This window comes from Eublepharis macularius, chromosome 17, assembly GCF_028583425.1.
Source record: "Eublepharis macularius isolate TG4126 chromosome 17, MPM_Emac_v1.0, whole genome shotgun sequence".
NCBI lineage: Eukaryota > Metazoa > Chordata > Lepidosauria > Squamata > Eublepharidae > Eublepharis > Eublepharis macularius.
In genome coordinates, this window is record NC_072806.1 from 36,513,749 (window position 1) to 36,746,139 (window position 232,391).

Below are 232,391 nucleotides of genomic sequence, written 5' to 3' on the forward strand. Positions count from 1 at the left end.
GGGCAGGTAAATGGGAAGAGCAGTGGCAGCGCTGCAGGTGGACGGGCTGGTCAGCAAGTGGCTGGCCTAGTAAGCAAGCACAGGGAGGATTGGATTCCTTATCCCATTTCATGCCACCCCACCACACCCCTCCCCGCTCCCCCGCTTCTAAGGTCATAAAAACAACATCAATATAAAAATAAGCCACACAGATAAACCAGGAGCATGAAAACAGAATTAAACATTCTAATCCAGTATGATATCGTGGTTAGAGTGTTGGACTAGGATGTGGGTGACCCAGGTTCTAATCCCCACTATGTTATGGAAGCTCGCGAGGTGATCTGCGGTAAGGTTGCCAGGTCCAAGTTGGGAAATTCCTGGAGATTTGGGGGGTGGAGCCTGAAGAGGACGGAGTTTGGGCAGGGGAGGGACCACAGCAGGGTATAATACCATAGCGTTCACCCTCCGAAACAGCCATTTTCTCCAGGGGAACTGATCTCTGTGGCCTGGAGATCAGTTGTAATTCCAGGTCTCCAGCCACCACCTGGAGGCTGGCAACCCTAAGTATGGGGCCAGGCCAGTCACACACTCTCAGCCTAACCTACCTCAGAGGATTGTTGTGAGGTGAGAATGATGTTAGCCTCTTTGAATCTCCATCAGGGGGGGGGAAGAGTATAAAATAAAATGTGATTCATAAAATAACCCTCAGGTTAGAAGTAACACAAAGAGATTGATCAAGACGGGTAACCGACTGTAGCAGCAAAAAAGAGCAAGAGTTCAGCAGCACCTAGAAAACTAACAAAATTTGTGGTAGGGGGTGAGTTTTTGTGAGCCACAGCTCACTTCTTCAGATACTGAGAGATCTCTGTCTTTTGGTGCTACACCTCTGAAGATGCCAGCCACAGCTGCTGGCGAAACGTCAGGAACTACAATGCCAAGACCACGGCAATACAGCCCGGAAAACCCACAACAGCCATACTACTGGACTCTTGCTCTTTTCTACTGGAAAAAAAAATTGAACACAGTTCAAAAGTCAGACTCAAAACAAATGTTTCTAAAAGGCAAGGTAAACCACCCAGCCAGCCTCAAAGAAGACATTGCAAGGTCATGGTGCCGCTGCTGAAAAGGCCCTGCCTCTGGCTGCTGCCCCCTTACTTCTGTGTAGGTGAAGGAGGGGCGCAGCTAATTTGGTGGGCAAATTGCAGGGAAGGGTTCTTTTTCTACAATTCCACTCCTATGCACGACTATTTTATTCCATTTTTTGGATGTTGCCTCCATGATCCTTATTTCCCTCTGGACTCAGATCCAGAGGAGTTACCCATCTTAGTTTGTAGTTGCATATTGTGGCATACACTTTCGGGAACCAGAGTTCTCTTTGTCAGATGCATCTTCTGAAGATGCATCTGACGAAGAGAGCTGTGGGTCTCGAAAGCTTAAAAGTTGGCTAGTCTTAAAGGTGCTACTGGACTCTACTATTTTCCCTCTGGTCTGTTTTTAAAAAGTGTCTCTCTGCGATGGTTTGGGTAACGGATGTTTACTTTGTATATTTTAATCTCCCCTCAGAAAAAGAAAACGCCAGAGAACATGGCAGGGTCAGGTGTAAAGTTATATTTTTAATCGCCACAAAAAAAAATTGATAAACTTTTTAAAGAACCCCTCTCTCGACGGCTGCCTACGACTCTTGATATAAACACACACACACACTGTAAAAACATAGGTGGACGGGGGCGCGCTCAAAAAAAAGCTAGACGACGGCGCACGCGACCTTATCCCGTCGCGCCCGAGCACGCTTTAGAACGGGCGCGCGCACGTACGACGCCGAGACGGGGGAGGGGCGCTGCTGCTGCTCGTGGCCTGCGCGAAGAAGAGGCGAAATTGAAGGCCGAGAAAACCCGGCTGGCCCGTGGGGAGGGGGGTTAGGACGGAGCAGGTAAGGGGAAGGCCGGGCCGGGCGCTCGGGGGCGGCCGGCTAATTTGGTGGGTCCGGTGAGGGGAGCGACCCCGCGGCGCGCACCCTGGAGACGCGCGATCTGGTGGGGGGTGCTTCGCGCGTGCGCCTTGCTGGTTCTCTGAGCGCCGGGAGGAGGGGGAGGAGCGTTGTGCCGATGACGTAGCGGCTGTGAAGACGCGCTTTTGGGCGGGAAAAAGGCGCGCGAAGCTGCTTCTCTCCCTCGAAACCCCTTGAAGTCGGTGGGCCTGGGAGGGGTGCCTCGGCCGCGGAGTGAGTTTGTGGCGGCAGCGGGAGGCGAACCAAGGCCCTCCCTAGTCGTCTCCTGCTCCATAGTAAACTTCACTGGCTTTTTCAAGCACTGAACTTACTATCTGTGAAGACAAAACTGTCCCTGCTCCAAGAAGGCAGAATAGTAGAGTCTGGTAGCATCTTTAAGAGTAACCAACTTTATTGTAGCATAAGCTTTCGAGAACTTCCGCTCTCTTGGTCAGATCTGACAAAGAGAGTGGTGGTTTTCGAAAGCTTATGCTTCAATAAAGTTGCCTCTGACCAAGAGAGCTGTGGTTCTCAAAAGCTTATGCTACAATAAAGTTGTGTCAGACCAAGAGAGCTGTGGTTCTCTAAAGCTTATGCTACAATAAAGTCGGTTAGCTTTAAAGGTGATACTGGACTCTTTACTATTTTGCAGCTAACTCCTCTGGATGTTGAGGTAGATCACTGTGAGTCTCCAAGTCACCAATAACTAGTCAAGATGAAGATGGAATTGGGTTAGACAATTACAGCACGCTTGCTAAGCAGAACTCCAGCTAATGGTTAAACACTATGTTGAAAAGTTAAGCAAGGAAGACATAGGTGCCAGAATTCTTTAGATTAGTAATACCTCTTCTGTCTTACCAACCATTCGTTGAATCAAACCTGTTTAAAAAAATTATCCTGAAAGCGCTAGTTTTTTGAATATCAAGAATCCACCATTGGGTTTCCTTCCAAAATGAGGATTGAAGCAACAGTATTTTCCTACCGCAAACAGCAGTTTGTTTATTTAGAAAATGTATATTCCTTCTGTCCAGAGACTTGCTCAATGTAGCTCACAAGTAAAAAAACGACAATAAAATCATAACAACATACATTATCAATAATAAAAACAAATTATCAATAATAAAAACAAACTATCAGTAATAAATCAGTAATAAAATGAAATAAATACACCTTTCTGTTTCAGTAATTGTGACAGTCTGAGGCCTCTTTTTCTAATAACTTGAGAGAGAACTTTTTTGCAGGGGGCTGTGTGATTCTGAAAAGTTGCATTTGAAGGAAAGGCGCTTTCCTTGGAGGGCTACTCAGAAGTCTGAGGAAAGAACATGGAGCGCTTGGCATCTTTCAGCAGTAAGTATTTTCACTGAATGGTTGCAGATAGGTCTTTAAATGCTCCAGATTCAAGAACTATGCTCTCTTAATCAGTATTAAACACTGGGTGAAAGATTCAAGGTGGGGTGAAAGATGTGTTAACATGGCTATACAGCCCAGTCTGGATCCCAATCACATTCTGGTATAGGAATGCCAGACCGCCACCAGGGGCAGGGCATCCCCCGCCCTGCCCCCGCTTACCTGGCCAGTGGGGAGGAGCACACCTTCTGTGCGCACTCCCCTGAGGTGCTGTGCACTCCCGTGCACTGCAGCCGCCTGGATTGGGCCTGTTTTGGCCCAGATCAGGACTGCTGGGGAGCGCGGAAGCTCTCCTGCCCTCCACAGCAGCCCAAAACGTGCCCATTTTGGCCTAGATCGGGCTTGTTTAGAGCCCATTTTGGCATGGATTGGTCTGCGGAGCACAGGAGCTCAAAATGGGCCCAAAATGAACCCGATCTGGGCCGAAATGACACGTTTTGGGCTGCTGTGGAGGGCAGGAGTGCTTCCACGCTCCGCAGTGGCCCCAATCCATGCCCCTGCGGAGCGTAAGCGCGCTCCCAGGGGCTGCGTGATGACGTCACTTCCCAGAAAGTGACATCATCGCGCTTGTGGAAGCGCACTTTGCACGCACGCACCCCCCACCCCCTGCAGGTAAGTGACAGGTTCCAGTCCCCCGCCTGGAGGTTGAGGGGGCCTAGCAACCCTATTCTGGTGTGATTATGAAACAATCAAGGATGGGAGTTTACAAAAAAGAAGCTTTTCCAGCTGTTAACGGCCAGGGCCACTAGGGGCAGGGTTAGCCTTCACTCCAGTAAAGTTCTTGAATACCCCTTTTGTTCTTCCATAGCAGTGAACACTGCTCTACCCCAGTCCAGAAGAGGAGATCCGTGCAAATTCTCTTAGGAGTTATGTACCGTCTTAGCTGGAGTTTTAAAAAACTTTCTTACATGTATACTTATCACATCTTTTATCACAAGTTTCCCCCCCATCCCAATCCAATTCTAGGAAAAAGTTTTAACTTTTTTCTTTAATTATTATTTGCAGCAAGCCAGGATCTAGACTCTTAACACAGACAGCTCGAGCATTTTCGTTGTATGGTTTCGATAGCAAATGAAGGCACCTGGCCTTGCGAAAGGCTGCCCAAGCTAAAATTTTATGGTCTTGTTGGCTTCACAGATGATCCTTTCGACAAGCCCCCCTGCCGAGGGTGTTCCTCCTACCTTACGGAACCGTACATCAAGTGTGCAGAATGTGGGCCTCCACCTTTCCTGTTGTGTTTGCAGGTAAACTATTTTTATGACTAGAGAGAGGATTTCCTAAGGATGAACTTATTCCAAGGATGAGAGCCAAGGGCTTGTCAGTCAGGAAGTAGTTGAGCATTGTCAGTAGAGCACCAACTGATGCTGTGATTGCTTGTTTTGTGATTCACTAGAGCCAATCATCACAGACTGAACTGGGCTGTTGATGACAGAGTCTTTCTTGCAGTGTGCTATAAAGAAAATGTGGAGTCTGGCTAGTTCCCATGAGGGGGTTTATTGTGCGACACCACAAATTGTGGTGCAAAAATGTCATGCAGTAACAATAGTGAAAAGTATTTATTCAGTGATAAAAGATATCTTGGGCTGGGGTAAGAGTATGGTTGCCAGTTAGCTTCTGAGGTGGGAGATCTCCTGCCCTCAGTTCTCATTGCCTGCTGCCATTCCAGCTGCTGGTGAGAGAAAAATAAAGTTTAAAGAATTGTCATTGGCATGATGGTGTTACATCGCACCACTCTAGCAATTGCCAGAAACTCCATGATAAAACCATAGTTTTCAGCGATTCCTAGAGTGGCATGTTGTCACCTCTGGGGTTTCCGCAGAATTGACATAACACCAGTACACCAACGGCACCCCCAGTGTTCTCCATCTTCATACTTCTGCATGTTGTTAGCCACTAGCTGTTCAACCCTCTGTTATTATTGAATATTTTGGGGTTTACAACATCCCTGATTCCTACCCACGTACTGTATTATATGTATTATATTCCTTCGAAGAGTTCCAGGTGGCGTATAAGGTTCTTTATCCCCATTTTAGCCACACCAGAACCTTGCAGATTATGTTAGGAGGAACACAAGGGACTAGTCCAAGGTCACCCACTTTCATGTTAAGGTGGAGATTTGAATCCAGGCCCCCAAATCCTAATCAAACATTTTAACTGCTGCTGGTTCTCCACACTACCTTAGTTCTTTAGCTCTTGAGTGGATGTTGTAGCTCTGTGATGCTGCTGCTAATTTTATTGGATTTAGTGGGTTTAAAATCTGATTGTTTCACTTTTCTGAAAGCAGCTTTGAGCTTGGAAAAGGCAGAGGATAAATGTTATAAATGAACAAAAGACAAACTTTTCACGGAAAGGAAGAAAGGTAACTGTTCCCTTAATTTTTTAAAATATTTTGCTTTGCAGTGTTTTACAAGAGGATTTGAATATAAGAAACATCACAACAATCACACCTATGAAATTATGGTGAATATGCTATTCTGATTATCTTTTCCTAGTTTTTTGAGGTTGTGACTCTGAGAAATGCAGTTCGTTAGAAATTTTACTATTTATTACTTCATAGAATAATAATGCTTTTATTCACTTACAATCTTAACCAGAAAAACACTTTTGTTAATCCACTGTCATACCCAGTAGTTATATATTCAACCTCACTGAAATTCTTGAAGCAGGTTTTCATTTTTGGTTTTTTTAAAATCATTCATGCCTTGTTACTTCTGGAGTTACAGCCCCCAGATATGCTGATAATGAAGTCTTTGTTATATTCTATAATGACACTTTTATACACTAACAGCAGTTATGGCTTGTGAGATATTTACATTATTATGACTTAATTAAATTCCTGTGAGGTGCCACTGAAGCTTTTAAATTGTCAGTGTGAAAATGTGACATCGTGTTCTCAGTTGCTGGATTTGCCTTTGTGCATTTAGAATAGTGTTATATATGGCAGTAAAGGACATTTTAAGTTCCTAATACAAAATCAGACTTGTTTCTGGAGAGAGTCATTGAGTTACACAAATAGGAACACCATTTCAGACGTTAGGAGCAGGGAGGCATGTCACTAAAAGGCCTGTTCTTGAATATGTTCTAGGTTAAATTGTTTTTAAAAAGCGGTGTAATTTATTTCTTACGGTTATTATGGTGATGATTTTTTTTGCCGTATAACTAGAGCAGTGTTATCACCATAGGTCATGGACTTGTTTTTTAAGTAAAGGGATTTGTGTGTGAGGCATGAGTTCCTGCCACATAGGCCTCTTTCATTGCTTACGAAAATATAGTCACCTGTGTGTAGAATCCTAAAGAACAAATCCAAGAACACGGAAACGCCTGCTCTTTCGAAACTGCACATCTGCACTCAAAACTGAGCAGGGAATATCATACAAAAAAGGTAAGCATTTCAGGAAAGCAACCATGGATGATCCAAGCCATATAGACAAGCAGTGAGTAAATTCACAAACAAGTTTCTCATCCCATTTTTCCAAACTAATAGAAGACATTTTTATATAGCAGAGTTAAAAGGCTGATCATCAAAGTTTAAATCCATAGAAAGATGAAGGCTTAGCGTGTCACTTTCTGTTTGTTTGTTTTTTACTTACTTTTGCTTACCCTGATCATTAAGGATGAGATTGATAAAATTAAATTCCACTGAATTCAGTCGAATTTAAGCAGCCTAACTGTGCACAGGATTGCAGCAAAAAATTTAAACCTGTTTCCTTCTTTCTCCAGACCTCCAATTTCCCAGTCCTTGATCCTACCTGGACAGCTTTGGAAGAAATGGCTCTTCTAGAAGCTGTGATGGACTGTGGCTTTGGGAACTGGTAAGAATTTAATGCCAAGTTCATTGTTAAAATCCATGTGGTATTTCAGTAGGTATACAAATAACAGAGCAATCTGCATTGTTACCAAATCATGGTATAACTGGTTCCCTCTGCCTCCCCCTCTTCTAGGCAGGATGTAGCTAACCAGATGAGCACAAAGACTAAAGAGGAGTGTGAGAAACATTACATGAAACACTTCATCAACAACCCCCTGTTTGCTTCCACGTTGTTAAGTCTGAAGCAGGCAGAAGAGAACCAGCTAACTGACACAGCCATTCCTTTTTGCTGTAAGTGCATGGGTGTAGATTTTCTCATTCTTTTGATCTATATCCCCTGGATAACCTTGAAAGAAATGATTGTGGATGATGCAGACAGATTTAACTTCAAATACAGAAATTCATGGTGTTTGGCTAACGAAATATTTTTTTTAAATCAGATTTTCCATATGCTGTTCAAACCTTCTGTAGTAAATTCAGAAAAATTAAAATACATGACACCCTTAAATGACCCCAGTCTAGTCTGATTATAAGTAGGTGGATAAAGTGCTATGTAGTCAAGTAGTTTGGTGGCTTTAACAAATATATTTGCTTTATAAGAAGTATTTCTCATCAGAAATCACTGTAACTTTTAATTATCCGGAGGGAGGGGTGTGACAGGACAGAAGCATGCTTGCCATCATGTTTTCAAGGCAGCACAATTTTGTTGTTGTTGCAGTTACAGATATTGGCAAGCTAAATACAGCTAAAAATAAGAAATATATTTTTTCCACCAAGGATTATTTCCGCTAGGAAACATATCAAATGAAAAATAGCTTTTAAGTACTGTAGTACTGAATTGTTGTCTTATCCTGTACACCACCATTGAGTTAGTTTACTGCAAACAGTTGCCCTTACAGTTTAGCTTCCATCATAAATTTTTGGTCCTGAAGTCAAAGCGAACAGCAGAAAAATATGAATTCAGAACACCCAATTTAGTCTCCTCCTCCATTCTGTATAGATTTAGACATTTGGATTTCCAATTTATTTGAACATTGACTTCAGATATTGGTAAAGGGATGTGTCAACAGTGAATTTTCGGTGACATACTATAATTTTTGTATTTAGGCAGTTTTGATTAAAATTATAAATTGTAAAATTTTATTCCTAGTTAGGATTTAAAAGATCTAAGTTGGCTTTCTAGCTTATGAATGGTTAACTTTTGGGCTATAATACTGCAATCACTCAACAATATACTACAGCACTGTAATAGATAATTTTTCTATGACAGTTTTATTAATAAATTATAACAACATTGTTTAGTTACCAAAATGTCAAGTTGTGTTATGTAGTCCTTAAGAGAATTTTACTGTGGTTCATACCTAAGATTGAAATACCATGAATGCTTACATAAGAGTTAAGGCCCACTGGACAATTCTGAATAAATACGCATAAGAATGGGCTGCATGATTATATTCTTAATTATCCTCACCACTGAACTGTGGGATTTATTTCTGAGAGTATGGTCAGGATTGGGTTGCAATCCTAGGTACCAACCTGTGAGGAATATCAAATGAATGCATCATTTCTTTTCTTTTGCAAATGCAAAGGAACAGCCAACAAAATATTCTTGCATTTCCTCTTTCTAGAATACCCATTTTTAGAACTACACTCAGCCTCCTTTGTACTTTGCATTGCTTTGTTTAGGGTGCATTTAAATGGCAGATATTTAAAACTACCTAAAATATAGAGGTGGATTGCTGTTTTTCCCCTCAGCAACTGAAGAGCCTCCACGACCTACCTTCGATTCTCTGCTCTCCAGAGATATGGCCGGATACATGCCAGCAAGAGCAGACTTCATTGAGGTAGGAATCTCTAAGGGACTGTATTTGCTTTTCCTACTGGAAATAAATATGAAAGACTCATGGTTTCTTTGTACAATAGCCTCACTGCGCTGACTGCAGCTGGAAAGGATTATTTATATCATTATCCTAGCACTTGCAGATACCTTTTTTTGAAGATTTAGGGTTTACACTGTAAATGTTTGAACACATGTAAACCATTTAGAACAACCTGGGAGAGCAGAAGGAAGGGCTTAAGACACAGTAGGTGTAGCAGAGAAAGTAATTGGCCTGCTGGGGAAATAATTGAACAACTTGGCAGAGGCACTGGGGAAAAAATGGCAAGTCCTGAGGCAATAACAGTTTCTTGCTAAATTTATCTCCAAGTCTGAAACTGGGGTCGTTGTCACAGGCAAAATTTTGGAGTATCCCTTTTCCACTTAGATAATCGCTCTGGTAGTTGCTCCATCCAAATATGTCCAGGGCTTTTTTTCAGCAGGAACGCTGTGGAACGGAGTTTCCTGGAACCTCTTGAAAATGGTCACATGGCTGGTGGCCCGGCCCCCTGATCTCCAGACAGAGGGGAGTTTAGATTGCCCTCCGTGCCACTCTGTCTGGAGATCAGGGGGGCGGGGCCACCAGCCATGTGACCATTTTCTCCGAGGGCAACCCACTGAATTCCACCACCTCTTTTCCCAGAAAAAAAGCCCTGAATATGTCTAATTGCTCACTTATGTCAAAGGAAACCATCTTTGTCTCAAAGAATCAAAAAGTCTTCTCTGTATTTTATACCAAAAGAAAAAGTGAATGAGTTCATTTTGGATGAACCGTCCAAATTGTCACATGTAACTGATACCTGAGTGGATGAAGAGACATCACCTGAGTTTCTGGCTCAGCAGCAGGCTAGACTCAATAACATGGATGCCATGTTATATCATGATTCCATCTCTCTAAATGGTCACCTCATTTAGAGTGCAGACACGATACTTCATGCTTTTGAGAAAGGTTAAGGATTCTGTTTGTATACTGGTCTAGAAATTTCCTGCCTAAGATGACGAAGAGGCCTCGAGAGTGGCATTGTGAGCAGCAAGGACTGTTGTCTTAGTACACTAAATCCCTCTGAGTGCAGCTCAGAATTTCACTGCGCCCAAAGCAGTGGTCCCAAGTTTACAGCAGAGCGTGGCCTTGACTCGGTGTTTTGCTTGTCCCTGTACATTCTCAGTGAGTTAATTCAAAATGGTACTAGAGACTCTGCTTATCCTATTGTATTGGATGCCTTTCCTGTTTTGCAACCCAAGTATATGGACAAGATTCTTGGCGATTGAGATCCATCACTAGTATCTTGAATCCTTGCTTATCCTGCCATTGATAGACATGGGCTTGGCACCTAGGTGAGAGCACAATGCACTGTCCCATCAGGTCTGTATCTCAAATCAAGTAACCACATTCCAAGGACAGCCACAAGTATTGATCTTATGCATTTACCCTCAGCTCTAGAAACCAGGAAAAGGCTTGTCATTGCATCAGAAGCCTTAACACAATAGGCTTGGCAATCCCAGCATCAGGTTCAGTTGTGTAGCCTGGTTACTACGGTTAGGGACAACACGGCACAGGGTTTCTGATCTGATAGGCTTACCATGACCTCTTCTACCCTGTGACGGTTCACCATTACAGTAAGAAGTGCAAGCTGGCCTGTAAGACATTTTAACTAAATGGTTCTTGTAACTTTTGCCATTGTTCTTGATACTTAGGCCAGTTACTAGCCAAAGACTTGGAAGAAAGGGATTGTTGCAAAAACTGCATTTTCCCTTATCTCCCTCATCTGTCTTTACTTCATATGAGGGTTCTTCGAGTAAACGGTGGACCGTTTTTTAAAAAATTATTTTTCCCTTCCAGGAGTTTGACAACTATGCTGAATGGGACTTAAGGGATATAGATTTTGTGGAGGATGACTCAGATCTTTTACATGGTGAGTTCTGTGCCAAACGAGAGAGAGGTTAGAAAATTATTTCCCATGGTTGAAAATATTTACTTAGATTTTTTTCTGTTATGTTACTTTCCTTAACCACCTCCACCCCCCCGTCCAAGAATAAAATCTCAGGTTATTTTTGATTTTTCAGATTTGTGAAACCACTTTGGTAGTCGCCTTATTTCTATTCACTAGCCAGTCTTTACTAATGTACTTTTAGTCTGGGATGGGTTGGATAACTCTTTTCTAACAAAGGATATTCTTAGATCCCCTTTGCATGTACATCCTAAGGCCCAAAAGCTGCTTCAGCATGGTGTGGTCTCATGCCTGGGGTTTTAACAACAACTACAACAACAACAGTCGATTTATATACCACCCTTCAGGACAACTTACTGCCCACTCAGAGCAGTTTACAAGATATGTTATTATTATCTCCACAACAATAATCACCCTGTGAGGCTGAGACAGCTCCTAGAAGCTGTGACTGACCCAAGGTCCCCTAGCTGGCTTCAAGCGGAGGGGTGGGGAATCAAACCTGATTCTCCAGATTAGAGTCCTGCATGCTTAACCACTACTCCAAACTAGCATGATAATAGCATAAGCAAATGGGAGAGACCACAGGGCGCAGACCACACCCACAGTCCTGCAGCATAGGACTGTACAATCATGAAGCACGTCCCACACTGCTTGGCACACAGGGGGGGAGGGGCATATTTTACTTCCATTGTAGTGACTAGGAACTGTTTACTCAATCCTGTCTTCAAACAAGATTCATCCTACCTCTTTCTTGCTGAAGAGCATGATCTTTTACATGCTATGATAAAAGCAGGCAGTGTTGGTGGATTTTGTGAGGACTGGGGAGATAAACTTGGTGCTAATCTCTCATATGGTAGATTTATTCTTTACACTCACTCCTCTCTCTCTCTCTCTCTCTCTCTCTCAAAACTTCCACAGCTTTGAAGATCGCGGTAGTAGATATCTATCACTCTAGGTTAAAAGAAAGGCAACGGAGGAAAAAGTGAGTCCATGATTACCTTTTCAGTCCTTCAAAATAGGGTGTGCTTTTGTCATAAAACAGTAAGTGTTTGTATAATAGTGAGGCATAAGAGCCAAAGAAGACATCACAGGGGCAGCCATATTTGTTCATGTGTCTATCTCATTTATGTTAACAGTGGTGGGTGGGTCTTAATTTTAAATCAGAAAAGGGTATATGAAACCCTCTCCCAGCCTTATCCTTTGCCCAGTCTGTTCTCATTTGCTCCTCAGCCTGGCTCAGATACCAGACGTTAGCTAAGTTGGGTGGGAGGTGAGGCAAGAGACATGGGAGAGCTTAGCTCCGCCCCCCCGTTTGTCCATTTTCATGTTAAAATTAGACCCCTTGCTTTTTATGTGGGGAGTGGGATAGGTAAACAAACACGGCCATCAACATCACATCAAGCTTGGCCACAACTGATAAACCAATGAATTGGCAGCACCCTTTGCACCAGAGCCACAAATGTCATACAGACCTGCGGCGTGTCTTTGGGGCATATCTGAAGGTGCTTGTTTGGGCTGAAAGCCTAGCCTCCCAAGCCTCTGGCTGCAATTCTAAACATACTTACTAAGGAGTGTGCCCAAGGGATTTTCTTCCGAATAACTACTCTTAGGATTGCCCTGTCTGTCCCGTCCCTTTATAACTTAATACTTTCCATAGGAGAAATCAGTAATTGCACTTTGTTGCGGCTCTTAAGAGGTCAGTTAATCTGGGAGAGGGGTGCACAGAGATTCCTTACTCCTGATTTAAAATGAACACATGTTAATTCAGCCTTCTTGCCCTCAACCTTATTAGCTCCCAGCTCCACATCCCTGTCAATCTATGCTTCTGAGGCCGGCCAGCCAAGCAGCTGGCTTACTCCTGAGGTGCCTGGCCCTACAGAGTGCTGGTCAACTATCACTATTGATCCTCTCTGTAACATACAATTAAAGGGAACGTTGGTTGCGTTCTAGAGTCCACTCATATGGAGCAGTGAAATTCCCAGTGGGCCTGGCCAGCGTTCTCTGTGAGCTGGCTGTTCCCTCCAGATCATGACCCAGAATCCTTTGCAACAGACAGGGTGCTATAGCGAATACGTTGAATAGAAAAGCGGTCAAAATCGCTGGCCTACGTCTGCAGCAGGGGATCCCAACTTTGGGGGGAGGGATCAAGCTTGTCTTCAGAGTCCTCTCTTTGAGCCCACCTGCCCACAAAAAATAACTTTCAGAAACTTATCCGCATCTCTTATGATACGTTCTACGGTACCCATAGTCAGGAAGCCGAAGCTCCACCTTAGAGCGTACTTCTGGCAGCCTATTCTCAGCCTAGCAGGACAAACACGCAGCCTGAGAGTGATGCTAGAGCTCTGGATCCAACTGTTACCCATGCCTGGATAAGTCATCTCATGCAATTTGCCACAGTGAACAGCTTCTGACTCTGCTTGATCTCGCAGCATCCTGAAGATGAGTGGGCTAATTAACGTTCTGTGTCATTTGCTTAACCAATTACATGACGCCCAAGAATGATTCGGCAACTCTTAATTTGAATAGTCCAATGTTTTTCAAATGTGTTGTTCAACTTGGGGTGTGCCAACAACTTATTTCAGCTTCTACTGATTTTTCCTGCACCTCCCAAATAACTTTCCCCATTTTATAAACACGTTCTTCTGCTGCTTTCTTCATCTTGTTACCACTTCCTCCCAGCTAACTGCCCATTGCAGTAGAATAATTGGAGACCATGATGTTTTGGATGAATGAAAATTCAATTCTTGTCAACCCCCTGGTCCCAAATATTAAAATGTTTGTAAGTTGGGTAACAGACAAGAATAACAGCTGAAGGTCCTACTGATGTATTGGTATTATTGCAAGGGTAGGCTGGGAGGCAAAAGGGTCTGGGAAGAGGCCCCTTCCCCCCTCCCCACAGGGGGAGGAAGGAAGACACGAGCTGTCCATCTTGTGCGGGATGACAGCTCTTGACTCATGCCTGCCTCTCACAAGATGGGGGCTGCCTGCTGACTAACCAATTTTATTGTAGCGTGAGCTTTCGAGAACCACAGCTCTCTCCGTCAAATGCACGGAGGGTGTCCAATAAAGTTGGTTAGTCTTAAAGGTGCTACGTTACATAGACGTGCATTATCAGCTCTCTCCATGTGGATTTTAGTCTTAGAAAGAAGCCTGCTTGGTGGAGGAGCCTGATCAGGGCCATGAAGCTAAAAGGGGGAGTTAATACTTCCTCCCCTGTATAACGTTTCCCCAACTGAAAGGCCACTTCCCTTCCCTCCACCTTGGCTGATGTTAGCGCCAGTGAGAGGGAAAAGCGGGACGCCCTTTTTTCTGTTCCCTGTCAAAGCTAGTAGCAACCTAATGGGCCAATTTCTAGCACAGAAATGGTGTAGAGGGAAAGAGGTAACTGACCATCAAAGCTACATCCAGCCTCCAGACAGCTCTTACCTACCAGTCAGCGTTCAGCAGTGAACCAGCCAATGAGGAGGGTTGGAGGGTGGGAATGGATGGCGGAAGCAGACGGACTGTCTGGGTAAAAAGAATTATTAAGATGGAGTTACGAAATAAGGGTCTTAAATTCCTCATGCTGCGGAAGGAATTAGAAGGGCCTTTCTTTGAAGAAGGAAAATCATATGATTAAGCTCTTTCTACTAAGGAATAATGTTGGTGTCTTTCTGAGCCATGACATTGCCCCTCTTTACAGAAAGTTGTATAAATACCTCCATTACTTCCTTAGGGTTCCAAAACAAGAATATTTCCTTGGGCTGTCTTTCTGTCTCCATTAAATAGATTGCTTAACAAGATATTGGCAGTTAAAGCTATTTCTTTATAGTTTAATTTAGTTTATTTTTGTTTACATTAATTATAGTCCACCTTTCTCATGGAGACTTGAGGTAGAGTACACAGTGTGAGGCAATGCGGTCAGAGGCGTTAACATACAGTCAGAGGCGTGGGCATCAGGGTATGGATTGTCGAAATTTAAATATTCCCAGACATCTGATACAGAGCTGAAACAATGCTTAAGCAAAACATAAGCATTTAGCAACGTATGAGTATGAGTAGTTAGACAGGAATATAGTCCATAGCCCTTGACTCTTAACCAAAACGTCTCTTTGAACCATTTCCTCATAGTACAACCCTCCTCTGGGTATAAAAAAGCTCTCGTGAATAATTCAGTTTTGCATAGTTTGCGGCAGGGCTTTTTTTCAGCGGGAACACAGTGGAACGGAGTTCCGGAACCTCTTGAAAATGGTCACATGGCTGGTGGCCCCGCCCCCTGATCTCCAGACCGGGGGGGGGAGTTTAGATGGTCGGCACGGAGGGCAATCTAAACAGACTGAGGGGAGTTTGTGAGGTGGGGGCCACAACAGAGAATGCAGATGTTTTGCCCATTTGCAAAGTGGCACCTGCAGAAAGCCTTGTTCAGATGAGTGAAGCGGCCATGCTGGACCCTAGGGAGAGGGGCGGTCCTGCAGATAGGAGGGACCAGGGCCATAAAGAGCTTTGTATGCGATAGCCAATAACTTAAGAAACATGCTTAATAGAATATACAAAAGTAGAAGATAGCAGGCAGGAAATTTTGTAAATGAAAAAAGAAATCGGGGTTTTTTCACTCACTCTCTCTTCTGCTCATCTGAGCACCCGATCTTTCAGCTTTTCTACAGTAATTTTTTAGGAGAGAGACAGATGTGTAGAAAAGGTAGAACATAGGTGTCATAATGCAGCTGAGTAAAATAAAGAGCAGTCCTATGGGGGTTCTGTTTTTGCTGAAACGGGGACTTAACTGGGGACAATTTTACTCCCCACAGGTGATCCAGCAGATGACTAACCTAGACTAAGTAACCTATCCTTGGTTATGACCATCAAGCCTCATTTTAATGGATTTTATGAAGCTATATGCCTTTAACAGTACCTGTTTTATGAACTTGGGAGGTAATAGAGTCATTTAGAGGAAGATTCTTCTGTAAGGCAAGCTATATATAACACACACTTGCCCAGCCTTTTCTGGAAAAGATATAAGGAGTATATTCTGCTACGTCCCTAGATGGTTTTTCTATCATGCGTAACTGTTCACAGCTAGAAATTTACCTAATTCAGGATGCATCTTTTAATTACAGAATTATAAGAGACCACGGACTCATCAATCTCAGAAAGTTTCAGAGTGAGTACCACAGTAGTCCGACTTAATTGCTGTGCTGTCCAGCTAAAATTGCTCTTTGTGGAATTATCTTTGGGGCTAACTGAAGAGACATTTAAATTGGAACCTTGCGAAGCACAGTGGTGTTCTATTGCAGCGAACCTAAGCACGAATATTCACCTGTCGTTGCTGCCCATGTCCCTTGATGCCTTGTTAGGATTGTCATAGCAGCAGAAATGGGACACACTGCCGTCTTCCTTTTCAAGCCTGGAATTCTGTGGCTAGAAAAGTTCTTAGAGGGTAATTCAGGAGTAGACCTTGTGATTCTAGGGCCCTGGGCAAATATCCAGGATTGGGGCCCAGAGTCCCTGTACTCTACCAGGAGCCCCACCCTCTCCTGGGTCCCACCCAAGGCCCAAGCAAGGGGCAGCCTCCAAGCCAGCTGTCTGAGAGTACACACTGCCACCATGACACTAGGTGCCCAAGCCATGGAGGGATGAGCTCATGTGGCAGCAGGAGCTTGCTCTCCATGTTCTTTCCCCTTCCAACTGGGGGGCAGTGCAATGGGTTGTCAGGCCCTGCCATGCTGGGGAAGCAGCCTTGGATGGCCCGTGGTTAAGACTGCCCCTGCTGATACAGATACCCATAACAAGATCACCACAGTTTGTGTTACACTGACATTGCACAGGCTGTAGTGCTGCAAATGTTTCAGCTGCGTTTGGACAGGGAAATGACAAATAAACGTACAAAAAGCTGACAGCATGGAATAACTTTCTGTGACGGTTGAAGACAGTGAACTTGTTTATACATTATGGTTTGATATTAGTTGCCGCTTGTGCTAAACCACATGCAAAACCTTTTATCTGCCACTCCCACAGTAGTTATTTTTATGGTAACAGAGAAGCAGCTTGAAAGAACCTCTTTGAAATGAATGGCCAACACTTAGGAGGGAACTTTGAGCTTGGCAGCATAGACATCACTTCCATCTGGTTACACGGTACAGATTCTCCCCTGGTGGGAAGCAGCGTCTGAAGTCAGCACAGGAGTGTCTTCAGGTTCTTACCACCATACGTGTCTCCCTTGCTAAAAAAGTAGTTTTTCTGTGTCCTGAAGTTCTAGAAAGAAGATATCCAAAGGAGGTTCAGGATCTTTATGAAGCCATGAGGCATTTTGCAAGAATACTAGGACCAATGGAGCATGACAAATTCATCGAAAGCAATGCATGTAAGCATCTGGACTTTTCATGTCCTTTTCTCTATCTGAAATATGGTGGGCTGTGCAAAGATTGCACTTGAATTCTTACGGCATGTAAGCTGTAACAAAGTCCACCACATCAGCCAGTCTCTCTCCCCTCCCCCTCCCCCCCTCTCTCTCACACACACACCCTAGTATCCACCATAATTGTTACCTTTGGGCTTTACTATTGTATCATCTATAAAGTCAGCATTTGTAAGCTTTGGAGTTACCCCAAGCTCTTAAAAAGGGGCAGGGAGAAAGGTGTGCATGCTCATGGACATGCAGTGAATATCTTATGATTTTTCATTTCAGAAAGTGTAAATTACATCTTTGCAGTTGTAAGCAGCTGCCTCTGATTAAAGCAACAAGTTTCCAGACAATTGTGGCCCTCACTCTCCATCCACTGCTGAAAGTAGCAACGTTTTGAACAAAATGTTGTGGAGTTAATCCCAACGCACAGAAACTTGACAGCATGGAAGCATCATACGTAGCATGTCTCGACTTTGAATAGGGGACATAAGCACTAGAAAACCACGTGCTCTTGTCATAAGGGATCTAGGATTAGGATCTTCTGCATTGGTTGTTTGTTGTTGTTCCAGTCCTTTTTTTTCTTTTTTTTAACACTGGTTCTCCATTGCATTCATTTTGAAGATTGAGGAAACAGCACAAAGGATGGGTTCTTTAACCATTTCCTCCCATGCCTTTTCCTCAATCTAAATTCCACCCCCTTCCCCAAACTACTGTCAGTTCCATGGGGGGGGGAAGCTTTGTGATGAGAGACTGGGGGAAAGATATGGGAGGAAAGGGTGACTTCCACCTAGGACCACTTCCCAGATCTTCAAAGCAATCACATGAGTCTACGTAGTTTTAAAAATTGCTAGGAGATCATGGATTTGAGCCTAAACCAGATCTCTGTGCCTTTTAAATGGTGCAGCAGTGCTTAACAGTGCTGGCATCCAAAATAACATGAAATAATTTGGAGACTCGTTCTCTTAAAAACTGCACGGTCACTTCAGCAGATAAATTTCCCCAATCACACAATGCCACATTTTGATGAGGAAAGTTCTACATACTGTCAATCCTTGCCAATTAATTAGTTCCCCAAAGAGCCATTTTAAAGTTAGAGGGCTTGTCTTAAAATTTGTTTGGGGGACTTTGCAGATTTAATTTTGTGGGGTTATAATTAAGTGGCATGTCAGGCATTGGCAGACTCCACAGTGTGACTTTGAGTAAGCAGCTTTGCTTCTTCAGAGTGCCTGACTTTTCCATCATCAAATCATGTTTATATTTTGCATAATTAAACTATCTTTAAATTGACCTGCCCACATTCCAACATACATAGCCGGAAGTATTATTCCCCCGAAGTGGGGCGGAACAACCCACATCAAAGTTATTCCTGTGATCCAATCCAAGCATATTCACAATAATGTGAGCACCAGTTTCTGCATAGCTCAGGTCTCATTTGGATCTAATGTCCATTAACAGTTTCTAATTAGTTATAGAGGTGAGGATTTTATTTGACCCAAGTATCCTTTAATGTGGTTAAGAGTGCATTTTAACAATGCACTGGGAACATACAGCAACTACAGGCTGGTCTGTATTCTTCCCCCTTTTTTCCCACCCTTCCGCCAAGGAGCTTTGGGCCGCGTACGTGGTTCTCCCCTGCTTCGTGTTGTCTTTATAGCAGCCCCGTGAGGTAGGTTAGGCTGAGACAGAACGACTAGTCCAGAGTCACCCTGGAAGTCTCATGGCAAGTGGATGTTTGAACCCAGTTTTCCTCGGCCCTAGTACAATACTCTCGTCACAAAATCCCATTGACCCTCTGTGGCCTCTTCACAGTAAGGAGCGACTCAGGTTGGGGGCTCCCCAGTCTATAGTTCTTGAACTATATTCACAGCAGATTTAACTATGATAAAGTTAAAATGTATTCTAGGGGTATGCACTTCCAAAATTGTCATTTTAATTTCAGGTCTTTTTTTATATATAGGGCATGATTTTCAGTATGCCAAAATTTTCAGGAATTTGATACTGTTTTTGTAATTTTTTTTCCAGCACAATTTTGTGTTTTGGAAGTGTGGCACCGAAAATCATATCCTTAAAAAAAAAAAACCTCTGAAATGTATAAGAATTTTTTTGATACTACCCCCGCCCCCCATCTCACTGTGGCAGCAGGAGCAAGGAGGGATAGAGGGGACAGCATGCCTCTCTCGCATAGTCAGGTGGGTCTCTCCTTATGAGAAAATAATGGTCTTTAACATTTAAAGAGCCAGTGTGCTGCCAAACAGCTGCTTGCTAAAGCTGCTGCTCTCTCTCCCTCCCCCTTCCTGTACCACCAGAAACAGTCCTGGATTTCCAGGAGATTCATTGTTACTCCTGGAATTTCAGGAATGTCTTGGGTCTTCTCAGGTACTCCCAAACTAACCCCAAACAGCTACTTTTGGGTTTAATTTCAGCTCAGGTATATCCAAATAAACATCTCTAGTGTGCACCGATCTGGGTTGTTGCCAGATTTAATTATGTGCCTTGCTGCTGGTTAAACCTCTTACATATAAATGTAGGCACACCTTTAACTGCCATTAGTTTCTCTTCCCCCATCCTGGAGTTTTAAAGCAGAGTTTAATCCAGTCTTAGAATCTCAATTAACAGGGAGGAAAACTAACTCCAGTTATGTCTGCCAGCTGAATTCAACTGAATGCACTGAAACACATTTACATACAGGATTACTTTTACAAGTAATTTTCAGGATTGTTTTCACTGGCCATGTATGCCTGCTGGGGGTGTGCAATCCAGAATTCAGGGGGAAAGCCCGATTTTTGCCGATGCAGCTAAATTTGGCTTTCCTGAATCAAATCAGAGAATCCCAGGCCCAAGCGGAAAGAGTTGCTTTAGCAGCAGGCTTGCTCCTTCCTGGGCTTCTCTTACATTTTTTTCCAAGAAAGGAGGGGCAGGAGGGAGGGAGGAGTGAGTGGCCAATCTGTGCAGGAGCTCTCCTGTCTGCCTGGAATCTGGGAGTGATGCTGGTTCAGTTGAGCTGTGTTGTGAGTGTCCCTTGCTTCCATATAGTTTGGCTGAAGTGTGCTGTTTGTACATGATTCTTTAGTTTGATGTTGGTCCCCTTGTTTCACTGCTTGGGTGGATTCCATTTCCTTGCTTCAGTTTGGTTCTGTTAGACTTCCTCTGGGTTGAGCCTGCATTTGGGAGTATGCCTTGGCCATGGCAGCCTTGCCCCAGTGTGTTTTGGCCTGGGAGCCAGCTTTGACTTTCATTCCTGCCATAGGAAACAATGGAAAATGGCTGTGGGCAGCTTGCTTAGGGAACACTTGGGTGTCGGAGAGGGGACTTCAGTTTGGTTCTTTTGGGCTTTCTGTGTGATGAGATTACATTTGGCAATGTGCCTTGACTATGGCAGCCTTGCCCCAGTGTGTTTCTACAACGGAGTCAGCTTTGAGTTTTTTTTCTCATAGAAAACAATGAAGAGTAGCTGGGGGCACCTTGTTCAGGGGCCACGGTCTCCAATCTTCCTGAAACTTGGGGGCCGGGGGGGGGGCAAGAGGACAATCAGGAGTAGCTTCCCTGCACATTTGGTGCTTGAAAAATGGGGGGGGGGGGGAACCCAAGCTCCCGGATGACGACGATGCTGCTGCTTATATACCATGCCCCACCCAGAGCAGCAGGGCACAGTGCTGCTTATATTAGTGCCCCACCCACAGCAGTGAACAAGTTAGTGTTATTATCCCCACAATGCAGCTGGGGGGGGCTGGGGCTGAGAGGAGTGGCTTACCCAAGGCCACCTGCTGAGCTCATGGCAGTAATAGGATTTGAACCAGTAGAGTGCTGATTTGCAGCCGAACCACTTTTTTTGAATAATAATTTTTATTTTATTAATAAGATTAAAAGCCCAATAAAGGGGCAGAAAAAAGAAAAATTAAAGAAAAAGGAAGAGAAAGAGAAACGAAAATTAAAGGAAAAACAAAAGAAAAATAATACATATTTATTTTCCATTTTCCTCTACAACACCTATTATATCTTTACACACATTATACTTATTGTTTTAATACATCTAAAATTTACCTTTTCAATACTGCCCCTCTTCTATTTATTTTTCCCAGTTTATCTTCTTAGAAATCAAATCCATAAATCATCAATTCATTTTTTTTGTCTCACGCAGAAAGCCAACCATAGAGGTAGACAGTGTTTTATCTCTGATCAGAGCTGTAAGTTTAGCCATCTCTGCTAACTCCATCATTTTCACAATCCAGTTATCCATTGAAGGCAATGCTGCACTTCTCCATTTTTGCACATATAAAAGCCTAGCCACCATTGTCATACATAGAAATAGAATACCATGTTTATTTTCCTACTGTTTGTCCATTAGTCCCAACAAAAAGGCTTCTGGTTTAAGCTGTATATTGATCTTCAAAATTTTCTGTATCAACATATGACTTTGTGACAAAAAATTTTTTGCCTTAAGACAGGTCCACCAAAGATGATAAAATGTTCCTTCATGTTGCTCACATTTCCAACATTCGTTTGACATACCTTTACTGATGTATACCACTGATACATCATTTTGTAAAAAATTTCTTTTAGTGTGGAACTCAAAGTGAATTTAAGCCCCTTTACCCGCATATTTTCCCACTGGTCCATTTGTATATTATACCCAAAATTTTTGGCCCAATTTATCATGCAGTCTTTCACATATTCTTCTTCTGTTTCGAATTTCAACAAAAGATTGTCCATTTTGAAAATAACATGCTGATCATTTGTACAAAGCTTTTTTTCAAACTCTGTTTTATCATAGTCAAAGCCCCATAATTTTTAATGCATGTAACTGCAGCTGAACCACTTAACCGCTGTGCTACAGCAGCTCAGGTTCCCCACAAAAATAATGGCTGAATAAATTTGGGATTCTCTAATCTCGCCAAATCAGATTAGAGAATTTTACCTGGATTTCAAGGAACCTGCCCCCCCCCGAAACCCACATCTGGATTTCCCTCTCTTTTTTGGTGCACACCCCTAATGCCCACACACCCCTTTATTTATAATTACAGATCACTCTATCTTACAAGCAAAATAGTAAAGAGTCCAGTAGCACCTTTAAGAATAACCAACACCAGAACAATCTATCTTTTTGTCGTTTTGTGTTAAAGGATAATGATAAAGTGATTTCTAAAGTGGTTGCAGAGTTTTTAGTGGGTGTGCTTAAGATTCATACAAGTTTTGTATAAATATATTGACTTCTGATATTTTATGTAATTTTATAGTGACCTGTTTGCTGTCTTAGATCTGCTGTCTTTAGTTTGCTAGTTTGCTGTCTTAAAGCCAAAACAACTAGGCTTTTGGTGCACTTTTAAAGTGAAAATTGGTGGACTCTCTGTAATACTGTATTCAAAGGGCTAATCTGATGTAGTGGACAAAGTGTTGGGCTTGGATGAAGGAGACCTGGAATCATATCCCCACTCGGCTGGATTTCACTGGGTGGCCTACTGCAGTTCCATCTCATAAGAACCATAACACAATCCAAAGTATAACCTGTACTTTTTTTCTCCACTTCACTCTTACTCTAAATGGGGAAAACAGTGGAATTCGAGCTTCGAAGGGAAATCAAACGGCTACAGGAATACAGGATAGCCGGTATCACTAATTTTTGCAGTAAGTGTGTACTTGATAAATTAGCCAAGTTTATTCTCAGGTATATACACACAGGATATATTATGGAGAAGGCATTTCCTTCAGCAACATGTTTGTTTGGCAGCATTGTGCAATAGGGAAAACATCACTGCAACTGGTTTTAACCCTGGGTAATGTCCCACTGGTAATTGCTAAACTTTATAACAGTGACCAGTTCTGAAGGTATTGGGGAACTAACTGGCTGACTCATAAGCCCATGAGTGCCTTTCACATGAGGGATACAATAATTTCATCTCTCATCATAATTAAAGTCTAACTTCCAGCTGAAAAAACCTTACTGCTTGTAGACCCACTTCAGATCATTGGGGCTCTTTGGCTGTGTTCATAAGAGCAGCAGGGCCCAACTAGATAAATATTCAGGCCCTCAAGTAAGGCCCAGTTTATACATGATGGGTTATCTCCTGAAACTTTACGATCTCTGGTTTGTTTATATTTTCAAGAACTGTATCAGAAGTTGGAGCTGGAAAAAAAACAGTAATCCACTGGCAAGATGAGACTTATTAACACACCTGTCTCACTCCAGGGAACTAATAATGTAAACTATAGCAGATACGCTCTTTTCCAGGGAGCATGAGTCATAATTGCATAGAGAAACAAAGAGATTGCCACTAGTTGTGTGAAGCTGCCCTCATTATCACATCACACAGCAACAAACCTAGGTTTGCGACTCAGCAAACGTTGAGAGAGCAGCAGGCAGTTGAGTGGGCAGTGCTCATGGTTTCAAACCGATGTAATTCCAAGTAATTGGCTACGAGGTAATTCCAGGTAATTGGCTACGAGCTTTGCTGGCCCCTTCTCTTTCGGCTCGTTTCGAGGATTATCTTCTTCCGGTCAATACTTAATTGTTCACAATAAACCGTATCCAAACTTCCGTCTCCAGTTTTGTCAATATCACTTCACCGGGGCCAGCGAAGCTCGTAGCCAATTACCTGGAATTACCACCTGGGTTCTTCCCACCTGTAGGGGAACAAGCAGCTTTCATTAACCTATAAGTGTTTTGACTGTACGTGCTCCATGGAGGGCAACCTTGGAAAATAAGAAAACGAGACGTGACTATATACAAGGAAATTCTGAATGTATTTTGTGACTGGGACTTTGTATATTATTGATAGTAGACTTGATATGTTGGGTACCTCACCTATAAAACTAACTATTTGTAGACGGAAGGTGTGTAATTTCTACTCCTCTTTGTACCTCCTTGAGCTTGGGCTCTCTACTTGCTGGTGATTTTTAGGAGGTTTCCTTCTCTTTTGTTTGGGAAATGTCAACGTTTGCCAAGTTTAACACTTCCAATGTAATATCCATGAAGCCTCAGCTGCTTGTTTTCTTGATTTGGGGAGTCACACTGGGACAACATTTGAGGTGGGGGGAGTGGAATGTGCTCAGAAGATCATCTCCGAAGCGAGGCAGCCTTAACGTGTGCTTTATTGGCTGCAGGTGCGAAAACATACGACCGCCTCAAGAAAACCCGTGAAGAAGAGCGCCTGAAGCGCACCATGCTTTCCGAGGTCCTTCAGTACATTCAGGACAGCAGCGCCTGCCAGCAGTGGCTCAGCCGGCAAGCGGATATGTACGTCTACAATTAAAAGTAGACCTTTTTTTTTTTTAAGGGAAAACAGAGGTAAATCTGACTTGAAGCAGTAGAATTTGTTTGAGATATAAGGGTACCAAAAAGAATACCAACTGAATCTGGATTTCTGTTTAGCTCTATCCATTTTGCTGAGAAATAGGACCAATATTCTGCCCGTTAAGTCAATGACAGTGCAGTCCTGAGCAATGTTAAACCTTTCTACATCCATTGACACATATGGGCTCAGAAGCATTCGAGTCTGTTTAGGATGGTACTGTAAAAGAAAGGAGGAGGCTAGCTTTGAAGGACATAAGCATTCTTCCTTCCCTGCTCTGTTGAGCAACAGATCTGTTGGAGAGTACAGTCAGGGCAGCATTGACACGAGGGCTGTGTGTCGTCTCTTATTTAAAAAAAAAAAATTCTGCGCCCAGACAATCTGTATTCTGCACCAAGATAATCTGAATTATGTATGAATTATGCAAACTGAAGAAGTTTACAATTTTCCTCTTTTTGGTATTATTTATTCTAGCTTTACCTGTCTCCAAAAGGGCAGTGATTCTAAAGCTGCCCTACAGCTATTGATAATCTTATTCAGCCACCTCTGTATCTTCCTTCTCAGATTTGCTCACATAATTCCGATAGCATTTTCTCAGCCTTAAGAGCTTTAAATCGTGGCCTGCCTACAGCCTTGCTGACCCCCACGTGCTATCCAACTACCGCTTTCTCAAAGTTTATGAAATACGTAATGTAAAAAACAAGCTGTATAAAAAAACTTGGAATGAGGGGAAGTGTTCGGGCAACCCTCCCTCCCCTTGTGCTTCCTAAGACTAATCTATAATTTTTTAAATTTCATTTTCAGTGACTCAGGCCTGAATCCCACAATGCCAGTTATGTCAAATTCAGGTAAATATTTTGTTCAGCAGACTCCTGCAGTTATGAGCTTTGTGTCTACTACGTTCATCAAGTTCATTGTTCTAAGAAATGAGAAAATAGAGCCTCGTTTCTTAACAGTAAATGTACTAGCCCAGGAAGAATGAAGCACTGAAACAGTTTTGATCTGTGGCCGAATCTTCTGATCAACGCGCCACAGGCCTATCTTTGCAGAGGCACTGGAAAGCTAAGGATCAAGCCACACACACACACACACACACACCACACACACACACACACACACCACTAAAACCCTTTAGTCTTGTGCAGGCGAATCCTTTGCAGCATGCTACAAGCAGAGGAATAAAAAACAGTTAAGTTGCAAGAGAATTCCAGCAGAACAAAGAGCTGCAAAGCCAGCAACCAAAACACAGCCCTCTCGGAATTTCTGATTTGGGGTGAAATTGCTCTCCCTTCTGAGATGGTGCTGAGCAAAGGGGACTTTGTACAGGAGCCAAGAACTGAGCAATTAATTAAAGACGTTCGTGTATTCAGTGTTATTTTTGTGGGTCTTCAAGGTAGAGGAGGAAAGGGAAGCTGCTGAAAAAATGGGTGATTAAAAAAAAATAATAGCATTTCTTTCTCAACAGTTTGTTGTCTAATTGAGTTCTTACCTATTACTCAGTGGCATATGTCCACTGATGACGTCTCACAGCCTGAGTGTGAGTAATTCAGTAACACTTCAGTTCTGTGATACGCAACTTGCTCATCAGCACAAACCTCAGTGAGAATGTGATGCACACCAACAGGCGGAGCTTAATTACTGCCTCAATTAGTCTTTCATGAGAACAAGCGTGATTCCGATGCTTGCACAGCTGCATGCGCTCCGAGTTCAAGTTCCGTGCTTCTTTTGGTCTTGCATTGCAGCCCAAAGTGTCTTTACCAAGTGTAAACTGATCCAGTCCGAAGTTGCTGAGAGAGCAGTGGATCAAGATTAGGTTGCCTTGGAATTCACAAAAAACAATGGAAGAAGGGAGAATTCTTTCCCCACGCATGCCTCCCCCTCCCTCTAAAACTGCTCCATAATCTCTGATAGGAAGGAGGACCCTGGCCAAAAGATGGGAGGAGTTGAGATTTTGAATGCTCCAAGTTGGGAGTCCTGTTTCATCATAATCTACTTCAGTCTCAGAACTATTAGATGTTTTCTGGGGGTTCGTTGTTATACTGCTGTTCTTTCCCCACAGGAAGGAGGAATGCCCCTCCACTGAACCTTACCGGCCTCCCAGGCACAGAGAAACTTAATGAGAAGGAGAAAGAGGTAAGCAGAGAATGGCACGAGGCAGGCTTTAAATGACTTTTGATCCTCCAAGGATAGAACAGGGCTGATTCCAAAATGATCCTAAACATAAATAATTATTGTTGTGCTTACAACATTAGTGCAAAAATGAGGCCAAAACCTCTCAGGTGTTCCTCTTTAAGACAGAGGATTTGTCCTCATTCTTGTTTTTAATGGTTTCCGTCATTATCCCTGCAAAGACTGACACATACCATGATTCTCTTGACTGCTTGGGGATTTGCTTTGAGCCATAGCCAGGGGCACACTGGTATCCAGAGAAACCGTGTCATCAGCTGCACCTACATGAATCTTATATTTATGTGTTACTAGAGCAGCCTCCACTAATGCAGGCTTCCAGACACACTCAAAGAATTTGCACAGGCTAAGCCCATGTATAGGGGGTGGGGTGGGGGGAATGTTCCCATATATTAATATGGACCTGTGTGTGAAGAATTGCAGTGTGAGAAAGGGACTGTTGGGGAAGGAACTCCCCAACATTTTTCATTGTTCTAAAAAAAAGGAACAGGCAAAGAAAGCAGAACATTCTCTGTTTGTTAAAAATAGTCATCTGTTGGGACCACTTGATACACTGGTTGTATTTGGGCTCCACCTCCCCCACCAGTCTCTTCTGTCATAATAGCAGACTAGCTTATTTCATCAGCCCTTTAGACAGATTGCCAGCTGACCACTAAACTGCACTTCTGGCACCTTCCAGTGTTGCAGGTGAATGTTCTCATCTGCTGTGCTGTTTTCCTTAATTGTTTAGCCTCTGTTGGGGATTCTGTCAGACCATTTTCTTCATTAAAAAAAATAGGCAGCTGATGTCTCCAATGGGGTCATTACAGCAGTGGGAACTTGAGTGGAGATCTAAATTTTTGGGAGCAGCTGGTGCAGTTGCTGGCTCACTAAACTGAACCTTTTCAGAAGCACTTTTTCAGTCTCCAGTGAGGGGTGGAGATTGCCTGCTAAGAAAACTTCCCACTACAAAAGAACTCAGTGTCTGCATAGCCTAACCGAGCATCCCAATGCACTTCCTGTACAGAGCCAAGTGTAAATTTTGTGAAAAAATATAAAAGGAACAGCCTTGGTCTGGCTGTAAGGGATAAAGAGACAGCTGGTCTCATTGGCTTCTCTCCATGATGCTGAATCAGCCAATGACAGACTCCCCTTCACTCCTCCACTCTGAGGCAGTTTTTCCCACCAAAATTGAAGTTTGCCTGCTTTGGCTAAGCAGCCCCAAGTAGTGTGTCTATATTTGTGGTTTTAAAGTTCGTTTTGTTTCCCACCCTGATAGTTACAATTTTGGCTTTTTAGCCCAGCCCAGAAACTTCATTGGGGAGGAAAGTAGGAGCCCTCTTCCACTGTGTTGGAAATGGCATGAGAGGCTGTATAAAGTTTTTTTTTTAAAAAACAACTTTATTGAACAGGCAGGGTTGGCATAAGGGCAGTCAGGGAATGAAAGAGATGAGGTAAAACTTGTTGGTAGAACGAAATACTCTTTAAGTCACAGGCAAAATTTGGTTTGTTTACAACAACAGTGTTTCTTCACAGAGTTCCCTTTTTCAGGTTTCCTGACATTCGTTCAAAACTGTTTTCCGTTTTGAACAGACCCGGGGTCCTCCTCAGAGCCAAACTCCCTTTAGATGCTGGGCAGGAATTAATCTTTTACACCTAAGAAGATACAACCCTTCTTCACTTGGCTTGAATAGGAGTCACCACTTACTATCCGATCATTCTTTGCCAAAAAACATCCCCCCCTCTCCCAGTTCTATCATGGCTGTGTAAACGGGTTTCAGCTTGTGCTGGCTTTTATACTTGGAATTCTTAACTAAAATTCTCCCTCAAGACAATGACGTTGGAGCAAAAGATTTCTTTTCCCTCACTCCAGAGGGGAACCTGTCTGACCTTCCCTGTCAGGCTCTTACACACACCCTCCGTTAACTCCTTCCCTTCCAGCTCTCTCATTGCTGCACTTAGGGAACTTTCTTTAAAGTGCATTCCATTACACAGCCATTGCCTGGTTATATGTCTGTCAAGAAACAAGCTTTCTCCTGCCCTCCAGAGACAGAAATGTAAAAGACTGGGTTTTGTTCCCCTGCGCTCTTAGGAAATGCAGCCCTGGGGGTGGAAGGGGACTATATGGTAGGGTGCTCCATATATGAATGACCATTGACTTTCTTCCCCAGCTCTGTCAGGTGGTACGATTGGTCCCTGGAGCCTACTTAGAATATAAAGCTGCCTTAGTCAATGAGTGTCACAAACAAGGAGGCCTGAGGCTGGCTCAGGCACGAGCCCTCATCAAGATCGATGTAAACAAAACCAGAAAGATCTACGATTTCCTTATCCGAGAAGAATACATCACCAAAGCCTAGCAGTGAAGCTGTTCGCGTTGGGCCATTCTCTGTGTTATCAGAAACTGTTTCTTTAAATGTTGTCTTGGAACTGCGAAGAGCTCTGCAGGAAAGACGGATTTCTCATAACATTTTCTCTCTTCACTCCACCATGTAAACGTTTGTCAGCATCATGCCACTGTGAACTATCAGAAAGAGTTGTGGGGATGTATAAGCTGTTATTAAACATGAGTGGGCATTAGTTTCTCGCACCTCTTGTAACCATAAATGAGGGACTGTGGAGGATTTTTGCTCAGTGCTGCAAATGGCATAAATACAGAACTGCAACCCTTGAACACATTTCATGCTCACCCTTTGTGTGGGAGAAGCAGAAGAGTGACTCTTTCTCCTTGCAGCTTTCGTGCTCCTGAAGTAAAACCTTGTTTGGTTCAAGAGGCTCAGCGCATACTTGAGAAGTTGAAAACTACATATGTTCAAATTACACCGATCTAAAATTACACCATTCAAAAGGGGTGAGAGAGAATGTCAATTTAGAAAGATATTTTGGGATGTAATACGGCTATTCGTCATCTATTTTCAAAGTATCTAAACTCGGTGCTAAGAAAATTTAAATTTCACATGCCAAGATTTTGCACAGAATATTTCTGCAAATGTGATTGTTCTGCAAGAAATGTCTTTGTTCGCAGGCGATATTTGGCCCATAAAACAAATGTCGGATTCAGAATTTGGATTATTTAGTGCCATTGCAAGGAGAGAGAAAACTGTGAGCAACATAGATTAGAAGATTGAAAGCTGAGCCATGAATAACCAAGCAAGCTGCAGAAGTTCTGCCATGCAAACAATAAGCATCTCACACATCCAGGTACATTTGCATGCCTTCTGGCAGAATAGCTCCGAGTGCCAGATGTTGGAGGACAAGCAACAGCCTGTCCGTTGCCTTACTATCGGCTTCCAGTGGCATCTGTCTAGCCAGTAGGAGAAACAATGACAGATGAGGCAATGTTCTTAACCCTGAGACCTAGAAACTTGCTTTTAAAAAGTTAATATTCAGGAATACAGATCACATAATCTTGGTACTACTTTATACACAATTATAAGCAACACAATTTATCTAGCCCATTTTACAGGAGGCATGGTTCCTTTGTTCCTCTCCAGCCCAGTTGATGAGACCTGTGAAAAGCCATCTTGCTCTTTTCCCATATAGTTTTCTTAAGCACTGCAAATGACCTGTAATATCTTGAAACTAAAACTTACACAAAAAGGGTATCACACCTCACCAATACCACAGCTGGTCTGAGTACCAAGGGTTCTAAATTTTAGATACATGCTATTCTAGGAATAGTCTTCGGAACCTATATCAAGCGGATCACAGTGCAACTAACAAGGCGAAGACCACACAGGCCAAGAGATGCTGAGAAAGATGGAATGCCTTGCTTGGGGGGGCGGGGGCGGGGAATTGCACAGAACCCTCTGGCATAGTAGGGGATATGCATGGCTATATGAATTGGACAATTTTTAGATAATCTATCAGAATGGCTTGCTGCAAGTTAGCAATAAAACTTCATTTTCAGGTTACGCACTAGGACTGTCGACTTTCCAAACGGATTCCTTACACCATTAATAACCAAGTGATGGAAGAAAAACTTAACAGGCTTGCATTTGTGTCTTTAAAGGGATGAGAAAAGCTGTGCCTATTGATTTTCTGCCATTAGGCATCCTATGCCCACACTAGAAAATGAAGTGGCACCCTAATTACCATTGCTGATAATGAACATATGAACAGGAGAACCTAAAAATAACTGGGGGTGAAGAATTATTATTATTTAATCGCATTTCTAGACCACCCTCCCTGTCAGACGGGCTCAGGGCGGTTTAACAACAGTTTAAAACAGTAAAAACATTATAAAAACATCAAAACATATCAAAACAAAATTGGCGGGTATAAAATATTAAAATACAGCATTTTCCTGCATGGGTGGTGGAAGGTCTTCAGTGATATGGCCAGCGAGAGGACAGCCTAGCCCCCACCAAGTGCCTGGTGGAACATCTCTGTCTTGCAGGCCCAGCGGAAAGATAATAAATAATAGGGCTTAAATTTCATCCAAAGTCTTGAGCCATGATGGTTGAGAGTAATGGGTTGCTACCTAATGCTTCAAAGCCACTCCCTTGCTTTGTTTTAGGAATCAAAAGGGGGAAAAAAACAGCTTTGGGGGCTTGAATCTCCAAAGCCCCACCTAATCTATGCACCACTCAGGAACTGCAGACCCTCCACCAGACAAGGTATCCCCCCGCCCCAGACGTTGTGTTTCTTAATGATAATGCACACCACAACAGTGCCTTAAACTCTTTTTCCTAAACCCTGCTAAACACTCTGCATAGAGCCATGAAGGAATGTGAATGCAACATGAGAGAGAACAGAGTCAGCAACAACCTCGGCACGCTGTTGGGGAGAATAAGGCCTCATGAGTCATCAAGAGGGCCTCGGCAGACTGTCACCTGTTCAGTATAGGGTCTCTGGCACGAACCAACAGAGCAATGCTTTGGAGCAGAATTCCTTCCTGGCCAACATTCTATGAACAGGCAAGGAGGCACTGGGCTCTTTGGTACCCGTTTGTCGTAGCCAGATTCCTCCCTGATAGCAAAAGAGAAGCCAGTTCCATTTCTTAACCCCCACAGTAAGAAATCCCAAAGGGTAGAGAAAAGCATGAGGTTTCAGTCTCCAAAGGCTTTCTGATTTATGTAGAGACTTTAATAAGCCATGGAGGAAGACAATTTGACAGCAAGTGCTGAAATGAGACTTCTGCTTTGGCTGGAAGACAAACACAGGGGCTGCAAGGTTAAACAATGAGTCTGTTTCTGTGTGAGTGTCCCCCAGTGCAAAGGAATGTGTTTGTTCCTTGATGGAGCATGTCAGCATGGCCAGCTTGATGCGTGCTTTTTTATCTAGTCCCTTTAAATAAAACCTTGTGGTATGAGATGGTTATTTTTATATCTCTGGGTAGTAGCCCAGTCATTACCATTCTGTTAGCAAGGCAAAACAAGGTTTTAAAATAATAACTGAGACAGAAGGAGAGTTTCCCCCTCTCCAAGGTGATGATTCACTAGAATGTGTTAACCAACCGGCTTCTAGCTGATGCTTGTTTTCAAAGGGCAAGTCTGCAGCTAGATGTAATTATGAAAAACAAGCAGACGTTCTAACAGTCCTGCCAACATGTCTCCAACAGGGACCAGCCCAGAAACATTTTTGCAAGGCCACCTGCCAACACACAGTTGCAGTCATGGTTTGTGGTATGTCTGGGACTTGAAAGGGGAAGAATGGACATGTGCCTCTTTTGCATCACACATGGTTTCTCGGGCAGATCAGCTGGAAGCAATTCTGGCTCACCATAGGCCAGTAGCCAGTCATGGGAAATCAAACATTTTAAAACAGATTATATATATAATTAGGGCTTTTTTTCTGGTGGTATGCACTGGTATGCGGTACTGGCACCTCTTCCCACAGTACCAGCACCTTCTTGGGTCAGCCAAGGAGGCAAACATCAAGTATCAGCACCTCTTTTTTTAAAAAAAAGAAAAAGCACCATCCTCCGGCCCTAAGATATATCCCAATGTTCATGTTTTTAAAATGTTTTATCCACATTTTAAAAAACCGAGAATATTGACTAAATTGTAAAAAATTAGGTAAGGTTTATGTATCTTCATTGCAATAGAGGAAAAATGGTGTGGCCAAATATATCAATAATTCAAGCTTTGAAATCTTACAAGAATTAAAAGACGATGATGGGAGATATGTGGCCTTAAAAATAAGATTTTCTCATGGACAAATATGGACTCTGGTCTCTTTATATGCATCAAATGATGGCCAGAAGAAATTTTATGAGAGATTCTTCAAGAAATTTTTAGATTTTCAAGGAGAGACTCTAATTTGTGGAGACATGAATGGTGTCTTGAACCGTAAAATTGATAGATTGACAAGGACAGGACAAAATCTGCCTAAATGTGTATTCAATTACATGTCAGTTTTGGAAGTAGAGGATGCCTGGAGATCGCTACATAAAAAGGATAGAGATTATACATTCTTCTCAGGCATCAAACATACTCCAGAACAGAGATGTGTTGGATCAAGAAGAATCAAGAAGAATCAATAAATGAAGAAGAAATGGAGAAATATTTATTGGAGACACCAATCAAAGAATTTACTAATGAGCATAGAATTATCTTAAATCAAGCAATAATGATACAAGAGATAAATTCTGCAATTAAAACTTTGAAGACTGCAAAAGCTCCAGGTCCGGATGGATTCGCGGCTGCTTATTACAAATCTTTTGAGGATATATTGGCTATACCTTTGCAAAAGGTGAATGATCCATTCACACTGCAATCATACAGGCCTATATCTTTGTTGAACATGGATTATAAGATATTTACAATAATAACGGCTGAAAGATTGAAAAGATGCATCTCAGAAGTGATACATGAAGACCAAACAGGCTTTGTCCCAAAGAGGTGTATGAAAGATAATATCAGATACCTCCTCAGTGCAATTGAACATTCAAGACAAAAAGGTGAAAAAACTGCATTTATGTTTGTTGATGCTGACAAAGCCTTTGACAACATCTCCTGGAAGTTTCTTATGAAAACGTTGCATAGAATGAATTGCCGGATTGAGTTTTTGAATTGGATTCAAAGTATTTACACGAAACAGCAAGCTGCAATTTTAGTTAACGGTTCGTTTACGAAGAAGATTGAAATAACAAAAGGAACACGGCAAGGATATCCAATTTCACCACTATTATTTATCATTGTTCTTGAAGTTTTGGCGGTGAGAATCAGACAAGATAGCAGAATTGCTGGAATAAAGGATGGGAAAGAGATGTATAAGATAAAAAGCTATGCAGATGATCATCTGGTTATATCAGTGACCAATCCACATACCTCCTTGATTTATGTAATGGAACAAATACCTAGATTTGGGCAGCATTCTGGATATAAACTGAATAAGAAAAAACCAAAGATAATGTTACTCTCGACGACAAAAGAGGAATCTGAAAAGATCGGAAGTATAACCGACTGTACCATTACTACAAAGCAGGGGTCATTTCCTAGAAAAAGAACTGCAGGAACTCATTAGCATATCTCATTAGCATGTGCCACACCACCTGACATCACTGGAAGTGTGTCAGAAGGCACCATCCACCCCGCAGGCCCCTTTCCCCAAAAATCTCCAGGTATTTCCTTAAAGCAGAATGAACTCAAAGCAGCTTACCCTCCTCTGGAGAGCCAGCCCTGCTAGCTTGCACACACTCACTCACTCACTTTCACAAGTCACAGATGAAAATAAAGCAGCAGAGCAGAATGAATTCAAAGCAGCTTACCCTCCTTTGAAGTCCAGCCCCACCCGGCTTGCACTCACTCACTCATTTTCTCTCTCTTCTCTCTCACGAGTCACAAATGAAAATAAAGCAGCAACGCAGAATGAATTCAAAGCAGCTTATGCTCCTTTGGAGCTCAGCCCCACCCAGCTTGCACTCGCTCACTCACTCATTTTCTCTCTCTTCTCTCTCACGAGTCACAAATGAAAATAAAGCAGCAGAGCAGAATGAATTCAAAGCAGCTTATGCTCTTTTGGAGCCCAGCCCCACTCAGCTTGCACTCACTCACTCACTCACTCACTCATTCTCTCTCTCCCCCCCACTCTCTCTCACGAGTCACAAATGAAAATAAAGCAGCAGAGCAGAATGAATTCAAAGCAGCTTATGCTCCTTTGGAGCCCAGCCCCACTTGGCTTGCACTCACTCATTCTCTCTCTCTCTCTCTCTCTCCCTCTCATGAGTCACAAATGAAAATAAAGCAGCAGAGCCTGCTACTAAAGACCAGGACAGCCAGGAGGAAAAGGAATCACGTGGGCAGGCCCAAAACCCATGTGACCTCTTTTCAGATCTACCGGAACACCGTTCTAGCACATTCCACCTCCAAATGAGCCCTGCTATAAAGCCAATAAGATATTTAGGGATAAATGTATCATCACAAAATGAGAACCTCTACAAAGATAATTATCAAAAACTTTGGACAGGAATTACTGAAGATTTGCAGAGATGGCAAAATTTAAATACTACATGATTAGGAAGAACTACGGCGATCAAAATGAGTATTTTACCTAAATTAAATTTCCTTTTTCAAATGATTCCAACTTACATTGAACGAAAGATTCTCAATAGATGGCAGAAAGATATAAATAACTTTATATGGAAAGAGAAGAAACCAAGGATAAGATTTAAAGCATTACAAGATGATAGAAATAGGGAAGGACTGGCTGTACCAAATACCAAATTGTATTATCAAGCAGCTGCATTGGTTTGGATAACAGATTGGATTATGAATCCAAGCAACAGACATATTAAACTGGAAACAGCGGATGCTGAGGAAGGTATCTATAATTATTTATGGATAAAGAAATCATGGAAACCTACTCTTAAACAAGATGGGACTCACATTGTAAGGGACAGTCTGCTTAAAATAATGGTTTCAGTGCAGAAATAGACTGAGCCCACCAATTTCCCCATTGATGTCGCCAATTAACGCCTACTATGACGTAGCAGTTAGGAACAAACTTAGCTACGAATCACTGATAAAGAAGGAAACATAAAAACCTGGCAAAAAATCCAGGCCCATGGCAAAAACATTCCTTGGCTGACATCACCAAATAGTATCAAGATTAAAGGATCAAATTCTCAAAGAAGGCGACAGGCTGAGAGAAAAAACACAATATGAGTTATTAATATCTGGAGACTTGTCGCATCTATTGGGGAAGATTTACAAAATATTACTGCAACACCATACAGAAACAGAACAAACTTGTATAATAAAATGGATGCAAAATTTTGGGGAAACTATTCCGATGGACTTAAAGACAAAAAATTTACAGGCTGCCAGTTACTGAGAGAAAATTGGTATAAAATGTTTTTTTAGATGGTACATTACTCCCAAAGATTAGTAAGGGTTACAGCGGACATTGCTGAAAGTGTCAGAATAGGGATGCAACATTTTACCATATGTGGTGGACTTGTAAGGAATCACAAAAATACTGGATAAAAATACATGAAGAGATGCAAAAGATCCTCAAACTCAGATTTGAATTACATCCGAAAAGTATGCTCTTAAATATCTTACCAACTAATCTGAGAAAAGAACAAGGAGATCTCTTCTGTTATATGGTGACAGCAGCAAGAGTATTGTTTGCAGGAAAATGGAAACGCGATGCTTGTCCTGGTCTCCCAGAGCGGAGAGAGAAGGTTCACGAATATGCTTCAATGGCCAAATAGACCGATAACCAACTTCTGGAAAAAATGGAAGGATTTCTTTGGTTATTTAGGCTAAACTAATTGATACAGTAGCTTAGAGGGAGGGAGGGAAGAAAAAAGAAGGAGAAATGTTATGCATCTAGGTTCAGAGAAGCCAAATAGGTAATAATTAAGTTTATTAACCTAAACTTAAATGTACTGCTTGTTTTATTCCCAAGACTTTTGTATCTGTACTGTTTATATACTTATTGGTTGTATAAGATTGTATAACTTTCAATTTATTGTCTAATTTAGAATCTGCATAACTTTTATATTATGCACTTACTTTATTTTATTTTCTTCAAATAAATTTTTAATTATTAAAAACATGTTTTTATCCACCTTTCCCATATTCAGAGCAGTTTAACAAAATAAAATCCTCAATAAACAATAAAATCATCCATAAACAGAGCAAATGCTAAGCTATTACCAGTTTCACAGCACCCCCAACCCATAATGCAGCCAAAAAATGTCTCAGCTAAAGACTGGAAAAGATCTAAAAAGTCCAGTTGAAACAAAAATGCCTTATACATTCTTACGATGGAAGTGCAGTGATTAAGACAAAGAAAAGAGCAAGAGTCCAGTAGCTCCTGTAAGACTAAAAAAATTGTGGTAGGGTATGAGTTTTCATGAGCCACAGCTCACTTCTTCAGATACAGCTAGAATGTGAGTCCATCTGTCCTTATATCTTGGAGAGTGGAGTGATTACAGAAGCCAAATGATAACAGCTGGTGAATGACAATGGCAGGCGTGATTGAATAGGTTGGGGTATGCAGTGGGTGTGGAGAAATTAGCACTGGTAATGAGACAGGATTCAGTCCAGGTGGATGCATTGTCTTGAACTTTGCGGGTTTTTTGCCTTTAGTTTTTGCTTTTTTTTTTGTCCCTCCCCTTCCCCTCCTTTTTTCCTGCCCTTGAGAACACTTACCCCAGTCTTTTTCTGGAAGCCAATTTTGAATCGATTTTTTCCAAATGCATAACATTTATTTCCATTTTGTTTGTCCTCTCCATTCCCAGCCACCCCCAACCCACTTTTTGATGATTGGATATTCATCACCATTGAACCACTCATCTACCCGCCTTTCTCCCCCTCCCTTTTTTTGTTTTGATCTCTTTTTTAAAAATCATCAATTTCGTATTTCTATTATTGACCTACCATTGTAATAACAGGTGCACCAGGTTCTCTGGATTCCCAGCTTTCATTTTTTTTTTACAAAAGTAAGTCTCTAGCCCCTTCCTGTGTGGAGATCTGCTTTTTTCCTGTCTCTAGGTAGACAGGTTTCTTTTCGGTGGTGGCTCCTTACCTTTGGAATGTCATCCCAATAAAGCTCACCTGGCATCTACCTTGCTCTCCTTCAGATGCCAGGCCAAAACATTTTTTACCTAGGCTTTAAATAATGGCTTCCATCTTTTTAGCTGTTTTTACAGTCTGTCTGAGAACTGTGTATGAACATAATTTTAGGCTATTTTTTGCGAGTTTTATACTATGGCTAGTTTTTACCGCTCCTTACTGATTATTTACTGATTATTTTGATGCTTCTGTTTTAATGGGTTTATTGTACTGTTTTACTTGTGAGCCATCTTGAGTAGATCTCTGGTGTGCAGGCAGCTCGTTATTGATCCTTACCCTAAACCTGCAGCCCAGAGCTGAGGAGGGGGCATGGCTAAGCTGAATAGCTTTGGATGCTAAACACCCCAGGCTCAATCTCCAGCATCTCCAGTTCAAAGGATCTGGTAACAAGTAAAGCAAAAGACCGTGCCCTGAGACCCTGCCAGTCAGAGTAGACAAGACCGACCTTGACTCAGTAGAAAACAGTTTCATATGTTCATGAGCACCTATGCATATATGGACCCCCACTCCAGATGTAGCTGCATATAGTAAGACATGTACAACTTCTGACTGAGAACACACTTCTGGATAAACACTGTATTTCCCCTTTGTTCTGTTCTGTATGCCGCATAAGGGAAAACTCAGCACATCCATGGAGCAATTTTTAAAACCTCAAAAGAAAACAGATTCATGGCCATCTGTATGTGGCACTCCTATAACTTCTAGTAATACTAAGTCAGCCTTGGTTCCTCAGGGCTGGGCGTCTCCCATGAGCCTGTTAATTTGTTAATGGGCACAGCCATTGTTCAATGTCTGAGCAATCTTGGTCTTTCATTGTTAAAAATGTAGCTTCCCTGTGCAGTATGGTGTGTGGATCAGTTTGCAAACACCTACCCGCCCAGCAAGCTATGACTTTGACTTCTCATGAAAGAGTGTCTGGGCTTTCTAGAAGGACAATAGCCGGCACAATTAAAGGGATACCCGAAGCGACACCTCGGCTGACCGTATGCCGCCCCACCGGTTTGGCAACATTCTACAAGGCTCCACCGCTGGCGTCATCAGCCGAGCGGGCAGTTTGCACAAGCGCATGATTGCATGTGGCAACAAGCCACCCCGTTCCTCCTCAGTTTCCACATCTTACAAGTGACCTCGGTTTGATCCAAGGAAGGTGATGCCGACACTGTAACCGTCACAAGTGAACAATTATGACCGATGTGGTTGTCGGGGATTGTCATAGCTATTCTGCTTGAGATCCAGCTTTGAACCAAGAAGCCCCTGGTTCAAATCTCTCCTCTGCCATGAAATCTCACGGGAGCCTTAAGCAGCCTTCTAATCTTTTGGCTTTTTCGTTTTAGAGATAATGTCACTGGCCAACCTTACAGTGTTGTTGTAAGCACTTTTAATCCTCTGAGACACAATGATACATGCTAAATATGATTAAGAGAGCCAGCATATGGGTAGCATGTCAGACTAGGAACTGGAAGATCTGGGTTCAGATCCTCACACCACTGGGTGACCTTGGGCCAAACACACACCCTGCCAGCCTATCCTGCCTCACGGGGTTGCTGTGAAAATAAAACAAGGAAAGGAGAACCACATACACTACTCTAAACTCCTAAGAGGAATAGCAAGATAAAAATGTACTACAGAGTCGTTTATTAATAGCCATATATAAGACAGACCTGCAGAGAGCTAGAAGATGTATTGATCATCCCCTCACTTATTCACACGTCATATTTGAGTCAGGTAAGTGTTTTAGCCCTGTTATGCTTAGAGTTCCTATATACTTTTGCTGTTATACTAGCTGCCAAGACAGTTTTCAACTGTCCTCAGTCCTTTTCAAAGTCTATACTTGGAGAAAAGGTTGACAGGTGTGTGTGGCCACAAGCGCCTGCTGCTTGTTTCGGCACTCTCAACTTTTTGCAAGGCAGATCAGACACAAAAGTACATTTATAATTTTTTTTCAATCATAGTATCTCAAATTAACGCATCAGCAGGAGAACAGAGCGAATGAAGGAAAGCAACCAAAATAATTACATTGCCAACCTCCTCAATTGCCGTGGAGAATTAGAAGCATCTTGAGAGCAATCTCCCCAAAGGCCAAGAATGGCCAGCCTACCGAACTTTCTTTGGGAGGGAGATCCACAGGGCCGGTGCTTTTTGTAGCTACCAACCTGGGCAGTTCAAATTGCGCTGCGCTCCCTCCACCCCACTTCCTGCCAAGAACCTTTGGCGTGCTGAGGGCTGTGTGAAATAAAGTCAGTTCTGCATGTTCCTGGTGCTGGATTTCTGAACGGAATAACGGCCAAACAGCAAGGTTGATTTACAGCCACATTTCAACCTTCCATTGCTTTACAACTTCAGTTTTTTGTTTGTTTGTGTAAGTCTAGGAAGATTGCGCTGTCACCTATAGCTGCTGGTATGAAGTCTTGTATAAGTCTGAGTGCTACTTAACATTACAGATTGGACCTCCTGTATTTTCATGCCTTTTGAACCCTACGGTTTACTATTTTTTCTCTTTATGTCCATTATCGGTATCAGATAAGAAATGGTCTCAGATCTCCAGAAAAGCTTATTCCACAATAGATGATAGTTTTTAACTGGCCAGGAAAGTCTTTATGTTTTGGGAGATTTAGGATACCTTGAAATGGCATGGTACTTACACCAGATTTGGAAGCCTCATACCTCACCAGCTAAGGCTTGGGCCTAGCTAGTTCACATCACATAGAGATGACTTGGATTAGGCAGACAACTCAACCAATTGAGCAGACGCAGGGCTTTTTTTCAGCTGGAACGCGGTGGAACGGCGTTCCGGAACCTCTTGAAAATGGTCACATGGCCGGTGGCCCCACCCCCTGATCTCCAGACAGAGGGGAGTTTAGACTGCCCTCCGCGCCATCTAAACTCCCCTCTGTCTGGAGATCAGGGGACGGGGCCACCGGCCATGTGATCATTTTCGACAAGGGCATTTAAACTTTTAAAAACTCCCCCCTTGTTCCAGCTGACCCAAAGTGACATCATTGGCCCTGGGAGCATGCGTGCACTTTGCATGCACACATGTGGTACCAGGGGCACCACCTCCCGCCAAGAGTTGCCCCCTGTGCTGGCAACCCACTGAGTTCCACCACCTCTTTTCCCAGAAAAAAAGCCCTGGGAAGAAGGAAAAGTAAATGGTTTCAGTAACCAGGGAGACTTGGGGGGGGGGGAGTGGAGAGAAGGGAAGATAACGCTCCAGAGAAGACAGATTCCTGCACATGTGGAGACATATGTCTGGGCTGCCAGCCTGAGTAAGTGAATGAGTCAGCTTCCAATTATAGCACCTTGGGAGGAAGCTGCCCCACTGATAGACTTAATGGCTGGCTGGATCACGAGCCAAAATTCCAAAGCGCACCAAGGAATTTTCTGCAGCAACAGACTTCATGCCATTGTCATATGCCGGGATAATGTCTCGGCCACTCACGGACTGCCCTTAAGACGTTTGCCACATCATAGATCACAGCTCTGCACTAATGTGGCAGCTGAGAGACTCTAGACCCGGAAGTGTCTCGTTTGAATCTCCCCTCCGAGAGTATTTCTAGGTTCTTCAGCTGAGCCATAATTCCTCCAACCCTGCAATTTTCCTCATGAAAGGCAGTTAATCATATCTTATATAGTTGCAGGAATCGTTTCAGCAGTCCTTTCCTTGTATACAACATGCTTTAAAGCACCATAATATCTGAAGTGTCATTACTAAGCATGGTGCCTGATACCCAGGGCTTTTTTTCAGGGGGAACGGAGTTCCGGAACCTCTTGAAAATGGTCACATGGCCGGTGGCCCCGCCCCCTGCTCTCCAGACAGAGGGGAGTTGAGATTGCCCTCCATGCCGCTAGGCGGCATGGAGGGCAATCTCAACTCCCCTCTGTCTGGAGAGCAGGGGGCGGGGCCACCGGCCATGTGACCATTTTCGCCGAGGGCAACCCACTGAGTTCCGCCACCTCTTTTCCCAGAAAAAAAGCCCTGCTGATACCTACAACAACTGCTGCTCACAGAGAAGGGGCTTCAGCCTCCCCCCTGCTGCTGCCCTGAAACAGTCCTGGCAGGCACTATTTGGCCTGTAAATGTGGGTTGCTCAATGCCTCCTTGAGACAGGTCCTGGTCTATATAATCAGCCGCCAACCTCCAGGTGAGGCATTGAGATCTCCTGGAATTACAACTGATCTCCAGACTTTAGAAATCAGTTCCCCTGAAGGACGTGGCTGCTTTGGAGGGTGGACTCACTGTTGAGAACTCTTCCCCACAGTCTCTAGGAATTGCTCATCCCCAAATTGGCATCTCTAGGAAAAAAAAGTACAGGAGGAATCTTGGTACGCCTTAGCTGCAATTCAAATCCAGCACCACATTGGTAGAAGTTAGGAGAACTCGTAACTCACATGTGACTGTTACATGCAGGTCACAGGGTAAAGATCACAAGACCCAACTTGCGTACTACATAATAGGTCCGCCCTCTTTGAGTTTCACTCCATTAGAGAAAACACAAATCAAAAATTTTAAGAGCAGTATTTTGTTTCCCCAGCTGTGTCTCTAATGCCAGCCTGTGTCTAGAATCTGGCTTGATAAGATTAGAGGCCAAAGTTTGTCTCATCTCCATGAATATATGGCTTAAGTTAAACTAGGGCTTTTTTCCAGCTGGAACGCGGTAGAACAGAGTTCTGGCACCTCTTGAAAATGGTCACATGGCTGGTGGCCCCGCCCCCTGATCTCCAGACAGAGGGGAGTTGAGATTGCCCTCTGCACCGCTATGCGGAGGGCAATCTAAACTCCCCTCTGTCTGGAGATCAGGGGGCGGGGCCACCAGCCACGTGACCATTTTCACCTAGGGCGTTTTTAAACTTTTAAAAACTCCCCCCTTGTTCCAGCTGACCCAAATTGATGTCACTGGCCTTGGGAGCATGCATGCACTTTGCATGCGCACATGTGGTACCAGGGGCACCACCTCCCGCCAGGAGTTGCCCCCTGTGCTGGCAACCCACTGAGTTCCACCACCTCTTTTCCCAGAAAAAAAGCCCTGAGTTAAACCATCCCCTTTTTGATATTACATGGTTAATTCTTAGGGATGGGTTCCATTCGGGTTTAAGGCAGTCTATTACAAGCTGAATTTGTTAGGCTTTCATCCCAGGTTTCTCCTAACAATTCCTTAGATCAAGTAAAGGCCCTAATCGAACAAAGGATATCGGATATTGAACGGCAGGGAGAGTTCCATACTTTTTGGCCCCTGTGAAAACAAGGTATGTTGTAACCCCAGCAGCCTATTTGTCGTGGGTGATTCCATTTCATTGCAGGGCTTTCTCCTTGGCCAGATGGAGTATCTTCCCCACTGCGGTTGTTGAGGGTCATTGCAAAAAGAGCCCAATGGCAGAGAGGGTCCACCCTTGCAGAGCAGGCAAGGTTGGCAATTGAGCATATTCCGCTTTATTGCAGCTTTTATCAGGAAGCTCGGGTGAAGAACTTACCACCTTTGCTTAAGAGGTTTCCCATAGTCCCTGCATTAGACATTACTAATAAGTTTTCATCTGGTGTAATTTCTCAGCCTTCATTTGCCTGCACCAATTTCCTTGTCACAGCCTATAGAATGTGCAAGGAATGATTATAGAAGGTATTCGATATATGAATTAAGTGGTCCTCTTGGTATATGCTTTATTTGTTATTATTGAGCCTTGTTTTTCAATTTCAAAGTTTTAATGCTCATTTTTGTAAATTCTACTATTGTTTATTTTTCAAAATTTTTCCGATTTTGCTATAATCTTTGTAAATTGACATGTGCTGGTCATGAAACACAAGAATAAATTGATGGATCCTACTCTCTGCTCTGACTAGCGTAGGCCCTCAAGAGTCTCTCATGCAAGTCTTTTCTGACACACAAATAGAAGATGCCTCCTGCTGAGTCAGGTCATTTGTTTCCCTAGCTCAGGTATTGTCCACTCCGACAGGCAGCAGCTCTCCAAGTCTCAGGCAGAGGTTTTTCACATCACCTTTTTCCTGATCATTTTAACCCGAGATGTGAACTTGGGATTTTTGCATGCAAAGCAGTAGCTTCTCTGCTGAACCACAGAATATAATTCAGTTGTTAATTCTCAAAAATAGATACACTCCAAGATTCAAGTCTGTCTTTTAGACAGAAAGACAGACAGACAGAGCTTGCACAGCTTCAAACAGTGCAGAAAGCTTTGGGAAATGGACCTGTCCAAGTTGCCAACCTGCAAACACGAGAGAGGAACGTCTCAAGATGGGAAAGCCAAACCAGACACTGTAGTGTAGCTGCTAACTTTGGCTGTTTAAGTTTCTTCTACATTTGTGTTAGAGTCCTCTGATCATGCACAGAGTGCATGCCACTTGAAGGAAATGAAGTCCTGCTCCTGAAAAAGAGGGCCCACAGATCTGTCTGTTCTAGTATCCTATTGCCCAGGAGGTAAACCAGATGCTCCCAGACTTGACAAGCAGGACACAAAGGCCGAGTCTCCCACAGTAGCTGTGGCAATGAGTTCCACCACATGTGCAGAACTATTCTCTTCTTACGTGCAGGGGTTCAGTTATTCCAGGGGACTGGAAGACATAACGGGCTCAAGGCTCAGAGAGCATCAGTTGCTGTTGATGCTGAGAACGGGAGAGGGGCATGGGGGGGGGGGCGCATCCTTTCCCAATATCTTGGCTCACATAGAAGCCAATCAATGAGAAGAGCTGTTATTTGGATTTTTCAACATTCAAAACATGGCCTCGTTAAACCATGAGTTGCCGACCAGGACCCCTGAATGCTCCAGGGAACGTGTGCACAACACACACGCTCGCTACAATTCCAGATGCATTTGTGCCACTGCTCCTTCCTTTTCCATCCCTGCAGACAGATTTTAAGGAAACCTGAATGTTAAAATAAATAATAATTACTACTCGTAACGGCACCCCGCACTCCTGAAGCAGTTGCATCCCACTAAAGCAGCAGCTGGAAGCTGTTTCATTCAAAGGTCAAGACGCCTGTCAAGAAGAGCCGCATTTAGGGATCGCTTTCATTGTTCCCAGTGCTTGACCTACATTGCTTTGTTGTAAGCTTTACAGCAGCTCAATAAGACAGGCAAATTCAATTGTCCCCATATTGCAGATGAGAAAGCTGAGAGACAGCACGGCTTGCGTAAGAGCACTCAGTCAGATTGTGGCAGAGACTAGATTTAGACCAAGGACTTTTATTATTTCTATTTTCTTCCTTCATATCCCATTTTCCTCTCCAATGGGGACTCAAAGCAGCTTAGATATAATTCTCCCCTCCTACAATTGAATTCTCACAACTCTGTGATGGAGATTAGTCTGAGAGCCAAACTAGACGAGACACCTGACACGAGGAGGACACGGGTCAGTTCCCGCAAGTTTCCACGGGAAGTGTAGTGAGAAAGACCCTCTTTGGGCCAGTCACACACACTGAGAGCTGAACTAGACGAGACACCTGGCACGAGGAGGACACACGTCGGTTCCCGCAAGTTTCCACGGAAAGTGTAGTGAGAAAGAACCTCTGCCAGGGAGAAGAGGGAGATTCTCTCCCTCTTCTCCTTGGGAGAGATTCTTTCTCTAGGCATCTCATCTAGTCTGCTCTACTCTCTCTGGCCCGCTGGCGCCCTCGGCTCCCTCTGGCTGCCACCATTGGTGCGCTCGGTTCCTTCTCATTGCTGTTGGTGCACTCGGCTCGCTCTGGCTCCAGAGTGCATTTAGGGGAACAAGGGGAGCTGGCAGCGGCAAGAGGGAGCTGAGTGCACTGGCGGTGTCAAGAGGAAGTGCACTCCCCTTGCTCCCCTAAATGCACTCAGTAGACAGAGGTTCTTTCTCACTACACTTTCTGTGGAAACTTGCAGGAATCGACACGTGTCCTTCTCATGTCAGGTGTCTCGTCTAGTTCAGCTCTCAGTGTGTGTGACTGGCCCAAAGTCATCCAGCAAGCTTCCATGGCAGAGTGTGGATCTAAACCTGCATCTCCCGGATCCTAGCCTGACACTCTGATCCCTACACTGTGCTGGCCGTGATTGGCCAGATCCTGGATCACTCCCTTAGCCATAATGATCTTTTCTACAAAGGGAGAAGCTTTGGGGGGAAATTTTCTTCCATACAAAATTCCTGTGGAACATGGATTCCTGGTGTGCGTGAACACTGAGCATATCCCACTGTATATGCATGCATCAACACATGTGCATTTGTTCTGGCAACTGGTACGAAATTCTATCTGGGCTGCAGAATCCTGGTCAGCTAGCCCGATGTGACACCGAGTTTATTTTTAAATGCTTAGGAATGAGGTGGGAGGGTAAGCAGCCAGACTCTTTTAACATTATGGTCACACATAATGTTTTGGAAACCGCCCTTTGGCTTAGTTGCAGTTGCCTTCCCCTGGAGATCCACCAAAGCTTAGGCCTGAGCAATTTCTGGCAGATGATTACAGGGGAAAGGAGCATAGGCAATGTCACTGCAGGGCTCTGTTATCAATAACTATGCATAATTCATATGTATTTATATAACACTTAACAATCGTTCGGGGTTGCACCATTTTCTGGGACTGCAACGCTGAGAAAATGATACATTTTGTCTAAGTGTAACTGATTGCTATGCAGATGTGTTTGGAATAGAAATCTGTCATGTGCCTTCTTTTATAGATGCAGTTTCAGTGTGCATTGGGGGGGGTCCTCTCTACTGATTGTACAGGCTTATGGCCAATAGGATATTTTTTGACTGATTGAACCGCACAAGTCTGGCTGCTTACCCTCCCAACTTATTCCTAAGCATTTAAAAATAAACTTTCAGTGTCACATCGGGCTAGCTGACCAGGATTTTGTAGCCCAGATAGAATTTCGTACCAGTTGCCAGAACAAATGCACATGTGTTGATGCATGCATATACAGTGGGATATGCTCAGTGTTCACACACACCAGGAATCCATGTTCCACAGACTAGAGAAGTAACAAGCAATACAGATTTTAAACAGAGCAATCATGTATTTGCATTCCTCTGGGTTATGATATAACTGAGGTTGCCACTTTTTGTGTGTGCTAGGCTCCTGTGCAATTGACAGATGGATTCAGAACGACCCCGTTCTCCATCACCACAGCCCCATATCCGGAAAAGCTGCTTTGCTTTACCTTCTTCACATAACACAGCTATTAAAGGCACAAAAACAGGGGGACGGAGTCACTGCTTTCAATATAATGCTTTAAAACAAACTCTCTGGCCCCAACATTGGGGGGAGGGTCGGGGGGGGCTGCTGGATCAAACTGGTGGTTCATCAAGTCCAGCATCCCATTTCACACAATGGCTAGCCCATGGCCAATTCCCTTCATTTATACCTCGCCTTTCTCCTCAATAAACACCAAAAGCACCTGACATCTGTCTCTCCTCCACTACGCACCCTGGCCAGGCTCAATCCTGTCTCTACTTAAAAGGATCACAGAGGGCGAGGTCACCCATCAAGCAAGTGTGGTGTAGTGGTTAGAATATCAGCCTAGAATCTGGAAGGCCCAGGTTCAAACCTCTACTGTGCCATGGAGGCTCGCTTGGTGACCTTGGGCCAGTCCCACACACTCAGCATAACCTACCTCATAGGATTGTTGTGAAGATAAAACAGAAGAGAGGAGAATGATGTAAGTTGCTTTGGGTCCCTGTTGGGGAGAAAGGTAGGGTACAAGGGAAGTAAGTGCCTGACCTAGATGGGCCAGGCAAGCTGGATCTCGTCAGATCTCGAAGTGAAGCAGGGTCAGCCGTGGTTAGTCATTGCATGGGAGACCTACAATGAAAGCCAGGTTGCAGAGGCAGGCAATGGCCACCCACCTCTATCTCTTTATTAATGTTATCATCATCATTATTAATGTCATTTATAGTCCACCTTTCTCACTGAGACTCCAGGCAGATTACACAGTGTGAAATTAGCACAGTCAATATCAAGGACTTTTGCATGACCAATGCCATTGGGTAAATAAACACAACTTTACAAAGACTTAGCATTAGCAAGAATCCAATACAGAGGTGAAGAAACGCTGAAACAGAACATAAGCAATTCTGGGGCTGACATTAGACAACATGAAGCACAGGTAGCTCAAAGGGGCACATATTTAAAGCAATACAGTACATAAGGCAACACAGTGGTTATGGTCCCTAATTTATTAGTGATGCATGTGAGACCCCCTCCCTACAATGCCATGCCATGAAACCCCTACCAGGGGGTGCCATAAGTCAGCTATGGCTTGAGGGCCCTCTCCACCCAGTGAAGCAGGTCAATCAATACAGCCCGTGGCTGCTGTCCCCGAGGGCCAACCAAGAGGGCAGAGAGGCCACGGCCTTCTCCTGACGCGGCCTCCAGGCACTGGGGTCCCGAGACCCTTCAACCCACCTGCCCCGAAGCCCCCATCGCCTGCTCCTCCTCCCCCCTGGAAGGTCCTCTGCACACCCTCAGAGGCATCCCCCGCCTCTTCTAGAACTAGGGTTGCCAGCTCCAAGTTGGGAACTTCCCGGAAATCTGGGGGTGAAACCTGGAGAAAGTGGGGTTTGGGGAGGGAAAGGGCCCTGGCATGGCATAATTCCATAGGGTCCACCCCACCAAAGCAGCCATTTTCTCCAGGCGAACTGCTCTCTGTGGCCTGGAGACCAGTTGCAGTTCCGGGAGATCTCCAGCCACTACCTGGAGGCTGGCAACCTGAACTCGAGCCGGGCGAGGCTGCGCCCTTGCAGCGCCTCGGGCCGAGCCCCCAGGAGCGCCGCCTTCCAAGCGCGGCTCGTGCCCGGCGGCCGCGCGCCCGCCTCGGCCGTCTCCTGGTAACCCCGGCCGACGCACAGGCGGGCGCGCGCGGCCCGGGCCGGCTCGAGCGGGGAGAGGCGGAGCCGCGGGTGGGTCAGCTGCCCGCCGCCGGCCCCGGGCGCATTCCCGGCGCGGGCGCAGTGGCGAGGCCACGGGCAGCCCCGTTCATAAGCCCGCAGCGCTGCGGGGAGCCGCCAGACGGGCGTGCGCCGCTCACAGCTTCTGGCTGCGCTTCCCCCGGACCAGGTAAGCGGAGGACCGGCGCGCCGAGCCGAGCCGCCGACGCCAGCGCCCTGCTGCTGCTCCGCAAGAGGGGCGGGCAGGCGGGCGGGGTGTTTCAGGCGGCTCTCCGCCGGGGAAGGGTTCGGCAGGGGATCGGAGCGAGAGGCGAGGCGCTTGGGGGGTTTATATGTAGATTCGCCGTGTTGTCCGGAATGTTTCGTGCGCCTGGGCAAGTCTTGCGCAGGGGCTGCTGCTCCACGGCTTCTGTTCAAAGGCAGCGTGTGTCGGATCTTGAGCGTGATCTGCGAAATAGAAAGGATTTCCCCAAAAGATGCTCTTAGTGTAAACCCAGGGCTTGTTTCGGAACGAGAAGCAAGGGGCTACCCCCGCCCGCCGCCGCCCCGAATTTTTCCTCCAGCTGCCCCTGCTCGGCATATTTACAAAGAGTTTTTGCCTGCTGTCCAATAAGCCTACTTAACCCTCTGGCGTTACGTGCCCATCTCTGGGGGAGGCCCCCCCCCAACAGATACGAAATAAAGATCAAGTGGAAATAGTTCCATTGAGAAATTAATTTCTTTGTCAGGACTTTTGGGAAGGACCAGAAAGAGAAGGGGAAACAGTCAAGATTTAGCTAGATAACATTTCTGAAGCATCTCCTTTGGTGGAAAAGAGGAAATATTTTGTTAACAGAAAGAAACGGAAAAATCTCTTGGGCTCGTTTGCGCTCTCCTTCCTCGACCCTATTCTATATTTTAACAAGGGACTGGCGGTCAAAATGCTCTGTTGTTAATTATTGATTTGAATGGTTACAGATGGAACCGGAGTCTTTGTGACAGTCATTAAAAGCCAACTTTCAAAGGTGATTGGAAAAGGGAAGGAAGTAATTTTTTAAACAAAAGCTTTTAAATACCAGGTGGACTACAGGCGCATACAATTTTTTTTAAACTATGCAATAGATACTTTTGCAAAGTGCTGTTTAGAAAAGGCTTTTTATAATGTTGCACCCCCTCAAAACCACCAGTTGGCCAATATATTCCTACTTCGAATGACGCAGGCAGGGCTTTGGCAAAGGTTGCTCCATTGTTTTTAGGCCGAGGGCTTTGAGTCCATGTTTCCCAGACCCACGAAGTAGGAACGCAACCATTGCTTTCCTGGGCCCTACCAAAGATCCATACAGGCCCACAGTCCTGTGTCCAGCAGTGCGCAGCCAGGTGCCTGGGGGCTGCTGCCACAAGAAAAGCAGGATGGCAGATAGCCCCCCTCCCCCGTTCTCTGATAGCCCCCCTCCCCCATTCTCTTGAGCATCAAATCGCCAAAGATATACCACCTCCGGATATGTTTGAGCTATCCTTCCACGAATATGGCATTTTAAAAATAGTATAATAGTGAGAATTGGAACTGGCAACCCATTTTCATAAAATGATGCCACAAATTCAAATCGCCCGGGCTCATCAGATCGCAGAAGCTAAGCAGGGTTGGCCATAGTTATACTTGGATGGGAGACCAGCAAGGGTGGCAGTGCAGAAGCAGACAATGGCAAACCAGCTCTGAACATCTTTTGCCTTGAAAACACTTATGGGGTCACCAAACGGCAGCTACAACTTGATGGTCAAACAAACAAACAAAAACTCACCTGAACTGTAACTTCACCAAGTGACCACCTAATAGAAGCTGCTGTTCTCCACTCCCTGTGTAGTAATAATGTTGGTCTACCTTCTGGGGTTATATTGTAAAGATGGTTGGAGCAATTCCATGGTTGTCAGTTCCAGATTGGGAAATTCCTGGAGATTTGAGGGTGGATCCTGGGGAGGGGAGGGCTTGGAGACGGGAAGGACCTCAGCCGAATATAATGCCATAGAGTCCATCCTCCAATGCAGCCATTTTATCCGGGGGGGGGGCTGATCTCTGTAGTCTGGAGGTCAGTTGTAATTCTGATAGATCCCCAGGGGGTTGCACTCCTAAATAAACTGACTTCCAAAGGCTGAGAAGCAGGGGTCGTGTGTGGGCAGGGACTGGAACTGAGCAGATTTGGAAAGAAGGTATTCACCTTACCACTGCTACCTTCAGGGAGAGTAACATATACAAAGGGCTCAATGGAGATTAAATTTTCCACTAACGGGAGATGTAATTGCCACCAATATTCTCTTCCTGCTGCAGACCCCCCAATTTGCCTCCTGTGTCATTCTTGGGGGGACCCTAGGAGCAGCGTTCTGGAGAGATCAATGGACTGTGGTGGGAGACAGGAAAGTTCTGCTGATAAGAGAGCTTTCCATTAATGGAAAATTTTGTCTGGATCCATCTCAACATTTGAAACCTGCTGGATTGTTCACAGGCTGTGGATGCTCAATTCAGGTCAGCATCTGACTTGTTCCTTTCGTGTGTCATCAGGACAGAGAGGTGGAAATGAGTTCTCCTCCTAAGGCATAGCTTAGGATAGTGTAGCTGAAGCAGGAAGGCAGTTGCGGGCCTGCTGGTAAATTTCCCTAAGAATTTGAAAGCCTCCCAGTGTAAATGGGGATGAGGGAAGAATGGCAGCAATGTGCCAGTTTGGATTATATGGAGCCTTGCGCGCACACATGCACATGAGCGCACGCAGGTGAAAGTGTGTGTGTGTTATATGGCGGTGTAACATCATCTCAGCAAGACTTAACTATTTATAACCAAGTAACTTAGGCTAAGCCACTAGTGTAAAACTTAAAAGAGCTTTTAAAATTGGGTTAACGCTCATGGTGCCCCACAGCCCTCATCACAGACAAGGAACTCTGGATATTATCTCAGGTTACCAGCAGGCCTGGAGGGGGGGGATATCCTGTCCCTTTAATAGAGGCTTAATGAGATGTTATTCACCAGGTGATGTTGTTAAAGCTTTTCATGGCACAGAGGTTTAATTGCCCGTTTCCACACATTAAGCCTCTGTTAAAGAGACAGGGCATTTCCCTTCAGGCCTCTTTGCAGCTCTCGTATCATCATTCCTGAAGAACCATGTCAGGCAGCCGGAGTCTTCATGTGGGATTAATGTTGGCATGTCGAGGGGAAAGGTTTGTACTACTTTCCACTTTTGTGCAAGGGGGAAGAATTCTGACACGGATGACGCATTCAGCCATGCAGTTCCCCCCCCCAGCTGCCATTTACCCACCCCCACTGCCTATGGTCTGAAGTAGCAGAGTCCTGTGAGGGCTATACCAGTTTGCTTTTCTTGCTGTTACTGCTCGGCACATTTCACTGAACTCGGAGGAAGTGTGGGTTTTAAATCTGTGTCACAAAACCATTTTTAGGATTTCAAAAGAGGATATGGGACAGAAGCCCTGTGGTACCCTAAGCAAACTTACATTCTTCTAAGCTGCTGTAGCACAGTGGTTAAGTGATTCAGCTGCGAATCAGCAGTCTACTGGTTCGAATCCCACTCCTGCCATGAACTTGGGTGGCCGTGGGTAAGGCCCAGCTCCCCAGCTGTATCGTGGAGATAATAATAACACGAACCTGTTCACCACTCTGGGTGACACACTACTCTGTCTAGAAGAACAGTATATAAGCGCAGTTGTTGTTGTTGTTGTTGTTGTTGTCTGGAAGTGTAGCAAGTCTTTCCTTCTCCAGACATGAGAAATAGAGGAACAAAGGGGTCCCTTAGTATTTCATTAACAACTCCATTTTTTTCTGAAATGCCTCAGTAGTCTTTACCTGCCTTTCTTTATATCAGGGCTGGGAAAACATAACGCTCAGCAGCCAAGCAGTACCTTGGAAATTTTTCCAGCATGGCTGACAGTGTTGCAACCATCATATTAAATTATGGAACCATCTTAAGGACGAGGGACTGGTCTGTTTCTGGGCTGGGTGCTTATTATTGTTTGTGACTCATAAGACTGTGCTGGAATCGAGGAGCTGGGGACATGTGACAAGTTGGAGTCAGTGTTGCATAATGGTTAGAGCGCCAGACTGGGCTCTGGGAAACCCCAGTTTGAATCCCTGCGGGGCCAGGGAAGCTCGCTGGGTCATCTGAGAGCCAGTCGTTCTGTAATTCAGTTCACACAGTGGTTGTTGTAAGGATAAAATGGAGAAGAGGAGAAAAGCAAGGAATGAATATCTAAATAAATAGATGAGTTTTTTTTAAATCAGGTTCTGAGAAATGATGCTTGGACTTTGGGGCGAGTATAAATGGAAGAAAAAGTCATCCAAGGAAATTTGCAGAAGAGAGAAGGCTAGAGGAGGGGAAAGAATTGGGAGAGGGAATGTCCAGGAGCAGCAGAGAGGAGAGAGGCTGAAGTCCACATAATGGATTTTGAAATAACCAGCCAAATCTTGGGCCGCAGCCCCTTCCACGTATTTGTGATGTAAATTAGCCAAATAGCTGTCACCCCTGGACCTCTGGCTCCATTACTCTAGGACAGCATTTTTTAAAATTGTCTGCCTTTCGGGCAACCCTGTCCACCTAGACTTACTTGCTGAGGAACCTCTGCGTCTCCCCCCAGCCCCCCGCATTACACACTGTGGAAGGCCCCTGGAGGGGAGGCCTTGTTCCAGGCTGCTTGCTCAGTTCCTGGGGGTTACCATCGAAGCCTGTTTGGGTTCTACAGAATCCTATACAAATTGAAAGCAGACTGTAGAAGATACTCGACACATTATGCAAGGGAAGAGCCAGAGACAAGGCATCCTTTGCGGGGGCTTGTCCTGCCTGACTGATCTTCCCCCTGAGAGAACTCCTAAGGGCCCCATTTCCCACCCAGAACTTGATGCAAAAGCCACCATAAAAAGCCATAGAGGATCTTTGGGGTCCGTTGGTGTAATCATGCAACATTTGGGTTGCTTGGACAGTTAAGCTACTTATGTTATTGTTATTTGCTCCATGTGCATGTGGACAAGTTCTCCGGTTCTGAGTCAGGAAAATGGTGCAGGGGGAGAGCTTGAACCCGCTGTCCCTGCATGCTGCTGCTCCAATCTGAACAGGACCAGACAATCTGCACTTCAGCAGAGGATGCCTCGAACATGCCTGCCTGGCAGGAGCAGACACAAGGGAGGCCTGTAAATGCTGTGAAATGTAGTTAGGTTCTCTCAGGATTCTGTGTAACTGTTCAGTTACTTATTACTTAAAGGGATGGTGGGCTCTCGTCTCACCGCTGGTCTTCAAGCAGAGACCGGGCAGCCATGGACTAGTCATGGACACTAGCTTTGGATTTCCGGCATTGATCAGGGGGTTGGATTAGGCTTCATGGGTGCTTCCAGCCCTAGGCACGATGGAGAGAGCTGTCAAGTTATAGTTGACTTATGGTGACCCCTGGTGGGGTTTTCATGGCAAGAGGCTAATGTAGGTGGTTTCCCATTACCTGCCTCTGCAACCCTGGACTTTGTTGGAGGTCTCCCATCCAATTACTAACCAAGGCCGACCCTGCTTAGCTTCTGAGATCTGACAAGATCAGGCTCACCTGGGCTATCCAGGTCAGTGTATTTTAAAGACTATGTGCCCAGTTTAAAAACCACACATTTTCCCTTTAGTGGGCTCAAGAGAGCATCTACAGTTTCCTTGCAGCCAGAGATTATGCCTCATGAGTAATAGCATTATATCAAAAGCCTTCTCTCTTTTTAGTTAAAGCTCCATAATACAAGTGAGATCCGTTTTAAAATGTACAAGTAATAGCTGCCATTATTCTGCCACTATCAATATATATTCTTCAGTATCAATCAATGTATTCTTCACTAACAAGAGCTAAATCCTGTGGCTGAGAGGCAAGCTTTGAGTTTGCACAAAAGTTCTGCTCCCCAAACAGCTGCGTCTCCCGTTATTGTAAAACCATTGTTAACTTTCAGAAAGCAAAATATTTTTTTTGGAAGGAGAAAGCCTGTATCTAGTTTATTGCAGGTCCTTGAAAAGAAAAAGAAAAAAGGCAGGAGAAGGCCTGATGCCCAGAATTTTTGTTTGAAGGTAGGGGTGGAGAGTTCAGCTTCAGATCTCCTGATCTGAACTGCATACTCATGTCTATACAACAAGGATTTATAACTTTCCACTTGTGCTATTTTAGGACCAAACTCAATGGGAGCTGGAAGATCCACGATCCAGAGTATCTTTTATTGTTAAAAACCAGGGCTTTTTTTCAGCTGGAACATGGTGGAATGGAGTTCCGGCATCTGTTGAAAATGGTCACAAGGCTGGTGGCCCCGCCCCCTGATCTCCAGACAGAGGGGAGGTTAGATAGTGGCGAGGAGGGCAATCTAAAGTCCCCTCTGTCTGGAGATCAGGGGGCGGGGCCACTGGCCATGTGACTATTTTCACCTAGGACAATTTAAACTTTAAAAAAACTCCCCCCTTGTTCCAGCTGACCCAAAGTGACGTCATTGTGCGGGCCTGGGAGCGTGCACACGTGCATGTGGTACTGGGGGCACCACCTCCTGCCAGGAGGTGCCCCCTGTGCTGGCAACCCACTGAGTTCCACCACCTCTTTTCCCAGAAAAAAAGCCCTGTTAAAAACCATTCACAGGATGGGAGCAGTTTGGAGCGGGATTACAGCATTGAATTTTATTTTTTAACTCGCCACCTCCATCTCTCTAGACATAAGAGTACTTTCTTGGAGTTATTTGCTCAGTTCAGGAATACAAAGGGGATATTTGAGGTTAGGGAAAAAAGGGGAGGGAGAATTCGCCTCCTCCCTGGTCTGTGGCCCCAATCCAAGACAGCGCCACCCAGCCTACTGTTTAGCTGGAGAGGAGATCACAGGTCTTTCTGCATCTCGTTTTATTTGGCCATTAAAAAGTGGCGTCACATTTTTTAAAATGCCTGAGAATACATGTATTTATTTACTTCATTTATACCCCACCTTTCTCCCTGATGGGGACCCAAAGTGCCTTCTGTCATTCTGCTCACCTTCAGTTTATCCTCACAACAACCCTGTGAGGTACGTTAGACTGAGAGAGAGCGTGACTGGCCCAAGGTCACCCAGCCACCTTCCATGGCAAAGTAGAGATTTGAACCTGGGCCTCCCAGAAGCTAGTCTGCCACTCTAGCTATTCCACCACCCAGGTTCTCATATTATGAGATATGCAGATGTATTCTGATGCGTATCCCACTTCCCCAGCTGGAGAGGAGTTCCAGGGGTAGCACATACTGAGGTTGGTTCCCTTTGGGGAGAGCACTAGAGACTGGTGGCATTTCTGTAGCATTTGCTTTATTTACGAAATATCCGGAGTGCAGGTGGAGGCACAGAGGCACTCTTTGAGGCAGAAGCTCCACTGCCTCAGGTGCCCCAGAGACAGCGGTGTGGGGAGGGGGGGTGCTTCAGGTGCTCGTCTTTTCTTACAGTAATGGCTCTCTCTCCATTCTTTCCAGCACCAAAACTGCCCATTCTTTTCACACAGGCACAACATATCTGCCCCAACCATTCAATAAGCAGAGAGGCTCACCTCTCCCACACCCTGATGGGTGCTCGGTCACAGCCATTTCCAGACATTTAAGACCCATTGAAGAGAGATTTACAATCCTTAGCACTCAGTACCATTCCTTTTGTTGCTCAGGTTGGACTGATCCAACATCTAAGCCCACAAGACAAATACACATTACATTGCAGCAGTAGTGTGTATTAAGGTTTTCCTAGGAGTAACATCATGCCATCATGAGAGCCAGTTTGGTGTAGTGGTTAAGAGCAGCAGGACTGTAATCTGGAGAACTTGGTTTGATTCTGCACTCCTCTGCTTGAAGCCAGCTGGGTGACCTTGGGTCAGTCACAGCTTCCTGGAGCGCTCTCAGCCTCACCCACCTCACAGGGTGATTGTTGTCAGGATAATAATAACACACTTTGTAAACTGCTCTGAGTGGGTGTTAAATTATCCTGAAGAGTGGTATATATATTGAAGGTTGTTGTTGTTATTACCAACAGCTGTGTCCCATATTTGTCCCCTTCCCGGGTCTTCCACTGTGTCCTGGCCCTGCCTGGCACCCCTAGCGTGCATAGTGATTTACAGAAAAGACAAATTCCAGATTCTAGGTACTTTAAAATCAATTGTTGATTCCAAGTGTCTCAATGAATGCCCTGAAACTCTGGATGGCAAACTGCATTTGGCCAGCAGGGCCAAAACTTCTTTCATACTGATTTGTCAGGGATCTTCATATCTGTTTTCTAGGCAGTTAATTTCAGGCATTGGAAAGCCTCCCTTAAGTTATCTCTTCAATCTTGTCTTGATAATTCGGAGCCATGGTTTTTAAAATTTGGCCTTTGGGGAACCTGCTTCCTACCTACAAACCACTGCATGCCTGTTATGGCACTTCAGTGCCTTGCAGAAGATTCTGGGAGTGTATTCTAAAACCCATACCCACATACCCCGCCCCCAAGGACTCCGAAGTTTAGTATCCAAATCAAAGCACATTAAAAACGCACACTCAGTAATAGCAATTAAATTGACAATAATTATGGTTGCCAACCTCTAGGAGAACATGGCTGCTTTGGAGGGTGCACTGTATGGAATTCTAGCCGGATGAGGTCCCTGCCCTTCATTCTCCCCCAGGGCTCCACCCCTAAGATAATGCCCAACTACCTCTGCTTCTCAACTATCCTGAAAGCCCCTTGCTGGGGTTGCCATAAGTCAGTTCAACTTGATGGCACTCACATACACATGCTTGATGTTAAAGAAGGGGAATACATTTCTTTGTTTAAGTCCCTGTCCAAAATACTATGATACCAAAATGAATAGGGCTGACAAGTAATCCAAAAACGAGTCCTGTGGCATCCTAAATATCAGCACATAATTGGTGGTAAGTGCATGGGGCAGAGTCCAGTTTCCAGATAAGGGGGGGGGGGGGCGGGATACACTTGCCAGGTTGATCACTGCAGTGAGTAATCTTCTGCCCTCCAGCTCCTGCTCTCACTCTGTGGCGCAGCGGGAAAGAAAATTGGGGTATTGGTGGTGGTGCAAATTCTGTGGCGTCACTTCTGATTGAGGGGCCAGAAGTGACATCATAGCATCCATGATGCTCTAGAGTATTTGCCATAGAGATTTAGGGAATCCCTAGAGAGTCACAGATGCAGTGACTTTACTCCTAGCTACTTGACCAGAAATGATGCCGTAGCATTAATGATTCTCTCCCTCCCCAGACTCAGCCCCCCAAAAGGACTGAGAGTGCCAGTAGAGGGCTGACAACCCAAAGGGGGATGCAGTTAAGGGGGTAGAGCATGTGCTTTGTACACAGAAGGCGCCTAAAAAGGATTGTTTCTTACCATGATGCTGTGCTGTTTCTCTCTGTTTCTTTCTGATTGAAGAGATACCTGGGGGCAAAGAATTGCAGAAACTAAGAGCCAAGCTACAAGTGATGAATGACACTTGCCTGGCAAGTGAACAGACTCACGTGTATTCCTCCCTGTTCACTTGCCATTCACTTGCCATTCACTTGTTCTTCACTTGATCAAGTGGAGCGCAAGTGAGTCTGTTCACTTGCCAGGCAAGTGTCATTCATCACTTGTAGCTGGGCTCTGAGCTGCAATAGACTAGAAGTTGCTTTTGGAGGCACAGAAAAGCCTCTGCTGAAAATGAAAGTAAAAATAGCCAGCAGTCCTAGTGCTGCATCCTCTTGAAGGCACAGGATAGCAAATTTCTTTAACCTAAAAGAAACTGAATAGTTAGAAATTAACTTATTACCTCCATGTTTTGTGTGGGGGGGGGGCGGGGGAGGGACCGCCAGAAGGAGGAACGGATCAGTCATGCTGGTGGAAAATTGGCCGGTAGGCAACCCCAGTTAGAATGGGTTTGGAAGAAGGGGGGCTTCGCTTTTGTGCTGTGGGTCCTCCTTTCCCAGACACATCGTATCAGGTAGCAAATGTGACAATTAAGAGCCAGTTCAGTCTGCCGTCTCCATGATCCAGGTTATGACTCAGGCAAGTTATCCTTGCCTAGTCTATTTAAGGGAATACGGCAACGTGTGTGTTTTCCAGACACCTCCAGTCCAGCCCTCTGTTTTCCTTCATTGCAAAAATGGTGGTGCTGGGGAGAAAGGGTGCCTTGCCCCAGGGTTTATCTACCACCCCGCCCTTCAACAGAAAAACAACCCTCTTCTGTTAATGGCATTTGGAGACTAGTCTGGCAGCTCTTCCCGAGCTCCTTCATTTTGTGCGAAATATTTCCCCTCCTTGAGGCTAAGCTGTCCTCACACATGCTCCGTGGCTCTTACCGCATCAAACAGAGCACCCAGGCACACGAGCCAAATCTAAAGCATACACTGAAGGAGAGGAAACAAGAATGAAGGAAGGCAATTCAAAGGCACCAAATATTTGGAAATTGCAAAATCAACCTCCCCACCCTCTGTGTACGACAAACACATACACAAACTTACCCGAGTGATTCCTCTGTACCTTGGCAGTGCAGCACATCCCTCAACATTTCAGAGATGCCAGAGGGAGCATGCTTGTCATTCCCGTTTTCGTAATAAGAATCACTGCCGGAATTAGGTTGCCAGGTCCAGGCTGGGAAATTCCTGGAGATTTTGGGGGTGGAGCCTGAAGAAGGCAGGGTTTGGGGAGGGGAGGGGCCTCTGTTGGGTATAAAGCCATAGAGTTCACCCTTCAGAGCAGCCATTTTCTCCAGGGGAATTGGTCTCTGGTGCCTGGAGATCAGTTGTAATTCTGGGAGATCTCCAGCTACCACCTGGAGGCTGGCAACCTTAGCTGGAATCCCATTGCCCCATTACATGTTCCGAAAGGACCTACTTTCCTCATGGTACAAGTTTATGCTGGAATCGCCTGACCTGCACAGTTTTAAAACCCAAGACATTGTTTATTATTTTGCTTAAAAATACAGTAGAAAATCAGAGTTGTCCTTAAATAGGATATAAATAGTCCCGTTAGCTGCAGGTTGTGAAATGGCAGTGACTAGTGCTTAAAGACCCATTCACACAATACAGAGTTAATCTAGCCATTACAAGGACTTTGGATCACACATGCACTAGGTATTCTGAGCTTTCCAGGTGTGTGGGGGGCTCAGTTTGGATTGAGACTGCAGCAGAGGTGGAGAAGGGGCTTTCAGCCTGCTCTCTGTTGTGCCGTATCTGAAACGCCTCCAGGAGCCATTTCCATCAGGAAACTTATGTCTGTCCTTCATTACATGTAGGTTTCCTAATGGATCAAATTGTGGCTGCCCAGGGCTGTTTCAGGTTGGGATAATGCATTGGGCTGGGGTGGGGAGGGGTTAAAACCACTTCACTATGTGAGCTCTGGTCCAAGTTCAAATTCTGCTCTTGCACTTAGCAAACATGGAACCCAGTGCATGTGTGATCTAAAGAAAGGTAGACCACTGCAGGTTTATGATTTTGGACATCTAGTAATGCAAAGTTCTTGTGGCAACATTGAGGATGTTGCATTGTATGAGTTGGCCCCTACCGTTCATAGATATAAATTTACAGGAATGTGCTCTAGAAGGAAGACTCACCTGTTCCTCGGGGATTTAACTTCTAGAAATTCTGAGGTGGGAGCTGAAGCAGTAACAGAATTTTGACAAGATATTCCTCAAAGACAAAAGTAGGGACTCAACAGAGATAATAAACTGAATTATTCAAATGGCTTTTTACTCAGATAGGAGGGCCGCATTGTAGGGAGGGGGTCTCAGATGATCCGTGAATGAGTTAGGAACCATAGACCTCACCACTATGTTGTATTGGATTCCTACTAATGCTCTGTCTTTGTGAACTTGTAGCTATTTACCCTATGGCATTGTTTATGGAAATGTCCTTGATACTGATTGTACTAATCTCACACTACGTAATCCGCCTTGAGTCTCCATGAGAAAGGCAGACTATAAATGACATAAATAAAATAATAAATAATAGAAAAAGGGCCAAAACTCAGCAATGCCCTTGGCAAACAGACACAGTTGGAGGATATCATACAGGGTTCATGGGCGTGTGTGTGTTTTGCCATCTTAAAGATGTTGGCAAGGTATCTCTGTCGGACTGGCTTGCTAAAAGTTGTAATCCAGACTACCTCTTGCAATGAGACATGAGTCCATTGGTTTCAAAAGATTTACTGAAGATAAACAACCATTATAGTCCACAATCCAAGATGCTAGGATCTTGGCTGATACACGAGTATTGTTACGAATGACAGGCAAAGGCTAAGGTACAGAATAGCAAACCCCTGTAGGCCCCATCCTCCCCCCACAGTTCTCAAAACAAACGGCCCGAGGCTGAGAAAACGAAAGCTTCCCAAGACTGGAAAGGTTGTAGTCATAACATTCCTCTTCTCTAAGATATCTTCTACTGAACTGCTTGTCACCTGCAAAGAAGCACTTAAAACACTGACAGGATTAAAATGGAGTCTCTTTGGTTTGAACATACATGAAGCACAGTCAGAACGTGACAATCTCAACCTGTTCGCTTTCGCTGCTGTGGTTTATCCCCTAAATGGCTTCGGTGTGTTCTGTTCCTTCATTGCTTCAGCAGTCAGGGGAATATGCTGGAAAAAGGAAAGGTTGGTTTGCCAGGCACAAATTCTGCCTTTCGGCATAAGCACATCATGTTCTCAGAGAAGGGACATTTCATGGCTTAAACTCACTGTTGAAATAAGATTCCCAGCATCCAGTTTGGGCTTGGAGATCTCGTGGAATTACAACTGGTCTCCAGATCACAGAGATCAGATCCCCTTGAGAAAATGGCTGCTTTGGAGGTAGGGTTGCCTGCTCCAGGTTGGGAAATTCCTGGAGATTTTAGAGGTGGAGCCTGGAGAGGGCAGAGTTTGGGAAAGGGACAGACTTCAGCAGGGTATAAAGCCATAGAGTCCACCCTGCAAAGCAGCCATTTTCTCCAGAGGAACGGATCTCTTTGGCCGGATGTAATTCCAGGAGACCAGTTGTAATTCTGGGAGATTTCCAACCACCACCTGGAGGCTGGCAACTCTATTTGGAGTGTGGGTTCTATGTAGGGTTGCCAGCTCCAAGTTGGGAAATTCCTAGAGATCTGGGGGGTGAAACCGGGAGAAACCTGGAGAAAGTGGGGTTTGGGGAGGGAAAGGACCTTGGCATGGCATAATTCCATAGAGTCCACCCCAAGAAGTAGCCATTTTCTCCTGGTGAAGTGATCTCTGTGGCCTGGAGACCTGTTGTAATTCCGGGAGATCTCCAGCCACCACCTGGAGGCTGGCAACCCTAGCTCTACGGCATTACACCCTGCTGAGTTCCTCCTTTCCTCTAAGCCTGCCCACCCCAAGCTCCATCCAAATCTCCAGAAATCTGGAAGTTTCCTGAGTAGGGTTGCCAGCCTCCAGGTGGTGGCTGGAGATCTCCCAGAACTACAACTTATCTCCAGGCAACAGAGACCAGTTCCCCTGGAGAAAATGGCTGCTCTCTGGCATTATATCCCACTGAGGCCCCTCTCCTTCCCCAATCCTGCCTTCTCCAGGCTCCACCCCCCAAATCTCCAGGAATTTCCCAACCTGGTCCTGGCAACCCTGTTCCCGAGAACAGCATGAGGTAATTGCCCCCCCTTCTCCCACTAATGTGTCATTAAAGACGAGGTTGTAACGTGTGAAATGTTTTAATGAACTGAGCGTTTAAATTGGGACCAGCGTTTGTTTTGATTTGAATACTGGGTGGAACTAGGCCTCAAGTTTGCCAGGCAACCATGTTCTCAAGGCCTCCTCTCAGTTACAGGCACATGAGGGTAAACAAGGTTTAGAAGGTTTTATTAATTTTAAAGGTTTTTTTAGTAGGGCGTTTCACGTGGTTTTGAAGTGTTTGATACCTGATTATTTTGATAATGGATTATACTGACATTCGAGAGTGTTTTGATATTGTGAAGGCCAACGGCCATATACAATAAAATGAATCTGATCTGATCTGGGTAAACAAGATGGATACAAGAAACGGCTTCATATTTTGTGCAGAGAACACCCCCCCCCTTCCCCTACCTGGATCAAACCTGCTCAGAAGTTAAGATTACTTTAGAATACCTTTATTTGATAGGCTTTCCGGCTCCAGGTTGGGAAATGCCTGGAGATTTGGGGGTGGAGCCTGAGGAGGGCAGGGAGATCATCAGGGTATAAACGCTATAAAGTCAACTTTCCAAAGCAGCCATTTTCTTCTTGGGAATAGATCTTTGTTCAGTCTGGAGATCAGTTGTAATTCTAGGAGCTCCCCAGGCCCCACCTGGTGGATGGCAACCCTAACATGAGGATTCAGCGTCCCTAACCAAGTCCGTTCCTCGTCAGGATCATGGAGGCAGAACTAATATGGGAGGCATTTGGGGTTTTTTGTAAACACTGAAAAAGGTCACTATAGAATAAGTACTGAGGGTCTAAATTTCACAATATTCTGACCTTGGCCGATTCCAGACGGCCCTCCCCATCCCGAAACGTCCCCATCCCGAAACATCATTTTGCGATGTCGTGCAAAACTCGCGTGAGAAAATGCGATATTTTGCGTTTTCCGCGCGACGATGCACAACGTTTCGGGATGGGGAGGGCCGTCTGGAATCGGCCCTTGTGTCCTTTCCCATGTCATGTCCTCCTGACCACCTCCACAGATCCTGCTGTCTACCAGACCCATTCCCTGCAAATTCCCAGTCACATGGTGAGGGAAATTTAGTTCAGCTTAGTTTAAACTTCCCCTGCTTAAACATACCTGGGAATTCAGTTCTGAGCGCAGGACTTGGCCAGAGCACCTCTGTTAGTCAGGACCTGTGGCAGCCGTGGGTGGGTGGCTGAGCGAGCGTGTGTGTGTGTGTGTTATGAGGCCAATGTGTTGTGTAGTTTGGCCCTTAGCCATAATGATCTTCAGCTGGGTTGAGGTCTGTGGCTTCGGGTAATTCCACAGTGGACCTGCCTGTCTGCATGTCCAAATGCCTCTTTGGTGCTGGATGAGGGGGAATGTTTGCTTAATGCAATGGTGGCCACATTTTTTTATGAAAACAAAACCAGGGCTGTTTTTCTGGGAAAAGAGGTGGTGGAACTCAGTGGTGGAACTCAGGACCGCACAATGACGTCACTTTGGGTCAGCTGGAACAAGGGGGGAGTTTTTTTCAAGTTTAAATCACCCTTGGTGAAAATGGTCACATGGCCAGTGGCCCCACCTCCTGATCTCCAGACAGAGGGGAGTTTAGATTGCCCTCCGTGCCTCTCTGTCTGGAGATCATGGGGCGGAGCCACTGGCCATGTGATCATTTTTAAGAGGTGCCTGAACTCTGTTCCACCGCGTTCCAGCTGAAAAAAAGCCCTGAACAAAACAACTGATACTACCTCATAATCATAAGAATCAAGCATGGCAGGTATTCAAAGGGGGGCCATGTGTGGTATTAGTCACCATGCACCTCTCTCCCAAGACCTATGGTCATTTGTTGCTTCCCTTCATTTTTTAACCTTCTGAGGATTTTGGCTTTGTTTGGATAGGAGCCTTTTAAAAAAATGCAATAGTTTTTAAAGCCAAGAGCTTCTATTCAGAGGGGAATTTGGAAGCCATTTGTTGTTAGTTCTGTTGTGTGACTGTGCGGATGAGTTTATGAAGCCTGCGGAGAATTATCTACAAAATGGTAAGAGAGCTGGCCAACCACGAAAGGGGGAGAAAGAATCTTGGCTGCAGTTTCCTCGCTGTTCGGTGATTTGCAGCCATGTGTAAAACACTCTATAAAAATAATTGGTTAGTGATGGCCTGTCTGCTGTCTTGGTAGCAGAAAGGGCACTGCTTCTGACACCAGCAAGCCCTGAGTCATGGCTTATAACAATCTGGGTTCAAGCAGCTGGATCAGTATCCTGTGATTCATGGGCTAGGCAAGACTAGCTTGCTGTGGGAAAACTGATAAAGTAGCATACACAATAAATGAAATAAACGCTTGTGTCAGCTCCAGCCCGCCCCCCCCTCCCCGCTGAGGAGGTTCACTGCATCTCTGCATGGTACTCTGTTCTAAGCTTAGCTCCTTCTCTTACCACTATCAGAAATAGTTGCCTGCTGCATCTGTGGATGAGTCACTAGAAGATGCCAAACCCAAGAATCTTCCAGGGATCTTCCCAGATCTACCTGGGAAATCCAGAAATCCAGGCAATGGGCTCATCGGAGGGATGGACATGCTTACCCACATGAAATCAAACTTGAAGGAGCAGGACAAGGAAAAAAGTCTCCAAATTAAAATTTAAATTACAGAGGAAAAAACATGCTTCAGATGTTGGAGAAACACTACCTCAGACATTGAGGGATTTACTATGCAGCCAGAGTGGTAAGCTGCAGTACTGCAGCCTAAGCTCTGCTCACGACCTGAGTTTGATCCTGGCAGAAGCTGAGTTCAGGTAGCCAGCTCAAGGTTGACTCAGCCTTCCATCCTTCTGAGGTTGGTAAAATGAGTCCCCAGTTTCCTGGGGGTAAAGTGTAGATGACTGGGGAAGGCAATGGCAAATCACCCTGTAAAAAGTCTGCCAAGAAAATATCATAATGTGATGTCCCCCCATGGGTCAGTAATGACTTGGTGCTTGCACAGGAGACTACCTTTACCTTTACCTTACAGAGGGGGTAGCTGTTCTCTCAGCCAATGCTCAGCTGATCAGAGGGTGAAGTGAAGAGATGAATCCCAAACTCATCTTAGTTTTAAAAAAGCATTTTGTATATTCACCAAAACCCATCTTTATAACACATATGCAGCATTAGCCAAAGACTGGTAGCTTGCCTGTAGCTTGTTGTTATCCCTAAGGTGCCCCTTGGACATGGCAAATTGCTGTTTGGTTTTTTTTAACCTCATTTCTACCCCACTTTTCTCTGATATGGGGACTCAAAGCTGCTTATGTCATTCTCTCATTTTATCCTCACAACAACCCTGTGAGGTAGAGTGGGCTGAGAGTGCATGACTGGCCCAAGATAACCCATGAGCCTCCATGGCAGAGTGACTTCTTCCATATTCTGATCTGATTCCCTTACCACTACACCGTGTTGGCTGTCATGGCAAATGCAGGTTATTGTAAATAAGCTATACCACAGTGACCGTCATAAAGCAATGGATCCTACTGAAATCAAAGCCGCCAAATTCCACCTCCCCCCCGCCCCAGTTGGGCTTGTAGACGATCCATGATCAGCCAGCCTGATTAGAGTATTGGATTAGTATCTGGGAGGCCCAGTTCAACTCCCCGCTATGGTCTGAATCTTATTGCTTTGAGGCTTATATTCAAATAAATTAGGGCCAAAGGAAATCATAGTATTTTTTTTAAGGGAGAGGGATTGGTCGGGAGGTAAGTGAAGACTCCACACACCTTCTGGAAAACACCTACAGGCAAGCTGGCTCCAGATGCTCTGAAGGAATTCTGAATTCACCCAGTGAGGTAAACAGCTGGGCAAACCTAAATCTTCTGTATCTGCTCAAAGAGGACATTTTGTCCTTGTTTTCTCCCCGAGTAACATCAAAACCATAAATGTACAGTGAGGGACAGTTGCCAGCTTCCTGTGGTAAGGAAAGCTGGAACGGTCCTGGCTTCTCTCTAGCTCTGAAAGGCACGTGTTTCTCCTGTCAGAATCCAGTGGCTTTCAAGCTGTCTCTCATTGCTCCTTTTGGTATCCGCCTTCGTTCATGCTTGTCAAGAGACAACTGTCTGGCCTACTTGGAGTCTCAGATGCTGGGATGAAGGACGGAAAGCAGCCATTGCCCTTAATACCCTGCAGCTGACTGCACGGTGCTGTATGTCACACAGTAAGTAGGTGACGTTGGACCAGAAAGAAAGGGAGTCAGCTTAGATCATGTCTGCTTGACATCCTTCCTCTTCCAGTCTTATAAGCAGGAGACACTGGCTACGTTTTAAAAACTGTGTTCTGGGGAACCCTTAGAATCTGGTTCGGCAATTGAGAGAGAAGCTGGGACTATGGCTCGGGGCAGTTATTTTGGCATGCACAAAATGCCAAGTTCGATCTCATCTCCGGTTAAAAGGAACACCAGTAGTAAGACTTTGAAAAACCTATTTTTCCTGACACTTTGAATAACTGTTATTGTAAGTTTAAATGCAGGCTTCTGAGGAAAGGAGGAGAGGTGCTGGATGGGTGAATGGAGCGTGACATGATTGGGCAGTAGCTGTGCCTGAGGGAGTGGAGTGAGCTGCAATTTTTAGCCAGAGAGCTGAGGGAAGAGGTGGTCAATCAGTCTTTGGGAGTCTCCAAGAAAGGATTCTGGCTAAATCAGGCAAACCGTGTGGAAGCCTGAGACCCTAATTCTGTTTAAGTCAGGCAAACTATGTGTGAGCCTGGGTTGAGCTGTGTGTATCTGAGAGATTATTCTAACTAGGTCAGGCAAGCTTAGGGTTGCCAGGTCCCGCGAGTCCCCCAGTGGGAGACTGAGACCCCAGCACTTACCCTGCGAAGTGCCGAGTCTCTATCTTTGTGCGCACGCTCCCAGCGTGCGTGATGACATCACTTCCAGGAAGTGACATCACACAGGTCAAAGGGCGGCCTGGAGGCTGAATCACCCCCCTGTGGGCCCTCCTGAAATAGGCACGACGCGCCACCCGGGGGGGCGCCACGCCGCCGGGGGTACGCCACGGGGGGCGCACCCCCCGCTGGCTAGGTAAGTGGGGGCGGAGGGAGGAGGTGGGAGCAGGGGATCCCCCACCCCGGATGGGGGAATGGCAAGCCTAGGTAAACTGTGTAGGAGAGCCTGAGGGATGCTGTGTCTGTGGAGATGAGATGAGATGAGAGTTTAGTCTTGTCGTGTCGAAGGCTTTCACGGCCGGAGAACGATGGTTGTTGTGGGTTTTCCGGGCTGTATTGCCGTGGTCTTGGCATTGTAGTTCCTGACGTTTCGCCAGCAGCTGTGGCTGGCATCTTCAGAGGTGTAGCACCAAAAGACAGAGATCTCTCAGTGTCACAGTGAGATCTCTGTCTTTTAGTGCTACACCTCTGAAGATGCAGCCACAGCTGCTGGCGAAACGTCAGGAACTACAATGCCAAGACCACGGCAATACAGCCCAGAAAACCCACAACAACCAGAGTTTAGTCTGTTTAGTAAAGATCTGTGTGGAAAACTAGTCTGTGTGACCGAGTCTGTGGATATATCTTCAAGGAGAGATAATTATTTTTGAAACCACCAAGTTTAAGAGTTATTTTGAAACCAGTACAGTTATCAAAACTCTGCAACCATCACACTTACGTACTTATAAATTCTACTTTTAAGGGAAAAAATGCCACTTTTTAACCTCACCACCGCCCTCACTTGCTGACTGTTCTGTCAACAAGCCTTTTATAACAAGCCTTCCTATATTACAAGGCCTTTGGTGCAGCGAAAACCCTTGGAGAGAGTCAGGAAAGCAGTAAGATATTGGTCACACAAGCAAAAATGGGAAAGGTTTCTTGAGGTAAAATCCTGAGTAAAACAAAGAGTGTTGGTTGTGTGACCGGGGCCTTCTTGAGGTATAAGTAAGGTGGAGCTGCATTAAAGGTCCGAAGGCAACACTAAATCATTACAACCACTTTCAGCAATAAATTAATGGCAATGCAAACGAAAAAATGAGATCATTGGCACATAAGAAATGAAAATGCACTCTGTTTCCAAAATCCAATGATTTCAGAATAAGCTTGGGGCGGGTGGGGGGGGGGAACAGCTGGGGCTTCCAACACATGCACCCACGCTGGTTGACAAGGCAGGTTAATTGCGCTAGAATTAGTTCTTCCGTTATGTGTAGGAAGGAACCTCTCTCATTCTCTCAGATGCCAGGAAATTCACTCCAAAGCAGTTTCAGAACTTCTTTACCCACACTTAAAACAGGGAGTGGAAGATCTCCAAAACATTTCTTTACTCCATTTCTTTCCCAAAGTTTATTAATCTCATATCTGAGGGTATCAACTTCAAGAAAGATTTGAGCTAAAATTAATTTCATTGGAAGAAAAAGTGATACTCATTTTTAAAACATTCCCCCTTCCCCATTTTTTAAAATTTTGTGAGTATTCTAGGGTTCTCATCCCCCCCCCCCGCTCGGTACGGGGGATCTCCCGATCCCACCCTCCCTCCCCCGCGCCCACTTACCTGGCCAGCGGGTGTGTGTGCTTCCTGGGGTGCCCCCTCCCCAGGCGGCACGGCACACCTCTGGGTGTGGGGCGCTCTCCCACGCCACGAGAGCAGGCAGCGGCAGAGAGAAAGCAGGCGGCGTTTGCAAGAGCACGCCACTCTCACTGCCACTGCTGCGGCTGCCGCGGCTCGCTCTCTCGCTGTGGCCGCCGCCACCCCTCTGCAGCTGGCGCCGGCAGGGACAAGGGGAGCAGCGAGAGAGCGATCTGTGGTGGCCACAGCCTGCTCTCTCGCCGCCTTCGCCACCATGCCCCTTGTCCCTGCCGACGCGGGCAGCACAGGGGCAGCTGCAGCCATGGCGAGAGAGAGACTGCCGCTGCCCCTGTGCTGCCCGTGCCGGCAGGGAAAAGGGGCGCGGCAGTGGCGAGAGAGAGAGAGAGCTGCCCGCTCTCTCTGCCCAATGTCAGAGTATCAGTATTCTTGTCAGTTTTCTAGCCAGAGTCACATCGTATTAACATGCCATATTAACATATTAACCTGGCACACGCGATGCATCATCCCTGTGTGATGATGTCACTCTGGAAGTGCCGTCATCATGCATCCTGGGAGCGCGCGGGGGGGGCACAACAGGAAAAGCGCCAAGGAGGTAGGAGCCAGCATCCCAGTCTCCCGCTGGGAGTCTTGAGGGACCTGGCAACCCTAGACTACGCAGATCTCAAAAAGCAAAAGTTCAAGCATCACATTGCGACGTTCAACTGTTATGTTCTGTCTAGACCGAGGCAACAAAATCACAATAATTTTAAAAGCCCTGACAAGACTGATTTTAATTTATTTTAAAACATTTGTATGCCATGTTTCTACCCAAATAAGTTCCACAATGTGACGAACATTAAAACCTTTAAAAATTTAAAACATTTTAAGAAGCATAAAAATTCAATAAAACACACACAAACACAATACAAATAACATAGAGGAAATCCAATAACAGTTATTGGGGATCTGCAAAACAGAACAGGTCTTCCTCTGCTGGCAGAAGACCGCAATAGAAGGGGACAGAATGATCTCCCTGGCGAGGGAATGCTGAAGTTTTGGTGCCATAACTGAAAAGGCCCTTTCTTAGGTTGTGCCCTGTTTAGCCTCAGATAGCAGGGACACCCTGAGTGAACAGGGAGATTCATATGGGAGAAGGCATTTCTTCAGGTATGCTGGCCCCAGTTTGGTGTATGCTGGCCCCAGTTTGGTATAGTGGTTAAGAGTGTGGGACTCTAATCTGGAGAACTGGGTTTGATTCCCCACTCCTCCACTTGAAGCAAGCTGAGTGACCTTGGGTCAGTCACAGCTTCTAGGAGCTCTCTCAGCCCCACCCACCTTACAGGGTGTTTGTTGTTGTGGTGATAATAATGACATGCATTGGAAACCACTCTGAGTGGGTGTTAAGTCATCCTGAAGGGCGGTATATAAATCAAATGTTGTTGTTATTATTATTTTAGGCTTTAAAGGTCAATACTAGCACCTTGAATTGGGCCCAGAAGCAAACTGGGAGCTAATGCAGATGAAACAATGGTATGGTCCCTACAGCCTGCTCCAGTCAGCATTCAGAACCTACTGTAGCTTCCAGACAGTCTTCAAAGGCAGCCCCATGTAGATCACATTGCAGTAATCTAATTTAGATGTTACCAGGATTTGTTCTATAGTGGCAAGATCTGTCTTGTTCAGGAAGGTCCTCAGCTGGCTCACTGAAGCTGAAAGGCACTCCTGGCCACCGCTGCCGCCTGTTTATTCCGCAATGGCTTAACCTCACTCCTGATCTCCGATGTTTTTCTGTTCAGGAAGGCAGACACCAATGGGTCCTGTGAAGATCAGGCAGCATGTAATACTAAGAAAGGTGATTGCAGGAAGGGGGAGAAGAACCAGAAACAATTTAAAAAAGAAATGTGGTTCTTAAGGACTAGATGCTTCATTATACTTAAACAAAACATATTTTCCTTAAGGGACAAGTATTGCTTTTCAAGTCTTGCAGAATGTTGCCAACGATAAATCAGTGGAATTAAATCTCTTATTGGGGGGGGGGGGGAACACTCAATTTCTTTCCTCCCTTGGCTCTCGTTTTATTCACTGTCTTTATTATTGCCCTTTTCATAGGCTTTGGTATTAACTCTTGGCTTCATATCCCATTTCATACTGCCTTTTGATGTTTTGTGTAATTTTTTGTACATGTAGTTGGTTTTAATTGCATTTTTGAATTGTTGCAGCCAATTATATGGCAATTTGAAGGGGAATATACAAAGAGCAAATGATGCAAATCAGCACTTCCTCCCTTTGCTCATTTTAGGAAAGTAATTTAGCATCTCATTTGAACATTAGCTGGGGTGGGGGCTTCAGCAGCTTTGAGACACCATCAGGTGGGAATTGGGAAGACCCCCATTCAAAGATGATCCAAGGCATGACCTTGCGAGGTGGTTTTGTACCATCAGTTGTTGCATCTGCAATACGGGTTAACAAAGAAGTAATATTAATAAATGACATTACGAGCATTAATAAATAACATTGAGTCAGACTAGAACTGGGGAAAGCCAGGTTCAAATCCAGTCACAAAGTGCATTGGAGAACCCTAAGTCTGTTACTTTTGACTAAGCCTACCTCACAGGGTTGTGTGGTTCAAACGAGAGAATCTCATACATGACTGAGTTCTTTAGAGGAAAGTTGGGATACAAATACTTCTATTGGCATTAACGATGCTATTAATATATGAAAATAATCCTTATCCAAGGCTTAAACTGTAGCTTGCTTAGCTTGTGTGTGTCTCTGGCTCTGAACACCCGAAGTATCTTGCATTGCCAAAGTCTGCCATCTCTTTTGATGCGACTCAGAGCCTTAAAAGTCTCTCGTTTCTAACAGTACATTTATTAGTTACACATTTTAGGTTTGGAGCACAAAAGCTGTAAAAATTAATAGACTTCAAAAGAGCAGGAAAATATCAAGGAAGCTTTGAACACAAATGAGCTCCCAACCCTAAAAGCTGAACTCTGAATAAATAAATTCAAGCAGGGTTGGGGGGGGGTGCTTTTTATGTGACTTTGTGGTTTCCATTCACCTTAATTGGAAGGGGCGGGGGAGATCCTCAAGACAACCGAGCAACTTGATCTGCTATCAAAGCTTGCAACAATACCAGGTTTGTTTCTGGATGAAGAAACTTGGCTTTAGAACCGCACCTGTTCAGATTCATCTCCTGAGAATAATAAGGGCAGAACGTCATATTCCAATTACAACGATTATGAGCCCATGGCATTTATGCAGTGCCAGCCATGGTTGCTGATGCATCATCAACTTAATTCACATGGAATGCTATTGGAGTCAGTGGAAGAGCTACACTACATTTGGACTTGGGGGATCATGACCAGGAGTGGAGGGAACTAGAATCTGGCAACCACAGGGCTTTTTTTCAGGGGGAACGTGGGGGAACGGAGTTCCAGAACCTCTTGAAAATGGTCACATGGCTGGTGGCCCCGCCCCCTGATCTCCAGACAGAGGGGAGTTGAGATTGCCCTCCGTGCTGCTCGGCGGCGCGGAGGGCAATCTCAACTCCCCTCTGTCTGGAGATCAGGGGGTGGGGCCACCAGCCATGTGACCATTTTCTCTGAGGGCAACCCACTGAGTTCCACCACCTCTTTTCCCAGAAAAAAAGCCCTGGGCAACCATATTTTGAATCCCCACTCCACCATGGGAGCTCACTGGCTGTTCTGGGGTCCCTCACTTTCTCACCTGACCTACCTCCATTGTTTGTTGTGGGGAAATGGATGAGGGAGGCATGATATTGTAAACCACTTTGGCTCCCCATAGGGAAGAAAAATGGGGTGGGAATTTATACATACAGAGCCTGAATTGGTGCCCTCCCTGGAAAGTTGCATTGTATGATTTTTATGTGTAAAGATCCACCACGAATCCCAGATGAGCTGCCCTTTATTTGGATCAGTCACATTCTCAGCCTCCATTCCTCACCTATAAAATAGGATTGCTTATCTTTGCATTGTCTGCATTCCCGTGAACACTGTCCTTGCCCCCGAAGCGAAGTTACATTTAGACAGGATATGTTCTTGGCCAAAAGTTGTCTCATCAGTTTGACATTCTTGGGTCAGAGCTGCGTGTGTCCCTTCACTCCCTTGATACCTGCAGCACCTGGAAATAAGTGGCAGGTGGGAATGGGTAGCAGGAGCTGATTTTTCCATAGCACTCCCAACGCAAAGACTTCACACACTTAGCTGCCAAAACTAGTCGGCCATGCATAGATCCAGTAAAGAGATAAGTCAAGTGGTTTACAGGCATTTCAAAACTGGAACTTTTTCCACTCTGAGAAGTTGGCTTGGATGAACGAAGCCATCCTGCTGTCCTTCGCTGAGCGTGTGCCTTTCCAACAGGCGCAGCGCTTCCAAATGAGCCAGGCGCTTGCATTTTGGACCAGTTTTCACAAATAAACCTTCCCAGCCGAGTTAGTGCTGCTTGCCACCGGGCAGCCTTTACAGCTATTGCACGCATCAGTTAGCCAAGTTGTTCATAATTAAATTTTATTACATTTTGTTTGGAGCGATATAAACAGCCCAGCAGCCTCCTATCCCCGTCCAACCATAACCACAATAGCAAAAGAAAAGGAGGAAGATAGGTGGAGGCAGGGCTTTTTTTCTGGGAAAAGAGGTGGTGGAACTCAGGACCGCACTATAACATCATGTTGGGTCAGCTGGAACAAGGGGGGAGTTTTTAAAAGTTTAAATCGCCCTTGGCGAAAATGGTCTCATGGCTGGTGGCCCCGCCCCCTGATCTCCAGACAGAGGGGAGTTGAGATTGCCCTCTGCGCTGCTGGAGCGGCATGGCGGGCAATCTCAACTCCCCTCTGTTTGGAGATCGGGGGTGGGGCCACCGGCCATGTGACCATTTTTAAGAAGTGCTGGAACTCCTTTCCACCGCGTTCCAGCTGAAAAAAAGCCCTGAGTGGAGGAGAATGTATCCAGAAAATGCTCAGCAGTTCAGAGCCAAAGACTTTTTTGTTGTTGTGCTTGGTGCTCACTCCACAGCATGGAATCCACCACATTCACAATTACCATCAACCAGAAGAGCCAAATTTATTTCCATCCCTGGAATAAGGGCTGTACCTCCGGGAAGCTTGCAGTCCTCCTGTTCAGCTGCCAGCAGAGAACCACCTGTCAACAAGAAGCCCCAGTGGGTCTTGTCCACTTTTCTGAAACCTGGGACAGGTGCCACATTGGAGAACAGTGCCCAAAAGAGCCACAGGGGGCATGTCGAACAGCCCTATGTGGCTCCCAAGCCACTGTCACTGTTCTGCAATATTTTTAACAACATCTGGTTATATTTTAAAGCGCTGTAAAAGGGAGACCATATTAGGATGAAACTTCTCAGATTCTTCATATTTATTTATTTGCTTCATTTATACTTCCCCCCATGGGGACCTGAAGTGGATAATAGTAATGATGATGATGATGATGATTGCAACAACAACAATCAATTTATATACTGTCCTTTAGGACAACTCAATGCCCACTCAGAGCAATTTACAAAGTGTGTTGTTATTATAGTTCTCCATTTTATTTTGTGAGGTTGGTTAGGCTGAGAGTGTGTGACTGGCCCAAAGTGACCCAGCCAGCTTCCACCACAGAGCAGAGATTTGAACAAGGGATTCCCAGATCCTAGTCCAACACTTTAACTCCTACACCCCAAGAGCTCTTCCTATCAATGAAAGGAAAGTTTGTTCATTAGCAGTATGTTGCATCAGGTCTTCTACTTATAGATTTCTACAGGTTGAGAATCTAGATTTTCACAGAGGAATATTTTGCAATCAGAGCAGTTTTATGTATTTATTCAACATAACTATTTAAGCTGTTAATAAGACCTATCCCTCCATGAATTTTTCTAATTTCCTTTTAAGGCAATACCAGTAGCCATCACCAAACCTGCAGCAGTGAGTTCCAGAAATTAATGATGCTTTGTGTGAGAAAGTACTTCTCTTTTTCATGTCCCAAGCTTAGGCAATCTATTTGAATGACATCAAATGGGTCATTTCGTAGAAAAAGAGCTGGAGGGACTCATTAGCATAACTTATTAGCATATACCACACCCCTTGCCAGCACCAGAAGTGTGTCATTAGCATAATTGATTTGCATATGCCACACCCCCTGACATCACCAATCCTGTCTGTTTTGGACCCAATCCTGGCCATTCAGGGCTGAAATTGAGCCCAAAATGGCAAAAAGGGGCTGAAAATGGCTGAAAAGGGGCCCAAAATGGTCAGGTTCGGGCCGCTGTTGAGCGGAAGAGTGATCCACCACCCATCAGAGGCCCGATCGGGGCTGTTTTGGCCCCGATCCAGGCCAAAACGGGCCCAAAATGGCTGAGTCAGGTGGGCGGGGCCACCTGTCATGTCACCTCTTTGGGGAACTGCCGGAACTGCGTTCCTGCGCGTTCCCCCTCGAAATGAGCCCAGTAGTGCTGAGAGAGGAAGAAAATTCTCTTACAGCCAAATAGCAAGTTTATAACCAATGATCAGATGGATAGTGTTAAAGGACAGCTTTGTAGAAAGTGGTGGATTCTTTGTAGAAAGGGTCAAATGTATTCACTGCAAACTGTCTTCCCAAAATGTTACAGCATACACCCCATAACCTAGCAAATAAGTAAAAGAGAGATACTTCTCCACTAGTAGTTATGGCGTTGAGAGATAGTTAACCCGAACAACTTTGGTTTAATTTTGAAAGGGTTTTTTTTAATTCTACGTTAGGGTCAGAGATTGGCTTGTTTACAGAAACTCAGCAGAATCCATTCCTAACTTGGAAACAATCTCAGTGGGGAATGTGATGAGACAACATAGTTTTCTACAAAATTACAACTTACTTGTAAGTTGTGCGAAATAGAGAGGGAAGCAGAGCGAGCGAGCACATGAATATTCAGCCTGTTCAGCAGTCTTTCAGACCTGGAAAGTCTGGCTGTGTAAAAGCAGAAGACCACTTTGGTTTGCAGGATGCTCTGGGCTGAGTCAGAATGTACCTTTTAAAGACATCCGGACAACACTATTAACACAAGAGGAATCCTGCTGGATCAGACCAAAGGTCCTTGTAAGTCAGCATCCTGCTTCCCACAGTGGTCAAAGTATTATGTACTACATTTGTACCCTTCTCTTCTTCCAAGGAGGTGATGGTGGCATACCTTGTTCTCCCTCCTCCATTTTATCCTCACAGCCACCCTTTGAGGTAGGTTAGAGTATGTGACTGGCCCAAGGTCACCAAGTGAGCTTCCACGGCAGAATGGGGAATCAAACACGGGCCTCCCAGATCCTAGTCCGACACAGTAAACATTTGAGACCAACACTGGGTCTCAAAATGTCCCTAGAAGCCCACCAAACACAGAGGAGAGCCCAAAGCCTCCTAGCTGTTGCCCTACCCCAACAACTAGTATTTACAGGTATCCCCCAACTCTACAGAGAGGCTCCCATTAACCTAGGGTTGCCAACCTCCAGGTGGGGGCTGGAGATCTCCTGGAATTTCAACTGATCTCTAGGTGACAGAGATCAGTTCCCCTGGAGAAAATGGCTGGAGAGGGTGGACTCTATGGCACTATACCCTGCTGAAGTCCCTCCCCTCCCCAAACCCAGACCTCTCCAGGCTCCGCCTTCCAAATCTCCAGTAATTTCCCAATCTGGAGCTTGCAACCCTAATAACTGTCATAATTCCACGAATGGAGTTCATCATCTCACCATTTTTCAAGATTATATATTTTAAAAACCCTGCAAAACTGGCCTCAACTATGTAAATCAATCTCTCCTCTTCCCCCACCTTGCAGTAGCCGCTTTTCTTTTGCTCCGTTGGGCCTGTGAGACTTGGTCATTATTTAGCACTGGAAAGCTGAAGGTGGTCACGTTGCTCTAATGAAGCCAGATGGTTAGAGAAGCCAAACAATGGACTGGTCAGTCCCTGAATCAATCTGGAGAACCCTTTAAAACCCATGCCTGCCTGGGCATTTTGGGTGGTTTGAATTAACATTCTGCAGTGCAAGAAGGAAACAAGAGGGAAACACAGCCTCATGCCAGAGAGAATTGGTGGGGAGGGCAATAAGGTGCCGTGAGCCTGAGGTGCTTAATAATGAAGAGCATTAGCAACCATTTTAGGTAATTTGTGGTGGGTTCCCCCCCCCCCCCGCCAAGCATTTACAAATCAATTTAATTCTGAAGGGAGTCTCTCTCCACCCAGGTGCAGGGTATGTCAGAGAAAATTTTAAGGGCACCTTTTCTGGTAAATTCTTCTGTCCTGTACAATGAACAACCACTGATTAGGAGGTGAGCTGGCAGCTAAAATGTGGCAATTGAACCAAACTTAAGGATGCCTATAACATTAAAAAAACAGTCCCCAGGCTCTGCTGTCGTGACTTCTCTCAGAAAGGAACCCTGGGAATTGATGTAAGTTTAACCAAGAAAAGCCCGTATTGGACAGGGAGCGTGAGATACAGATTTTTAATGTAAACAGTTCCATGAAGCAGGCAGAGGATGTTATGCTCTCAGAACTGCAATTCCCAAAGTTCGTTAAGGCATGACAGGTTTTAAAAGCAGTTCAGGTTTGCAGTGCAGACTAGAGATGGGCACGAACCGAAATACGAACCAAAATTATGCACAAACCAGGCCGGTTCGTGGTTTGCAACCCGTGGTTCGTCAGATCCCATTTCTGACGAACCGCCACAAACTTTTAGGCTGGTTCGTTTGGTTGGTTTTTTGGTTCGTGACTGAAGACAGCCTGGTGCCAATCAGTTTCCTAGGCAACGGGATGGACTTCCTGCAGACCTTCTGCTGGCCTGGAGGTGACCTTCTGCTGACCCGAAAGTGACGTTTTTCTGACCTGGAGGTGACTTTTCACGAACCAAACGAACTGGTTTGTGAACCAGGGCAGGTTCGTGAAAGTTCGTGGTTCGTGAAATTTGATGAACCACGAACTGCATGGTTCGGGTTTTTTCTGGTTCGTGCCCATCTCTAGTGCAGACAGAAGTGTTGAATGCACTTCTACAACATTGCTCGTGTTTATTACTCTCCCTGTGTTTATCCATCATCTTTTACGTTAAAGTATCCCAAATTCTTTTGAATTGAAGGCCACATATATTTTTAAAAATAGTTTTCCGTTTTAACAGTTATAAAAATTTATTTTGCTTGGCTTAGTCAGATGTAAACTTGATCTCTTGAAACAGGGCAAAATAAACAGGTTAAAACCAATCTCTCTGCCGGGTAGAACCATGTATGCTGCCCTGAGCTTCTTAGATGAAAAGTTGGATAAAAGTTTAGCTGGTGGGTGGGTGAGAGAGATTTTGATTTAGGCTGCGGTGATAAGGCAGGAGATTTCAGCCAGGCACCTGGAGCATGCATTTTCCAACCTCATCCTGGAACACCCAAGCCCACAACAAGCCCAGCCAGTGCAAACTGGATTTGCATCCCTGTATCAAGCTCCTTTCACAATGTGAAAGCGTTCCCTGTAGACAAGTTGATACGGAAAAAGTTTTCTGAAAGATGGGGTGGTGGCAGGAGCCGGGGACCTGAAAATCCCTGAAATGAAGGATGTAAATTAAACAGAATGGGAGAACATACTTAAACCTCAGGGATATAGGTCAAGATGGGTAGCTCTGTTAGTCTGTCTGTAGCAGTAGAAAAGAGCAAGAGTCCAGTAGAACTTATAAGACTAATAAAATTTGTGGTAGGGTATAAGCTTTCGTGAGCCACAACTCACTTCTTCAGAAAGCTCATACCACAAATTTTGTTAGTCTTATAGGTGCTACTGGACTCTTGCTCTTTTCTACTGCTAAGAGATACAGACCACCACTCAATGCTCAATAAATTTTGCTGAGTTTATTTTATTTCCAAGCAGGCGTACTTAGGAGACTATAGCCTTAATCATGTTTTGTTGGGTTGTGTCCATTAACTAGTATTGGCAAATCCAGTTCGGGAGTAAAATGTTACACTTTGATTTCTGCTTGACTTTGCTGCATGTATGGACACGTTTTACAGCTGGTCTTCCCTTGTGTATTGCAGCTGAAAAAGGAAAACATCAGAGCTCCACTGAACACAAAGAGAAAATTTAATTCAGGTTAGCGTGCATAGAATGGCAGCCTAAGCCCTCCAGCATCCCTCATGACGTCCCGAAGACATTATTCTTTACCACGAACTCTGATGACTCCTCGTTTGTTTTCCGAGGGGGCTCTGGGGGGCATCGCCCAGATTACCCCCTTCCTGTACCTCAGCAAAGGAAGTGTTGCTGCAAATCGACAGCTGCTCCTGGCGCGTGGGATCACGTGTATCATCAACGCCACCATCGAGCTCCCCAATTATAATTTCCCTGATTTTGAATATGTCAAAGTGCCTGTGGCCGACATGCCCAGCGCCCCCATCTCGCTGTACTTTGACAGCGTGGCTGACAAGATCCAAAGCGTGGCACGGAAGCACGGAGTCACCTTGGTCCATTGCGCAGCTGGTGTGAGTCGGTCAGCCACCCTCTGCATCGTGTACCTCATGAAATACCAGAACGTCTCCCTGTATGAGGCTTACAATTGGGTGAAATCGAGGAGACCTGTCATACATCCCAATGTGGGCTTCTGGAGGCAGCTCATAGACTATGAACGAGAGCTCTATGGGAGGAACACAGTTAAAATGGTACAGACTCCGTATGGCGTTATGCCAGATGTGTATGTGAGGGAGAGAAGAACCTTTGTGCCTTACTGGGGGGGAGTTTGAGGAAAAGGAATGGAAGCAGAAGAGGACGTGATATTCGGAGCCCATCGGACTGGAGACCATTTCCTTTTCTTCTCATGGACATCACCTTTACGAGACAGCAGAACCTCTGATGAGTTTTCAAAGCACTAAACCAGCAAACCCCTTGATTCAGGGGGCCTTAAACCTAAACCCTGTGGAGTTCACTTTACAGCAAGGTCTCCTTGGCAAAGATGTACAGCTTCCATCCACATGAACTTGCAAAATCCATTTCAACAACCTAATTCATGAAGCCAAGCATTACGTTGGCAGAAGATGTGACCTGAAATATTGTTTTGCAATGCAGTGGATTTTATTTTTCCCTTCCTTGTAATAAGAAACTTGATGGTAAAAAGACTCCTAAGCAGAACTGCAAAACTACTCTTTAATGTTGGATTTTTAAAAATAAATGGTTGATGCAGAGAAGCACTATGCTTATTGCAATCTTAAATTATGTAGAAATTATTCCAGAAAGGTTTTCCATCTCCTTTAGCTTTTAATTTTTGTTTGGAGAAAAAAATGCTAGCCAGACAATCTGCCACAAATAAAAAAATTTAGACTATTACGATGTCACATTCTATTCTCTCTTTGATCTCAATCGTCCATCCAGACCATTCAACATTCCTTCCACCACTTTTGCACATTCTGTAAATTAAACCGCTTTGCACATATTTGTATAATTTATTTTGCTTGTATGTTGGCCCTGTATGACTAGCAGAATAAACGGAACCCTCACTGCTCTGCCCCAAGCCATCTCTACAATCTCAAGAGTGAGGCAGTGAGGAAAATACTTCTGTGTTTAAACAAGAAAAAACTTGTGCAAAAAGTACCATTTCCAGGAGCCAGTATAAAAATTTTTAAAGCTTCTTGCATGCAACAAACAAGTGCTTCAAGGAGAAGGGCTATTCTAAAACTTTCCTGTTGATGGACCAGTTTACTAGATGCAGGGAATCAATTAAATAAAATTAATCCTTTCCCTGCACACCTATGAGGACAGGCACACTCCATAATTCTATCCTGGCGTTTTCTGTAACGATTAGAGTATCTTTTAATTATGTAACATATGGCTGGCCTGACTAAATAACATTTTGAGTGAACTGTGCTTTAAAATCGGTAAACAGCAGGCTTAGCAGGCAGTCTGGCAACAGCAATTTGTTACATAAGCAGACCCTTAGACCACTCTAACCAGCTCCAACCCAAACAAAAATATTGGGCAACACAGAATTACCAGTCTAGGGACACCAGCAGTGGCCTCTCTGATCAACTTAAGAACCAATTCATTCCATAAACTGGTCACTAGATCAGATTGGAAACAGCACAATTTTCCTAGAAGTTGCCACATTGCCATGGTTTAATACTGCAGATATATTACAGCGGGCAACAAAAGCCCAATCAGTCACCACCACCAAGCTGACCGAGAGGCCCAATTTCCCCTCCCTCCTGAAATTTATCTGCATCACCGTCAGCAGTACACTGAATGGCACTCGCTAAACTTCTTCTATCAAAGTTCGTAAAGCCATTTACAGAGCAGCAGGGAGGGAAATGCAGGCGCCTGTATTTCCCTTCCCCTTTCTGCTGCTCTGTAAATGCTAAACTTGTTCTCTTACCTCAAAGTTTGCTTGGATCTGTAGGCATCCTGGAAGCTTAAAGTTTAGCATTTACAGAGCAGCAGGAAGGGGAAGGGAAATACAGGCGCCTGTATTTCCCTCCCTGCTGCTCTGTAAATGCTAAACTTTAAGCTTCCAGGACACCTACAGATCCCGGCAAACCTTGAGGTAAGAGAACACGTGCTGAACCTGGGTATTTCTTAATGTGTGTTTTGGCTCTTTTCTGCTTGAATTTGATTCTTTTCAAAAAGTTGCTAGTCGTGGTGGTGGCAAACTTGAGGTGAGCACCAGTCGTACAAGGAATGCAGGATTAGGCAGGTCAAGATTGCTTCTGGGGGAGGACAATTGAACCTGCCAGTTGAATCATCTTTAAGGGCTTTCAAAGTACAACAACAACCCTGCAGGATGGAACCATCTAGCCCATCCGCTTGCTTCCTACACTGATCAATGAGAAGCCCCCAGAAAATACAGAAAAGCAGCTTATGCCAGCAGAAGCCCCTCCGTCTTTGGTTGCACCCCAGCAGCAGGTATTTAAAGAGATATACTGTGCCTGAACAAGGAGGTTTCATTTAGTTAATAGCCATGGTCAGATTTACCCTCCATGAATTTGTCTCATTAAAAACCACCTAAGCTACCAATCATCCCGAAGATGGGTGAAGAAGTGTTTTCTTTTGTTGGTGTTGAATTTATTGCCCATCAATTTCCAGTCCAATACCCCTCCCCTGAAATTCTAATATTTGGTGAGATGAAGAAAAGGAGAGACTTCACCAACGGACTGAAATAAAATAAGGTTTTTTTAATAGAGAATCAGCAGTTTCACAGCAATCAAAAAGTTTGTACATCATCGCAAGGGAAGTAAATCAGGGTTTTTTTTTTAAGTTCTCAAGTTTTAAAAATATCAACACCACCACACCACAAAATAAAACAAGAGCTTAAACTGCAGTCATAAGAGCCACAAAACCATCCTAGAGGCAATCAAGGCAGTTTCAGAAAACAGTAAACACATTAAAAAGTTTTCCCATTGTGATGCAGCCCCTTTAAAGCTACATGACATTTTCCCCACCTGAAAAAAATGAAACTAAATATAAAGAAAGCATAATACCAACATGAGTTAAAATAGCAGCTAGTTTTCCGTTTGTAAAGGCTGATCCTTTTAACTAAAAATTCTATTCCTTAATCTCCAGGGGAATTTTAAAAAAATTGTTCCCACCTCTCTGTAACATATTCATGGCCATGACTTACAAGGGCAGCACTTGTTTGCCCCTCTGCCTCCCAATTCCCCGACCGGCTGTAATCGGAAGCAACTCACAAGTTCCTTAGAATGTTTACAGAATATGGCCCTGATCCAGGGCAAGGCGAACAAGTTCTGATCCTGCTGGAACAAAGAGGACTTCCGCTTGTGATAATAAGGTTTACGTGCAAATTTTCTCGGGGTTGGGCCGTCAAAACACAGCCTTCACAAGTGGGACCCCTTTTCCATCCTCCTGCCAAGGTGATCCATTACGGGGGGGTGACTCTGAGCCCACTTCTTCTGGCAAGCTTGGCCTGCTTCGCCACAATTGAAGAAGTCAAGATGCTGCAGTTACTGGGCAAGGGGCCACCATGGGTAACCTCAAAGGCTGCCCACATACAAGAACCCAGAAGATGGGATGTGCCGGAGTACCTGTTGCTGGCTGTGGAAAGGGAAGGTCCCACAAGCGCAGGAGAAACTTATGGTTCCATAGCAGAAAACAGAGCGGCCTTCGAGATTCTGGACTTCGTATTACTCTAGACTACAGGCTGAGTTGATAGCTGCAGTGTTTCCATCCCCAATTGGCTGGCCTGTTCACAACCATTTGATAAATCACAGATGGAGCCATTGCTTAGGTTTATATTCCACCCCCTGCCCAGCCATGCTGCACCTGACACACTTAGGAGCATTTGGGTGTGCGGCACTAATGACAGCAAACTGTAATAAGCCGCTGCCAAGTCAAGGAAAACAGAAACACAGCCTCTCAGGGAATCCACAGACATACCCCACTTTGTACAGCTGCAGTCAAGACTTGACAACAACAAACAAACAGAGAATGGGCCTAACTCCCTCCCCCTTAGCTCCAGCTATGTACATAACACACTCACTTCGATACGTATTCTGCTTTGCCCAAGAATGAAAAAGGTGCATTTTGAAAAGTGACACCCCCCTCCCAAAGGGTTAAACCCTGACCCATTAAAACCTGCCCTGCATTTGTTAACCTGCAGTCAATTAAAAAGCAAGATAAAGCAAGCAGAACCTGACACAAAGAACTGGAAAATACCGTAACCTTGGATACAGTTTCCAAGGACACTGGGGCCCTGGGCCAGACGAACAGCAGCAGAGGGGAAGGTGAACAGGATGCCGAGTCTTTCGAACTGGAGGTGGGGAGCGGGGAGCAGAATAATCTCTCCCAATGCAACAGCCTTTTGGTAAAAAAATGTGAAGTTGTTTGTGTCAGGCAAGACACAAAAATGCCTTTCTTTTGGTAGACAACATTGGTAACAGAACCCAGATGGCTATTTCCCCCCCTCCAGTATGTGTTATGGGCCTAACATGTTCACAATTCAGTAAGCTCTGCCGTAATTATAGTTGGAAATTCTGTCTCCCTCCACCCCTACGACATGGCTAAAAAGTGGGCTGGAGTTATCTAGAGACAATAATAGCACAAGAAGCCGAAGCGTTGCTTGGAATGGACGCTTGCGGTGGCGGCTCTACAGCTGAGCATTCAGGCACCAGCTGACGCACCCCTCCCACTTCAACAGCTACTGGTGCAAGGGTCTGTGGGGGTCCTATATGTATTTGAAAAAGCCTTTCCTTCCCCTGCACAGCTGTTATACACAAAGAGCTGGTTTGATTCAGCAACATGCATAAGACGACTCTCCCAAAGGTTTATGCGCGTACAGTTTGCCAAATGCTGGAGCCAAGGAGGGTTTGCTAGCCACCTGGCAAGGAGACAGCTCAGGGGATATTCTGTAGCCTCGTGTAGAACAGGTGCTGTAAATTTACCCCGAGTTGACTTTATCATGCCCTGAAGTAATATGAGAATGAGCTCCCAAAGAGAAAACCGGGTTAAACATGGGACTGAAAAGGCCAAGAGCGCACCACCAGAAGGTACCATGCATCACGGGTATAGTAGTGCACAAATGCCCCATGGCATCCACAACACGAACTCAAACTTCAGGACTGGTTTATTATCAAGGCCCGAGGAGCAGGAAATCATGCACGCTGTGCCACGAAGCGCCTAGCATTAAGTATTTCACAAGCCCACCTGCTGCAGAGCTGTAAGGGGAACGGAGGAGGCTTTTCTTCATTTTAAATTGGACCCTGTTCTCATTCATGTCATGTGAGCTCATTTGCACACTACTTTGGGATATGGCAAAACAGCCACAAGGTGATGCCTGCACAATGTCTGCTAACTGGCAGAGGAATCAGGATGGAGGTGAGACACAGCTAAGAGGCCACCAAACATCGTAAGTCAATAAAATGACATACAGGCCGCCTTGGACTAAAAATGAATGCCAAATGGTGGAGAAGTGGGTGTAGAGCAGCAACTAGTCCAAGCCAGCAGACCCTTTACCTTGCTGTTGCCTAATTAAGATGCCCTATTCTATTTCAACACTGTGGCATGCAGCTTTAGAAGAAAGAAAAAGACCATTTGTGGACCTTTAGATTTCCACAACTATGATAATCCAGATTATTTAAGCCACTTGCTTAAGGGCAGGCCAACACTTGCCACCCCCAGACTGTGCAAGAAAAAGGTTTTCTATCAGAGCACATCTAAGAAATGACAATTCAACCAACGGAAGACAGTATTTTTGCTTAGGAAAGGTCTGTGCTTGCCCCCAAATTGTATGAGTCACATATAGTGGTAATGCCCTTAGAAAAATGACACAAGTTTATGACAAGACCCTTGACTTCATGCCATACTGCCACTTAATTCTAAAAAAATTAAAATGAAAATAAAGACTCCAGTCCCTGGACTCATTGAGGCATGTATGCAGTAAAAATTTTTTGAGAAACATGCTAGATCCGAGGACAGCAACCCTTTTGCCTGGTGCAAGAACCCTTTCCCCAATATAAGTGCAAAATAGCCTCTTGCATCGGGGAAGGTACTAAGGGCCACCACTGGGCCCAATTCATTATTTATTTCCAGACAGGGATGGAGAAGCATCAGAAAATCTGAGTCGACAACCTCCTAAAACCTACGTTGTCAAGAGTTCCCTGTTGGAGGGTTCTCAGGCTTAGGAGCCAGGAGACTCATTTAAGACCTTATTTAAAACACACAAACAAACCCCTTTAGGTTTCTAAGATCCACTGCAGCTTGAAATGCAAGTCACTTCTTTACCGTCTTGGAGGAGGAATTTTCATTGCCCACTTCCCCAAATTTAGAAACAATGGTTTACCGCACTTGACAAGCAGTGCTAGTCAAATCCCACTCAAGAAACGCAGCAGTTTGTACCTCAGGGCGAAAAACAAAGAAAAACTGCATTCCGAATCCTTCTTTACAAAGTCCTTCACAAGGAACTAGGAGATAAATAGTGGCTTTTGCACCAGAGCAGCAAAGCCTGAAACAAAAACATTTTATAAATACTCTAACCACTTACTTGGAAAAAACGTCACATTTATTGCCCCGCCCCTGCAACCCACCTACCCCTTCGTCCCCACCCCGCCCCCTTCCAGTGTATAGTTCCCTAGCAGGACTGCATCGAGTCAGCAGAAGTGTCTTCAGAGCAGATCAGGCAAAATGAGACCAGGAGGTTTGGGCTCCACGCAATTGATCCAGAAGTTGGCGCAGCTGGCATGGTACTGGTGCCCTCCATAAGCAAGTTTAAAATTGTCAGCCTCTGAATTAAAGGCCTGTGGAGGGAAAAGACAAAACAAATCAGAAACCTGCCATAGCCCCACGTGCTACATAAGGACTGGATTGTGGCGCATATGGTTATATCGACGCACTATGCACGGAGACTAAATTTTTATGCCGTTTCCCAGCTGCTCTATTACCATGGGACTATTTAATGCGGGTCTGGCTGCATAACGTGGGTCTGACTGTTTTAAGGGGGCCTGGAAAGGACACAGCAATGGATGGTGCCAAACAATTTTAGGTAGTTATTGTAGTGTTTATAAAACAGCTCTTTTAAAAGAAGAGGGGAGGGGAGTCAGAGAGAAGGAGAGGTATAAAGGGGCCGCATCTATTCACTGTGGCTTTTGGGCTGCAGGATCCTGCCCCCTCCCCTCCCGAGCCATTCCACTCTCGTGTGCAACTTTTCCACGCCGGCCATAACCAGACTCACATCCACATCATCCGTGGTTACTATTAATAAGGTTTTGTACTTTGATCAGTTTGCAAACTCACATTAAGAGGGAACCAAGTTAGCATGATTCATTTTTAGTGCCAGGACAGATTTAACACTAATCCACGGTTACAGCTCACGGGTAAAAGTGTGTAGGGGGATACTTGACTCCAGAACGGTGATACTCAGTGGCTTAGGAGGCACAGGTGGCTCTTTAACATGCCCTCTGTGGCTCTTCTAAGAACTGTTCCCCAATGTGGCACCTCCCTCAGGTTTCAGGGAAGTGGGCAAAGTCCTTGCCCAGCAGGCCTTGTGGTTTGGCAGTTGGTTTCCACCTTGAAACTGCTGTCATCGGAAGAACAGATACTCTGCAAGCCTCCCAGAGGTGCAGGCCTCATTCAAGGTATTATGCATGCAGCTCTCTGTGAGCCACAAACAGAGTGCTACTGCTCCAGAGCAGTGTATCTTTGAGGCCGATTCCCAATTTCACGAACCATGGCTAGAAACAGAATCATGTGATATCAGTACTAGGACATAAACCCAAGTACTCAATCGGCATCAAGATGGCGACAGTTATAATTGCCACAGTTCAAACCATTTTACAATTGCTCCACGTGGCCCATCATCTTCTCCTGGATCATAACCAGATACTGACCTATGGAGAGACATTTTCGATGCCATCCTCATGGCAAGTGTAATGCACGCCCAGCCCCAAATTGCAAGCAGCTAGAGCCAAGTGCTTAAAATCTTGACAGGAGTGACTGAGAGGTGATATGACAACCGTCTTCAAGTACTTGAAGGGCTGTCCTATACAGGATGGCACAGAGCTGTTTTCCATTGCCCAAGGTCAGACCAGAACCGACAGGTTGAAATTAAGAGTTTTCGGCTAAACATTAGGAAGAACTTCCTGACACTTAGAGCAGTCTCTCAGTGAAACAGGCTTCCTCGGGAGGTGGTGGGCTCTCCTTCTTTAGAGGTTTTTAAGCAGAGGCGAGATGGCCATCTGACACCAATGCAGATTCTGTGAACTGAGGCAGATCATGAGGGAGAGGGCAGGGAGGGTTACATCAGTGCTTAGTTCTTGTGGCTCCTTCTTACATGCCCAGGGTAAGGCTGATCACCACCTTGGGGTCAGGTAGCAATTTCCCCCAGGCCAGTTTGGCAGGGGATCCTAGAGGTCTTTTGCTATCTTCTTGACATGGAATAAGGGTCACTGTGTGTGTATGGGGGGAGGTATTTGTGAATTTCCTGCATTGTGCAGGGGATTGGACTAGCGTGGGACTCTAATCTGGAGAGGCGGGTTTGATTCCCCACTCCTCCACTTGAAGCCAGCTGGGTGACCTTGGGCTAATCACAGCTCTCTGCAGCTCTCTCAGCCCCACCCTCCTCACAGGGTACTTTGTTGTGGGGATAATAATAATATACTTTGTAAACCGCTCTAAGTGGGCATTAAGTTGTCCTGAAGGGCGGTATATAAATCAAATGTTGTTGTTGTTGTTGTTATTAGATGACCTTGGAGTCCCTTCCAACCCTAAGATTCTATGAAATATTATAAAACCAAAACCTGTCTGCCACCTCCACTTAAATTTGCTTTTAGTTTTATTGGTATATGTTTCCTCCCCTGTGCTTTAGGAAATTTTAATTGAAAAACATAGCAACTATTTAGTACTAGTATAAAATAATAGTAAAATAATTATTTTATTATTTAACATAACTACTAAATGCTTTATTTAGAAAGCTATAGGCTATATATTTTCTAGATTAATACAATACACAAATGCCTTGAGTCACTGAGAAAGGTGGGTTTTCAATTGCCCATAAATAAATGCTACTTTTATAGCTAAATTCTATTTTCTAAACAAAATAAGCATCAGCAGTGGCTGTATTAAATATTACTTGTTTAGACAAATAGTATATTCAACTCACTTTAGCAGTTTGATATATTAATTTTCTAAATAAAATTATCATTTAGCAGTAGCTGCAATAAATAATTACTATTAATAATAAATGCTTGTTTGATTTAGAAAACAAAATATATTTATTCTGACACTGATTGCAGTCTCTCTGACCTCAGAGAGGGCTGCTTGCTCTGTAGCTGCCTTAGGCTCAATAACCTTTAAATCGCTAACAATTCCTTTGCAGCCATCATCTGTCTGAATCAAACAAGCTGAAAGGCACCTAATTGGGGTGTGTGTTTGTGAGAGGGGTATAGATATTCAAGGGAACAAACCCCAAAGGCTAAACTTCAAGGTTTTCTGTTGGTTAGGCAAAGCAACAGAATAGGGGTCCTTGCCAGCTGCATTAATACTGCTGACCGACTTGCTGAAGCATTTCTGGAAGTCTTGTTAGAAGAGGAGATGGGAAGGCATGGCAAAAGGTTCTCTCATTGGGTCTTAAAACAAAATCAAAAGTGATTTGTTTTTCAGCAAGGAACAGACTAACCAGACTCGGGGCTTGCTTGATTTAAAATATTTTATGTTAATTTTACGTAAAATGTGTGGTGTTAACACAGTGACTGTATTCTGTTACACTTAATGATAAATATTTTTAAAAAGGTCCTTACACAAATTTTAGGCGGGGAGGGTGTGCAAGGCGGGTTTTCAAATCAAGATCCCATTGGGCAGGGCACCTTTGAGACTGAGCTCTTTTGGACCAGTTTAGGGATGCCAGTCCCCTGCTGTGGCAGGGGCTCTCCCATTCCAACCCTCCACCCCCTGCCCCTGCTTACCTAGCGAGCGGGGGGGGGGCGGTATGTGCCTCCTGGGGTGCACCCCTAGGCAGAGCAGCACTCTCTTGGGCAGCACGGCATGCTCCTGTGTGCTGCAGCAGCCCAATTCGGTTGGATTCAATCTCAATTTGGCCCGAATTGGACCGCTGCAGAGCACGGCTGGATTCGGGCTGAATCCCCCCCCCAGGGGAGTGCAAAAGTGCTCTCAGGACAGCCTGTGACTTGCATGAAGATATCACTTCCCGGAAGTGACCTCATTGCACAAGCCGGGAGCTCACATGCACATGCAGTGTCACTATGTGTATAAAATAAGTGCCAGGCCTCTGATCTTCCGCCCCGGGGGGGGGAGGGGTCAGGGGACCTGGCAACCTTAAGGTGATGTAGTTGATGGTGTGTCGGGCTATGATCTAAGAGACATAGGTTCAACTTCTCCCACTCCGTCATGGAAGCTTGCTGGATGACCTTAGGCCCGTAGTCAATGGGGAAAAAGGACGGCCGCACCAAGGCAAAACAAAGAGAAAAAGGCAAATGGTGCAAAGGGAAGAGTATTTAATAATTATATAACCCCTATGTATTTCACAACAGCTGCTTCAAGGGGATCCCTACAACAGCCCCAATCCAAATCAGAATGTTCCCTGGATGCTTTTTCACATTAACAGGTCAGGAGACCTCCTGCGGAAAGTGTAATTCAGCCCCCAGCTCCCCTCCTTTTTTAAAAAAAGGACAAGCCTCAAGCCCCTGTGGTTGCTTTCAAAACCTTGAAAACGTATGTACATTGTTTACTGAAGTCTCAGGGAAAGTAGGGCGAGGTGGGGCAGGTCCATTTCCAACTACTGCAGAAAATGTGTGTGCTGGCAGGATATTACCTGCACACAGGGCTTTTTTTCTGGGAAAAGAGGTGGTGGAACTCAGTGGGTTGCCCTCGGAGAAAATGGTCTCATGGCTGGTGGCCCCGCCCCCTGATCTCCAGACAGAGGGGGGTTTAGATTGCCCTCTGTGCTGAGCGGCGCAGAGGGCAATCTAAACTCCCCTCTGTCTGGGGATGGCCATGTGACCATTTTCAAGAGGTGCCAGAACTCCGTTCACCGCGTTCCAGCTAAAAAAAAGCCCTGCATGAACAACCCCTTCACTTCAGGCATCCTATAAGTTAGTCTATTTCATATCTACAGACCTCCTTTTCTCAGATCTACATTCTGATTTTTGCCCAGGGCTGCAGTGGTTAAAATTGTCTAACCAGGATCTGGGAGACCCAGGTGCAAATGCTCGCTCTGCCATGGAAGCTTGCTGGGCGACTGTGAGCCAATCACACACACTTAGCCTGGACAGAGAGTAGAACGACGTAAGCCATTTTGGGTCTCTATTGGGGAGAAAGGTGGGACGCAAATGAAGTAAATATGTAAAGAATAGACTTTATCTCAGCAAATCTGTGGACTCTACTCATGTTCATTAAGATACTAAAGGGGAAGAGGGAGAAGTTTGCAAAGAAAGATGGGTAGGCGCAAGGGCACTCAACTCCTCCTGCACCTGATTTTTCCCAGGCAAATACTTTAAAGTCACTCCGGCCCAGTTGAGTTCATTGGAGCTAATATGCTGTAAGAGACTGATAATCCAGCATTACACTCCTGAGCATATGCCTGTATGTCTTCTATGGAGGCTCCAGGAACGATGAAGTCTCATTTCAACCAGTTTCTTTTCCAACAGAATGCTTTCGATAAACAAAATTGTTTATTTAATGCAAACATGACCTGAGATGTCCGTTGTGCTCCCTGAATGTCTTAAAACACAATCGAGGCAACCCTGTCCCAGGCCAGACATGCAAGAATTGATATGCAGAGTTAATTGCGACTGCAACTTCTTTGCCACACAACAACACACCAGCACAAAATGCAAAACTACTCACGAGGCAAGAGGCATGCCAACACAACAAAGAAGAGAGGAAGCAACACCAGCACAAATTAGTCGATTAAATCAAGAGGTTAGAGAGAGTCACAAAAACTGTGATTGGACACATATGGAGAACAAGGGCAGCGGTCAATGCCACCTTCTTGCCTTGGGCACACATGAAAAGAGAAAAAAAATGTCATGGGTTCGTACTTCTCTAGGAGGTTCTTCCGCAGGCTTGTCTTCTTTCTGAAACAATGTTGAAACCAAAAAGGTCAACACAATTGCCAAAACACAGGAGTCAGCTGGCAATAATTGCCCTCCTGTTTAAAGGGGCGGTGGCGGGGTGGTGGTGGTTGTCCTCTGTTCCACTGAGTTGTTCTTCAGCGGCTCTCTTTACCCCTTTGACAATCAAGCAGTACAGGTTCCCAAGCTTACCTGTCTTCATTTGAAAGATCTTGAGCAGCAGCCACAGAGAGTTTGTTTTTGTCTCCAAATCACAAACTACAATTGCTCACTTTCCTCTACAACTTGGTTTGGAATCCTTCTTTGGAGGAAGAGACCAACTTGTAGTTTGGGAATCGGTTGCAATGACCAACTTGGGTTCACTGCAAAAGCCTCTAGTTTCTGAGCCACACACAAGGAAGGGGAAGAAGGATCTCCTTGCTCACATACTGACAAACCACAACTCACTTCCAGTAGTATAACTATTTCATACTGGTACTCATACCTTCTTTTTCCCCCTACGAATGTTCTCTTTCTTTCCCATTCCTTATAGAATCATAGGGTTGGAAGGGACCTCTAGGGTCATCTAATCCAACCCCCTGCACAATGCAGGAAATTCACAACTACCTCCCCTCCCCACACCCCCAGTGACCCCTGCCCCATGCCCAGAAGATGGCAAAACACCGTCAGGATCCCTGGCCAAACTGGCCTGGGGGAAATTGCTACCTGACCCTAAGGTGGCGATCGGCCTTACCCTGGGCATGTAAGAAGGGGCCACAAGAACTAAGCACTGATGTAACCCTTCCTGCCCTCCCATCATGATCTGCCTAAGTTCACAGAATAAGCATTGCTGTCAGATGGCCATCTAGCCCCTGCTTATATAACTTATGATTAAGTGTTATTGTACATTGAAAAATGTCATTGATAGAAATATTTTACTGTAACACAAGAGGAATTTTTAAAAATCGTAGGGGAAGTCTATATGAACCACGAACCTGCCCATACAAGGCATTGTTTGGTTTTTAGGGTATTGTGCTTGATAAGCAGGAGACAGAGGGCCTTTTGTTCACCAAACACACAGAAGAAGGCCAGCGGAATGGACTCAGAGCTGGCATTCCCTGCATCCCCAGACTGTTGTTGTGATGCCAGCCCAGTCATATTTTTAGAAATGTCACATGACTGTGGCACTGTCAGGAGCCTTCAGGGCCAGAACCTAGAACCTCTGGGTTTGTGCTTTGCTGCCTCCTTGTGATGAACACCATCCAGGCTACGCTCTAAAAGGCTTTACAGGCTCTGATACCCTCCTAAGCTCCAGGGTAATTCCAGATATCCAGGCAGTCCACTGTTTTCGCTTTGACATGGAAGTGCTATTAAAGCTCCCAACACAGGCCCGAGAAACCCTTTCCCCCCTTCGCTTTAAGTTTGCGTTTTGCCACACAACCCTAAAGGAGCCCATAGAGGCACACTGCAGTTTTAAGTAAGGATATGATGAAGTTACAGATTACAAAAAACAACAAAACAGGAGGCAAGTTGCACCGGAGAGAGGAGCAAAATTCATTGTGGCATAATCTTTCTTGAGTCTGAGCTGCCTTCATGGCTTCCCCTTTCTGTTGGAATATATTTTGTTCATCTTTTAAGGCGCCATTGGCCTCCTGTTTATTTTGGCTGCTGCAGACGAACACGGCTAGCCATTAAGACCAAGCGAAGCAGCACTGAGACTTCGCCTGGCTGGCTGGCCGCCGTCCCTTTGCTGGATTCCCTCCAACTCTAAATGCCCAAAGCCTCCCTGCCTCCTATTCCCCCACCCTAACAACCTGCCAACAGTTCACCAGTGGCGAGGCACTGTGTAGTCTGTTGGGTGGCAGAATATTAGAGAGAGCCCATCTCTGCCTACATCACAGGTCTTAGCTTGTATAATACGTCAGCTAAAATTACGTCAGCTAAAATTAGTGGAATAAGTGTAGCAAAACACAGCAAACAGACAAAACCCCACACACATTCACAGCAAATGCAAAAGGGTTTTAGAGGGAGGGAAATGTTGCTTCTGTACTTACTTTGCTTCTAGAATCAACGTTCAAGAGACAGACGCCACAAGCCAGCTCTTGAGCATTTTTAATTCCTGGACGAAGCATGCAAGAAGAGAAATCCAACGAGTTTTCATCAGGCTGCAGGGGCAACAGGGAAAAAACACATATTTTACTCCATAAGTTAATATAATAAATGACGTGAGATTTGCTGCTACCCACCTTACATCCCTATGTTAGGAGAAAGGAAAGAATATTAATTTTAGTATTTTGAATAAATAAATAATTAAGATGTAGTATCAGCCGCCATAACACGCTTAGTCGGCTTTTAAAAGGCTAAAGGGCAAGACTGTCACAGCTGCTACTATCCACGACAACTATGTGGATCCTCCAGGTTCAGAGGCAGTCCATCTCTGCATAGCAGATGCTGGAAAGAATCAGCAGAGGAAGGCCATCATTGTCGTGACCTGTACAACGGATTCCCAGAGGCATGTTGGGAGCAGACTGCTTGGCTACAGGAAACTTTGGTCTGATCTAGCAAAGAGCATCTTATCAGCTGTATTTAAAATTAAGCCTCCATATACAGTGGCAATATACATCTAAATATCTAACACTGGGACCAAATTACAGGGGACAGCTGTTGCCTTCATCTTGCTCTCTCTGTAGGCTTCCTGGTTGGCTACTGCTGGAAACAGGACAATGAGCTAGGTGAACCACGGCTTGGTTCAAAAGGCAATTTTTAACATTTTTAGTTCACCTTCTCACAGTGCAATCCTAAGCCGAGTGACATCCTTCTAAGCCCACTGGTTTTAATGGATTTAAAGGGTGTAACTGTTCAAGACTACACTGTTGTACTAGCAGTGAAAAAAAAGACAGACTTTATTGCAGATCTTAAAAACTCTCCTCCAAAATTATCCACCTTTCCTTCACCATGACATCCAAGAAGCAGAGCACAATGAGCAGGGTTTTACGTGTGTAACATGATTGGATGTGAACCATGTACAGAAGACAAAAAAACCCTGGTCTAGGAGGGCCCATAGAATTGGAAGCCAATGTCCCAGTCCTACTAGAACACCACCAAAAGACAGCGGTGGTAGTATTGCCACCACTTCTCCGAACTAGCGCTAGTTCAGACACTGGGGGAAACAAACCTTGAGTCTTACTGGCCAGCTGCGCTGAATCTCCATGAAACAGTTTCAAAGGCCAAACCAGGCACTAGTTTAGATTAAAGCCAAGGATCAAAGAAGCACCACACTGTTATGAAGAATATTTTGTTTATTATAAATATGCACTGAAAGATTATATACTGTAAAGTTTGTAAAAGGACAGGTAAAACAATAACGATCTAACTAGACCTAACATTACACATACCAAGCAGAGTCTCTTGCCATGATGGAAACTTGCAGGTATTACACAGCATTCTTAGTCAGTATGAACGTGTCTAAGTCCAAGGCATCAGGTGTCCAATCCCAGGGTGATTGGACACCTGTAACCAGGGCTTTTTTTCTGGGAAAAGAGGTGGTGGAACTCAGTGGGTTGCCCTCAGAGAAAATGGTCACATGGCTGGTGGCCCCGCCCCCTGATCTCCAGACAGAGGGGAGTTTAGATTGCCCTCCGCGCCGCTTGGCGGTGCGGAGGGCAACCTAAACTCCCCTCTGTCTGGAGATCAGGGGGCGGGGCCACCAGCCATGTGACCATTTTCAAGAGGTTCCGGAACTCCGTTCCCCCACGTTCCCCCTGAAAAAAAGCCCTGCCTGTAACCAATGAAGTCCCCAGGAAACAGAACAAAGCTCAAAAACAAAAAGCCAACTGACTTCCCCAATTTTATTCCCAGTTGCCAGCAACCAGGGGAGATGCTATGGACCAATGAATGCCCTGCAGTGACAGGTGAAGACAGACAGAATGCTTGGCCTTGCCTCTAACCTTGGGCCTTAGCACTTGTGCTGCAAACTAAGCTTTCTTTAGATTTATTTTCATTGTGGCAACACTTGCTCACAATTCAGAGACTCTGGCCAATGAGGCCTATTTCTTTACCAATTGGAAAAGGATGGTGAAAGGCTGGACTATGTTCTATTTGCTAGGAGTTGCGATTATATCAAATTGCTGGGCTATTGTTTCTTGGGTTAGGCAAATCTCATTTGGCATTCATTATTCTGTCCAATTGTCAAGATCCACAGATACTAATAATTTCATAACGGTTGTTCTAAAGATTTTATTGTATTTGGTTTTGCTATGTGAACTGCCTCATGCAGATCCCTGGAAAGGTGACAAACATTTTCTAAGTAAACAAATAAATTGACCTGATAAACTCATGCCACATCTTTAGGAGAGGATTCTGCCTTAATTGCATTTTTTAATGGGCACACCAGCTTCATAGTAAGTTGAACATCTTATTAGAAAGACTTATGTTAATGTTCTTCCTTTTCCTGGAGTGTTAACAGCCTAGTATCTGGATTTCCTTTACTGGTTATTGAATAATATTAAATTAGATATTTGACTGATCTGAAGATGTCCGGTAGATTTATTTTTTTAATTTATTATGATTGTCAGTCCCTGGCAGTTAGGTCCCTTCAAGTTCTCCACAGTTAACACACAGGTGTTCCAGCTGAAGCAACTTTATTAGGGATCCATACAGTCCAAAGTGTTCACACCAAGGTAGCATTTGGCAAAAGTGACTATTCAAAAATGGACACTACTCATTATAGGGAAACTTCCCACCCTTTGGGTCCGTTGACATTCTGGTGGAAAACCCCAAAGAGTTACATGGGAACGGATTAGTTTGGGCTAGACATAGTACAGAATGAAATCACTGCAGTCTCTGAGAAAAGATACTTCGCTCGCTGCCCGCAGCTGGCATCCAAGGAAACTTGCTCCAGAAGTGAAAGTAAATACTTTCGATAGATAACAGACAGCCCCACTGGCTCAGTGCATTATAAGATAGCAGTTTATACACTCGCAGATGATTTATACAGAATACAACCTTAGCCAAAAGCAAGGCAGAAAGAGAGTAGCTTGTGAATGTGAGGCCCAAAATTTGAGAGTGACCTCTTGGATCCCAAATCAGTTTCCCTTCTTTAGTCTTTCCTTAGAAAACAACTTGATAAATTCAGAAGAGGAAGACAGACGTAGCAATGTTTATTAGCTAGGCCAATTAAGTCAAACCTCCATGTTCAGAGGCAGCTGACCCTCTACATTCAAGATTGCTAGGGACAGAAAATGCCTTCAGTGCAAGTGGTGCAAAAGTATCTGGTCAGTCCAGAAACGAGACTGGATAGGCCCAATCTAACCAGGCTATTTATTTATTTACTTTCTATATTTACAGTCTGTCTTTTTCACTGAGATGCAAAGTAGATTACACAGTGCAAGTCAATACAACCAATGTGAATGTCTAATAAGCATATACCAAGACTCAGATTAGAAATATTAGGCATGCTACAGAGTGCAAATATAATGAAGAGGCCCCATTTCTTTTACCGCCTTACCGTTAAAGCAGCCAGTGACATGAAGCCAATCAGGTTGTTCCATACTTTATCAATATCCTTCAACAGCTGCTGGAGTTTCTCACTACAGACAGCCGTAGCTTTGATGCCCAACTCAACTCGTTTTGTTACTCTGTAAACCTCAACGACCCCTATCAGAAGTTGAAGAAGAATTTAGGAGGGTCACCAAGCAAAGCTCTGACAGACATCCTACAACATGAGGCTAGGGGTGGGGGTGGAGCGGGGGAGAAGAGGGACCACAGCCATTTATAGTGCGTGCAGATTTTGCTCTTCCATGATGACATAAACATACTATTTATGTTTGTATTTTGCATTCCAAAACAGGCTGGAAAAGCAGGATCAAAAAACATAATGAAAATTAAATAGAAATTGTTCCATGGGGAAGCAAGACCTCGGCAGGAGCTGAATCCAGATACAAGGGAGGGGTGCCTGGCTGCTTTCCCCCCTCCTCTATCTGGTGGCCTCAAGTCATGGCAACTGGAAGTTGGAGGGACAACAGCCCTCGGCAGGAGCTGGATTTGGACATGATGAAGGGGAGGCCTGGCTACATTAGCCTCATTACGGGACCCAGGGCTTTTTTTCAGCTGGAACGTGGTGGAACAGAGTTCCAGAACCTCTTGAAAGTGGTCACATGGCTGGTGGCCCCACCCCTGATCTCCAGACAGAGGGGAGTTTAGATTGACCTCCATGCCGCTGAGCGGCGTGGAGGGCAATCTAAACTCCCCTCTGTCTAGAGATCAGAGGTGGGGCCACCAGCCATGTGACCATTTTCTCCAAGGGCAACCCACTGAGTTCCACCACCTCTTTTCCCAGAAAAAAAGCCCTGACGGGACCCCAATATAATCTTTTTCTCTTTTAGGTTTGAAGTGATCCAGCACCTGCACTGGAACCGTCCAGATAACTTTCCCAGCTGCATATCTATGAATCCTCGACCCCTTTAGGACCCCTCCTCCTCCACCGGATCTGTCTCTGGTAAAATTACATAGCTGACCAGTTCCAGTGCAGGATCTTCATACCCCAAAGTAAACTTGCAGGTACGAAAACCTTTGCTTTTAGATTCTTCCTTACAGCCTCTAGAAACATACTTCACAAGCCTTTTAGGACTGGATGTCGGATGGCACTTGTTCTGATCAACCATGTACAACGGCAAAGAGAACAGGAGAATTTTTTTTTCTTGCATGGAGGTTGAAAAGTAAGCAAATTTTTCTAACACAGTAGCACTCCGTTTGTGGGTTGTGGAGAGCCACATTTGCAATGACTATCAAGCAGAAAAGCCATAGGATCATGGTATGCATTGTGTACCACCCCACCACATAAATCATATAAGAAATTACTACTAATTACTACTACTACTAATACGAAAGATATAGCTAGAAGCTTTTTACTTACCTGAGTACCCCTGAGATTTTACAGGTTCTCTCTCCCCACCAGTGCTGAAAACTTAATAGGCAGCCCTTGTATATCTGGAGTGAAGGGATGGACTTCCCTCTCTGCCTTCTCTCTCTTTCCTCAGCACAGCAGCTCAGGCCAGAGAGTGAGACTGCAGAGGTGCCTGGAGGAGAGCAAGCTGGCCCTGAAGAAAGGGGAGTGAAACCACCACCACCCATCACCTACTGCAGCCTGCTTGCTCTTTCCCTGAGCGGCTGCCATGATGGTGGTTACACTCCTTTGCCTGCAGCCAGTTTGGTCTCCTCTTGGCAGCTGGGATGAGAGAGCAGAGAATAGGAAGGGGCAGGATTTTGGAGAGGATGGGCCCTTTACTTCTGTTCTTGGGATGAGGCTTGCATCTTACTCATCCTCCAATCCCTCAGGCAGCAACTGCTTCAAGGTACGAACCACACTTGTCAATCACAAGCCCTACTGAGCAAGGGCCTCGCTACTTTTCTGGAACACAAAATAGGGGCCACACCGGGGAATGGTGCTCATAAAAGCCACATGTGGCTCCCAAGCCACTGAGTGAGTAGCACTGTTTTAACATCAACAAGATAAGGTAAAATGAAACCATACCTAACAAATACTCCATGCCTTGGGCAGACTGAATTACTTCTGTGCACACAGAAGAACTGCTAATGCCATTCAGGGTGTCATTTGCCTTCTTGATGATCTAGCGAAAGAAAGAAAGAAAGAAGAAGAAAGAAAGAAAGAAAGAAAGAAAGAAAGAAAGATGAATGATTAATCTACCATATGAATGATTAATCTACCAGAACAGTAGATAAGCCAAGTGAAGGTATCTTCTCTGGCCACCAACATAACAAAAACAAAACCTTGTTTAGATGAAAAGGCAGAACCTTTCTGGTCACCAGCAAGAGTAGAAAACATTTCTAGGGTTAGATTCAGGCATGCCTCTTTTTTCCTGTTTCAGCATCTACTACCTGAGCTATCCTTTTGTCTCCTCTGGATTAGGAGCCTTTGGGACAGAAAAAAAGGATGTCTTTTCAGACCATACAACCCTTCTACCTTTCCCTGAGCACTCAGGATAGGGCTGAGCCTGGAAGAAACCCAGCCTGCAGCAGGCAATACTTTCACTTCCATCAGAACCAGGACTAGCTTCTCGAAACCAACTAGTGACATTAAAAGCCCAAAGAGATGCCACAATCTTTAAAGGTGCATACAAAGTTGCCTTATACAGAGCCAGACTGCCAAGGTCCGTGTGGTCTGTTCTGTCTGGCAGAGGGTGCCCAGGGTCTCAGGAAAAAGTCTTCCACTGGAGATCCGTTCCCTGCCATAGCCCCTCCTCCCCTATCTGCAGCCCTGCCCCGGACAATTCTGCTTTCTCACCTTAATCATGAAGCACCACACTGCACCTTCCTTGATTAGATCCAACTTTATGTCAATACTACTCTGCTCATCTCCCAGCGGGTAAGGACTAGAGATGGGCACAAACCGAAATACAAACCAAAATTAAGCACGAACCAGGCCGGTTCGCGAACCAGCGGTTCATCAGATCCCATTTCTGACGAATCGCCACGAACTTTAGGCTGGTTTGTTTGGTTCGTTTTTTGGTTCCTCACTTCAGACAGCCTGCTGCCAATCAATCAGTTTCTTAGGCAACAGGGGATGGACTTCCTGCAGACCTTCTGCTGACCCGGAAGTGACCTTCTGCTGACCCGGAAGTGACGATTTTCTGATCTGGATGTGACATTTTCATGAACCAAACAAACTGGTTTGTGAACCAGGGGCAGGTTCGTGAAAGTTTGTGGTTCGTGAAACTTGACAAACTATAAACCACATGGTTCGTGCCCATCTCTAGTAAGGACCACTCACAGCTGTTAAGAGATGGGCAGACTACGATTGATTTCTCTTCTACTGGTCTTTGTTTCAAGTTGGCCTCCCTTTGTCATACTGCCCATTTCCACCTCTCTGTGGCTTGTAAGTTTAAATACAAATATTTGTCTGCAACAGATGTGTATGTGCCATGCCTCTGATGAAGTGAGTTCTGACTCACAAAAACGAATGCTGGAATAAATGTTCTTAGTCTTGGAAGTGCCACTGAGGTTCTGTTTAATTTTGCCTCGCTTATTCTTCCCAACTAGAAATGCTTGAGTGTGTGTGTTTTTGCAGCTGATACAAAAGGACCAAAACAAGTTATTCTGGTAGAAGGAGACACCATACTTACTTGGAGTGCACTTTCCAAGCATCTCTGCCATTCATAAGCATATCTCTCGCTCTCCTACATGACAAAGAAAAAAAAAGGGGGGGGAGAAATCACACCATGTGCTAAACCAGGGCTATTTCAGGACTTTTTTCTTACACGGAGGATGACAAAAATCAGAAAAGGTGCCCTCCAGAACTGAGGATTCTTTTCCCTTGAAACACACTTGCAGAGATGTAAGAAGTGGTCCTCAGAAGTTGCTGTCCACTCTGCTAACTGGGAGGTGCAGACCAAGGAGGAATGTATCCTTGGCTAAACCATACCACATACCTAGAAGGCAGGGATCAAACACGCCACAGCAGCACAGTAAGAACACCACATTATGATCTACACACATCCCACAAAATGGCAAGGCAGATTCCTTCTGGGACTCCAGACTGGAAATAATCGTGAAATAGCTTTTTTGAATGCTATAAGACTAAGCACATGAAGGCGTGGTTTCCTTGATGTGCTGCCTTCTTACATGCAAGGAGGTCTTTTTCTTTAAACATCAGGGAACATTCAACAATATAATCCCATGCACAAAAGTGTTGGTGGTGGGTCTCTACGCTCCAAATGAGAATAAAACTGGATTTTATTTTTAAAAATTGGGGAATGTTTAACAGATTTAGCATTTGAAAATTGTTGTTTGATGGGGGACTGGAATGGAGTGATTGACCCGAAGATAGATAGATGCTCGAAGAAACATATTAGGACAATCCAGGGTAAACTGCCTAATGTTTTCTTTGATTTAATGGACAATCTGGGTCTGATTGATCTTGGGAGACAAAAATGGTAATGCAAGAGAATATACTTTTTTCAGAAAGACATAGATCTTTCTCGAGAATAGATACGATTTTGACATCAAGGGTCATTGCCACCAAGGTAGTTAAAATAGAGGTCCTACCCAAGACCTTCTCAGATCATAATCCTGTAGCTATGACTTTTAGGGGGGGTGGAAAGGGTTCCTTTAGGTGGAGATTAATGAAGCTGTGTTACAAAATGAAGAGATTACTAAAGACAGTAAAAATAAACTAAAATAATTTTTTGAGTTAAACGAAGGCACAGACATGAGAATGGTCTGCGATGCAAGTAAAGCATTTATTAGAGGTTATCTAATCCAATATAATGCTCAACTGAAGACAAGGAACCAAGAGAAAAAGCAACATATTTTGGAGGAGATATAGAGCAAAGAGGAAGAACTAAAGAGAGCTCCTGGCAATACAAAAATATTGCAACATATTAAGATCTTACAACAACAACACTTGATGTTAATGACAAGATAAATGGAAATTAAATTACGAAACAAAGAATATTTGAATATGCAAATAAGCCAGGGAAATGGTTGGCTTATAAATTGAGAAAGGAGAGAGAAAAGAGAATGATATTGAAAATATAAGAGACGGATAAGGTATTAACAGAATTTGAAATTGCCCTTTGTACAAATGATGAACATGTTATTTCTAAAATGTATAAACAGTTGTTGAGGTTTGAAATGGAAGAAGAGTAGGTAAAAGAATGTATGATAAAATGGAGAAAAATTTGGACATGACATATTAATGGAGCAATGGGAAAATGGGGTGAAGGGGGTTGAAATTTACACTAAGTTCTAGCATCAAAGAACATTTTTACAAGATGATGTATCGTTGGTATATGACTCCTGAAAATTGGCTAGAATGTATAAGGGTGCTTCAAATGTATGTTGGAAATGTGCTAAACAAGAAAGGACATTTTATCGTATGTGGTGGACATATAAGAAAGCAAAGAGTTTCTGGTTGCAGATACAATAATTGATTCAGAAGATTTTGAAGACTAGAATCCAGTTGAAACCAGAGATTATTTTGTTGGGAATAATGGACAGGCAGTTGGAAAAAAGCTTTGGAACTTTGTTTTTATATTTTATCACAGCAGCAAGAGTACTTTATGCACAAAAGTGGAAAACTCCAACATTGCCTACAGTGGAAGAATGGTGGACAAAAGTTTTGGAGTTTGCGTCAATGGCAAAACTTACTTCATTGATTAGATAAAGGACATTAGTTAAATTTTGACAGAATGGAACCCGTTTATAGTTTTACATGAAATGGATAATAAGGATTTGATGATATCTGGATTTATAGATTAAGAATTATGAACAATGGAAAAAAGAGGGTCTTATGTTTAACTTATAATAAGTGAGACATTAGTAATGATACATACTTGTTACGGAGAAATCGGAACTCAACCTGCAGTTTAGTTTTTAGGGTCTTTTTGTTTTATTTTGTTTATGTATTGTTAGTGTGTCTTTAGAATGTTGTGTTTTTCTTATCTTCTATGTTTATTGTTTATAACTTTTATATTATTGTTTATAGCGTATAGTTTAAATAAAGAAAATGAAACCAGAAAAAAAATATAATCCCATGCATGCAGTTTGCAGCAATACTGTGCGGCGCTTTGAGTGCTGAACTAGGACAAATTCTTGCTCATCCATGAAACTCAGTGGGTGACCTTGGGAAGATTCAATTTAACTCATAAAATAGATGCATGGATAAAAAGGTGGTGTGTGTGTGTGTCACAGCCATGTACATCATGGAAGGAAGGATAATCAAACAGGAAGCAAGATCAGAACTATTGCCATGTAGCTTTGCTAAATACACTCCGCTCCAAGAGCTGTCTGGATACATCATCTTATATTGCAGGTGTAGCCTAGCAGCCACACAGCACCTGCTGGGAATGGCTGTTAAAAAATAAAGGAGAGCCCAGGGCTTTTTTTCAGCTGGAACGTGGTGGAACGGAGTTCTGGCACCTCTTGAAAATGGTCACATGGCTGGTGGCCCCGCCCCCTGATCTCCAGACAGAGGGGAGTTGAGATTGCCCTCCGCGCCGCTCAGCGGCGCGGAGGGCAATCTCAACTCCCCTCTGTCTGGAGATCAGGGGGCGGGGCCACCAGCCATGTGACCATTTTCTCTGAGGGCAACCCACTGAGTTCCACCACCCCTTTTCCCAGAAAAAAAGCCCTGGGAGAGCCCATTTGGGTTCAGGATGCCGCTGCAAAGGGAGGAAGGGTTCCGCCCCCCACAAGCTGTTTTCCTACATCAAAACAGTGCTGGTGTGTGTGTTGGTGGTGGGGAGGGTTATTTCTCTGTTTTAGCTGCTTTATGCGGCGGATTCTGTGCATGTGGAGTAGCAAAAACAAGGAAATAACTTCAGCAAAATTTCTGTGCAGAAAAACTGCTTGCAAGAGAAAACAGGAACTTTTCTTCCCTCTGTGGCAGCATTCCAAGCCGCAAAAGGCCCTCTCTTATTTTTCAGCAGCCATCCCTTATGGTGACTGCGGGGAAACAGGAACCAATCTTTAAAAGCCTACTTTGGCCTTAAGTCTCATGAAGTCAAGGGTCTTAGAAGCATGCAGCAGTTCATGATTATGCTGCTGGAATCCGAAGTGCAAACCAGGCTGGATCTTGCCTCTTCCATGAACTCAGTAAGCGGCCTTAGACAAGCCAACCATTGTCAGCCACATCACCTGCATGATGGAAAATTATACTGGGTCTCCCTTACAGGGCAGTTGTGAAGCCAAAGTTTTTTAGAATCTAAAGCACTGTGGAAAAGCGTTCATCGTTTTTTCTTGGATCTTTTCTGCTTCCTCCTCAGCATCGTTCCTTACCTCTACTTCCCCCGTCAGATCTTTATATTTGTCTCTGATGACAGGTAGGGCAGGTTTCTCACTCAGGGTATTTGACCGATCTCTGAATGGCTGCTCCAGGGATGGCAAAGGTGAGGAGCGGCTTATCTCTCTGTCACCCAAGCTCAAGCTCCTTTTGTGAGATCCTGCAAGGAATGAGAGAGAACGCTAAATGCACCCTCCCTGTTCCGAAACAGTGCACCTCCTAAAACCAGCTGCTGGGGCCCTCTGTGCTCTACTTGGAGGCCTTTCGTGGCATCTGCCTGGCAGGTTTGAGAAACAGGGTGCTGGACTAAACAGACCATTGGTTTAAACCCCATGGCTCTTCTGATGTTCCTAAACTACCTATTCCCAGCGCCTATTAGAGGAAATGCAAATATGAACTAATCTTGCAGAGTACAAATATAACCACAGTATGGGAGGAGAGACAGAATTCAGCAGCGGTTGTTTTCTTGTTCATTTTTTAAAAAGCAATTTTCGTACCTATGTGATTGTGAAAATATGCTTAAAAGCATGCAAAGTCAGGGACAAGAGACTGGAGGTCTAATATAGCCCCTCGAAGGCCTCCAGTTTGCTCCCTGCTCCCATCACACTGTTCTTCACCTTTGCTACTTTCTCCCAAGCAGGGGCATAGGCAAAGGCCTCTTGAATCCCAACATCAAAAAGGGAAGAACAGAGGCCTTGACAAAGCCTTCGCCTTATCATGAACCTCAGCAGTTCACTCCCACATATGTCAGGGCAAGAGTGAAATGGAGGGGCACTACGGAGCCACCTGATGACTCTGCTCAAAGCACTTCAGAAGAGGTGGTGTTAAAGAGCCCTTTGCCTGCACTCTCCATTTGTGTGTCAGCCAATGCTGTGAGCCCTTTGCTCAGCTGAAAAATATTTTAAATTACTTGCTGATCAGAGGTGCAGGTAATGCCAAACAGGGAAATTCTTTAACATTTCAAGCACTTGGAAAGGGGGTACGGCACTGCCCACTTCCCTATGGCTAACAAAAGCATAATAAGAAAAAAGGAAAACATAAAAAATATGTAATCTGCAAAATGTAGTGGCTGCAAAATTTAGCTTTGTCTGGTTCAGGGTACAGAAGTCTGATTAAAGCTTGCATAATATTAGCAAACATCCTCTGGGTGTTGTGCTATAAAAAGCACCACTCACTCAGCTTCAAAGTATTGCTTAACCAGTCTGGTAAGCTCTCACCATATCTATAGCATCCTCCTGTTCTGAGGGTAGCTCCAGTTAAAGAGTAGCTGAAAAGATCTTTCTCAGCCTGACACCCTGGACAGTGGCTGCCATTCAGACAGTGCTCAGCTAAATGGGGGCAATGGTGAGACTTAGTAAAAAGGTAATTTTACATGTTTCCTACAGCCCAGCTCAAGTTAGTTTGATGTTTTTGGAGTTCTCCTGAAATTTCTACACTGCACTAGGCATTTACAATGTGCATTATGACTCACTCAGGTGCATGCAGCCACAGTACTAAAAACAATCATTTTCAAATGGGTTATCTGCCCCATGTTCAATGCTTTTATGAGGATGGGTTTTCCCCAACTTCCCACATAGGGCTGCCAGGTTCTTATATCTTCTCAGTGGGAGGGGGGGACCTGGCACTCATCTTGTGCCTTGTGTGTGCAGCACTTGTGTGATGACATCATTTCCAGGAAGTGATGCCATCACGCTGTCCACAGGCATGCTCCCATGCTTCTCATGCAGCTAATTCTGACCCCAGAGAAGCACAGAACCATGCCCACAGCCAGCGCAATGACATCACTTCAGGAAGTAACGTTGTTGCGCCCCACTGAGAGTGTGCACAGTGCGCACTTTCCCTAGTTGCTTGCTGGAGGCGAGCAATCTCAAGGGGGCTTGCCAGCAATTGTTGGGCAACAGAGCAACCCCTGGGAGACTGGCTGTCACTGGCAGGCAACTGGGAAGCCTATCCCCTCAGCATTGTGGTGCATCTTCCCATGCAATATATACTATTATTGTCAGCAATGCCCTTCCACTCTCTTCATTGGATACACAGGTCCGTTCCTATGTAAAAGAATAAATGGACATACATCTGACATTAAAAGCCACAGCACTCAAAAACCAGTGGAAGAAACTTCAAGGGGAGATTACAGTGTGAACTTGTTGAAATTGAGTTCATTCACAAATTCATAACAATGGACACCCCCCCACACCGGGGGGAGGGGGCAGGGGGCAGGATTGAATAGAGACCTAGGATTCATATCTCACTACAGATGCTAATTTCTATTCTAATCAAGCTGCACTTTACCTTTGCATCCTGATGCCCTTCCTTGTAACACCTCTCCCACCTTCTGGCTGGGATATAAAGGCTCAGTGATCTCTATTCTTACTCGTATCTGAAGAAGGGAGCTCTGACTCTCGAAAGCTTATACCCTGAAAATCTTGCTGATCTCTAAGGTGCCACTGGACTCAAATTCTGCTGTCCTACAGGTATTTTTAACCCACTGTTTTCTCCATTTTCATTTGAGGATACAGGCTCTGGACACCTTCTAGGAGCCATTCATATATAACATCCAGAACATCCTAGCAATTGGCATCCATCAGCACTAGGGGGTTTGGAAAGCGAGTGGGTGTTTTGATCAGCAAGTCAAACGGCCAAGAGAGGAGGAAATTTAGATTAGGAAAACAGCATGGAAGAAACCACCACCACCCCCCTCATCAAAATAACACAATTTTTAGTTGTTTGCAACTAAAAATAGAAAAGTCTAGAAATCTATTAATGGGTCTTCCACATCTCAACTGGCTCAGCTCTAGCAAATGAGTATGACAAGCCAACGACCCAAGTTGCTTACCTTGCACAGAGAGGTCGAAGGTTGCAAGCTCACTCTTGATCATTTCTTCGCTAGATTTCATTTTTCCCTGGGAAGTGGCCAGTAGGAAGTCAAACTTGCTAATCTTTGGCTTCTCGCTTTGAAACTCTCCAAAGTCATCCATGCTTTCTTTAGTTGCTCCCAAAGTGGCATTGCTGGCACCTGCCTCTTGGATCGCGGCTGGGGCTTTGTGCCCCTTTGCCAAAGGTCTCGCAAATTCCCCAAAGTCTTCCACATCGTCATCGCTCTGGTCCACAGACTGATGGTCAGAACCTTTGAAGTTTGCAAAGGGTGAAAACTGCACATCTTGGAGAGCATCCTCGCTTGCAAAAGTTGTTACTTTAGAAACAGTGGTCATGGTGATGTTTTCTGAACTGCCAAACAAGGTCTCTTTCTTCTGAAGGACAGAGGTAGCTGAGGAGGAGCCACTTCCAGGGGGAAGTGGGAAGGAGAACTTCCTGCTTTGGTAGGTGTCCTCCTTATCAGACCAGTCATAGCTTGGAAAGCTACTCAAAGCAGAGTCCTGGCTGTAACTTCCAAAGGGGGCACCTTTCAAGTCATCAAGATCTGCAAACAGTAACAAAGTAGTTAAAGCAGTGGCTGCCAGTGTGCAAACATGCCACAAGTCCACTCTGGAAAATGGAAGCGTACACCATCCTAGCGAGCATTAGGACATTTATGGAGTTTGTGTACCTTGGGGAGGGTACACCTGTTGTTGTGTGATCCCAGCAACCTAACAGCATAGTACAGCACTAGAGAGAAAGGTGGGTAGAGCAGACCCGAGTCTATGCCACGATCAGAGCAGTGTGCAAACTATGCGAGATTCTGCAGTCTGCATAAGTTACACAAATTTGCTCCACTTATCTTCTTTTGCATCACATTCTGGACCTCGGGCTGCCTTGCATAAGTTCTTTTGGTTACCATAGCTATGGAAGGAGCCCGAAAAACTTTATTCACCCCCATCTCTGGCTTTTGAGATTTCAAGAGGAATTGCCCACATCCTTTCAGTGCTTCAGGCATATCTTCATCACCACCGTGATGACTATACACTTGAGTGTGCTTTTTAAAAAAAGGCCGACGTTCCCAGGAAGCTGAACTCTGCATCTCATGTGGTGTGTGTCTGTCTGCGGTGCGTGTGTGTGTGTGGGGGGGGGGAGGGTCCTGTGCCTCTGCAAAATCACAGCATATACATAATCATGGCCACAGCAGGTGGTCTTCCTCTTGTCCAGGTGCACTTCAAACACCTGCTGATCGGGGCAAATGTGCCAGCCACCCATGAGACGAGAGCAATTCACCCAAAAGTAGCAGACTGCCTAAACGTGCCACTTGCTCGCTACAACCAGCCATAGACAACAGCTCATTAGAAACGTATATGCGATGATTGTGCATTGAATTGGCTGGATTAAAAGCAGATGCTAATTTAAGGGCTTGAGCCCACACGACAAATACACACTCCGCCTCCAGTCCTATTTCAGGCCCCTTCCTGGAGTTTTTAGCTTTACTTTTTTTTTTTAAAGATAGTAACTAGCTGTTCATTTTCAGAAACTAAAGGAAAATCAGCAGGCAGCATCCTACTCCCAGAGATGGAAAGCTACCTTCTGCTGTCCCAGCCACAAACTGGCAAGTGCTTGGACCTATTTTATTAAAAGGTCAGTTTCATTCAAAGTTTCTGACTCTGGGGATAAAGTGTTGTGAATACGGATGCATGCATCTGTTGCTTTCACTCAAGAAGCCTCGGCAGGACCCCCCCCCCCAAACACATTACAAAATAAGTTATACTTACCTGATCATTTCGTGGTTTATGCGGGTGCTTCCTCTCAAGACCACCAAGTGGTGGAGAGAAATGTGCAGAAATTGGACTTCAGACACGCTTTATTTGTTTCCTCATTTCTCTCTCTCTTTTAACACTTAGGACTCAGATGCATAATGCACTTTTGTTTTGTTTTGTTAAACGGTAACATCAGGGACCAGCCGCCTCCCTTCTGCATGCTGAGCATTTGCTTTCCAGGCATTAAAAGCTGTCGATCCCTATTAAAATCTCAGCCACTGCTCAGAAATGTATTGGCTAGGCATAGTGGGGGGGGGGGGATGGGATCATGAGTCAACTATCTGACCCACGGCAAGTGCTTTCCTGGCTGTGGGCTCACGGGAATTTCTGTGCTTGACCTTGTTTGCAATAGCACCCTCATGTGAACTGTTCAGTTAGGGTCGGCCAAGATTTTACGTGGGATTTCAGAAGTGTGATCTGATCTTCCTTGCGGTTCGGTATTTCAAACACAAATGAGGTGCCCACACACGGACATCTGGTGGGCTGGGAGATAAGGTGGGTACTTGCGGCAGAGGGACATGGCCTCCCTCTCATCCTCCCCCCTTGCCATGCTGCCCTTAATTGCGGTTTGGTTCACACATGCAAGAAAGTCGGGTCAGAACGAACTATGCCATCCCAGATTACATGTGGGGGATTCCAACGATCTTATGCAGAAAAAGTATTCCACATACAAAAAATGCATGCAAGAGAAAGGTTCCTTCCCCCACATTTTTCTTCTTGTGCTGGCAGGGTGGTAAACACAGAGGTGCATACAAACAATGGCGACCCTGTGCTGGCAGTCTGAAATGCTACAGATCGTTCTTCCTTCATGCCCTCTGCACATGTGAACCAGGCCTGATGGTCGGAACAGTCCTTAAGTAGACAAGAATCACGTCTGAGGGAAAGCAAAGCAAATGCATATCTGTCACTACCAGATCGTCCCATTCCTTTTAACCAAAGCAGTTTTAACAAACCCATTTTGGTTGACTGGCAACTTGCCGGCACTTAACGTATCAAAGCAGACTTCAGCGCTGTAAATATTTTAAGTGTGTGTGTGTCTTTAAATGCTTGGTGTGGTACAGAGGAAGAATGGGTGTGAGAGGGATGAGTGGGATGACTGGTTGATGACTGAGAGTGGGGATGGAGTGAACTGCTGTTTCTAGTTACTGAGCAGAGAGAGAACATTGTCTGCGCAAAGCAGGCGACCTGTGTGCAGCCTGAGTGTGTTTAAGCATTTCTGAGAGAAATATTGAGTCTGGTTTTAGCAGGCAAGCTGTGTGCAGCCTGAGGGTGTCGATGCATTTCTGAGAGAAAGACTGAGTCTGGGCAAAGCAGGCAACCTGTGTGAAAGCCTGAGAGGGACAGCCAGTTTGGTGTAGTGGTTAAGAGCGCAGGACTCTAATCTGGAGAGCTGGGTTTGATTCCCCACTCCTCCGCTTGAAGCCAGCTGGGTGACCTTGGGTCAGTCACAGCTCTCTCAGAGCTCTCTCAGCCCCACCCACCTCACAGGGTGTTTTGTTGTGGGGATAATAATGGCATACTTTGTAAACCGCTCTGAGTGGGCATTAAGTTGTCCTGAAGGGCGGTATATAAATCGAATGTTGTTGTTGTTATTATTCTCATTCTATAGTTCTGTTAGGCAGCCTGTGTGGAAGCCTGAGGGGGATTCTCATTCTAGTTCGGTTAGACAGCCTGAACTTTGGGTGTCTATGAGAGAACTTTCATTCTATCGAAAGCAGGCAAACTGTCTGCGCACCTAAGAGAAAGTCTATGTATATTTGAATGAGTGGTTGGTCTATTTGAAGCAGGGAAACGGTGTGTGCACCTGAGAGAGAAGGTTTATGAAGATCTGTGTGACTGAGTCTATGAAGAGAAACTTTAAGACCTGGTAACTATCTTTGAAACCATCAAGCTTAATTAACAGTATGAAACCAATATGCTTCTTACAGGGGTCATTTCATAGAAAAAGAGCTGGAAGAACTCATTAGCATAACTCATCAGCATATACCATGCCCCTTGACATCACCGGAAGTGTGTCATTGGCATAACTAATTTGCATATGTCACACCCGACATCACCAATCCTGGCTGTTTTGGACCCAATCCTGGCCATTCAGGGCCAAAATTGGGCCCAAAATGGCAAAAATGGGCTGAAAATGGCTGAAAAGGGGCCCAAAATGGTCAGGATCGGGCCGCTGCTGAGCACGAGAGAGATCCACCACCTACCAGAGGCCCGATCCAGGCCATTTCAGCCCCAATCCAGGCTGTAACGCCCCCAAAATGGCTGAGGGTCAGGTGGGCAGGGCCACCTGACAGGTGACTTCTTTGGGGAATTGCTGGAACTACGTTCCTGTACATTCCCCCTCGAAATGAGCCCTGGCTTCTTAACAAAATAAAAGTTTATTTTGGGTTTTTTTCCCCATCCCAGAGTGCCTGTTATTCCCATATGCCATTCCTATCCTCAGGGCCACATAGACCCACGAAGGAGCCTGATACTTGGGCATGTTATTAAAGGGGAATTTTAAATTTATTATTTTGGAATATAATTCCTGGTGGCAGCCATCTATCCAGAGAGTGTAAGAAGAGGGTTAAAGGAAAAAACTAACGGAAAAAGAAAGGGGGTTGTAACTGGTGGTGTCAGCGGTGGGATATCAAACATCCTGAGGAGGAGAAAATATTTTAAGTGGGATAGAATATCCTAGGAGGAAGAACATTCTGAGAGAAAGGCATTCTGAGGGGACAAATAGCCAAAGAGACAGAGTGTTCAATTGAATTCTATGAGGAAAATAGAACTGGTAGAAAGGAAAGAGACACAGAGAAACTAGTAGGATTTATAAGAGAGAACAAAATCTGGTGAAGGTTAGTATAATTGTAGAAGGAAGGAAAGAAAAATGGCAGAATTTATGGCGATGAAAAAGAAGGCTCTGATTCAGAACTACAAATAGTTAAATTTACCTTATGAGAGGAAAAATGTAGAAGAAGAGAGTTATACTGATACAAAGTATTGTGGAGCCTAGGGTTGCCAGCTCCAGGTTGGGAAATTCCTGGAGATTTGGGGGGTGGAGCCTGGAGAGGGTGGGGTTTATGGAGGGGAGGAAGCTCAGCATGGTATAATGCCATAGTGTTCACCCTCCAAAGCAGCCACTTTCTCCAGGGGAACTGATGTCTTTCAGCTGGAGATCAGTTGTAATTCCGGGAGATCTCCAGCTACCACCTGAAGGCTGGCAACCCTAGTGGAGCCTATCACAGCTGAGAGAAACCCTGATGGGAATGTATAATCTCAGTCCAGAATATTTAGAGCTTCTGAGGGAAAAGCTGAAAGTTGAAGCAGAACAACTGTTTGAGAGGGAAAAGTGGAATGAACAAAAGTAGTTTGAAAGGGTAAAGTGGAGAGTTGAAATAGAACTTAGAACTTAAGAGATGGAAAGACAAAACAGTTTGGAAGCAGAGAGATTACAATTAGAGAGAGATTTAAGAATAGGGATAAAAAGGAGGGAAACCCTGAACCCAAAGCTGATTTTCCTCAAGTTACCCAAAAAGATTTTATGGTGTATGTGTCAGGAGAAACAAAAAGAGTCCAGTAGCACCTTTAAGACTAACCAACTTTATTGTAGCATAAGCTTTCGAGAATCACAGTTCTCTTCGTCAGATGCATGGAGGGCAAGACCAGTTTCTTCTTGCCCTCCATGCATCTGACGAAGAGAACTGTGATTCTCGAAAGCTCATGCTACAATAAAGTTGGTTAGTCTTAAAGGTGCTACTGGACTCTTTTTATTTTTGCTTCTACAGACTAACACGGCTAACTCCTCTGCATCTATGTGTCAGGAGAAGATCCACAAATCTTTCTGTCAACTTTTGAAAGATCTGCTCGGAACTGGGGAATACCATGCAGACACACAATATATGAAGTATTTACCCATCTTAATTAGAGGGGACTTGGCTGAGATCTACAACACATTTCCCTCAGATAAACCTGTGGTGTATGATGAATACAAGGAAGCTGTATATGACAGATTTAAGTTAGGTGCTGATTACTTCAAAAAAATTTAGAAGCTTAGTACCTAAGAAAGAGAAGTCATTTAAGTCTTTTACTGCCAAACTAACAGATTATTTTGATAGGTGGATTTCATCTGCCAAAGCTAACTTTAAAGAGGGAATGAGAGATCTAATTATTTCGGGTCAATTTTTATTTCAGCTTCCCTCAGAGATTATACTTCTGGTTAAAGATAAGCTTCAAGAGAATGTTAATCAAGCATCAGAGTGGGCAGATAGATTAACACTTAATAGAGGAGGTTGGGATCGCCATGAAAAGAAAGATTATCCTTATAAACCAGATTTTAAATCAAGAAGAGAACAAGAAGGAGAAAGGAAAGGAACATATGAGAGAGCTGAGATTACAAAAAGACAGGAAAAAGTATAAAAGGAAACAAAGATGGATACTAGAAAGATAGAAAATGTTTTGTATGTGGTCTGAAAGGGCATTTAGCTTACAAATGTCTAAAGAACCAACCCAAGCAAGCAACACTTGTATGGAGGGTCACTAGAACTAACTCAGAGAATGAAAGTGAACAAGCTAGAGACTCCAACAGTTCGACAAACACAAATGCAAGATCCAGTAAAAACACCCCCCTAACCCATAAATACTGAAGAAACAGCTTACTTGTGTGGTGTAAAGACAGATAAGGTTGCACAGGATACTGAACCGAGAGACATGGTACAAATAAATGGGAGAGATACTTTTGCCATTCTAGACCAGGAGCATCAGTAACACTGGTCAAGGAGGATTTGGTCAACAATGAAAACCTGATTCCAGATAAGCAAATATCCTTGCAAGGTGTGTGGGGAAATTCTAAAGAGGTGCCACTAGCATAGCTAAAAAGTAACTGGCGAGGAAAAGAAGAATATTTCCCTGTAGCAGTTATTAAGAACAGAAATTACCAGTAATATTGGGAAGAGATGTAATGGGAGCAAAGGCAAGAATTCAAATATGACTGGCTCGGAAGAATTGCTACAAGTTGAACCAAGGGGAGCAGAAAACAGGCCCCTAGGTATCTTGGCAACAGACACAATTGATACATTGCAAGGGGGGGGGGGAAGAGACACACAAACTCCCGTCAGTACTGCTGAAATGTCCCAAGAAAAAGGAAGAGGCATAAATAAAAACACTGAAGAGTTTAAAAAAGAAGTTATGACAGACCCTGAGTTAAAGGACATATGAGAGAAAACCAGGCAGAATGAGATAAACACAGAAACAGACATTTTTTGTGTGGGAAAATGAGTTAATTTACAGGATTTGGAAACCAAAGGGGACCAAGTCAGTTTGGGAGCCTGTAAAATAGCTGGTTACTCCTAAAAAAAATACAATCCTTGACTGAGGTGGCACATGACATTCCATGCGCAGGTCATTTAGGAATTAGCAAAACCTAGAAGAGGTTAATGAAAGGATATTACTGGCCTAGAATTTCACAAGATGTGAATAAGTACTGCCAAAGCCGTGAGATTTGTCGGAAGGTGGGGAAACAAGGGCAGAAAACAAAAGCTCCTCTCAGTCCCTTGCCCATTAATTGGAGAAGGCTTCCATAGAGTGGGAATTGACATAGTGGGACCACTTCCCAAACCCACCAGAAAGGGATGCAGATATATTCTCACATTAATAGACTTCGCAACTAAATACCCAGAAGCAGAACCACTACCTTCTGCGGATGTAAAACCAGTTGCGGAGGCGCTTTTAAAGATTTTTCTGAGATTAGGATTCCCTGCAGAAATATGCAAGTCATATGGGAATGCTGTGGCATCAAGCATTTGAAAACCACTGCATTTCATCCTCAGACCAATGTTCTTGTGGAAAAGTTCAATGGCAGTTTAAAGAGCATGATTAAGGCATACGTGCAGGATCACCCAAATGACTGGGGTGACAAGCTTCCCTATTTTCTCTTCGCATATAAGGAGGTGCCTCAAGAATCCACAGGATTCTCCTCATTTGAATTGATATATGGGTGTTATCCTCAGAGACCCCTTAGTCTAGTAAAGGAGGAATAGGAAGGAAAGATATCAGAAGGAAAAACCTCTGTAGTGGGTTACATATTAAGTCTTATGGGAAAAATGGAAGAAATGATGAGGCAGGTACAGAGTAATATGGCAAGAACACAAGCAAAACAGAAACTCTGGTAAGATAGGAATGCCAAGCAAAGAACTTTTGAAGTGGGAGAGCAAGTGATGGTATTTTTACCTGTAAGAACCAATAAGTTAAAAGCAGCCTGGGAAGAACCATTTGTACTAAGGGATAGGTGAGACCTGCTCACATCTGCTATCTCTAGAGATAAAAATGACCAGAGGTGGAAGATTGTACACACGAATATGTTGAAGCCTTATTACTCTAGGGAGGATGGCACATTACAGATAGTCAGACAGGTGGATATGGAGGAAGTCACCCTTATGGATTTATTAGAAGAAACCAGTGGGGACAGTACACTTCCACAGCTGGTGTGGGACGATCAAATAGAACCTAACATCAAAGAGAAAATCTCTACGCTCCTAGAGAACTTTCATAGTCTGTTCTCCTCTCAACCTGGCAGAACACACTGAGCTGAGCATCACATAGACACAGGACATCACCTGCCTATCAGAATGCCACCTTATAAGCCAAATGGGGAAGTTTTGAACAACATATGAAGGGAGGTGAAAGAGATGCTAGCACTAGGAGTTATACAGCCATCTGTTAGTCCACAGGCGTCACCAGTGGTACTAGTGCCTACGCCAGATCACACCATTCACTTCGGTATAGACTGTATCAAGTTGAATGCACTCACGAAGCTGGATACTTATCCAATGCTTTATCTAGATGTGAAACCAGGCTGAAACAGAATACTGATAGAGGAACGTCCAGAAGAAACAAACAAGTTAGCAGAAAAAGCCAACGCCATAATGACCTCAGCCCGGCAGTGGAACATCCGAGAGAGGAACATGACACCCCAGCAGAGGAGGAACACAGGTTAAAAAAACCCAAGACTTTAAAATAAAAACTTCAGAGGAGTGAGAAATGGACTTAACAGGAACTGCAGAGACGATAAAACACTCCCTAAGTCAGAGGAAGCTGCACACAACTCTTCTGAAAGAGATGTGTTCCACTTCAGGACAAGGGGGTGGATTTGTAATGATTTTAAGTGTGTCTTTAAATGCTTGGTGTGGTACAGAGGAAGAATGGGTGTTACTGAGCAGAGAGAGAACATTCAGTCTGCGCAAAGCAGGCAAGCTGTGTGGAAGCCTGAGGGGGATTCTCATTCTAGTTCGGTTAGGCAGCCTGAACTTTGGGTGTCTATGAGAGAACTTTCATTCTGTCGAGAGCAGGCAAACTGTGTGCACACCTAAGAGAAAGTCTATGTATATTTGAAAGAGTGATTGATCTATTTGAAGCAGGCAAACTGTGTGAGCGCCTGAGAGAGAAGGGTTATGAAGATCTGTGTGACTGAGTCTATGAAAAGAAAATTTAAGAACTGGTAACTATTTTTGAAACCATCAGGCTTTATTAACAGTATGAAACCAACATGCTTCTTAACAAAATAAAAGTTTATTTTATTTTATTTTTTTCCATCCCAGAGTGTCTGTTATTCCCATATGCCATTCCTATCCTCAGGGCCACATAGACCCACGAAGGAGCCTGACACTTGGTAACGTTATTAAAAGGGAATTTTAAATTTACTATTTTGGAGTATAATTCCTGGGGGCAGCCATCCACCCAGAGAGTGTAAGAAGAGGGTTAAAGGAAAAAACTAACGGAAAAAGAAAGGGGGTTGTAACAAGTGTCATTTTAAATCTGCTGTTAGAGGAATGTTTCTACCTCTATTTACCCATAACAGGCAGCTGTAGCAGGGAAAGGCACAGAGAAATAATACAACTTTTCTGTTCTATGAGGTCAAGCCAGAAACCCATTCGCTAAGGTCAAACTACACACTGAGATGTGTAACACAAGCCTTGACAAATTTTCTTTAGTTCTAGAGCTGAGCCCAAAAATATAGGAGCCAAACTCATTTCAACTGTCACCATTATGCATTACAATTTTTTCTAATTATTGCTACAAAAAAAAAACCCTAGATGGCACCATGAAATTTCTAGGCACCATGGCAACCTGGTTCCCGGGATACGCCAAGCCCTGGTACAACATAGGGTCAGTGTTTCCCCATCCTGGCTTTGACTGAGACAGATTTCAGGTGCAAGGGAATTCTTGCAAGTATGCAGGGCCCTGATTCAGATTGGTACTCTGACATGTGGGGAGAAGGAGAGTCAATCTTCTTCCCACCAAGTGCCGTTTTCCCAACCCAAAATGGCTGTGGGAGGCCTTAATTGTCATGGCCATGGGATTGTTTTGTGTAAAAAAAAATAGCAGGGGATAAGGCTGAAGCCACTTCTTCCCATGGATCATGCCTACACCTTTGGGAAACGAGTGCCCCACCCCTGGCATCTGACCACCCGAGTCACGGTCAGGTCAGGGGAACTCAAAGACACTTCATGTTACAAGTTGTATCTGTATAGCTTGACCCGTAGAAGCTACACTGGAAAAATGTTTCTCAAGCAGTCTCAAGAAGTGTTTCAGAGCAAAACCTTTCAAAGGCTACAACTGAAGAGCTACAATGATGGAACTGAGAGCATGTCTCATTGTCGTCAGCAGGGGTCATTTTGTAGAAAAAGAGCTGGAGGAACTCATTAGCACAACTCATTAGCATATGCTACGGCCCTTGCCAGCACCGGAAGTGTGTCATTAGCATAACTGATTTGCATGTGTCATACCCCCTGACATCACCTATCCTGGCTGTTTTGGACCCAATCCTGGCCATTCAGGACCAAAATTGGGCCCAAAATGGTAAAAAGGGGCTGAAAATGGCCGAAAAGGGGCCCAAAATGGTCAGGATCGGGCTGCTGCTGAGCGGGAGAGTGATCCACCACCTGTCAGAGGCCCGATCCGGGCTGTTTCGGTGCCAATCCAGATCGAAACGGGCCTAAAATGGCTGAGTCAGGTGGGCAGGGCTACCTGTCATGTGTCCTCTTTGGGGAACTGCCGGAACTGCGTTTCGGCATGTTCCCCCTCAAAATGAGTCCTGGTCGTCAGGAAGACCTGGGTTCAAATCCCCTTTCAACCTTGAAGGCTGGAATGATTTCTAGAAAGTTGCAGCTCCTTGCAGAATAAATTTCAGCAAAAGTTTTAAAAGTTTCTCTTTTTGCCACATTTTTCCATATACGGATGGATTCCCACAGGAAAAAAATTAAATACACCTCCCTCTCACCATTCTTTCCAGTTGATTATTTAGATGCTGATGTTCGAATTCATGAAGCCACGCTGGCTTTAGCTATGGCCTCAGGTAAACCCGCAAAATATGCGCTGTGTCTGCAGGGATGCTCTAGGCCCCACTGCCAAGCAAATGGTTCTTTTGACTGTGCCCTTTTCTATTTAGATAATTCCAGATGGAGAGCTGTGTTAGTCTGTAGCTGCAGAGCAAAAAAGAAAAAGTCCAGCAACAACTTAAACAAAATAATAAATAGCTGATCTTTAAATTTATTTGACTCATTTATACTTTGCCTTTCTCCTCGAAAGGCACCCAAAGTGCTCCTCACCCCCATTTTAAGATGTCGGTATTTCTCTTTTCCATTTAGACCAATAAAACCAGTATCACCTCAACTGATCATCACTATATTTTGTTTTAACTTACACTTTAGCTCAGGAGCTCTGGGCAGTCATTATTCTTCCCTCCCCATTTTATCTATGCAACAATCTTTTGCGGAGGGTTAGGCTAAGAGAGAGAGAAAAAAACTATCCTAGTGTTACAGTAATACAGATTAAAGCACATTATACTAAAGCAATATACATGTATTCTAGCGGACTTCTAAATTTTGCATGAACTTTCTTGTATTTTTTTCTCGTATGTTGTGCTTTCATCTTTGACAGCTAATTAAAAGTAGGGGACATGTCCTCCAATCATAAAATGGACCAATGCTGATCTACTCACTTAACTTTTTCTGTCATTTTCCACAGATTTATAATCTTATTTGGCAAGTTGGATATAACATCACTTTTTGGTTAATTAGAATGTTATACAATAGAAAATACTAAGTTTTAATTAAGCATTAAGCCAATCACAGTTTATCTATGCTATCACATGAAAAGGATCTTAGGTTTTTGCACAAGATAACCTATAAAAATGTCAACTCAGACAGTATGTCAGAGTTTTGATTGGAAGAAATCTCATGAGGACCTAGGTGAGAATTTTACCATTATTATGGGACTCTTAATGCATTTCATAGACACATTGTTTGTTTTAAACTTAGAGTTAATTAGGAAATGTTAGCAAACCTAATTCTTATTGCTTCTCTGTGTTCCATCTTTGTAGGATTTATATTAATAATCATATATGTTTTGATATCTTGCTTCTTTAAAAAGACTAGAGATGGGGGAAAGCTTTGCAAGAAGAACTCTAAAAATAATTTTGTACTGATAAACAAATTTGTTTAAAGAGCAGGTTCTGTTCTTCAGGTCTTAATTAAGTGCTGAAAGCTATCCAAGAGTAAAGATAAACCTTTAGTCTGAGTTAGTGGAGCATTAGTTAGATATAGATAAAAAGTCCATTATACTAGGGAGCTTCACAGCAGAATGGGGATTTGGTATGGAGATTTCCCAGCCCTGACTCTCTCATCACAATTCCACTGTGATTCTCCGGTACAATGCAGGGGCTAAGAGAAAGACCCCTTGTCCATATTTCACCCCTTTCAGGAAATCTCCAGGAGGCCGTCAAGCCCCTTTCTCTCAACCTTATCCCCATATCTGTAACTATGGAGATATGAATACTGACCTACTTTATCAGGCTGCTTTAAGGATTGCAAGATAATGCCATTTCAGAGATTTCTGTTCATTTATGTGATGCTTTTTCCCCCCAGGGGGACCCAAAGCACCTTATATCATTATTCTTCCCTCCTCCATTTTATCCTCACAACCTTGTGAGGTAGGCTAGGCTGAGAACATGTGACTGGCCCCAGTCATCTGGGGAGTTTCCATGGCAGAGGGGGGATTCAAACCTGGGTCTTCCAGATTGCAGTCCAACGCACTGGGAAACGAAGAATCAATAAAATAATGTTTAAGTGCTTTGCACATTAAAGTACTATTATAATACAAATACCATTATAATTATTCTTCATAGTAACAGTAAAACTGTGGGGTACAACTCTTAGCCATAGGGTTGCCAGCCTCCAGCTAGTGGGTGGAAATCTCCTGGAATTACAACTGGTCTCCAGGCCACAGAGATCAGTTCACCTGGAGAAAATGGCTACTTTGGGGGGTGGACTCTATGGAATTATGCCATGCCAAGGTCCTTTCCCTCCCCAAACCCCACTTTCTCCAGGTTTCTCCCCCCAGATCCCCAGGAATTTCCCAACTTGGAGCTGGCAACCCTACTTAGCCAGGTCTGAGCAACCACTTCCCTTTGGCTACACGGTGAGCGCCTGGCAAACTGAAGGGGCAAGGTCAAAGTTCTGATGCTTTTGACAAGGCTTAGAATGAATTATGCTTGGCAAAGACAGTAAAGTACTATTGATGGGGGGGGGATACAGCTGCAAGAACGGGCCTCGTGGACTGCTACGTTCAGCTTTGCCCATCCTGGATTAAACAGCTTCATTAATGCAACTCCAAACTTATGGAGTTGAGCTGCAGCTGAAGAAATTGCTTTCAATGGAACTTGGGCACAGGAATTTTTTAAACAGCCCTTTCACCCTCCCATTGTACTTCCCATCTCCTCTTCTTTTAAAGCTTTGCTAACGATACACCCAAAACACAAAGCAACAGCCTACTGAAACAGGACAGGAGAAACCTGGGTTCAAATCCCTAATCTGCCATGCAGCATGCCGGAACACCAGCTCTTCTCTCTCTCTCTCTCAGCCTAGCCTACCTCTTACGTTGGCTGCAATGATACCCTTTCCAGTTTCATATTGTGGGACCATCTCCCCCAATAAAGCCACTAGATCACCCAACAGCAAATCCTGAGAACCTTTTCCTTCAGTTTTCTGGCCACTGCTGACATCAGTTAGAACTACAATACCAACTGACTGTTTTAGTCTACTGTGCTTTGTTCTTTTACTGGCTTTCATTGCATTGTATTTTATCAGTTTTTATGATTTCATTGATTACGCACGATTGTTCCCTGCCTAAGGAACGTTTTATTAAAAAGCAGGTTACAAATATTCTGCACTAAATAAAATTTCAGGACCTAAGAACGCGCATTAAGTCTTGCCCAGAAAGAAGGTTCCTAGGCAGTGCTGCAGTACATAACCCAGATCAAGCCACTCTCATTCTAGCCTGGCCTTTTCTCTGTCGTGTGGATTGGCAAGGTGACTGTACATGCAGGGCTGTACGTATGCTGTGATTTACAGGAATGCAACCTCCGCCCCCAAGTTTCTAGATCTGTTGACTGTGGGATACACTTAGCAATGTCTACTTGAAACCTCAGGATTGGCAGTGTGGCTTCAGAGTCCTGAATATTTCTTCTCCCCTTCCCATTAGTTGCAAAACTGGGATAAATTATGCAAAAAGACATTTTGGTATTAAAAGAATATGTTACTGTGTTTTGTTTGGTTGCTTTTCGATTTTTAGAAGTGGTGGTGAACATCAGACAGATATGCTTGGGGCTCTCTCTCACTCACAGGAGTACAGACACTGTTGAAGATGAGTTAATAGTCTTATAATTTTGTGTACGTGTTGTCCAAAGACCAAAACAGATGTTACATGAAATATGTAATTAACATGCTTTTCTGTTTTTCAGCAGATCCAAGTAGGCATTCAAGATTGCTGGGTGAAAGCCTGCGTTACTCTTTCCTCATGTCTCTTCAACAATTTAACACCACCCAAACCTGCAATTAGAGCTTTGGGCAGCGGGGGGGGGGGGGGGAGGAGATACCCACTCAAGGACCTGTACTTATCTCCCCCACCTGGAGAAAACTGGAACTTTGGAGGAGTGTTTTAAGTTACCAAAGAAGCATGGGAGGAAACAGTGAATTACCCTCTCACCCCCAGCAGCCCTTCTACAATCTTGAAAACAGATACCTAGGGAGACTAATAACTTTTTAAAAACTGGGGGAGACATTTTAGCACCGCTCTAATCATTTGAAAAAAATCAGACAACCTTTGAAAACGATTTGGGGAGGAGAATCCCAAATGGTTGAAGTATTTCTGGGCCCCCGGAAAGCTGAAATTCAGCACATTGCCCTTGTATAGTGCACTACTTTCCCCTAGAAATGGGGGTAGTGGTGGTGGAGACTATAGCCCCATTTCCAAAATATCCAGAAAGCTGAAAATGCAACACTGGCATAGCTCTGATTACTAGCAAATGCTGAAACCTGGTCATCTTTACACCTCGACAAACAAAAACTTGGGGTGTAATGTTTACCTTACAACAGCAGGTAGCACTGCAGCACACAATAAGTCAAGTTGAATACGTGATAAAATATAGAGCTACTGGAGTCTGGTTGCCTCTTCAGTCTTGGGATTTAGGGAGGGGACACTTTTGTCTGGATCAGGTTTTCAGTAGTGCTTTGCAGCCTAATGTGACATCTCTGTCTTGTACATCTCTTTCAACTTTTGCGTCTCATTTTGCCACCTTTCCACTGCCACCCTTCTGTGTATATGTGCTATCAAAACTTCATGTATCTGATGAAGAGGACTGAGGCTTATGAAAGTTTATACCTAATAAATGTGTAAGATGCCACAAAAATCATTATTGTGTCACTAAGGCACTCTGCCCACCAAACGGACACCCAAGTAGTCTCCATATAGATCTATGGCTGTGAGAGACATGTACAATTCAGTCAGGAATGCCTCTGCAAAACTTTTCCCCATAGTAAGTCTCATGTTCAATCCCTGCCATCTCTGTTTAAGAGGACCTCGGGTCGCAAGGCTGAGGAAAGATCTCCATGTGAATCTGTTACAGTTATCTCCCCGTTACAGCATGAGAAGCTGAACAGGTCAGCCAGCCTCAGCTGGAAGAACAAAACACGCTGCCGGTCTGCTTCACACCCTGCGCACAAATGCTTCATGAATGTCAAGGCCCATTTCTGGGTTTGCAGCCCTGCAGCAAACTCGCAGGAGCAGGGGCACCATTTGTGGGGGGCTCCGGGGGGCCACCAAAACTGTCCAAATCAGCCCCGTCACAAATACGGCCCGCACGCAGACGTATCTGATGAAGTAAGCTTTGACTCACAAAAGCTTCCACTCTGGAAAATGGTGTCCGTCTTTTAAGGTGCTACTGGATTTGAATTTTGTTCTATGGAGAGGTACCAGTTTCTTCAACCAGGACCTCTACAGCAGCTCAGTCTTTCTGGCTGCACCTGGCCCAAAAAAAACCCATTACAAGCTGGATGTTTAGTCCGAGCACAGATTCTCAGGCTGCCTATTCCTGTTCAACTGGTGTTCTGCTTTCTGGCTCACTTAACATACAGTGAAATCCTAAGCAGAGTTACTCCAGTCTAGGTAAGGTAGGTAAAGGTAGTCCCCTGTGCAAGCACCGAGTCATTACTGACCCATGGGGGACGTCGCACCACAACGTTTTCTTGGCAAACTTTTTACGGGGTGGTTTGCCATTGCCTTGCCCAGTCATCTACACTTTACCCCCAGGAAACTGGATACTCATTTTACCGACCTCAGAAGGATGGAAGGCTGAGTCAACCGTGAGCCGGCTACCTGAACCCGGCTTCCGCCGGGATCGAACTCAGGTCATCATGAGCAGAGCTTGGGCTGCAGTACTGCCGCTTACCACTCTGCGCCACGGGGCTCTTTTACTCCAGTCTAAGCTAACTGAAATCAATGGGTTTAGACTGGAGCAACTCTGCTTAGGATTTCACTGATAGTTACTTAAGAAGAGAGACTTTTCATGTGAAAGGGGATACTATTGCTTTAAACTTTTCCATGATCACCAGACATGTTTCTGGACTCAAAAAGAAAAAGAAAAATCACACATGCTGAGACCTTCAAAATATGCCAAGATAAATATTTATTAACAACACAGCAGGACTTACAGATCACAAAAGAAGATGATATACAGGAGCTCAAAGGGAGTCATCAGAATCAAAGCATGCAGGTCAGTCTTTGCAGAAGAGAGATACCAAAGCAGATTTTAAAAGGCACATTCACACAGGAAATGTCAAGTTGAAATAAGATATGGAGGGGGGTAATAAGACAGGCAAAAGGGGGGAAATCCCACCCTGATTTTTTATTCCAATTTACAAAGAATTGTCTAGTAATGTCAATAAAAAGGAAAGTTCTACAACACTGGCAAATTCAGTAGAGCAGTAACCTTTTGACAATTACCATATGGGAGGGTGCACCCCTGCTGCAATGCTTGGGTCAGCTGAAACAAATCAGAGGGGAAAAGAAGGGGCAGAAGACCCCAGGATTCAAATGAATCAGTTAAGAGAACTGTCAAGGAAAGGTTAAAATTTAGCAGAAAAGCAGAGGCAGCAGCCTGGTTGAAAACATGGCAGCAAGTGTATGAAGGGTTAAAAGTTTATGTCATAGGCGAAAGGAAAACCAAACCAAACCATCAAAGCCACAACATTAGTACTGGCTAATTATGTTGCAAAGTTTAAAGAGACAGTATCCCCTCAAAAGGGCTTGGAAAAGAAGTCTCTCCCTATCCCCTCTCCTGCCCTAAAGCGTTAAGGCAATTTGATTAAGTAGCAGCCAATTTTTACATCCTTCCCCCAATCTGGCCAAATATCCATACCTTCTTATTCCTGTAACTCACCTCCTTCCATGAACTCCCATTGGGCAAGGGATAAAATCTCTTATTTTAATTTGCTGTGCCATTAACTGGAAGATTCAGATAAAGAAAGTCAGTCCAATACGTTCAAATTCTTGACTTAAGAACGTCACTTACAGAGCCCCCCAAAGACGACATAAAAGAAATCCCAGTGGCAGAATAACCACTTCTCCTGAAACAAGGAATAGAATAAGGGATACTGTCCCATTCTAACATTTCAATTTACATGGGAAGGGAGGAGGGAAGATGCCTTCTTAAAGCAGATGAACCTCCGAAAGGTCAAAGACACACTTGAACATTATTGATTCAGAGATAGAAATGTTCCAAACAATTATATACACAACAACTTCATGGCATAAAAAAGTTGATTTGACAAATAAGAATTCAGGCAAGGGAAATATGGAAGGGGCCACACAGCAGATTGAACACATCCTGTCCCTTAACTACATTCGGGATGGGAAATCAGCAGTGGGATTATATACCCCCTCTACGCGTCTTAACACGGGTTCACTTTATTTCCCTGCTCCCCTATGGCCTTAACTATGGCTCATCATTATGGCTGCACCAAAATTAACCATGGTAACCAGTTTCAAACCCTGATCAGGAGAGAACTCTGGTGAGCATTAACCACAGTTCAACAGTATGGCTGTGCCACGGTTAACTAAATTATGGTGTGGTGCAACGGCCCCCAGACACCCCGGCAAACCCATCAGGGCTGCTGCCCAAACAAGAGAGACATTAGAGCATCGCGCAAGAGCCTTTGGGCAAAGGCACATCTATAAAAGAGGCATATTGCAGCAGTGGGAGCAGTCGGGGAGCTGAAGGGAAGTCATAAACTCTTGGCCTGGCTGTGGGAAAGTTGATCCGAGCAGCTTCAGATGGTTGCTCCTCCTGTAACACGTTGCTGGGAAGCAGCAAGAATGAAAGCACAGTTCCCAAGACTCCAGGGAAATGACCCAGGCCGTTTCCACACGGCTCCCCACTGCTCATAACAACCGCGGAAGATCGTGCAAAAACCGCGGAAGATCGTGTTTTCTCATGCGAGATTTGCTTGATGTCACGTGATGTCGCGCAAATCTCGTGCGAGAAAACACGATCTTCCGCGTTTTTTGCGCGATCTTCCGGGTTGTTATGAGCAGCAGGGAGCCGTGTGGAAACAGCCCATGTGGACAAGGCTGACTCTTTTTCACTCAGGGTTGGTGATGCGTTCTCCACATCTCAGTAGAGATATGGGGAGGGGACTCACATGGCTAATGCCAACTAAGGCTTGCCTTTTGACCAGCATTTCAAAACAGGGCTTGAAACTTGTTAACATTTTGGTTAGAAGTGAACCATGGCAGCCATTAATTTTGTCGCAGCTGTAAATATGAACCATGGTTAACACTGGTGAGAGTTCATGCGCAGGAGGTAAGAGGCTGGGGTGGGGAGAAAGGGCTCTACAGAGAATCTCTGAAGCATGCTGATCCCACAGCTGTGGTTAAAAGACAGAAAGCATTTATAGCTGAACAAGCCCCTTGAGGAATACTTTAGACTTGGCACATTAGAAAGTAGATGAGGCTTTTCTTTCATGTTTTTGGAAAAAAACATAATTACACTTCAGAGCTCAAAATATTCAACATTAAACACATGATCAATTTAAACAGCCTTTAGGACCCAGAAAGCATCTCTTGATACATCAAATGGTAATTGGCAACCTTGGAACTGCTACAGACGCCGAACTCATCTTCTGGAAACAAGCTACAGAATAATCAAGCTACCACCAAGAAAGAGTAGAAAAATAGTAGGAAAAAAGTGCTTTTGGAAAAAAAAATCCAAGTCAGAAGTAAAAACTTTCAAGAACACACATGGCAATTATCGGCAACTGGACAACCCACCAGGTCTTGGGACCCACACCAAAACATTTTAGCATAGAAAAAAATGTAATTCTTCACCAAGAAGAATTATTCCTGATATTTTTCACCCTGTTAGAGTAATTCTCCACATCTAAAGCCATAAATGGAACTCTTTACCTGTTCCCAGTTCAAAATGTAATGGAAAATTACAATACTGTCATTTGTTTTCTCTACCCAAGATATGCTGGAAGAAACGGCTAATAAGGAAATCCAGAGCGTTTTGCAGCAATAGCTCCCGTCACAAAGAGAATACTGTAGTTTCCCCATTTTTAAAAAAGGCCACACAACATTTGAATCCAAGCTTTTCTCCTCTCCATGTACAGATTGGAGGCGGGGGACCAAACAAAAACAAGACACTTGTGACATTTAAGAACCAGATAGGAGATGACTGGATTGTATGCTTTGATGTATTAATTCCATAAAGGAAATTAAAGAGAGAAGAATTCCAATAAAATAAAATGGGATTTCCTTGCTGTCATTTCAAGTGAGAAAAAGCTTGCTAGTATGCAAGCACCTACTAACTTTTAATTCACTTCTAGTCCAGATGTCAACTCGGAATAGCACAACTCAAAACAGTACAAATGAATAAAAAAATAAACCCTTCTGTGATCCTCACCGCCTATTCATGGCTCAGAAAATGCAGGCCCCTATTATGACCATTCGCACTTTCTGATAGCAGCGCAGAACCATCTGCACGGGACACATCCCATGTGTAAACATGTGGACAAGGCTAACCTACTGGACTGGGGGAGAAGGAACGATCATACAACGGTCCATCCATGTGTGGCTCCTCTTCAAAGAGCCTACGATGGGGGAGAGGTTTCCCTGACACTACCAGCATGTGTGAATATGCGATAGGGTTAATTGGATGCTACATTTTCATACAACCAAGTCTATCACTTGTGCACCCAGATTGGCAGTTTTGTAACATTAGAAAGGCTGCGCCAATGTACATTTTGATGCGTACTGGCATGAAAACGTACACCTGGCCTCAACCATTCTGACCTACAACACATACATCTCCAAACACAAGAGTGCAAAGACAGAGCCGTTGGCTGAAAAGATTTATCATAATACTACAAATTCCTGGCAATGGGTCTCTTAACCAAACAAGCAATGTAATTTTTACAAATTTTATATTAAGAAAGTGCAGTAGTGCTGAAAGTGCATATATACAATCATATACAATAAATACTTTCCAATACAAATAGATATATTGCAATTGTTCCAGCTGATATATGACACAGATATACAAAGCTGATGGAATGATTCCTGGGAAATGTTTAAGAAACACAGTCCATTTAGTCCATACAAGATACAAGTGCTGTGAATACTGAGGTAGATAACGTTGGAGTAACCGATAAAGTGCAAGACCAGTCTTCAAAAGATCATGCTGCGTTCAATGTTATTTCTTCGCACACCAACCTCCATGCCCTACAGATTATTGGCCATATCTGTTTCGCGTATCAACGCTTTTTCAAGGACTGTCATTAAATCTACAAGATCACTCCTCTACATCACGTTTCCATCAGACCCAGTCGGCTTCTCTCTAGCGGACCATCGCTAGAGACACCCAGAAGTGATGGTCCGCTAGAGAGAAGCCGACTGGGTCTGATGGAAACGTGATGTAGAGGAGTGATCTTGTAGATTTAATGACAGTCCTTGAAAAAGCGTTGATACGCGAAACAGATATGGCCAATAATCTGTAGGGCGTGGAGGTTGGTGTGCGAAGAAATAACATCGAACGCAGCATGATCTTTTGAAGATTGGTCTTGCACTTTATCGGTTATTCCAACGTTATCTACCTCAGTATTCACAGCACTTGTATCTTGTATGGACTAAATGGACTGTGTTTTTTAAACATTTCCCAGGAATCATTCCATCAGCTTTGTATATCTGTGTCATATATCGGCTGGAACAATTGCAATATATCTATTTGTACTGGAAAGTATTTATTGTATATGATTGTATATATGCACTTTCAGCACTACTGCACTTTCTTAATATAAAATTTGTAAAAATTACATTGCTTGTTTGGTTAAGAGACCCATTACCAGGAGTTTGTAGTATTGTAGTAACCTGTGTTACTCCTAGGTTTCACCCTTTGGTTGAGTTATTGAAAAGATTTATCACCCTATTCTTCGTACTAACTGCTGTTTGGGGCTGAGCTTCCAGAGCTCTGTTCGATTCAGAAGACATGGCAAAACACTCGGAGTCAGCCACATCCGACAATCTGTGCAATTATCATGCGGAAGCCACAATACTCAAGGTTATTGCAGTGCAAAGACAGCACACAAGGCAGAATTTCAGAAAGGGATACAGGACCAGGATAAGTGTAACACTGGTCCCATCAAACATGAGTCAAAACAGGTGTCAACCGTGCACAATACCCTCACCACCATGGTTCAGCAATTACCTCCACACTGACATTAACCGCAGTTAAGATAAGTTCACATTTAGCCAAAATTTTTTTAAAGTACTATTTCCATTTCTTATCCTAGTTAAGCTGAAATACTAACAACTGCTGTTAATGTTGAAAATGAAATTTCTCTCAACCATGGGTTAAGGCAGGAGAACAGAATCTACTTCCAAGGAGAGAATGTGCAATCCCAATCTCAGAGCCAAGAGAAAGAGAGAGCGTTACAATCTGCGCTGACTGATATCTAGAGATGGATATCAGTCATTGCAGTTTCACAGATATTCCAAAGGGATGAACTTTCCAAAAATAGATCACAGCCTTTCTTTGGAAAGAGGAACAACAGAAGCTGGCCAAAGCTAACTTGCAAGATAGTTCAGCTAAACCCTAGTAGAAAAAGATGGCCTCCTCTTAGTAGCAGCTTCTTTCCCACACCCTTAGGGGCACCAGAAGTACTGTCAGAATACCTCCCCTACAACACGAGATTGCTAAAAGGCCGTCAATAATAACAAGTATTGCAGGGTCAAGAGTCCAAACAATCCAATCCAAAAACTACGTAAGACGACAAAAAAAGTTAGGTGTAACACTGCTTGGTTAAGGGATTAGCAGCTAGCCAAGAACACAGGTTCAGAAGCCTTCTCCCACTGAAGGACTGGCATGTAATACTGAAAAAATTCAGCTCAAGAAACAACACTTTGGGACAAGTCTGTTGCTTTCGTTACCAGAGCAATCTAACTAGTTCCTCACCTGCTGCTGGCGGATGCTGGCCACTAACGGTTGGTAAATCCAAAGAGCTATCAGACATGACATGCTTAAGGTCTCCTCCCACATCTGCCAGTTTCATGTCAAACTGGACAGAGAGCGCGTCTTCAGAGTCTTCCTTGCCCACACTGCTGCCCCCGATGGAGGGGAGGTCCAGAGACTTCACGGAGGCAGAATCCTCTTTGGCATGCTTGAATGCTGCCAGTTTGTCAACCAGGGATTTCTCAGAAATGGAGGAAAACTTGTTGGAATGGAAGTCGGCAAAGTCATCTTCACTCTTTGTGGACGAAGGGGTGTGGTCTTTTGCTTCTTCCAAGCCTAAGCTGGGGCTATCCAGAGACAGCTGTTTGAAGATGTCATATTTTGTGGGAGCAGCTGAGGAGGGAGGGCTTTGCCCGCTCTTTGCCATGCTGACGGAGGAGCCTACTGGAGGAACAAGGCTGGTGTCTGGCTTGGATTTTTCACCAGGCTTCTGCTCCGGACAGCTGGTGCTGTTGTTGAAAGCCATGAAATCTGCAAATTCATCCTGATTGTGGGCTGAGGGACAATTTGATAAACCTCCCAAAAGGTTGAAATCAGCAAACTCATCAGCTAGGATCGAACTACTGCTGGGCATTGGCCGAGTGGGGGCAGCTGTGGACGTTGGGGGTTGCGGCACAGGAAAAGAAGCCGGTTTCAAGGAATTGTAAGTGACTGGAAAAGGAAGAGACCTATTCTCTCCAGCAGGGGCTGAGGAAAACAGAGCCAGGTCTGCCAGATTCAGAGGAGGCTTTGCTTGGGGTTGCTGCTTTGATTGTGCGGGTAGAGAAGAGAAAGGCGCGGGGAACAATTTATCTTTTGCAGGCGGGTCTAAGGGTGAGACGCTGTCGGCAGTTTTAAAATCCGTGAAGCCATCATCTGCCCCCGCAGATTTGAATTCTGCAAAGCTGTCTGCTAAGAGAGAAAAGAGGGGACGTGTCAGGAGGCATCTTTAAAATGACAACACCCACTGAAGGAACAAATACATCGATTCACAGAAATACCAAAAATAGTTCTTACATACCTGTATTCATTTGGTCTGGTGCTCATCCCACCTCTTTCCCAATGCTCAATTCAAGTTTTTTTTAAAAAAAAAATAACAGGAAGACACCCAGCACAACCCAGTAAAGTAAAGAACCTTTTAAAGTCAACTGTATTCACTGGGTGAGACTTCAGCATACGCTTACATTTCTCATTAAAAATCAAGGATTCAAGTAACCCCGAAAACTCTGTACACATAAAAGTTAACTTCTTGCATGGGAGAGGATTTACCTTCTATACGCAAACACAAATAAGTTCAGTTACAGAAGACATTTGCTCTATGGGGCTGGCTGCCCTTGGGACATCCCAAAATAAACAAAAGTATCTCCTGTCTCCCCTGGAGGAGAAAAGAAATCCAGTCTACCCCAAACATATTGGAGATCTCACTGTAAAGTAATAATTTTGTGTTATCTATATACCTAATTCTCTCTCCATATTGCTGCTTCCCAACACCCTTGGTGGTCTAGTACTTGCTATTTTCTTGCTGTTTGATTTGTATATTGGTATGATGTTTTATGGCTTTGAAAAATGGGACATCTTTGTATCTGTAGGTTTAGCCATTATTTTAATACTTGTCGTACTGCATATAAAGAAATATTGATCCATGTATTTTAGACTGTTAAATGCTAAATGCAGAAACTTTGTGTTTCTCTATAATCTATCTCAAGAACTGATAATGAATGCAGAATCCAGCTTTTTGGGAAGCCTGTTGGCTTTTATCTCTCTCTCACCCTTTTAAAAAACAAGCTTCTATTTTACAGTGGCAAAATGCAGGTTAATGGGCAGGGAAGCTTAGAAATAAAGAAAACTGGGGCTTCAATGCCTGGAGCACTCCTGGCTTGCTGCTTCTTGTATCTAAAGTAAGGTTACCAATTACCACAGAGATACTGTCGTTGGTTTATTTGTTTAAAATATAACAGTGCAGAATACATGCCTTCTCTACAAGTAACAGTCCCTTCGGGGGACACACAATCCAGTACAGAGTGAAGTACACTTAAGGTGTATTCAACTATTGTGCTAGATTCTGGCCTTGGCACACAGCTTCCAGTGCAACAAGAACAACAACAAACCAAGGCATGAACTCTTCAAACAGATTTGTTCAGAATTGTATACATGCTGCAGTTTCTCAGGAGTGCAGAAAAGCTGTATAATCCGCTGCTGGGCACAGAATTCAGATTCTTAAGAATTGGTAATTTAAAAAACCAAGTTGCTAGTATTTATGGCTTCAAAGATTCACATGAAAGCATTTGGTTAATGCCTTCTTAAGTCCCAGAAGTCAGATGGTAACTAAGTAATGCTTGCAGTGGTAGACAGTAGAGATGGGCACGAATCTGAATAAGAACCAAAAAACCCCACAAACCAGCCCGGTTCGTGGTTTGTGAACCAGTGGTTCGTGGAAGCTCATTTCCACGAACTTCCACAAACTGGTCTACTGGTTCGTATTAAAGGGCAGTTTAAATGGCCATTTCCCTGGGGAAATGGCCATTTAAACTTTTCCTGCGGCTGGCAAGCGGCAGGTCCCTTTAAACTATCAGCTGGCAGGTGGCAGATCCCCCCACCTGCTGCCTGCCAGCTAATAGTTTAAAGGGACCTGCCGCTTGCAAGCGGCAGGGCCCTTTAAACACCTAAATCCCACAAACTCTAGCCCCAGACCCCCACCCCCACCCCTCCGCTCTGCGTGGGCCGCAGAGTGGCGGAGGTCAAAAACGGCCTTCCCGCCCCTCGTGAGAGGAGGGCAAGGAGGCCGCGGCCCACGGAAAAAACAAGGTAAGTGTGGGGCTGGGGGGGCTGGGGCTGTGGTGGGGGGCTAGGGCTGGGGTTTGGGCTGTTTAAAGGGCCCTGCTTGCAAGCAGCAGGTCCCTTTAAACTATCAGCTGGCAGGCAGTGGGGGGGATTCCCCCTGCCTGCCAGCTGATAGTTTAAAGGGCCCTGCCACTTGCAAGTGGTGGCAAAGGGCCCTTTAAATGATTAAATGCCCCTTTCCCTGCTGCTAAGCAGCCGGAAAGGGGCACTTAAACCCCACGAACCGGTTCGGAAACCCAAGAACCACGAACCGCATGATTTGGGGTTTTTGTGGTTCATACACATGTCTAGTAAACAGCAAGCATCAGTGTTCTGCATTAATCTGTGTATTTCCCCAGGACTAGAAAAATAATGATCACTGCGACAGTAGCAATATGTTTAGCCAAGCTGCTGCAAAGGCAGGCAATGGCAAACCACCTCTTAGTCTCTTGCCAAGAAAACCCCACCAGGGGTTGCCGCAAGTTTACCATGGCCAGATGACTCTCTCCACCACCACCACATGCAGAGGAGACATAGCCATGATGGCAGCAGTTTTGCTGAGTGGCGGCTGGCTTTGATCAGGTCCATTCGCCTGCCCTACAAACATTTAATAAATCTGTTATTCCATTACCTGAATGCCTCTTCTATTATTTTTTGCCCCAGAGACTGTGGGTACCCCATAAATTCAACCTATCACAGAAATATCTTATGCAGGCACCTAACGGCTGAATGAGTAGCATACTTCAATAGCTCTCTTTTAAAAAGTACGTTTCCAGCTACCTGGTCAAGATAATAGGTAAACAGATAAATAAATAGAACGTCTTTAAATGCTGTTGTGGCTTACAAAATTCAATATGGCTTTGTCTCCAGTCAATAAGTATTTCTTGCACTGATTGCCTGATCCGACTACAGAGTGTTGAACCAGCAACCAGACTGCGGCTTTCTTCATTTTTATGTCAAAATGACTTTTTATTTTTGCAGTTTACTGTTATCATTTTTTAAACAATGCCATTGCCCACAGCTACAAAACACAAGACCTAAATTGCTTTGTCTCATAGTATATTAACCACCCTTTCCCCCATTTAATTATGTTAAAATTAAATGGGTAAAAAATACCCATTAACATCATGATTAACCCATTCACCAGCCTGATGTATTTAGAAAGAATCTGCTGTTAAAATGTGCACCTTCATTGCTTAAAAAGAGCTTAGATGCAAAACACATGTGCAGGCGCTCTTATACCATGTCAGACCACTGGCTGATCTAGCCCAGCATGGTCTACTCAGACCGGCAGTGACAGTCCAGAATCAAGGGCAGGGAAAGGTCTTGCCTGTCATCTGCTACCTGAGACCTTTAACAGGAGCCTGAACCTGGGACCTTTTGCTCTCCCCTGACCTCTCAAATAGAACTGTGCAAATTAATAAATGAAGTGGCTCTTCAGGGTCTCACACAGAGGGAAATTCTTCCCAGAACCTGTGACTTAAGAATTTTTAACTGAAGACTAAGCCCGGGACCCAGTGCATGAGATGTACGTGTTCTACCACAATGCTACAGCTTAACATACTACAATGGCTCCCTCTACCTCCACAAGCACATTTCCTTCATATTACCATCACCAAAATCAAATCAGTTTCACAAACTCTACCACAAGTCAACAAAAAGACAGCAAGTCAATGTTTCAGTAGGATTTAAGCTGTAGCAAAACTATTGATGGCCTATTGAATAGAACTCCTGCTTAGGTGGATTAGATTATCCCTTGAAGAAGTTTGTGAAACTGACTTTCACCAAAACCAATGCACAGCACAGCAAACTTGACTTACTGACGGACTGCACACTTTTCCGTTAGAAATGCTAGCTGATGAGAGGGTTAAAAATGACAAGAGGGGCAATTCAAAAACCAGTTTCTCTTTCTGGTAGTCAACAGGAACAGAGGGACTGCCCAATGCTTTTATCTTCTGCTATCCTGGGTGAGTTAAGCTTTACCTGCTCGGTATCTTTCTCAATTGCATTTTTAATGCCTGCTGCTATTTCCTTAATAATGTGGCAGTGTGGCATAGTGGCAGGAAAATAAGCTGCTTCAACTTTTATTTCTGTTACTAACCTGCTTCACAGCCTTCAGCAAGCCACTGTCCCAGCTGTCCTCCCCCACAATATGGGAACACTTAGCATTCCCTTACAAGGCTGTTGTAAGAATTACAGGACCACAAGAGAGAAACTCTTTGAACACTGAAAGTCCTTAATATTATCCTCGCTCCCTCCCCATTTACAACTATGTCCATATTTTGGTCAGCCTGAAGAATATTCTTAATCTTTTTTCCCTGGGATGCATGGGTGTATTTATTTATTTATTTTATTTTCGATTTCCCCCCCCGCCCTTCCCACATTTCCAGCAGGCTCAGGGCGGATTACAAGATACATAAAGATTAAAAAATATAAAACAATTATTATAATTAACTATTCTAAAAACATCTCATTTACACAATTAAAATACAATTATAAGTATCAGCATTGCGGCACAGAATTTGATCAAAAGGCCCTGGCCCTGGTCGATGCCAGTCTTGCCTCACTGGGGACAGGGACCTTTAACAGATGCTTCTTACTGGAATGCAGAGTCCTCTGGGGTTCATATGGGGAGAGGCGGTCCTGCAGATACGCTGGTCCCAGTCCGCATGGGGCTTTATAGGTTAATACTAAAACCTCGAACCTGATTCGGTACTCCACTGGTAGCCAGTGCAGCTGACGCAGTGCCAGTATTATATGCTCACACACTGGCAAGCCTGTGATAAAACGTGCTGCTGCATTCTGCACCAGCTGTAACCGCTGGATCAGGTTCAGGGGAAGCCCTGCGTAGAGCGCGTTACAGTAGTCTAACCTAGAGGTGACCGTTGCCTGGACCACTGTATGTGTGTGGAGTATATTGTCCAGTCAAGAAGTTGGAAAGAAATTAGCAAAGTATGAAGAAGGAATTAACGCGAGGAAACAAAATTGAATTATAATTGCATTGTACCTGGAACTGTAGTGTTGTACTGCGCCGAAGATGAATTTGCACATTAATGAATTTGCACATTAGGATTTGTATTTGTATGCATTATAACACTGGCTAAAGAAATAAGAGGCACTTGCACTTTGGAAAAATTGTTTAATTATTTATTCTTGCGGTTTGCACATTGAGTGCTAACGTTTCTGTGGGAATTTCCTCCTTTGCTTCTACTGGACTCCAAACAGCGGCTTTTGGAATCCTGGTTTGCCGGCCAATCGCAAGCCACAATGTGCAGATTTGGATATGTAAAAATGGAAAGCTCTAATTAGCTGGCAGTGTGTGGGGAGGAGAGATGCCTGCAATCTAGAGGACCGTCTCAACTCTAGCTCGTTCATGGGGCAGCTCGGTCATGTTATGTCTCAACCAAACCATACTATAAAGGGGGGGAAAGAGAATGGGTGTGTGTGTGGGGGGGAAGTCTCACCTTTAGACTTCCCTTGTAAACAGATTTTCATCGATTATGAGTGTGCCATATTTCAGGTTTCTGGACAGTGTGGACGGAGATGAGCCAGGATCAAAGCAGACATGCCAGTTTGTACAGCTCTTCACTGCTTTCCAAACTTAGTTATCAGGCCTACAAGGCCCTGATCTGGATTGGGATGGTAGCAAAAAGGGGAGGGAGGCTTATGCCTCCTTTTGGGCCATTTTCTCAATCAGGAAGGGTACCAGGGAGCCCATACTGTAGAAACTAAAAACCCCTACACATGAAACTAGGACTAGAGGATTGAGGCCAAAGACATGGCTTGTTACCTCCAATCATCACATGAATTTCAGACTTCCTGTAGCGGTTCACCGCCCACTTCTCCCCTCTCTGCCCATTCCTAGCCTCCACCTCTGTCCACAACTTTCAGAACTTCCTATGCCTTTATCTATTTAACATATTTTGATGCTCCCAAAGGGCATAAGGTCCATGCACCATTCTGAAGCTTTGAGCAGTGGTGCACCCATCTATTTAAAAAAAAATCCTACTCGGAAAATATTTTGTCCCAGCATCTGTGGAAGTGGAATTTTGCCAATCTGCAGAGAGTGCTAATGAGGGAAGAAATCAAGGATGCAAAATTTGGTATGCTTACCTAGGGGTTTAGTCTCAGATGGCTGCTCCAGCTCTCGAAAAGCACTGTATTTGTCTCCGTAATCTATTGCACACATAATTTAAGAGAAAAATTTAGATAAAATGTTAAGCAGGCTGTAACGAGAAAAAAGTTCTACTAATATCTTGCAGTCTAAACTTTATGCAGTGGCTGTTAGTCTAGGTTAAAAGGCATTACCAAACTAATAACTGGTTGGTTTATATATCTCATTGGCAGGGAGATTCCACCATCCAAAATCTGGACCTAATCTAAGCTCTTCCTGATTTTCCTCCTACAGACAGAGTCCTGGGGAAAGTGAAGGGATTATCTCAAGAAGCAGACTCTGGTGAGCACCGTCTTCCTGGATGTCTTCTGGGACAAAAGCCCAGCAGAAACAGAGCTAAGTAAGAGTGTACCCTATGCGGAAGCTCCCTTGCACGGATGCTTGCAGAGAACTTCCCAGTGGATTGGGCCATATTCATTAGCTGGAGGGAAGGTACCATTGGCAGCTAAACAGAACCTTCAGGTCCAAAAGCAGCATAACACTGAATAGTAGATGCTGGAAATGAGGGGGCAGATATAGCAGATGAAGGCTACTGCCTTCACAGCATCTTAGTGGACAACCTGGAAGTATCTGGATGGCCAATGCTGGGGGAAGCAAGATGCTGGATGAGACCAACATCTGCTTTCAATCAGCATTCTTATGCCTAAGGCACTAAAGCAGGGGTCCTTGTGCAGATTGGGGCCAGCGTACTTGAGGGACCGTTGTCAGGGCTTGTTGCTGCCGCCGCTGACCCCTGACGTCAGAGGGGTGCCAGGGATGCTGCAGGACCCTGCTCTGTGGAAGGAGGGGCAGTATACCTCACCCAGACTCCCTCTCAGTCCACTCGCTGGCCTGCTCAACCTGCGTCACACACCCTCTTTGATCTCCGCCATCTCCTCCTTCATCAACTCTCCTCCTCACCTCCGCTCTCGCTCTCACTCTGCTCCAACTCCACTCCAACCCTCCCCACCCTCTGGGTGGACTTCTCGTTTATCCCTTCAGCCTAGCCATGCTCCACCTGCCAATCACGCCCTCTTGCTGCCTTTTAACCATGGCCCTAGCTGGCCTAGGCAGCTGCACCTGTGCTCGTTTGGCTGGAAGCCCTGGGCCGGTCCACCTGCACGTTGGCTGGCTGTCCAGCCTACCTGGCTGAGCTGACGGCTGAAGGCAGGCACAGCTGAGCCTCCTTGGATGGCTGTCCATCTCCCACAGAATGCCTCAGGCAGCTCCACCTGGAGCTGCTTAGCTCTTAGCATCCCTGGGCTAGGTTATTGCTTTCCAGCTGGGCTGCAGGCTGGGACGTGGCTCTAAGCTGCCGAGGCTGCTTCTCCTCCCTGGCTGGTAAGGCTTCAGCTTGGCCCACTGCTGGCTGCTTGTCCCCCCTGTCTTGGCCCTCCCCGTTTGCTCTAGCCCCTTCTGGGTTGCCCCCCATTCTCCCTGCCTGGCCCCCTGGACTCCCACTGGAGGGTGGGACTAGCAGGCCTCCACCTGCCCCTTCTAACCCTCTGAGGCTTGGGTGTCTCTTCCCTTCCCCCTGTGGCCAGCTGGTGCTGGGTCTGGCTGTCTGATGAGGCAACTGGGCCACTCTCTCCCAGGGGATCTCCTGTCCTCTTCTCCAGGTAAGTCCAGGGGCTGGGCTGTAGACTCCGGACAACCATCTCTCCCCGTATATTCCCAGGAAGACCCTCCAATCAGGAGAAAAACAATTGTTATCGGTCCCTGGCCCCAAGGAGGCCCGCCTTGCCTTGACTAGAGCCAGGGTTTTCTCAGTCCTGGCTCCTACCTGGTGGAACGCTCTGTCTACTGAGACCAGGGCCTGGCAGGATTTACTATCTTTCCACCGGGCCTGTAAGACAGAGTTGTCCCACCAGGCCCATGGCTGAGGTTGGGCCTCCACTGGCCGGAGGATGCAACATCTACCCCCCTCCCTGTGAAAGCTGCCCACCACGGTTTGTTTTTCAGCTGCTGTTACTGTGCTGCTCTATCTAGTTGTACTGCTGTATTGCTCGTTAATAGTTGTATTGCTGCCGCCAGGCAAAAAGTGTTGCTATTTTTATGATGTTTTAATGTTTTAATATGGAATGTTTTAAATGATTTTAAGGTGGTTATATGCTCTGAGCCCACATGCAGGGAGGGTGGAATACAAATATGATACAAATAAATAAGTAAATTTGAGCCTGTGGGCACCCCTGGAATTCTGTTACAGGGTCGGGGAGGGGATTGCAAGAGCCTTGCCCAGTGCCAGATTCTCCAGCCATCTGGCACCAGGAGATGCTCCCTTCTGCCAGAGGAACAAGCCTCTGCTACCGGAACGGATCCTTAGGATTCAACACCATATATGGTAAGTGCTTCTGAACGGCTGAGAGCGCTGCATGAAACAACAGAAACTGTTCCGTACAGTTCTGAGAAAGATATTCAACAACTGCTTTTACCTCCAACTGAAGCTGGACCTTCAGTGGGCTTGTCAGAAGCAATCCCTTTAAAAGCGGCATACTTATCCACAGCGGCAGGCACTTTTGTGCCAGACAGCGGGATCAGCATCGGAGGAACACTAAGTAAAGTAAGAAGAAAGCAGTTTCAGTGCAAGCAAAGTTCTCAGTTCATGAAACCGTAACTGTGGGCATCTGTCAACTGGAGCAGAATACCCGAGGATAACAAATGGGCAAAATGGAACAAAACTAGTCTAGAGGGAGCAACACATGAGGCAACTCTGGTGACGTGAGATCACATCCCTAAAACAAGAGGCAGAACTATTCCAGAGGTACACAAGGAAGAAAACCAGCCCACTGGAGTAATACTATGGCTAAGAGGAATCTGTAATACGGGAAGTGCCTAGTTCAAACCTCATCTTAACCACAAGTTCACTAAGAGGCCTAAAAATCAAAATGCGGGCTTTTTTTACATTCTTACACTCGTTAAGGCTCCTCTTTCTACTCTTCTTTGGTTGCTTCCACATGCTGTGGTCTGGCATCCAAACTGCAATGGGTTTTTTTGGAAGGGGAACCACCACATGCCATCACCCACCTATTCCCACTGTCAGATACACCCCAGTATATCTGCCATGTTTGTTTCTATGCATCATGCTCTGATCCTCTGAGAATGTGCAAAGGGAACTTAGTTACTGCTTGGCTGCTAACTGCTTATCTTGCAGGTGCTTTGCTTTCGATTTCCCAGCCGGCTTGAGAACGTGGCCTTGGAGTGCAGGTCAGAGCCAGTCCTCCCTGAGAACTGTAGCGAACTCATTCCTCCCCATTCCCTTCTTCCCCCCCAAGCCCGGACCCTTTGCACCAAAACCCTAATGGTCTCCCATTCCCAGGGGCGGGAACATTCCCCTATAATTAACACCGCTCAGCCACCTTGCGTCACTTCTGCTAATAACCTTTTTTTTAAAAAAATAAACTTTTTATTAACTTTAAAAAACAACATACAATGCGTAAACAGGAAAACAAATTACACAATATTAAAGTCAACTATAATACAAGAAAAAACAGATAGCTTATAATATACTACCAGTTTTCAAATATAATATTAACAAAGGAAAAAGAAAATTTGCTTAGAGAATTGCAATATACCTAAGCAGAGAAGGAGGTTCTTTACAGTTTGTATGGAACCTAACATATTGCTCAGAAACACCATGAGACAAACAATAAATGCTTTGGAGGGTGTATATCATTGGGTAATAAGTAGTCAAAGAAAGGGAGCCATTTTGTCATAAAATCAGTTTCTTTTGGCTTCTGCTAATAACCTTGATACTGATATATCTCTTCAATAAAGTAACTTTAAACTTTCACACCTGAGTGTCTGCAACACCCACCTTGGATCCTGAGATACTAAGAAAAAGGACAGGCATACAATAGATACTTTATAATAATAATAATAATAATAACGTTCGATTTATATACCGCCCTTCAGGATGACTTATCACCCACTCAGAGCAGTTTACAAAGTATGCTATTATTATCCTCACAACAAAACACCCTGTGAGGTGGGTGGGGCTGAGAGAGCTCCGAGAGAGCTGGGACTGACCCAAGGTCACCCAACTGGCTTCAAGAGGAGGAGTGGGGAATCAAACCCGGTTCTTCAGATTAGAGTCCTGCGCTCTTAACCACTACACCAAACTGGCTCTATTTTAAATAAAATAAAATAAATAACCATCCACTACGCCCTGCTTTACGCTGGTGTTCCCAAACCTGGTCCTATTTCCACATGAGGGTTTTCTTCTGGGTAAGAAAAGCAGCATATCCCGAGTTTTTTTGAGAGCTCCCACATAACATCGTGCTCTTTCCAAACATGACTCGTGAGGCCCCTGAGGATTTCCTCTTTAAGCCAGAGCAAAGGAAAAACCTCCTTGGCTCCAACTTAAAGGGGGAACAGTGCGGGGGCTGCCTGCAGGCAACGCCTTTGTGTGAGAACTCTTCTCACAGGGAATACATGGAGGGGGGCTGAGCTTATCACCACCTCCAAAACAGCCATGCAGAGCTTTGGATATTTTTCTTTAGCAGCAGCTCAGCTGCTCTAGGGTGGGAGGACTGCTGGGCTGCAGGGGCCTCAGGAAGGTGCTCATTCGGCTTCTGCTTCTGCAACTACAAAAACAATCATAACAACATTCGATTTATACTCCGCCCTTCAGGACAACTTCACTCCCACTCAGAGTGGTTTACAAAGTATGCTATTATTATCCCCACAACAATCACCCTGTAAGGTGGGTGGGGCTGAGAGAGCTCTGAGAGAGCTGTGACTGACCCACAGTCACCCAGCCGGCTTCAAGCGGAGGAGCGGGGAATCAAACCCGGTTATCCAGATTAGAGTCCTGCCGCTCTTAACCACTACACCAAAATGGAACATTAGAAATGTACTTTCTACTATTTCCAGTCCCACCACTCTTAACCACTATACCAAACAGGCATTAACAACAGTGAGAAAGGAGTAGGGGGGGGGTGCCACATAAATCTGGGGGGGGGGGTTTCCTCTATGTATTCAGCATATTAATGAAAGCCAGATGGATGAGGGTCTCAGGCTTTCCATCCTTCCAGGCATAGTGTGAAGGAGGAATCTGCCTAATGAAGATGCATGGTTTTAGGGAACCAATTACCCAAAGTTAAATACAGAACACAGCATAACTGCTCAAGCTGTGCTGTTCTGGGGGCAAACTAAAGTGGAAGAAGTTTTATTTTGCTAATCATATGCATTTCGGCCACTTATTTACTCCGCGTATGAACGAAAGCCATCAATCTGAGGCAGCATAATAAGTTTCCGGGTGACGTTTGCCTGTGTTGCAAGCAAGGGCCATCTGAGAAGAGGCATTCTGTCTCATGCTTGGGAGAAGCGAGAACGCTTCTTCGAAGATGGTGCCTGCCGTTTGTGGTTTGGTAACCGTTTCAAAACACCAGGTGATTTTTTAAAACACACTGCAACCCAATTAAAAGAGGTATTTTTAATCAATTAAAATGCTTTCATTGCTTAAATCTAATGGATTAATTGGCTCAGCATTGCAGCCCTACTGCAAATACATTTTGTTCTACACAAGCAAACGCTAGAACTACTTAGGAGGGTGTTTGCAATTCTTGGAAGAGAAAAAGCGCTCTGGATTAGGTCCCCCCTCCTCTTATCAAATCGCATCAGCTTTGAATGGATATTAAAACAAGTATTCCAGGACCCCAAATCCAACCCTCCCAACATGAAGTCCATTGAAAGTATGAATGCCAGGAGGATTCTCTGGGCAGTTTGTTCGGATTATTTTGTGCCAGGAACACGACTCTTCCTGCTGCTATTTTAAATCTCCTTATCAGTGACTTACAAACCTCGTACTAGCTAAGCATTTTGCAGACACATGCTAATGGGAATCCGTGAAGCTTGCAGTAGGAGAGAAACTGCAAAACTGAAAGAAGGTATTTATGGCAATATTCTTCAATTTCGCACTAGATGTCTAGGAGTCAACTTTAGGGGCAAATCTAATGGTTACTTGTTGATCTGAAAACTGCCTTATCTCCACTGCCCCACTTTGCAAACAGAAGTCTGCAAACAGTTATTATTGTGTCTTATTACCCTGTAAAACAGCTGGGTGGAAAGAAAAGCCCCAGCACTCAATCCATGGAGAATCACCTGAAAAGAAAACAGCCCGGCCTGCCTCCACACTTATACCCTGTATCGGTCAGGTCAACTGAGGTGGTTTTCTGTGCAAAAAGTGAACACTTTCAACGAAGACAGACAACTGGAGACATTTAAGTAACAGGAAAGGCAACCAGCTTGGAACAGCACAGCAAGGCTGTAATCTGATGGTTGCTCTCCTGAGAGTAACTTCCCACAAACTCAGTGGGACTAATGCCTGACTAAACATGACTTCATGCCTTCTGGATCTAAAAATGCTATGAATTAGACAAGACCAAAATACAGAATGGTGATGAGGTGTGTGTGTGTGGTGTGTGTGTGTGTGCGTGACTCTGGGGCTGAACAGCCAATTGCTGTGCACACCAGAGTTGCTTCTCCAGTATCTGTGGCTCAAGGTTGGTGCAAACCTTTTTCTGCTAGAGACCCTGGAGAGCTGCTGCCAGCTCCAACGCACAGTCTGTGTTAGGGTCTGTGGTTCACATATTAGGATTTTAAACTGTCCCTTCCCATTAAAGCACAGGGTGGTGTACATGGCCTTCTGCTCCCCGTGCACACACAGAAAGAGAAAGGAGGAGAAAGAAATATAGCTTGCCGTTTTAGGGATTGCTGTTGGTCAATGATTATTATTTTTATCATTGTTTTTAAGCTCATTGTGTTCATACATTTGTCAGGCTGGATTTGTTTTATTGGCTTTGGTGGAATTGATTTTCATCATCATTAGCCTAAAATACACATATATTTCTATCACTTTGCATGATAGGCCTTTAAAGTGTGTGTGTGTGTCCCCAAGGGAGACAAACATTTGCAGAACTAAGCCACCATGTTCCCACACTTCCAACAGCAGAGGCATTCTTCTTCCAAGTTAAAATAGCTAGAGTATACCACCGCCCGTAGTTCAGAAAGAGTAACAGTAGGGACGACCAACCTTCAGAGGTATTTACTGTCTATGATTCAATCTGAGTATGCCTCCTTACCAGAAGGAGGTAAGCCCTGAGCAGTGAATCACGCAATCTTGCTCAGAGGGCAGGTAATCCTGCTGCACCTCTGTGATGGTAAAAGACTGCATAAAAGAACTGCACATGGTGGAGAAACATTATTATCCCCATCAGGGCTTACTGGAAAGTGGCCCATCCAGATGAATACATCGTACAGAGGGGCTCAATGGGCTTCTTTTGGCTGGCAATGTGGGGCAAGCAAAGGCCTTTCATAGTTTGTGTTCCTTATCACATAATGCCAGAATTCAAAATGGCTCAGTGAAGTTGTGACATAGCACAACAAACAATGGGAATGGAAGATTTATACTCAACATGAAGCTTCCTTTCTTGGTGGTCCGGGACTGGGGCAGTCAGTCCTGACTGACGGGAGTAGCTCCTCCTCCTCCTCTCGTGCAGGGTCGGTCAAATCTGCGATCCTGTAGGGGGAGGGGCTCTCCTCTGCACGCCAGTTGGTTTTTAAGCCCGAATTCTCCCCGTGACCTTCTGATGAAAACGTCCTTCCCTTTGTTACTTTCCTGTCACGTATAACTTGAACACTAACACGTTAACTATATACATATCACACCTCTTATTAATCAGTTTCTGATTTCTTTCCTTCTTTCTTTTTTGTACATCCCCTTCCTTATATAAGAAAACTGGGTGGGTTTGGACTGCCCCACTCCCGGACCACCGAGAAAGGAAGCTTCACGGTAAGTGAATATAAATCTTCCATTCTTCTGGGGTCCGTTGAGTGGGGTAGTCAGTCTTGACTGATGGGATATATAACGAGCAGTGTACCCCTGGGTGGGCTATCCATTGTTACTTTCATAGGACGTGCTGTGGCACTCTCCTCTCGAAAGCAGCTTCGGCTGATGCCAACTGATCTATTTTGTAGTGCTTCGTGAATGTGTGCACAAGATTTCCAGGTCGCTGCCCTACATGTCTTCTCTAGTGATGGGAAAGCCCGGTATGTTGCTGAGGTGGAAGCTCCCCTAAAAGAGTGTGCTGTAATGCCTTCTGGTGGTACTAGATTTCTAGCCTTGTATGCTAAGGTGATGCATGCTCTGATCCATCTGCTTATGGTAGATGTGGTCACCTTTTCCCCTAATGAACATTTTCTAAAGGAAATAAACATGCTCTCCCCCTGACGAATCTGTCTAGTTCTCTCTATATAATAACTTAAAGCCCTCCTGACATCCAATTTGAGTCATTCCCTTTCCTTTTCGTGTTTTGGGTTTGTACAGAAGGAAGGCAGTATTATTTCTTCCTCCCTATGGAATAAAGAGTTCACCTTAGGTATGAAAGTCGGGTCTGGTCTCAACACCACTCTAGCATTATGGAAAATGCGTAAGTCCTTGTTCACTGACAATGCCCTAATTTCCGACACCCTTCTAGCAGACATCACCCCTATCAAGAAGGCCGTTTTGAGTGTTAGCTCTTTGAGAGGGCAAGTCGCCATGGTTTCAAAGGGCTCCTTCGTGAGTGCTTTAAGTACTACATTAAGATTCCATGTTGAGAACCTATGTACTTGCGGAGGATTTACTAGCATGGTCCCTCTCAGGAACCTCTTGATGTGAGGATGTTTCATGAGCGAGATTCCTTTCTTAGGTCCCCTTACTGCCGAAACTGCGGCCACTTGTCTCTTCAGTGTACCCGTGCTGAGTCCCTTGTCCAGTCCATCTTGCAAGAACAGCAGCATCTGCTTTATCGGTGTGGTAAGAGGGTCATTTCCCCTGTCTCCGCACCACGTATGGAACACCTGCCGTGTCTTATCGTAGCTTTTATTCGTTGACTCTTTTCGAGATGCCAGCATTGTGGAAATTACCTTTTCTGTGTATCCCAATTCCTTCAGTTGAATGTACTCAACCTCCAGGCTGTTAGATGTAGTGGGGATGGATTTGGATGACAAATCTTTCCTTGCGTTAGTAGATCTGCTCTGTCTGGTAGTTTCCATGGTTCCCCCTTCGACAACCTCAACTCCTGTAACTATGGCCTCCTCAGCCAGAAAAGGGTGATCATTATTATCTCCGCCTTTTCTTCTATTATTTTTTGTATCACCCTGTTTATCATCTTTAAAGGGGAAATGTGTATAGAAGGACCTGAGGCCATTCTTGGGTCATTGCGTCCGTACTTATTGCTCTCTGCTCTCTTTTTCTGGAGAAGAATTTTGGCACTTGGAAATTTTGCGTTGTTGTGAATAGATCCACCTCCAGTCTTCCAAATTTCTGGCATATTTGCTCGAACATGTGTTTGTTCAACTTCCATTCCATTTGATCCATTTTGTTCTAGCTCAACCAGTCCGTCAGTGTATTCTGTTGACCCGCTACGTGTACCACTTGTATTGAACTCAGATGTAATTGCACCCAGTGAAAAATCTCTTCCTATTCAGTTTTGGACTTGGTGCCTCCTTGTCTATGTACGCTTTTGCTGTAGCGTTGTCTGTTTGTACCATGACGTGTTGATTTACTAGAACTTCCTACATTTCCAACAGTCCATTTTTATGGCCATCAGCTCTAGCAGGTTTATGCTGTACTTCTTCTCTCTGGCCTGCCATAGCCCTTGGACCATCCTGTCCTTTGTATGGGCTCCCCACCCCATCAGGCTGGCGTCCATCGTCATCACTACCCTCTTCGGTTTCCTGAGGGGAACTCCCACCTTGAATCTGTCTGCCGCTGTCCACCACTGTCGCTCTGTGTGCAGAGTTTCTGGGATCTCCATTCTCTTCTGCCACTTGTCTGCTATGATCTTTTGATATGGATGTAAAAAACTTTGTAGTGGTCGAGTGTGAAATCTTGCCCATTGAAGGGTGTCTTGGCAGGACACCATCATCCCCTGTAGCTTTGCCGAAGTCATTACCTCCACCGTTCTCTCCCTTCGGAGTGATTCTACCATGGAGGTTATCTTCTGTTGCCTCTCCATTGAAAGAAAGGCTCTGTCCTTGATTGTATCTATTGTTACTCCTAGATGGAGAATCCTCTGTGTTGGGATGAGACTGCTCTTTTTCTTGTTTATCACGAAGCCATGCCTTTCCAGTCAACTTATTGTATTCCTCACTGCATCCATGCCATAGGCTGGGGATGGGGCCTTGATTAGAACATCATCCAAATATAGGTATAGGGCTTTTCCTTGGAGTCTGAGGAAGGCTGTCAGAGCCACCAGCACTTTGGTGAACACCCTTGGTGAAGATTTTAGACCAAAGGGAAGTGCTTTGTACTGGAAGTGTTCCCCATCATAGGCAAAATGCAGGTATTTCCTGTGAGATCTTCTTACTGGTATGTGCAAAAGGGCCTCCGACAGATTGATAGATGCCCAGAAGTCTCCTTTCTGTATGGCCTGCATCATGGACTTGATGGTCTCCATTTTGAATTTGCAGGGACTTATGTGTTGGTTCAACCACTTCAGGTCCAGAATGGCTCTGACATCCCCGTTCTTCTTCAGCACAATGAAGAACACTGAGTACACCCCTTTGTGCCTGTATTCTGCAGGCACCGGTTCTATTGCTCTCATTCTTAATAGGTGTTGAATGAGATCATGAGATGTTTATCATGAGATGTTTCTGTTTCGACGGGTTTCTTGGAATTCTGATGAGGCGCCTCGATGGAATCGTCTCGAATTCCAAGGAATAGCCCTTGGACACTGTGTCCAATAACCATTTGTCTGCTATTGTTTGTCTCCATTGGTCTGCAAACTCCTGCAAACATCCCCCAATCTGAATGGGTGCTTGTAAACCTTGATAGTCATGCCTGTGTACCTGTCTTTGGTCCTTTTGCTTGCTGTCCAGATTTCCTGAAGGAAAAGGGTCTGTTCTCGTTCCTTGGTCTAGTTGTCCATCGGCTTTTATAGGGTATGTCGCTTCTCTGTTTTGAGGTCCTCTTATAGTCTCGAAAGGACCATCTGCTCTTGATTTTCGGCTCTTTTTTCTTCGATGGGAGGACTTTTTTCTTCTCCGTATCTTCTACCAGGTATCTATCTAAGGCTTCACTGAAGAGCTTTGTTCCGGAGAATGGTATAGTAGCTACCTTGTTGCGTGCCAGAGGATCCACGTTCCAGTTTCACAACCAAGTGTTACGTCTCCCTGTGACATTAAAGCCCATAGCTCTAGAGGATATTTGGAATGAATCTAGTGTGGCATCTGCAGCGAAAGCTGCTGCTAGGGCAATTGTCTTAGCTTCGTTTTTTATTTCTCTGGGAACTTTGCTGTATACCGCCACCAGGTCTGATGCCCAGGTGAAAGCCTCTCTAGCAAACAGCGAGCCCATGGCCGAGGCCCTTAATGCTGCCGCCTCGAAATCCCTACGCAGCTCCTGTTCTATCTTCTTGTCCGAAGGGTCCTTAGGCATACCTTCAGCGTCCATTGGAAGTACTGACTTCATAGTCAAACTCATGACCGGGTCATCCACTACGGGCAGCTTGAGTTTCTTTGCTGCATCAGGTGCTAACGAGTAGAGTTGATTAAATACAGATTGATACAACTTTGGCTTTGCCAGGTTTTCCCATTCCGCCTTAAGGATATCATGGAATATTGCTGGAAGGGGTACCCCTACTTGTTTCGACCCCATTTTGGGTAAGGCCCTCTGCAAACCTTGAGGATAGGTTTGGTCTGCCTCCTCTTTCCCTAGGTTCGAGTGGGTGTTCTGAACACCTTAGAGAGTAGTTTAGAACACATTTCTTGTGGAAAAATCCTGGTCTGCACTGGCCCCACGTCTTCCTCATCTTCATCTGAGAGCTCTCCCTCTTTGCTCTCTGATGGGAAGTCTGACAAGTCTGAATCTGATTGTTGTTCCTCTGAAGGGCTAGAATTCCCATCTGCCCATTTTTCAACCCTTCTCTTTTTCGCCTTGGCCTGAAAGGGGGTCTTTGCCAACCTTTTAGCTTTGCTGGGACCCACTTTGGAACTTTCTTTGCTTTGCAGAGAGGTTTGGTTCTTAAACTCTCTAACCGCCTCATCAAGCCCCTTTCTGATTTCAGACTTTAGCCATGCTAAAATATTCGATTTAGCTTCTTGGCCTGAAAGAGTGGGTTCACTAGAGTCCTGGCACTCCCTGCTGGGGCCTTGTAGTACTTGGGCGGCAAGTGGAGAGCTTAGGAGCTCTAAGCTACTGTGGGCTCCCTCTGCCTTTCATGGCTCTGCTAGGCCCTCGTAGACTCAAAACACACGAGACAAAATACCTAGATTCAACTTGTGTTCTCTTACCTAAAGGTTTGCTGGGAAGTGTAGGCATCCTTGCAGCTTAAAGTTTAGCATTTACAGTGCAGGCATCCTTGCAGCTTAAAGTTTAGCATTTACAGTGCAGGAGTCCTTGCAGCTTAAAGTTTAGCATTTACAGAGCAGCGAGGAGGGAAGTGCAGGCGTGGGGTGCCTTTCCTCCCACTCTCAAGGTGCATCACGGCATTTTCCCTTCCCCTCACCCAGCCTGGCCCTGCAGAGCGACGCCTGGCTGCACCGGGAGACTTTAAGCTGCAAGGACCCCCGCACATCCCTCTCTGCTGCTCTGTAAATGCTAAACTTTAAGCTGCAAGGACACCTGCACTTCTCCCTGCTGCTCTGTAAATGCTAAACTTTAAGCTGCAAGGACGCCTACACTTCCCAACAAACCTTTAGGTAAGAGAACATGAGTTGAATCTAGGTATTTCATCTCGTGTGTTTTGACTGTTAGATGCCTTTCCCACCAAAAGAGATCTCTCCTGCCTAAAGAGAAAGTAGGAGGGAGTTACTCAAATGGCTTAACCTCCCAAAACAAAAAAAAATTCTGTTCAAGCAACCACATAGACTGGAGAAAAGGCTTTCCCAGGCTTTGTGGGGGAGGCTCCCGGGGCTATTCCCCTCCAGGTTCTGCCCCTACTCACCAGTAGACCCACCCAATGTTGCCAAGTTGCCAGGCCCGCTTACCACGATTTAGGAGAGGGCGTGGTCCACTCCTGAGGCTGCAGCCACTGTTGCAATCGCCTCTGCAAACTTCCAGACTGCTCCAGCGTTTCCCCCCCTTCCTGAGGATTTTTGCTGTCACAGCCTCACCTGAGCTAGCCCTGGCCAGGCTAGGAGCCATCGACTGCTGGTTCACCTGCAACTTGAGAGGCGCAGGCGCCTGGGGTGTGTGTGGAGGGACTAGCCCTTCCTTTTCCCCCTGTGAGCTAAGCTCTGTCTTTTCCCGGCGGCATCTTTTTGTTTGTTTGTTTGTTTGTTCAGATCGCTGCTCTTGGAGCAAAGAAGATTCGACTCCCTGCTGAGGGCAGGGCCGGAAAAAACTGGCACGCAGAGGAGAGCCCCTCACCCTACAGGTTTGACCAACCCTGCACGAAAGGAGGATGAGCTACTCCCAACTGTCAGGACTGACTGCCCCACTCAATGGACCACAGGAGAAAGACTTCTTCAGACAACTTGTGAAGTAGTAGCCCTAGATAGTTTAAAAAAGGGATTAGACAAATTTACAGAGAATAAGTCCCATCAATAGCTAATTGCTGTGATGACTACATGAAACATCCATGCTCTTTGGCAGGGTAACTAAAAACAAGTTGCTGGTAGGGATGGGGAGGGGCAAGAATAGGGAAAAGCTGTTTCCTTTATGTCCTAATTAAAAGCCTTTCAGGGTCATCTGATTGGCCCATGTGGAAACAGGGTGCTGAACTAAATTGAACTTTGGTCTGATTCAGCAGTCTCTCCTTATGTTCTTTGGTTAAATTATTTCATTGCGGGACACAAGTGAGATCTCCTATGACACATCAGTGTGCCCTGGCAGAGAATCTGGTAAATACCAATCTGCGATTGTGATGGTATCTGCTTTAGATTAGAGCAACACCATTAGCGTTGCAGGATTCTCTAATATACTTTAAACAAACACACAAATATACATACACACTTAAATAGAAATGACAGTTTAATTTTCTACCTGCTCTGGTGCTGTGCAGTGGTAGTCTTGGGAGGTCCAGACACGTCTCCTTGGAAATCCGTGAAGGGGTCATCAAGCCCCCCAGCCTTGGAAGCTTCTTGGAAATCCTGAAAATCGTCATCTTCTGGCTTGGCTGCCTAAATTATAAGAGACCATGAAACTCTTTTCAGGGTAATCCATTCATTACAATGTTTACTGATGCTATTATTCCTTCTGAACCACCACCACGAGTTTTCCGAAGGCCAAGGGGTCAGGGCCAGTCACAGACCCAGTGGTGGGCTAAGGAAACTGTCAGCACTCCCACTGAAGTTGGTTCAGCTTATTTTTTATTGGTTCACAACTTTCAAGCAAGATTTGCATGCCTGTCATATGACTAATTTGTGCACGAGGTTCTGTAAATCTGTTATGCAAGCCATATAGAAGCAAATAAAAACCATTTTGTTTCCTCTAAGCTTAAGAAGCTTTTGAAATTAAGAATAACTGAAAGGCACTGACATCGAGAAACTGAAACATGTATCAATACTGGCTAGAAGACTATGAAACTCGGTTACTTGCTTCAGCTATTGTGGATACAAGCCGACACCCCCTCCCCCAAACCCAGTACTGCATTCCCCTTTCCCAGTGCCCTTAAACTGAGCCCTAGTCAAAGAACTTTTTTTCTGAATTAAAATTAGAAGCATTTAAGTCTTGCACCCAAGCAGTCAGGAATGAACAAAAATCTGCCAAGGTGAGCTATGCGAGTCACTGTGTTTCCTCAATGACCTAATTCATAAAGATACCAACAGATAGCCTAGTTCAAGGGCAAGTAATCCTGAAGTGTCTCTGCCTGGGTGAGCAAACAGTGCAATGCTATAAATCTACTATCCTGCCGAAGAGGCACGGCCAAGCTTTACCTCCAAAGTGTGGGAAACAAGGAAGAGAAATAAAAGACTGATACGGATAGATTACTTGGAGTTAGTGTACATTTGAAGGTTTCCTTGCCTTAAAGAAAAAGGCAAGCCCACAGAGTCCCTTTCTAAACCAAATCTAGAAGAATAACAGGCACAATCAGAGACCCCCACATCAAAGTGGAAAGATTATGAAGTAGTGGCAGGCAGAGATGCACTCGGGGAAAGTCATTTGGGAAGGAAAAAGTCACTGCAAAGAGCCTCTGCCATGGAAGTGTTGGGCAAGTCTGAGAGCTAAGCTACAAGAGACGAATTATACAAGGAGGAGCATGTGAAGGGATTCGCAATGTTAGCCAGGAAGCTGAGTTTTAAAAAAGATCGGAAGGCTTTGTCAATTTCCCCCCTCTACAGAGCCAGGGAGATGGCTGATCAAAGGGTTTGTTTATTTCTTCTTTGCCTCTTAAAAGGGGAAGTGAAACTGACAGAGCCTTCCAGAGGCAAAGAAGAAATAAACAAACCTTTTGATCAGCCATCTCCCTGGCTCTGTAGAGGGGGGAAATTGACACAGCCTTCCGATCTCTTTTAATACTCAGCTTCCCGGCTAACATTGCAACTTCCTTCATGTGAGCGTCCTCGTGTAATTTGTCTCTTGCAGCCTGGCTCTCAGATTTTTAAAAAATCAGATGTGGTATTCTTTTGGAAAGCAAATAACACCACTACACTTGTTGCAGGCAGCTCTATGGGCTGTGCCAAAGTTTATTTTAAACTCTCCAAGAAGAGGTACTTTTACATTGTAAGGGGCTGGCCTTTTACCATCATTATACAACATGCTGTTTTCAGTAATCTGGAAACAGTTATTTTAAACTGCTCAATAATCTATTTTTTTAAACTTTGTCTGGGTTTTTAAAACTCTGGATTTTAATTAAATCCAGAATTTTTATTGATTAATTTTAATTAATAACTTGTAAAATTATATGATTTTCGTATTTTTAAAAATTGTGTAAGCCACCTAGGACAGGTACCCTGAAGAGGTGGCATAACATTTGTTTAAATGTTTAATACCCAAGGCTGGAAAACTTGCCTGACAGGGCCCTGTAAAAAAATTATTGAACAAATATGATGGCCCTGAGAAATGGCCAAGACTTCATACAGTGCAAATCCTTCTTACGACAGGTACAATTCTCACCATAGGCTTTATTAAAACTTGATAATATGGTGCTAAATTAAATGAGCAGGTGCAAAACAGCAGCAACAAGGAGTTGTGATTTGGGAGAGATCCCTCCTCTTCAGATCTCACCTTTTGTTACAAGTCTGATAGGTGGCCTCATGCAAACTATCACTGTTCTCTCAGCATCAGCTTCCCCATCTGTTATATAGGGATAATAGTGCTGACCTACCTTCCAAGGGCCACAGTAAATATTACAAGGCAATGGGTTGGAGCACACAGAAGTTTTTTGCATGCACAGAAGTATTTTTGCATGCAGGGGTACTAAAATTACTCCTTGATATCTGCTTGCACGGTGAAAATGATTGTATCTCTGCTATCTTTTCCATATGTGCAAGACATAGCACTTATTTCTTCTTACAAACTTTCAAAAGCAAATTAAATAAAATATCATGCAAACCATTTATTGTACATTGCATTGATCTGTACGCTCAGTGTTATTTTCTTGAAAGTTATATTGAAGTGCTATCTGTTGCTGCAGCCTTCGTACTCAATCCTGTGCAAGTGGAACCATGTGAAGTGCATTTTCCTTTCAGTTCACATATCACTACATCTAGCCCAATGTGTGTGAAGTGCTCTGAACACTGAAAACTCTTAATACAGAGTAAGCAGGGCTTATTTTGAGGGGGAACGTGCAGGAACGCAGTTCCAGCAGTTTCCCAAAGAGGTCACATGGCAAGTGGCCCCGCCCACCTGACTCTCGGCCATTTGGGGCCCGTTTTGGCCTGGATTGGGTCCAAAATGGCCTGGATCGGGCCTCTGACGGGTGGTGGATCACTCTCCCGCTCATCAGTGGCCTGATCCTGACCATTTTGGGCCCCTTTTTGGCCATTTTCAGCCCTTTTTTGCCATTTTGGGCCCAATTTCGGCCCTGAATGGCCAGGATTGGGTCCAAAACAGCCAGAATAGGTGATGTCAGGGGGTGTGGCATATGCAAATCATACTAATGACACACTTCCGGTGATGGCAAGAGGCATGGCATATGCTAATAAGTTATGCTAATGAGTTCCTCCAGCTCTTTTTCTACGAAATGACCCCTGAAAGTAAGTATTACTATAAATCTGAAAAGAGGCAAGGGAAGAGCATCAAATCGTGCGGAGACATAAGAGGCAGCCTCTGTGTGGGTGAGCATGCAAAATTCAGCAGTGACATCAGGTAATTAATGTCTTGTGGCACACAGTTTGGGAATTACAGCTCTACACAGACTGAGCCAACGTGAACAGGGCTGTACGGCCCACTCCTGCCACACTCTTGGTAGGAGTATCTTGGAGCAGAAACACAGAAAAACAAGGGGAAATTCTCCTGATCCTAGAAGTGGCAGCAGAGGCTGTGGAGTTTTCAAACAGGGCACATTAAAGCATCCTTTTGACATCTGGGTTATATCACTTAAAATTAGCTGCAAGCTGCCCTAAGCTCGCTTTAATAATAATGCTCAGGGCTTTTTTTCAGCTGGAATGTGGTGGAACAGAGTTTCCCAGAAAAAAAGCTCTGATCATGCTGATCTATCATACAGCACAGACAATACTAACCTGATGTGCAGGGAAAGACTGCAGAAAGCCACTGGAAACCTGTGTTGCAGCTCCACCGACTGGTGCGGCCAAGTTTATCCCCACAACTGACGGCCCAATACTAAGAGGCATGGAAACTGGTGGTCCTGGGGACATCATTGGTTGTTGGCTCACTGTGACGGGGATTGCCAGTGGAAACCCGCTTAACGTAGGGATAGGAGCAGATGGAAACTGGTTTAAAACGTCAGGACTCATAGATGGAACTCCTCTCTGCATGCAAGTGGATGGAAAGCAGACAGGAAAACATTACACGGTTTGAAAGCTGACAGCCAGTACAGACCAGTGCTTCAAATATCAAACTAGGACTTAGGAGGTCTGGGTCAGATCCTGCCCAGTAAGGAAGCTCACTTCGTGGGTGACCACTGAGCAGTCACTCTCTCTCAGGGGGCTGTTGTGCAAATAAAACCAAGGGGAGAACTATGTATGTTGCTCTTGGGTTCTTTGGCGGAAGGGCAAACCAAAAATCTGATAGATCAAATACAGACCTAGGTTGCAGAGAAAACGTAAGATCAACAAAAAAATTCTGCTAGATATATTACACATCACTTCATGTACTATTCCACTGAATGTTATTAGCAAAAACACTACTTCGGGGAGGGGGGAAGGCTATTAATGTGATTTTTTAAAGTGAAAAGCTGCCACAGAAGAAGGGAATGCTAAATGGAATGGGAGGGGCAATAACTCCCCCTCAAATCATCTGGCAATTCACAATCTTCTTTCTTGGATGTGTTTGCCCTTGGAGAGGAAAAGCTGCATCTTCCCCCACCCATTGGTAGAAAATTAAAAGCAAAATGCTTCTTGTAATACCTAATGCTAAGTTTAATATGCATAGCTCTGTACTAGAGAGAGGGGGAGCATTTCTCCACGGCTGTGGAAAAACGCCCTCCATCCAAGAATTCAACCCAATATTTCAATTACTGTGACTACACTCTTGGGTGCTCAGGAACCCAGCTGCAAACTCGTCGCTGGCAGAAAGGAGACGGTTGTGGGAAGGAGCCATCGAGCTTCCAAACCAGACCACACAAGCTCTGGGTTTCGCAAATGACTCTGGCCACACCCTGCTAGAAGGGACAGTCAGGGAAACGGTCAAATTGCCAGAATGCATCCTCTTCCACTTGAAGCAGGGAGACCAAAATGACCCCAAGACGGAACAGACTCAACCTAAGTAGATTATAAATTCTCAAGACACAGAGAAGCAGCTCCTCCATTTCCATCTGAAGCAGCCACTTGGATGGACACAAGCCATTAAGGTCTGAGCTTTTACCAAGGGACCCCAACTTGATCATGGGCAAGGTCCCAACCATCCATCGTAAGATAATGATGAACTTTAATCTACTGCAACTTCAAGTAACAACAGCCTGTCCTAGTAAAGTACCAAGTGTCAGAATTTTCACCTTTTCTTTGTACCCTTGCTCAGCCTGAATGATTGAACAGACCACATTTTTTTATACATTAAACAGATTTTGAATGCTCTAAGCCTGGTCTCTGAAGCACACCATGCCTCTTTGATCTTGGTATTTGAAATGTGGTAAAGGGGTGGGGAGGCAAGTAAACTCGCCATACCTAGGACATGATAGCTCAAAACTGTAAAGTTGAGATAGGTCGCTCGCATCTAAGTTCATAGGAATTAAGTGGGAGGCACATTAACGAGGCAGAGCAGTGCAGGTACAGTGTTAGTTGTGCAACTCTGTTTAATGGGAGTTACCCAGTTTGTTTTTGACACCCCTTAAGAGTGTCAGAAACAGGTGGCATAGCCGAACAGAGACTTGGGACGGCTGTGTGGGTTTCTGACCTCCCAGGGAACAACCCAAAGGAACAGGAGAGGCTTGTGAGTCTGTGCTGTCACAATGGCTATGGGCTATACACGCACCAACCTTAACCAGACTTAACCCTAAACAGGGTCCCCACTAACTAGAGGTCAAAGCTGCATTGCAAACAATTGTCATAACAGAGTCACAATCTTAACTAGAACACAGTCATTGTGGAGCAATGGTTAATGGGCTGCTGCAGGTTCAAAACCCCATTGAGTCGTGATGTTCACTGGGTAACCTTGGGCCAGACACTCGCTCAGCATAACGTATCTCAAAGAGTTGTTGCGAGGATTAGAAGGACACTGCACACTGCCCTGAACTCCCTGGAGGAAGGTTGGGATAAAACATGACAGATAAACAAATGTGTAAACTTGGTACAGATGCGGTTAATCATGATTCAGGGTGGTGAAGAACTCAAATGAGTTCCTCTAGGCAGCTTCTGATCTCCTCAGTACTAGCAGAGATTAGGGCTACAAAAGGCCTCTGAAGTCAGAGAAATCCCAGGAACCTTGGGGTGATTACTGACACAAGCATTCACACACATGAACCTGCCTCCAACTGGTTTACCAAGGTCAGCATTTTCTACTCTGTCCGGCGGCTCTCTAGGGTCTCTGGTCAAGGTCTTTCATGGTTGCCTATTAACTGAACTCTTTCAGCTGGAATTGCTGAGGAATGAACCTGGAACCTGCTGCATGCAAAGGAGATGCTCTACCAGTAAGTCACAGCCTTACCCACTTACAGTAAATAAAAATTGGGACAAGAAATGCTCTTCCTTCCTCTTTGCCCTAGAATTCTCACTCGCTCCCTACCTGAGCGACCGCTATCATAGCCAGAACAGTGTACAGTTCTTCTTTTGTAAGCTTCCCAGGTGTGGTACGATTGGCTAAGGCCCATATTTGCCCAAGAGTCTCTCTGGGAAGCCCTGATGATATCAGAACAGGGTACAGTTTGACGGTGTCTATTCCAGTAGGTGACATGGTGGTTTCTAAAATTTTCTTGTATAGATCTGTAAAGAAGGAAGCAGATAGTCAAAAGGATTCAGCGGTGCAGGCTGGGAATTATTCAGACAATTTTGTGTTCAGAAGTTGAAAGTTTTGTCTGCAAGAATTAAAATAACCTTGCTTGGCACAGGAAATATCCCCATGAAAAAGTGTGTGACAACACAAAGGGAAACAAATACCGACACTCACAAACAACGAACAATGAATGAAAAAAATCTGTCTATAGAAAACATACACAATTATGCACCAGATACACATCAAAATGCAAGAAACCATAAATATAAAAAAAGTTTCATTTTTTATCTAACTCACCACCATCACCATTGAAAAAATTAAACAATTAGAGGATGAGTTAAATGGGTTTCATGACGAATTGAAAATGGTTAAGACTAAGAAATTTAAATATGATGGTGATAAGGTTTATCCATGGTTCTCAATTAAGGTCTGCACGGTCTCCTTTGAACCACTGACAACACATAACGAAAACGTTGATTGCCAGGGCAATTCTGAGGCACCTGAGAGTGAGGAGAGCTGGCAGCCCCCTTCCTTAGGCCTTCGCCCTCATCTTCAATGTGCATCTATGGGAAGGCGAATGCATGCAATGCAGTCAGCCCGTAATCGCAAGGACAAAACCTAGTGATTAATCTGTCATCTAATATATTTTATGACATGTGATTGTTCTCTATGATGTTTACCGGGTCTCATGAATTTTTTCTATTCATGGTTTCTTGCAAATAGTCATTGGATTCAGTTACATTTTGATATATATCTGGTGCATAACTGTGTATGCTTTCTATAAATAGATTTTTCATTATTTGTGGGTGTGGGTGTATTCGTTTCCCTTTGCATGGTCACACACTTATTCACAGGTCTTTGAAGGGATACCTTTTGTTTCACTTTACACAGAAATTATCCCAACAGTCCTGTAAGGGAGAGTGTCGATGATGGCTATGATTATCTCACTATTCCAAGTGTATAAACGGCTGTTTCTCTGGGCACTTATGGGGAATAAAACTCCAGGGGACCTTTCATAAACAAGAAGCCCATGGATTTTTTTTCTCATTCAAATCTTTGATATGCTACAATACAGCAAAAAGAGCAAAGGCTCAAGGAGGTGAAACAAACACATACCGTATGTCAGTGTCAATATTTTAATCGATTCAGTAATACCGTACAATGTAACAAACACTAGTCCGTGCACAATGGAAGTCCGTGTATAAACTCCAGTACACAATATATTCTATCTCCTTTGCAGACTTGTAGAATGCCTCGAAGTCGACGCCGCCAAGTCCCCTCTCCGATAACTGAATTGACTGAGGATGAACGCTGTAATAATGCTGGATTAACGAAGGAGGCAAATTTGGGGCTGGAAGAAGACATCGAAACGAGCTAAAATTTGATAGCCGGCAGGCTCGTGGCCCATTCTCATGAGCCTTTTGGGTGAAGCCTCGCACATTGCGCAGCAAGACTCTACTGCAGCTCCGCTTGGAAGACACTGGGCACTTGGCGGCGTTGACTTCGAGGCATTCTACGAGTCTGCAAAAGAGACAGAATATATTGTGTATTGAAGTTTATACAGTACACGGACTTTCATTGTGCACAGACTAGTGTTTGTTACATTGTATACTATTACTGAATTGATTAATATATTGACACTGACATACGGTACGTGTGTGTTTCACCTCCTTGAGCCTTTGCTCTTTTTGTTGTATTGTTGATTAGGTTTCCCTCTCTTTATTTGATATGCTACAAGCCACATGGGTCTGTGTGGTCAAGGTGGGAGAGTGAAAAGTGTTGTGGGTTGGAAGCTTTTGTGGACTTATGAGCAAGGTTGCTCAGAGTTAGGGCAGTGCAGCTTACTTGGCTGGAAGTTACACATATCAACTGAAGGGAAATGCACACTCAACGCCAGTCCCTCCACCAACAGTCCCTCCTGCAGTTCCAGTCTCTGGCACTGCCTGCGGCGTTCCTTGGGCATGGGTGAACCTGGGGGGGTGAAGGCTCTTGGCTGCGCTGCACCTGTAGAAGTCCCTGGCTGAGCTTCCTCTGTAGTATTGGAGCTAGAGGGTGCTGGTGCCTCAGCTGCTGGCTGTAAGCTCTGATCAGCCAGCAGCTGTTGCTCCTGATTGCTGGCTTCTGCTGAATCAGGGCTAGGGCTGGCTACACAGGGCTCCTCTTCTCCGGAGGAGTCCTGGCTGGCTACACGAGGCTCCTCTCCTCCAGAGGAGACCTCACTCTCAGCCATGACAGGCTGCCTCCCTGAGGATAGGGTGAGCTGAATGCAAAGCCCACTGCAGAGATGAGCCCCAATCAAGGACTTCCTCTTAGTCAATGAACTTCACCGGCATGAGGTGCAGGGTTCTACAGAACTCCTTCCGCACGTTTAGAGGATACAAAAGAGAAGCAAGCAGAAGGAAGTCAAACTGGCTAAGTGGCTGCTCTTGCCTCAAAAGGAAGGTTATTGTATCAACATCATTTCTTTTCTTTTTTAAATTACGAAGCATACAAGTCCAGTCATATTAACATATGAAGCTGCCTTATAATGGAATCAGACAGTTTGTCCGTTATGGTCTCCTAAGACTGGCAGCAGTTCTGCTGGATCTTAGAGATCATTTCCGGCACCTGAGATATTTCAACCGGAGATGCCAGGCACTGAACCTAGGCCTTCCCAGTGAGCTATGGCCCTTCCTATTGAATAGTCATTTTATCCAGTTAACATTACAAGCCAAAACACCCTGACCTCTTCCCATTTTGATTTTCTGGAAGCAAAAACGCTTGGTTGTTAACGCAGAATTCTCAGAAAACAGAAGCAAGGTGCAATCTGACTGGATGCCAGAAACATAAATCGTCAACAATACATTCTCAGTTTCATATTCAAGATTTTGTGGCTTTTCTCCCAGACACTAGATGGTAAGAATTTGTATTTCAAATGAATGCTGAGATTGGACATAATCAAATGTCGACTGCTCCAAACAAGGCCAGTATCAGACTGAGTACCAATTCACATATGCATAGGAATGAGGAAACACTTGCAAGCAAATGACTCGTGTGGAGCCATTTCAGAGGTGGAATCAGCTTGCCCCAAGCAGTCCCGTAGAAGTGTCACATGCCTGGCTCAAAACTTCAGGAATGAGTTCCCTTTGATAAAATCCACTACATACTTTTGAAGTGAGACTTTTATTTTAATCCTTGCAGAAGAGACAACATTAGCAGCGGGAATCAGCTGATAATTCAGCACTGTCTAATCAATATTTAGCATCATGCACTGTTCTCTGTTTACTAAGCTTGTGGAAAAGACTAACAATATTAAAAAACCTGTTTTATTACAAAGATTCCAGAAAGGGAGATGAGCCAGCAACATTGGCAATTCTTTTCTAGGAGCATTGCTACTATCAGATATTATTACCTGGAACCAAACTATCGTTGTAAATCCACGGGGGCATCAGTTGCTGGATCGGGTCCTGTGAAGGAAATACACCAACACCTACAGGCACAGACAAGAGAACCATCATTAAGGAAACACTTGCAAGCAAATGACTCGTGTGGAGCCATTTCAGAGGTGGAATCAGCTTGCCCCAAGCAGTCCCGTAGAAGTGGCACATGCCTGGCTCAAAAACATGCATAATTAAAGGGAGAGAGACTGACTGCATTCAGACCTCAGGACGCACCCACCTGTTTGTGATGGGCAATAGCACAACTTGTTTGCATGTGCTCACATATTTCCCTTGCACTCCCTCTTCCCTTTGTTCTCAAAGCAGGTTTCAAAACGCCCTGATTTGACCAAATTCCAATTCATCGTGATGGCCAAATGTCTGCATTCAGATGTCATGACAGACTGAAGTTTGATCAAACCAGAAGGTTCTCAAATCCTGCCCCGTGAATGAAAGATGTAGCAAGGGAGTGAGCAAGCATGGCAAACAAGCCCATCACAGACATATGGAGGTTCGTTGTGACACCTGAACACAGGCTCCCTTTTCCCATACAAAATATTCTGAACTCACTGTACACATTAGAGCTTCTAACACATCTACCTGCATCAAGCTCCAGAGAAGAGCCGGCAGCACTGCTGGATATTTATGAAAACAAATAAATGAAAATAAATGCAGGTCAGCTGGGCCAGCCAGACATTTCATTAATAAATTGCTCATAGTAAGAACTACAGTTTTCCTCGGCCATGCTGACATTTCCAACTTAGCAGATACTATCATTCTTATTTCACAGAGCCCAATCAAAATAGATTTTTTAAAAAAAGATTTAAATAACGTTGTTATTTTATGTGCTCGTTAAGCAGCCATTCCATACAATTCCAGCAGAGTTCTTCAAAAACTGTTAAGATTAATTAGCAAGACAGTGCACAGAGAAGAATAAAATCCCGTCCTGTGCAAAAAACTCTTGGGGAAGCGCTCAACTAGAATTCTAAGCTGAATGATATTACTGATAAAGCTACGAATCTGGATCCAACATGTGGTGGTCTCTTACATCTCTAATGTCAACCAAGAACATCCAATACCTCTCGACATATACTGTGGTAACAAACTCAACAACTTTACTATGTTTTGGGTTAAGTACTTCTTTTTGTCTACCCTAAATATATCCCTACCAACTTAACAGCAATACTTAGTATTTTTACTGTGCTTTTTGAGTGTTCAAAGCATTATACATACACAAAGTTGTAAAGCTTACAACGAAACTATAAAGTAGAACAGTGTTATCATCCCTGTATTTCTGATCAGGGGCTGAGAGACTGGTTTGCCTAACATTTCCCCCTGAAATGTCTTTCTTATTCACAGGCCAGTGTCTTCGCTACCAAATGGCACCAACACTCTCTCTACTTCTGGGGTCTTGGAGGCACAGGCACATTCCCCTCCCACCAGAGTAGCAAGAATCAGAAGCCTGCATGCATGGCTGGAACAACATTTTTGCTGAAGACTGGTTACCCTAAGGACTGAATCATGAGTTAGGCTTCAGGATTATAAACAAAGGTTATTAAAAATCAGAAGAACAGTAGCTTGCTTATGTTATATGTGAGTAAGGAGAACAGAGTCTCCACTGTGGTTATTATTCAAGCAGGGATTCAGAGCAAAGTTGACTCGGCATTCGTGTTAAGAGTTTAGCAAACTCAAGCGGTATTTGAATATACTCTTGGCCAAAAGGTGCGATTTGCTCACCACACTGCTCGACTGACAGGTTCTGTTCTGAAGCCTTGTTTGCCCCTGTACTTGGCGTGTCACGTGCGAGCCCCTCTGAGGGCCTGCAGTTATCGGCTGTTAACCTTTGGTCAGAACGACTGATAGCCGTAGCTCCCGACTCAATTTCAGGCATTTTAAGTTTGATTTGAGTCTGCCCCAAATCATCCCAACTGCAAGGTGGTGAATGCTGCTTTTCTGTGGAATGGCCTAGACAAACAGAAGAGGAATTATTTGTACTTTGGTTCACCACTACCCTGGATGTTGGAGAGTATCCCTACTCTGTAACTTCATTCCTTCTGGACAGAAAAAAAAAACCCATAATCAAGCCACCCAAGTAAGCATGCACAAACACCCCTGCTGATTCAAAGGCCTAGTGCAATGTAATGCTCCCAATCGCCACGATTAAGATGCCAGGAATATATTACACATGCACTGGTCTTGTATGTTTGTAGGTACATTCAGGCACAGTGACTGGAGAGGAAAGGTGCTGGAAAATGTTCTGTAGAGATTTTCCATTTTCAAAAGTGCATCATTTCAGAAAGTTAATTACAACAGAGCAAACAGATCTAGCATTGGTCAAACTTGGTAGCTGAAAGTTTAACTCTGTTGAAGTAAAGATAATGAGGGATCCTACAGCACCTTAAAGACGAATATAACTTTTGGTGAGCATGCATTGGTACATGGGGAGGGAGGAGCCACTGCTAACTGTGTCCCAAAGGCCCAGCAGCACAAGAGGCAGGTATGCTTCACCGCATTACGGAGCGTAGCTGTAAGCCAGAACCAGACAAATCGCTGAATAATTAAATCATAGGGGGTAAAGAACTGCCCCCCATTGACAAAAAAATGGCAAAAGCGTAACAGCTCGTGCACAAAAGCCTCTAAAGAGGGTCACTTTACTCCCTGTACTGAGATAACCACTCTTTCAGTGCAATCCTAAAATGAGCTACTCCAGTCTAAGCTCATTGAAATCAATGGGCTTAGACTGAAGCAACTCTGGTTAGGAATCCAGTTTGTCCCTGAGACCAACAGTGCGATCCTATGTAGTGTTACTGGGGAGGGGGTTATGGCTCAGTGGTCCTACACCAGCTTTGCATGCAGAGGGTCCCAGGCTCAACCCCCAGTAGCTCCAGTTAAAAGGACCAGGTAGTGTGTGATGTGAAAGACCTCTGCCCGGGACCATGGAAAGCCACTGCTAGTCAGAGCGGACAAGACTGGCTTTGAGAGACCAAGGGTCTGTCTCAGCAGAAGGCAGCCTCATGTGTATTTCCTGTTTAAACCTTTTGACTTCAACATCCTTAGACAAGAGTCTCTCTGCACAGGACTGCATTGTACAATTGAGTGTTCAACCTCCATATGAATTCGAACAGCTTCATGTTGCCAAAGCAGATTAACAGAGCAATTATGAACATCTTTTGAGCATGCAAGAATCATGTCGGCCATTTTTATTTCAAATGCAAGGAAAGTGTATGCTATTGAACGGTCATTTCTTATATTTACAGGTTTTACACTAAAAAAGTAGTCTTTCAAGTAAAGTTTTGGATGTGTTTGATTGTAACTTTGGAATCACTCAGGGGTGGCTCAGTAGAAGCTGCTGCCTGAGGCCGACCCAAGGAGACGTGAGAGCCTGAGAGGCACCCCCTGGAGTGCATGCCCAGCTTGGCTGGCTTTAAAGGTACCTGGGAACGAGAAGGGGAGGAACACTGGCTACCTTGGCTCCTGGGGAAGCAGTTGAAGGAGGATGGTTACAGTGCCCCTCAAAGTTCACCCCTTTACGCCAGTGCTTCACATAACTTCATCACCAACCCTATAACTCAACGGAATGAACTTTGTCCCTTCTCAAAGATTGTAGCTCAACTACTTTAGACTACTGAAATAAGATTTTGAGATATTTATTCAGCGTGTAACACAGTCGTTTTTTTAATTACATACAGGTCATAGAAAACATGCTCAATCAGATCCCAATCAACTTAATGTAGCAGAAACGTTTAAAATTTCCACCACTGTCTTCGCTTCCCTCCCTGCTTCCTCATGTCCACTCTCTCTCTTCCCTCCCAGCAGCTCCACAGCAGAGCAGATGCAAACATCCTAAACTCTTAATTGCCTTTTCAAGACTGGGAGCAGGATACAAACTGCAGCTCCCTTGTCCCCAGTGCAAGCACCCCCCACCTTCACTTCCCAGTGGCTAATCATTACATTAGAACCATAGGCAATGGGTAATTCCAAAGGCAGGGTGCCACCACTGAAAATGCTCTGCTTCTAGTTGCCACTTGCCTCACCTCGGAAGGCAGGAAGCACAGAGAATAGAGCCTGGAGGCAGATCTTAATGGACAGGCTGGCTGAGTATAAGAAGAGATGGTCCTTCGGGTACAGATTAAAAGCAAACCTTGGTTAAGCAAAAATATTAACTATATGCTGGTGTAACACTTAACCATGGTTACAGCTGACTGGATAGTAAGGAATCATGAAGGGAATGGGGAGGGTTTGAGGTCTTCCATGGCCTGGAAATGATGTCATAATCCTGGTGAACAGGTTTGAAATTTTCTGTCTGCACCTTCCTATAGTGGTTCTAATGCTCAATACATGTAATCTTTGATGGTTTCAGAGAGCCATTTGCACCACAGAAGGAGTGTGCATACTTAAAATGTGCCATATGGACAGCCAATCAATTATAGTCTCAGCCACTCAAGATCCTTGTCCCAAGGTGATATTCATGCATCGTTATCTCTTGTAACCACAGTGTCACACTCTCCTGGTTCCGTGGACATCCCCTGAGCTCAAGTCACTTCCTCACACCCACCCAAATTAGCACCATTTCATTAAGCTTTTCATTCCCTTTCAATCCCTTGCACCTCTTTGGCTTCGATGAGATGGAATTTCTCAAGCCTAGAGGTAAGATCCCATGTTCAGAACTGATGTGTTTTGTTCCACCACAAAGACATGGCAATGTTACCTGTTTTCTGAGTGTTTTGTGAAGTTGCAGAGGTAGAGAAATAAGGACCCTGCCCAATGGTACCATGGAGGATGGAGGACACTGGAATCTGGACTGGAGGGAGAGGCTGGGCCACAGCCTTCTCTGAAAGCCGTTGCCCGGCTTGGGAAGGAGGATGGCAAGACTGAAAAGGCTGGGAAGAGGCTGAAGGCACAAGTGCTGGGGGCTCGACGGGCCCCTGTATAAAGTCACTAAACTCGTCGTCGTCAAGAAAGGCAGAGGTATGGGAGACAGACACGGTAGAATGGGATGGTGTGGGATGATCTGCAAAATGGAATGAACACACACACACGTACACACAAATGGAAAACAAATGAAGAAGAGAAAAAAACAAGTCTTTTAAGTAGGAAACGTGAGAAGAGGTCACTTCTAATGAAGGTAAAGCGCGTCTATTACTGTACCACTTAATTTCTGGATCAGGGTGCTAGAACTGTGGTTAATTAGCCCTTTTGTACAGAGGCCCATTATCCTGGTTTGCTTGTTATGTGTGCCTTGTCACATTTCTGAATGGAAAAAAACAACAACTCAACAATGCATTTGTCCTGTTTTGCTTGACAGAAATGTGGAGGAGAACCATGTATGTCACTTGTTGATCCACTTATTTATTTTAGTTATTCATTTCATTTATACCCCACTTTTCTCCTCAATGGGGACCCAAAGCAATTTTTAACTTCCCCCCTTCTCCATTTTATCCTCACAACATCCCTGTGAGGTAGATTAGGCTGAGAGTATATGACCAGCCCAAGGTCACCCAGCAAGCCTCCATGGCAGAGGAGGGATTCAGACCTCAGTCTCCTAGGTCAGTGGTTCCCAACCTTTTCAGCATGGTGACCCACAAGTCCAAATCTACTCTGTATGGTTACCCATCCAGGGCTAGTCCAAGAGATTGAGAAGGCACGGGATGGGGTGAGGGAACGCCAGGTTGAGGAGATGTGAGAAGATGACGGGTATTGGCAAAGAGTTGGGCAGCAAGTGGCTCAGAGCAGTACATCTCCCACCGCAGGCAGAGAGCAATGAGGCACTGCCAGAGGCTGGGATGCTGCAGGAGCAGTGTCAAGGCAGAGCCTATACTCTCACACACCTCTTTCTCTACTCTTGCTTTTCCATACAGTTTCCACCTACTCTCCAGCCTTCCCCACACCCATTGTAAAGTTACTAGCTGCCAAACAGCTTTCCTCCCTCACTATTGTTGCAAAGGGTAAGGTGAGAGTATGAGAAGCTGGCAATGAAGGAGAGAAAAAGAAGGTTGCGTAGGGCAGGAGATGCCCTTAGGGGTGACTGGTCTGTAACCTACTTTTAGAGGCTTCAGGACCCACTTTTGGGTTCTGCCCCATAGGTTGGGAAACACTGTCCTGGAACCTTATCAGACACTCTAACCACTACACCATGCTAGCTATTTGCACTATCGAAGGTATAACTCTGTTTTGCAGCTTAAATTTATACAACAGAATAGACTGTCTCTTCAACAGGCATGAAAACTTAATGGAGTGGCTTATCCCATATGTTCCACTTCCACCATGTCTTAAAACAGACCCAGGTAGACTTTGTATAGTAGCACAAGATGATCAAAAAAAGGTAGGGCCTTCTTGGTGGCTATGCTGTTACAACGGAACTCCTGACCCAGGGAGAACCACCTAACTAGCTCCCTTTTATCCTTTAGAAAGCTTGTTAAAAAGTCTTTTTAAAAAATTCAGGGACTTTACAAATGCTGAGTCTGAACTTGTTTTTACTTACACCATTTAATATGGATTTGGATTTTTTAGTTTATGACTATTTTAATTTGTTCATCATTTATTATACAATTTTTAGTATTTTATTCTGATTATTTAGCAACCTGAATAGCCCAGACTAGCCTGATGTTGTCAGAGCTCAGATGCTAAGCAGGGCTGTCCCTGGTCAGTACTAGGTTGGGAGATCACCAAGGAAAGCTGGGGTTGCTTTGCAGAGGAAAGTAATGGCAAACCACCTCTGGTCATCTCTTGCCTCAAAAGCCGCCGTAAGTTGGTGGTAACTTGATGGAACTTCATTATTTTTCTGTTTATGAACTACTGAAAATCCCTTTTCATGAGTCACGGGATAGTAGATATTCAAACTAAAAAAATGAATTTCAAAAGGGAGGGAAAAGGCTGTCAAGGCAGAATCTCGCATTATCTGCTGAAGAGGTAACCCGCTTTCCATTCTGAAATGAAAAGAGGGCGGCTTGTTCATCAGGCAGTGGGTGCCTCACGTGTACATTCTGGCTCTCTTCAGCAGTTTTATCAGTTGCTTTAATCCTGGTCTCTGAGATCACCCAAAAGTGAATTGGGGATCACCAGATCTCAGACCATACTTTAAAGACCATTATACCAGAAGATAAAACACAACAGTCACATGGTGCCCATGAATGGTAAAAACAGATATGCTTATGTGTCTATAACAATAAATGTTATAATTGCTTTGAATTTGCTATCGGCCTCTTAAAACCTTAGGGAGTACCAACTAACTTCAACATTTGTCAATTTCCTGATATTCACATGACCACGACCCAGCCAAAGCAGACCACGGGGAGATCCTGCTGATTAAATACATCTTCATATATTTCAACGACTGTTAAATTGTATCGTCACATGTTGGATTTAAGGAATTCTCTACAAAAGCAGAATACCTGCATTTTTGGGGTGTGATGTTGGCGTAGGGTGCAGTTTAGCATCCCTGGAAAATCCATCCAGGTTCCCTTTAATGGCTTCCAATGCGTCATCTCTGCTTTTCTCACCCATCTGAAACGCAAACACAACATGCCTGGAAATGACTTGCATTAGTATTTCAGATTTCTGTTGAAATTCTGCTGCAGCTCTACCAAGTTTGCAGCTGCTGCTGCAGCACCCCAATTCTAGAGCTCCCTTTGAGGAGGAGCCAGACAAAGGATTCTGCTGGAGTTTATTGTCAGTTCTTTGTGACGTGTTTTCACTAGTTTTGTAAACTGCTTTGCTTTTCAGGCTAATAGAGGGATCAGATTTAATTGAGTCCAGGGCTTTTTCTCAGGGGGAACGCGGGGGAACGGAGTTCCGGAACCTCTTGAAAATGGTCACATGGCTGGTGGCCCCGCCCCCTGATCTCCAGACAGAGGGGAGTTGAGATTGCCCTCCGCACCTCCAGACTCCCCTCTGTCTGGAGATCAGGGGGCGGGGCCACCAGCCATGTGACCATTTTCTCCAAGGGCAACCCACTGAGTTCCACCACCTCTTTTCCCAGAAAAAAAGCCCTGATTGAGTCACAAAACTTTTGAGAGCCCACTCTCGAAACTGTGTTTGTAACATACCTTTGGTTTTACACTGCTCAAAAGCCTTAGCTTTTGTTTCTGCTCCTCAAACTGGCGCCTTTTCCTTTCCTCTTCCAAAAACTTTTGCTGATGTTCATATCTTTTCCTGCAATGACGCACAAGCCATTCTGATTAAAAACATTATTTAGGTCCTATGCAGACACAACACTTAGCCACAGCTTGTTTTACAGATTCCCATAGTTCAGCACCATCTGAATAGATAAGCGGCGTTTCAGGATTGGCCATCAATCCAGATGTGCAAGTGTGGTCTGAAGTGGACTTGCACATCATAATTAATCACTACTTTTACACAAAGCAAACTATTGTTGAGGAAGTTTCCTAGTCTCTCATCTTGCAAGGCGACATGTAAGTTTTGTGTTTCTCTAGATGCAGCCTTGAGGGCCTAGCTCAGAAATCTTAAGCCATGGTATAACCATGAGGCTGAAAGTAGACAAGGTCTCCCTCATGAAATAGTGAGGTGGCAAAGTTGTGAGGTGGCAAAACAAACTGTATTACTTTGGACTGCAGGTGCGAAACCTCATGCTTTTGGATGTCATGAGATGGCAGAATAGACAGGCTGCAAGTAGGGAATTATCTTTTTCATTACATTATTTCCTATAAGCTGAAACTAGCACAGCATTCAAACAGCCGCTAGTCTAGAACTTCTCTTTCTGATATGTTAATTTATTATTTGCAGGGAGTTTTTACAGCATAAAGTAGTAAAAATGTGACTCTTCCCTCAGGCAGTCTGAAGCAGTACAGCTTATTCTACACCTCCATAATTCTACCACTGCATCCTGCTAAGCCAGGCCTGAATTTGGGGTTTAGAAGTCGGTTTAACTATAGTTAGAAAGAGCCACGGACAACGCCAATGGCATGAAGAATGCTTGGGTCAGAAGCTGGGGAGCACGTGATCCTGCAGCCCACCTCCTTGCTTGAACGCTTTGTCCACACAGTCCTTCTTGTGCCCACCCAGGGTAGGAGAGCTGAATCTCACTTACTGCTGCTCTTCAACAAACTGCTTCCGCATATCAGGGGTGTACTGAGGAGCTGTAGGGCGCATTCCTAGGAAAGAAGCCTGCCCCATGTACGGCATTCCAGCTGTAGGCATTGGGCCCAATGACATGCCACCCTGCAAACAAATTTGAAACTTCAACGAGAAATTATCACTATTTTTAAAAAGGACACCTAGCTACGGGCCGCAGCCAGCCACTGCTTTCCAACCAATGAGCCACTTAAGCCCAAATTCTGTACTTGCAGCAGGCTGAAAGTTTCACCATCTTTGTTTACAAGGAAGTCTCACCACTTGGGGCTAAGCACAGAAGGATTACGAACACTTGTCTCCTCTTATAAACTAGTCACCTGATTGTTAAGTTAAAAATGTGACAAGCGCACCCCATCCCATGTAGCAGGGTACTACACAATAGCCACAAGAATCCTTTCGATTTAGAATCAATGGCACCTTCTCTTTAAGTCTAGCAACTGGAACAAACACATTAATGAGGGCAAAACCCCATGGAAAATTACTGGGATGGCTTCCCTGATGGGAGATTTCCCTATTTTAAATGTACGTGTAAATTTTACCCCATTTTAGTCAAAAGGATGGACACTCATCATGGTCTACTGCAGTGGTTCCCAACTTTTTGTGGGAACCAAAAAGTTCCCACAAAAGTTCCTATGAGCTCAAATTTACTTGGTAAGGTAGCGCCCCTCCCCCCCCACACACACAGAGCCTGGGACCCATTTTCACAGGCTTCATAATCCACTGCTGGGTTGGGACCCACAAGTTGGGACACGTTGCTCCACTGCATAGGGTCTTCCCATCCACCCTTCCTGCACAACATCAGAGGTCCATCTCTAAACCTACAGATATTAAAGAAACTTCCACAAATTTGATGTATAGTGGTGGAGACCTGTAGCCAAAAAATATTTCTTTATAGTTTCAGAGGGCAGATTTCCTCAACTCTTGGAAGGGCGGTATATAAATGTATTAATTTGTACACTGGAATCCAAGCATAGCAACTAGAGCATGTCTTGCTTAGGTTTTCCCTCTGGCCAACATTGTTTGAGTCACTCTTTTCAATACAGATTCAAATCGAATGGCTTCAATGGCAAACAGTTACAAACCTGCATGGCCACTGCTCCAGGAGGCATCTGAGAGCCGTAATTCATGTTCATCATGCCTTGCATGTTGGGCTGCATGACAGACATCATTGAGAAGCCTTGCTGTTGCATAGGAATCATGCCTGCACCAAGACATTAGAGGCCACTTAGGAGGATTCTTACGGGCTTTTAGCTTAAACTAATTCACCATTAAAAGCATATGCCATCTAGGCCAGAGCAGAGGCACCAAGGCATGCCCATTAACCGCAAAGTTAAGGAAGTAGCAATTGGGGCACAAGACCACAAATTCCTTTCCGTCAGCCCCCTCCCCTCTACCGCACAAATTACCCTTGCATGAGCTTGGGTGGCTGCCCAAGTTGCTGGTGCACCAGAAAACTTTCCAGCAACCCCACAAAAACTCTTAGGAGTAGGTGACAATCTCTACATCTACTGACTCAGTCACTCCCAGTGACAAACGGCTTTCCTGTTTGGAGCAACACTTGGATGCAGCGAGTGAGAATGAGCTCAGAGATAGAAATGCTAGAGTAACACACGCTGCTTCCTTTCCAGTTTGATTTAGATATAATATGGTAGGTGGGGCAGGCTGTGACGGGAAATGTACAATGGTCATAGGTGTAGCATCAAGCAGCATATCAGTTGACCATTAATGTCTATCTCAGTATAACCATGAGTGAAGCTAAGGACTGAGAACAGTTCCCAAGCTGGTTGTTGTGGATTTTCTGGGTTGTATAGCTGTGGTCTTGGCATTGTAGTTCCTGATGTTTCGCCAGCAGCTGTGTAGCACCTTTGGTGCTACACCTCTGAAGATGCCAGTCACAGCTGCTGGCGAAACGTCAGGAACTACAATGCCAAGACCATGGCTATACAGCCCAGAAAACCCACAACCATCATTCTCCGGCTGTGAAAGCCTTCGACAATACAGTTCCTAAGCTAGTTTTGATTAGCATCAGCCTTGGTAAACAGCAGTGCCAATGGAACTCTCATCAATAGCCCAGGGCTGTGCAGAGATTTCTCCCGAAGGAGAAAGAGTACATGAGCATGAGAGTCTCTCTACACAGGACATCTGACACGTGCTCTTGACGTATCGGGAGATGCAATGTTAGCTAGGAAGCACAGTTTAGAAAGACAAAGCTGGCAGAGATTGCTCCAGAGGGGATGGATTCTCTCACAGGCCTCCGCTGCCTCTGGCGTCTCCCCTTCCGGAGCCTTTGCCCTGCCAAGGCTCAGTTAATTCAAAGTTTTAAGCAGTGAAGGTGGCAGGGTAAAGCTCCAGAAGGGGAGACAGTCCGGCATGCCAGAGGGCTGTGAGACACCATGTAAGATAAAATCCCCAGACACCCATTTAACTGACCTCACAAGCAAAACTCAAATTATAGCATTCATCCATTAAGTTGGGCACTCTTCACAGTTTTTAACATCTGTACATACCTTGAGGAGGGCCAAGACCACCTGGCACAGGAAACATGAAGCTGAAACAGGGAAAATAAATCATGCTTACAATTTTTAAAAATAAGAGTGCTATTGCAAAAGACTGCCTTAATTTACTTTTACTTCTAACACGGACACACAAAAGATCCATGACAACAAAAAAGTTAATTGCAACTGAAAAGGCCTACAGAAATCTGTATCTACAAAATCCAGTTCCCAACACTGCATGATGCTTTGGTGACACCAAGAAACAGGTTCCAGGATGGGGCTATGCAAATGAAGATGCCACGCTACACCTGTAATTGCGAGCTTGATTCTCAATGGCTAGGATCACTAGGAGAAGAAGTTAGCACACCAGTGGAGTCCACACATGGGCATCTGCATGCCAAGTATACCCGTTTACTTTTTCCTGCATAACTGAACAACTATTTTCTCCTACAAGAGAAAGAGCTATGGTGCAGGCTGTTAGGAAGAAAGCAAAACCTGCCTTCCATGCTGACCCTTATCGACAGGTATCCCAAACAGAAGTGTAATGGGAACCTGCACACAGAGCCTGCAGAAATACAGTGTGCCCAGGGCTTTTTTTCTGGGAAAAGAGGTGGTGGAACTCAGTGGGTTGCCCTGGGAGAAAATGGTCACATGGCTGGCGGCCCTGCCCCCCGATCTCCAGACAGAGGGGAGTTTAGATTGCCCGCTGCAGCGGGCAATCTCAACTCCCCTCTGTCTGGAGATCAGGGGGCGGGGCCACCAGCCATGTGACCATTTTCAAGAGGTTCCGGCCACGTTCCTGCTGAAAAAAAGCCCTGAGTGTACCTATCATGGACCACTCTCTAAATATCTCAAATGTCTGTCATAACACTGGCCCTCTTTCTACTCAAATTATTTGGGGGAAACTGTTTTGTTGAAGCAGAGAGAGAAAGGGGGAGAAACAAACGAGATGTTCAGTGGAAGCTATATGGAAATAACAATGCATCCCTGCTCAGAAGCAAAATCTAATCTCTTTCTACAGGAGAAGAAAGCAAGCCCGGGTTTAACAGCTCTGTTCGCTAGCAGCACCGAGAGGTTAGCTGTTGGTCAGAATTTTAGCAACCGGGAAATTCAGCATGACAACTAAGCGCAACACAGCTGGAAAAGAAGAAACTCACCCACAAAGTATACATTTCTCCTTTGCATGAATACTTAACCATTCTGCGTCTCTGTACAATAGAAACCCTTCGGAAAGGCTAATCAACTGAAGACTGTAAAATTGGCTGACTAACTCTGCCTTTTGTCGCTAACAAGTGACTCTAAAAGTGCTTCGATCTTGTATTTAAAAAACGGGGGTTGATGCATATTGTAATATGTTTTCCGAATAACTATTATGCAAAAAACTGCTCAATTTCAGTAGTGTAATGCAGTGCTTGTCAACCTTTTTCCGAACGTGGCCCCCTTCTGACCTTGTCTCCTTCCTGTGGCCCCCCCGTCCTACCGCTATAAAGGTAGCTATTTTATATGCCAATAAAGGTGTTGTACTTCAAGGTAGCTATTTCAATGTCTTGTTTGTAAATAGCCAAGGGTTACACTTGCATGAAGAAACAGCACCCCACACACTGTCTTTTCTGTTTTCTTTTCTCGGTCACTTCTCTGTTTTCTTCACTTCTCACTTCCCTCTGTGGCCCCCTAGTCTCGTGCTGTGCCCCCCCCCATTTATGCAATTTTTACCTGTGGCCCCCTTGGAATATCCTGGGGCCCCCTGGGGGCCATATGGCCCCAGGTTGAGAACCACTGGTGTAACGGACATGTTCCAGTGCGTACAGTTGCCTATCATCACCTTTAACAAAGAAATGTATGCAGCATGCCTTGGAGGGGCAGTTGTTGCATCTGGTCCAGTTCTCTCTAGGAAGTGCATCAAAGTTAAAAAGTGTGACATTGTTGCCTGTACACACTCTGATCCCAGAATCAGAGTGAACATTCTAATACCTGTTGTTCTGATTACTATCCAACTTTATTTTTAACCATAAGGTCCTCAAAGTGGCTTATAACATTTAAAAAGACAAATATTCTCTTCTTCTATAGCTCACTTTGTCAGTTTGTTCAAACCTGGCACATCATGTTGAAATCCTCCTGCTGAAATAGCAGTTGTATCAACAGTTCCACACATAAATAATCCTCCTGTATAAGGATTCAACCAAGACACAAGCAAGTACACGTGCAACTTGACCTGATGCGCCACGTAATCCAGCCAAATAGCGCTGGTTACCATTTCATGCGGCAAGCAAATTAAGGCCAATTCATTAAACATTGATGTCTTTCGAGAGAAGCAAGTGACTTATTTATAAGGATCTAAGGGAAAAAAACACTCTTGCTAATTGCAGCCCAACACTTAAAAAAATACACACACACACACACACACACACACAAAACAAGAATTCTCTCACATGTAAAAATGCAGCCAGCATATTCACAATTATCTTTGTTCTGCTAAAACAGAATCACATTATTTAAATGCTTTTATTCCCTTTATTACTGACTTTAGAGTTTGGATATTTTAAAAAAATCCTCATGTTAATCTGCAAAGATACAGCAATACCTCTGGTAGGATAAATATTAATGTAAGTGAATATAAACTCAAAAGTTCTCAATCAATTTCTAACCCACAAAAATGTGCTCATTTATACACATGTCCCTATTTGTCACAGAGAAGGTTCATTCTCACTGTGTACCCTCCATACAAAGAGCAAGCTGTACTTTAAGCAAGACAGAAAATGTGGCATTATGGATCATTTCTAGGCCTTTCAAAAATAGACATCACGGTTCAAGAACAAACCACAGAGTTGCTCTTCTGAATACACACAATGTGACAATCCACTCTCATAAACGCCTAACTCTGCAACGGATTGTAGCCACCATATTTTTGCACTATGTGGGAGGTGGGAGAGGGTCTTGGACAATTCGGATCCCATCTTAATTAATATAGAATGATCATTAGCTGCAGCATATACTTAGCATCCCCATGTCCTTCACTAAAAAAGTCATGCACACAGAAAACAAGAAAAAGGGGGGGGGGAATTCTACCCGAAAAAGAGAAAAAGTTGAACCACACCATTCATTGCTACTATAAAAGAAAGGTTAATTGGAGGGTCAGGAAGAAACTAATCCATAACTGCCTTGCGTGTGTGCCACTGTCTCAAGCCCAAATTCAGGTATAGAATTATCAAGAAGCCTTGGTTAAGTCACCATCCATCACCTGTAGGGGAATAACAAGTGACCTACTTAATAGGATTGTTATAGAAGTGAAGAAATAATGTAAAAGTCTTTTGATTTGGGATCAGTAAAAGGAGGCTCCAGAGGTCAAGTTGGCTCCTCTAGCAACCAACCAAGGTGTAGAGAGCCCAGATGGGTAGATACCAGCTTTTAATGTTCCTTCTCACTAAAAAAAAGTCATGCAGATTGAAAACAAGCAGAAGACGGGGAAAGTTCTACTCTTCTCTTGGCTTGACATGCTGGCTATTTTCAGGGAGTTTCTGAACACGGGAGCTCTCCAAACTGCAATCCTTCTCCACCTGTAGCAGTGCAGTTTCTTCTACCAGCTCAGGTCTCTACCTGATTCCCCTGCATGTGTGAACCAGACCTTGCTGACAACCCTCTTTGTGGCAGCTGGGAGTAGACTTAACTAGTCACCCATTTCTGGTGGGCCTGACCTACTGCCCCTTCTCCCCAGACCAGCAGGAGAAAAGTCTGGAGACAAGAAATGATGTCACATGTCTTACACTTTGCAACATCATTTCCACCTGCAGACCTAAAGCTCTTGTGGATGCTGACCACTGGCCTGCCATCCCCACGCAGGAAGCCACCCTTCATTACCCTTCCAGAAATATAGTGGTTGAGTAAAGATAGAAAACATCAGCAATGGTCAAGACCACTGAGTCTTACAGAAGGACTCAACAAATCCAGGGCACCAAGGCTCCTAGAAATTTCACTGTGGCACCTAGTATTTTCAGCATCCAGGGGTCATTTCGTAGAAAAAGAACTGGAGGAACTCATTAGCATAACTCATTAGCCTATGCCACGCCTCTTGCCATCACCGGAAATGTGTCATTAGTATAACTGATTTGCATATGCCACACCCCCTGACACCACCTATTCTGGCTGTTTTGGACCCAATCCTGACCATTCAGGGCCAAAACTGGGCCCAAAATGGCAAAAAGGGGCTGAAAATGGCTGAAAAGGGGCACAAAATGGTCAGGATCGGGCCACTGCTGAGCGGGAGAGTGATCCACCATCTGTCAGAGACCAGATCCAGGCCATTTCGGCCCCAATCCAAGCCGAAACGGGCCCAAAATGGCTGAGTCAGGTGGGTGGGGCCACCTGACATGCGACCTCTTTGGGGAACTGCATTCCTGTGCATTCCCCCTCGAAATGAGCCCTGTCAGCAGCCATTTAGATTAAGTGTCTCTTTGTGATTCTTAGTAGAAGTACAAAGCCTATTCAGGTGAAGGATTGAGATTACTTTTTGTTATGATAAACAGGGTTACCTTGTATTTATTTATGCAACATTTATAGTTTCTTCAATTATCTGAAGTGAGCTGTGATTCATGAAAGTTCATACCCTAACACAAATGCTGTCAGACTTATAGGTGCTACTGGACTCTTGCTCTTTTCTGCTGCTACAGATAGACTAACACAGCTACCCACCTGGATCTTAAAAAATCCACGACTGTGAAGAGTTTACAATTACGTTTTGCGCTAGGAGTAATTAGAAAGTACAGTCATTAAAATATAAAACCCTACACACTGAAAAGAATGGCTCCTAAACTTTGGGGGAGGTTCATAATAAAGCCAAAGAAAAATTCGTCCAGGTCTACCCTTATTGTACTGTACACAAAAGTTCTTAACTTCTTCATTCTACAATCCTCAGGTTTCATTCCACCCACCTATCAAACTCCCTGCCAATTTCCCAACACGCTGTAAGGGTGAACAACACTTAAAGATACTAAGAAAAGCTAAACAGACATTAAGGAATAACAGATTTTAATACTCCTCTCCAATATACTACTCATGTGCCCCACAACAAGACAATATTGCTCTCCTCCATAACAGGGAATTACTGAGGGAATTACTGCCAATTTGCTTAAAGACCCTCAAAATACCTAATTCCAACCTATTGGTGTCGGCCAGGGTCAAGCCCCAAGAAACATAAACAATGTAAATAAATAAATAAATACCCGACTGAGCTCTGGTACAAGGGAAAGACACCTCAGGACCCACAAAGAGAATTTCTCATCCCCAAAGACCAGTTCACACATGCATGTTTATTACCCTACAGCACTGAAGCACTGACTCACATGTGCAAATACGCCTTCACGGTAAAATTACTTGCCACAGGTAGGATCTTCATATGACCCGATTGCAGCTGAGATGTAATATTCTCTGCCCTCTTTCCCCCTTGTGTACGGTGTGCAGGGAAAGGGGAATGGCGCCCCATCTGGGATACTGAAATGTATGCTGCAATATTAAGATGTGATTTTATCGTTTTACTGTTTTATCTGTTTAACTCTGTAATCTACCTATTGCTGTAACCCACCCGGAGACCGCTCAGGGCAGGCTATAAATGTAATCAATCCATTTTCAGCAGAGGCCATAATCAACATCCCCAAGTCCACATGTCTCAAACATGGGAGCAAATCCTCCACACTAGTTTCTGCCCAGCACTTTTCACAAGTTAAAACAGTCAACATTCCAGTAACTGAAACCTTCCATTTTTGTTACCTTAGTACTTCACAAGCATGACAAGAAACCCCCCAATTAAAAGGAAAGTTTTATAACTCAAACTCCCCCTAGCTTCATTTCAGTGTATACTACAGAACGCCAGGGTCCCTGCCCCTGGAAGCTTACACTCTAGCAGTGCAATCCTAAACAGAATAACTCCAGTCTAAACTCATTGATTTCAATGGGCTTAGACTGGGGTAACTCTGCTTAGGACTGTACGATACAATTGGTCCGAACAATAGAGGGAGGCCAATCTTTTAAACCCCACATCTTTTAACTACCCCATGAAGTATCATTATGAAATCACTGCACTGACAGCTAATTTTTAAGAAGCCAGTAACAACAAGCAAAACAGAAAAAGGTGACAGAAGGCACTCTACACCAACCTGTGGTATCTGAAGAAGGGAGGGAAAGATCCTACCCTCCCACAAATATGGTTAGTCTTAGAGATGCGACTGGACTCTTGCTCTTAAGCTCATCCCCACCCACAAATTTTGTCAGTCTTCTAGGCGCTACTGGACTCTTGCTCCCCGTTTTGACCTGGAACCATAGTTATCAACAAACACAGGCGCCCGCATTGACAGGCGAGCCCTTCTGCCCACAACATGTTGCCTAGGGAAGGCAGCTTGAGCGACACACGGAGGGTCATTCCCTTTTTATTAGCAGCGGCAGCGGCAGCGCTGTGAGGCCAGCTCCTCGCCGGTGAAGGCGCAGAGGGGCAGAGGCAGGGCGACCCCCGACCTGCCCCCTCACAGGGGGAGATGGCCGCCCTCAGGCTCCCCCGGCCCCAACCCCGCCCGCCCCGAGGCTCCTACCTGGCAGGCCGCGGGCTGCCTCCGCCGCCCGCCCCGGCGCCGCCCCCGGCAGCAGCCACGGCCCCCGGCGGCCCGGCGGCGGCAGGAGCGGAGGCGCCGCCAGCTCCTAGGCCCGGCCGCAGCGCCATCTTGCCGCCCGCCTCCCCAGGCAGCAGCGGCAGCGGCCCGGCCCCGGAGAGCCGCCCTCGCCTGTCAGCTGGGCCGCCGCGACTTCCGGGGCAGAGCCGCCCGGCCAGGCCCGGCCCACCGCCCGGGCAGCCCCGGAGGGGAGGCGGGGAGAAGGAGAGCGGGCGGGCGCCGGGCGGGTCTCCCGCTGCGCGGAGGCTTAAGAGGCGCCCAGCTCTGAGGCGCCTCTCCTGGGGCGGGGGCGAGGGCGAGCCCCCCCCCCCTCTACGTGTGAGAGAGTGAGGATAGTGAAGAGTCCAGCCGCACCTTGCAGACTAACCCACTTTATTGTAGCATAAGCTTTCGAGAACCACAGCTCTCTTCCATGCATCTGACGAAGAGAGCTGCGGTTCTCGAAAGCTTATGCTACAGTAAAGCGGGTTAGTCTTAAAAGTGCAACTGGACTGTTTACTGTTTTGCAACTACAGACTAACACAGCTAACTCCTCTGGAGCTGCATGTGAGGAAAATGACCCGTTTATATGTAACTAGGGTTGCCAACTTCCAAGTTGGGAAAGTCCTGGAGATCTGGGGGGTGAAATCTGGAGAAAGTGGGGTTTGGGGAGGGAAAGGACCTTGGCATGGCATAATTCCATAGAGTCCACCCCCCCCTCCCAAAGTAGGCATTTTCTCCAGGTGAACTGATCTCTGTGGCCTGGAGACCAGTTGTAATTCCGGGAGATCTCCAGCCACTACATGGAGGCTGGCAACCCTATATGTAACCGAGACAGAGTCTGGTTGCTCCTTGAAGACCAACAAGATTATCAGGGGAGGAGATTTCCAGTCAGATACAAGCTATAGACAGAATCAGAGAATGTACAAAAATGTATGATAAAATAGAATGCAAAACTTTGGAGAAAATACATGTATGAGCCGGTAGGGAAATGTATGGACCCAAGAAATCAAATTTACAGAAGGTCAAGGCTTAAGAGAACAGTAGCACCTGTAAGACTAACCAAATTTGTGGTAGGGGATGAGCTTTCGTGAGTTACAGCTCACTTCTTCAGATCTATCCATCCGGATTTGGATGTTGTGTTTAGGGGTTTATCAATATCCTAGATACCTGATGATGACCTAGATGATCGATGACTAAAGTGGTAGATGATTGCAGAGACTTGCATTAGATTATATGATGTAGTTCATGTTTTATGTGTTTGTTTGAACTTATTTCAAATATACTTTTTAAGAGTTTTAAAAAAAAGATATAGACAGATACAGATAATCAGGGGTCATTTCCTAGGGCTGGAGGAACTCATTAGCATATGCCACGCCTCTTGCCATCATTGGAAAGGTCATTGGTATAACTGATTTGCATATGCCACACCCCCTGACATCACCTAGTCTAGCTGTTTTGGACCCAATCCTGGCCATTCAGGGCTGAAATTGGGCCCCAAATACAAAAAGGGGCTGAAAATGGCTGAAAAGGGGCCCAAAATGGTCAGGATCGGGCTGCTGCTTAGTGGGAGAGTGATCCACCACCCGTTAGAGGCCTGATCTGGGCCTTCGGCCCCAATCCAGGCCGCAACAGGCCCAAAATGGCTGAGAGTCAGGTGGGCGGGGCCACCTGACATGTGACCTCTTTGGGGAACTGCCAGAACTGCATTCCTGTGCGTTCCTCCTCGAAATGAGCCCTGTTGATAATACGCTTCATTTATACCCCACCTTTCTCCCTAAGAGGGACCCAAAATGGCTTATATCACATCTTTATCCTCAGGACAATCCTGTGAGGTAAGTTAGACTTGAGAGGGTTTGACCAATTAAAGTTCATTGCTAAAGTCCAGTACTTGAACCACTACACCACACTGGAGTCAGGTGAGGAGAGGTGTGCGTGTTCTAGATTCAATGGTCTGAACATGTCTAATCTGTATAGGACACTTTTTATAGATCTGTATGTCACAGACATATAGATATATAGAAATATGTGTATGTCTGTAGAAAAAGTGGTCCACTTTCCCAGGAGTAAGCATCAGTCAATAAAATGGGACTTTTGAACATTACCTCTGTCTGTCTTACAAACTAATAGCCAAGTGGCCCTAATCTGAAGATACTTAAATCTGAAGATTGGAGACATGAACAGATAAGACAGATTTTCCTACTCATTTGAAAAATGCACCAGGTTTGCAGAAAAATCTGAAATCATAAAAAAAAAGTTTTTTTTAAAGAAAACCCCAAATTAGAAAAGGAGTACCTGTGGCTTTAACCAAAGGTCCTCACTGTTACTAGACAACCATAACAGTTTAGCCAGAATTCCAAACTTGGTTTCTGTCAGTAAAAGGCAGGGAGATGAGGGCAGGGCCCTTTCCAGGGCTGCTTTAGCATTTGAGGAAGGATTCAAAAGGTGCCAGAACCACCAGCAACCGCTGGATGACTTGCTGCCACCTGACTTGCATGACTCATCCAGGCTTGGCTGCTCATTACTGTTCAACAACACCTCAGAGTAGAATCTGGGAGACCTGGGTTTGAATCACCACTCTACTGTGGAAGCTCACTGGGTGACTTTAGGCCAGTCACACACACTCAGGCTAACTTACCTCTCAGGTTGTTGTGAGGATAATTGGAGGAGATGAGAATGATGTGGCCCTACTTTGAGTTCCCATTGTGAAGAAAGGAAGTTTATAAATGAAGTACATTAAGAAATAAGGGGGGGGGAGAGATAAAAGGTACATTGTTTAGTGGGTCTTAAGGAGAGAAGGATGTAGGGAAAGGTAAGCACATGGAAGCTGCCAGGAGGAGGGAAAGAATAAAGTGTGGGGAAGGGGATACAGAGGAAAGTGAAATATGCCCCCCCAGAAGTCCTTGCAGGTTCCCCACCATGCAATTGGGCCCATCTCAGCTGGGACCACACAACTGGGACATAGAGGAGAGGTTGCTGTGCGGGAGGGGGAAACAGGAGGGCAGACAAAGGGGGGCGTGAAGGAGAGAAGGAAGCAGGAAAATGGGGGGAGGCTATGGGGGGGCAGAGGAAGGAAAGACTTGGTGGGGGAGGGTGAAATGAGCTGTCCCCTGCAAGTCCTTGTGGGTCCCCCCACTAGTGTATATGCATACGTTGTGTATAGCTCTCATGACTGTCTACAAACTTGTGTCTACTGGTGAACCCTCCCCACTATTTCCTCTTTCCCTTCCCTGAAACCCCCTATACCTTCTACCCAGGGCTTTTTTTCTGGGAAAAGAGGTGGTGGAACTCAGTGGGTTGCCCTCGGAGAAAATGGTCACCTGGCTGGTGGCCCTGTCCCAATCTCCAGACAGAGGGGAGTTGAGATTGACCTCTGTGCCGCGCCGCTGAGGTCAATCTAAACTCCCCTCTGCCTGGAGATCAGGGGGCGGGGCCACCAGCCAGGTGACCATTTTCAAGAGGTGCCGGAACTCCATTCCACCGCGTTCCTGCTGAAAAGAAGCCCTGCTTCTACCATTTTCCGTGCTTCCTTCTCTTCCCCCCTCACCAGCCCACTTCAAGCTTTCCCTTCACACTGACACCTTGCTGCTGCAAGGTGGAGGATCTGGAGCTCCTTGATCAAAAACCGAGAAGACTACAAATGTTGATCCTAAGCTTGCCCTTTAAATAGTTTAGTTATAACTCACATGCAAAACTAAACTCTACATGGTCTTTAGTAGTATGAACCAGGACAAGACAGAAAAAAACGAGAACACGTTAACTATTGTAAAACCATCTGCAGGGAAAATTTATTGTGAGAACACAGTTCACCTCGGTCCCCTTCCACAGGTATTCCGCAAGTGAATTTAAATTCTTTCTCCGAAGTCCTCAGCATCAGGCCTGCAATGTGCTGATCACGTATCGCTCCCTCATCCTAGTCGTACAACCCATTTTCTGATGCTGCAGAACCTGGGGGAAAACAGGCTAGAGCACCTGGGGGCACGGCAGAAATGGTGCCACCTGGAAAATGTCTGGTTCCTGAGCAAGTTGGACAGGGGTAGTTTAGCACTGGTGCATTTTTTTGACATCAGGAAGGGCCCGCCTCCAGCACGTCCATCAACGACCCCTTTAGCTTCTTAAATTCAACAGAATCCTTTTATCCTGACTGATTTTCAAGGCAGTGTGATCAATTTTCTGGAACAGTCTGTGACTGAGAATTGTTACTTTTAGCTTTATCCTTCTTTACGCCTTTCTGGGCGATTATCCTAAAAAGGGTGAATGGGGGAGAACACGCCAAGTTAGAATAATGTACCCAGATTTATAAACATCTCAAAATAAAACAAACCATTACAATACAAATTTTAATTAACCATTTGCCAGGCAGAACCAAGTAAGTGAACTAGATGCTATAAATTAAGCAGAAGCTAGATTGGAAAGCCTGCTAAAAACTAATTTTAAAGGGGCCAGGGAAAGGTGTGTGAATGCAACAGAGGCAGAATCCATTCTAACGCACTCTCTCTATGACCTGTGTTTACTTGCCATTTGTTTGGCTTTGGTAGCTCTCGGTTTCTGGAAACATTCAGGTGGTCAGAACTGGGGTGCTTTCTGTAAACAGAACCTCAAACTGTTTCCTAATCCAGCCACAGAGAATCCACATAATGTATTTCCGGTTGGGGTTGGCTTTCCATCCCTTAGCTCTGACAGCTCTAAACACCGTCTCCAATTTCTAACCTCGTGTTCTTAGACCCCCACCTATTTATCACATTTGAATCTCAGCATCCTATGGTGGATTCCCTCCCTTCTTTTTAGTCCCTCCAAAGTGGTTTATGCTGATGGACCAAGATCATGGAGTGAACTTTATGGCTGAGCAGAGATCTGAAACTTGGCCTAAACGTTTGTTTTACTGTTTTATAATGTTTAAGCTACGTTTTATAGCATTTTAGTGTGTTTTATATATTGCTGTACGCAGGGCTTTTTTTCTGGGAAAAGGGGGGGTGGAACTCAGTGGGTTGCCCTCGGAGAAAACGGTCACATGGCTGGTGGCCCCGCCCCCTGATCTCCAGACAGAGGGGAGTTGAGATTGCCCTCCATGCCACTCGGCAGCACGGAAGGCAATCTCAACTCCCCTCTGTCTGGAGATCAGGGGGCGGGGCCACCAGCCATGTGACCATTTTCAAGAGGTTCCAGAACTCCGTTCCACCATGTTCCCGCTGAAAAAAAGCCCTGGCTGTACGGTACCTATGGTTTTTGATATTGTGACCTGCCCTGAGCCCCTACATGTTCTTTTGTGTTCTATGTAAGTATAACTTACTTTTTCCTCTTGGCTTTCCCCTGCACGAACTGAGGGGATGTGAGAATGCGTTCCCTTTCCAAAGGCTTCTTGATCAGCTTCTTCTTTTGTTTGCTGAAAAATGGCATTTAAGGAAGGGGAAAGAGCCATGATAGAAATTTAATTAAAACCAGTTTGAATTAGCATTCCCCTCCCCACTGCTCCACACAGCAGCCAATGTCCCTATAAAAACAATGGAAGATAGTTTAGCAGAGTTTATAGCACAAACCGCACAGCAGGTGGCTCAAAGGAGGAGCAGAAGGGATATGGAAGTCTAGAGAAGGACCCCCACAATGTCAGAAACTGGGGGTGGAGGGGGAATCTTGAAAGCGTTGCCGCTGCTGCCAGTAGGAAGGAAGCCAAGGGCAGGGCCAGGTGCAAGGAGAACTACCAAGCTGACATTTACAAGGGGCCGGGGCTGGTTCACCCCATCGCTGGCATCTTCAGTATCATGCCACTCCTGAGAGCCTGGCCCAGGGCATCAAGGGTCTGATCATCACCACGGCACAACTGTCACTCTAAACGCAGTAGTCCTGCTTCCCCCCCTTGCTAGATTACGGTCTTAAGAATGATTTGTTCTGCTTTGGATCATGCATGTAATGTATTTATTGCTATGTGAACCAGCTTGGAGGTATTTTTACTGAAAAAAAACAGGACAAGATAGGTTAGAACCCAGATCTGGAGTGGGTAGAGAGACTCCTGCTCTGCATTCCTTAGAACAGGCTGGACTACATCTCATCCAGAGCCCCCCCTTTGCCTTTCCTCCTAATACTTCTGAAAACAGGACAATTCTCTAAAGTGGAAACCAGGCTACTGTTGTGGTGATCTAGATACAGTCAGATGGCTCCTGCTTGCACTCAAGACCCAATCACATGGGAGGGCTGCAGTGTCATGTTTCTAGAGCTCCCAGCTGAAGTCATGATTGAGTGAGAATGGCTGTCAGTTAGAGACGACTGAGCAGCTTTCGACCCCACCCCCTTCTGTCCTAGTAACATCGTTTCACTTGACTTACCACCACAACTTACCTTTGCAGTTTGCGAAAATGTTTGATGTAGTCTGGCACAGGACACCCAGCTCGCTGAATAACACTGGCTATGCTAGGAGACAAAAAAAGGGGGTGGGGGTGTCAGGTGCAACGATCCTTGCAAATGTTAGAAATGTACTTTTGGTCTAGGGATAAGAAGGATGGAGTTAGAAGTACTGAACAAGTGCCAAAGAGCTGTGAAAAGCAGCTAATTCACATGCATGAGTCCAGGCCAGCTTTACTTTTCACATATTTACTTTCTTCATTTATACCCTCCCTTTCTTTCAAATGGGGTCCCAAAGCAGCTTACATCATCCTCTTTCCTCCATTTTATTCTTACAACTCTGATGAGGTAGGTTAGGCTGAGAAAGGGTGACTGGCCCAAGGTTAACCAGCAAGCTCTCATGGCAGAGTGGGGACTCAAGCTTGAGTCTTCCAGATGCTAGACCAACGCTCTAACCATCACACCACATAGGCTGTCTTCTCAACTTCTCAAGCAAATGAGAACCAGTGATGTTTTAGGGTCACACAATCTGATTTTTATCACCAAACCTTCCAGTGGTGACAGGATCTTTACAAATCTGTTCACCGCTCTGACTACAGCGAATGTCCCTCTGGCAGGCAGTTCCAAAGCTCAGCACAATACAGAGCAGAGCCACCCTCTGGTTCCTCCTCCTCCCAAGTTTGGAGGCCTCGTGCTTGTCCTGGTCTGCCCTGGTCTTTAGGGACAATCCAGTGTTTCTGAAACTATGTGACACTTGACATAAGCTGAATCTGTGTTGGGGGCAATTACAAATTTGGGCTGGCTACCAAGGCTACCTAAAATTTGTGGACCCCTTATGCCCTGCCACTAGATCCTTTCACATTTAGATTAGGGGTGGCTAAATGTGATCAAGCACTCCAGTCAGGAGTCTTTACCGTGAAGTGTAAAAATCTGAAACCAAAGATATTCAGAGAGTCTGGAAAAAGAGGACAGCAGTGAAGAAAATTGTAGTCTCTTAATGAGGCAACATATGTATAAGATTTCATTCTCTGTCTGTGCAAGTCTTCAGAAGGAGGAAATGGGCTTCCATTTCCTCAGGCAACCAAAGCCGACCACAGTTACATGGGGGAGTACTCACAGCTGCTTAGAGTGCCAGAATCTACAGCACCCCAGCCCGGGTTTCCCCCACCCCGGCTCCTGCTTCCTGCTGCTGCTCCAGCGGCCAAACATTTGTTTTTAAACACCATTGCGTCACTTCCAGGGGAAACTCAGAAACAACATCGGCTGCTCTAGGAATCTGCAGAAACTATGTTTTTACCACAGAGTTTCTGGCATTCCAAGAGTGCAGTGACATTGCATGTCAGTACCTGCCAATCTCTGTCCCTGCTGGACTCCCGCCAGTTGCCAAGCCATGCCTGGCAGCCCTGCTGAAGCCCATAACAAGCCTTTGGACAGACACCTAACCTCTTTTTCCGGAAACATTGACTCATTCACTCTGACAGCATCTGCTTTTGTTTGAGAGTTCTCAGGGGAAAGCAGAAGCCACTAGAGCAACTCAGACATTGTTACAGAAAGATTTCTGCGCCAAAGACTCATAGAATTGGAAGGAACATCCAGGGTCATCTAGTCCAACCCCTTGCACAGTGCAGGAAATTCACAACTACCTCCCCTCACCCCAAGCCCTGCTCCATGCCCAGAAGATGGCAAAAGAAGATGGCAGTTCATGGGTGAACTGGTTTACGTATGGCCCATTACTATATGTTTTACACAACTTCTAGTGTAAACTCCCCTAATCTAAGATCACTGTCCCTAGTTGTGACTGGCGATACTTTGGTGGTGGTAATCTTGCACCCGAGGTGAACTTTGTGAAATTATGATTATTGAAGTGGGTGTGTGCACACTCGCATGATGCTGCCTGATTCTTCCCCTTGTCAAGGAGAGGCCATCAGGGGCCAAATCAAGCCTTCCCCAGCATAGCCCGTGATCTCAAGGCACCCTCCCCATGCTCATATCATAATTTATCTCCACCAGCTTTGCCCCAGCTGAGATACAAAAAGACTCCAAGTCCTCTCCTCCAGTTAAAACGTGGTTTTGCTCCTTATCTGCGCTCATTCCCAGGCACCAGCTGAGACAGAGAAACAGGAGAAAGAGACGACAGTGTTTAAGGGAAAAGCTCTGCCAAAGCCTCTCCTGTTGTTTGCATTGGCAGGAAAAGGGGGCTTAGAAGAGCTCTTTTACCTGTTTCCCAGCTTGCATAAGATTGAGTTAGCAGGTGGAGTCAATGTCACTGACCCTTGATTAGTTGGAGATACATCCCCCATTAAAAGTTAGCTGCTAGCCAGCAGCGTAAGTCACAACAAGACTTAACGGTCAGCAAACACACCCAAACTAGAGACGTACCTTCTTAGTAATGGCTTGTCATCTTCAGTGAAGAAAGTAACCGCTTTTCCTGTGTGTCCAGCTCTCCCCGTGCGACCTGTCAGACAGGAATACACTATATAATCTCTCTCTTTAACATACACCAGTTCCTTTGGGACACAGCAAGGGGGAATGCGTACACAGAACAGCAGGCAACGGAAAAGATAAGACTTCCCTAGTTCAAGCTTCAACACGAACAACAGGTTGCTGCCAAAGTGGTCTGCCAAGTTCTCTGCACAAGAGCAGATTCCACAAAGGTGTAAGAACGGGGAAAGAGTACTTAAAGAAATGAATCTGTTGCTCGACTGCATCTGTGACCTGGACTGAACAATCTAAGCTAAGGAAAACAGAAAGGTCTCAAACACAACCCATGGAAGTATGATGCCAAGATCCACCTTCAGCACTCTTTCCCATATTCTACATTAGAAATGTGCCTTTCCCCATAAAGACATCTTGTATATTTATGGATGAGAGCTGCTCAGAGTGCTGTCCTTTAGAAAAAAATGCCAGTGCCTATTGGCTGTTAACTCTATTACACGTATCCTGCTGTGCTAGTCTGTTCCTCTTTCAGAAAGCAAGGCAAGACCAGACTGTCTGTGTGTGCAGGTGATATATTTGCCTGTTTATATATCCAATGGTGCTAATCAGGGCTTTTTTTCAGCTGGAACGTGGTGGAATGCAGTTCCGGAACCTCTTGAAAATGGTCACATGGCTGGTGGCCCTGCCCCCTGATCTCCAGACAGAGGGGAGTTGAGATTGCGCCCTTCTGTCTGGAGATCAGGGGGCGGGGCCACCAGCCACGTGACCATTTTCGCCGAGAGCGATTTAAACCTTTAAAAACTCCCCCCTTGTTCCAGCTGACCCAAAGTGACGTCAGTGGCCCTGGGAGCATGAGTGCACTTTACACGCGCACATGTGGTACCAGGGGTACCACCTCCTGCCAAGAGTTGCCCCCTGTGCTGGCAACCCACTAAGTTCCACCACCTCTTTTCCCAGAACAAAGTCCTGGTGCTAATTAATATATTTTAATGGTTTCATCTTATTTTGTCTTCACAGATAGTGTTAGTTTTTAGACAGATGTTTAGTGACCGTACAGTCACCTTGAGACTCTTTAGGGTGGAAGAGTATAGTAAAATATAAGAAATAGTAATAAGAAAGTGTCATTTTAAGTGCTCCATATTTTATGGAGCACACAACTGTTCCCAGTGCATACATGTCCTTTAAGCGTTTTTTTAAAAAAAGAACTTCAAATTCTATACCTAAGCAACCCAATTTTTGTGCCACAGAAAATTCAGCTCTACATCCACTAGAAGATTATGCAAACTGAGGCAATACACTTTTCATTGTGTATAATTTGTTCAGATTTTCTTGTCACAGGGAATTACAAACACCAGAGATTTCTCAGCCACCTTTCTGGATTCTGAGATTTCACATAGTTTTCAAGCTTATCTCCAATCCATGAGGGCCAGAAACTAAAAAAACAGGAATGTTGAGGGTTGGCCCTGAATCCTTAAACAAGCAATGCATGTCCTACACAAGCACTCTTCCCAACAATAAATGAAATAAAAATAAAAAGGTAAAGAAGAGTTCCAGGATAAAACGTGCCTCTCTACTCACCAATCCGGTGAATATATTCCACGGCACTACTTGGGAAGTCGTAATTGAGGACCATATTCACTCCTTTGAAGTCAATTCCTCTCGCTAGCAAAGCTGTGCAGATCAGGACCCAAATCTTCCCTGCCCTGAAACTCTGGACGACGTTGTCTCTCTATGAAGACAAATAACATCCCGCCCCATAAAAACAAAAATGTAGAAAGCAGCTTCTCACACGCATCAGATCTTGGGATGACTAGCAAAGGCTGATGTTTTGATGCCTTGGGTTGTCCGCTCCTTCCCTGATCCCATTTCTACATGTGGGCTTGTCTTTAAATTGAATGAACAGAAAGAAAAAAAAAAACTTCACACCATGCTCACTTGTGGAACTCACTGCCACAATACACAGGGCTGGACCACTGGCTGATTTTTTAGGAGATTAGAGCAACTCAGATGGCCACTGACCTCTGTAGCTAAACAGAGCCTCCACATGCGGAGGAAATATACTTCCATGGGGACAAAATCAGAACGGAACAAGGGACAGCTGGTTTTAGTACCCTGCTTGAGAGATTGATAGGCTTCTGGCTGACAAATGCTGAGGGGGGGGAAGGGACTAGCTGCATGGAGGTCCAGTCCAACTGGGCACCTCCGATGTTCTTGTTTTCATGCCTACCCCAGCAAATGAGGAAGGTCACCAAGAGCACATTCCAGCAGGGGGGGGGGCAGACTTTTTTCCCACTCAGGGGGAAAAAAACAAGGCTGGCTGAGCTGTTTGTCAAGCCCCATTCATTCGAACCCCATCAGGGCAAAACAAATCCCATGTGGATTCGTGCCCCAAGAAGTTAGCAGCATGGAAGGTGCCCTAAAAGTAATAAGGGTTATGGGAAAGAAAAAGGCGCTTGCTGTCAATCTGAAGCTACTGATGCAGGAGGGAAGAGGAGGAAAGTCATCACCTTCTGCACTTTCTACTACGCTAAAAAAAAAGAGGGCCCACCGTGTCCAGCCTGCTTGGAAAGAGCCACTTCCCGGGGGGGGGGGGGGGGTTCAGGATCCCTTACGTTCGCTGAACAGCAGGCAAGAGGACACATAACCAGCACTCCTCTGCATGTCCACAGCACCTCCATCAGGCTCAAAGAGCCCTCTCTCAGTATCTGTCATTTATAGCCCGTCCTACCTCCATGAGGCTCGGGACACCATGCGCGATTCACCCTTCACCCGCACAGCAACACTGTGACGTGGATCATCAGCTGAGACAGAATGGTTCCCACTTCCCCATGAAGCTTGCTGAGTTGGTGGGGATTTGAACCCAGATCTCCCCAGTGCTGTTGAACGTTCTAACCCCATGCCATGCTGGCTTAAAAATGGAAAACGCCACCACTTACAAACACTGTACGAGGTAGATCAGTGTAATTATCCCCTCTACATTACAAACAGGAAGAGAGACAAAGAGACTGTGGCTTGCCTAAGGTCACCGGGTGAGCTTCTGGCCAGGATCACCTCCTCACCAGCAAGGAGCCCTGGGCTTCCTCCAAAAGCCTGGTATAGGAGACAGAAACCACCCCCTCCTTCCTTCCATGCAGACTTCGGGAGAGAAAAGGAAGTCGATTTTTGCAGGCAGGGCCTGAGGACTTCAGGAGCAGTTTCTCTCCCTCCTCGCAGGATCTTTGCAAAAGGCAGCAGCGACCACGCACCGTTTGCCATTCCTGCCAAAGCTCTCTGTGAGGGCAAATGCTCCTCCCACCCCAGAGCTTGTTGAATAGGCCACGGGGCTTGGCGCCCATGAGCAAAAATCACAGCCTGGTGCATAAAGCCAATTCAACATGCATGGACTCCGAATGGGTACTTTCAGGTCCAGGCAGGCTGACACAGCAGCCGGCCTCACTTTACTTTTTAGGTCATTTTCATTGCTTTGTTCCTTGTATAAATTATAGCATTGTGCTGTTTCTCTAATATTGTAATCTATTTTTTGTTTTGCTGCTTGTTGTATATATATTACTGTTTTATTATATATATATCGTATCTTTTAGGGCACCACTCTAATTTGATAATCTTGTTTTATTGTATTGTTGACTGTATGTAGTACATTGCTTGACTGCATGGTTTTTAATTGCATTACCCACCTTGAATCTTGGTGAGAAAGGCAATCTATAAACGAAAGGTAGAACAGGGATGAAACAGGTAAATAAATAATTTCATGGGGCCTTAGCCCCTGCCCCACATCAGCCCCTGCAAGTATTTATGTGAACAATAAAGTGCAGAAAGAGGAGACATGGGGCTGCTGCATAAACAGCCACCAGCAGCTTCGTGCTCTTCAGTTCAAAGCACATCCTGCTCGCAGAAGTCGGCCCACTAAAGTTCCAAAAGCAGCAATACAGCCAGGGCAAATCCCAGGAGACTCAAAAGAGAGAACCGTGGGGTGCAGCATCCTCTGGACTCGAGCAGTATCAGAAGCCTACCTGTTGTTGGGTTCTGTCTGCATGAATGATGTCCACGTTGATGCCCTCATAGATGAGCTCGTGGAAAAGCTCTTTCGCCCGCTCAATGGACTGGACAAAAACTAAGACGGGAGGTGTGAAGCCCTGCATTGGAGAGAGGAACAAAGAAAGCCTGAGCAGGCAGCTGACCAAAAACACAGCCAAGTTTACAGAGGGGGCATTACTGACATGCAGAAATCAAGAGGGCCAAGGGATGGGCTCAGGCAAGCTCTTAAGCTGCTGAATGTTAAAATCACTAAAAATCTCCACTGCTGGGACTGCCTCTTTTGGAGAAATCTCTCTGAGACTATGGAGAAAGTTCTCTGAAAACTCTACAGATTTTAGAAATCCATGTTCTATGCCATGTACTTCTTTACATTTTTCATCTTTCTTGGTAACAGAATGAGAAAAAAAGGAAGTGAATCTTTCAAAGACATATACAGGAATCACCTTGAGTCATGGGCTGGAAGGACCCATACAGCAAAGTAAGAGGACCCAGGGTACTGCACCACTGCACCACTTCAAAGGCCAGGTGAAGGAGCTCCTCTTTAAAAAAAGAAAAAAAAAGCCCTCCCTACATGCCAAAAGCTAGCATAACGGTAAAGGTGACTAGCCTAGAGCCTCTTTCTCCCCATGGGCAAGAAAATTGTGTTAGGAGACTTATTCAAAAACCTGCTGCCTGGAGCACTACGCAGTCTGTCTCTACTGGATCCACCCTCAGTTTTATTACCAAGCACATCTAAATCACCGGGGGGAAAAGCAAACACCAAAACCCAAAACTACCTTTTTCACAAGATCTCTCATAGCTAGCAGTTTCCCGGTTTCTGATCCCACAAACAAGAGCTCCTGATCCACTGTCTCTGCTGCAGAGTTTCTGGAATTAAAAAAAAAAGAGCTGTGAAGGGGCTCAAGCTGAATTATTGCAGAAGTAACTGCCCATGTGATGAAAGAATTAATTTAAAGCATGCACTTCGCTTTCGCCCAACGCCACAGTGGGCCAGTTTGAGGGTCCGCCCGCCCACCCGCAGTCGCGCTGCTCCCTGAGCCCCCTGGTGAGGGGAGAGGCGGCAGTAACCCACAGAGACAACCTCCATCCCGGAGTTTCTGATGACCTGATGAGCCGTGGTGCAAGGTGATCTCCCCTTGGAAGCTGAGCTGTCCCTCCCAGCGATGGCGGTGAAGGGGCAGCTGATCAGCTCCTCCAGCTACAGCTCTTCTGAGGCTTTGCAGCAGGAGCTTTGCCCCAGAACCCGAATGGAGCGGGTTCAGGAGCTGCTGGAGAAGCAGCGGGCACTTCAGCAGGTGCTGAGCCTACGCCTGAAGGAGCTGCGCCATGTTTGCATGCGGGAAGCGGAACTGACAGGGAAGCTGCCCCCGGAGTACCCCCTGGAGCCAGGTGAAAGACCTCAGCCTGTGAGGAGGCGGCGGCCAGCCCCTACTTATAGGATCACTGCTGCCCTAAAGAATGCGGACGTGCCCTCCCTGGAGGAGCTGGCCCGTGACTTGGCGCTGCAGCAGCAAGTGGTCGAGGCCGCTCAACGCCTGGCCGTTGCCCCAGAGCTGACAGCCGAGCAGCGTCGCCGTCGGAGGCAGGTCCAGGCGGATGCCACCCAGAGCCTTTGGGAACTCGAGGTCCAGGTAGTCGAAATTGAAAACAAAATTAAAGCCTAAGGGGTTTGCCTTTTCAACAATGCAAGCAAGTATAATGGAAACTTTTAAGAACAGAAGAATGATGAATGGAACTGTGAAAGGAGGTTCCAGCGAAGGAAACCAGCGAACAAGAGACCTGTCATGAGCAATGGCCATAAGGTGGACAATAAAGAGGAAGTAACCCAGAATAGGTGCTACCAATGCAGCAAGCCATTGGCCCTGAACTCGATATGCTGGAAGAGATAAAATTTGACCCATAAAATGGAGCGTGGATTCCAACAACCACACAGGAGCAGGAGAGCTGGATAACCTGACAGATATTTCAGAGAAGGAACATAAGGAACCTCCCATGAGGAAAGAAAGGGCCATTTGGTCTGCACAGTTACCTGGCTCCAACAGAGACAGAAACGACGTTGTCCAAGTTCAGCTTACACCACTGCTCTACATCGCTTGCGAATGTCGCGCTGAACATAGCCCTCTTGATAACAGGGGAGGTGCAAGCCAGAAAGATGGTGGCCAGCTGCTCTCGGAACCCCGTCTTCCCATCTTCAAATAACTTGTCTGACTCGTCGACCACGAGCCATTCGACCCTAAGACAGGGCAGGAGGCTGGCATAAGTTATGCTCCTCCAGTCTAAAACTCAGGTCTTTGCGTGCTCAGCAGGAACACTCGTATTGCTGTGCTGATATCATTCCCAGGTATGCGGGGCCCAGTATTAGAGGCATTCGTGATCCCCACCACAGGCTGGAGAGCCCTGATCTTATTAATTACATTTTAACCTCTTCTTTCCCTCCAGATACTGGCTCCCAAACCTCAGACAATAGCAAATATGGCAATTCAACCAAAGGGCTCTTTGGGAAGGGATGGGAGCTTTACACGGAAGAGGAGGCAGGAGGAGGGGAAGGTGCTGACCCTACATGATGCCTGGAAGATTTCTAGTTCTGTATCTAGTTCTGAAAACACACATATCACTAGTCGATCAAGCCCAATACTGGAAGCGGTTACTTCAAGTCTTAAGTCAAGGGCTGCCGGAGGCTCTCTTAATTGGTTATGCCACCAAAATAACCCAAATGCTCTGTCTGTGAGTTATGGACCGGCCCACTTCCCCAAACTTCTAATCCTCAAGGCTGAAATAACAAACAAATCCAGCTTCAAAGTGTGTTGAAAATGTTGGTTAATCTCTGAAACCAAACAGAGGAGTTCAGCATTATTTCCAGCATTCAGTGTATGAATTGTTCATTGAATTGTTCACTTGGCCCTCCTGAAAAGGCTTACAAAAATATTATTGAAAATCTGTGTAATTAAGCTTAGTTTGCATAAGCTGCAGAATTTAGGTAAAAATTGAGCATGTGCATTTGAATTATGCTGAATATTCTGTTCCATTTTCAGGCAAAGTTAAGTTTGCACAAATGCAGCCAACATAACAGACATGCACTTGGATCAACATGTCCATTCTGTAAGGATCCTTAAGAAATAGGCTTAGGCTGCTTAAAAAGGGAGAGTAACGTACCTGGCCAAGTTTATTGCTGGAGGATCTTGTTTCAGCAAATAAATCAGTCTGTTTGGAGTGGTCACCAGTATATCTGCAGAAAAACACACACATGCATACAGGAACGAAGAGAAGGGACAAGCAGACAGAACATTTGTCCATAAACCCAGACTGATATCCAAATTACCGAATTTACAGGAAGATTTTGGTCCAAACTTCTTGGCAGCCAAGGCAGCTTTGTGGATCATGTAGATCCGAAAGCCTGTCCCTTCAGACAGTTTCACCAGCTCTCTGTGCGTCTACAAAAGAAAATGAACACAGGCTTAAATGCCTACAATAGCTGACAGAAAAAGCAAAATTAAAAATATAGGAGGAGGGTTCACAACACAGTAGAGACTTCAGGTTTAATCCCCCAGCACCTCTAAAGGGCCTCAGGTAACAGAGTTTGTAAAGGAACTCTCTCGGCCACAAAATACAGAAAGCTGTGCTAGTCAGGGAACAAAAATTCTAATGTGACAGTCCGAAGCTAATTTTAATGATCACAGCTATATACTGGTATTGTGTGAAGAAGCAAGGAATGGCCTCAAGCCTCATTAGGAAGGGGCTGTGGCTCAATGGTAGAGCCTCTGCTTTGCGTGCAGAAGGTCCCAGGTTCAATCCCCAGCATCTCCAGTTATGGATCAGATAGCAGGTGATATAAAAGACCCAGAGAGCTGCTGCCAGACTGCGAAGACAATACTGACTTTGATGGACCAATGGCCCGATTCAGTAGGAGTTAGCCATGTTAGTCTGTAGTAGCAAAATAGTCAAGAGTCCAGTAGCCCCTTTAAGACTAACCAACTTTATTGTAGCATAAGCTTTTGAGAACCACACCTCTCTTCGTCAGATGCGGTTCTCAAAAGCTTATGCTACTATAAAGTTGGTTAGTCTTAAAGGGGCTACTGGACTCTTTACTATTTTGCAATCTTACATCAAGCCAGATCACTGATCCATCACAATCTATTAAGTGCTCCTGTCACTTAACACACGCTCAACATACCCTCCGACTGAAGCGTTCACAGTTCTGAATTGTCATACCTGACTGGCAAGCTCCCGGGTGGGTGAAATGATGAGAGCTCTGAAGCCTTTGTTCATTGGTTGCTTAAGGTGCACTAGAATGGGAATGGTGAAAGCCAGGGTCTTTCCAGAGCCGGTGGGAGCGCAGGCCAGAAGTTCACGACCCTAGTGTGGGGGGAGAAGGAAAAAACTTGGGCAAGACAAAGCTAGATAATTTGCATAGCACAAACAGACGTGTGGCAGAAAATCAAATTAGGCATGAAAACTAAACGAGCAAAAAGGGGCAGCACCCACACAGAAGAAAGGGGACCACAGCAAGGAAAGCTATATTTATTCATTCATGCCCAGCCTTTCTCCTTAACGGGGACCCAAAGCATCCTACATAGTTCTCTCCTCCGCTTTAGCCCATAACAACCCTGTGTGGTAGGTTAGGCTCAGAGGGCATGCCTGGCTGAAGGTTACCCAGCTAACTTCCATGGTGGACTGAAGATTCAAACCCGGGTCTCCCAGATCCTAATCTGACACTCCAGCCCCTACGCCACCAAAGCAGCAAAACCAGGTCACCCAAAGACAAGGCAAGGATTTCTACATACTCTGGGAATGGCACATGACTTTCTAAATTAACTCCTGAAAAATATTCAAACAAAAAAATTCAAGAAGGCAGGTGGAAAAATTAGCCTGTTTGAGACTTCACGAGCTTATAGAAACCTAGAAGGAAATTTGGGTATAATGAAGACATTCCCAAACCCTTCCTTCCTCTCCACCCTGCAGTTCCTTCCAGGTTTCCAGCTCATTGTTAATCGTATTTAATGCGTTCTAGAGGTACAAAGTGCCTGCAAGTAAAGATTACATTCGCCCTCACACTAAGCTGTCAAGCAGATTCCAATAACCCCCGTCAGGCAGATCTCAGCCGTCTGACCCCAGGGGTTCTCTTTCCTTCAAGGTCCTCTGGCCATGTGAGGAATGCAGCACATTTGCCATGTGAAGAAAGCCCTTTGCACAAGGAAGATTGTTCAAGGGCTTAACGCTTGGTAACTCTACATGTGTGGGCATAATGTTTCACAGACAAATGGGAAGAATCTGCATACAAGGTACTTTAGACCATTTTATTTTAAAACTTACGCTCCAGTGTGCATGCAGGGCCTCTCTTCAAAGAGTATCTTCCCCATCCATTTCAATACAAAATTCAGCTTTGCAAGAACAAAGTCTCCCAGTGAAATGAATGGGGAAAGCCCCCCACTCATGCAGGCTCCTGATGGGTATGTAGAACTTCGGGCATGTTGCTCACAAGTGACTACAGAGAGAAAGAGAAGCGGCACTCACATGAAGCATGGCCGGAATGGCTTGCATCTGAATCGGTGTGGGGGACCGGAATCCAGCAGCCTCAATATTCTGCATGATCTTTGGGTGGATTGTGTATTCTTCTCCAAGTTGCTCAAAGGTAGCAATTGGTTCTGGGAGATCTGTCCCTTGAATGTAGATTTTGTGCTTATTTCTGAAATGGTTTACCTGGAAGAAAAGAAATTATGACACACGCTACAGCAAAATGAAATGAAATTAAAGAAATTTTACCCCTTTCTTCTTAAGGCTTCCTTACAGAAGCACAAGGCGTTTTTGAAATGCAGATTTCCTGCTCTAAAACTTATTACTTGTAAATATCAAATTGGCAAACATTCATAAATGATGCAGCTTTAAATAGTTAGGCTAATTAAATCATTCAGTTGCAACTTGTTCACACACTCTAGATTCAGAAGTTTGCATTTTGGGACAGCTAGATTGGGCAGACAAAGAAAGAAATAATGCTTGCTCTACAGGACTGTAAAATTTCTCCCTCAGAGACAGCCTTAAACAGCTGAACTGCTAACACTTATTTCTGATATGAAGAGACAGTTAAGATTTCCTGATCTTGAAACAGCTGTTTACTCTTAACTTCTAATTCAAACACTGATTTTGTAAATAGAGGCCCAAGGCTCTAACCCTTCGCAGGGAAATGTGTCTCCTATGCTCCCAGCCACAAGAGCAGACCAACCCACAGAAGTTTCATTTTTATGTGCTATTCAATATGATGACCCCACATATTTACTCACAGAAGACAATTCAAAAAACCTCCTCACCTTTTCTCGTCTGGCTTGTTCCAGTTTCTCTGCAGTGGGCTTCTCCTCCCACTTTTTGGGGAGAACACTACGCTTTGCTTCCAGAGCAGACATCCACAACACTCCATCATTTTCAACTCCAGCAAGTAGTGGAGCCATCTCTGAAAGTTTCAATAACACCACAGCTTACACTAAGATGGTGGAAATGAATGATTATTGCCTGTGGATGTTAATAATAATTAAGTGCCATCAAGTCGCAATCAACTCACAGCAACTCCGCATGAGGTTTTCAAGGAAAAAGATGAGCAGAGGTGGTTTGCCATTGTCTTCCTCTGCGTAGCAACTTTGTCTCCCATCCAACTACTAACTGTGGCCAATCTTGTTTAGCTTTTGAGCTTAGACTAGTATACACTGCCTAAGAAAAATGGGTTAAGAATTGCTTTCTTGAATTCCACTTCATTATAGCATGTGCTGCTATTTCTATTTCTCCAAATAAACCATCTCAGAGCTTGTTGTCTAGATACTCTTGGCTGCACAGGTAAAAAAAAGAGATACTTTTCCCACAACCAGGAGGGGCTACTGTTTGGCATGTGTAACACCTTGAAAATTCATGCTTGCTAATATCCCAAAAGCATTCTAGTTCAAGTACAGAGATAATCTGATTTTAAAACAAGTTTTCCCCATTACCTTGTTTCTTCTTCTTCCTTCTCCTCCTCCTTTCTTCTGTGCTCTGCTCATCTCTTTTTCTCTTTTTTACAGCCCCATCAGATTCATTCACATCTTCTTCAGATGGTTGTTTTGCTTCATCGAGATGCTTGCTTGCTCCTGCACCAATCTTAGAAGGGTTCAGGAGCGTTTTGGTTTTGCTTGCAAAGAAGTCAAGATCCGCCAGAAGTTTTCTGTCCTTTGTTTTGATTACCTGAAATAGAACATATTGACACAATCTCTCTTCAGGGAGAATAAAAATCAATGTTCAGTTTGAAAATCCCATTGAACTTTTAACCCTTCCCTTCCCCTGTAAAAACACCTTTCTTAGATTGTAGGTCAATCTAAGACCTACAATCTAATCTTAGGTTGGAGTATGGTGGTGAGTGGTAAGCACTACCTAAATTTCCAGAACAGGCTGCCAGACTACATTATTCTGAAGGCTGAAATCAAATTTTGTTGTTGTTGATTTATGGTTCTGTCCAATACCATAAGGTAAAAGCTTTCAAATCTTTTGTAGGACCTGCTTCTCAACTCACTCTACTTTTCAGAACCAAAGTGTAAAGTAACTTCACAGTACTCCTGCAGCCCACAAGCAAACCAAACTCAAGAATGTCACAGCAGTTAACACAGAATCCAGTCTTATACTGAGCAGTGGACAATATTTTTAGGCCATTTTGCACATAATACAGAGGGACATCTGTAATTGTGATTTATACATTTTTGTTAGATTCTTTTATGTGCCTCGATTGTAAATGGCCTTTGGCCAGACACAATAAACTCTTATTGGCTGACATAATATAGAGATAAACCTACATTTGCCACAAAGAAACCCAGAGGCTCTTTCACTCAGCTCACCCTGTTCTTCCTCCTCTTTTTCCTTGGCATCTTAACCAACCTGTGAGAGAGTCAAAACTGACTTTGAGTTCCAACTGACAACAGGATGCTGAGATAGTTGCAAGGACCTCACTACTTCTGATTGGTGCAGGATCACAGACTGGAAGGCTTCCCCCTGCTCAGTTAAAAGATGGTTTTCTATCATTAGGAAAGTCCAGGAGCACCTATAAGACTAACACAATTTTTGGTAGGGTATGAGGTTTCGGGAGTCGCAGCTCACTTCTTCAGATACAGCTATCATGTCAAATGAGAATAGCTGGTAAATGACAATAATTTTGACAATGGATTCAATCTGGATTGAATCAAGACCTAGGCTTCCTGTCTCATTCCTGGTGCTGATTTCTCCACACTCACCACCCATATGTGCATACCCCACTCTATTCAATTGTGCCTGCTATTGTCATTCCCCAGCTATTGCCATTTACCTGCTGTTGTCATTTGGCATCTAAAATCACTCTATATAAGGACAGACGGACTCACACTGTATCTGAAGAAGTGAGCTGTGACTCATTAAAGCTCATATCCTACCACAAATTTTGTGAGTCTTCTAGGTGCTACACTGGACTCTTGCTTTTGTCTACTGCTACAGACAGACTAACAGGTCGGCCCATCTTGACCTATCTCCAGAGGGCCTTTCTCTGCAAAGCTAAAATCCAAATTCCAACGCGACCTGCAACCCAGCCCTGCCGCCCCCGTATTCTGTCACATTCTGCAGCATGGGCGAAGCAGCCCTAACTGCCCCTCTGAAATTTGCTGCCTTCCTCCCCCTCCAGGTTTGTTGTGAGAATCAAAAGAGAAGGAAAAGAAAGGAAGAAGCAATGCGACTTCGAGTATTTTTCTGGTGGGGAAGCAGAATTTCTAAAAATGTAGTTCAGTCACAATCATTAGAAAAGGCGCCCTAGAACATGTGCAGAGTGCATTCCCTTGCTGGGCGTGGCTTTCGGCCCCCCTCACCTTGAACCGCTCCGCGTCCCCCCTGAAGCGCGTCACGTCAAACTTGGCGCCGGCCCCGAGTTTCCGAAAGAGCCGCTGCGCCTCCATGCTCCTTCAGCGGGCTACCGGCGTGCACCGCGCCGGGTCAGGAAGTGGCCGCGGTGCCTAGCAACCGAGACGCCGGCGGAAGCGGGAAGCGGAAGGAAGAGACACGCACTTCCTTCGATGTGGCTGGACCACGCCTCCTTCGCTGGAGAAGGCTGGGCGAAGCTCGCGGGAGACCATAGAGCCGGAGAAGAGGGACAGCCCCCAGTTGGGGATCGCTTCCGGGTTGAAGGCCGTCATCTGTAAACTTGGTGCGTACTCATTCACGAAGTCCGGAGAAATCCTAAATTGAGTTTACACCAGTCTGAGTCCATTGAAATCAATGGCTTAGCTGGGAGGAACTCTGTTTAGGATTTCACAGTTAGTTTGCTGTGGCTTTTCTTTTTTAAGAAATAGCAATTATTGTCTCAGTCTGTGGGAGGATAACGCAGAAGGGGAGTCGGCGTCGCCGCCAAATCCTGACGGCTTTCACCGGGGCTGCCACGGATGTCCCATTGGGGATCGGAAGTGTGTGTGTAGTTTCACAGCGCCCGCGCCTCTTTGGCTGGTCCGGCTCGGAAGGGCGCTATTCTCGCTGTCGCCACGAGGAGGCGCACGAGGCTCGAGCCTTCTGCAACGAAGCGTCGAGCGTCTCTAAGCTGCCCGGGGGAGCGATGGGCGTTTATTAATTCCTGGAGGACGTTAACGGCAATGCTTTAATTTCTAAAGCCTGTCATTTTCTTATTAACAGTCAAGTCACGATCTCTCCTCACATTTGTCACAAGCTGGAGACCTAGACAAGGGGAGCTTTAATTGGACATAACCAACGTTTGTATAACTTTCCTCCCAAACTAAAGAAATCTCGTTTTCAAATGGGAAAAACTGCAAGTAGGCATGTCGTGTGTGTGTGTGCCGTTCTCCCTCGCCCTGTCCCTGGATGGTAAATAACAAGGAAGACAAAAAGTCATGTTTACTCATGAGCAGGGGTCATTTCGTAGAAAAAGAGCTGGAGGAACTCATTAGCATACCTCATCAGCATATGCCACGCCCCTTGCCATTACCGGAAGTGTGTTATTAGCGTAACTGATTTGTGTATGCCACACCCCCTGACATCACCTATCTTGGCTGTTTTGGACCCAATCCTGGTCATTCAGGGCTGAAATTGAGCCCAAAATGGCAAAAGGGGGCTGAAAATGGCTGAAAAGGGGCCCAAAACGGTCAGAATCGGGCTGCTGCTGAGTGGGAGAGTGATCCACCACCCATCAGAGGCGCGATCTGGGCCATTTTGGCCCCAATCCAGGCTGAAACGGGCCCAAAATGGCCGAGAGTTGGTTGGGCGGGGGCACCTGACATGTGACCTCTTTGGGGAACTGTCGGAACTGCGTTCCTGCGCGTTCCCCCTCGAAATGAGCCCTGCTCCTGAGTCAAATTGTCACTTTGCTAGAAACTAAATCTGTCAACTTGCATTAAGTGACTTGCCTAAGGCAGAGCAGTGAGTCGGGGCAGAGATGCCAGTGGAATCAGAGTCGACTCCAGGCATTCAGTTCTGAAAAGCTGCCTCCTGCATTTGGTCAACTGGCTGCCAACCACCAGTTGGTTCTCACAAGTCAATTAAAGGAGTCAACCTGGAGCAAATCATGAATAGTCTGGCCATGCACTGTGTGATACGGTTCCCAACCTCCTGGTGGTGGCTGCATATCTTCCAGGATTACAACTGATCTCCAGGCAACAGAGATCAATCCTCCTGGAGAAAATAGCTGCTGTCAGTCCTTAGCAGGTAGACCCCCCTAAGTCCCTCACAGCAAGCACTCAGGTGCATTGGTTGAAGTAACTTGTATTAGAGATCTATACAGTCCAAGTGATCTATACGAATGCATTGGTAGAAGTGACTATTCAAAAAAGGACAGTGTTAGTTATAGGGAACCTTCCCGCACCAGGATAGTGTCCATTGGCATTCTGGCGCGCAAACCCCAAAGAGTTACATGGGAACTGATTAGTTTAGACTAGACATAGTACAGGATGAAATAATTTCATTCTCTGGGAAAAGATACATTCCGAGCTGGCTGTAGCTTGCTGTCAAGGACACTTGCTGTAGAAGTGAAAGTAAATACCTTTAGCAGATAGGAGACAATTCCTCCCCCCCCCCCCCCGGCTGAGTATATTGCAGTTCAACATTTTACACTCAGAAACCCAGGATGGTGTACCGCAGAGATCAGCACAGAAAAGGAAACATACACCAATGGCCAATCAGGCATACATGACAGCTGCCTTGCAAAGTGGACTGTATGGCATTATACCCAACTGAGGTCCGTCCCCAAATTCTGCCCTCTCCAGGCCCCACTCCAAAATCTCCAGGAATTTCTCGACCCAGAACTGACAATTCTATGTCAGCTGGGTAAAGAAGTCGGATGTTGTGTGGACTTTGGGCATCTATGGACATTATTAAAATGATGTTGTGCTTGGGCTCTACCATTTCAGATCTCTAATGAGGGTTTGTGTGCCAAAATGTTTTTCCATACAGAGAAAAATATCCCTGAATATAAAAAGCTAGTGCACCAGGCGAAAAGCTAAGCTGGAAGCACTCTCTCTGATACCTACATTTCTGTGTGCAGGGAATTTTCAAGCCCTGCCAAGAGACATTTTAAAAATTTATTCGGTAGCATTTTTATCCCACCCTTCTTCTGAGATTCTTCAGTCCTCCAGGTTATCTTCACAACAACCCTGTTGGGTTGCTTAGGTTGAGCATGTATGGATGGCTCAAGGTCTCTCAGTCATGCATGTCTTTAACATTATTTATATATTTACTTTGTTTACACTCCACCGTTTCCCCCTATGGGACCCCATTGTTTTTCTGTCCTCCATTTTATCCTCCCAATAACCCTATAAGGTAGGATAGACTGAGAATGTGGGTGACTAGCCCAAGGCCACTCAGCAAACTTCCATGGCAGAATGAGGATTCGAACGTGAGTCTCCCAGATCCTGGTCTGACACTTTAACCACTACACTACACTGGCTCTCGAGGGATTTTAATCCTGGCCTTTCCCAGTCCTAGTTCAACACTTTAACCACTATGTGGGCACTCTTTTGTGAAAACAGACTCTAGAACCAAGCAGGCAGGCTTCCCGGCGGGGGGGAGGGGGGGATAGAGATGCACTGGTAGGGGGCCATTGCTGGAAGGCCTCTGAACGTGGCAGCCACGTGCTGAGCCTCCAACAGTGAAGATTCCCAAAACAGGGCCTCTTCTGAAGAGCTTGAAGCGTGCGGGAGAACGTATAAAAGGACACAATCCCAAATCATCTCTCTCTTGTTTTGGGCTGGGGTTGTACCTTTTCAGACCACAGGAGGGCTTTACGTGGCAAAATGTCTTCACAATACAGTGAGACCGTGTAGCATCAAGGCTGGGAGTAGGGAGTTAAACGTTTCTTGTTTGAATCCTGCTTCAGAGTCTTTCTACACAAGACATCTGATGCATAAAGAACACGCATGGGGAGATGCCATGTTAGCCGGGAAGGGAAGTTTAAAAAGACAGAGCCAGCAACAAGCCAAAGGCTTCGTTATACACTGGAGTTGTGTGAAGGGCTGTGATGCCAGAAGGGAAACCAGCCCATTATAACCTCTCCAGGTCCAAGCCCAGCTCTGGAAGGCAGCGCCAGCCCATTTCCATTCCTTGCTGCCCTCTGGTTCAGATCCCATACAGTTTTAGACTGGAGAGGTGAAATTGACAGAGCCTTCCGGGAGGCGAAGATGAAATTGACAAACCCTCTGAGGAGCAATCTCTGCCGGCTCTGTGTTTTTAAACTATGCTTCCTGGCTAACATTGCGTCTCCCTACACTTGACAAATCCGCACTGAGGTGTCTCGTGTAGAGACTCTCAGCCACAAACTCACTAAGTGGCATTAGGGAAGCCATTTTTGCTTCACTCATTTATCAGCACAAGCAGGATAACAACACAGACCTATCTTTTAACACCGTAAATACTATATTGCCATGATCTGGATAGTCCAGGATAGCCTGGTCTCAAAAGTTTAAAAGGGTCAACTCTGGTTAGTACTCAGATGGGTAACCACGAAAGAAGTCCAGAGTTGCTGAGCAGAGGCAGGCAACGGCAAACCACCTCGGAACATCTCTTGCCTGGAAAATCCTACAGGGTAGCTATAAGTTGGCTGCGACTTGACAGCACTTTCCATCCCTAAAGAGCATATTAAACACTTACTCGTTGTTTGTTGTATGAAATTCACTGTCATGAGCTGGGGTATTGTTTCTCGTTACGTGCTTGTTTATATATTTATTCAAGAATTTATCTCTTGCCTTTCCCAATGGCAACTTACAACAGTTTATTTGTATTTATTTTATTTATTTATGACATTTATAATCCACCTTTCTTACTGAGACTCGAGGCGGATTACACAGTGTGAGATTGGTACAGTCGATAGCAAGGACATTTCCATAAACAATGCCAAACAATACAATAAACAATACAAAGCAAGAAACCTCCCAATTGCCCCCCCAAACTACTAAAATGCAATCTGCTCTTCATTAAAAGGTCTGGTAGATAAAACAACCTTTCAGGGTTTCCTAAAAGTTTCCAAGGACGGCACTCCTCCTTAGGGAGTCCATTCCACAGACAGGGAGCCAGCACAGAAAAAGTGCAAGCCCTCATCGATGCCAGGTAGGCAAAATAAAGGTGCCCCACCTTTAATAAGGGAATAGCCAGAAGGTGGCAAGCTAAAGACCATAGCTGACACTCAGGGACGTACAGGGAATGATGGTCCTTTTGATATGAGGGTCCTATGAATGGCTTTAAAGTTCACAACCAGTACCTTGAATTGAACCCGGAACTGGCTGCCAGTGGAGCTGTTTTATAGTTGGCAAGATGTGCCCCCCAACATTCAGCCCTTGACTCAGTCGGGCTGCTGCATTCTGAACATGCTGTCGTTCCCAAGTTGCCTTCAAGGCCAGCCCAACATAAAGAGCATTGCAGTCATCTAACTACAAGATTACAAAAGCATGGATTGCGGGGGTGGGGCGGTGTTAGTCTAGGAAGGGAGAGATCTGGTGAACCGGATGCAGCTGAGGGGAGGCATGCTTGGCCGCTACGCCAGGTGCTTTTGAAAAAGAAAGACTGGGTGCATGGGCAGCCTGAAGCTCTGAACCTGCTCTCCAGATGCCAACTCCATCTACTTCCCAAGCACCTATGGTGCCAACCTGCATTGCCTCTACCTTGTTTGGCTTCAGCTGCAGCTTGCTGTGCTTTAGCCACTTAACCATGGCCTCAATAGATGCTCTTCCTCCAAGGAGATGGGATTTATAGTTCCCTTCCCTCATCATTTTCTTCTATCAACAACCCTGCGAGGTAGGTTAGATTAGTTGACACTGGGCTGGCTCAAGATCACCCAGTGACCTTCATGGCAGAGTGAAGAATCGAGCCCCAGTCCTTACTAACTGTCGCCAGTAGACAATAACAAAATATTCAGTCAATATGTGCTCATAACAAATTTTGCATTTACTATGAGCCGCCAGAATATGAACAATGTGTAAAAATTATGAATGGGCGTCATGATATAAAAATCAGCTGAGGATGCCAATCCTTTCCAGGCTCCCTCCCTTCTGTTCTGCAGCTTGCTAATCGAGTGAGTGATGGATCCTCCTTGTGTATCGGAGATGATTTATGGATCTTTGTTACACAAATGCACCCCCCCTCCCCACATTCTTCCTTGGCCCTCAATACGCCCATTAGTCACAAAGATCAGGCAAGGGAACTCCGGTGAATGACCCTAACAGAACTCATTGGGAGTTTCTGTCTTTTGCCTCCTCTTTGTTTACTGTATAAAGAAAATAAAAAGGGCAAGAAAGTACCGCAAGACAGGGGGGGTTGTGGAAGTGCAATTCTGTTTTGGGGGTGCCGTGCCCAGCCATACCAATCTTTTTCTTTTCCCACTCTGAAAAAGTCAAAAGGTTGGCAGAGAAAAGGGGCCATTCATCAAAAAGATGCAGACCCAGAGGGGGGGGAAAAGCCAATGCCATTTTTCATCCTATTATTCAAAGTGCCGACGTCATAGAGATAGATAATTCCCTTCCATCTTCTCATCAAAGCAATCAGCACCTGGTTTAATTGCATGGCTGAGAGAGGGCGAGTTGCCACCCTCCCCCCTCCAGACCCAACTCTTGCGCCTTTAATGGCAGCACAACACACAGAAATTTAGCAAAAGAAACTTGTCCTGGCATGAAGATAAAATGATGATAGAGGCTGGACAGTAGCGGCTTGAGGTGCTGTTCAAACTTTGCTCCTTATTTTCTGGCCCCTGCCCCTTTACTTTGGGAGAGCTGTTTGCGATTACCTTTTCCATTAAAAAATGTACACACAGGCACACTAACGCACACTAGCGTCCCTTCTCTCCTGCCCTGGTCACGGCCATTAAACAAACAGGGAATGTTGCTGGTGAGAAACAGATACCAATGAATCGGTAGCACTTAAAGTTTCTCTCCTCCAGGTGGGGGCTGGAGATCTCCCAGAATTACAACTCATCTCCAGGCCACAGAGATGGCTGTTTTCACACTGCTTACCGGCCATGGAACATCACGCCGAGCTCCCAGAACAACAGTGTCTTCCTGGCGGGATTTCACCGGTAAGCAGTGTGAAAACGGCCAATATTTCTCCTGGAGAAACTGGATGTTTTGGAAGGTGACGTCTATGGCGTTATACACCTCTGAGATCCCTTGCTTCCTCAAACTTCACTCTTGCCAGGATCTATTCCCTAAAAATCTCCAGGCATTTCCTAACCTGGAGCTGGTAACCCTCGTAATACTTAAGAAGCTAAGCAGGGATTGTTGAATCCAGCCAGTAGCCAATCAGGTACCCAAAGAAAGACCTATAAGCAGGGGCACAGAGGCCTCCCCGCCTGTTTCCCCCTTTAGCTACTGGCATGTGGAGGCTCATTCTATCTATTATGGCTAATAAATAGCCAATGATGGACCTTTCCTTCATGGATTTGTCTAAATTCCTCTTTCTAGAGCCATTAAAAGCAGGCAACCAAAACCACATCCAGAGGCAATGAGTTCCACAAGTTAATTGTGTGTTGTGTGCAGAATGTGTATAAATGAGATCTCAACTCTAACGGAATTCAGGGAACGGTCTAAAAAAGAAGGAGATAAGATTTTATTTCTCCTTTCTGCTCTGTCTTGGAAGACAGACAATTAATAGAGTTTATGAATAAATGTCACTTCACCTCCACCCCCACCAAGTCAAAGAATATGTTCATCTCTTCATTTCCTTGTCCGGGATGTAATTGGTGCCAGGATTCATTTCCGTGGCTCTTTGTTTTCAGTGCAAGGGAGTCAGCTGTACAGCACAGGAAACTGCTGTGCCTTTGAGCAAGTGCAGACTTCAGTTTGCTCACCAAGGAGCAAACTGAACATCAAGAATTAGGGTGGTGCTTCAGATAGATTTGAAAGTATTGCTTTTGAGAAATTATAGTGGATTACATTTTTATCTCATCAACAGGGCTTTTTTTCAGCTGGAACGTAGTGGAACGGAGTTCCGACACCTCTTGAAAATGGTCACATGGCTGGTGGCCCCGCCCCCTGGTCTGCCGACAAAGGGGAGTTTAGATAGCCCGGCACGGAGGGCTATCTAAACTCCCCTCTGTCTGGGGATCAGGGGGCAGGGCCACCAGCCATATGACCATTTTCGCCAAGGGTGACTTAAGCTTTAAAAAACTCCCCCCTTGTTCCAGCTGACCCAAAGTGTCGTCATTGTGCGGTCCTGAGTTCCACCACCTCTTTTCCCAGAAAAAAAGCCTTGCTCATCAACTTTCCCTTTTACTTAAGGGTTTTCACAAGAGAGTGGAAAAAGTTTTCAGGCAATCATAGTTAATAAACATTTCACACTTTTATTTTCTTCATTTATACCTCACTTTTCTGCCCACTCGTGACCTCTCCTCCACTGTATCCTCACAACAACCCTGTGGTTAGGCTGAGCTGAGCGCATGTGTGTCTGGCCCATAGTTACCCAGCAAACTTCCATGGCAGGGTGGGGATTTGAACCTGGGTATTCCCAAAAAATGTTAGCAGGTAACTTTTCCCCACCCCATCTCCACCTCTCCTCATTGCTCAGAAAATTTATTTATTTATGGCCCACCTTGCTCACTGAGACTCAAGGCAGATTACACAGTGTGAGATTATTACAATCAGTATTAAGGACCTTGCCATATAGTGTCATGGACATTTCCATAAACAATACCATAGGATAAATACATACACGTTTACAAAGACATAACATTAGCAAGGATCCAATACAGAGTTGAAGAAATGCTGAAACAGAACATAAGCAATTCTAGGACCAACATTAGACAACATGAAGCACAGGTAGTATATAGGAGTAGTACATATTTAAAGTAAGCAGCAGATAATATGTAAGGCAACATAGCATAATCTTTGCTCACTCAGTTGATATATAGTATATCAGTATATAGTTGATATAAAGAAACAGGAGCCCAGTCGCAAAAGAGACTTGGCCACCCTAGAGTCATCTGACAGAAAAGGTACAGGACTGCCACCAGAAAAGTTCATCGTGACAAAGAGCAGGGGAACCTGGTCCAGCACTTTTAACTCTCAGGAAAAATGAGCCGGAACAATCGGCGCGATGAACTCGCCACTGGAAATCCACAAAAGGCCCCAGATGCTGATCTGAGGCCATAAAGATGCTGAACAGGTTTATGGCCCGGACTACCAATAGGAGCAGCCGAGCGGCTGAGATGCCGGCACAGACAAAGGGAGAAACAGGAGAATCAGTCCTGGGCCAGATAAACTCGTTGGGCCAGATTCTTGACTCATAGTCCCTGCCACAACGAGGCGTTTACTGTTAATTTGAGAGAGCTATAATGTGTTTTTCCCAGATATTGTTCTGCAAAAAACCCCTGAAATGCCCTTATCTTTCTCGAACATTTTTACTTGGCTCTTCGTCCAAGGAGCTTAAAATAGTGTATCCCATTCACCCGTATTATCTTTTCAACAATCCTGTGAGGTAGGGCAGGCTGAGAGAGTGTGACGGGCCCACAGCCACCACCAGTGAGCTTCCATGTCAGAGAGAGGGTTTGAACAGGTTTGCCGGATTTGGGGGTGGGGCCTGAGGAAGGAAGAGCTTGGAGAGCAGAGAAAGATCCATAGGATGTGATGTCACAGGGTCAGCCCTCCGATGCTGCCATTTTATTCCATGGGACCTGATCTCTGTAATCTGGAGACCAGTTTTAATTCTGGAAATACTCCAGGCTCACCTTGGCAAACTTATCTAGTAATTAGACCAACCCAAAGTGTGTGTGGCAAAGAGGATTTGAACTCAGGTCTTCCATTGCGGCGAACAAAGAAAAGAAATCTAGTTTTTCATAAACCTGGGTTAGGGATGATTGAGACTTTCTCATGTTTGCTGCTTTGGACTGAAATTCCCTGTGGTTTCTAACAGTGAGGCAGTGGTAAAGCATCTTTCCACTTAGAAGGCGCAGAGTGGTTTTGCCACAAGCCTTAGCTCATGTTTTTCGGATAGGGGTGCAAGTTGACCTGGAAAAAAAATTACTTCCTGCCTTTAAAAGTAGTTTGGTATGCCAGAACTAGCTGGAAAAGTTTTTCATGGCCTGGTCTGCTGCCAAGATTGCAACTCAAGCGGCTATTAAGGACAGACGCTGGTTTTGAAAAACATTGGGACCATCTTACCTGCTCTTTGTGCAGACGAGAGGCATGAATAATAACAACAACTGTACTTATATTCCGCTCTTCTAGACTGATTAGTGCCCCACTGAGAGCGGTGAACAAGTTAGTGTTGTTATTATCCCCACGATATAACTGGGGAGCTGGGCTGAGAGGAGTGGCTTCCCCAAGGCCACCGACTCAGCTCATGGCAGTCGTGGGATTCGAACCAGCAGAGCCGAACCACTTAACCACAGTGTTACAGCAGTACAGGTAAGGTGGTGGGAATGCCAGACCTGGATTTGTGGAAGCATTTTTCAGATGCATGTATTTCCTTCCTTCTCTGCTATTCTCCCCAGTCATTCAGTCCTGGATGGCCCACCCTCAGAGGCCAACACCATGTAATTGGTGCAAGTCATTTTCTCAATTAGCTGCCAGGGACTGTAGGCACACAGAGTTTACTCCCGAGTAGAAATGCTGCATCACTGCAATCTTAAACATGTCGCTCTGGAGTTAAGCCTTGGGGTGGAGCGTATTTCGCAGTTAGTCCCTGGGTGCCTGGGTCTCAGGAAAAGCAAATCTTTCCCAGGACCTGCTACCCGCGAGGGTGATGTCTGATCCAGGGACCTTTGGGCTCACTGAACAGGTGCAGTGCCGGAAGCCGCAGCTCCTCTGCTCAGGTGCACATCTCAGCCTCTCGCCACAAAATGAGCAGGTCCTCAATGTACTTCACTTTGCCTGGACAGCCCCTCTTGGAATCCACTTCCAAGTAAATATAGATGGGGTTAGGCTGCAAATCTACTCTGGCTCTCTCTGCTTCTTGCAACGAACCCCCCCAGCCTCGGCCTTCCTGTCCTTTCCCCACCACTGGTATCCTACTCAATTGTTACCCGTCAGTTCATCTGCATGCGTGCCCTGGTGACCTCTGATCCCATGCTGTGTCCCCTAATCTATTAGCTGGCCCCTGGTCCTCCGCTCTCAGTGTGTATTGATGTCCCAGCTATTCTCTCGACCGCGAGGAAACATGCTCCTTCATTCATCTGTCCACTTCCACTTGGTGTCCTTTTGTCTGGCCCTTCTGTTCCCCATGTTGCGAACCCTCTTGCAACTTCTTGACCTCCAGCTCCCGTCCTCCCAAGGGGACTGTAAGGAGCCTGTTTTGCTATCCACCAGAAACAGCCACTGTTCTTCGGCAGCTCAGGTTTTGTCAGCAGAACCGTTTTCTGCCCTTTGATCCCATCTCTCCATCACCCCTCTTTTCAAAGAATCCCTATCAACAATTTTCGCTCTCTTTTTAAAAAAAATGTTGCTTTCTTTGAGGGCAAATGCATTCTTCGTCAGGAAGGCTGGAATATGTTGGAGCCAGTACCTCTAGAACAGTGTTTCCAAACCTGTAGGTTCTGACCCGAAAGCTAAGAGTCCAGTAGCACCTTTAAGACTAACCAACTTTATTGTAGCATAAGCTTTCAAGAAGCACAGCTCTCTTCATCAGATGCATCTGATGAAGAGAGCTGTGGTTCTTGAAAGCTTATGCTACAATAAAGTTGGTTAGTCTTAAAGGTGCTACTGGGCTCTTTACTATTTTGCAACTACAGACTAACACAGCTAACTCCTCTGGATCTATGACCCAAAAGCTGGTTGCAAAGCCTGTGAAATTGGGTCCCAGGCCTTTGCAGTTTTATTGATTTACATATTTTTGCAGATTTGCAGTTTTATCGGTTTGCATATTTTTGCAATTTGCAGTTTTATTGATTTGCGTATTTTTGCAGATTTGCCATTTTATTGATTTGCATTTTTTAAAACGTGGATCACCATACCAAGTCAATTTGGACTTGTGAGCCATAACAAAAAAGTTGGGGACCACAGCTTTAAAAGACAGACAAGCTTCTTTTTCATTGAGTGAAGAAGGAATGGATTTTCACTATAGGATCATCAACATCTCAGTGGAGAGGAGTGCAGGCCGTTCCATGAAGACGCTTTAGGCAAATTGTGTAGGATCGTGTCCCAAATTTCAAATAGAATTGTATTCGGGTTAGAGGGGACTAGGATCTGGCATGCCACTCACTGTCAGCCTAACCTACCTCACAGGGTTGTCGCTGCGAGCATAACTGGGAGAAGAGGAGAATGATGCATGGGAAGAATAAATAAACAAATTTATCATTGCAGCTGCGATGGAAACAACTCACTGCCCCCTGGGGCCCTGATTTGGATTGGGGTCATGTAACAGGTGGGTGTTGGAGTAAGGGGTTTAAACTTTCCAGTTTACAAACGTCGTAGGGGTGAAAGGGTTAATACCCCTTCCATCTCCCTGTGGCTTTAATCTGAATCTTTTTTGCCTCGATGGGCTAGTGGGGTGCAGTGGAGGAGTTCCTGGAAGAGGGAAGCTGTGAAATGGGATCCATCCAGACTCACAAATTGCATTTTATAGCTAATTGCATTATACCAGGGCCCTTTTCACACTGCTTACCGGGACTCGCTATGACGCGGAACATCGCGCTTCAAACGCGGAAAATCGCATTTTTTTGCACGAGATTTGCGCAACATCACGCGAGAAAACGCGATGTTCCGCATTTGTAGCGCGATGTTCTGCATCGTTGCGAGTCCCGGTAAGCAGTGTGAAAAGGGCCCAGTTCTCACTACATCAAAATACTTGATTTTGTTCACGTGGGAGTGAGGTGCCCATGTCAGTAAAAGAGCAGAAAATCTGCATGGTAAACCTCTCTGTGCAAAGAGGTTGCCAGTCAGGGCATCAATTATATGATTGTTGTTGTTGTTGCCACCTCTTCTAATTCCCATTCAAATCCCACCTCCTCTCTCAAATCTCAGGTTTAGTTCCCCATCCCAGCTCATTATCAAAAAGTAGGTTGTAAGTTCCTTGGGGCAGAGAACTCTCTCTTTTTGCTCATTTAAAGGCATGCAAAGGGCACTCTGCAAAAACACTTGAAGCATGACAGACCAATTATCTGCACATCCCTTTGGGTCAGGAGAACAATGGAATTGCTTAGTCATGAGAAAGAGGGAGGCCTGTGCTTTTTGGAGCCCCCCCCCCCCCCCCGGCAAGGAATCTTGCTGAGTAAGCGCTGATGGTGGCAGGAAAGAATCCCCAGGCTTTTCACTCAAGGTATGAATTAAAACAAGGGAGGCCAAATGATCCTTCTTGCATCACATCCTGTCTACAGTGGTGCTTGGCACAGTCAATACACAAAGCCTTGGGTACTGATGGACCAAGCACCCGTCCTTCCTGGACAACATCTGAGCCTTCCTAGGAATTAGACTCACTCCTGCCTCCTGTTTCTACCTAAGAATTCCTGACTCACATGGTAAGCAAAATTAATGAGACAAAGCAGGGTATTTAATGCTGATTACATTCTTTTTTATTAATAAGATTAAAAGCCCAATAAAAAGGGCAGAGAAAAGCAAACTTAAAGAAAAAGGAATTAAAAAAGAGAAGAACAGAAATCAAAGGGGAAAAAATACATATTTTGTTTTCCATTTTCCTCTGCAACACCTATCATATCTTTACGCATATTATTCTTGTAGTTTTAATACCTCTAAAATGTACCTTTCCAATACTTCCCCCCTTCTATTTATTTTTCCCAGTTTATCTTCTTAGAAATCAAATCCACAAATCATCAGTTCATTTTTTCTTGTCTCACGCAGAAAGCCAATAAGGGGTTTCCAACTAACCATAGAGGTAGACAAGTTTAGCCATCTCTGGTAACTCCATCATTTTCACAATCCAGTCATCCATTGAAGGCAATACTGCACTTCTCAATTTTTGTGCATATAAAATCCTAGCCACTGTTGTCATACATAGAAATAGAATACCATGTTTATTTTCCTACTGTTTGTCCACTAGTCCCAACAAAAAGGCTTCTGGTTTAAGTTGTATATTGATCTTCAAAATTTTCTGTATTACCATATGAATTTGTGACTTTTTTTTTTTTGCTTTAAGACAAGCCGAGCAAAGATGATAAAATGTTCCTTCATGTTGCTCACATTTCCAACATTTATTGGACACATCTTTACTCATTTTGTTCATTTATCAGGAGACATAAACCACCGATACATCATTTTGTCAAAATTTTCTTTATGTTTGGAACCCACTTATATTCCTAAAGGTTGTTCCTGTATGTCAGCACTCTGAGCAATGAACTCACACCAATAAACTTGCATAAAACAGTTTTGGGGTAACAATTGTTTATCTTGTAGAGCACCACAGATGTAGCCTCAGCAATGTGTCACAGTGCACTGAAATATCACATTTACAAGATGGGTAGCTGTGTTAGTCTGTAGCAGTAGAAAAGAGCAAGAGTCCAATAGCACCTATAAGACTAACAAAATTTGTGGTAGGGTAGGAGCTTTCATGACCCTACAAAAACTCTTGGCTGTTTTCACGTCTTACCGGCTGCGCAAAATTGCACAAAACTCCCGGAATGACAACATCTTCCAGGCACGATTTCCCGTCCTGACTCTGGTTTGTGGTGTGAACCGGAGTCATGATGGGAAATCGCACCAGGAAGGCGCCATCGTTCTGGGAGTTTTGCACGATTTTGGGTGGCCGGTAAGACATGTGAAAACGACCCTTGTTAGTCTTATAGGTGCTACTGGGCTCTTGCTCTTTTCTATCACATTTACAGTGTTCAACTCCCATCACGGCCAGCTCACCACTCATCATTAATTTGCTGCTTGGCCAATCAGGTAGAGTCCGAGGGCTGATTTTCACAATACAGGGTTCACGGGAAGGACCCCTGGACCCAGTCTGTGAACTCTATCACATTCATATGTGCCTGGCATGTCCTCCTCTCTTTCCAGACATGCTTGTTCCCAGGGCTTTTTTCTTGGGAAAAGAGGTGGTGGAACTCAGGACCGCACAATGACATCTCTTTTGGTCAGCTAGAACAAGGGGGGACTTTTTAAAAGTTTAAATCGCCCTTGGCGAAAATGGTCACATGGCCAGTGGCCCTGCCCCCTGATCTCCAGAGTGGAGTGGAGGGCAATCTAAATTCCCCTCTGTCTGGAGATCAGGGGGCGGGGCCACTGGCCATGTGACTATTTTCAAGAGGCGCCAGAACTCCGTTCCATCACATTCCAGCTGAAAAAAATCCCTGCTTGTTCCTGCTTTGGAGGATCAGATTGCAGCAAGCGTGCAAAAAGGGGCTTCAGGCTGCCATTCCTAAACTGTTACCCCAAAGAGAAATGGACCAGGGAGGAAGTATTTGGCCCACTACAAAAGATCATATGGCCTTGTGCTCTTCCACAATGGGCCAAAGAGTTCCTTCCTGGAATGTTTCTGCTTCGGGTAATACTGCGGGGCGGGGGATTGCTGACGCTCTCTCTGCAAAGATGATTAGAGACCGTTAAGGATACTGTCACTGAAAATCCAAAATCCTGCTGTCTGGATAGACCACACCTGCTTTCAGTTGTAGCGCACTCTCTCCCCAAACCCTGCAAGCGACTTCTCTTCAGAACCCTCTCTCTCTGCTTTGTTTTCCTGTCCCACAGCATTATTTGATGGCTTTGAGAAGCTGCTCCTGCAATGCTCAGAAGACGAGCGAGAAACATTTCAAATAAATATATAATGCCACTGCTTGGCCTGCTGCCTTCACTTAGCCTCTGAACAAGCTAATCTCCAGCATGCTTTATGCAATGCTGAAAAATGCCTGCTTTTTCCTTACGGTACGTTACATAATCAAATGTTACTTTAATAGCTGACACGAATGTGATCTTTGCTGCCTGCTTTGAGCCAGGCTGTGCCCAGAGCAGGGCTGGTTCCACACGGCTTACCTTTGCTCATAACAACCCGTAAGATTGCACAAAAAGCGCGGAAGATCGCATTTTCTCGTGCGAGATTTGCATGACATCATGCGATGAGAAATCTCATGCAAGAAAACGCGATCATCTGCGTTTTTTGCGCAATCTTATGGGTCGTTGCGAGCAAAGGTAAGCCGTGTGGAAACGGCCAAGGTATCTTGGCCAGCCAACCCTAGTTACAGTTTAGGGAGGGGAGGGGTCTTCTGAAAAACTTTTAAGCCACTGCTTGTGTTTACTGATGCATTCCAGCCGATAGCCCTTTCCCCTCTCCTTAGAAATACAGTGAACCCTTTTATTCTCATTAACATCATGCTGTCAAGCAATTAAACCAGCTACAAATTACTCCCCCCTCTCCACACCCCCCCCTCCCGTTCTTCCCTAAAGACAAAAGAAATTGTCTTGTCTGGCTAATCTCTGGCAGAAACCTGCTTGCTGCGATAAGTGAGGGATCTTTTGCGGTCATTTTGGGAGAAAGTCAAGGAATCTTTGCCAAGTAAACAGAGAGCCATTGGCAAGGAAAGGTTTATGAGGTTTACCCAGCAAGACTGGACGGTGTTTACTAAGAGATCAGCAACTAGCAGAGGGCAGTGGTGAGGAAATAAAAAGTTTTACTTCCCAAGAAATAGCAAAGGTCTCAATTATGAGCCTTTATTTATGAGATCTTTTCCCCACACATCCCCCTCTCATTTTATCCTCACAACAACCCTGTAAGTTAGGCTGAGTGTGTGTGACTGGCCAATGGACACCCCATGAGCATCGTAACAGAATGAAGACCCTCAGTCTTGTCACCATACAGCATTATAACCACTGCAGCACTGATCCACCCCCAGCAATACGCATCCACAGAGTCCTCTTCATGGTCCACTCCAAAAGCCCAACTAAGAAGATGCCCCAAATCTGATTCCCCCTCCTGACTTCACAGGCTGAATCTAGAAGAACGTCGTCATCCCAAACCATTTTGGTGTAGTGGTTAAGAGCAGCAGGACTCTAATCTGGAGAACCGGGTTTGATTCCCCACTCCTCCACATGAAGCCAGCTGGGTGACCTTGGGTCAGTCACAGCTCTCTCAGAGCTCTCTCAGCCTCACCCACCTCACAGGGTGATTGTCGTGGGGATAATAATAACACGCTTTGTAAACTGCTCTGAGTGGGTGTTAAGTTGTCCTGAAGGGTTGCCCTTTCTATCCTTTTTCCAACTTCTTTTCACAACTATCTTAGGGCAGCAAGGGCAGCGCGCGCGCACACACACACATTTTCTCACTTTTCTCGCTGAGACTCAAAGCAGATTACAGAGTGTAGGTTAAGTACAATCTACAGTATGAGATATCCAATAAAACACAGTAGTAGAGCTTGGAGCACAGAAATCTGAAAACAAGCAAAGGTCTGAAATGGAGCTCAAATAACCTGAAATGAAGCCTAAAAAGTTTAAACTTGACATGTTAAATGATGCAGAAATTACATAATAGGAGCATACTTACAGTAACAGGCAGAACCCAGTAGTATAGTCCGCAGTCCCTTTCAGAATCATTTCATTTCTGTGTGGCCTTATTACCTGTGTAAAAAAGCCCTCCTGAATAATTCAGTTTTGTATAGTTTGCAGAAAACCAGGAGAGGGGGAAACCCTCCCAAACGTATCAGGCGGACCATTCCCTAGGCTGAGGGCTGCAACAGAGAATCCACATGTAGGGGCAGTGGTTGATTTTGCCCATCTGCAGGGTGGCACCTGCAGCAGACTCTGTTGAGACGAGTGAAACTGTTGTGTCTGGAAACGTGAAATTTTTGGACAGAAAAAAACTTCAGATATTTTAGAAAAAATTGAAATACATGCAATACTATTAAACCTAAACCAATTTTACTGCTTTAACAACATAAACTGCATACTTTATAACTTAGCATATAAAATTGGAATATATGCAATATTTATGGGATTTAAAAATTATAAATACTGCCATTTTCTATAAGCAAAACTGCAAATATGTCTACTATTTGAGAAAGAAGTGTGAATTGATGCACCCTGTGCTACCTTAGCACATTTATCTTAATTTTTGCTATCAGAAAAGTAGAAAAAATAGAGGAGTTAAACAAAATATACAGCTTTGTGGTAAATAACATTAAATATATTCTATGGTCAGAAAAAGGGGTCACACTTTAAAAACAAAAGTATCAGCATCTCACGTCTCTAATCAAAATTAGTTTCTGAAATGTTTGCTTGTGAAACAAGCTTCTCTACGCTTTCATACCTTCTAGGTGCAGAAATGCATCTTGGATTTAAGAGCTATATATGTCTACGACATGCCCATCTTGTCTTTAAGAGCATTTCACTCATTCTAAAAGAGAACATATTGCATAGTTTTTTTCCTGTACTTCCACAAATTTCCAATTTTTCTGTCAGAAAAAAAAGAGAAAAACTCCCCCCTCCTCCATTCTCTCCCCCCCCCTTTTCTGGGCCTTCACATCTCTAGTTGGGTTGGAACACAGGGGGAGAGGCAGTTCTGTAGATATGATAGAACAAGGCCGCAAAGAGCTTTGTACGAAATAAAGGCCTTGGATTGAGCCAAGTAACTGATGGGCAGCCAATGGAGTGGTTGTTGAATGGCAGTAATATGTATGTTCTGCCTAGCTCCCGGTACTAGCCAAGCGATGGCATTCTGTACCAACTGGAGTTTCGGAGTTGACTTCGAGGGAAAACCAATGTAGAGTGCATTACAGTAGTCTAGATCCAGAGGACTTAGCCGTGTTAGTCTGTAGTTGCAAAATAGTAAAGAGTCCAGTAGCACCTTTAAGGCTAACCAACTTTACTGTAGCATAAACATTCGAGAACCGCAGCTCTCTTCATCAGATGCATCATCAGCTTTCGAGAACTACCGTTTTCTTCGTCAGATGCATCGTCGGCTTTCAAGAACCACCGTTTTCTTCGTCAGATGCATCGTCAGCTTTCGAGAACCACAGCTCTCTTCATCAGATGCAACTTTATTGTAGCATAAGCTTTCGAGAACCACAGCTCTCTTCGTCAGATGCACGGTTGCATCTGACAAAGAGAGCTGTGGTTCTCGAAAGCTTATGCTACAATAAAGTTGGTTAGTCTTAAAGGTGCTACTGGACTCTTTCCTATTTTACAGTCTTGATGTTAACATTATGTGGATTCAGGTGGCCAAATCAGCCTTGTCAAGGTAGGGGACCATCTGCGAGCTAGGCTGAGCTGGAAGAAAGCATTTTTTCCATCTGCACTCGCTGCACTTGTTCTCCAGCTGCAATTCTGAATCCAGTATAACCCCTAGCCTCTTAGCTAAGTCAGCTGAGCCCCATCAAAGGTGGGGAGCACAAAGCCAGCATCACTTCTGTCTTGCCTGGGATCAGTTTCAGCCTCTGAACCACCACAACTCACATTTGCTTTAAAATGAGCAAATATCCTCTGGTCTATGCCCTCATCACTCTGGAATTCTCTCTGCCCAGCATTCGACCCCTCCTTATATTCCACTTTGAACCAGGAGAATTTGTAACATGAAATTGTGTCTGCCAATGGTTTCACTTTCTTCAGTTCATTGGTACCTTCCACCCACATAGGGTTGCCGGCTCCAAGTTGGAAAATTCCTGGAGATCTGGGGGGTGAAACCTGGAGAAACCTGGAGAAAGAGGGGTCTGGGGAAGGAAAGGACCTTGGCATGGCATAATTCCATAGAGTCCACCCCCCAAAGTAGCCATTTTCTCCAGGTGAACTGATCTCTGTGGCCTGGAGACCAGGGCCGTTTCCACACAGCTTACCTGTGCTCATAACGTCCCTGTAGATTGCGCAAAAAATGCGGAAGATTGCATTTCCTCATGCTAGATTTGCACGATGTCGCGTGACATCACGCAAATCTCATGCGAGGAAACGCGATCTTGTGCAATTTTTGCGCGATCTACCGGGACATTATGAGCACAGGTAAGCCATGTGGAAACGGCCCAGCTTTAATTCCAGGGGATCTCCAGCTACTACCTGGAGGCTGGCAACCCTACTCCCACATTACCCATGCGCAGATGTGCATTAATGCACGACTGCAGGAAGTCAGTGATTTCGTCAAGGTTCTTTTTGTGCGGTGTTTTACTGATGGGCATGGCGCACTCCTGCACACTGGCCCCCACAAAAAGAACCTTGATGCAACTTTACTCATAATGAATCATTTCAGTATTACTTGGGGGCACTGCTTTATCCATTCACACATGCGCATCAGTAACCTGGAAGAGGGGGGGAACCTATGAATCGAAGGGACTGGAAACAGCAACAAACTACACATGGAGAATCCTCAGTACAAAACTTAGAAATTAAAAAAATGGGGAAATGGATAATTTCTATAGCATTGGTTCCACTTCTGAAGCAAGAGCAGGTAACTCAGAATTCCAAAATCCAGGGAGAAACTTGTAATAAGACTGTTTCAGAAGCGTTTGCCACACTAAGGTGAGATCATGAGGTTAGGTAGATACAATAGACTCTTGTCGCGTGCAGATTCATGGCCTGCAATTTCACAGCCTGACCACATGATGTGGAGAGAGGCTTATCTCCCTCCCCAGTTATAGCCCCCAAAAGTGAATGATAGAGAGCATGGTAAAGAGGAGGTAAAAAGGCAAAAACAAGGGGAGAACACAGGAATAAAACATCAGTTATCCTCCATTTGGTGTTACCATACGGCCTCCAGCTGTTTTTTCTCCCACCACGCCATCATTATTATCATTACATAGTTACATTTTGCAGGAACTGTGGTAGTTTACAGGAACTGTGGTAGTTTGCTACTGCGGGCAGCAGACCTTCTGCCTCCCAGCTGTTCACTGTGATTCCGGGAATGGATCCCAGCATTCCAAACCCAGAATGGTTATCCTCCACATTAATAAGCACAAGCGCGCCTGTTTCCGTTTGACACACCCTGAAGAAGCTACAGCCTCGGATAGATCCAAGTTCCATATCTCAGTCCTGTGAAAGTCACATGGAAGTCAACCATCTTTGCATATCTGATCTCAAGACATCAGCTCAGCAGAGACTTGGGAGCTGACGCTGTGTACAAACACTCCAGCGGAGCCTCTAAATGGCAACCGGTTTCTTCTGAATTCTTGTCCGCCTGCCAATGAAATGTGGAGGATCAAGCTAAGCAAATCTCCCTGTCGACTTCAAAGGGCCACGTGTATTTGCTGTCTGCTGGAGAGCCACAAAGCCTTTTCCCTTTTGACCCGACTCGTCATCAAAGGAACCACAATGCCACATTTAGCCACTGGTGACAGGGAGGCGGCAAGGGACACTGGAAGCACGTCAGATGCTGTGTGCCCTTGTTTACCAAGGACTGGCTCCCTTTTCTTCCTGTCGTCCCTGGTAAATTGTCGTTTCTGTTTCATCTTTGGAGGGAAGTTGGGGAGTGGGCTTTTTTAAAAAGATAACTTTTTATTTCTATTTTATACTTTTTTCAGTATTAACAAAATGTAAACTTCTAACACCAAACTAGTGATTTATATAACATTTAAGATACTGAGTTAAACAACCTGATATACAGATTTTTATAACATATACAATTAATATAAAAGAAAATCCTTATTTTTTGGTAAGAGTTGTCAGTTGCAGCATGGTTGGTTACATATTCAAGAAATGGGGGGCATTTTTCTATATATGAAGACTGATAATTGGGATTATTCATAGATGTGATCTGACCAGTTATTTTTCCCATTAGGGGAGCGAGCTTTTTAAAAATATTTGCTTCTAGGCATCGATGTAAGATTGCAAGTGTGGGCACTTAATGCGCACAAGCAGGGGTCATTTCGTAGAAAAAGAGCTGCAGGAACTCATTAGCATAACTCATTAGCGTATGCCACGCCCCTTGGCATCAGCGGAAATGTGTCATTAGCATGGCTGATTTGCATATGTCACACCCCTTGTCCTCATCTATCCTGGCTGTTTTGGACTCAATCCTGGCCATTCAGGGCCAAAATTGGGCCCAAAATGGCAAAAGGGGGCTGAAAATGGCTGGAAAGGGACCCCAAATGGTCAGAATTGGGCCGCTGCTGAGCAGGAGAGTGATCCACCGCTTGTAAGAGGCTTGATCCTGGTTGTTTTGGGACCAATCCTGGCTGTTTTAGGCCCAATCCTGGCCATTTTGGGCACAATCCAGGCCAAAGTGGACCCAAAATGGCCAAAAATCAGATGGGCGGGGCCACCTGACATGTGACCTCTTTGGAGAACTACCGGAACTGCGGTCCTGTGCGTTCCCCCTCAAAATGAGCCCTGCACACAAGACAGTGTGGTATAGTGGTTAGTTTGTTGAACTGAGTGGGAGACCTACGTTTCTGCTCAGCCATGAAGCTTATCTTGGCTGGTTTGCCAAATCTGCCTCAGGGGGTGGATGTGAAGGAAAAATGGTAACAGGCAGATTATAGATACTACCTGGCATTCCTTAGAGGAAGGGCAGAATAAAGATCAAATGTGTGAAGCTCTCATTCTTTCGGCAGTCACCACAAACAGTCTTTTCTACATTTGAACAGATGCAGTTGCCTTATACTGGGGGCCTAACTGCACGTCATATTTCTCCCAGGATGACCCCAAGTCTGATCATAGATGGGTTCTGGAAGCTCTGTGCTTCCCTGACATGTGTGACCCCAAGTCACCCCAAGTCAGATCAGGATCTTATCAGATTTTGGGAGCTAAGCAAGGTCAGCCCTGGTCAGTACTTGGATGAGTCAACTCACCACCAAGGAAGTCCGGGGTCACTATGTGGAGGCAGGCAGCCCTTCCCCTGCTTGGTTGGCACCGTTTTCTTGACCCTGAAACAGCCTTGGGAAGCTGCTACCTGCCCCCTTGCGAAAACAGACTTGTAACTATGGTTGTTGTGGATTTTCCAGGCTGTTTGGCTATGGTCTTGGCACTGTAGTTCCTGACGTTTCACCAGCAGCTGTGACTGGCATCTTCAGAGGTGTAGCACCAAAAGACAGAGATTAGCTGGTAATAAGGAATTGTGTTATTTAGATTAGGTTTCTATTTTTCTTCTACTACTACAAGAATGCAATTGAATATGAATCAGCTTGCAATATACTGGCTTGGAGAGTGTTTCACCACGTATGATCCCACAGTTTCCTGACTGTGCAGCTTTGCTACAACTAACAAATACCCCCAAGTCTAATGTCATATGACTTCCTGTCCTGTGCTGGCATCTGAGTGGGCTATGAGAAGTTGGCCCCAGATTTGGAAAGATTCAAGACCACCACAATAAGGCATCATGCATGCATCATGTAGTGCGTACATAACCTGCTATCCGAGTTATACAGTGACCTTTGATGAGAGAATAGGGAGTTCCCAGAACACAAAACAGAGGCCATTTCCAGACGGCTTACCTTCTGCCGCTCCATGCCACAACGAACGCGAAATATCGTGTTTTCTCGCATGAGTTTTGCGCGATGTTGCGCAAAACTCACGTGAGAAAACGTGCTATTTCGCGTTTTCTCCGGCACGAGCCATGACGTTGTGGCATGGAGCAGTACAAGGTAAGCCGTCTGGAAACAGCCAGAGTTATTTTCCTCTGCAAAGTATTGGAGAGTTTGTATTTGTTAGAGATGTTCAGGTCTCGTCTCGTCTCCCCTGAAATGCATTCTGGGAAACTCCCCATCACTCATGACGTGTGCAGACAGGGAACTGCAGTGGAAAATAATGTAGAGATTGCCAAATAGAGAAGAGACAGCCCAAGCCAATTTGGTGCTTTAAGGCTGATCTAAATTTGTATAAAATAGCAACCACAGCCCCCTCCCTCAACTTAGATCGGTGTAACAGTGTTGGGGAGAATTAAAAAAAAACTTTCTGAACTAATGCCATTTTCCTAATCTCAATTCACCTGCTCACCTGTACAAGGGATGATGATGATGGAGAGTGCCTTCAAGTCATAGCTGACTTATGGTGACCCCTGGTACAAGGTATGTCGGAGTGGATATGCTGCGCGTAGGCAGGAACTTCTCCCAACATTTAAATAACCACTAGCAAAGTTGTGCTCTCCCGATCCCAAGTGTGGCACAGAGTATTGTGCCAGTCAAACGTGGCAGCAAGACTTCAAAGCGAAGTACGAGGTCAGCCCACTCCATCCAGGCACACAAAGCAAACAGGAACAGTTCCTATTGCGCTGGCATATGAGTAAGGACTGCAGGACAAAAGTGTGGGACTGAAAGAATTTCCCTGAACTGCTACTGAGTTGATTTGCATCCAAAAACATGTTTGGATTGCTGAGATTGCTGTGTATTGTTACCTAAGCAAAAGGAGGGGGGGGGGCTCAGCGCAATGCAGGTTTTAATTGTCATAGAAATGCACACAATCTCTCCTCGTCAGTTTCTCAGCAGTAAAATGGGAATCATAGTGAACAGCAGGGCTTTTTTTTTCTGGGAAAAGAGGGGGTGGAACTCAGTGGGTTGCCCTCGGAGAAAGTGGTCACATGGCTGGTGGCCCCGCCCCCTGATCTCCAAACAGAGGGGAGTTTAGATTGCCTGCTGCAGCAGGCAATCTAAACTCCCCTCTGTCTGGAGATCAGGGGGCGGGGCCACCAGCCATGTGACCATTTTCAAGAGGCGCAGGAACTCCGTTCCACGGCGTTCCAGCTGAAAAAAAGCCCTGGTGAACAGCATAGGGGAATTTGAGGCGGGAGCTCCGGATTCTTGCTCCAAGGCAGGGCAAGACGTGCCAGGCCTGCTTCCGTTCCAGTCTGGTTTGCCTTCACTCAGATTGGGGTCTGCATTTTGCTCAAAGGCCATCCAGTCTCTGTCCCTCCACCCACTGGCCCGTTCACAATCCTCATTCCTTTCCCCAAATGTATTTGGCAGTGGCAGCAAAATCCCACACGTGGCCAGTTCACTAATCAAGCAAGCCAAGTGTGGGCCAAATTGGCAAAGGGCACCGACAAGAGAGCCTTGTACCCGTTGTTGCCTCTCAGATGTGTGTCGCTGCTGCTGCCTGGGATCAGGAAGATGGCACTGGAGGAGGCATCTAGATGATGTTTCAACTCTCTTAATCAAACATGTACAATTTCTATATTTTGTTTTAATTTAATGCATTGCTTAAAGGTCTGTCATCTCGTAAACTGACCTTGATAAATCTCTCGACATAATAGGACTAATAAGAATTATTTTGCCTTGCAACATATTTTTCATAGCGTTTTCTAGGGCAGACTGACCCTTAGTGTCCCACAGGGCTTTTCCTGACCCACATGGATCCCGAGATGGGGATGCTCTTCTACCCCAGGAGTGAACAGCTGTAATCCAGGATACATCTTCTGTGTGCCTAATTTACAGTTACATTGTGGATATCATTTGAGTCAAAGAAAGGCACGGCATGCCACTAGACCTCATGGAGGTGGCTCCAGTAGGTAACCTTCTCACTCCTGAAAAATGAATCTTTGATAATTGACAGAACAAGTAGTAGCTAGTGATCCAGTTCTGGCATAGCAGAATCAACAAGTACGAGCGGGATAATGATATCACTTACTTTAAGGGTAAGGATTACAGAGATCTTATATGTGAAGTGCTCTGAGTACTTGAAATGTATTTTTCAAAATGTTCAGGGTTTTTTAACCTGGTAATTATAGTTGCAAGCCTCCAGATGACACAGATCACTTCCCCTGGAAAAAATGGCTGCTTTGGAAGGCAGCCAATCCCCTGCGAAGTAAGACAGCTGGACCCTTCTAGCTTTATACCAAATGTAGTTTCTTTATCCCCTCATTAATGCCTGAAAAAATATTCTGTATTTGTGGGGTGAGGAATCTGAGACCTTTTGACTCACCTACGGGGTCATGACCCTTAAGTGGGGTGCCAACCTAACAGTTCCCGCTGCAAAACAGAGCTGGTGCTATTAAAGGACCTACTGGGTGCCACAGGAGACGGTAACCTTGTTGTGACCCGGCAGGTCTGCCTGCCAGTTTCACCTGTGCGCTCGCAAAGCAAACACTAGACTGTTGGCAAAGGAGATTTGCCTGTCTGAACAGGTGTGGGCTGGGCCTCACTTTCTTTCAGGGGGTGACTGGGAGGTCACCTCTTTTCCCACCGACCTCATAACATCCACAGTCATTTGCATGTCCCTACATCACAGTTAAAAACCTTCGACCTGCCACCCCAGTTCCTTCGTGGTAACTAATCATGATGAATGAGGTTAGAGAGCTCACAATAGCTCTCCTGGCAAAGACGTTGCCCTGGATTGCAGTGCTGTTTTTCAGGGGAACGTAACCAAATACAAATCTTGGCTAAACTGGTCACATGTACAGCCCAATGTGTTTCTATCAGTAAGCTGCTCCCATCGAAGTGGACATTTTGCTGCCTTCCTCAGCATTTCAGTAGCCATCTCATGAACTTTGTGAGGAGGGTAGGGTTGCCAGCTCCAAGTTGGGATATTCCTGGAGATCTGGGGAGTGAAACCTGGAGAAAGTGGGGTTTGGGGAGGGAAAGGACCTTGGCATGGCATAATTCCATAGAGTCCACCCCCAAAAGTAGCCATTTTCTCCAGGTGATCTCTGTGGCCTGGAGACCAGTTGTAATTCCGGGAGATCTCCAGCCACTACCTTGAGGCTGGCAACCTTAGAGGAGGGTCAGGTAATAATTCCCAATGCAGAGTGATGGTTTTTCATCTGGTAAGCAATTTGAAGAACCTGGATTGCAAACCACAATAAGAGCTGTCCAGACCCATCCCGTGCTGTTAGGTGAATGCTTCGTGCGCAGGGAATATCCTTCTTATACCATTTGCAACGGTAAGATGATTATCTTATCTTGTAAAACTCTTGATGGTTGTTAAGTGGACTTAGTCACGGAATCTGCACACTTTATACCAATCTCATGTGTCGGTATTTTGTATAAAACGTACTTGGTTCTTACTCATCTATTTGCAGAGTATCAAAACATTATTTTCACATGAGTCAGAAACCTAGAATTTGCACCACACAGCCCAACGCATCCCCATTACTAATAAATCTGCAAGCAAGATATTTGCAGCTGGTGCCAATAAAACAAGAGATTTCCCAATGGCTAAATTATTTATGTATCACCCAGGCCAGAATGTGGACAAAGGTGCTAATTTTAGAGGGTCATATATGCTGGCTAAAAAGCAATTCACAGAGCTGACACTGTTCTTCCTGCCACGTTTCAACACTTATTCCTAATGGTGTGTGGGGCCCCAATCCTCCACAGGTGACACTCAGCAATGGGGTTAGGGTTGCCAACCTGCAGGTGGAGACTGGAGATCTCCCAGAATTACAACTCATCTCCAGGCGACAGAGCTCAGTTCCCTTGCAGAAAATGGCTGCTCTGGAGGAGGAACTCTATGGCATTATACCCTGCAGTCCCTCCCCTCCCCAAACCCCACCCTCCCCAGGCTCCACCTCCAAAATCTCCAGGTGTTTCCCAACCTTGAGTTGGCAACTCCAAATGGAGTATTTATTTGTTTAAAATATTTATACCCCACCTTTCCATTAGCCCCATGTGGTTTATAATAACAACCATAAGATCAGAAAAAAACCACAGTTAACAACATCATCCTAAATCTGCCAGATTGCCAGGGCTTTTTTTTCAGGGGGAACGCGGGGGAATGGAGTTCTGGAACCTCTTGAAAATGGTCACATGGCTGGTGGCCCCGCCCCCTGATCTCCAGACAGAGGGGAGTTGAGATTGCCCTCCACAGAGGGCAATCTCAACTCCCCTCTGCCTGGAGATCAGGGGGCGGGGCCACCAGCCATGTGACCATTTTCTCCGAGGGCAACCCACTGAGTTCCACCACCTCTTTTCCCAGAAAAAAGCCCTGCAGATAGCCCTCAGGAATTGCCTGGCAAACCAAGGATAAGGTTCCATTATGAAAAGTCTCTTTAAAAAGAACCACCTTATGAAAGGCCATCAGGGCTTTTAAACAGCTTGTGGGAGACAATTCCCAAACTCCAGGGCCACACCTGAAAAAGCCCAGGAGAGGACAGAACCAGGATATTTGACTTCTGCGCAGGGGCCAGGGACTGAACAGAGGAACTGCAGTTGGTTTAAGAACTGATACTCAGTTTGCCGTCTATAAATGACTGGAAAAGAAGGCAGGAGCTCTTAAAAATAAGACAAAATTTGTACCTGCTGCTTGGCAGTCATAGATGCAAATTTATACACAATTACTATACTTTCAGTAATGCCACACTGTACTGCCAGCTTAGTTTTGTTCATCCCACTGTGGATGGGGAACTTGTCAATGCCTGTTGCTCTCCCTTCTTATGGTTCGCCCTCTTGAATTCCCCGAAGACAGCCTGGTCACCGTGAGAAGCCTTGCTCCAACTGCTCAGGAATTGGGCCTCCACAGCCACTTCCGCTCATTTGACCAGACAGAAGCAGAACCCAGACCTTTCAGAGGGCAGACCTCAACAAAGAGGACTGTCGTCTGAAAAGATCCAGAGGAGTTAGAGTCCAGTAGCACCTTTAAGACTAACCAACTTTACTGTAGCATAAGCTTTTGAGCCACAGTTCTTTTCGTCAGATGCATGGAGGGTGCGCAGTTCTCTTCATCAGATGTGTGCAAACTGCTTATAAAAGAGTTTCTTCTTACCCTCCACGCATCTGACGAAGAGAACTGTGATTCTTGAAAGCTTATGCTACAGTAAAGTTGGTTAGTCTTAAAGGTGCTACTGGACTCTTTTCGATTTTGTCTGAAAAGAAGGCATCAAGGATAGCTCGCCTCCATTTTTTTAAATGGATATGAGAATTCAGCTTGCGTGCCTGACGCATTTACTTTGAGTGCAGAGTTCATGGACTGGCCAGTAAAAGTGCCTGTAAAGTTGCACAAATAAAGTGCTGTTTCATTTCACTTAGCTGCCAAACTGCAGTTCCTTTTTTCTCGCTTTTTTTGGTGTATCCGTATGACATGGTTTAGTCATGCCATTTATCCCACCATGCCACTAGAAAGCTATTTTCAGATCATTGAAGCATTATAACATTCTAATGATGTTGTGACAAGATCTTCTAGTGCCTCTGAATTTCCATCTTTCAGTAAAGAAAATAGTAAGTCTCTAGCCCTTTTTGTTGTGATACCTTTCCCCTTATATCTTCAAAACAAGACGGGCTACAGACTTACTCTTTAAAAAAATGAAATATGGGAATTCAGGGGAACAGATAGATTAATATATTTCTATAGCAATCTAGGAATTACATTTTTAAAACCTGGAAAAAGCCTTATCATGCCGGGATGGGGTGGTGGCAGATCATAGGGTGTGTGTGTGTATGGAAAACTGCTGTGTGGATGCTTGCAACAAAGAGCAGGGAATCAACCCTCGTGAATGCATATCAGTAACGATAATATTTGGTAATACTTTTTAATTGCTAGAGATAATCACCCCTCAAAGTACTTTAATTAGAGTTGCCAACAGGCCTGAAGAAAACTCCCCTTTTCTTTTAATAGAAGCTTAATGGGCAGGCGAAGCTTTTCACGGCATGGAGCTAACTAAGGTGACATCGCCTGGTAAATAACATCCTATTACGCTTCAGTAAAAAGGACAGGATGTCTTTACACACACGTTGGCAACCATAGCCCTAATGGTTTTGGCCAGGCAGGCTGGAGGCAGGCATCTCCTAGCTGAAGGGAGCTGTAAGGATCAGGGTTGAGCAGGGCTTTTTTCCGGGAAAAGAGGTGGTGGAACTCAGAGGGTTGCCCTTGTTGAAAATGGTCACATGGCTGGTGGCCCCGCCCCCTGATCTCCAGACAGAGGGGAGTTTAGATTGCCCTCTGTGCTGCTCCAGCAGCGTGGAGGACAATCTAAACTCCCCTCTGTCTGGAGATCAGGGGGCGGGGCCACCAGTCATGTGACCATTTTCAAGAGGTTCCGGAACTCCGTTCCCCCACGTTCCCACTGTAAAAAGCCCTGGTGTTGAGACACAAGAGGACAGACATATGAGAGAGAACTGGGAGCCGTTGATGTGAGTTTGGAAGCAACTAGAACGTGTGGGATCCTTTGTCTTCGCAGATCGGATGCGGGTCACAATGGATCTGTTGTCTTGTTAGAGTGCTTCTGTGCCGCCACTTGAATATTTTGTAAATAACAGAAATGTTATAAAGAAATGAAATTCTAGTACTCTTAATCTTTCCTTCCCAGGAACCATCCAGATATAGTTCTAGAACCATCCAGGGCTCAGAGAAGTGGGTATTAACAATATTTTTAACGGAGAAATTCACTGCGAAGAAACACACATGAAAAAAGATGTAAAAAGACACACATATTCCAAATGTCTACTTGAAGCTTGGCTGTCACGTGTCGGGGATTTTTTTTAAAAAATAATAAGCATAATGACGTGGTGGAGGTTGGCAACCCTACCTATCGTACGTCACAATAAATGCACAGCCACCACCCCAAACAGCAGCCATGTGCTGAGCTTCCCTCTCAATAGCCTGTGATATCACACAGTCCTGCATTTCTCTCTGCCTCCCTCTGCCTTGAGCAGCCGTTGATGTTTAGCAGGAGACTCAGGGCTTTTTTTCAGCAGGAACGCGGGGGAACGGAGTTCTGGCACCTCTTGAAAATGGTCACATGGCTGGTGGCCCCGCCCCCTGATCTCCAGACAGAGGGGAGTTGAGATTGCCCTCCGCACTGCTGGAGCGGCGCAGAGGGCAATGTCAACTCCCCTCTGTCTGGAGATCGGGGCGGGGCCACCGGCCATGTGACCATTTTCTCCGAGGGCAACCCACTGAGTTCCGCCACCTCTTTTCCCGGAAAAAAGCCCCGAGGAGACTAAAAGCATGGAACATTGCAACGCTACAGTACAAGGCAAATTCCATGAGACGATTAAGGTCTATGGGGGAGACAGGTGAAGGTGAAGCAGTGCTTACAGGCCTGTGTTTTGTGGGTCTCCCCCAAACAGTACAGGCAGTTAGAGTACCCATCGGATTTGGTCATTTCTCTATCACATGAAACACATCTCTTAAATAGAGCTTTCTCTGATATTCTTACAGATAAGATGGTCTCTTGTTGAAGAAGTAGAGTGAGCAAGAACCTCTCAGGTCAGCGGCAAAAGAGGAACTGAGGGTATGTCAGGGGCGTCCCACCTCTTAGAAGCCATTTTCAGCGGGAAAGATGGCTGCGCAGGCGCACTGAGAGGCAGGGGTGCCCCCTAGTGGTTATGAGCTTTAAAAAATCTCCGAAGTCTGCAGGCCCGCTCATGCGCAGTCCCATGTGGGACTGCGGAGGAAGGCCATAGATGAACATCTGTTCAGCCATTTTCAGCTGCAAGGAGCAAACTGCTTATAAAAGAGGGCAGGCTTTGTGAATATTTGGGGGGGAAATGCTGGAAATCCATTTTTGTAGTGCAATGCATTTGTCTGCTGAGATGCTGTATTTACTTAAACGGAATACTAGGTTTTTTTTACCCTAGAAGTCCTGTACAGAAAAAGAAGGGGGAGCATCTTATATACACGTACAAGTTACAGGTATGTATATTAATTTTTTAAAAACTTTTTGTATATAACATTTTTTAGGCAGGGTCATTTTCCTTTTGGGTAAATATAAATACTTTCCAATCCACTTGGGGCCACATTACACAATCCACATGTTTTCTGTCAACTCAGGGCCAAGCTACAAGTGACGAATGACACTTGAATGGCAAGTGAACAGACTCACGTGTATTCCTCCCTGTTCACTTGTGCTCCCCTTGCGCTCCACTTGATCACTATGTGATCAAGTGTCATTCGTCACATTCGTGTTCAAGTGTCATTCGTCACTTGTAGCTTGGCTCTATGTGATCAAGTGGAGCACAAGTGAACAGGGAAGAATACACGTGAGTCTGTTCACTTGCCGTTCAAGTGTCATTCGTTACTTGTAGCTTGGCCCTCAGTCATCTTTTTTTGGCCTTGTGAGACAGGTGGAGAGAAGAAAGGAGCCACATTATATTTGCATTAAGAGGCTGGCAAGAGCAGGAAGGCGGCCTCTTCCCTATTGCCTCCTCTCATGGATAAGGAAATTGCTTTCCAAGCTGGAGCCAAAAGAATGATACATAAAAAGAAAAACACATGAAGCAAGGCAGGTTTTTAGCAGCCAATACAGAGACACAGAGATCACACAGATATACTTTAAAATGGCATGCTGGGAGTCGAAAAAGTAAGACCCCTTGAACTCTATAGCAACAAGTCCCCTCCATGTCTCTCCAATTACCATAAAAACTTCTAGTAATTAGAGGGCAGTTAAATCGATGGCCCCATCAACGGGCTAACGTTCAGTTGCAGGCAAAACACAAATTCAATATATTTGTTCACCCAGTACCCAACTGCGCAGGGGGTTGGACTAGGAGACCCTGAAGGTCCCTTCCAACCCTCATTCTTATAAATGTAAGGCCAGATGCAGCACCAGGAAAATGTTAAGGCAGACTCGGGATTGTGTAATGTGTAAGATGGACCCGAGATTCATTCCGGCTCTGGCAGCTTCCTCTTTTACGGTGTGTGTGTGTATTGGTGTGTGCCCCTCTTTTTTTTTTTGGCACACGCACTACTTATACTG

General features: G+C 45.0%; 4 protein-coding genes across 10 annotated transcripts; 2 read left to right on the plus strand and 2 right to left on the minus strand.

Annotated features, from left to right (window-relative positions):
* The first annotated feature begins 1,822 nt into the window (after positions 1 to 1,822).
* TADA2A (transcriptional adaptor 2A) lies at positions 1,823 to 29,511 on the plus strand. Of its 3 annotated transcripts, none has more exons than XM_055001407.1 (16): positions 1,823 to 1,909; positions 3,208 to 3,313; positions 4,502 to 4,617; positions 5,774 to 5,833; positions 7,094 to 7,185; positions 7,315 to 7,472; positions 8,937 to 9,025; positions 10,898 to 10,970; positions 11,925 to 11,988; positions 16,103 to 16,146; positions 17,236 to 17,346; positions 22,939 to 23,010; positions 24,487 to 24,619; positions 25,479 to 25,522; positions 26,734 to 26,807; positions 29,012 to 29,511. In XM_055001407.1, the coding sequence occupies exons 2-16, from the start codon at positions 3,289 to 3,291 to the stop codon at positions 29,195 to 29,197; spliced, it is 1,341 nt and encodes a 446-aa protein (XP_054857382.1). In that variant the 5' UTR covers positions 1,823 to 1,909; positions 3,208 to 3,288; the 3' UTR covers positions 29,198 to 29,511. The 3 variants fall into 3 exon arrangements, with proteins under 3 accessions (XP_054857382.1, XP_054857383.1, XP_054857384.1); XM_055001408.1 differs by having other exon boundaries at positions 4,511 to 4,617; XM_055001409.1 differs by lacking the exon at positions 22,939 to 23,010.
* A 19,203-nt stretch (positions 29,512 to 48,714) lies between these two features.
* On the plus strand, positions 48,715 to 80,118 carry DUSP14 (dual specificity phosphatase 14). Of its 2 annotated transcripts, none has more exons than XM_055001482.1 (2): positions 48,715 to 48,885; positions 78,843 to 80,118. In XM_055001482.1, the coding sequence occupies exon 2, from the start codon at positions 78,942 to 78,944 to the stop codon at positions 79,539 to 79,541; it is 600 nt and encodes a 199-aa protein (XP_054857457.1). In that variant the 5' UTR covers positions 48,715 to 48,885; positions 78,843 to 78,941; the 3' UTR covers positions 79,542 to 80,118. The 2 variants fall into 2 exon arrangements, with proteins under 2 accessions (XP_054857457.1, XP_054857458.1); XM_055001483.1 differs by lacking the exon at positions 48,715 to 48,885 and adding an exon at positions 51,120 to 51,213.
* Positions 80,119 to 81,939: 1,821 nt separating this feature from the next.
* On the minus strand, positions 81,940 to 178,794 carry SYNRG (synergin gamma). 4 transcript variants are annotated; one of them, XM_055001165.1, is made up of 23 exons: positions 178,662 to 178,794; positions 172,099 to 172,139; positions 170,674 to 170,792; positions 169,548 to 169,678; positions 168,547 to 168,652; positions 167,893 to 168,004; positions 165,210 to 165,512; positions 162,239 to 162,466; positions 160,477 to 160,554; positions 156,879 to 157,075; positions 154,220 to 154,468; positions 150,579 to 150,715; positions 139,042 to 139,160; positions 136,570 to 136,632; positions 129,601 to 130,545; positions 106,934 to 107,518; positions 104,097 to 104,260; positions 100,442 to 100,495; positions 98,833 to 98,929; positions 96,808 to 96,956; positions 93,356 to 93,466; positions 91,290 to 91,325; positions 81,940 to 86,033 (listed from the first exon to the last, which is right to left on the minus strand). In XM_055001165.1, the coding sequence occupies exons 1-23, from the start codon at positions 178,787 to 178,789 to the stop codon at positions 85,902 to 85,904; spliced, it is 4,284 nt and encodes a 1,427-aa protein (XP_054857140.1). In that variant the 5' UTR covers positions 178,790 to 178,794; the 3' UTR covers positions 81,940 to 85,901. The 4 variants fall into 4 exon arrangements, with proteins under 4 accessions (XP_054857140.1, XP_054857139.1, XP_054857142.1 ...); XM_055001164.1 differs by having other exon boundaries at positions 129,601 to 130,548; XM_055001167.1 differs by lacking the exon at positions 162,239 to 162,466 and having other exon boundaries at positions 129,601 to 130,548.
* Positions 178,795 to 182,499: 3,705 nt separating this feature from the next.
* Positions 182,500 to 200,463, minus strand: DDX52 (DExD-box helicase 52). The gene is made up of 15 exons (XM_055001437.1): positions 200,363 to 200,463; positions 198,494 to 198,725; positions 197,828 to 197,967; positions 197,037 to 197,222; positions 195,735 to 195,878; positions 194,845 to 194,956; positions 194,679 to 194,751; positions 193,555 to 193,758; positions 192,302 to 192,392; positions 191,501 to 191,623; positions 189,069 to 189,219; positions 187,434 to 187,509; positions 185,052 to 185,123; positions 184,009 to 184,101; positions 182,500 to 182,962 (listed from the first exon to the last, which is right to left on the minus strand). Exons 1-15 carry the CDS (start codon positions 200,447 to 200,449, stop codon positions 182,884 to 182,886), a joined length of 1,863 nt encoding a protein of 620 aa, XP_054857412.1. The 5' UTR covers positions 200,450 to 200,463; the 3' UTR covers positions 182,500 to 182,883.
* Between the last annotated feature and the right edge of the window lie 31,928 nt (positions 200,464 to 232,391).

Bases quoted from the DNA above. Each gene is read 5' to 3' on its own strand.
- DDX52 (XM_055001437.1), bottom strand. From the start codon at position 200,449: ATGGAGGCGCAGCGGCTCTTTCGGAAACTCGGGGCCGGCGCCAAGTTT. The intron at 193,759-194,678 runs GTACGTTACTCT...GCCCTGTCTTAG, and splicing joins CCAGCAATAAACTTGGCCAG to GGTCGAATGGCTCGTGGTCG. The intron at 191,624-192,301 runs GTAGTTTTGGGT...TCTCCAATGCAG, and splicing joins TGAGAGATCTTGTGAAAAAG to GGCTTCACACCTCCCGTCTT.
- TADA2A (XM_055001407.1), top strand. From the start codon at position 3,289: ATGGAGCGCTTGGCATCTTTCAGCA. The intron at 16,147-17,235 runs GTGAGTACCACA...TGTGTCCTGAAG, and splicing joins CAATCTCAGAAAGTTTCAGA to TTCTAGAAAGAAGATATCCA. The intron at 26,808-29,011 runs GTAAGCAGAGAA...TTTCTTCCCCAG, and splicing joins TTAATGAGAAGGAGAAAGAG to CTCTGTCAGGTGGTACGATT.
- DUSP14 (XM_055001482.1), top strand. From the start codon at position 78,942: ATGACGTCCCGAAGACATTATTCTTTACCACGAACTCTGATGACTCCT.
- SYNRG (XM_055001164.1), bottom strand. From the start codon at position 178,789: ATGGCGCTGCGGCCGGGCCTAGGAGCTGGCGGCGCCTCCGCTCCTGCC. The intron at 172,140-178,661 runs GTAGGAGCCTCG...TCCCTGTTTCAG, and splicing joins GGCAGCCCGCGGCCTGCCAG to CTTCATGTTTCCTGTGCCAG. The intron at 96,957-98,832 runs GTATGGTTTCAT...AACTTCTGATAG, and splicing joins AGGCATGGAGTATTTGTTAG to GGGTCGTTGAGGTTTACAGA.